Below are 255,858 nucleotides of genomic sequence, written 5' to 3'. Positions count from 1 at the left end.
CAGCTTGGGCACATTGGAGGTGCACACCTAGACACCCCCAGCACTACCCCCACCCCCTCAAAAAAACCCCCACCAAACCACAAAACAACCCCTGCCCGCCCATTCGCACACCCCCCCCCCCCAACATTTTTTTTCCAAGTATGCAACTAACTACCATGGTAACCTCACTGGTGAAGAAGTTTAGGGCTTGTGCAGTAGACTGTAAAACAGGATGGAAATTTCTTTCAGCAAGCAAAATGCTGACTTAAACGCTTGTATTTTGAGTGCTGCTTGTCATGAAGCAAAAATTACTTTTACAGTTGCCTTTGCACTGCAAATAATTTCATTTAGGCAATGAAACAGCCCCATTCAATGATTCTGCCTGCATTTTGTCAACTGTGTATGTTCCATTTAATATTTACAGACTGAGGCACTAGTCTGCCTTACTTAGTAATTAATTTCTTTAAATATTTATAGCACTTCAACTCTCAGTAAGGGTTCTGTTTGGTAAGAACAATATTGTTCTGTGGTTGATAGTGTTAGGGAAATTTCAGAGGCAAATTTCAATTTTGTAAGATAAAAATATATAGATTTCTGCAACTGACCGTAACGATTTCAAAGGAAATTTTTTATTGCTGAACAACGTATGTACTGGGAAAAAAAATCCCATTATGCCCTTGCACATAATTCCAGACTGAAAACACACTGGTACTCACACGGCAAAAAGAATCACTACAGAAATTTTCAACCACCTCTTTTCAATCACCACTGGCACTAAAAACAGAAACCCAGCTGCAAAAAGACCCTATGAAAGAGAGAGCAAAACCCACAAAATGCAAGAGGAGTTTTTGCTAAGATCTCTTCCTACTAGAAAATCCCTTTTTTCTTTTGCACACCCAGATTTTAAGTCTTTTAGAAATGCTGTGTACTTATAAAAAAGGCTTAAGAGACTTAAGTTTAAAGGCAGCTTTGGGAACTGAAAATACCTGGCAGATACTCCATCAGTGTAAATCAGTACTCCATCTGGTTCCACTGACTTCAGAGACTACATTCAAATGATACCAGCTGAGAGCCAGGACCAGAGAGCACATCTCTGGCCTGTCATTTTAGGTTTTGCTGTAGACACGCAACTTTTCAGGCATTCACTTCTGGGTAAGACGGCAACTACCTATATTTGTGATGCAGGGACAATTTTCCAGAGGCAAATGACAGTTACAATTCCTCTGCAAAATTCCATATTGACAAGGTAGGGCCTGTCAGGGATGTTGCCTTCCTCACACAGAACCGTCCCATTCACTGGACACCACCATCCTTCTGCTCCTGAGTTTTCTCCAGTCTCATCTCCCCCATTACAACTCCAGGGACCTCAGATAAGTCACCCTGACAGTGAGGCAGAAGAAGCAGAGGGTCCACATTTCAGTGCTGACCTGATGTTTTGCAAAACACCCTCCCTGTGCCACTGCAGCATGACAGCCAGGAGAGCAATTCCCCCAGCCTCTGAAAAAGCAGCCACAATTCATAAAGTCAGTAGGAACGAGCAGCTGGGAATGAGACTGATCAGTGGAAAAAGCCCAACAGATAGGAGGCTCCGCAAGCCAAGTGGCAGTAATGCTTTTCCTAGCAGGAGGAGTTTCCAGAGTTTGGCTCCCCAAAAGTGAAGGATTTCAAATGCAACCTAAACCTTCCCTCCAACCCTGCAATAACCAAGAAAGCACCCTCTCAAGGATAATCAGAAACTTTCAGAAGAGCTATTCTGCAAGAGGCAGAAATTAATGACATTCAATGTGTGAATTCAATGATTTTTAATGTCTCCCCTTTCTACCCAGGGATCCTAACTTGCTCCTGCATCCCAGCCTGGCCACCCACCTGCTCCAGTGCTCTGTTCCCACCTCCCTCCCTCTTGTCCCAACTCTTCTGGTTGGGCATGGTGCAGTCTGGAGCTGTGCAACTACTGATCAGCTGACAGAACAAGTGCTGAGTGACCGACTGGAGGGATGGACAGGAGCTGACTTAATTGTCTTTCCCTCAGGGAGGAATTAATTTGGCGCTCTTTTCTCTATGTGCCAGTAACATTAATTTAGGTCCTTCTCTTCAAACACAGATGGTCACAAACCTTCTGGCTTTGCTACCTCTCTACAAAAGCTGGGCAGCACTGGCACACCAAGGCCCAAAGTGTGGATGCTGCATGTGGATCCCATGGCCCCACACCAGGGCCACCACTCTGTCCCTTCTCCAAAGATCTCTTCCTAGTCAGGGAGAGGAGCACGGTCTCGCAGAAACCTCCATGCTGCCTGGCACTCACTTGACATCCCATCCATCCAGCTGGTCTTGATGAGAGGTTTATGACATTGTGGATGCCAGAGAGGGGATATTTGGTTCATGTTGCGCTCCCTGGAGAAGCACCGATTTTCAAGGAGCAGCACGTACTGCAAACAGCAGAGGTTCACAGCAGCTGGCACCTGGCAGCCTATGGGCAGGACCAGGCCAAGAGCAAAGGGTATCTTTGCTGACATTCAAAATCCCATCACACACATCTGCCTCTGCAGCTTTCCAGCCAAAAATCCTTGCAATGTACTGCAGGCCCCCCACCAGGGATGTAGAGCCAGGACACATCCTGCCAGAGAATACAGAAAAAAGCACTTTCAAGATTCAATGTCCTCACAAGGTGGAAACCAGCAGATGCCAAGAGCTGTGACCTGTTATATAGGGGTACTAATGCGGGAACCTGCCACCATGACTGTCTCCAGACCTTGCAAAGGTGGCCTTGACCAGCTGGGAGCCAGGCTCCCATGCCAAGGGGGTGGCTCCAGCTCTCCCTGGGGTTCTTAAGCACATCTGATGCTGCACTACCTTGTCCTCAGGCCTAGCTCTTGAAAAAGCATGTGTGGGACATTCTCTTTGGCACAATCTCTTTGGATTTCCAAAAAGTGGCCATGCCTGCTCCCTTGGGCTTGGCCCTGTATCTCAGCCTTAAGCAACACCCCAGGGTTTCCTCAGCCTTTCCACTGGCAGCTGGTGAAAACTCAGGTCAGGCAGGAGGCCCTTGGGGGTGACTCAGTCCAGCCAGTCCACTACTCCACGAGATTGTGGTGGGTTGACCCTGGCTGGACACCAGGTGCCCACCAAAGCCACTCTATCACTCCTCCTCCTTAACTAGACAGGGGAGAAAAGTATAATGAAAGGCTCGTGGGTTGAGATATGCACAGGGTGAGATCACTCACTAATTATCGTCACGGGCAAAGCCGACTGAACTTAGAAAAAATTAATCTAATTTATTATCAAGCAAAACAGAGTAGAGCAATGAGAAATAAAATCAAATCTTAAAACACCTCCCCCCACCCCTCCTTTCTTCCCGGGCTTAACTTTACTCCCGATTTCTACTTACTACCCCCCAAGCAACAGAGGGGGACGGGGAATGGGGGTTGTGGTCAGTTCATCACACACTGCCTCTGCCGCTCCTTCCTCCTCAGGGGGAGGACTCCTCACACTCCTCCCCTGCTCCAGTGTGGGGTCCCTCCCACGGCAGGCAGTCCTCCACCAACTTCTCCCACAGGAGTCCCTCGCATGGGCTGCAGTTCTTCATGAACTGCTCCAGCATGGGTCTCTCCCACGGAGTGCAGACCTTCAGGAAGAGACTGCTCCAGCTTGGGTCCCCCATGGGGTCACAAGTCCTGCCAGCAAACCTGCTCTGGCATGGGCTCCCCTCTCCACGGGGCCACGGGTCCTGCCAGGAGCTTCCTCCAAGGCGGGCTTCCCATGGGGTCACAGCCTCCTTCAGGTGCCTCCACCTGCTCTGCCGTGGGGTCCTCCACGGGCTGCAGGTGGAATCTCTGCTCCCCATCATCCTCCATGGGCTGCAGGGGGACAGCCTGTCTCACCATGGTCTTCGCCATGGGCTGCAGGGGAACCTCCGCTCCAGTGCCTGGAGCACGTCCTCCCCCTCCTTCTTCACTGACCTTGGTGTCTACAAAGTTTCCCACATCATCTCACTCCTCCCTCTGGTTGCAAAAGCTCCTGCTAGGTTTTTTTTTCCTTCTTAATTATGTTATCATAGAGGCACTACCACCATCACTGATTGGCTTGGCCTTGGCCAGCAGCGGATCCGTCTTGGAGCCAGCTGGCATTGGCTCTATCAGACAAAGGGGAAGCTTCTAGGAGCTTCTCGCAGAAGCCACCCCTGTAGCCCCCCTGCTACCAAAACCTTGCCACGCAAACCCAAAACAGTGATGTTTGACAGGCTGAGCAAAAAGCATTTTAAACACTCTGGGAGGAAAAAAAGACATGTGCTGGTGCAAGCCCTGACAAAAGGCCCAGCATCCAGTTGTAACCTTGGGGGGGTAGAGAGGTGATACAAGCAGGAAAAGCAGAAAAAGTGACCCTAAAAGAGACCCTGGACATGGGGAAGAGCAAGCCATAGTGGGTGGCTTTGCCACCTCTCTCGTGAGGCATACTGAGCCTACGAAGTGTCATGCCCTGGCTTTGGGAAGAGAGCGTTCCCGCACTACTCTTCCTCCATGCAGACCTGTGTCACGTGGCCACCTCAGGGGAGATATTTCCGCTCAAATGGGTCAAGTGTGGCAAACTTACACTGGGAACAAAGTTAAGAGGACACCTCTGTTCAAGGTTAGAAGCACCCAGCACTGGCCAGGCAGTGTATATGGGGTGACTGTCCCACCCATATACACTGAGGACAACCCAGGACCAGGGCTGTCAAGTGCCTGCTGCACTCAAACTCTGAACAAGAAGCATCTGCATTTTATCAGCTTAATTTCTTTCTCTTCGTGGCAGGCTGGATGCTGATGCCATGTCCTCTCATTGAGCGCTGCCACCACAGTGGCACCCCATGGTAGCGGGAACAGGAGGAAGCGCCCCAGAAATCAGTCTGATCCTTGTCCAGTGCACTGCTGTATTCTGAGCCTAATCCACTGCAGCCTCTGGAAAGACTCCCCAGCCTTCAAAATAGCCTTTAGCCGCACTCTGTTTCCTCATCCCAGAAGATTTTTTTTTTTCCTCAATAATTCACATGCAACAAGTTTATTCTTGAACAACCAGCATTAACACTCATGGAGACAAAACCCCAGACGCAGGGTTTGTTTACACACACACGCTTCTCATCACTCCATGCGGTACTCACCTTGTGGGCACCTCTTTCTGCTTCCAGCACCAACACGTCTCAAAACTAAGACTGACCTTTTCTTGCCAAAGTGAGAACTCGGATCACAACAAAAGCCATCCCAAAATACAAAACAAAGCAACTCCCCTATAGATCCAGCCATCCTGTGGAGGGAAGAAGTGCTTTAAGAACATATAGGCAGTTATCCTACAGCTGCCTTTGGCTGTGTCCTGACTCTCTTGGCCCGCAGTCCATGCCCAGAGCAGTAATGATCCCTCAGGGACCCCTCAGGCCCAGGGAGGATGAGGGGACAAGGAAATGAAAACACATCAGCCTCACAGAGCACATCCTGAGTTGCTTCTTGAACAAGGGGGCCTGGATCACAGACACAAAACTATATTATTCCAACCTCTAACTGCAGCCTTTCTAGGGGAGCTGCTGTTAGGCAAAGATGTGGGTGTAAATCTCATTCCTTCTTCAAAGTTCTCAGCTACCCAAAACAAGCTGCTGTGAACTCAGAACAAAGCAATTTGTGAAAGTCACACTGAAAACATGTTGCAGGGCATAGTACTGATCTCCCCTGTTCTCACCTCAGTATCCTTAGTCACAAAATCACCCTGTTTCTCTGGTGGGACATGCTGATTTTAGTACCCATTTAGCAGAATACCTGGCCCATGTGCTGCATCTTACCCAGAAATACCGTCATTACAGCTAACGCTGGATAGCCTTACCAGCCCTGAGGTTGACCAACATTTCCCATCACAAGAACTTACCTTCTAGCACGTGGGAAACTTTGTTCAGCTTGAGCTGAGGTGAGATTTTCCATGCCAGATGTTCTTTCATTACAAAACTTTCCCTCTTAATTCACAGCACCTGCAAATAAATAGGCCATTGCAAAGGCAATTTAAATAAAGGTTTGACCTTTCAGCCATGAGTTTCCTGGCTTTGGTTAGCTCCAGCTACTGTCTTAATCACATCGTATTATTTCATGCTCTGTGTGCCAGTTTTTACTTTTAAGGAAGAAATGGTGGCATATGTTGTTGGCTAATAGATGTGTGGGGAAAAATAGTCATTAGGGAAAGCCTACAGAACAGGGTATTTTTAAAATGAACTTTTGTGTTGTGGGAAAACAAATGCCCCACACAAAATCACCTACACTCAATAATGAAATAGACACATTTATATAGGATGTATACTGCCTGTTGTACACCAATTTTAGCGACCATATGTCCCAATGTACCCATGCATACCAAAACACCTCAAACTCCTGGGGAAAGATCCTCTGCTGGTGTAAAAGGCCCCAGCTCTATTCATAGGCTAGGAGGTACTTCACTGATGCCTGCTGAAGATCTGCTCTAGCACCTGCCTGCCACAGGAGCTCAGCTCTCTTCCTGGCTGCCTTTCAGCTCCAGCATCAGGCAGGTCGTTGGCATGAATCAGTGCCTCCCACTAGCAGCTGCGTGGGAGGGAAAAATAAAATTCTGTCAGAGTAAGCATTGGTGAGGCCATTGATACCAAATATCCTGGAGGAGCTCTAAGCTGAGGAAAGTGGTAAATGACTTAATAGCAGGAGGATTCATCAAGGATGACAAAATAGTTTGGATCAGGCATTTATATAAGGTTCATTTTGGGAATAGAGAGGCAGTGCTCACTGGCTGCCAGACTTAGTCCAAAAATGAGCCCCAAGGCAACCCAGGCGGCTGGTGCGCATGGGCAGGGAGGTTTGTGCCTGCAGCAGCGTGAGTCACCCCTCTGAGACACTGAGGGATGCTGGTCCAGCTCAGCTGGTAAATACACAAGCCAAAGTGCACACATCTCTAACGAGAGCACTCCCCAGGCCCTCGGGTGGGCTTTGGATCTGGGCTGCACAGCAGGGAAACCCCTCAGGCACTGGCTGTCAAGTCCTCGCCATGTCCTATGTTCATTGAAATCAATTTTGGCCTTGCTTCTTATATCCTATGGGGCTGATGTTATTCCCCATCTTTTACTTCACTTACACATTTCACTTGAAGATCTTGTGGGATCTTGTATACACACAACCCTGAAGGGTGCTGTGGGTTTTAGGTGTTGTCTTAACCCAGACTTGGAGCACTGCTCCTCTGCTGTGAGCAGGGACACCTTCTTGAACAAGCAGAAGATAAAAAAAACCCTTGGATTTGTTCTGCAGTGGAAGGCACGAAATGCCTTTGCAAAATCAGCCTCCACATACTACCAGAGCAGGGGATGAACAGAGGTGTCTGTGGGCTTGTGGGCAGCCCAAAGCTCAGGCATGGCTTCCTGGGAATAGCCCAGAGATGGCACAGGGCATGCAGCTAGCTGCAGGGACTCACATTGGGGAACAGAGGGGAGGTGGCTGGAGGGAATGTGGGCTGTGGAGGGGACACCTTTGCTGCTTCAGGCAGGGTCACTACAACAAGGGAGGAAACAAACGTGACATGCACATGTGCAACCTTCGTAACAGGAATCAAGAATCCCTCCTCTCCCTTCAGTGCAAATTGCCAGAGCCGCAGCAGCATGATTTAGGGAAAGTTGGGAAAATTTGCTCCTACAGCTCTTGAAGCAGGCAGGAAGCAGAGGGCAGGAGGGCACTGAGAGCACCTGGGATCGTGCAGCCAGCCCCACTGAGTGACAAGTCACGCTTGGCCTAGAGCAAGGGAAAAACAAAAACTCAGAGGGATGTTTCCTACTGCACAAAGCTGCCACTTGCAAGCAATCCTACCCAGAGCGTGCACACAGCACAGGCAACAACTGGCAGGGGAGTTTCAAGAAGACTATAAATTCAGGTGTATTTTTTTCCCAGTGGCTAAATGTTCTGTGGTTACAGCTAAGTCTGCTATTGAAAGCTGAACCAAAGAAGCCCAGCTGTCTACCGAGCTCACGGTGGTGGAGCACGTTCAGGTACAAAGTGGTCCAGCATCACCTGGTTCCATGCCTCCAGGGAAACAGGTTATTTCCTGCCTTAAATAATGCAGTGGAGAAAAAAATAAAATGATGGGGTGGGTCACAGAAGCAAACAAAGTCAAGGGAGAGAACCCAACAGCAAAGGGCCTCTGAGAAGATGACAATTCGTGCTTTGCCGAGTGCTGAAACCATGGAAGCATCAAAGCTAAGTCAAGTGCAAGCTAGGCAAAGAGGAAAGCACTTCACCCCCTCAAAAGGAAATGCAGTTTCTCAGAGGTTATTGCATAGGCTGGGGAGAAATGTACAGAACATGGGACGTTTCCATGAGGGCCTCATACCACTCTTGGTACTTAAACATCCAGAAAAAACTCTGTTCTTTACCTGGAAGGAGCCATCACCTATCCACCCATGGATGGCCACACTTCCAGGCCACTATTTCAGTCCTTCTGAGGACAGCTAAGCAGAGTCAGATCAAAACTAATGAGCTTCTGACCGTGCTTCTGTGGCTTCTTCCAGTCACAGAAGGCAAAATTAAAAAAACCCAACACCCCAAAGGCAACAGGGCTGAAAATTCTTGAAATACTTGAAAATCAGGGAATATCAACATGACAGGAGAAGGCAGATATTTCACATAATAACAGATACCCAGATAGTGTAAACTCGACAGTGTATCATGGGTCATGGCAGCAAAGCTGGGACATGAACATTGGGACCAAACACGTCCAAAGGCAGGGATATTTGCATGGGAGTGTTCATCCTTTTCTGTATGTAGGGATAGGGCAGCGGGGGACATAGGTCACTTCAAAAAACATTGGGCCTTTGGAGTAAGAGCATGGGTTTCCAAAGAAACCAAATACAGTTAAGAAAAAAACCCCCAACATCTTCTGTAGACAAGACCTGCATCAAATTTATCACCTGCTCCAGAGGTGTGTATTCCAAGGGGCTCTATCTTTGCCCTTCCTTCTGTCTCAGTGCATGACACACATATATTTTTGGCAGATTTATTAGCATGAGCCGAGTATTGTACCTGGAAGTGAGCAGTGTGCAGAACTGCAGGCGCTCCTGACCGTGAGAGGCGCAAACTTTTCAAAAGACTGCGTGCTTCAGTAGCATAGAGCTTACCACGTCCTCTGTGAGACGCCAGCCAAGATTTGTAGATATGAGTCATAATCCCAATATTTCAGCTGTATCCAGTCTGTTCTGCCTACGTTGCTCTTTAAAATTGAACAGTTTCCTGTTCTCCTCTGCCGGTATTTATCTTCATGCTCTTTCAGCAGTGCCTGTTCTCTATTTTGTCATTACTTGCATCTCATTTCCTAAAGGGCTGAAGAGTAATGAGTCCTCTTATCACTTTTCTTGCTGCATCAGAAATTTCTAATAAGTATGCATGTTAAAGGCAGTGGCTATGCAGCCCCAAGAGCCCAGAGGAGCTGAAGCAAAAGCATGACCTCTCCGGAGACACCTTGCCTCCTCTCTGGCCTTCTGTGTGCAGAGAAGCTGCATGATCCCCCCACAGCAGGACCCCAGATTAACTTCCTGCATGGACACACACCTTCCAAACTAATTGCCTCATTTTGCCATCATTTAAAACCCTTAAAGCAAAAGAACAGCTATTCCCTTGAATGTTTTATAAATCTCATTCGAAGAGCAGATAAAAAGACAGCAACTCAGTTTTTTTCATGCCTCAGGAGGAGCACCCTGCATGTACCCTTTCTCCTCACAGCCCCAAAGAGGGGCTCCAGGCAGATACCTCACATTTGTTATGGGTGAGGAAGGCCACATCTAGCTCTGGGGCTGATCTAGGGTCAGACCATAGTCCATTAGGGCTTCTTTTCTCTTCCATCAAAACCCAGCAGGTATTTCTCAAACCTCAGTAACAGCAGGACTCTCCTAAAGAACCGGAAACTCATATTTTGCTCCGAGCTTTCTTTGTGGAAGTTGTATGGGTTTGGCTTTTTTTTTTTTTTTTTTTTTTAAAATATCTGAATAGGAGACCAGGTGGTTTTAGAGCTAACACAAAGCACAGACCAACTCATCACCAAACCCAATACAGCAACTGAAGGGATTCAGATGCAGTCCTCTGACTTCTCCGGCTCTCTCTTTCTGGGAGGTTATTTCCCTTAAAATGGCAGTTAGAAGTTTTGCACAGCAACTCATACTTAACTGTGTGGAACAGCATAAACGCTGACAAAAAATTATAAGCAACAACATCTGATTCACAGTGAAGAACTTCTTTCCTCCCTGTACATCCTTAGCAATAGCTCCCTACATCCATCAGTATTAATGCCCTTGTAGCTGTGACAGATCTGTAGCGGTTAAGCAACGCGAGCTGGCAGGGAGGGGCTCGTACTGTTACTGTAATTATTGATAGCACACTCAAGAGCACATTTGTTTTTTCCAGCTGTATCTATTGTTGAAGCAGTTGGTATTACCTTTTTCCATAATTTTTGCCTGCAGGATGCTTTTCTCTGGATTCTGACAGACCAGCACCTGCAGATATATTTACTACTACAGAAATTATGCTGGATCTTCATCTCAACTCCTTTTTTTCCCCTAGCACCATTAACTTGAATAGCTGGGGGAGCAGTTGAGGGTCTGCTCCAATATTTTGTGTGCCCTCCAGTATGTGTACAACACCCCTGCCGTAAAAGCAAGCAAGCGACACATGAAGCAGAACCAGGAAGAAACCACATGTAACAGTTTCATGATGACTCAAGGACAGCAACCTAAACCTAGACAGTTCCAGTATAAATCTATTTGCAAAGAGAGGTTGCACCAAGTCCAAAGATCTTGGCCACAATTTGCAGCCAGCTGGGCCAGCAGGGCCTCTTCCTGCTCTGGCTAAAGCCAGCAGCCAAATTTCCATTGCCTTTGCTGGAAACACCTGCAGAGCACAGCAGCTGTGCCAATCTGCCACGGGCAGTAAGGCAGGAATAGCAGCCTCACGTGAAACTGCAGCAAGGAATGTGATGTGCACAAAAAACAAACACCTGTGCTGTGATCTGGCCAGTGCAGAAAGGGAACAGATGAAAGGTCTCAGCAGCTGGGCCGGCAGGGTAAGAGCTATCTCCAAATTGAAATGCTGAAGATCATATGCTAAATCTGGTGTGGCTGTACTAGAGTAACCGCATTAGCTAGGAACCTTGATGTCGATCCCAACTGTCCTTTCCTCTTTCTTCTTTGCCTATATGCTGTCACCTTCTGTACATCCTTTCCTCTTGCTCTCCATGCTTCCTTGAACATGTCCACACTGGAGAATGAATAGCTTCCCCAGTCAGCAAGCAACATCACCACAGCAAGCTGCTCCTTCAGTGTCAAACCAGTGGGTGGAAAACATGCACAAAAGCACACATCTTCCTGGCAGAGGGAGTAAAGCAGCAAAGAAGCCACTAAGCCAGGAGGCCTCCAAGGGAAGACCTTAGGTGGCAGTGTTCATTGCTCTGTTGCTGACTCACATCAGGCTCTTTGGGCTCTGAGAGATCCGTTTCATTTTAAAGGAAAAACTCTGCCAGGGATCTCATTAGTACCATAGAATCATAGAATGGTTGGGGTTGGAAGGGACCTCAAAGATCATCTAGTTCCAACCCTCCTGCCATGGGCAGGGACACCCTCCACTAGACCACATTGCCCAAAGCCTCATCCAACCTGGCCTTAAACACTTCCAGGGATGGGGCCTCCACAACCTCTCTGGGCAACCTGTTCCAGTGCCTCACCACTCTAACAGTAAAGAATTTCTTTCTAACATCTAATCTAAATCAACCCTCCTTCAGCTTGAACCCATTACCCCTTGTCCTGTCACCTACACTCCCTGATAAACAGTCCCTCACCATCTTTCCTGTAGGCCCCCTACAGGTACTGGAAGGCTGCAATTAGATCTCCCTGGAGCCGCCTTTTCTCCAGGCTGAACAACCCCAACTCTCTCAGCCTGTCCTCATAGGAGAGGTGCTCCATCCCTCTGATCAGCTTCATGGCCCTCCTCTGGACTCGCTCCAACAGCTCAATGTCTCTCCTGTACTGGGGACCCCAGAGCTGGACGCAGTACTCCAGGTGGGGTCTCACAAGAGCGGAGTAGAGGGGCAGGATCACCTCCCTCAACCTGCTGGTCACACCTCTTCTGATGCAGCCCAGGACACGGTTGGCTTTCTGGGCTGCAAGTGCACACTGCCGGGTCATGTTGAGCTTCTCATCAATCAATACCCCCAAGTTCTTCTCCTCGGGGCTGCTTTCAATCCATTCCTCACCCAGCCTGTAGTCATGCTTGGGATTGCGCCGACCCACGTGCAGGACCTTACACTTGGCCTTGCTGAACTACATGCGGTTCGCACGGGCCCACCTCTTCAGCCTGTCAAGGTCGCTCTGGATGGCATCCCTTCCCTCCAGCGCGTCGACCACACCACACAGCTTGGTGTCGTCGGCAAACTTGCTGAGGGTGCACTCGATCCCGCTGTCCGTGTCACCGACAAAGATGTTGAACAGCGCTGGTCCCAGTACCGACCCCTGAGGAAGGCCACTCGTCACCGTTCTCCGCTTGGACATTGAGCCGTTGACCACAACTCTTTGAGTGCGACCATCCAGCCAATTCCTCATCCACCGAGTGGGCCATCCATCGAATCCATGTCTCTCCAATTTAGAGACAAGGATGTCATGCAGGACAGCCTCAAAGGCTTTGCACAAGTCCAGGTAGATGATGTCAGTTGCCCTGCCCTTATCCATGGATGCTGTAACCCCATCATAAAAGGCCACCAAGTTTGTCAGGCACCATTTGCCCCTAGTGAAGCCGTGTTGGCTGTCATCAGTCACCTCTATATTTTCCATGTGCCAGAGCATAGTTTCCAGGAGGATCTGCTCCATGATCTTGCCAGGCACAAATGTGAGACTGACTGGCCTGTAGTTCCCTGCGTCTTCCTTTTTTCCCTTTTTAAAAATGGGGGTTATGTTTCCCCTTTTCCAGTCAGTGGGAACTTCACTGGACTACCAGGACTTCTCAAATATGATGGAGAGTGGCTTGGCCACTTCATCCACCAGTTCCCTCAGGACCCGCGGATGCATCTCATCAGGTCCCATGGACTTCAGTCCATGCCAGTAAAGACTGAGGCAAAAAAGTTGAGTACCTCAGCCTTCTCCATATCCTGGGTAACCAGGTTGCCTGTTTCATTCCAGAGGGGACCCACATTTTCCCTAGTCTTCCTTTTATCACTGACATACCCATAGAAACATCCCTGGCAAGATTTAATTCTATCAGGGCTTTAGTTTTCCTCACCTGATCCCTGGCTGCTCAGACAGTTTCTCTGCATTCCTTTCTGGCTACTTGCCCTTGCTTCCACACTCTGTAGGCTTCCTTTTTTTGTTTCACTTTGCCCAGGAGCTCCTTGTTCATTCATGTAGGCCTCTTGGTGTTTTTGCCTGACTTCCTCTTTGTTGGGATGCATCGCTCCTGAGCTTGGAGGAGGTGACCCTTGAATATTAGCCAGCTTCCTTTGGCCCCTCTTCCTCCAGGGCTTTGTCCCATGGCACTCTACCAAGCAGATCCCTGAAGAGTCCAAAGTCTGCTCTGCTGAAGTCCAGGGTAGTGAGCTTGCTGAGTGCCCTCCTCACTGCCCTGACAATCTTGAACTTCGCCATTTTGTGGTCACTGCTACCCAAGGCTTCCCTTGAGCTTCACATCCCTTACCAGCCCCTCCTTATTGGTGAGAACAAGGTCCAGCATGGCACCTCCCCTCGTGGGCTCCTCTATCACCTGGAGGAGGAAGTTATCATCAATGCATTCCAGGAACTTCCTGGATTGCTTGTGCCCTGCTGCATTGCCCCTCCAACAGGGTGGTTGAAGTCCCCCGTAAGGACCAGGGCTTGTGAACATGAGGCTGCTCCTATCTGTCTACAGAGGGCCTCATCTGCTCAGTCTCCCTGGTCAGGTGGCCTGTAGCAGACCCTTGCTATGATGTGTCTTGCCCCTGCCCTCCCTTTAATCCTGACCCATAAGCTCTCAGTCAGCTCCTCATCCATCCCCAGGTGGAGCTCCATGCACTCCAGCTGGTCATCGACATAAAGGGTGACACCCACTCCTCATCTGCCCTGCCTGTCCTTCCTAAAGACCCTGTATCCTTCCATCCCAACACTCCAGTCATAGGAGCTATCCCACCACTTCTCTATGATGCCAATAAGGTGATAGCCCTGCAGGTGTGCATGTCTCCAGCTCCTCTTGTTTATTCCCCATGCTCCGTGCGTTTTCATAGAGGCATTTCAGTTGTGCCTTCGATGAGGCTGACTTACTGGCTGGAGCTCCTTTGACGTATTTTCCCAGTGTTTCCCTGTTGGTTCCTGTTGCCTCTGGAGCCCCTGGCTTGTCTCCTCTAGGCTTCAAGCATGCTGCAATGTGTGAGATGTGACCATCCCCCTCCCCCTTCCAGCCTAGTTTAAAGCTCTGTCGATGAGCCCCGCTAGTTCCTGGGCAAAGATCCTTTTTCCCCTTTTAGAGAGGTGAATCCCATCAGACCTCATCAAGCCTGGTTCTGTGTAGGCCATCCCATTGTCAAAAAAACCAAAGTTGTGGCGGTGACACCAGCCATGGAGTCATGTGTTTATGGACTCTGTCCACCTGTTCCTCCTAGGGTTGCTGCCCTCAACTGGAAGGAGGGAGGAAAAAAATACCTGTGCTCCAAATCCCTTCAGTGATTGTCCCAAGACCCTGAAGTTCCTTTTGATTGCTTTTGCATTATGTGTCTCAGCTTTGTCCCCGCCCACATGGGGGTGCAGTAGTGGGTAGCAGTCAGAGGGCCATACCAGGCTGGGGAGTTTCCTCATAATGTCCTTGATACGGGCCCTGGGGAGGCAGCAGACTTCTCTGAGGGGAGGGTCTGCCCTGCATATTGGGCCCTCTGTACCCCTCAGAAGGGAGTCCCACACAACTATAACCCACCTTTTCTTCTTTGTGGGGGTGATCATGATACGGGGTGCAGGCCTTTCTGGCCTTGGTGCTACCTCTGGTGTAGCTCAGCTATCATCCATATCCTCCTTTGAGTGGCCTTCCACAACCAGAGCCTCGTACCTGTTGCACAGGGGCACTTGGGAAGGCGAGGTGGGAGACGAGGAGAAGGTTTGCCTGCCACACCAGGTGCGGACTTGCTTCCATTTACTTCTCCCTTTTAGGCTACTGCCTTCTGCCTGACAAGGGGAGGATACAGGGTCCCCTTCACCTTGGTTTTTGTCTGTTGGTTGTCCCTGTTTCTGTCTCAGGAAGGGCAGAGCTTGGCTCCACCAGTCTCTCTTTCTCAGCCTCTCTGATGCTCCTTAACCTTTCCACTTCTTCATGTAGTTCTGCCACCAGGCTGAGCAGATCATCCACCTGGTCACACCTCACACAGCCAATCTCACTACTGCCGTCCGCTATCAGTGATAGGCTCTGACACTCCCTGCAGCCTGAGAGCTGGGTGGCTGCATGTTTTCGTGGCAGCTCTGTCTGGGTTGCCACATGCCTTCTGGCGAGAACAGAGGTTAAAGCTTTCTGCTGGGTGAGTGCTATGGCTAAACTTCTTCTGAAGGGGTGATGACCACCAATGGACTCACCTCTTGAGCAGGTAGAGTGACTAAGCTCTCCATGTGCGCCCTCCCACGCAACTGCCACACTGCACTCCAGGTCATTAGCGTTCCCTAGGCTGCTTTTTATAGGCGTGGGGGGTGGGCACCGTTGCTCTGGCAACGCCCAGGTCTTGTCAGCGGTCCCGCGAGAGCTGTCGCCTCGTGGCTGGTCCCTTCCGCTCTCCTGGCGCTTCCATGCCTCTGGAAGGTCAGCAAAACTCCCTGTGCGCCTAGATCTCCGGACTCACCGGAGCAGCTCTCTTTGGCGACCCAGCATCCAGGAGAGCAGCTGCCCAAAAGCTCAACCCGAGGAACGTGCTCCCTCACCTGTGCTCCTGGGGCAGTTGCCCCCCCCCCCCCCCGACAAATCCCCTCTCCTCTTCCCTGTGTTCTCACCATTCCTGGGGTCTGTCCTCCTCCTCCCTCCCATCACTGGCTGGACACTGTTGTTTGTGGGGGCAGCAGCTCTGGCCAAGTTCATGCCTCTACAACTGACAGCAGAAGACCATGCACCCGTGGCTGTGTTTGCAGTGGTGGGAGGCACACTGCAGTTGTTACACAGCTGTCCCACTCTGCAATGCTGAGGACTGGTTTGACAGAGGATCGTGGCAGCCCTACACATTTTAAGCTGATTGCTTCTTGAAAGCTGCTTCCACCTTTCTGAAGACTCCATCGCAAGAAGGGAGTGAAGTAGTCTGTGAAAGGGCAGTTTAGTGGATCGAGAACACAGGCAGATTCCCTTCTGCCTGCGAGAGAAGTCCACAAAAACAAGAGGAAAAAACCCAAACTTAGTTAATTCGAAGCAACATATCTTACTTATAACTGCCAATCAGCTTAAGAAATTCAAACAGACCTAAGTTTAGGCCCCATGTGCTATTGCTCACCAGAGGTAATACTTGTTACCACAATTTTTCTATGCAGCATCATAAAATGCCAAATAGGACTGTGTTTCTTTCAAGTACAGGCTGTTCTAAGCAATTGGTTGAGTCTTACTTGTAACACCTGACAAATAGGAGGGATGCATTCATCTCCCTGTGTCTTGAAGAAATCAAGGAGAGATGTTTATCAAGGAAATGAGTAATGCTTTCAGAAGACTTGGAAATATACATAGCAGGTTCCAGCACAGGTTTGTAAAAAAATTAATTAGCAGTGAGTGGGAAAAGGAGTGATGAGTGTTATTCTCTGTGCTGCAGTCTTGCTAACTTAATAAAAGTGATTGAACTAGAAGATCCCAGTGAAACACCTTATAAATTAAGTGTTTCTCCAGAAATGGAGCTGTTCATTTCACAGCAGAAATGATCAGGTATTCTGAACTCTATCATGTTTTGGCTCCTAACACCAGTTAGGTGTCTGGCAAGACTGTCAGCCTCCCCTAAACTCTTAGCTTGGTTTTTTATCATCAAAAATTAATGGGATTTTGGAGCCCAGTTTATCCATCTAAGCACTGCTCTGTTTCTGTAAGCTCCTAAAATATGAAAATCTGCCATAAAATAATTAGTTTTATTCTAAATTTTAATGAAAATCTAACAATAAAAATTTGGAGAAGACAAAATTCAGAATTTTTCTAGAAGGTTTCTTTGACTTGCAAGGTCTCCAAGCAAGCTGTGAAACAAAGCAAAAATGACATCAAAGCAGTGGGCCTGGTAACCCTGGTAAGGACTACCACATAACTATCTTTTCCAACCCATGTGTCTCTTTTAGAGCCTGATACATCATTGAAGAACAGAACATTTATAATTACAGACAGTAAACCATAGTTTTAATGACTGACAACCTGTCCAAAGAGGGATTGGAAGCTCTGCTTGCTCCTGGTTGACCACTTCAAAGGGCTTCCACACGCACAGCAGAGGGGCCTGAATTGCAGCCCCGTGTGACAGCAACCCCCTTCCCACCACAGCTTCAGCAGTGGGAGCCCAGTCCTGCATCTCTCATGCAGCTATTTTCCTTAAGATTCACTCCCAGTTTCCACAAGCACAAAGCAAAGGAGAATTATGCCTGCCAAATTCCTAGCGATGCATCAGACCCAGAGCACTTTAAATTCGCTAGGTAGCAGTAACCAAAACAAACTACTGGGAATTAGCCCTTCAGGTCACCTCTTAATGTCATAGGGCAAGTGATAACCACCACAACTCAAGCTGGGCAACCAGTGAGTGCATTGGGCCAGTTCCCACTGTAGCTAGCGGTGATCTTGCCAACTAAAACCAGGGCAAGAAAGTTCTGGGTATAAACAGCAGCAGAGCTTTTCAGAAGAATTAAACCTTTGCTGTAACCAACCAATACCAGATGATCTCTGCTGGAGAGCAACCACTTCCATGGTTCAAACATCTCACAGAACATTTTCCTTCATACATCAACACACCAGGAAAGTAATCACAAGGTCTTGTGCAGTGCTAACAAAGATGATAGAGTGTACTCAAGCAATAAGCATTGGCTTCCTCTTTGTGAAAGCTCTGGGCTCAGAGCCCATGGTAGCAGAAATCAACAGGGACTACTGGGTAGAGAGACAGCTACAGGAAACAGCATTGCCCCTACAGAATCAACAAAGCAACCCGCAGTCTTGGACATGCAGAGATGTGAGCTCTGCTTTTCCTAGATACTCTGCATCTCACAGCAGGCAGCTACCAGAGCAGCTGGCACCAACTCTGCAGCTTCCCTATGGATGCTTCTGCAGAGCCCTTACTCATGAATCTATTTCAGCTTGTTCTTAAAACAGCTCATATACATAGGAAAAAATCCCCAGTTTGCTCAGCTGGTGCATTTGAAATGTTAGAAACATCACTGAGGCGATAAAGCTTTTCTTTCTCTTTTTTAATCCCTTCTGTTAAAAAAAAAACCCACCCACCCGATCAGAAGCTGTATTTCTTCTCCCTCTCATGCACACAAACACTTTTTCTGTTGAAAAAGCTCACCTGCACTGCAATCATGATCGGTGGGATCATATGTCTGTAGGTAAACATACACAGCTATCAGGCACCCCTGATAGGTGTTACAGATAGGTGTTACAGTATCAGTCAAGTTCAGAACAAAATCTTAAGTTTCCTCCCTAGGTCTGGGGTATACCATGCCAAGCTTGTTCAATCACTCTGTTATAGTCAACAGCACTTGGACATCCATGCCTACACAGGGGCTGAATTTGGGCTGGGCCACTGTTCAGCTGGAGTAGGGATATAAGTCAATTTAAAAGCCTGGTACATAGAAATCACCATGTTTGATGTCCCAAAACAGACACCCACTCCAATTAGTCAACACATCCCACGCAGTTACAGGGAGACCACACTCCTTATGTGGTGCTGCCCTGTAGAGGCAAGGTGGCAAGGTCTGCTCCAGATGAATCCCTCCATGGAATACGTGGTGTTGAAGGTGGTGCTAAGAGGAACAGTGTCTTTCCAAGAAAGTTACTTCTTTTTAGAGTGAAAGCAAAGCTCCAATGACAGAAACAAACCAGTGTCTTGCTTATTTCTCATGTGACGTGTCAGGGCTATGTTCTGTCCATGTTTGTTTCAAGAGGAATTGCAGGATGTCATCTGAGAGTCCGGGTGTTCTGTCTTCCAACATGACTTCTTCAGCTGGCTTTGAAAAACAAGTAGTAGTGGGGTGGTTTGGAAAGATCTTACACCCATCTCTGTTCAAGACCACCTGGGCCATTTGCAGGCAACGTGATGCGTATTTTGTTCCATCCTGGTCTGCTAGCTCTGAAATCTTCTGCGACAGACATCGTGATGCAGCCTCATAGGTGGGATCTGATCTGTCTGGCCATTTTTTGCAATACATTTTGTAGAAGCCATCAAGAGATTTCCTGATGCTGGTATCTTCTGCACTATCATGTTCATACATCCATGAGAGCGCAGAATTGTTAGGTTCAGTGGGCTCACACAGCCCTGCTTTTGGATAACATCTCACGTTTGCTCTCTCAGAGCCTCCAGCAGAAAAGTCCACAGGAACTGCAGAGGGTACATTGCTCTCTCCTGCAAGTACAAGATCAATGAAATTCATTAGTTACCAGGTCATCCCTGTGGCAACATCTTTTTTTGTCTCCTCTCACTGCAGTCGGGCAAACAGGCTCTGTTGCAGGGGTGAGCTAAGTATTGCTTTAAACTTGGCTAGACTGCCAGCGGGGCTTGCTGCATAGATTCATATAAGATAGGCTGTATTTGGGGATCTCACAGTTGTCCCAGCCTCAACCCTCTGCAGTGACTGAACCTACTTGGTGGCACAGACCTCCTGGCTCATCTCGGTCACATTTCCAAAGAGGTGGAAACTGGGATCTGCTGCTGCTGGAGATGAGAGCTCACCCACAGGCAAGTCTAGTTTGCAGCTGAAGCAGTTCTGCCTCTGTTTTTCCCTTCATCCCTAGGTCTAATCCTTCCCTTTTAATTATTCTCAATTTTACTCCTATAGCTCAATGCGCAGTCCTGTTCTCCAGCTTTCAGCCACATCTAGTACCTCCAAACCAACGTTGTTATGGTGAGTGAATAGAATTTGGGAATGGGGCCTGCAAAAGAGGACCTTGTGCTTCCCCATTAAGTCCCATTTTTGCAACCCAGCTGCACTAAACGTTCTCCCCACATCCTGCAGGAATTTTTATTTATGTAAAGGCCAAGGACTCATTCTTGGCTAGCTCTTCTCCTCCTTCCTTGCTGACCCACATCTCTGGATAACAGTTAGGGCTATGGTTTTCTTCTGCTCTAATGCAATCAAGGGGGATGCTTTCTACTTGCACATAATTAATACAGCATCAGCACAGAGAGTCTTGGCAATGACGTGACCAGGATGATCAGCAAGCCTCACACAGCTTCTACTATGAAGAGCCTCCGTAAAGGGACCTTGAATTGGCCTCTGGTACCCAGGGAATGCCTCTAACTGCAATGTCATCTCCAAGCCTGCCATGCCAGCCTGTTTGCCAAGCACCTGAGTCACCGACAAGAAAATTTTCCAGGGCTCAGCCAGAGGTTGCACAGCCGTCATCTGCAAGTTACATAAGCAGGATGCAAGGAGTCAGAAAATAGCTTGGTTTTTTCTAATTCTGTGAAATATGAAGCAGAGTGCAGTCCTTCATTTTGGTAAGAGACTATGCTCAAAGGAAATCTCAGTGCAGTGGCAAAAGGCTGTTCTTTCTCGCCCAGTATACGAAGAGCTACCCTCCCCTTCCTGAGTGGTCCGAGATTCATTAAAATGAAATTAAGATGTCTTTGCAGCCATACTGTACCTTGCCTCTTTCCTCCTCTCCCTACTTTCTATCTTTGATCTTTCTTTTTAATTTCACTTCATCGCTGATTCTGCAATTTTAAATGGAAGTTTTCCTCCTCTTGCAATGTGTCATTTCCAATGCAGTACAAAGAAAAGCTTAGTGGCCTTCTTTTAACATTGATATATGCCATCAGAGTAGCAAATCAGAGCTAATCAAAGAGAACAGGTCCATTTTGCCTTAATAATCTTTCAGCCTTGGTGCCTATGCTAAGTTAGAACTGAAGCCTCATGCATCTCTGATAATTCTATCAAGTGGCACTTGGGCTCAGGCTGCTGTGGCAATTGCAAACCCCTGTGCTGTGCTGTCATCTTGCTACTTCTTACACACAGCTCACAGCTGTATTTTGTAAAAGAGCAGCAGCTGCCTTCAGCTACAAATCTCAACACCACGTGATCCAGGAAGAGCAAAATCCGGTTGGTTTCATGGTGTCAGAGGAGACCTTTGCAATGCTGTTCTGCCTTTCTCCCACAATCTTAGATTGGATATTAGGAAAAATTTCTTCACCAAAAGGGTGAAAGGGTGATCAAGCATTGGAACAGGCTGCCCAGGGAAGTGGCTGAGTCACCATCTCTGGAGGTATTTAAAAGATGCGTAGATGTGGTGCTTAGGGACATGGTTTAGTGATGGACTTCCCAGTGTTAGGTTTATGGTTGGACTCGATCTTAAAGATAACTTTTCCAACTTCAACGATTCTCTTCTATTCTAAGCGAGTATGACCTATAAAGCAGCAATCCTCTGTTGAAGCACAATCCACCAAAGAAGTGACCGGTAAGTATTCCAGGGTATGTTTTGGGGTTGAGTTAGTCAGAAAGTACTCAATTATATTACTGGGTGAACAGTTTTCTTTCAGTTACTGATTGAAATTTATGTATCTCTATTTTTCAGCAGTAGGCCCTACCTTCTTAGGGGATTACTTTTCCAGCAAAGCCTTCTTAAGGCAAGACATGAAAAGTTAGACACAGAATTCCCAGAACCAATCTATATCCCACAAAGTTGCACCTTTCCTCAGCTTTCCTGACAATTTCCCAATACATTCTCAAACTATGTGCCAAGACTGATCTTTGCAAATACACTCAGCCCTTTTCCTCCCTAAAAGATATCAGTCAAGGTAGAGGTCCTTCCTCGACACCCTCTAAAGAGCTGATACTGCTTTTGTAATGCACAAATCTCCTGAATGATTTATAAACCACAGGGCACGAGCTCAGCAGCTGGATGTCTGCAGGGTCCAGAGAGGGCTTCACAGGTGGGGTGCACGTACAGCACACAAGCACACCAGATAGGCCAGCAAACATGCTGCTAAAGGCAAAGGCAGCATTAAACTAATCAATCCCTTTCCCTCTCCATGCACCTGCACCCCTCAAGAAAGCTGGGATTCCCTGATAGCACACAGCAGCATTGCTTCAAAGCTTAGACCTCTCTGGTCAGCTGTCAGCAGCAGGAAAAATGTAGTTTTGTAAACTCTTTATCCTTCCATGGCAAATGTAACAACACAGCTGTCACACACTCTTGTGTTGGTTTGACCCAACACCTACAGAAGTCAATACAAAGATGAGCAAGTGAAAACTCGCACTCCATTCGCCTGTAATGGAGTTTCATCATTAAAGAATCTGGCCCAAATTATTTTTAGCAATTTTCACTCATCTATACTACCAAGCATGTGTTAAAGGAAAAAAACCCACCCAACCAAACAAAAAAGCCCCAAAAACTGAAACAGGTCATTACTCATGTCGATTTCATTCTCATATGATGGATAATCATCAGTAAGAATGTATATTTCATCCACGCCTCCACTCCATGCTAATTGAAGTTCAGCATTTGCAGCTTATTAGTAAAAGACCTGGGGGCTGATAAAAGGATATTCTTTGTCTTTTGTGGTGGGTTGATCCTGGCTGGAGGCCAGATGCCCACCAGAGCCGCTCTATCACTCCTCCTCCTTAACTAGACAGGGGAGAAAAAGTATAACAAAAGGCTTGTGGGTCAAGATAAGGACAGGGAGAGGTCACTCGCTAAGTATTGTCACAAGCAAAACAGACTGAACTTAGAGAGAAAATTCACCTAATTTATTACCAAGCAAAACAGAGTAGAGCAATGAGAAATAAAATCAAATCTTAAAACATTTCTCCTCACCCCTCCCATCTTCCCGGGCTTAACTTCACTCCTGGTTTCAAACCACTCCCCCCTCAGCAGCACAGGGGGACCGGGAATGGGGGTTATGGTCAGTTCATCACACGGTGTCTCTGCCGCTCCTTCCTCCTCAGCGGGGAGGACTCTTCTCATCGTTCCCCTGCTCCAACATGGAGTCCCTCTCACAGGAGACAGTCCTTCACAAACTTCAACACAGGTCCCTCTCACGGGCTGCAGTCCTTCACAAACTGCTCCAGCATGGGTCTCCCATGGGGTGCAGACCTTCAGAAGCAGACTGCTCCAGCTTGGGTCCCCCACGGGGTCACAAGTCCTGCCAGCAAACCTGCTCCGGCGTGGGCTCCTCTCTTCATGGGGCCACAGGTCCGGCCAGGAACTTGCTCCAGCGTGGGCTTCCCATAGGGTCACAGCCTCCTTCAGGTGCCTCCACCTGCTCCGGCGTGGGGTCCTCCACGGGCTGCAGGTGGAACCTCTACACCTCCTCATCCTTCCTCCATGGGCTGCAGGGGGACAGCCTGTCTCACCATGGTCTTCACCACGGGCTGCAGGGGGATCTCTGCTCCGATGCCTGGAGCACCTCCTCCCCCTCCTTCTGCACTGACCTTGGTGTCTGCAGAGTTTCTTACATCTTCTCACTCCTCTCTCCGGATGCAAAAGCTCTCTCTCTCTAAGTGTTTTTCTTCTTCTTAAATATGTTATCACAGAGGCGCTGATTGGCTTGGCCTTGGCCAGCAGTGGGTCTGTCTTGGAGCCGGCTGGCACTGGCTCTATCAGACACAGGGGAAGCTTCTAGGAGCTTCTCACAGAAGCCACTCCTGTAGCCCCCTCCGCTACCAAAACCTTGCCACGCAAACCCAATACATTTTTATAAACCTGCTGATGAAAATTTAAAGTCTCCATCTGGTACAAGCACATAACCCCACTGCCCAAAGCACGACAATCAAATCCTGCTTTGGACTTCGGCCACTTTCAGTGATGCAACAACTCTGCAGTATTATTATTTGCACTTCTACAAAAGCAGCTCATGTAACAGTTTGAGTCTCTGTACAAATGGGTTCAAGCATACATAAAGTGTAAAATAAGACATCCCTCAAACAGCAGAGCTTCTGCACTGCTGGCTTTCTGGGGAAAGAAATTTCCCCCAATTCAGGTGGGCAGTGATCCCTGCAGCTGCTAGTGCTTCATTAGAGCTGGTGTTGCTGTGATCTCTGTTGGTCCCCGGCAGGGGCTTAGCTGGATGCCAACAGCTGCTAATTCTTCAGTTACAACATTTGTAGCTGGATTTGTCCGAGCCTCCTGCCTTCTCCCACACTGTCTGGCTGCCTTCCAGGGACCCTGCTTATAGGGCGTGTGGTTCCCCACCTGCCCAGTCTACAAAGTCCCATCCTATTATCAGGGTCTGGGAGACTTACACTTTAGATCCAAGAATGGGAGAGCTAAACCACAGTGTTTATCATCAGCAGTTCTGTGAAAAGAGCAATTACATCCCTTGTTTTAGGGCAGGAATCATTTGCCCTAGGGCTTAAGAATGACTCATCCCTGACACAGATGGAGCTCAAGTCCAAGCCCACCAAAATGAATGCCAATCCCATACCCACCCCAGAGCTGCACTGGCGCTCTCAGGTGTTAGACGCTATTGGAGTTGCCACGTTCAACAAGGGCAGCTAGCCCCATCTCTAAATGGTTTGAACCCTTGACCTCTTTCAGCCATTTGATTCATCACATACTGAGGCTAACTTGGAGCAAGGGCAGAATTTCTCTGAGTGCCTCTATTGTGCCATCCTAAATAATGGCCAGAAAACTATGAGACTGAGAAAAGCAAATAATTTTTTGTTTTTTTTTTAATAAAGCTAAATTAATCTGGAGACATACAAATTGCCCTTATGTTCACAGTAGTGACTGAAGTTCAACCAGATGTTGGTTAGATGATGCTAGAGCACATCCCTATGTTGCAAAGTCAATGACAGGACCGTTACCCAGAGTATCTCAGAGTGACAGAGATTATTTAGGTACTGAACTCTGAGATGTGTACTGAGAAAACACGTGTCTGCTTCCTGCTACAGCCATCCTGCCAGCTGTGAAGGCCTGAAGAGACCATTAGGATCAGCTTGTCTGACCAAAGGTCCCTGAACAAAGATTACCAGAGAACTGAGCAACACAACAGTGGAAAGGAAAAAACAAAGGAAAGGAGAGAGCTAGATGAGAGAGAAACTCTTTCCTTGGGTGAGATTATTCCAAAAGTCACCAATACTTTACCTACTCTCCCTGGGAGTAGATGGGGCTGAGTACAACTGAATACAGCTTTTTTTCTCAGAGTAGCTGAGAGCAGAAGCAGGATACTTATTCTAGCTGAGCAGACAAACTCCAGCTATGGATTCCCATGTCAGAGCTTAAAATATTGCCTTCCCTGAGGCACCACCATGATTTTATGCCAAGTTCAAGATCTGCAAGAGACCACAGATCCTGCCTCTTGGCACATCACAATTAATTGGTGCTCCCAAACTTTTCCTGAGAGGAAAACAGAGTACTCTGCTCTGTCCGTCACAAAATCAGCCACTTCGTGTTCTGGACAACCCACCTGCCCTGGACACTGCCACCTGCACCTCAGTGTGCTCCTTCTACTCACGAGTCTTCTCTCCACTGTGACTTGTTACAGTTGAAGTCAACACATTCTTGACATCCATAGGCAATGATGAGTCATACAAGAAGGAAAAATGTTACCAGTTGTTTTGGTTGATGGTACCCATTAAAAAAGGGCTATTCAGAAGTTCTCACAGATTGCATCATTTTTCTTTTGCCATCAATCTGCCAGCATGTACCTGGGGTTAAAGCAATCATCCACAAGTAAGACAGGGTCTCTAATTTTGTGGTTACTATTAAGTGATAAGACAAGTGAATACAGATGCTATCCCTGCGGGTTGCTACAGCCCTCTCGCCAGTCCTGGAAAATCCCTTCTTGCCTCTCAATCAGACATGTCCATATGTGCATGGGCTTGAGCAGAGCTCCCGGCTGACAGCAAATCTCTGCCAAATCACATGATTTGAGGGATGCGTCTGTCTGCACAGGTGGCAAGAACAGGTCCCACGTCGCAGCACAACTCCTTACAAGCCCATGCACCTTACAATTACATGTGCTGAGCACCTGAGACAGCTAATGCAGAGAAAACCTTTTTTTTTTTTTTTTTTTCCACCTGGCTGACTTCCAGTGGGAGTGCATGTATCATTGTGGTAATGCAATTCCGCTCTGCTCTGGGAAGAAAGAAGAAATTTAGGGAGAATTCAGGAGGAGTTCATTATACCCCAATCTCACACAGCACCTTAGCTTGCCAGTAATCACATACCTTAGTACTCAGGCATTGCAAAGCTAGACATTTTGAGACCAAATCCTATTGCCCTTATTTGCATTAATAAAATTTCCATTGATTACAACAGTTAAAAACCCATGTGTGAAGTGCTGATTACATTCCTTTACATGAACTGGAATAGATTTGCATTGTATGATTTCCATTACTAACATTTAAATTAGAATAGCACCAAAAAACCAAGTATCAAAAAACCAAGTATCATTCTGCTAGGTGCTGTACAAACACCTATCACTTCAAGCAAATGACAGATCCTATAGCCTTTCTTGTACAGTATTGAAGAATTGTGGTAAAGTTTACAATTTCTCTGCACACATTTCTGCCTTGCAGATAACAGCTGTTTTTTTCTTGCATCGCTGTTTGGGAAACCTTCCGGCATTTAAAGCAAAGGGAAAATGGAATTTTCAATGACATTATAATTCAAAAAGACTGCTGTAAGCAGAGGAAATTTGTTCCTTGTATTTAAATTGTGAACTGAAAGTGAAAATAAGAATATAGTAAGCCTTGCTACTATGCTGTCTCCCTCATGACACAGAAACCAGCTTTCTCCTGCCATAATATGCAGTAGGCTATAGCTCACAAGACAGTATCTGTGAGACTCTGCTTTACACATGACATAACCAGCTATATTCTTCATCCACCAGCCCACGGGAGAGGCACATGTCGCTGTGTCCAATTGCTGAGGAACTGGCTGAGAGCTGTGCAAATGCTGGCTGCTCTGTCGGGAGACCTGGAGGAGGTGAGCGTGGGAGGGTGAGCAAGAGGAAGCAAGAAGGGAAGGAAGAGGCTGGAAGAATTTGGGGACTGAAGTAGAAAAGGGAGGCAGCGATGGAGGAATAGCACTGGGTATAGCCCAGTCAGGCCCCTTGCTTTTTTCTTCTACCTGCTGCACATTTGTGGTGTGAAAAGTTGAGAGGGGCTTTAACTTGCGTGGGATAAGACATAAGCAGTTAGTCCGGGGAAGCATAAACCCTTCCCTTTCTGTCTAACTCCCTTAGGAATTTGATATTCAAGAAAAATAAAAAGCCTGGCAAATGGTAAAGTGCTTTTGAAATGCAATAAGCAGGCACAGTGCATCCCCCTAGACGCTCTTCCAAATGTCACACTTGGTATTAAGCTCTGCCCTGCTCCGAGAGCTCACAGCTGATGCCTGCTGCGTCATATTTTTAAGACAGCTGGAAAACTCAGCTAAAAGAAATCTTTCAGAGAACGCACTAGTTAAACATGCTGGATTTAATAAACCACAGAGCAAGTCAGCTACAATATGAACTCCTACAAATTAACACTCCTTATTTGCTGAAAGCTAAGAGATAGGCATCCCTTGTCATCTCACAAACCTGTTCCTAAGCAACCAGGCCGCATGGTCCAGGGCAATAGGTATGGGCAGAAGCAGCGGCAGCATCATAAATACCATCACTTATGGCTGTGTTCCACAAGCCTGCTGACAATATATCCTCAGCCAGGCCCCTGAGCAATGAGCATTGGATGTAACTGTCTGTGAACAGCTGCTGCAACAGCACAGAGGAACATCTCTCATTGCAAAGATCCCAGGTATCTCTGAAGAGATGGGCAGCAACGTAACTGGGGTGCCTAAGATTTTATTTTTACAAGGCAAGTTCCTGCCTTGGAGCTCATCATCATTCTAAAAATAGAAATAGCAAAGTTAAGAACTCTTCAAATAAGTGTATTTAGAGTGGTTTAATTTGCATGACTCTGTAGCCAGTAAAACCCCCTAAAGCATCCTATTTGTCTCAAATTGTGATTTTAAAAAAGCTTCTTAAGATCTAAGGTTAAAGATTCTGCTATCAACAGTAACCTTCCTCTGGAACATAAATAATAAAAAATCCTGTTTATGTAGCTGAAAACATCAACTGTTAATTAAAGTTGTTATCCAGCAGATGAGGGCATCAAGGGGCTGTATTAAACTGCAACTATGTGCTGCTTTCCTATTACATATACAGTCTTCGGAAACTGACAGCCAGACTCACCTTGTCTATGTAACACTAAAAGCACCAATTTCCAAGAAGAAACTCTGACAAGGCTTAAGCTAATTGCTCAGCTTCCAATTAGGCACTAGAAGAGCACGGGGAAGCAACTGCAAGAATAGTATCACGCATGTTCATGTGCACAGACACAGCAGTGCTGTGCTAGACCAGCCTCTCCTTACCCACAGCAGAACATCCCAATGAGCTCACAATCTTTGACAGACCAGATCCAAAATGAGCATCCCCAGGCCAAGCCTCTGCCTTCTCCATAGGTGAAAGTAAGAATCATCCTCTCAAGTCACATCTCTTACTCATCAGGACCACAACATTGCTCTGCCCATGGGGAGAATTCACACTATTTGAGTCAAGTTTGACCCTTTCCTCCTGTGAGCAGGCAGATGCCTTTTAATAAAAAGACTGATTTTTCCTTCTTTTAATCAGTAACTTGCAGTGTTGCTTTTTTATACATGGAAGGCTCTAATTTAGCCCCAGATCATATTTGTCTTTAAGCTCATTCTATTTCAGAGTAAAAGCAAAAGTCTGGTGCTTGAAACCAGTGAGAAACAATTCTGCCTGCCTGATTTTCATTGCTTAAGATCTGTAAAGAATTTTATGAGGGAAAACTGAGGTTTGTGTTTTACAGTGCCTGAAGGAGCTTTCTCACTTTATTCACATTGCACAGCTAAAGCAAATGGTAGCTGTTTCCCTTCATATTTTTTTCCTGCCTAAAAATTATAAATTCCAGTCTTGTCTATTGTCTTTTTTCCAGCTGACTCTATAGAGTCAGGTCTTCGTGAACTGTTAGCTTTCTGACAGAAGAAGAATTTCCCAAAGAACCCTAATTAATTGAGAAGGAAGGAATTTTTATTCAGCCCCTGTGTTCGGTTACTAGCTAGTTAAGTCCAGAATTTGGAAAAGGATTGCTATGCCCACCTCTTCAGCTAAGAGCTGAAAAACTCCCTTGGGAACCTGAGTCATCCAAGGAGACCTCTTGCAGAGACATAGAGGAACTGATGAAAGACAACATTCTTCATAGTTCTAAGGTAAAAGTCAAGCAGGGAAAAATCCTTCCTGTTTCTGGCAAGACACACAATGAAAAGATACTGTACTTTTAGACATTCTGCAGATGTTGTCATGCAGAACTGATAAAGCTGTGAGCTGAAATTAAAAGAGGACTTGAACATCTATCTGGATGACAATTAGTGATCATAGACAAGTCTAGAAAAAAAAATCTGGAAGAGTTATTAAATCCCATTCTTCAGGGCTTTAACAAATCCTCTGCTAGAGTCAAGAATGGGGCCCAACAGGCAGCACATTGTATGATGCACCCATTTTGGAGGATGGGGATGAAATAAAGAGAGGGAAACTGCCTCTTATTCTGAAATATTCAGTAATGGCCACTGCCAATGACAGGAAGCAACTCTAGATTACAAGAAATCTGAGTAAGATAATATCACTGTATTTGCAAGTATTAAAAAGAAAACAAAACCCAAAGCAATATCCCTTCATGATATATTAAATACTTTGTCTTTCATCAGAGTCACACATTTTCAGTCCTCAGGAGGACCAGCCATCCTCAGCTGATGCCTTTGGCAAGAAGACCTGGCAGGCAGCTCTCACTGGAGATCAATAGCTCAAGTTTCAACATCAGTTTACAAAAATTCTACCTTCTGCATCTCCTTGCAGAGTGATATTGCCTGGAAAAAGAAGAATATGCTGCTATTCATACAGCTAAAATAGAAGATGAAGAGCCTGTCATGACAGTATTTCTTCAATGAGAAGAACAAATTAGAAGACCAGAATATTATATAAAATTTAGCAAAAGATTTGCATTATTTACAGATTGTGTGAACTTGGAAAAGGAGAGACGGGGGGGATTATTCAGTATATGCTGCCTTCCCTTGCCATTATAGCACTTGAAAGTCCAATTCATTACAATGTTAGCACCTACAAACATACATACAGGTTACGTTGCATATATTCACATGCATTTCAGCTCTGCTTCCAACCAGTTACGCACAGCTGTGGACACAAGTGACATGAGAATCATAGGCAAAAAGGCAGTTTCTAGACCAAGAAAATACTGCAAAGCAAGATATTTTTAAAGCATCCTTCTTGAATTGTAGATAAAATTATACTACTTGTAAATAATTTTGAGAGCGAGAGTTACAACCTATAATATTACCATTAGCTATCTTCATGGGAAGTCCTGCATTTGGAGGCCTGAATCCTGATGCGGAATTGATGCCTGGGTACCACAGGGCATCTACCGTAAAACAACTGCTGTGGGGAACAGAAAATGCTCTAAAAACTGTGGAGGTTGAAAACTGAGTCAAATAAGGCAGATGAAGGTGAAGGGTGACTTAAATATAACTTCCTCCCAATTCTTTACCCCCCCCAACCTGCACATCTGTGTATGTCCCTTAGTGAAATGCATCTGTGTGAATTTGTTCAACTTTCTACAAACTTATTATTTAGGCTCAGATCCAAATCAGTGGATTGATTTTCAGAAGTGCTGAATACGCAGATGCTCTCACCAAATTTAAAAGAAGCCAGAGAGATTTTAGCTCTTTTGAAGACAATGAGGCCATCTAAGCTTTAATATTACTAATTCTTTAGCAGCAGATCACCACACATTGTACAACAGAGAAACAACAGAGGTACGTTTTGGTTCTCAGATTTGAAGGTCCTGATCTTTTGTTTTTGTCTAAGGCCAAAAGCATTAGTGAGAATACTACAAGAAATGCTTACAGATGGACTGATTCTTTCTAGATGTGATAGAAATAGCTGAACGTGTGCAGTCTGTCCCTCTTCAGATCAAAGCTCTTTACCTCCAGTCAGGTTTGATTCACTAAGAACAACGGAGGAACGCTTGCAGAGGTGGTTTCCTGAATTTACTTGCCATCAGATGATTTTAAAACCACGCTTCTTTTCTGTGTCATGCTCCTGAAAATTCTGTGCTTGTCTGACACGCAGCATAAGACTTGCACTTTTTAGAACCAGGAGTAGGAAAAAAAACCCCAAACCCACAAAGAAATAATTTTAAAAAGCACAGGCAAACAGCAGGTACAAGGGTAAAGAAATCTACTGATATTCTGGTGAAAACTTGAATGTAGAGTGAGGCATTTCCCCAGCCTCCCTGCAGGTCTGACGTGGTTGCGTGCATTGAACTGGCTGTGCAGAGGCATAGCCAGCGCAGAGTGCCTTGGCACAGAAAGAGCAGATTTACAGCTTTGTCCTCTCCCCTGCTCCACCTGTGATATGTGGGAACACACAGCCTGAGGCTGTTTTTTTCTGCATTGCCAGAGGAAGCTTGTATATCAGATACTGATCAAAAATGAAAGAACAGGCTCAAAAACAAGAATGGAAGCAAGATACCAATCTCCACCTATCAGCTTTCCACAGGCTAATAAATGAAAAGTCCTCATATTGAAGAGAGCAGAGAGTCAGATATATCAAACAGTCATCAGGGAAATTTTCAGGAGACAGAAAATGCAATTTCAACAGAATACAATGAAAAGCAAGAAAGACATACAAGTTTAATAACTTGGAGGTATTTGTTCATCCCTAGTCTGTAGCATTTTGACTTGCCATTTTAAAAGTACACTGAATAAACATTTGAGCTACACAGTTTTGCTCCAGTATTACTTGAAATCAAGTAGTGAGGAGAAAGCTTATTGGACTAGAGTGATACGCATATTTACAGACCATTCACAAATGCTGGAGGCTTGAGAACCACAAGGGCTTTTTCTTAATTATCTACATGCTGTTTTGGGAATCACTGAAAATCTCTTCCATCAGAGCCGGCTTGATAGAAAACTAGGTTTTGAACATAAGTGTTTTGCCATTTAATCAGTCAGCTTTCTGCAGGAATTGCTGTGTTGCTAATAAACCAAACACCTGAAAACTGAAATCAGAAATGGTTATCATGTAAGAATTGCATTGGGAGTCAATCCTCAGGCCCTTAATGGGCTGCACTCACCTGCCAAACTTTTCTGAGGCAGTGTCGTGACTGTGAGACTCTGTATGTCTCTGAATGGACTAAAAAAACCTGAAGGGCAGATCAGAAAGGAGAAAGGAGAAAGTCCTTAAAAAGGAGTATGACTTAAAAAGGAACAAAATCCCTGAGCAAGCACCTAGAGCAGTCTCCATTCCTATCTCCTCACTTTGTCCCCTCAGCCAGTCATGAGAAAGGCTTGGCAATACAGGCATTTCCCTGCTATAATCTGGCTTTGCCCTCTAAGGCCGAACAATAAAAGGTTTCAGTCACTCAGGATTTGTTTGCATCCAGTTAGCTGGCTGTGTAGCCTATTAGTCCTGCTTTTAAAGCAGATTTCTTAGCCATGAGCAGATCAGGGTGCACTTAAGCCTCTTCTGCCCCAAACCAAATATTTCACCTGAATTACTAATGGATATAACTCTAGGTAAACTATGAAGGTCATTGAGAGCCCAAATCCTGTTTAAAAAGCAAACAAAATAAAACCCTGTGTTTCTCATCCCATATTGAGTATTGCCCAACAGCAATTCTGCACTGGGATGGCTCTGCTGAGAGATTGTACAGACTTTAACAGGAAAGAGCCTGGTGCTGTGTGTGAACCACTTTCTTGGATAGTTTTTCAGTAATGCCTTCAACTACTGACGAACTGTGGTTAGTGATAGTTACTGCAACCACATATGTTTCTTCACCATGTTTTTATGACACACATGTTTTTAAGCCACACAAGCAAGTCCAGACATATTAAGATCTTGCTTGAAAACATTTATGCAAATACCTGACAACAAAAAAAATTAATACATTCCTGCAAAACAAGGCAAATAAAATGACAGATAAGCCAGAGCAAGTTAGGGCAATTCAAATTTTCCTTTAATAAAGGAAACATTTTTCATCCACCTTAGGCCATGAGATTGCCTAACTGAAAATACCTACTTCATTCAAAAATAATCATACAAGTAGGAAGGTAGGGAAAAAGATAAAACTCCTTTTAAAAACATAGGAGAGTTAGGGCTTGTTACTACAGGGATCTACGAACACTGTAATGTGTGTTTTTCATAATCCATCTGATTTTGCATGTGTAACTATTTGCACCATTTACAAATAGCAAAGAACAACACCCCAACTATTTTTCAAGGTGATGTGAGAGCATTTGTATGACTTTCAACAGAGTAGTGAGATGAATTATAATCATGTTTGTTTAGAATTTGTTCTATAAGTATGCGCTAGAGAGGCTGTAGAAACAGACACCCAGATACTGGGACACACCAGTAAGTTCAGAATTTTTAGCTTATTAATCAGACTCTCAAAATTCCCTGGCTCTTTTTTTCAAATGCAAAGCAAGCAATACTGAGTGGGGCATTTAGGTCTCCATGTACAATTGCTCCTCTCACCAAAACAATATCAGAGGGGAAAAAAAGACAAGAAATAAAAATCATGAAAATAAACATGAGTAAAGCTGAACAAATGGGCAATCAATAGATAAAATAAAGTGTTTTTGAGTCCAGACAACCAGGGGCTGCAGCACTGCATGAAAATTATGTTCCTAAAAACAACATACAAACTAAAACCAACCCAGCTCTCTGTGCATGCAACCAGCTTTCTGCACTAGAATTCCCCAATCATATGGGTTTAGAGGTAACCTTGGACTAGTGATGGGGATTCTTTAAGAAACAACAAATTACTTCAATATGGTGGCCTTGCCCAAAGTTGGGGTTTTTTTGACACTGATCTCAACCAGTGAAGATACGTCAGCATCTTGCTTTTGGATGTATATTTTAAAGGGCAGGGGGAAGGTCAGCATTCTTGCAAATATTGCTCTACTTGTTGAGAAAGGCTTGCTGGTCCATGTGAAAAAATAGTCTGAAAAGAGAACATGTTTTGGAATGAGCCTACACTGCAATGGAAGGCAGAGGTATATATAAATTAAACCCCATCAGGGTGGTATTTAGTCATTTTTAGTACTATGGGAACCAGTTAACTAGACAAGGTGAAAAAGCTGTTACAAAGTGGAATGTCTCTCACTGAAACATGGGACAAAATGGTTACAGAAGCCTGAAAACCTGGTTTAATGAACAATATAGCTTCAAATGCAGGGAGCTCATAAGTCCTAGGTAAACTGCATCAATCCAGGCCCTGAAATTGTTCAGGGAGTGTCTGGGAGCAGGTAGGTTTTCCAGACCCACGTGCACAGCCTGAACTGATGGACCACTTCTCAGTGATGAAGAAAGGAGGGTTAGCACAACCTAAAAATTTGGCATGATACAGCTGTGCAGATTTTGCTGGACCATTTCAGATTTTGCTACTTGTAGTCAAATTATAATGTAGCTAAAATTAATATAGAAAATTGAAGATAATTTTGATCAAACCGTGAAACTCACTCATTGCTGCAATAGAAATAGCTGCCAACTTCAGCTATCAAATCTGATTTTCAGATAGGTGTTTGAACAACGGAAGTTCACATGTATTTTGGAGTAACATTTCCTCTTCTTTTACAAATGTCAATAAATTAATGATGGGTCACCACTGATTCACACTCCTGGCAAACATTAATACAAACATAATTAATAATATTAATGGTATTAATATAGCCATTCACCTATTCAAAGGAAAAGGCAAATATTAATGTAAAGAATGCCTTAGCATTGGACATTTTTATCCAATGATAAAATTGGATATGTATGATATGTGTATGATATTAAACAGATCCTTAACAGTGAACGTAGATTCCATTTTTCAAATAAAATGGTAAGATTACCACTATGCAATTTCTTATATCAAGGCTGGAGATATTCCTGACAGCTGTGTTCTAGTACAAGCTGAAGTCTCCTAGTTCTTATTTGAGACTGGTGGTGGGGTGGGATTTGATTTTAAATTTTTTTAAGCTCAAAATTTTATCATCAGCTTAAGAATTTTGTTTTAAAGGGCCTAAAGAAAACGTAATTCAAACAGATTGAATTCTGTGATTGTAGTAAATACATCTGTTTTATTTATAAACAAAGCAGGTGTGTTGGGTTTGCGTGGCAGGGTTTTGGTGGCAGGGGGGCTACAGGGGTGGCTTCTGTGAGAAGCTGCTAGAAGCTTCCCCTGTGTCTGACAGAGCCAATGCCAGCCGGCTCTAAGACGGGCCCGCCACTGGCCAAGGCGAAGCCAATCAGCACCTCTGTGATAACATATTTAAGAAGAAGAAAAACACTTAGAGAGAGAGAGCTTTTGCAGCCAGAGAGAGGAGTGAGAAGGTGTAAGAAACTCTGCAGACACCAAGGTCAGTGCAGAAGGAGGGGGAGGAGGAGCTCCAGGCGCCGGAGCGGAGATCCCCCCTGCAGCCCATGGTGAAGACCATGGTGAAGCAGGCTGTCCCCCTGCAGCCCATGGAGGAAGGATGAGGGGGTGTAGCGATTCCACCTGCAGCCCGTGGAGGACCCCACGCCGGAGCAGGTGGAGGCACCTGAAGGAGGCTGCGGCCCGTGGGAAGCCCACGCTGGAGCAAGTTCCTGGCTGGACCGGTGGACCCATGAAGAGGGGAGCCCACGCCAGGGCAGGTTTGCTGGCAGAACTTGTGACCCCGTGGGGGACCCCACGCTGGAGCAGTTTGCTCCTGAAGGTCTGCACCCCGTGAGAGGGACTCCATGCTGGAGCAGGGGAACGATGAGAGGAGTCCTCCCCCTGAGGATGAAGAAGCGGCAGAAACACCGTGAGATGAACTGACCGTAACCCCCACTCCCCGTCCCCCTGTGCCGCTGAGGGGGGGGAAGGTTGAAGCCGGGAGTGAAGTTGAGCCCGGGAAGATGGGAGGGGTGGGGGGAGGTGTTTTAAGAGTTGATTTTATTTTCTCATTCCTCTACTCTGTTTTGCCTAGTAATAAATCAGATGAATTCCCTCTCTAAGTTCGGTCTGTTTTGCTCGTGACAACAATTAGTGAGTGATCTCTCCCTGTCCTTATCTCGACCTACAAGCATTTCGTTATGCCTTTTCTCCCCTGTTTAGTGAATGAGGGGAGTGAGAGAGTGGCTCTGGTGGGCACCTGGCCCCCAGCCAGGCTCAACCCACCACAGCAGGGAATTCTGAAACAAAGACTTCAGTGAACACTTTCAGCTCAAGTTGTGGGATTGGTCTTCGAAAGCTACTTAATAGGTTTTTTTAGATCAAGTGTGGACAACATGAGGAATCCAAAGACTTCAGTAATTAATTTGTATTCCACTACCTTGACAACCTGCTTCCTTAATCTCTTTAATTTTCTCAGGTTGATTTTTCGTAAGTCATCCCCAAAGCCTCAGTGCCCTTATAAGGGAGGACACTTCTGCAGAGAGTAGAGACACGTGCCTCTTAAAGAAGTATAGCTACAGGTATAAGAGCATACCAGAAAATGCTTATATCCAGGAATGACTGGGACACGAACATTATTAATAAGGTGGGTAGGCACATTTCCCGCTAATTAAATTAAGTCAGGACTAGCTGTCAGAAAACAAAATTGACGTTCATGGGATCCTCAGCTCTGAAGTTTTAAAACCTCTACAATCACGGTGCTAGAGGCCTTCATTTCCTCCACTCTACAAACAAATCCACTTTCCACTTTCACATTCTTCCACTTTCTCTTGGTCACATTCACTGCTGAAGGTTAATTGTGACTCTTAAGACAACAGAAGATATATCTAACGCTTCCTTTAGCTGGAAAAATGTTTAATGCATTAAGGGCACAAAAAGGCTGGCGCGTTTGTGCAAGCAGTTGAATCAGGATAAAATACAGGTCACTGAGAATTAAAATAAAACAAATACCTGTCTATCTGCACAGAGGCTCAGTTGTGCCCTTAGTACCCCCCCCCAGCAACCGCCACTCATTTTTTATAATAAAAAAATAAAGAGGCCAGACTGCTGCAGCAAAAACTTGAAAGATTTCAGAGATTAAGGTATTCAATCAGAGGTGGAGACAATAGGTGCATTTTAGTGACAGAAGCGCTTGTGATCTACTGCCAACATATAAGCACAAGCAGAGCACAAAGAGCTAATGAAGTGAAGCCAGCCTGAAAAAGACATGCAAGGTTAATCATGGGCTGTGATCCTATTCTTTTTAAATACAACTGCATCATCACTGCCATGTACTATAGAGTTTAAAAGATCTTGGGTTATTTTTCTTTTTCCTTTTTTTTTTTTAATGTCCAGTGCAACAATGAATACTCATTTATCCTTCTGCCAAGCCATGAGCAAAAGGAGGCACAGGAAAAGTTGTTTAAATATGCTCCTGATCAACAAAACAGTGACACTACAGGGAGCATAGAGTCAATCTGAGGACAGCAAAGCAGTGGTTTGCCATGGAGGAGCAGGGATTGTGCAAAGCAGGAAGACAGACATAAGATGTTTGCTTCCTTGCAGACAGGCATGGCAGAAATGATGCCATCAGCCCATGCTGCCTCCTTTCAAAGCCTCACTCTTTGTCACAGTGTTCACACTGTGTGGTCAACTGCATGACGAGTGTTCCCATGGTTAAAACAGTGCATGCACATGAGGTGTGATGCTCACCTGGTCCAGGCTCCAGGGAAGCCTTAGGAGCAGAAAATAGGTTCACCACAGCACCGTCTGTGCCCTCCCTGGCAGCTGTGATCCCAGGAGGGAAGAAGCAGGCTCTGCTGCTCTGGACCACAAGGGAAGTGGTGCTCTCTCCAGGTCTGCCACTGTCCACCCTGCACAAGTCATTTCAGCATGGAGGGGTGGGATTTATCCCCCTGGGAAACCACAGCGTGATACTGAGCCATACTGATGGACCTGGCAAATCAAACCAAGGAAAATCTCTGTTGGAAATCCCACAGAGGAAGTCCGCTGGGAATTTCAGATGTGCTTCTAGGAATTAGGTGCCACCATCAGTATCTGCTTTCTAATATCCACTGCCTATCTCAGTGGGGTCCCATCTACCCGCATGCACTTGCACACTGCACAAGTGTCTCACTGTGCTTGAGAGATCAGACTCCCAACACAGATTTTTCATAGATTACAACCAAGGTAGTAGCAGTGTTTAATTTCTCAACTATATTATAGAATTTTCCCTCCTGTTGCAGGACATGAATTTAAAGAAAATCTGAAATAAGTGCAAATAATGACAATTCTTATGTTTATACAAAAAGCCCTAAGCTTTTTAAATGCAATTTACGTGCAAGGAGACAAAAGGATTTTGTACTCTTTAACAAAAAACAACCCAAGGGAAAAAAGGTGATTGAAAAGAAATTACATCCTGGCTACAGGTAAATTATATTATAGACAGCTAATTGTCCAACAGGAAGACTTTGGACTGTGATACACATCAACATAAATCTAATTACCCTTAAAAATCAGAGAATCTGTAAGTTTACCTAAAAAATAGGAGATGAGCTTTTAATTGTTTTCACTGCAGACACAAACAAAAGGTACTAATTAACTTACTGGGCTCAAGAAAGGTAGTTATTTTGCAGCAGATGCGTCTGTAAAAGCAATTCTGTGACAGTTCCAGATTTAATCTGCCTTTGTTTTATGAAGACCATCTGCACAAATTATTTTTTCCCTTAGATTTCAGGTTTTGAGATTAACTTTGCTCAGACAGAATGCAAAATTCAATTACAGGCCAGCATCAGGATTTCCTGATGCTACAGGCACATGCTACAGACTAAGTCTAATGAAAGCTCCCTAGCTGAAGAGAGAGTTTAATTTCCCTAAAAAAACCCCCAACAAACCCCCAAAAAACCACCCAACCAAAATCACCACACTCCAGCTCAGGGTTATTTGGCTGGCTTTGACGCCGGGCAGACCCACAAGCAACTCAAAGCCTAAGGTGTGGGGAGTACACCAGCTACCAGCCAAGGAACTAGTCATAGGGTCACCACAAGAGCTGACTATGAAGAAAAAAACCTTAGTGGGAAGAATTACAACTGGAGTCTCTAGAGAAGCAGAGGAATCCTTCTTTGGACAGCGTTCCCAAAGATACTTTTAGCCAAAAACATCCACGTTCATTCTTGATACAGTCATGAGGAGTTCAACTAAATTTAAGGCAAAGAGCTATTTAATCAGTACATGGGAAAAAAACCTGCATCACTCTTTCTCCTGTCTCAGGCCAGCAGCTTATCAATATTACCAATATAGCGTCTGTCAATCAACCTGCATAAAAATCTGAAGTATTTTTCAAACCTATTTTAAAGGTCCAAGGCTCAAGGCAGATTTCCACAGTTTTGACAAACAAAACCATTAGCTGTGTGTGACCACCAAATGAGTTAATGGCTGCTTCTGAGAAACCTAGTAATCTCCTAGGCACTATACCATCCATGTCAAGCCTTCTCTAATGGGTATTGAGCAGTATCATTTCAGTAGCCATCCACAGACCAAGACACTGTACAAAACAAACGGATCAGCACTTGCTTCTGCGCTCTCCTTTGAATGCACATGCTCTGCTGGGTGTCACATGCTGTATGTCATCCAGACCCAAGAGTGCTCTTTGTATCAAGGTATAGCTAAGGTACAACAGATGGTTTATTGTATCTCCTTTGTCTTAGTTTTTTTGCCTTTAAGCAGGACTTAACGTGCACCAATGAACATTTGGGACAGTTGTATTTTTCAAAGACCGCACTGAGCTTTAGGGAATATTCGCATGAACATTAATGAAACCAGAGACGTTCCTGCAAACACTCCCAGAGGGAAAGCAAAGATGGTTTTGGGCAAAGTGTTATAGAAAAGAACAAAACAAGTCAAATCAACATAGTCATGGAGATGATGTTCTAACAGATGCAGAACTGAGAACATTAGCCTCTTCTCCAGGTTACTAACAGCAGCAAGAAGAGGCAAGGACAACTATATTAAAATTTTAGTGAGTTATCACCAACCAGCCCTAGTTCTAGATACTATTTAAGTTCCATCAGTAGTTTAGCTCTTGCCTAATCAGTTATGTTCTGTGATAACATGTAGTAATAGTAACAACCTATCTGGCAAGACCAAGCAGCACCCAGACCCATGGTCATGATCCAACCATGAGAAGGGGAAGCAGAGACCAAAGGGTGCTACTTGGCACACCATCTTCTTTCCCATTTTGGTTCCTCTCACTGTCACAGCCTTACTATCAAAGCAAAGGCTTGCTGACACCTGCCACAGGTAAGGACAATATGCTCTTCCAGGTGCATTATTCCTCAATAACTGGACTCCAAGTAAAGTGTTCTAGGTAGGTAGCTATCTGGTAGCTATCTGGAGTATTGAGTTGACAGTTGATATATTCATATTTCCAATGACATACACTCTATAGTCCCTACAGTGTTTATTCCAGCAGCGTTACTTCTCTTTCTGCAGGCAGGAAAGGCGCAGAGAGGGAAAGCCTGGCAGGTACTATATGCAGCAGGAAGCTGTTCAAGCAGAACACTGAGGTGCCTGTTCACCCAAAGCTCGAGTCCTTGTCTGGTCCCTGCACCCCTGAAGAAGATGGGCTCTGCTTCTGCTTCATTGCTTACTCCCTCCTTTCATCACAGGTGGAAACGCAATATTGGAGCCAAGGCACAGGGATATGCAGATACATATCCAAACTCTCCACTTAAGTTTCAAGCAACAGGCCATTTCTGTTCATTAGTCACTAAAGCAAGAGCAATTAGGGATATTAGGGTGTCCAGAAGAGAGGTAAAATCCATAGAAACATATTGGTTCCTCAGCAGCAGAAACAACTGTTTTAAAATTAGCAATAAACAGCGTCTTGCAAAAGTAAAACGCCAGACACATGATGAGATGTAACAGCTTCCAAAACAGCAGTGAAGCCTGACTACTTTCTCACGCAATAATCAAGGGAGGAAACTAGATTCCTGCAACAAGCCAATAACTTGCTGTCTGAGAAAAGCTAGGGAGGTCTGTTTGAGAGGCAAGAAGGGAGGGCCCAGCTATTGCCTGGCAGGTCTTCAAAATCTTGGAAGATTCAGAGTAAATCCCTTCACTAAGACTGCTGAACCAAACCAAGCTTTCTAAGGAGGCCAAATTTGCCCCTACTTGCAGCAGTACAGCTCTGTAATACTGCATTCCTTTCCATGGCTTAGCTGCACAGACAATTTGGCTAAGTTTGACAACTACACATTCATTTAGTACTAGTTGGGAAAAGCAAATTCTGGTTTTAGTGGACAACTGAGAAAAGGCGAACTGGCAGCAGAGACTCCTGCCAGATCCTTTCAAAAGGACTTCTTTCTGAAATCATCTTACTCTTAGACTGGTTTGTTTGTTTGTTTTCTTAATAGGATGATCAGGAAGGAGAAAACCATTGCTATGCTTCCAAAAAGCACAGACTGCAATACTTCCACACAAATGCAGTCAGAAATTGAAATCTAGAAACAGTGCAGTGGTTTTGTTCTGTGCTACAGGGAGGAAGATTTTGGCAAACTAAGGATGTAATGAAGCAGGTTACTAGTCTGAAGTATTAAAACCAGCCACATGCACTTCTAAAAGGTGGATTATTGTCTCAAAGATACCATTACATTTTATATAATTTCATTCTGTTCATCATGCTGTAGAGATAGCAGCTGACTGATCCGTAATTGAACACAAAGGTTCATCTACAGATATTTCATTGCCAGGTATTGTTAATGCAAGAGAAGTCATCAAGAATTTAAGTGACTGAATATTGTGTGCATGTGTGCAGCAAGAGCACAGGCAAAACCAGCATTTTGTTTTCTGCGTGAAGAATCACATTTGCCAACAACGCACGTTTGCCCTCTTTCTCCACATGTTTTAACCTGGTGGGTACGCATTTCACAGTTGCTAATAATAGAGTATGACGCTTACATTCCGAATATTAGATCCAACTTTCAAACTAATTTTTTTATTCATCCTCTGCAAAGGAATGATTCCTCTTCTTTCTCTTAAGAAAATTCAGAGCTATCCTCATCAGGAATAAATCACTGTCACCATTAACAATCATCAGACTGTTGAGGGCTAACAGCAATACATGATTTCTTAACAATGCAAAACTATTTCCCTTTATATTCCAAGATTGTTGGGCTGAAGAATACTATTGTTTCCTCACATTCAATCTAACATAGAAACGAAACCCACTGGCACAAACTCAGTGACTCAACCACTGGAGCTAACTTCACTTCTAGAATGCTGCCACAGGCTCTGCAGATTATTCACATGTGCATGCATGCTATTAGACAAGTGCCTCATATAAAATAATAATTAGCAGCAATAACAAACATCCTACCACAAAGCACTGGTGCAGCATGAAATGGATTTTCTCAAGTTATTTTATTTTGCATCTTCTGTTGCCTTCATTATTTTTTAATTAAAACTCCATCAGGGGAAAACTTAACCTGGGAATAACCTCATTAGACATCCAGAGAAGAAGCAATGTAGAGCAATGTTAAATTCAGCTGGGATTGCAGATGGTAGCTCTGTAAATCAGGTTCAGCTTTAATTCAGCACTTTAACAGAAAGTTCACCCTTTCAAGAAATTGCTACTGAATTGTAAGATATCACGAAACAGATCCATCCCACTTGTGCCACACCATGACCAGGAGTAAAGGTGATATATTTCTCTGCAATCTTTATAGACCATAACTACTTAAATCATTAAATTCAGAATAAGTTTGTATTATGAACAGTACAGAAGGACTTGGGGCCAGGCACCAGGTCAGCATAGTGAGGGTGAGTATTCCTTAGGTCCATACAAGTTGCCATATTTTTGATGTATGCTATCCATGGGTTATCCATTGACAAAGTAAAATACCACTGTAAAATTTACCCATGTATAAATATAACCTAAGCTGTGGACCAAAAAAAAAGTTTGTCCCCTTCTCCAACTCCGCACTGCCTGCTTCTCTATTCCAACAACACCCTCCTGGTTCTGCTTTTGGGCAGATTATCCAAGGATTTATTTTCAAGTAACAGTACTTAAGAGTAAAAAACTCACTAATAGTCTAATGAAGAAACATCCTTCGCTACTGTACAAGTTCACTGCTTAGGCCATGCAGGTACTTCATACAGGCTCATATACCTTATCTCAGTGACATTCAGACACTCTCAAGAGATACTGGTATTTCAGCACACAGTGTTCTGGCACATATTGCTTACATAAGCTATCCCTGTAAATTGGTAATAAAAGAACATTCTCTGATTATTTATTTATGCAACTCCAGGGGGCTGTTTGCTATCTCAGCAGCAACTATGATGAATTACATAAGAGCACTGTTCGAGTGGGAGGAAGGCTCACGTACAAACATACTCCAACATGTGGCATGATGCCAACTGCTGTCTTTCTGTGAACTGCACCAGAATGCAAAGCTTTCCAACACGAGCAGCAAGGCTGGGTGCAGGGCAGGTGAGACGTGCACCCACCACAGGTATACTCTTCAGAAAATCAAGCAGAAATGAAAGCCGCTGCCAGCAAAACAGCATATGTAAGAGAACAAACGTGGAAACAAGAGTTTTTAAAGAGACTTGAGGAGTCACATTTCTTATTTATGTGTTATATCACCACAGTATCTAAACTACAAACACAACTAGACTGGAGGTGACATGCCTGGAGCATCTGATTAAACATGTGAAGCTCAGAGTTTACTGGCAGCTCCACAGCATCATTACCGGGGTTCCCTGCCTTTGGTACAGCTGCATTTCAGACCAATGCAGCTACACCGCTTTCCCAAATGCCCATGCTAACGTGGGTGACCCACATAGTGTTATGCTATGAAAGAAATCCTGTTGGGCTGGCACAGGATGGCCTCAGCATGGCTTTCCAAGCCAATTTGCCCTTTTTCATTGTTCTGTACTAGCCAGACATCCTTCATGATTTAAATTGGGATTTTAAGCCATTTTCACAGATCTTCACCACCCACACACAAGTGATGCAGCTGACAAACTGAGACACCAAGGCACACTATGCAGACAGCAGGGAAGTGTAATGCTGGTTTTACATAACAAGGTTATCACAGGCATTTCATGTTTTACCACTTGCTGGTTGCTCAACACAGATATATACGTCTTGGGTCATTTTTGCAGTATCTGCACTACAACAAGACCATAATACCAAGCTGCAAAGAGCAGCTTTATTATACAAGAAAGGAACCAACATCTTGAGACCCCCACACAAAAGAACCTAACGTTAATGAAAAGATGCCATGAACAAGTGTCCAGGTAACAGGAACAGTCACACTCTTATATAGCTTTCCCCAGTTATTCAATTACTTAAGGATTCATGGCATGCATTTTCATTTTTCTTCAAGAAAAAAAAAAAGTACTTTGTGGAGATGTTTCAGCTGTACAGCAATTCTTCCACTCCAAAGTGACTGGAAACACTACAGTGTTTCACAGCTGCTATTACTGTATTATTGCAGCACTTTATTATAAAACCGCATACTCTGGATTACAGGACTCATGATTGCTTTGTAGCTATTCCTCTCCAGCTGTTAAGGAAAAATGGAGTATCACTGAAGTTGTTTCCAACGAAAGATGCTTCTCTTCCTTAAAAGCAGAACTGAAAATGGGACAAGTCTAACCTGGACACTCTACAGCAGGGTCTACAGGAGCTATAGTCCAATGCCTCTGTGTTCGCATTCTCCTCTGTGGTCTTTGCCTCTCATGTAACTCTCACGTGTGTGAATCTTTTCATGCAAACTTCTTGCATGATTTTAAAGCTAAAAATACATCCTAGAGGTGGGGGGTGCGTGTGTTTGTTTTGTTATTTAAAGAAAACCAAATCTTTTTCTCCACAGTAGTAAAGTGAACTTCTTTCTTTGCCTCTCAGCGTTTCAAACACAGAGCACTCACTGCTCAGACATTAACTGAAATCTGGTTCATATTATCTTTGTTTAGCCATTTATCAGCATGTAAAACTCAACCTAACTTTTACTGGCCCACAGCATTGCAAAAGGGGTGGGAGCACTTGCTGGATTTCACATCAGAAAGAAGAGATGAATGGAACCGGACATTCAATCTGCTGTGGGGAGGAGGCACCTCCCAATCCAGCACAAGAGCGGACCTGGATGCATTCATCTCCAGGACCTGCTCTCAGGTATCACAACCTCTGTACATCAGATCATGGGAAAATCCTGTAAAAGCTTTGCTGTTGTAAAGAGGGGTCACTATGAAATCCTCTCCTATGGGCCTCTGAAGAGAGATTCTCAAAGTTGGGTAACAACACAGCAGAGAAGGAAAGTCTGTCTCCCTGCAGCACAGCGTTCCTCCCGACTCTGCAAAGAAGTCTGGCAGAAAAAATGATGATTGCGTCCTTCTGCTGCAAACAAGTGGCACCCAAACTCACTGCTGCATCGGGAAAGCAGAGGACATTCTCCCAGCCATCTGCACTTTGCTTGGTGAAACACTTTTTGGATACCTGGATCCAAATAACATGAAACACTGATTCATAGTCACTTCTCAATGTTAAGAAGTACAGCTATAGAGGGTTATGTAGGAATTCAGCACATAAAAACGTAACTTGTCTGAAAAAGAGGAAATGTACTGCAGTTAAAATGGTAACCCAAAGTGGCGGGTAAAGGCAGGATGCTGCCCAGCTCCCACACACATGTAAAATATTCTCTCCTTCACTGCCATTGCTATCTGCCTTTCCATACCCTTCCAGCCCCACAATTACATCTGTGATTGTTGCTAGAGCTCCTCAGCTTTGAAGTAGTGACAAAATGAATCAACACCTATTAGCTAGAGATTAAACAACAAAACCCATTCTGCATAGGCTTCCTGGCCTCTCCCTCAACCTCACAGGCACTTTAATTTCCTCTTTCCCTTTCTTGAATCCTCCACTTTCATTCAACTTATATTCTTTCTACTGGCACTTCAGCACCCTTGCACAGAGCCACAATATTGCTGAAGGAAATGGAGACGGGCAATGAAGCAGATGAGGATCTCTGCAAGAGCAGCCTGTGCTTTCAATTCTAATCATGTGAAGGAAATGGCTCCCACTGCTTGCTCAAAGCCAGCACCTGAGTGAGAAGCAGGTGGTAAAAACAGTCCCTGGGCAAGACCGAGCCGATGAGTCAAAACAAGGCATTTATCTCTTTTATAAAAATCTAATGGAACTTGAAGAATTCATACTACACCTTTGCACTAAAATAACTGTCACAGGAAAATAAGAATCTCTAACCCCCATCTCCCTGCTGTGACAAGCCAGAGGCTCATGTAGTTGCAGGCCAGACTCCACTGCTGTGGAGCATTCAGTAAATTCCTCGCAGTCATACACAGAAGCGTGGAAGAACACCAACACCAGTGTGTGAAACTGGTATCATGGGCATTAGTGCATTTTGGAGTCATGGTCTTGAAGGACTAGACAAGAAATGATATTTACTTGCTGAAATATCGTCCTAGGCCATGGCTTCCATGCTGGCTACCCAGAGACACATCAGATGCTGTACAGACCTGTTAACGCAGTCTTTCCCTGAAGATTCTGGAGCCCGACTAAAAATTTATAGACAAATTTGTTTCAGATGGGAGCTCAGTGTAGTAAAGGCAGGCATCTCGAGTGGACCTTTGTTTTGCAGTGGACTATTAACTTCAGTAAACACTCTGCTCCTTCCAGCAGCATCAGTTGACTGCCAACATCTGGCATTCAGTTGCTCCAGGACAGATCCGCTTCCACTGATGACTCTGAGGGGTGAGGAACAGAGCTAATGTTTTTGAAAAAGCTGAGTAGGGCTACAAAAGAAAGCTTCAAGCATAGAAGAAACTTCGTATTACGTATGCGATAAAACCTATTTACAGAACAGGGAAGCCTGGGAAAGCACCCATTAAGGAGGAATCCAGAGCAAGGATCAGCTTTTCAGCCATGTCTACACTATTTTGCAACTTTACAGAGCCAGTAGCATCTGGCTACCCAAAGACACCCCCATCCCGACCTGGTATCAGTCTGTATCTTGGTCAGTAAGAATTCTTGAGGTCTTCTTGTACTACGTTAGAAATTCTTATTTGTCTGCGTAATATTTAATGGCATCACAGTGGTTACAAATGATGGCTGAAAGGCACAGGCTTTATAGAGTCTAAACTTGTCTATCATTCCTCTGTAAAATACATACTTGAATAGTTTCTGTTCCCAATCTACAATTTTCCATCTCAAAGGAGTCCACATCTGCACTTCAGAGGATGGAAAATGATTCATAAAGAATTGAACAAAGTGTTGTCCTCTGTCATTTATTTACAGGATTTAATTCCTTCTTTCTTAAACAGCTAACGCTCACTAACTGGCCTGGTAAGATAAAACAGCATTGGCTAAGTATGTACAAAATTGCCTCACAGCCACCTTAGGAACAATTGCCATAATGACATTACTGCAGTCTGAATTAGATTATGTCACAGCAATGGACAAACACTGATAGCTATGATGAAAGAAATAAAAGCCGGGGTTGGAATGACAGTTTAAATAAAGATAAGGAAGAAATGGCCCACAAGGAATCTTACACCACAGCCACACGGCAAGGCAAGATTAAAAGACCCCAGTCCTACTGGTGGGCAGACACAGCTCTACGTACCTATTGTGGGGCCCTCTGTCTGGCATTGATGTGTGCTGATAGTGTGGCTGGTATTGCCAGCAAATGAACCAGGTCCCCTCTCACACCAGAGGACTGGTAAAAGATTAATGAGATCTAAAACAGATACGTATTTTTGTATATACCATCTGTGTACTTTTTAGAGCTTTATGATATTCTATAGCTAACAGCCAGACTGCTGTCATTAGTGTAAAGCATTCACAGTTCAGTCATCTCCAGTAGATGGAGCTTTAAGAAAAGCTACAAATCCATTTGTTATAATAATGAAATTAGCTATATGGCATCTTGAAAGCAGGTATGAGCTTTTGTGCAGCCTCCTTTTTGAAATAAATGCCAATAATGGTTTGCTATCATGACATTTCACATAGATAGACAGATTCCCCTCCTCGCTCAACATTCAGTAAATCCCTGCACTAGATACCAAAGTAGCATAGCATTTACTTTCCTGAACCTCGCTCATAGGCCTGTCTGACCTTTTAAAATCACTAAAACACTGTCTTCAGATTTTAGTTTTGCCATTTCAAGTCTAAGCCAAACCCTTGAGCCTTATAACCAGGAAGGACTGGAAAACCATGATGGAAAATACAAGGACTACAAGCCCCGCAAACATCGAAGGCAGATGCAGAGCAAACATTTTATTGAAAACTGTGCCAGCAGGATTTTGAAAGTAAAGCCAATAAAACCCATGAAGTTTCCTGAAATAAATGTCCAGCAATAACAGTTGATTTAGGGATCATGTTGAAGACTCAGGACGCAGCACAGGGTGGGAGGATAGCATTTAGGACTTCTAGTCTTTAATTACAGGCTGACAGAGTAAATATTTCCATGCTGTTTTGAGGACCATTAACTGAAAGGTCTGTATACTTTTTGGAATAAAAAGGAACACATTACCCAGAATTCATAGCAGGTAGGTGGCCGTGTGCAGACAAAGGAGATATGGAGGGGGAAAAACACTACCACAATTTAGCACAAAATAGGAGAGAAAGCAGTGAAAGTACAAAAGCAAGGAATATTATAAGGGAAGGAAAGAAGAGAACAAACCATGTGAACAGACTGCAGTGAGAAAAAGACCAGGAAAAGAGCAAAACACAACTTTGACCTATCTGCAGGAATCCTAGACATGTATTATTAGGTTGTAAGAGACCTTTCAGGAGAGGACCTTTGAGACCACTGTTCTAGCCCAGTCACAGTTCAGTGCCCAGCAAGGAAAGACTTCCCTTCCTCCAATACAGGTACCAAATCAGGGAGATGAGAGAGAAAGAAAAAAATCTAGCAAAACTATGCACAAAGAGCTAAAAGAAAGGACATGCTGCTCTGAATCATGTCACAAACATTGAAGCGTGCACGGTTCTTGTCCCCACATCTCTAAAAGATTACTGACAAGCTAGAAGGATAGTCTAAAGCTGGCTAAAGTCTTGGAATGGCCTTTTTTTTTTTTTTAAGATAAAAATCAAATACACCAGGTTTCTTTAATCTGGAAATTACAACAGGGACAACATGTAAGATGGCTGCAAGACCACAAATGGCTCAGAGAAGGGAACAGCAGTGATCACACACTGTTTCTTAGCCTGCAGGAAATGACGAGATTCAGGGGATCAAAGGAAGCAAAAGATGCAAAACAAAGCCAGTGGTTCCCCACAGTCTCACTCCCACATTGAGAGAGACAGAGAGGTCCAAAAGCAGTTAGACAAATTCCTGGAAGGGCCATTCATCAGGAGCTAGTGACAGTGGTACGCTATCTGTGGCTCCTAAACCAAAAGTCCTGGAAGCTAAAGGTTTGCATGGACAGGATCACTTCTGTTTGTACTGCTCTTTAAATATCACTGTTACCTGCTGCTGAAGACAAATTACCACTCAAGCAATCTTCACTCTGACCCACTTTGGGCATTCTCATACTACTCTGTCCTGCATTTTCTTCTCTGGAGATGTGTCCTGTTGTATTGTGTTGATTAGAACTGAAAAAACCACTTAAATCCAAAGTTCATTGGATGTGAGGCCTTGTCAATCTCATGTCTCCTGGCAAGGTGGCTCAGTATCTGCAAATGAGGAGTCTGAAGCATTTAAGAGACACCTCCACAAAGCGAATGGTGTCTGAAAAAAAAAAATCCAACACGTTTTTGCACACAGGAAAGAAAAAGCCTCACTAAAAATCTTTTAGCAATGTAATGGATGCAGCAGCGTACATTCAGTTAGTAAGCCTTTGTCCTGGTTCTCGCAAGGATAGAGTGAATTTCACAAGGAGCCAGGACAAGTGAGCCAAGCTGGCCGGGGGCTATTCCATACCATGTGACATCACACTCACCATAAAAGGGGGCTAGTCGGGCAGGGGCGGGTTTGGCGTGGCTCCAGCGTGGCTCCCGGATGGGTTGAGCATCCGGTCGGTCGTTGGATTGGTAAATTATTCTCTTTTATCACCCACTGCGAATATCTGTTATCAGTACTATTGTTGATTGTTTCCCTCTCTCTTGCTGTCCCAGTAAACTGCCCTTATCCCAACCCTCGAGGCTTTGCTGTTGTTTTTCCATTCTCCTCCCATCCCGCTGGGGGAGGGGTGAGCGAGCAGTGCGCAGCACTCAGCTGCCGGGCTGGGGCTAAACCACGTCAAAGTATAAGCACATTTGACAACTCAGTATTCAGGCTCTAGATCACATAGTAAACTACAGCAACACTGTAGTTGACAGCATCACCTTCACAACATATGGACTTTACATTTAAAATGCAAAATAACCTAAAGAGTTATGAACTACCTCAGAAACACGTCTTGTTCTCAATGGTGAACAGGACGAACGTGTTCTCTGATTCATGGCTTAATGGTTCCATTGGGAGTATTTACTGTTCCTTACTCTGAACCTTGTTTCACTTTCTCTGACCAAACAAGGACTAAATAAACTTCAAAAGTTTAAAACAACAGGTTCTTTTGCACTTGGGTCAGACAAGTAAAAGGTGCTGCTGGGCTCTGTTATCCCAGAAGATGAATAGAAACTTCACTGTTCTCTGTATGGCAGATAGCTATGGAGCACAGCATGGTTGCTGCCGCATGGAGCTCATCAACCATGCGAGTGAGATGCACAGAGCCTGCAGGTAGAAGAAATAGGGACCACAGCAGTGAAGAGCCATGTCCAGGATCACAGAGCAGACCAGCAGCAGACAGTGCAACCACCAGCTGGGGGTGAGCCACTAGCTCCCAGCTCTGTAGTAATCATGCAGTAGTTCTCAGTAGAAGGCTACAGCATCCAGTTACAAATTTGATAGGCAACTGCTTAGGACTGGCTTTATGGAGAAAACAAAATTCCTGCCAACATTTAGAACCACTTAGATATATTTAGAAACTTATAACATTTAGAACCATTTAGAAACCACTTCATTGTTTAAAGTTTGACAGAAGCATCCCAAATTGGAAATCAACCCATTCTGTTTTCTGCCCCCACATAGGGAGGCTGACAAGGGTTTAATTAGCCTATATGCTCAATTAAGAACAATGAATGCAAGGAAACAACAGTGATGGTCCCTCAAAGGCACCTTCAAATATAAAAATTCCAAGTTCTGCGCTATGCCAGCACTTTTTAGGGATTCAGGAATAACATGAAGAACACCCATTATGCTCCTTTCCATGTTAAAAGTCTTGGTAATTAGATTGGTGGATACAGCTGAAAGTATGCCTACTGAGAGCGAACTTACCAAATCCTCTTTTTCTGGGAAAAAAATGAGATGGATAGCAGAAGAAAACTCACTCTGAGCAGAAGATGCAAGTCCAAACAAGTCAATAGAAAACCTTAGACTACAGCACGCAGTTGCACTGCACAGTTGTTCCTGGGCACCTCTGAGTGCCAAACTCCCAAGCTCTCCTTTACACACAGAATCACAGAATCCCATCAGACAACTTCAGAGCATACGTGCAACTCCTTGTCTTTGTTACTGAAGCATTTCCTCTGGACTTGATTTCTAATTATTAATGGTTTAGTACAAACTGTTCATTTTCACAGAACATATAAGTACTCTGAGGCATTAAAGTCTAAAAGGCAAGTCACATCTCAGTTTTTTTCCCTGATATAAGTACAGTGCTCTAATTCTCCTTAAAATAGGATTAGTTTTCTTCCTCAGAGTGCAAAGAATAAAGCACTGCCTTTTTCTCTTCCAGGATTTTTGGCTGAATGCTTTATGTAACACATTCCTGAAAAATTAATTTACAAAAGATGCAAGACCTTCAGCTACTTGGTGGTGCAGAGTGCTTTATTTTTTGTGTTGTGCAGTCTCCCTGTATTCCTCTTACGTAAGGTAGCATGAATTCCACTTTGCAGCTTCATTCAATATTCAATACAACTGAGCCACAAAGAGATGCTTGGAAAGTTAATGCTGCTAAACTCACCAGAGCCATGTAGTTACCCGACCCAAGGGCCTGCCCGTGACTTCAGCAGAGCTGTATAAATTCAAGTCCACTCAACATCTGCCCCACTGGATCACAACATCTATACAAAATTTGAAACATTCCACCTTGTCTTTCCTCTTGAGAAGACTACAGTATTAAGAAAAATCTAATATTTTGATCTTATTTGAGAGTGTACTTGGTTAAAATTCATCAATAAAATAATACATTCACCTGACAATAGGTGCTTCTTTGCTTTTGATAAGCTAAACAAATCACCTGCCTTGACAAATAACTGGATTTTTATACCAGTATCAGGGATAAAAGAGAAAGTTGCTAAAACCAGAACTTTTGGAAAGGCTAAAAAAAATTACTTACACCCCCAAAAAGCATAATATAACTAAGCTTGAAAGACTCTTCATTTCTATAACAAAATCAGCACAGCTGTAACTGTAACAGGCAGAAGTAGGAAGGCTATTCCCAGACAAAAACCAAATACTTCACCAACAGGCAACATTAACCACCTTATGACAAGATTCATGCAGTAAAAAATGAGCAGCCAACACTCCTGATAAGTACTCCCACATCATCCTTGGGGAGTGTTTAGCATCATTTCTTAACAGCAGTAAACCGACACAGGTCTGAGCTGGGTACAGTGACATACATCCCCACCACCAGCTGGAGGAAAAAAAAAAGAAAAAAATCACCAGCCCTCTAAGTTCCAAGCATGCAAGGCTGGTGGCATCAGAAACGGGTAACATTGCTCACTAGAGTTTGCTCACTAGAGGGCAGCAGGAAACAAACCAAAACCAATTAAAAAAATCCACTAATTCTCAAAATAGGAGCCATGATCTTCATCAAGGCCAAGGCAGTTATGCACAGATCATCTGCCTTAAAAAACCAGTTGATTCAGATCACAGTTCAAAATGAAGTGCATTTGCAAGTGGGAGAGCACGTTAACTTCCTGCAGTCGAAGGAGACTTCATAACAGCACAAAGCACCTCTGTACAGCACCCTTCCCTTCACCCCCACATCAAGCCAAAAAGTAATTTTTAGGGTAATACATCTTCTTGGTAAAGGGAGACTATCAGAAGTTTCTGCACCTAACCACGGCAGCCAGAAGTGCAAGTACAAGTCCTTCTTAGCTCAGCTTTGGCTCAGTCTGAAAGTTATTTAAAATATCACACGTGTTTTGGATTTACAAAGTTACATAGACCTATTAAATGAGACTACATATAAAGGCCTTCAGGTTGTCTTTAGCATGGCCAGACAAAAACATATTTTGGAAATTCTGCAACTTTTGATAGCAGTGATAGCATGGCTGGCTGAGCTACAATTTCTACACTGAGTTCTGGGCTGCACAGAATCTCCAAGCACCCAACAAGTGCCAGCCCTGAAAGGTTGCTGCTGACATGACAAGTACAGCCTGCTCCTTTCATTTTCAACTTCTATGTCGGCACTTGTGCACAACTGCCTTACAAAAAAAGCACAAACCATGCCAGATTTCCTCAATAAACACAACCCACTTCTGCAAAACAGATGAAGCAACTCTTGACAGGCAAGTGGAAGTGGTAAACAGGAGAGACCATTTAAGGACAAGTCAGAACACATGCACCAACATTAATGTGACTCCTCAGTTGCTAACAACAGATATAGCAACTCACTGCAAAACTAAGCATGTAAATTCACTGGGTATGTGTAGCATTTTTTTCAGAGAAATTGCAATTCCCTACAGAACTGAGCACTGTGTTAACAGGCTGGATATCTCTGCTTTGTTTAACACACATGCTTGGTTGACTGAAAACCAAAAAAGCAACTGGAACAGTCCAAAAATCACAATGGCTTTTATTTTTAAACTGGGATAATCTTGTCATCAAGTGTCCTCTTGATTTGAGTGGCAATTTCAGCAGCAGTGCCGCAGCCCAGACTGACTAATTTGCCTGAAGCCAGTGAGCGTCTGGTGAAATGGTTCTGCTTCATTTCCCCCAAGCCCTCACGACTTCTTCCAAAAGGACTATTTTTGAAGGAAGCCTACAGAAAACACAGTCTACCAAAATGAACCTATAGCCTGGGTGCCCACATCAGAAAAGCGATTAATACTCTAACATTACTTTTTCCAGAAGCCACCATTCTGGAAACACTGCAATCCCATATGAAAGACAGGACATGTTGCAGGCTGCTGTATCTTGGCATATACTTGTACTGCTGCCAGCAAGAGCAGCAGTCCCCATCTCCTCCACACAAACATTCACGTGTCTGCCCAGCAAGCTGGGTCAATTCCCTGAGCTGACTCCTCACGTGGCCACCTGAGTACCAGCTCTAAGGATGGAGCAGGAATAAGAAGCACAGTCAGGGGCAGCATGGGACTCTCACTGCATTAGAGAGGTCAGGGAAGTCTATGGAAAATAACCAAAGGTAAGCCTGGGCTCAAACCTGAAGCAAATTGCAGGAACAGAAGTAGTGCTTTTGGAGAGGCAACTAAAGGTTGAACACCTCTATCCTCCCAAACTCGGTTTTATTATTTTTTTTTTTTAAAAAGCTAGCCAGCTTTTAGATACACACAGGCCTCTCCAATCACACAGTGAACTCTGTCTTCCTTGACCCCATCTCTCCAGCATTATCCTTCCTTTCCTACTGTCATCCTCCCTCTATTTTCTCTGTTCCTGTGACACTACATTTTCCATGTACCTTCCCCTTCCACTGGATGACCCTGTCTACCCATTCATTCTCCTAAGGACACAGCTTTTTTACTACTTTTCATTACAAAGAAAAAGTGATTAAGGAAGAAGCTACAGGACAAACAAGGAGACAGCCACACAGACAGATGGGGCAGAACTCCGCCATGCTTCAGACAGACAATCTCCCAAGCACGGTGCCATGGCTGAACTCTCAAACACTGCCTCCAAGCATTGTAGAATCACTCCAGGGCTGTGCTGGCAAACCCAGCTCTGCAGCATGGGCAGAGCCCAGGACCCTGCCTACACCACATCTGTAGTCTATTCTCTAACCCTTTCTTAGGCTGCTATTTTTCCAGGCAAAGACTGTGTTTCCACTGTCCCTGGTATGCCCTGGTTCACTGCCCTACAAGAAAAAGGAACATTACCAGTGACTTATTACATTGTCAACAACCTTTATTAGCTGCCTTTCAAATATTACTCCAAATAATTTAAGGCTTCCACACACACACTCGAGCACTGCCAAGTAAGAACTTTTGCTGGCAACTTTTCTTAATCCAAAGGAAGTAGTAATGTACTGCTGCAGCATCATGCTATCGAGTGATACAGATTAGAAACGCTATAAACAATGAATTTTTTATATTATTCTTTTCCAGTATGGGGTAATAAAAACAAAGGAAGCATACTGAAAAGTTCACTGATCCAATTTCATTTTCTCAGTCTATCACTGCTTAAATACTTGAACCCTCTATGACAATAAGCTAAAAGCTGTCTATGACAATAAGCTAAAAGTATGCATGTTTGCTGCAAGAGCAGAACCCTCAGTGCCACACAAATTTTAAAAACCCTCATTTATACAAAACTTACACATTTAGCAGTATTCCCACAGGAGTACATTTTTCTTGCCTATGGATGTCTGCTTTCATAAGGCCCTGTTTTCATGGCTAATGGGTACTATCTTCTGCTATTACAAGTGATGGAGCCTCCCCAGACTATTAAGAGCTATTACAAGTGACTCAGGCACTAGGAATACTTCCATATCCATTTCTGACTCCTGAGGCTGGGATGCCATGATATTTTAGTCAGTCTCAGTCCAGTTCATGTGACATGTCAGAAAATACAGCCTGTCCTGTCAGTCTGCTTCTTTCCTAAGGAAGCTGTTACATTCCCAGAGACATGGAAATGCTTTTGAATCATTAAGGAAGATCCTTATCCCTAATAAAAATCTTTCAAATTTGATGAGAAGACTCATCATCCATCCTGCCCTAGGATGCAATCTTCCGGTCATACTGTGGGGGTGCAAGCTATAGCCACTCCTGCTCTCCTAATTTATCCTGTGTCACAGCAGCAGTTTACAATGTCTCATGAGAAAACAAACAAGCAGAGGAGCTTCCTTTCCCAAGATACATTCAACAGAACTTGCTTGTTCAATAACATCTGACACAGGCAGACTGTTTTCAAAACTGTCCTCCTGCCTCTTATGTCAGACCGACCAAACTCAACGGCTTTGAAAGCTGAAGCTGCCTCAAAGAAAAAGAGTTTAAGTGAGTATGTATGTTGGTTTGATGCTGTCATAAGGAGCAAGGAACTGAAATAATCAAAGCATGAACTGAGTCCGATGTGATACTTGGTTATTTCACTACCAGGAGCACAGGGTAAAGAACCATTTCACAGTATGCATCCCATAGTTATTGCAAAATGGTTTTAGTTGTAAGAGGTCTTTAAAACAAGCGATGGAGAAGGTTCATAGGCCTGATCTGCCCTCCTCAGCACACCTGGAATCCCCACTGACACCAGGGGTGTTGGAGACAGCAAGGAGGCAGGACCTGGCCTGTCCGCATACCTCAGTACTGAGCTTTAGCTACATATTCTGCACATACACTGTGAATTACTTGCCCAATGCTGTCATCTGAGTTTAGAGCTGCCTATCTTTACTTCCACCTACGTCACTGCCGCTATGCCTCAGACCAGTTTTAGTACTACTGAGTGGTCATGCAGTTCTGTGCATCCCATATCAAGGCCCGTTGCCCTGAGCCACACTAAATGATGTTTGAGCAAACAAGCCACCCTACACACACTGCAGGAACTGCCTCACAGGCTCCCAGAATTTCTGCATACCTGCAACACTAGGCTTGTGAAATCTGAGTAGACATTCCTTGTAGTGCTGGTTGCCACTTATGCACAAAAAATAAAAGCAAAACCTCAAACCAGATACCCTATTCCTCTAATGCAATATGGAGCATGGAATATGATATGGATCACGGTTTGAAGTAGAGGTTACAGTAGAAGATTTGCATCATTAGTAACATAAGACATGACTTCCTGGTCTGCACAGGAAAACCAAAGCAAGGATTGGTATCTACTGTTTGCAGATTTCATTACGGTTCTGGATGTTCCACAATTAGAGGTGAAGACAACTGTGCAGGCAAGTAGTCAACATCAACAGAGCTGGATTAGTTTGGTAGACCCCACTGTTTACCTGTTTAGCATGCAAAATAGTGGAATTCTGTCTGAAAAAACTCACATAACTAATTCCAAGCCAACTTCTTGGAACTAGGCCAAAGTAAACCACACAGTGCCAGAGGAAGAAGAGAAGCCAAACTCTATGTTTACACTACTTAAGACTCTAAAGCAACCAGAAGTGTCATCAGTGACATTTCACCTGCTCAGGTGCCTTGACAAACCATCTCCACACATTATTTGCTGATCAGATTTTATTTTCCTCCCAAATATAATTACTACAACCTTCAGCCCAGACAGTATGAATATATGTCAAGAAGTGTCACTGGGCCAGCGCATTTTGATTTCACACTTGTTGCCATACATTCACACTGACCTGGCTGAGGGGTGCAGTAATCAGAATGTGCCAGCTATCCTTTGATCTTCTCAGATACACCATTACTCCTGAGACTCTGCAGTAGTGGCTGAGCTAAAATGTTACTTCTGCAGGAATCGGTTCTCCTTCAAGTGAGGAAACTGCTGTCTCCCAAGAGCTGAACTGAAGCAGTTCTCATCACACTCATGTCATTAGCACAAGCACTCACTGTTACAATTTCAAAGTAATGGGCTACAGAGGCCACATCCTGAGTTCATGAGTGGAAGATACATGATGAGCACATGAAGAACATAAGGAAAACTTTAAAAACATTTCTTACTGACTGTGGTAATTTGAGACAGTATTTCCCACTGATGCCTGGAGGATTGATTGCTCTGTGGGTTAGTTCAAGTAACTCTCTTCCTCTGAGAACATGCTGAACATGAAGAAACAGTGTTGTTAAAACATTAGCAGCTGATAGTATCCTCTGAACTCCTGTGTCTCATGGACCCACAGTTCACACTGTATCTGTAAAGCTGGAACAGACTGTAGTTCTGGTAAACTACGTTTTAAGAGAAGGCAGATGCACCACTATCAGACTGCTGTTACTCAGTCAAATGACGCACTGCCTAAATAACGCACTGCCTAAACAAAGAGCATGTGGAGAGGCAGGAACTGTTACCTGTGAATGGAGAGGGAAAAGTATCCACAGAATGTAAAAGCTCCTCACTGTTTTCAGAGCTGTGTGGAGGCAGAAAGTGCTCTGCTAGGTCACAAACAGAAGGTAGGTCCAATATGTTGCTCTCCTCCAAGTGATGACTTGGTGACATCTCTTTTCCTTCCATGGTCCCCCTGCAGAGATACAAATGTGACTGAGCTGGGTTTTTAGAGCGTGAAAAATCCAAGCAGAAGTCAACACAAACAATCTGACACTTTTGCACTGCTTTATGAGCTGAGACAAGCTATTCTAGCATATTGGTACTTAAGAAAACAAGAGCAAATTTAAAGATGTAAATGAAGAACGACAGCAAAACCAATGGACAACAGCCCTCAGCCCTAAGTAGGATAACTAGGGGTCCACAACAAATCTGGCTTTTCTAGAGGCTTCCCAGAAGCACACATTCAGGCCTCAAAACTAGAAAGCTATGGAGTATATTCACTTCAAGGTATATTAGAATTTAAATGAAAAATGTTCTTCAGGGTCCCTTCCCCTTACCACTGATGCTTCCAGATGTCACAGGTTAAACCTATCCTTCCTGGTTCATTAAATTCATCATGCTCACTAGCAGAAGGAAAGAACATCTTAAAACTTGATAGTCTCAACCCCACAGGAATAGCAAGGATTTCCTGGGGGAGGGCAGCTGTGTTGCATACCCTGCGCACACCACTTTGGAAAACTGTGGTTGAAGCATCCCCACATCCCAACACACTTCTCGAGGGCCCTGAACCAGTCCACCAGTGCAGAGGGCAGGAGTCCATAGCTAGGTGGAGAGCAGGGCAGGGCAGATGCCATCCAGCTCCACACCAATGGCCACAGCAGATAGGCAATTCTTTTGGAGAGGATGAAACTAAAGCATTCCACTCCAGCAGCTCCAAGCACACCCACACAAGTGTCTGGGCCAGGAGAGGAGTGAAAGGCAAAAATTTCGTGGGGCAGGAGCTCACAGAACAACAAACGGAGGGGAGCAAGTAGGAATCCTTGGGCTGAAGCACGATTAGCACTGACACAGTAAGAGGGAGTCTTTAGACCTCAAGGGAAGACACTTGCAAGGAAAGATGCACAAGAGCCCCAAACACCCTGTTTCCACCTAATACCTCAGCCACTAGCCTTTGGCCATTCTGCACAACCCCTTGTGAGGCAGCTGAGACTCTCCACTAACAGTAAAGGCCCTGAGCAGAGCGCTGTTGTACTCCCACTCACATCTCTAGCAACACCAAATAGAGGAGGAATTGACCCAGTCCTTACTGCAAGGCCTTATGCCAGAAGGACTTTCAGGCACGAGCTTCACGTAAACACCCATTGAGCACTGATGACAAGACTGAGCGGGGTAAATGTGAGCGGACATCGGTATTTTCCCCTCACTCAAGTAACAGATGATGCTTTTCATGGAAAAAACATGGACAGAACAAGAGTGTTTCTTCTAAAATGCGAATTTAATTCCCAGCTCTCACAGAGACTCCAGGAGATTTTGTGCAAGTTTCTTCCTTCACCTGTTTTGTGAATTAAAAATAAAAAAAGGCAAAAAAAGAGCACAGATTGTGGCTATCTGTGCTGCCCCCCTCCATCCAGCTGTATCCTTCTGCTATTTTGGTAGACTGATAGGACAGAGGAACCAGATCCAGTGGTCATACAATAGCTTGAGACCCTGCAGGCTTACATTTATTTCCTCTTCTATAAAATGAAGAGGGCAACACACTCTTATCTCGGGAGTATTGTCAGTGAGGAATGTTACAGCCACAGGGGCCAAAGAAATGCCTAAAAGGGATTAGTACTGAAAAATGAAGTGAATACCCCAATGCAGATTTTTTTTAAAAAAACCCACACCATTCATTAGGTGCTTCTGTGTTGAGTAAACTATGATGCACCTCTGACCTTTGCAGAATGCTGGCTAACTCGCTAATGAACAGAGTGGAGATGTTGGCTGTGATACTGGAGGAGACCAGCTGCGTTGCCTTGGAGGGACAAGCAAGGTCAGTGCATTCATAGAAAGTTACCAGGAAAAACAGAGTGGAAGGTTAAAAGCAAAACAAAGTACACAACCCTCTGCTCCCCGACAGTCACTTCAGAGGGAAGCTTGTCCTCCATTGCTCTTCATGTCCCAAAACAGAGATGATCTGTGCATAAGGAACATAGAGAAGGAGAAACTTTCCTCAAACACTGTTTTTATTATTTGTGCTATTTTTTAAGTAGACGAATATTTTAGAGAACAAACCTGCCTATTTCAATCCTTGGTCTGGAAAAAAAAACCCACACCAAAAATCCAACTAATCCTACCCCTCCAAGGGAAAATGGGAGACTATAGCAAGAGGAACTGCTGATGTGGTACCACAGCATCTTAAGGCTGTCATTGATATGGGCTGCTGTAATCCTGGCCATCTCTGCCAGCTGCCTATGCCGGCCTCCTTCCTTGTATTGCCATGACAGAGCTAACATGCAGCCATTTGATGATCAGGTTCAGGTTAAAAAAAAAGAACAAACAACCAAAACAACCCTTTTAAAAAACAACAAAAAAGTTTTCCCTTGGATCAGCTCCCTCTAGTCCTGCAACAATTTCAGAGTGCAGTTTGACCACATAAGGTAGCGTTAAGTCAAGGCTACAGCAGTTCTGCTCCCAAAACTGATGGAGAGACTTGTTTGTGAGGACAAGCAAGACTTCAGCTCAGCCCTGGATCTTCAGGCACATGTAAGAGTCATACTATTACCTCTGTGCCATACCTGGGAACAGCACTGATGCTGAGCTAGTGCCCTTGGACAGGATCCGGGAGCAAACAGTCTGTCACTACTTCAGGATCCCCTCCTTCCTTCATGGTTTGTCAATCCCAGCTCACTGGAATGAAACAAACAGGTTGGTTACATGCTTTGCATCAGCTGATCAGGCTGACGGACAGTGTGACCTTTCAAAGCACATATGTCTACTGATGTCTACAGTCAGTCATCACATATACCACTGTTTGTCAGGCCTGGCACAGAGAAAAGTTTTTTCTAGGAATCAGAAACAGCACATCTAGTAATGCCCTTTAATCTTTTTGACAGCAATGGAGATCTCCTGGAAAATGGTTGGTACGCTCTAGAAATAAAGCCAAGATTTTCTTTATAAGAAGCCACCAATGTGCCCCATTGCACCTCCTGTGGTGTGCCGTCAACCCAGCAATTACAGCTGACATCCTCCCCTCCCTCTTCTGAAGGAGCAGGTATTTTCCCAAAAGGTTTATCTAGCAGTGCTTTGACGCCACCACTGATAGCCTGCGCTGCGTCAAACCTCAACCAGGAAATGTGTTTTAAGGCAGCCACGTAACCCAGCCGGCAGAGCAAGCCACAGGCCCATGAAACCCAAATCCTGTTTCCCACCCTCTGCCATTAGCTCATTATTTTCAGTGAGCAACCAGGACAGAAGAAACTAGATTTTCCTCCAGGCCACCCTTGATCAGTGGCACTGTGCTGAACCAGGAACTTCCCAGACAAATACACGCAGCCAGTCCTGCACAAACACGCTGGGTTGACGGCACACCACAGGAGGTGCAATGGGGCATGTTGGTGAGTGCAAGGCACAGGCCTTACCGGCTGCCCTGCTTAGCTGGTTTAGGGGGGCATTAGGAGAGGGGGTCCTCTTCCTCTCAACATCGGTTCTTTCCCCCTTTCCTGCAGGTAGACACGTGTTACTTCAACAACTGCTCCCCTGGCAGTGAAGGGAAACAAAAGCAACACCAGACAGCTCCCCACAGGCCTGGTGTGATGAGCCAGGCCTCCCCAAAGCCAGAACCCCCGCCACGGCTGCCATCTCGCCCCGCCTCTATGCTTCCTGAGGAGAAAAGCAGGCTGCAGAATCCCACGGACAGCAAAACATCGCAAAGTGGAATAAGGGGAAAGCCAAAAGCACGCCAGGGTCGTCCCGGGTCGAGCCTGGCCTCACCCCCCCAGTCCCCGCTACCGGGCGGGAGACGACGGCCGCCGGCCGCCATGTAGGCAAAGGGCGAGGTGAAGCGGGCAGACCTATCTCGGCTGCAGGCAGGCGCGGTCAGAAGGGCCTCAGGCGCGGCGCTGCGGGGCGGGAAGGCGGCGAAACCCAAGCTGACGCAAACCCGGATGGCAACGGCAGACGCGGCGCCTCCCTACGACACCCCCGGTCCGCTGAGAGCGTCTGCGCAGACGGCAGGTCCAGCCCTGTGGGCGGCTGAGGCGGGGCGCACCGCGAGGCTGCGAGCAGGCTTTGTGTGAGGAGAAAGAGAAAAGAGGAGAAAAATACATACGGGGGGCGGAGAAGGAGATAGCAAAGCCGTTCCCTGACAAGTTTTAAACCACAGTTAACGCTGTTTTAATTCTCTTCAGAGGGGAGAGGTTTTGGTACCACCATCCCACAAGGGTTTTTGTCTCGTCCTGCAAAGGACTTGGTCATTTTACACCACCACTGTACAAGCCCCGACCCAAGGCACTGCCTGGAAAAGCCCTGAGGAATGGTGAGCGCAGGGCTGTGCTGGGTCCGTGGGCTGGGAACATCATAGCGATGCCCAGAGGAAAAACACACAGTTCTCACTCGGGACATTAGCAGGTTGGGTAGGCTGTGAGTCTTTCTCCTAGGGCTTACAGAGCTCGTGTACAGTAATTTGTATGGAGGTCAAGGAAACAGGAGGCCAGTCAGCTGCTGTGCATCAAGGGTGTCCAGGCTCGGTCACGTGGCACCAAGGAGTTTAGCAGACAGCACAGTGGAAGCATTGCAGTCCCTGCTGGGAAATAGGATCTGAACCACGCTGAATTTGGGGCGTACTCATTACTTGGGCACATGGGATGATTGTCACATGCTGCAACAGCCACGACAGGTGTGGTGACAAGGACCCCAGTGGCAGTCATGGGGGAGCAACACAGACATCCTGACCCTCTTAGCAGGGGTGCAGTGAGTGGTCCCGAACACATGCTGGATGCTTTCCCAGCAAATAGAATATATCGCAGTGCTGCCTGACAGAGCATGTGTGGCACAGCCAGACACCCTAGGACACTGCTGCCAGCAGAGGTCAGGGAGCAGCCCCTTTTTTTGTTTGGGCAGGCAGTCGGGGAGGAAAGCTGCTGGCCGGCCTGCAGGGGAGAAGTGCTGCCAGGGGAGAGCTGGCTGCACTTCTTGGCATGCACGCTGCCAGTAAGGCTGGGAAGAAGCTAGTAGTTTTTTCCAAGAGCCTTTGGCCTGTGAAGTTACTGGTGGCAAACTGATGTGTTTAGAATGAAGTCGGTAAAAGGAAGAAAATAAATTTGAAGTCCCATGGCTGCCAAAAGGGCTTTGTTTTTTTCCCAGGTGTGGGAAGGTTCCCACAGGGAGAGGCTTTGAGTCTGCTTTTCAGGCACAGCAGCTGAGACTCTGCCTTGCACTTACAGCCTCCCTTGAGCCAGGCCTGGGCTTTTGGGGTCACCGCACAAGTACAGATGCAAACCTAGCTATCTCCTGGGCTGTAACTAAACCCAGACACTGCTCTAGTGCCAGGCTACCTCTTGCAACTTACTGCGTGTCCCCCAAGAACCACCCTTCCCTCTAGGGAGTGGGATGGTACCTTTTCTATGAGCTGGAAGACAGGACCCCAGCGTTTCATTTCCTTGCAGGGAGTGGGGCTGGAGCTTAGCTGGGGAATGCAAAACATCAGCAGATCTGCTTTATTTAGCTATGGGAGCTGATACGTAGTCCTGGCTCCTCGAAAAGCGAGGAGCTCCAGCAAGCAGAACTGACAAGGAAGCCATAGTGCTTATTAACAAACATCTCCAGCGTACCACTTTGTATTTGTCATATTAGGTGGACAATCAAATCTTTGAACTTACCTTCATTTCCCTTCTCTCCCTCACCACAAGGGAGAGGTCCTGCACCCTCCTGATAGAGCAGTGCACTCCCCTGTCCCCCTGCCACTGTAATCTACACTTTTTACCTTTATTCCTTATGGACTGCATTATCAGCAAAAAGATTACATTTCCCTACAGTATTTAGGGCAAGTCTGTAAGTGCTCCTTCTTTTTATCAGTGTGTTAGTGTTAGCACATGATAAAACTACGCCAGCAGCCATGTCTGAAGTTGGTTAAAGTGGAAGGTACATGAGAGCCAGGAAATGCAGAATTAAACCCCACACTTGACATTTACCAAAGATCAAACTACTGAGAGTCATGCATGGGGAAAAGGAAATACATTCTCTCACTATTGTAGCTCTGTTGCAATGTGAGTTTTCAGAGTGTTGACAGTCTCAGAGTGTTGACAGTCTGAGGGCCAAAGTCTTAAGCTGTACAATTACATGTCATTGAAGCTAATGTGTATCTGCTGACTTACCATCTTAAAAACTTAATACATAAGATGAAGAAAACACGCCTGTCTTCACAAACAGCAGAACTAGCAAGTTCGTGTCTTTTCAGTCCTTTCCTGCTGACACACTGCAGGGGAGCAACACACTGTCTACTCACTTCCTCCTTTCACAATAGTTAGAAGTGAATTTAGTACATGAAAACAGAATAGCAGCTGAATAGCTTCTATTCAGCAGGAAGTGCCCAGGGCAGAAGGAATGCTAAGGAGACACAAAAAAGGTGGATTTTCTCACTGTTGAATTATACAGAGATTGTTCTGTTGTTTAATAGAAATGATTGAAGTTTGTAGTCTGCATACTTAAGTGTTTTAAGTTCACTTCCTCACAACGGACTATCCTCAAAACTGAAAGCAAGAAAGAATATAAGTGTTATAGCTGAATTGAGACAAATAGAGTCCAAAGTAAATTCAATCTGTATTTATTAAGGTAGGAAAGCAAAAGCAGCGCTGGGCGGCCGGGGAGTCGCAGCTCCACCAAAGGCTCGCCAGGTAGAAAAGCAAAAGCAGCGCTGGGCGGCCGGGGAGCCGCGGCTCCGCCAAGGGCTCGCAAATTCAAACAAGCTAAGCAGCCCCCTTTATAGGTTGATTTTCGCGCCTTTCTGCTTCTTCGGTTATCGTGGCTCCTCCAAGTCTGGGTAGTTTGTTACAGAGATACAAGTTGTCATAGTAACATAGCACTGCAATTTGCAACATTTTGGTTAAGCCTCGCCAAACAGGATGTTCTCTGGTGCAGCATGGTGCAGAAAGATTGCTTTTTCTCATCTAACCCATTTTGATCACCAAATTACCTCCAATTACTTATTACAATAAGTATATTTAAATCTATTATTTGCAAGTGTTTTACTTCCCAGCTCTAGAGACTGTCACTAAACCAGGTGGAGGGTCAGGCTGTACTTCCCGTTCTGAAGTTCTGAAGCCCTGTAGACAGTGCTTTAGTTGCCTTTGCTCTGGAAAAGCCTTTTGCAGTTACCCCAGGAACGAGTGTTTTCAGGCTTCAGACAAGCCAACGTGAGAAACAGCTCTTCGAACCCACGAGATGAGAAACTGCAACAGGCAGCTCATCTCCACTCCTTCCAGACCAGTGAGGTTTGCTGGTGGTACTGTAAATAGCAAAAGGCAGAGGAAGGCTGGAAGTAAAGCTCTTTTCCACCGCTCCACCACCCCACAAAAGGTAAGACATCTGGCTTTCTCAAGTAACTTTTTGCATGATCATCATCCCCTCACCTATAGCTGGGTCCTTTGTGTGCACACCATGGTAAAGCATGAAAAGCGCAGCCCAGCTGCTGAGGCAAAAGACATAAAAGCTGCATTATGACAGCAGACATACAAGGAGAATCGCCAAGCTCCCTGGTCAAGGTATATTATCTATCCCAATTCCTACCAAGGCCAGACCTGGGTTACCATACTTGGGGGAATATACTTGCTTACCTGGAAAAAAGCCCCAAGCCGTACCTTTGCAACCCCCCCAAGAATGAGTTTGGTTGCCCTGAAACTCATTGATTTATGCAGCTGTATTTTGGTTGCCCTAAAATTCATTGATTTAACCAGCTGCGTTAGCTGGTCAGATGAAGGTTATTACTAGTCCCTCCAGATTTGCCACAGTTAAATTTCCAGGACCACATAACACACATTGTGTGTTTCATGTTTTGCCACATCAAAGGCAGTAATTCAAACCAGCAAACCTCCCTCTAATGGGTCAGTTCCATTTAAACTGAAATGCCCCTTCTTGTCATTACTTTCTCCAAACAGTGATAACTGCATGGCTGATACCTTGTAGAGTTTGGACTGAACTATCACAGAGCACTTACTGCTGATTCAGGTTCCTGGTTAACGCTAAGGTGAACAAATAAACTATCCTACTTGTCTTTTTCATGCATAGTCAAGTAGGCATCTACCAAGTTACCCCAACCCCATAGACTGAACTCTGATAACTGGTAACTGTACTTCTCTAAGACAGGTTAAGGTTACAAACAGCAAGCAGTCTGCATTACAAAAAGTGGGTCAGCCAGGCATCCGAAAAATTCTTGGCCTTCTCTTTCCTGGCCATAAGACATGTAATGCTTTTTGCTTCCTCCTTCAGTAATTAGGAGGTTAAGTCTTTTGTTTGCTACAATCAACACCCTAAGGTACAGGAAGTTTCAAAGAGCAAATGTTATTTCTGCTGTACCACATGCCAGTAAATTGACGACTTTTTTTTTTTTTTTTTTTCCCCTTCTGTTGCTGTGGGTCTGCCAGCAGTGTCTGACTTTTCAAGGTGCCACTTCTAAACTCAACATGAAATCATGATAGCCAGTTCATGTATTAATACCATGTCTTTGAATTTTGTGATTTCAGGAGAAACTTGCTCTCTCTTCAAAAAGTAGTTTCCTGTGGCAGAGGCTTGAAAATGTGGATGTTGGGGATATTCCAGTACAAGTGATGTAGGAAAAATAAGGGTTAAGACTGTGCAAAGTATATGCCACCTCAAGTATCCTTGATACTATGTTCTGAAACCATAGTAACCAGGGTAGGATCTCTGAACGGACCAAGGATTTAGGACAATAGAGTTTTACAAAGTATTCTGATCTCTCAAGGGACTAAGAGTTTAGAAGAATAAGACCCTTCAAGGTATTCTTTCTTTATTGTAAGTGTATGTAAAATATATGTAGCCTTGGAATAGTGCTGTATCCTCAGTTAACCTGTGTTGATTTTAATACTAAAATGCACACCCCTTTGTGAATAATGAGCATGCTAATTAGGACACCTTCCCAAATGTTTGAACCATGAAGTAAAATGCATATATATGATGAAGGTGGTGAAGGGTGGATAAGGAAGTTTAAGAACACCAATCAGCTACGTTTTCTTACTATAAAAAAAAGGCACTTTTCACACATTCAGTGTCAGCTGCTGTTAGATGCCCAGCACCTGCTCAGAATTGAAATAAACAAATGTCTCAACTCTGTGTGTTGATTGTCTCTTTGCACACCGGGTGAAGAACCCAGATTTGGGACAACACAAGCAGGAGCCAAATTTTTTTTGCACAATCCTGTACCAAATCCTGTCTCTCTGCTTTGAGAGCCTTTGCTGGAGTGGGCGCAGAAGCAGGGTTCCTGCCACTCTGATTGATATTACTTCTCTTTGTTTTTGGGCTACCCCCTTTGCATCTGCTGCTGCTTGAAACCACTTTGAAGGAAAGTTTTTTAGGATGCTAACAGTAATATCCTTGTTCTGCTTAAGCTTTTAGCACAGTGGATGCAGATGCAGGGCTCTGTGGGGCCTCATTTCCTCCCTACAGAGAGTCTTTCTGCATCACGATTCACTTAACCATAAAACAAAAGCATTAGGTGAGTCAAGGATAGACACAAAATACACTATAACTTTGCACCTAAGCACAACTTGGGTCTGTCCTAACTAGCGTTGTATTTCCTTCTTCCAGATTTCCCCTCTTGTCATGTATTTCTACTTAAGTATCCACACCCATGCTTTTCCCTTGCATTCCTGCTACCCAGTGATTTTGTACATCCTAATTGCTCTGCCTGTGCCTGTGACACAGCTGCTGCTGGGTGGCAATCCTGCACTTTACAGCCATGATGAAAGCAGCATGTAAAAAGAGCAGAGACATTTCGAGTAACAGGACAGGTCTTATCTAGGCTCATCTCTCAGTCTCCCTTTGGGGCAAAATAATCCTTTAAGCATTGGTTTATCTTCTACTGTTTATCTCCTTTCATTCTAATTTCTACCCTGTGAACTGAGTGATCTACAGTCTCTTTAGCTTTTTAGTCACCATACACACCAGCCAGCAACTGGACTCCTTTAATTCTAGCAGGGAGCATATGTCTTGAGTGTCCAGTTCTTGTACTCCTGTGATCTGGATGGAAATTGTTACAGATGGACCTACATACATCTATGCACACATAAATATCGACCAAGGATTTGTCATGCTCTCATGCTGTTGGGCCTTTAGGGAATTTCCAAAAGATGCTTCCAGCCTCACTTGAAGCAAATAGTCCTAGGAGAATAGGAAATAAAGTCTGGCTTCTCGCCTGGATTTTCTGGTGCCTGATGAGTATGGAGGTCCAGCAAGAAGTGTCAACTGCAGTATTCATGCACTTCTCTGCACTAGAAGTCCTCCAGTGCTTAAGAGCTGAGCCACCTCCGCTGACTTTCTACACTGCTAGGGTCTCTCCCCTGTCTAGTAACAGACTTTTGTTACAGCAAGCACATCAGCTCCAAGATCATTACCTATGTATCAGATTTGATCAAAGAGTTCAAAAGTAACTTGAGATGAGCACATCGACATGGACTTTTTTTCTCCTAGAAGGCAGGCTCAAAATAAAGAGTCATGTCTTTCATCTAAAAGACTTGCACCCTGCAAGTGGGATTATGATGAATAGAGTAAAACTGAAGGCCAGAGAGCATGGAGTGCTGGAAGGAAATCACCCTGCTCACACGCGTTCTCTGCTTCCCCAGCAGTTCTCTCCACTGTATTGCTTCAGGGAGCTTCTAACTAGTTTTTGCAGTTGTCAGCATATCATTTTACTTTGAGTTTTCATTCATAAGGCATAGGATTGACAATGGCTTTGGTATTAATTTCACACATCAATTCTAGGAGAGCATCTTTATAGCTTCAAATGGAGGCTCCATTTGGATCCTGTTCAGTGTATCTTGATTTGAGATGACAGTCTTTTTATCTGCCCCATACATTATGGTGGGGTGGGTTGGGGCTTTTGGGTTTTTTGGTTTGGGGTTGGTTTTTTTTTGAGAAGTTACTCTTTTCCTCACAATTTCTTTTTATGAGGTTATGGCTGCTAAAGTCTGTCCCTCTGCTAAGGTCCATTAAGGAAATGTCCACTTCTAGTGCCTGCACTCTGGCTGAGTCACAGCTAAAGGACTAAAACCCAGTAAAAGCCAGGCATGTATCAGTGCCCCTATGTGAAAGGGGTGCTGTTAAGCTCTAACTCTCAGCAGAGATGTGCTGCTGACGGAAAGTGGCAAGAAAATGCTCAGAGAGCTGTTGGCTTCCAGCTCTTCTCTAGTACTCCACCTGGGCAGGGCAGGGCTCTTTCCTGAGCTGTGAAGTGATCACAAAGTCCTGCTGGTTTCCCTGGGGAGATCTAGCAGTTATGCCAGGAGGAAAGGAGAGGCTTCTTTTCACTGCTACCTTTTTGCTTTGGGCTATTCAGCAGTAAGAGAGTGGTTTTGGGCCTTCCTCTTCTCAGCTGTCAGCAAAGTAGAAGCACAATGGAAATTGTCCCCCAGCCCGGAGACTGAGAGGCAAGCAAAGCTAAACCTGGCACAGTGATACATTAATGCATAAACTGATCTTCCCCTCAGTCTGTGGCAGCCTTCAGCTTGCTTGCGAGTGTTCACGTGAGCTACCCTGATCCAGTGCCGCCAACACTGAAAACATTGAATAAGGGAAACTAATTAGCATAGAACAGTTTTAAAACAGAATATATAACTTGGCAACACTTGAGTCAGGCCCCACAAACTCAGGCTTCACCTGTCTCATGCTCCGGTACGAAAGAAAACAATTAGTAAAATAGTTGGAATGTAGAAACAGGATAAGAGAAGCCGTAAATTAGGGAACAGTCCTTGGGTATGAACTAGAAAAAAGACACAAAGTTTGAGGCATCATGATAAAGGGGGCCCAATATGCCAACAAGCCTGGGACCATCTGGGCAGGATGGATAACAAGGTTGCTGAGCTTGCAAAAAGGAGATAATGAAGACAAGGTCACCCAACTGTGTACACTGAAGAAGAGGAGAAAGAGGAAGATTTGAGGAGGATGACCCCTGACGAGCACCTGAGAAAGAAACTGCGCAGGCATATCAGGACATTAGCATATATTCATGAGTTCCAGGAATAATGATGAGTATGTATTAAATTTATTGGAAACCTAATGAATATGTAACTCTTTTGTAACATAAATCACGTACAATTTGTTTCTCGTTGAGACACACGTTCATGGAAATATTCCAGTGTGACTCCCAGCGCTGCAATAAAGGATACCTGCTTAATAGTCACATTGGCTATTGAGTGAATTTTTTTTGATTCAACATGCTGACATGCAATAAATCTACATGACCACCTCAGAAGGAAAACCAGGCTATCACACCTCCAGCTTCAGTCCTCACAGCTCCAGAAGCCCCCACTACAACTGAAAGATTTAAGCCAGCAGTGTTTTTTCTTTAAAGAGATTGGATCCCTGTTGCTGGCTTTATGCTAGTATTTTTGGTGTCCTAGCTGCATTTACTCATGGCCTCCAGTTACTACAGAGAGCCCATCCTGTAATACCTGGACAGGAGGGGACTGTTTGGAGCAGGAAGAGCCACGCAGCTTCCAGGTCTGGCACATATCCACTGCTGCTCTGCCTGCTTTTCCACTCTCAGTGCTGACGCAGTTTGGGAGAAGGAAGACAAAAGCTTTGGATCTGGGCTGAGGCAAATGAACCTCACAAGACCTCTGCCCTGCTGGAGCACAATTTCATACACCGTGTTCCTGAGTCAGCTGGAGACAGCCTTGAATTCCTCCAATAAAAGCACTGGACTAAGACTGCCTTAGACTCTGCATATGAACAGATACAGAAGAGGCCCTGCCCTCTGGCTTAAGGCTTATTTATTGCCTAAAAGCAAAGATACATTGCAGATAGAGTGTTGTTCTTTGTCCTCAGTCTCCAGGTGTAAGCCCCTTAACTCCTTTTCAGGAGACCTCCCTCCCTAATCTTATTTTTAAATTAGATATTTTTAAGAGATTGCTTCTCTCTCTATGCCTACTTAGAGGTTTTTGATGCTCACATTTCTCAGTACTGAACACTCCGTTTTATTTGCAGTTACATCACACCAGTTTATATTCTACTGACTGGATCACAGACAGAGTTAGGCCTGGGCAGGCATGGGAACAGAGACCTCTAATTGAAAAAGAAAAAATTAATTAAAAAAAAAATCAAAGCTGTAGTGACTCAGTCACTGGCTCACATTACTCTGGGAACAGAGCTGATTCCCCAGGTGCAGACCTCTTTTCCAAGGGTGATGATGCAATCTGTGAGTCCTGGCCTTTCAGCACTTTTTAAACCAGAGTGCAGTAGGTAGAATTTGGCATGTACCTCAGGGCTATGTTACACTGACAGACAGGCTCATATTCCTCTTGTACCTTCAACTGTAACTTCAAACTTTCAACTTTTCCCCCTAAAAAGCAGGGTAGAGAGGAGCAGGGAGAATCCTTTATTCCCCTGCGAAAAAAATCCAAGTTTGCTGATGGAAATCTACCAGCTGCAGTGACCTGCTGGACCAGCATCACCTGCTCCCAGCGCCAGCCACCTCTTCTCAGCACCACACAAGCCACTCACACTGACTTTCCCTCCTGTCGCCAGTGCCAGATTCTCATCGCCCCCAACTTGTATGGCCCTACAAGACCCTGCAAGGGGGTCCCTGGCTCTGCACAGCCTTGCCTCTGCATGGGCACTTCTTCTGCACCATGGCCAAGCTCATACAGCAAAGGCTTGGATGAAGCATGGCTAACTGCAGTGCTCTGCTCCTCAGCCTGGGGAATTTCTGCATCCCTTCTTTATACAAAAAAGGAAACAGAAGTGTACCCAGACATGGATACCATTGTGGTTTTAGTAAGGGATCACCTGATTGGGAATGAAGGAGTTTGTCACCCTTTGTTTGGCCCAGGAGGGCATCTCAAGTGCTCTGTAACACAAGCTTGCATGTTCTTTTGCAGCAAGTTTCCATTAGCTGTCAGCAAGTCCCTGATCCCAAGGCAGCAACAGGCCCAATGTTTGTTAATTGTTACCACTTTTTTTTTTTCTAATCTTGGAGGAAAAAATCTCAGATCCATGAGTGCAGCCTGAAACCTGAGAAGTCTGAGCTGGCTGTCGCTCTCTGCTTTGATCAGGTCTTCAAAACCAAGGGAGGGCAGCTCCAGGACCTGACAAGCCACAGCTCCTCTCCAATAATAAACAGAAGGTATTTGTATTTAGAGGCATCAGAAACAGCTAGGAAGTAGGATACATCTGTCTGCTACTCAGCTACCTAAGCAAAGAAAATCCCTGTGTTCATGAAATGTTGCTGTTACAAGCCCACTGTCGTGGTTTTACCCCAGCTGGCAGCTGAGCACCACACAGCCGCTTGCTCACTCCACCCCATCAGGATGGGGGAGAGAATTGGAAAAGTTAAAGTGAGAAAACTCGTGGGTTGAGATAAAGACAGTTTAATAGGTAAAGCAAAAGCTGCACGCACAAGCAAAGCAAAGCAAGGAATTCATTCCCCACTTCCCACAGGCAGGCAGGTGTTCAGCCATCCCCAGGAAAGCAGGGATCCATCATGCATAACAGTTACTTGGGAAGACAAACACCATCACTCCGAATGCAGTCGCCCCCCGTTCCTCTTCCCCCAAGCTCCTTATAAACTGAGCATGACGTCATATGGTATGGAATATCCCTTTGGTCAGTTTGGGTCAGCTGTCCTGTCTGTGTCCCCTCCCAACTCCTTGTGCACCCCCAGCCATCCCTGCTGGCAGGGCAGTGCGAGAAGTAGAAAAGGCCTTGGCTCTGTGTAAGCACTGCTCAACAACAATAGGTCCATATAACAAAAATATCTTTATATTATCAACATTGTTTCCAGCACAAATCCAAAACATATCCTCATACTAGCTACTATGAAGAAAATTAACCCTCTCAGCTGAAACCAGGACACCCACAAAACTCTATGGGGCTGTTACTACCAGTTTTTCCTCCTAATGGAGACAACCATGCTGGATCCCAAGCGCTCAGCTTCACACAAATCTCCTTTCTAGGTGGAGAAGACAGCAGCCTTCTGCACCACAATTCTGCCTGGAAGTTGCACAGAGACCAAACGACGCTGCCAGTCACTGCGGCTTTGCACTGCAAGGCTTCCCAACCCAGAAGATCGAAGTCAAATGTTTACAACTCTAATGATGACTGAGCTGACAAGAAATGCTGAATTTTTGGAATGCAGATATTTTGGAGGAAAGTTTGCAGCTTTTCAAGTGGCTATTAGAGTAGATGAACTTCTATATATAATTTATATATATATTCAACCTGACAAAGGTTAGCTTAGCAGCTTTTTGCTAATTGTCTCAGGGAAAAACAGTATAGAGGAAGGTTTCTGATGCATGAAAAACACTATTCCCAACTACACCAAAGCGGGGGAAAAAAAGGCTTGCTTATACCCCGGAAGCTCCACCTAGTCCTGTTCTTCTGACCCAGGTTACTCAGGGCTCAGGATCAGAGAGCTGGTGCTGCTCATCGCATTTTTTGCCTCGAGTCTTGAAAGATTCAAGCCAAGAGTTCATTTCAAATAGCAGCACCAGGACAAGCAAACAAGCCAAGACACTTGCCATGTGTTTTTGAAGACCAACAGGGAACTCACTGGTAACTTTAGAGACTGAAGTAGCTGCACTTAGGCCTCCAAATCACTGCTGAAGCATAGGGATTTCATGTTTTCAATGCAAAAAGCAAGGGCTGGAATGGTTCCTATACAGTATCCATTTTTACTTTTGTACTGTGATTTCTTCTTGCTAGAGCTACTGTACTTTTCTTTCTCCATTTATCCTACTGGGGGAAGTACTTCTTTACTTCTTCAGCTGGAGTTTTGATACACACAGCACCACAAGTCACTTGAAGCTAGGAGAGATCAACCAATTCCTAGTTTGTCCATGTGAAAGTCTATGACTTTCTTTTCCAGTGTCACTATATTGTTGAGAAAGCTAGCCTGCCCCTCACACTAGTGCATTAAGTGGTTGTGCCTCCTATGGCAAAACTGTCACGCCCAAACCATGCACGTCTTAGAAGTGCCAAGCAGGTATTTTTATCTCCATTTGACCTTTTACATCAGCATTAGAGCAATGGTATATTTAATTTTGGTGGGATCTGTCTCTGAGTCTGAGAAACAACTGCTTTCTGAAACAGCCAGTCCTCCTACCAGTACTGTATTGCCGTAAATCTGTCACTTCAGGTAGCCAGGACTGCTCAGGAGGTGGGTATCACACAGGGATACAGGGGCTAGGCACCAGAACCAGATCTCCACAGAGCTGTAATTTTCATGACTCACATCATTTAACAGGAACTTACCATCGGGGTAACCTGGAGTTACTAAATAACAGCAATTTCCGATAGTTAGGAAATAAATCTTGTCATTTTAGAGCACAGCATGTTTCATTTCACAGAAATTAGAACAGCTACATGATTCTTGCAAGATCATTGCTCTTGCAATACATACATACTCCCTTCCTTCATTGCTGCCCCCCTTCTAGTCCCCATTCACCGATTTTTGAGGAAGAGGAAAGCATTTGCAAAGCAGGCTTTGTTTCCTTTACAATATCCTCATTATTCCTTTAGAGAACCTCTTCATTTCTTGGATAAATTAAGCAAATATTTCAATACTTTGGGTAACAAAAGTGCAAAGCCACAGGAACCTGAAGCAGACAGGGGGTGGGGTGGAGTGGGAATTTGATATAATGAAAGTACTAATGCAGGTTTTTTGTTTCACATGAAAGGAATTCCACCTTCCACTTCCCTCATAAGCATTGTGTCTCATGATGCTTCCCTCCCACTCTTAAACTCTGCACTGGCATTTGCTTAGCAGTTCCCTGGCACTAATACAAGTTTCCATAGCAAAGGGTGGTAAATGAGACTGTAATCACAAACTCGAGGAACTACTGAGGACTGAAAGGCAACTAAACCAGACATGAAACAGCACAAAAATGCAAAGTATCCCTGGAATATCCCAACTGGGAACTCCCTATTAGTACTGAGAGATGATGCGAAAAATGTTCCCTTTAGAAATCCTGCCCAAAGTAGAGCGTCTGAAGTCCAAAACTGTGACTGGATCAGAACAGATGCTCTGTATACACATAAATATCAAATCCTTCTAAAATCTTGTGAAAACTGATGATAATGATATAAATGTTAAAAATTTATGGGACTTTCCCTGCAGAGCTTTAAGTGGAGCACTGAAATCATTGGCCATCAGAGCTTGAGCTGGCATCAGCTGGCATGATTCATGGGCTTCAGTATAAAGAAGGCTTCAGACATGAATAAAAGCTCTATTTACAACTCTTAATGCCCCTTAAAAGGGCTTCTGTGTAAGAGACCCTCACCTCTATTAGTAGGAGCACATCACTCAAAGCAAAGTTTAGCCCTAATGGCAGCAGAAGGAAGATATTCCCTCCACAGGGAGATAACACAGTGATGTCTCCTTGAGTGCCCAAGTCATTTGCAATCAAAACTGGCAAGGGGGGGGAAAAATATATGACTTTTAAAATTTTTAAACGAGTAGCGGGTCTAATGCTTCTTCGTGGGTGGGATCTCCCATCAGAGAGAGCTATTGTGAAGTTTATATGGGTATATACACCTCCCCTCTGTGTGTATTACAATACAAGGGCTGGTGCTGGTCTCTGCGCCATTCATGCTTAGCACAGAAGGGAAATTTGAGTCGTAAGGAGTTAAAGGTCTACAGAGACCGTGGGGATGGACCCTGTGGGAGAACCGTCCCAGTTTTAAACAGGGGTAGTGGTAACAAGAGATGCTGGCAGAGATCTGTACCCTCGCATTTGTCTTGGGCAGGTCAAAGCCCAGGCTTAGATGAGATTGCTGCACTCATGGCTGCATCCTAGCCCCCTCCATCACAGTCCCAGGGCTGTAAGGTGCCATTTCACACTGCAGAGCCCATTTCTCAGCTGGCTGCTGCCAAAGCCAGCAGCCTCACCCTGTTCCTTGCATCCACGGCAGTGTTCCCCAAGCACCTTGGTTGAGCCAATTCAGTGTGTAGGTCCACCAGTGTGGCTTTTCTCCCCCCTACAGCAGGTTGGGTTTGTGCCAGCTAAATCAGTTCACTGTGGAGCACCAGAGGTGGCACATGGGGTTAGAGGGGTGGAAGAACCAGCTTTGGGGGAAGAAGCTGTTTGGCACTGGGGAACTATTTGACCATCTCCAGCATCTTAGAATCATAGAATGGTTTGGGTTGGAAGGGACCTTAAGGACCATCTAGTTCCAACCCCCCTGCCATGGGCAGGGACACCTTCCACTAGACCAGGTTGCCCAAAGCCCCATCCAACCTGACCTTGAACACTTCCAGGGAGGAGGCATCCACAACTTCTCTGGGCAACCTGTTCCAGTGCCTCAACACCCTCACAGTGAAGAATTTTTTCCTAACATCTAATCTAAATCTACTCTCCTTCAGCTTGAAACCATTACCCCTTGTCCAATCACTACATGCCCTTGTAAAACAGTCCCTCTCCATCTTTCCTGTAGGCCCCCTTTAGGTACTGGAAGGCTGCAATAAGGTCTCCCCAGAGCCTTCTTTTCTCCAGGCTGAACAACCCCGACTCTCTCAGTCTGTCTCAGATGCTCCAGCTCTCTGATCATCTCTGTGGCCCTCCTCTGGACTCGCTCCAACAGCTCAGTGTCTTTCTTGTACTGGGGACTGAGGCAGAAACAGGGACAGCTAACAGACCAAAGCCAAAGTGAAGGGGACCCTGTATCCTTCCCTTGCCAGGCAGAAGGCAGCAGCCTCAAAGAGGGGAGTGAATGGAAACAAGTCCATGCTCGGCATGGCAGGCGAACCTTCTCCTCCTCACCCACCTCACCTTCCCATGTACCCCTGTGCAACAGGTACGAGGCTCTGGCTGTGGAAGGCTGCTCGAGCAAGGATATGGATGACAGTCAAGCTACTCCAGAGGTAGCACCTAGGCCCAAAAGTCCCATGCCTCGGGTCGTGACCACCCCAACAAAGAAGAAAAGGAGAGTTATAGTCGTAGGGGACTCCCATGTGAAGGGTACAGAGGGCCCAATATGCAAGGCAGACCCTCCTCTCAGAGAAGTCTGCTGCTTCCCCGGGGCCCGTGTCGAGGGCATCGCTAGGAAACTCCCCAGCCTGGTACAGCCCTCTGACTATTACCCACTGCTGCTCCTCCATGTGGGTGGGGATGAAGCAGAGGCACGCACCACAAAAGCGATCAAAAGGGACTTCACGCTCTTAGGACAGTCACTGAAGGATTTGGGAGTGCAGGTAATATTCTCCTCCCTCCTTCCAGTTGAAGGCAGCAATGTTGGGAGGAACAGGCGGCCACGCTCCATAAATGCATGGCTCCATGGCTGGTGTCAATGCCACAACTTTGGGTTCTTTGACAATGGGACAGCCTACATGGCCCCCAGAGCTGGACACAGTACTCCAGGTGGGGTCTCACAAGAGCGGAGTAGAGGGGCAGAATCACCTCCCTCAATCTGCTCGTCATGCTTCTTTTGATGCAGCCCAGGACATGGTTGGCTTTCTCGGCTACAAGCGCACACTGCCAGCTCATGGTGAGCTTTTCATCAATCAATACCCTCAAGTCCTTCTTCTCAGGGCTGCTTTCAATCCATCCTCCTCCCAGCCTGTAGTTGTGCTTGGGATTGCACCGACCCACGTGCAGGACCTTACACTTGGCCTTGTTGAACTTCATGCAGTTCGCACGAGCTCACCTCTCCAGTCTGTCAAGGTCGCTGCGGATGGCATCCCTTCCCTCCAGCGTGTCAACTGCACACAGCTTAGCGTCTTTGGCAAACTTGCTGAGGGTGCACTTGATCCCACTGTCCATGTCACTAACTGTTGTGGTTTAGCCCCAGCTGGCAACTAAGCACCATGCAGCCACTTGCTCACTCCTCTCCCCTGACGGGATGGGGGAGAAAATCGGAAGAGTGAAAGTGAGAAAACTCGTGGGTTGAGATAAAAAAAGTTTAATATAAAATATAAAAATAAATATAAAATATAAACATAAATGTAATAAGAATAAATACAAAAAAAGTGATGAACAGCACAATTTCCCACCATCTGAAGTTGATGCTGTGCAAGACCCCCAGCTGCTGCGCCAGGACCCCAGCTGACAAACGGAGCATGACGTTGTATGGTATGGAATGTCCCTTTGGCCAGTTTGGGTCAGCTGTCCTGGCTGTGTCCCCTCCCAGCTTCTTGGGTGCCCCCCGCCTTCTTGTTGTTGGGGCAGTATGAGAAGCTGAAAAGTCCTTGACTACTTGGCAATAACTAAAAACATCAGTGTGCTATCAACATTATTCTCATCCTAAATCCAAAACACAGCACTACACTAGCTGTCAGAAAGAAAATTAAATCTATCACTGCCAAAACCAGGACACTGACAAAGATATTAAACAGTGCTGGTCCCAATATTGAACGCTGAGGAACATCACTCATCACTGGTCTCCACTTGGATGACCTCACCCTTCAGTGCAGCATTGGCATCTCTAAACGCTCACCAGCTGAGTGCTTGTGCTGGACCATAGCTGGTGGGCAAACCCCGAGGGGCTGCGGCTTCTGTGCTTTGCAGATTTGGCAGCCCTGACTGAGCCCTGCATTTCTGCTTACACCCTATGTTTACCATGGCTCAGGATATCCATGCTACATGGCCTGCAGGAAGGTGGATCATAAAGACTGCTGAAGGCAACAAAAGAAGAAAAAACCCAAACCAAACACCTTGGGTTCAACTGAACAGACAAGTCTTTAGAAGATAGGTTGCTGAGCTGTCACTGTAGGGTAAACCCTTCAGGAGGGAACAGAGCATAGCCAAATCTGCTCCTTCTGCCCAAAAATGGCCAAGGACTGCATGCTGAAGCAGCACAGACAGGTCCAAACCAGTGCCACCTGTCCCTGGTGACAGGCAGTGATGCCTGCTCTAGATGATGCACACTTATCTTGGGCTAAGAAGTGAACAAAGGATGGACTTCCACAATCCAAACGCTGGTTCCAGCAAACCCCTTGCAATGAAGGCTGTGAATTGATTCCAACAGCTGCCCAAATTTGCCCTTCCTACCCAGAGTATGATCAGAGGGACAAAACCTCACCATGCAGAGACTGCTCTTTGTTCCTGTCATCTAGCACTATCTCTCAGCAGGAAAAACATTACCTTATTAAGGACAAGTATGAATACTAATTCATTATTTTGAGACTGTTTATTGCTAATGTTACATTTAGGTGCCCCTGAATCAACTGAAATGCAGTGGATTTTTATATTAGCACTAATAACAGTTACCAATCCAGTTCCCTTGTGTAACTAAAAGATGCAGGATTCCTTTGAAATTTTACCTTGAAAATGTGTTGTGTGAGCCTTTGAAATTACAGACAAGGTTCCATCTTCCCAAAACCAAGGACTAGCATACAACTGCCTTCCAGCAACACATGATGCTTCTGTAGTGCTCCAGTTCCTTCCTTCATGGTTTTGAAGGCCTAACACACTTTAAATTAAGCTATGTTTCCTGGTGCACCCACCCCAAAGGAAAAAAAAAAAGTAAAATAACATATTGTTTACATGGTCTCGGCCATTAAACTTTTAAGCTGTACCTGCTGACTTATTTCAAATATGATTCAAGACAGTAATTTTACTTCCCTGCCAAGAAATAACTGACCACTGATTCATTGTACTGAATGCCAAGGAGACTAGCAATCTGTAATATTATATGATAGCTTTTTTTTAAAGTGCATTTAAATACAAGTTTTGGACAAAATTAAGCCCAGAATAGGCTCTAGATAATGTGTCATATACCTCCAGGGATGGTATTCAATTTCTGGAGGTAATATACCTTCTGAATTATTGCAGTCATTAGCCTTCACCAGTGATAGATTGTTAATATGTTACATGTCAGCCTAAACTTTAAGCAGGTACACATGCATAGGTACTGGACAGACTTGCATAAGATATAGACAGGGAAGGTAAGATTAGCTTTAATCAACAGTTGGACTTTCACATTGATTTTTTACTAGCACAGAAAGTCAGGTTCACTGGGCATGATGCTCTTTAGCTCTTTCACCCTGCCCCTGCCCCCATGACAGCATCAGAAATGGGCAAATATCTTGTCTGTCTGCTCATAGCTCTAGTGCATCCCATATTGCAAGGGGTGTTTTCAGAGCCCAGAGCTGTCCTTGCAGCTTCCCTGTGTCTAGAGAAAGGCCAGAGGGGTTGCTTGCTGGTGGAATAGTATGCGAGTTGCCTGGGAGCCAGCTGGTATCTGCTGCCATTTGGGTTCTTCCTTCTTCCCATGACATGGGCTCCTCAGACTTGGCAGTCACAAATCCACAGGCTCCACCCTAGGTCTTCCCACAGTGCGTGCCAACAGGTGAGATGATTGTCATCATATGAGTGTTTGGTTGGAAGGGACCTCTGGAAGTCTCTATTCCAACCTCCTGCTTAAAAGACGATGATTGCCAGTGCTAAATCAAGTCAGCTGTGGCTTTGTCTAGATACTTGAACTCCCTCCAAGGATGGAGGTTCCCCCAACCCCTCTGGTGATCTGTCCCAGGGCTGCACACCTTCCCCATGATAAAGTTTTCCCCCAGCATCCAACCTGAACCTCCAAAGCCACAATTTGTGACCTTTGCTTGTTACACCATCTGCCACCACTGAGAAGAGTTTCGCTCTGTCATCTCTTCAACTGCCCTTCAAGAGGTTGGAGGCTACTATTACATTGTCCTTTTGACTCCTGGTCATGCCAGGACTTTGTTGCTGGCACCACCAATGGGACATTCTTCACAAAGCAGGTCACCAACAACATCCTGCTGGATGCTTGTGAACACTTGGCACCTATCAGCTGGAGTCACCAGTATTTGGAAACAAACCATGTAGCATCCACGCAAGTGGGTGTGTGTAGACAAAGCCAAGCAATCATGTGCCTTGAGTCAGGGTGCCAAGGGCAAGATCCTCTGCCAGGAATCTCTTAGCAGCTGCCTATTCAGTTCCTCTGCATCCTTCATGGAGGGGAGGGGTGGGAGATAGTATTTCTTTGAGCTCAGCAGTTCAAAACCTGTAATAAAGACAAGAAGCATGACTGAAGCGTGTCTTTTTCAAGGACCAGGTTAGCTCAGCCATATTCACAGAAATCTTGTGCAAGGACATGCTGAAAGAGATCACTCAGCCCAAACCAGTATCATGGGGCAAAGATCCAGTGTTTGGGAAGTACTCATGGAAGAAGGGGTGGGGAGAGCATTGCTCCCCATGTAGGCATGCACCACTCAATACTCCCCAGTTTTAGTGACAGAGCTCATGGGGTGCCTTTCTCGAGAGGGGAGGAGGAGTGTGCAAGACATGCAGGCAGGAACCAAGAGGAGAGATGGGATGTGTAAGGTAGAACATCAGCAATCCCATGGCGAAGAGATCTCAGTAGCATGCTCACCTACTTGGCAGATGGGAGGTGTCTTGTTCTGAGGGTGGTTGCCACAACAAAATCTTCCCTAAAAAGTGAATGTTCCCAACAAGGCCATGTTTTGTGTGCAGACACATCACTTCCTCTGAGGGCAGCCACTGGCTGTCGGAACAACTAGCATTGTTTTGTAGACATGGCTGAGGCATGTTGACCCACCTGAGTTCTAACCCTGCTTAGTGTCCACAGCCTCAAGGAGAAGGGATCAGCTGTGCCCTACAAAAGGCCAGGCCCTCTTCTCCTGTGCCTCCAGAGGATGGGAAGAAGAAACTGATGGAAATCAAACATGCCCCAAGAGATGCAAGATGTCTGGCAGCACAGCAGAGCACTGGCATACTGCACACCAAGGCCACCACAGGCACACAGCACAACCTTGGTCTTCAGCCACCCCTCAGTGCAGAAGGGTGAAGGGGAACAGAAGCAGGCAGCAGAAGCATCTCAATTCAGGGAAGAAACTGAGGAACTAAAATGGTAGAACATTCAATATAGCAAGGGGAAAGGGAACAGCAGCAATATTTAAAATAAAATAGATAACTGAAGGTCAGTAGCCTACCTTCCCTACCACCCAGGACTCAGCACCTAAGTCTTTCAGTCTCATCTTTGAAAGCCATTAGTCCCTTATTCAGGACACAATCCCAGCAGCAAGAGGCTAAAGCCTCCACCAAACCCAAGGCTATTTACAAATGCTAATCAACTGCTTAAGAGAGCTGTATGTGGCTCTCCCTTCTCTTGTAGCAACTTTTCTGCTTCCCCTACCTAAATCAGGTGCTACAGGCTAGGCCGCAATTCATTAACCCTTTGCAGCCTTGGTGTTCATGCCTTATTTACACGTTCCCACAGAAAAAAGAGAAAAGAGGTATTTCACATATCCTCAACAAAAAGGGGTTTTAATAGGATTCAGAAAGGTCTAAACATTTATTCCTCACCTAGGATTGGGCTGCATTTTACAGAGAAGTCAGATCCCAAGGGTATGTAATTCCTGCCTCCCAGGAAGGAGTTGCCTCAGGCTTCCATCAAAATATTAGTCTGTGATTTGCAGAGAAGGAATTTTATATGTTTTTTTGTGAAGTGATCTAGAAAAGGCTTTGAGGCTCCACTATTAGAGTGTATAAGCCACCGCCTATCTATGGAGTGACCTAAACAAGGATGTGCTGCTCAGCTGCCAGATAATAGTTTGCTTCAATGATTTGCAGTGATTCAGACAGAGCTGCTTGCCTGGTGAGTCAACATTTCACAAAATTTGGGTACAGGATCTGACTCCCAACCACCCTGATGAAGCTGTTTATGAAAAGGAAGAGATTCTTACGAGACTGTAGTTAACCTAAAACACTAATTTTAAAATTATGTCTTTCTGTGCCCTTCCAACTGTAATAATCCCCACTTTGCCAGCTGAGAGGAAGATGATCTAATGCTGAGGAATGGTCAAAGGATGGGATGGTTTGACCCTTGGTAGTCATTTCATGTCCTTGTGCCTCAGATTCCTGCTTGTGAAATAGGAGTTTGAACTAAAACCTCCTTTAACAGTGGGTTATTCTGCCTGTTCAGATGGCTAACTTTTCAAGATCGGGCAATGCCAACCAAAATACAGCCCATGAACAATAATAAGGTGTTCTGGTTTCAGCTGAGAGGGTTAATTTTCTTCATAGTAGCTAGTATGAGGATATGTTTTGGATTTGTGCTGGAAACAATGTTGATAATATAAAGATATTTTTGTTATATGGACCTATTGTTGTTGAGCAGTGCTTACACAGAGCCAAGGCCTTTTCTACTTCTCGCACTGCCCTGCCAGCAGGGATGGCTGGGGGTGCACAAGGAGTTGGGAGGGGACACAGACAGGACAGCTGACCCAAACTGACCAAAGGGATATTCCATACCATATGACATCATGCTCAGTTTATAAGGAGCTTGGGGGAAGAGGAACGGGGGGCGACTGCATTCGGAGTGATGGTGTTTGTCTTCCCAAGTAACTGTTATGCATGATGGATCCCTGCTTTCCTGGGGATGGCTGAACACCTGCCTGCCCGTGGGAAGTGGGGAATGAATTCCTTGCTTTGCTTTGCTTGTGCGTGCAGCTTTTGCTTTACCTATTAAACTGTCTTTATCTCAACCCACGAGTTTTCTCACTTTAACTTTTCCAATTCTCTCCCCCATCCTGATGGGGTGGAGTGAGCAAGCGGCTGTGTGGTGCTCAGCTGCCGGCTGGGGTAAAACCACAACATAAGGCAATAATCAATGTCCTGCATTCCTTGGCATCAGTTTGCAAAAGTGATTTGGTGGTTCTAAATAGCTGTGTGCCCAAGGCAAGAATCACAGAGGGCCCTGGTTTTTGGAGATGAGGAGAAATCTGCTTTTATATGAAGAATTCACAAATGATCAGTAAGATAAATCGTCATTTATTTCCTAAACAAACAAACAAAAGATTAAATAAAATCCAAAAGTGTCTTATTTTCAGTAAAGGGAAAATAAATCAAAGCAAAAATTATTAATCTGAGACACATATGGCTAAAACAGATCTGGGAAGAACAAAAGGAAGAAACCCAGAGATAGTTAGTTATAGTCTCATTAGATTAGAGATAATTAGAGATAACGAGTCATCATCAGGATGCTTCTGTAAACCCAGCACATTCTCCACAAGGTGCAAAATACTGTCTCCCAGGAGTACAACTGTTACAAGTAACACCGAGCAAAGGTATCGAGCTCTGCTCCCATGTGCTGGGCACTGGCTTGGTCCCACTACATGGTTCAGCTGGACTAGTGCGTACTCAGATCTGGCTCCTGGCTAAGCAGCAGAGCCTGTATCACCCATTGCATGCCCTGAGCTAAGCTCAGCTGTAAACCAAGTTCTCAGTTTGAGCAGGAAGGGCTTTTTCCTTTTTCCTCTTCTAACTCAGGTGTGTTCATGAAGAAGGAATTACATTTGCCTTGGAAATGACTTCCTTATATCTTGTGTGTTCACTAATTGTTTCTAGGTTGTACTGTGGATCACGTGGGAGGACTCATTATATGACTGGTAATATGGATGCTAAAAGATCCGTAACTCCCAACCCTTGTCCTGCAGGAAAGAGGCATTCAATGTGGAAGTCATTACCAAGTCCCAGAGGATGGGAAACCACAGTATTAAAGCCTAAACTAAAGCATACTGAAGTCAACACTCATTGATGGATACAGATGCTGGATCAGGCCTTTGGCAAATAACAAATTACTTCTTGAGTTAGGGACAGCCAAGTGGAGTACTTGTAGGGGACTTGTACACATGCTTTCCAGTTAATACTTTACTCACATGAATATTCCTCCATTGTGCAAACAGTCCTAAGGATTAAAATACAATTAAGGCCTGCAGGATGAAGCCCTGAGATAAGATGCAGAGTAAACAAAGTATGATACTACAGCCATTAATTTATGTTTAGAAATAAGCAGATAATGAAGTCAAGATGGCCATGAGTCACAAGTCTTCACTCTTCCTGAGCTTATGAGCAAAACTGTTCTCAGTGCAAAGTCATGGTTCTATTTTTAAATATAGCTACTGTCCAAAAAGTTATGGCTGAGGTTGTAGCCTATCTGTAACTGAGCAAATAAAGGTGACAGTTTCACCCAGGGCATAAAGATTTGGCAGGAGCTCAGTGTTATTCTGTGCAAGTCACTCTCCCTGCTGTCTTCTCAGCTAGTGCCAATTTTGCTTTTTTTTTTTAAAAAAAAACAACCATGCTTAATTTCTTTTGCCCAGTTGCCTGAGAAGATTGAGGTTTATATTCTTAGGCTGTGTGTTTATATTTTCCCATTTCTTAGTACATTTTGAATCCATCCGTTGGTTTTGGACAATATTGACAAAGTGGCAAGGGTCTTTAGGATCTGCATTGGGAGCCTCGTAGAAGACGCTGTATTTGAGGAGTTAGCGACCATGAACAGACCATGTCTGTCCTACCAGGCATTGTACACAGGGCTTGAGCAGGCTGTACATTAGCATGAGTAGCTGCTGCAAGGGAACCTGCTGGAGCAGCCCGTGACAGCCTGTGCTTTGCACCGGTGGGTGTTATGACAAAGGTGACAGTCTGGGCTGTCAGGAGAAGATACCTGGGTTCATGATGCAAAATAAAAGGCACTAGAGCATGGGAGGGAGGCAGAGCCTCTTTATGGAAAGGATCTTCACAGCACACCATGGGAAAACCCATCCAGGGTCTGTCTGACCTGAAAGGATGTAAGATTTACTCACTATCTATATTCCTATTTTTATTCTATTGTATTAAAATAGCTATTTTATTAGGCCATTTGTTGTTGTTTTCTTACTGAAATCTGGAAAGAGCCTTGCACTGTCTTGCCCTCTTACCCTTCCAGTGATGCAGAATAGGATCTTCATGTCCCAGGACATGAGGTGCACAGTCAGGACTGGAGAGGCAGAGCTCATGTGCCACTGCTGAGGGAAAGCCTGTGGCATGAAATTAGTCTTTGAAACACACAAGCGGGAAAGAGATGCTGACAGTCAGATAATTTTATCTTCATATCCTGTAATATTTAATTTAAAAACACTTTAAAAAAATTAACTCAGTTAAATATAAAAACATCTCTGAGCAGCGCTGTCATTTTGTGCAACTGCATGAGTTGAAAAAACAAGATAACTTTGTTTTGTATCTGTAATAGTTAGAAAAATGCTTTCCTTATTGAAACAAAAAACATTTTCTGAATATGTATTTCTGCAAAAACGTCTGCTGTGTGTGAAGTTATTTGACAAAACATACCATAACTCTTTATTTAGATTACAAAATATTAAAGGTCTGGAGCATGTTGCAAAACAAAGTAAACAGAAATAAACAGGAAGTGACTGAGTACTCACAACATATTAAGGTCAGTTCCCCTTGCTTTGCCTTTAATCTGCATCTTTCCCATTGTGTGTTTTTTCCAGGAATTTTTCTTTTTTCTTTTTTTTTGTGTGACTGCTGCTTTTCCTTTCCTGCTTTAATTTAATTATTCTTTTCTGTCCTTTAGAGAGTTTGAAAAAATAAACTTTTATCTCAGCTCCGCAGCTGGAGGTGATGATCCCTATGCACAAGTCACAAATTGTATTTCAGAATATGTCAAACCCTGGTTCATTTACTGTCTTGTCAATTACTTTGATTTAATTCAGCCTGACCTTTGGCTTGATTCAGGATCTTTTACAGCAGATCCATGGGATAAAGGAATTAGAAAGCTAACATAACAGTTTGTTGAAGCAAGGCAGTCCCCCTGTCTCAGAATCAGACTAATCCATTCAAAGCCCTCCCAGTATTTCCATCCCTAGGTAGAAAGAATGGGATTTTGGAGATGGCTTTTAATGCCCGTTCCCTAAAAGACTCATTTCAGTTAGCATCTAAGAACTGTCACAGATTTTGACTGCTTGCACACAGTCCTGGGACCTGACCCAAAAAGAGAAACCCACTGAAAGATCACACTTGTTTCTGTTGTTTGATTCTCAGCATTCATTAATCTAAGAGACCTTACTGCAGCCTTTCAATACTTAAAGGGGGCTTATAAGAAACATGGAGAGAGACTTTTTACCAGGGCCTGTGGTGACAGGACAAGGGGTAATGGTTTTAAACTGAAAGAGGGTAGACCTAGATTCGACATAAATAAATTTTTCAATGTGAGGGTGGTGAGACACTGGAGCAAGTTGCCCAGAGAAGCTGTAGATGCCCCCTCCCTGGAAGTGTTCAAGGTCAGGTTGGATGGGGCTTTGGGCAACCTGGTCTAGTGGAAGAAGTCCATGCCTACGGCAGGACTAGATGATCTTCAAAGGTCCTTTCCAACCCAAACCATTCTATGATTGATTCTATGTTCTTTAAAACTCCTTTCCAACCCAAACCATTCTGTGATTCTAATTCCACTGAACAAAGGTGAATGTTTTTCAAGTGTCATATGATCCTTTAACACAGTTCATGTTCTAAGCACCCAGGATATTAGTACTCTGGCTTGCTTTAACAATGTTAAAAACCGGTTCAATTTTTAAGGGGTGTAACTATTTTTGGACTGATATTATGAAGGGAAACAGCAGAAATAATTACAGCTGCATCTTGTTCTGGAAGAGAGCAGGGAAATGCCACAGGCTCCTCATGCTAACACACTTATTTGTACTTTAAAAACATGAAAGTTTTTGTAATACAATGCATAACTGGCCATAATTCAATATTAGCAGATTTTAAAAGCAAATACTTTTCCACTCTGGAAGTAGGTGGGTACTGTTTGTGGAGCAGCATGCCTCTCTGCAACACAAAGTCTCAGCTCAAGGCAATAGTTAACAAAATTGGTAGGAGCCTCAGACTATCTCCCCGCAAATCAGCAGGATTTTTTTTTGTAGCCCAGAGAAATGCAAGCTGCAACAGAAGAAGATACTTTCTGCCCAAATGGTCTTCTAGAGTAACTCGTGCAACTTAAGTCTTCAAGTAGCTGACAGTCACACCTCAAAACATTTCTTGCCAGTAGCACCTGGTGGGAACGCACTTCCTGCATTTTGTGGAGTGCTGGCCTGGGTTCAAGATGACCAAACTCAGCGTGGGACTGCAGCGCAGCTCTTCCTCACTGGAAGCCTTCCCCATGGATTATTTTAATCATTATTTCACCTGACCTCTCCCCAGGGTCAGGTCCCAAGAGAAAGAGTTGCAAGACAGCACAGAGGGTTATTCCTTCAGTTGTTTTCCAGCTACACGCAGTTTCCCTAGGTCACGAACAGCAACTGAGCTTTGTGGCTGCAATCTTGCTGGCAGAGCTCCCAGCACCGACAAAACAGAGCCCAGCACATTTTAGTTAATCTGTCTGCAGCCTGTCTGCAGCTTTATCTGTGCTGCCTTTACACACAGGCTTGGGATCAGGCCAGTCCTCTGGCATACCTTGACCTCTTTTGGTCTCACAGCTGACAGCAGCTCAGGAGATTTTTCAGTGCTTTTCTGTGATTCACAGAAAAGGGTGTTCACACCCTTCACACACAAGCTAGCTTTCAGATCTTACTACCTCATACCAGTTACAGTTTAGATTCTAGTACCGTTAGTCCTGGTACTCTTTTATGGTGAGAAAAACAGCCAATACTCCAATAGATTTTGTACTGTTTCAAAAGTTTATCTATCCTTTACATCTTTGAGTGAACCTGATAAACCAGTTCTGCTGCTGTTACACAAATGCCATGCATTGTTCAGCTGTACAGAGTGTCATTTGTATCCCTGATCTTGCACTTTCGTAGTGGCTGCTCTTAATTTTTATAGCTTTGACTAAAATGTGAATGGCAAACTTGTGAACAGCTTCATGTGGAGACAGCCACTGAGAACTGTCAGACTCAGCTGAAGCAACAAGTACTTGCAAGTAAATCTGGATTTGCAAAATAAGGGATGTTGTCATCTTTGAAGCTACATGCATCTAAGTACGAAGTTTGGAGATGGGAGTTCTTACCTCCTCGCAGCAAGGAGAATAAGAGTTAGAATTACAAACCAAGAAAGCTTTTGGAGCATCTTGTTAGCCTTTAAAAAAACAACCTAGTTTTTTGGACATTTTCAATGCTGTGGCATTGAATATGGACATTCTGCTTACGAGAGCTATTAACTGAGCATGACAAAGACAGCCAAGAATACAGGGTAGGTGTAAAGTAACTGACATGTTCTCCTGTTTTCCTATAAAAGTCCTCTTTGAGGTCGCTCTGTTTTAAACCTCAGGTGATACATCTGTCTGAGCTGCTTTTTCTACAACTCCACTGTCACAGCAGCAGTTACCTTGCAGCTAAAGAGGATTTAATTCCTAGCTGCTGACGTCCCCACTTGTGCCAAGACAGCTCTAACATTCATCCAACCTAGCTTTGAATTGTTTCAGCCCACCAACCCAACACAAAACCTAATAAAAAAAATCAAAACCTCAAAACAAACAAAAAATCCCCACTTTCTGACAGAGCTAGTATGGCTCAGTGAAAGGTTAGACAAGGGCCAAAGAGAGTACAAAGGGCAGACAGGAGTGCAAAAGCAGGTGTAGTACAGCCAAAATGCTGCAGCCAGATGTTAGACTGGCTTAGGCCAGGGACACCCTTAGCTTCTGCTCATGCTGAGCTTTGCTCACAAAAAAGAAATTGTGTCCCTGGGGTATGGCTGCATTCCCAGGAACAACAGTGCAGTAAACCTAGGGTTACCACATGACAATTGATACCTATTTAATAAGTACAAAAAGGAAGAAATACCAGTCACAGGCAGGAATCTATACTTCTAAAGAATTTCACATCAATAACAAACTTAAACATGTTTCTCTCTCATTATTGATACGTGCAGCAGATGGAAGAGAAACAAAAGTTACAGGGGACAGGAAAAGCTAACTTTTCCCCCTTCTGGATTTGAGGTCTCCTTTCTTACTTTTTCCGTATAACTATAGTACAGGCTCACTTCAAGAAATGTTGAGTCTGGAAGTAGAGAGCTTCAATGGACAACAAGAAGTGGCATATTTCTGCCCCTGTTGGGCCCTTTGGTGTTCACACAGGCACTGGGAGAACCACTGCCCTTCCCCCCTGGAAACACCACACCACAACTGCACATTATCACTAGCCCTGAGCTGCAGAGTCCAAAGGAAGTGCTTGCATCACTACTATTGTTATCTGGCAGAGCGTCAAATTCAGTCACACATTTTGTGTAAAGCACAAATATGACCTTTGAAATAGGATTTTGAACTACACCAGAGTCATACCTTCCTGCTGTTATAGGAACCCCCATCTTTCCTTATCTTAGGGCAGGTGTTCTTCCCTATTGTTGGAATGAGAAGGAAGAGAGAGAGAAGGGAATCAACATTATCTGTGTTATATTCCACACCCGCTGCTGTTCTTCATTTCCTGACCACCCTTGTCTCTGAAGTACAATTCCAGAGGCAACGAGATGGAGATGTTAACACAAGAAGGTTTTGTGCAAGAACACAAAAGCATGGCTTGTAATCGGCATGCAGAGAGAGCTAGGAGTTTGCAGAATACCACATATGCATTTATATATACAAAAATAAAACAAACAAGTTATGTATACAATCTACTATATAACTTAAGTTATATATACACATAGAACTTAATATATAACTTGTTTTAGTTATATAAGAAACCAGAAAAGTTTCCTATTCATAATCGACTTTGGCCAGTTTAAATGTGGTGCTTTGATGGTGTGGTACTTTAGTTCTTTATTTAGGTGTTTCACAATAAAACTTACCTTATACATGTTTCATTTCAGAAACTATAAACCAGCTAAGATCAAGAAGTAAAATCATGCTCAGGCACCCTCAAGACTAGATTATAATACATCTCATTTCTAATCCAAATCTCATTTCTGCAATGTTGTATTAGCACCTGGAGGTTTTTTTGGAAATTTTTCTGTTACATTGTCTACCACTGGTGCCAGATTATACATGAAAATTAACAGTGTTTGAAAATGACTGACTTTTCTAGAGGAGAAGATGAAGTATCTGTATTCTTTTTCACATTATAAATTTGATAATTGTTAACAGTAGCCACATAAGGGTTTCATTATTTATGTTTTTTTATATTTAGTGATGCTCTCGTCGACTTTTCTGATATGTTGATACATCTGCTACCAGCGCACCTAGACCTTATATTAGGCAATAATCTCCCCTAGTCAAAGGAAATCTGAGTTATTGCAAATCTGGAGTAGCATTCTTCCCCTCCCTCCACACCTTTTGCTTGCTTTTAAGAAGTTCTGAACACAGCCTTATCTTCTTGCTTAATTCTTTTCATTCACTTCTCTGACGTGTTTCTATGCTCCCTAACTGTTAACTCGTCCACAGAGAAAAATACATTATACTGTATTACAGTATGCATTACAGAGAAAATGCCATTGCACAACAGGCCTTTTTCTAATAATCCTTTCTCATCATCCTCCATGAGACTGAGAGACTTTTGCCATGCTAACAGCAGTTCTACAGTCTTGCAATTTTTATTCTTGCTTGATACCTTCCAGTCTCTTAGCATCACTTTTCTTTAGTGCCTGTAAATTGTCCAGATTTCACATTAGATAATGACACAGCAATACTCACAGTGCCAGAAAAAAGGTCAGAAGCGCATTTTCAAGAATAAGTGATTCTACAAAAAGATTAAGAGAATAGCTTATGAGATACTGCATGCTTAATGCTGTGCATTCACTTGCATAATTTTACCAGCTATTCACAATAACCTATCATCAGAGCCAGAACAACTGCAGAAAAATCAAGTGCACTAAAATAAGGAGCGTAATTAATCTAAATACATGCAGCTTTCATCAGCTGCAAGCACTCATGTCAGTATAACCAGTTCACTGGAACTGATAATGCAAACTATGAAGGAGGAAGAAGCACATCTATAATTTGATGTTCACAATCTTTATAACTACTTAGATTATGAATGAAGCTTGATTTATAGGTTGAATCTATAATTCTGGCAGCTGAAGAAAATATTACACTGGCTACAGAAATGGACATGAAGTCTTGAAGGTATTTCCTAGTGCCTTTTTAGTATAGGTTTGGTAGTGTATTCTATACATTAGCCTCAACCACTTATTTCTTGCACTTGGGCAAGTATTCTTGTCATTATTTACAAAAACCAGGCTGCATAAGTCCCAACAGGCTTCATGTCTCAACTAGTACAGCCTCAAGACTACTTTGATATTCTGGCTATGTTGCACATCACCTCCAACCCCACTTCATACCCGATGTCATGGCTGGGAGCAAGGTACAGTTTTAAGGCAGCTTCCAGTGTTTGGGGAGGCTGTAGGCACATGGCGTCTTTTAGCTCTTTCACTCCTGCTCAGCAACTTCATCACAACAATATCATTGCCAGAACAAAGACAAAGCAGTTCACCAGACTGGCTAAATACTAGTAATTCTTATTAAACTACTACAGTGGAAAGGGGAAAACGTACTTTCCAACATGAGCACACATATTTAAATAGTTTGTGTTTGCACACGTGAAACAGATCTTGTAGCCTTGTTTTTCTGGATCTCTTTCGGACTTCTGCGAACAGCAACTCAATTCAACTCAGGTTGTATGACATAAAACCCCATTTACTTTGTTTTTATTTTGTTGCTATGTAAACAAGAAAAGCAGACCACCAATCCTAACTTTTTGGACAGATACTTAAGAGTTCTATAAACTCATGTACGTGCTCTAATTACTGTACAGTTTTATATTATCTTAAGGAGTAGCTGAGACTTGCCTGCTGCGTCATGGCAAAGTATGACCTTATCTGATCCAACCATACTGAAGCAATTCCTTAAGGAGGAGAGGAGAAAAAAACCTACACTGGCAAGCTTAATTAAATGTCGACTTTTTTTTTCCCCCCAGGTTAAGCCAAGACATAACAATACTTCCCATCCCACCTTTTTCCTACTTGCTTTAGACTAAGTACAAGCTTAATCATCGTTCTTGATTAGCTGGCTTTGTTCTATTCAGCAAGACCAAGAAGTAGTGCAGTGGAATTATTTACAGGAGTAAAGTTATTAAAATTTGTATTTCAATTAAAGGCTTAAGAACAAAGCAATATGGGGATCTCACAGGTTAAGGCAGAGTAGAGAGCAGAAGACTTGCCTCAACGCAAAGAGCAGTCCTACTGATGCAAGCATGGCAACATTAATTGTTTAGAGAAAAGAATCATACATACATCTAAATGAAATTTCTTCCCTTTGAAAAGCCTTATCAATTACAGAATGAAGAACATCTCGTCTGATTTTGACAAACTCAAGTTACCTTTAAAGAGAAAATTAGTCCTTGAAAGTTGCCATGACAAATTACACTGTTTAGAATCAGCTGTTTCTCTTAATGCAGCATAGAAATTCCTATTAACATTATTTCCAAATGAATAAATATATACTATTTTAAGATATCTGAAGAATTAAAAAATGGTTTATTTAACAGAATGTCAGCTTTAGCTGAAATCAACCACATAATTTAACAAGGAGAAAGAGAGAATTCTCTAAGTATGTCAATTGAGCTGATTATATTAGCTTCTCTTACCTCAGTGAAGAAGTAGGAAGATGTACACCTTTAATAAAATGAACATGTGGGTATTTCTTGAATCCATTTAGCACCTAACTTGCAATTTTTAGCTATAATGAATTACTGTAGGAAATGCAATAACAGTTTTGACTAGATATAGGCATATTTTGAAATAAACACTAGGGCTGAAAGAGGTATACTTCTACAAGGTGTTATACTTCTAGTTTATAACAAAAATTTAATGGTACAATTTTATAACACGACTGGCACGATGTCAAAGACCCAATTTTGAAAAATTTAAACACACCAAAGCATGTTTTAAAGTGTTCAAATCTAACCCAGCTTTACAACAAATTACTTGAACTAATAAATCTTAAAAATAAGCAGAGAAAACAAGAACACAATTACTTTTCTAAATAGTATTTTCTCTACAGTTCCTTCTTCCTCTTTCTCCAGCTTACTGTTGATTACACCTGTAGAAGTGATGGCTCCTACTATTTACTTAATTACTAAGAGTTTGTAACTAGAGTAGTTCACATTCGGGTTTAACAAGATCCTCACTTTCCAACAAGTACTTTTCACCAACCCTCCCTCCTCCTTACCCAGAGGAATTCCTCTTATCCTTTAGACTTCAAAATAAACTGCTTTCAGCTATCATTTCCTTTTACTGCATACTTTTCCCTACCTTTTTTCCCATCACGAACGGTACTCTGATCTTGGAATACTCACATAAAGACCTCAGCAATTCAGAAGTATTACATACTTTTCTGGTATAGAACATCTGCTATGAACATTCATTTTCCCTACAACATCCATGGCTGTGTCACAAATTATTTATAAACATGGCTGGATTTGCAGGGGATGAATGAATGGAAAATAGCCCTCTATTTAAATGAGAGATGGAAGGACAGCATAGAGCAGCATACTTGTACTGGTGCTAACTCCCATTGCAAGACAGGATAAGCGGTTTCTCTGCATACTCAAACTGCAGCTTCTTTGTCAGCCGACACAAGTTGTATAAAGCAGAAGCAAGTTACTTACCAAACTATTTATGCAAGGTTATTATTAGAGTGAAAGGACTAGTCATACGATCACAACTCCATTGGTCTGCTACAAAACAGAGTACAAGCTCCCTCAAAAACACAGAGGAAAACAGTTTCCCTTTATTTGCACCCAATACTTTGTTGGGTGAACACTCTTTTTGTCATAAAATCAGATCTCAGGAAGGCCACAAGGTCATAGTCCCAAGCACAACACTACCTTTTAGCACAGCAAAGCTCCCCAGGATCTTCACCCAATGGTCTTGGCTACCCTGAAACAGTGACAACCATCACACTTAAACTTTGCCTGCAGCTTCAAACTCCAGCATGGGCATTCCCACATTGGTTTGTCTTGTGCCATTGCTGTGAAGACATGTTTTTAGCTGTAACATGAATGACGGGCCTTTTGCTTATGCAACTGGCACACGGGCAACCAGACCTGTGCAAAGGAAGAGGAAAAGCCTGCACAACAGCAGGGGGGCTCCCTTGGAGCCCTGACTCAGGCACGTGGGGAGCAGAGGGCACCAGCTCCTGCCACTCCACATTTCAGTGGGTGATGAAGGCCACAGCCTTCCAGCAGGGTTGGGACTGAATGAGGGAAACTAATTAGCATAGAACAGTTTTAAAACAGAATATATAACTTGGCAACACTTGAGTCAGGCCCCACAAACTCAGGCTTCACCTGTCTCATGCTCCGGTACGAAAGAAAACAATTAGTAAAATAGTTGGAATGTAGAAACAGGATAAGAGAAGCCGTAAATTAGGGAACAGTCCTTGGGTATGAACTAGAAAAAAGACACAAAGTTTGAGGCATCATGATAAAGGGGGCCCAATATGCCAACAAGCCTGGGACCATCTGGGCAGGATGGATAACAAGGTTGCTGAGCTTGCAAAAAGGAGATAATGAAGACAAGGTCACCCAACTGTGTACACTGAAGAAGAGGAGAAAGAGGAAGATTTGAGGAGGATGACCCCTGACGAGCACCTGAGAAAGAAACTGCGCAGGCATATCAGGACATTAGCATATATTCATGAGTTCCAGGAATAATGATGAGTATGTATTAAATTTATTGGAAACCTAATGAATATGTAACTCTTTTGTAACATAAATCATGTACAATTTGTTTCTCATTGAGACACACGTTCATGGAAATATTCCAGTGTGACTCCCAGCGCTGCAATAAAGGATACCTACTCAATAGTCACATTGGCTATTGAGTGAATTTTTTGATTCAGGACACCTGCACAGGCAGGACCTCTGAAAAACACACACAGAGACAGATGGCCACCATCAAATCCACAGAGACCCAAGCCTTTTAAGAAATGCATGCTATCTGACCCTTCATACCACAAAAAAAGCCATTGTGCCCCTGATACCATGAGCTCACAGCCAGCCTAAGCCATTGCAACCCAACAGTACCTCAAAGAAAGAGCCACCTGTCCCCGGAGCAGCCCTCATACTCCCAGACTGGGTATTGAGAACCTAGCCTGAGGTAAGATGACCTCAGAGGCTTGGAAGATGGTAGTGGAAGCCAGGCTCAGGCTCGAGGCTCATCACCTCGCTCAGTTTAGCTCAGCCCCACTCCTTTGCTCCCAAGCCACGCCCCCTCCCTGAGACCCAGAGCTTTCGCGGAAAAGGTACCGTGTGTGTCCGTCCTCCCCCCGCTCGCTTCTTATTGGCTACAGTAGAAGAGGCGGGGCGAATCCGCGGGGAGTGACGCGTCGGCAGGGGGAGATCACGTGGGCTAGCCCCCTCCCCAGTTCGGCCGGGGGCAGCTGGAACTGGTTGGCAGCTACGCCGCAAAACTCTCCCACGCACTGTTAGGCGGCCTTGGGCAGCGGGAGGAGGGGCAGGGAGCCCGGGTGGCGTTGCTCGCAGCCCCGCACAACGGGGTTGGAGAGCCGGGTGCAGCGCTCTGCCAGGTCAGTCCACGTCGCCGGCCGGGGACACGGGGCCCGTGGGGGTGCGGTGGGGCTGTGGCGGCGGAGGGGACGGTCGGTGCGTGCCCCTGAGGAGACCTGGGCCTGAGGGGGATTGGTTCGCGCCCCGGTAGCGGGAGCGTGCAGGGGAAGCGGTGCCGCGCTCGCCGCGGGAGGTACTTGCTGGGTTGCAATGCGGGGAACTGCTGGTGCCTGGCCCTGAGGAGAACGGGGGAGGATGGAACTCCTCCCCGCTGCAGGCAGGCGGCCTCAAGCCGGCTTCCTCAGTCAGTGCTCCCCCGCCCCACTCTCCCGGCTCCCCTCACGCACCGCGCCTTTTCTTGGTCCCGCCCCTTCACGCCTCGCCCCGCCCTCAGGCGCCGCCAGCACCCCGGCCCGGCGCTTTCGAGGGAAAGGCACCGTTTTCCTGTTCGCTTCTTAGTGGCTGCGGGCGGAGAAGGCGGGGCCGAAGCTGCGGGGAGTGACGCGTCGGTAAGGGAAGGTCACGTGGGGCACCTCCGCGCCGCCTCGCTCCTCCCCGGTGCGAGCGGGGGCAGCTGGAACTGGTTGCCGTTCGCTCCGCCCCTTCCACTCCCTCCGCGCCCTGCGCTGTCAGGCGGCTTTCGGCAGCGGTCGCGGACCCTGGCCGCGGGAGGAGGGGCAGGGAGCCCGGGCGGCGCCGCCCGCAGCCCCGCATAAAGCGGTTGTAGAGCCGGGAGCAGCGCTCGGTCAAGTCAGTCTGTGCTGTTGGCTGGGTGTAGTGGCGGGGGACGGTTGGTGCGTGCTCCTACGGGGGCCTGAGGCCTGAAGCGGGTCAGTTCGCGCCCCGGTGTGGGGAGCGTGCTGGGGGAGCGGTGCTGCGCTCCTCGCGGACGGTTCTGGGGGGGGTGTCGGTTGGGGTGTTGCGACTTGAGGGGAGGGATGGCATGGCGCTCAACTCTGAGGGGATCCGTAGGAAGAGTGGGTGGTCTGGGGAGCGGGACGACGCCTGCAGCTTTCCTGGAGGGGGATGGCAGCGTGCCGTGTGGCGGTGAGGCGGGGAGAGAGAGGCTTGCGTGTCGCCGGGGGGTGACCGAGGTGCCCACATGGCCTGGAGCGGGGGTATCTTGCCGGGAGGGCAGCAGGCGCGCAGAGCTTTAGGCGCTGCTGCTGCGGCCGCCGGGCCCGGGCTGTCACCAGGTGAGGTTGGTTTGGCGGGCTGCTGGCCGGGGGCACGCCCGGGCGGCGGGTCTGTTTATTTACGTGCCTGCCGAAAGCCCTCGCCCGGGGCGGTCCGGCGCCTGTCGTGTTATGTAAGTGGCTGGGAGGCTGGGACGGGCGCGCCGCCTCCCGGCCGGGAGCCGCCCTCAGTGCTGCGCCGTGCGGGGCTTGCGGTGGGGTAGCCGCCCGTGGCGGGCGGGGAGCGCTCAGTAAGTGCCCTTTAGGCCAGTCAGCGCGTTGCGGCGGGCTGGACAGTCTACGGCGCTGGTTGGTGGTGGGGGGGTGTTTGCTCTGCTCTTTGTGTCTGCTCTGCACTAAAGGAACACACTAACAATACTAACAGGTTGTGTTTTGCTATTCTTGATCTCGTGGACTAATGAGACAACTCCGGATTAATTTTGTTACTTGCTTCCTAACCAGGCGGTTGCAGGAGGCACAGATTAATTTTCCTATTTTTTTCTTTCTTTTATAATCGATAGCTTGTATTGTAGATTGTTAATTGTTTTAATTCATTAAAGCATGCACTGTTAGATGGAGATTAGCCTTCAAAATATTTTAAATGTTAGAGTGAAACAGTTGACAAGTGGAATTATTTTTCAATAATAAATTTTTCCTTAGATTTTTATATATATATATTCTAGCAGTGTTGCCTCTAAAATTAGTATAGAAAATATTATAAAATCAGGGGAGTGCTGTTTGTCTTGAATAGAAATGACTCATCTAAACTGCCACGCAGCTAATCTCTTAGTAAAGGTGGTTACTCCTCAATAAAATGGATACAGGGTTTGAAAAACCTTTTAAAAAGTTGTTTGTTGTTGTCTTGAGTACTAAGAGCTGTGGGAAGCATAGTACAAGTTATTTGTCCATGTCATTTCTAAGTGAGGAATGTTGGTACGATCATACACAAAGAGCTAAATTACTACCAGGTTGAGATCTTGTCAGCCACACCAATAATAACGAACAACGCTTTAGCAAAGAGGAATCAAACCGACGCTGTTACGGTTTACTTGCAAATGTGCCCCAGGCATTTCCTGCATTTTCAAGAACTGTCTGCAAAACTGCTGTGACATAGCTATGAGAGAAGAGTCTGCTACATGAATAGGTATTTAAGAAATGCTGAACACCTTTAAGTTCTTGTTATTTAAAATACAGCAGATGCATTATAGGTGAACATAGTATGTCAGATAGGGATCTTGTGTTTGATTACCAGGGCTGGCTTGGCCTTGCAAACAGGTAGTTTGGTACTGTAAATAACATCTTAAAGATACTTTTTTCTCTATTTCTACATATTAATATGATGCTGTTTCAAAAATAGTATTCGGGCTTTGCTTCTTTCTAAATGTCAGTATAGCCCTATTGGTAAAATTCCTGTCTTGGAATCAGAACAGCATGTCCAAATCTTGTATGCAAGTTTGTTTTCTGTCCAGTGTTAATACTGCAATGCAGTATGAGAGAGCTGCTGACTTTGTGGTTGTCCTTTCTCACGCAGTCAAGGTGTGGGGGGAAAGGAGGGGGCAGGAAGAACCTTCTGGTTGTTTGGGTGAAAAATGAGTTGATGCTGTAATGTTTCTAAAAATTCTCCTGCAGTTGTTAGAGTGAATGTCCTGACAAGCATATCCTCTTTGTTCTAAAACCCTGGTGTTGTCAACTATTACTACTTAATTTTATTACATACCTAATTTATTACTTTAGATGTACTTTATAATATTCTGATACCTTGTTAGGACCAACCACAAGCAACAAAATTTGTTCTTTGTACTGTGAGTTTAATCGGATTTGAATAGATACTTAAATATTAAAGGTATAGCCTGAAGTAATGCGAGTTGATATTTTTTAGGCTCGAGAGTCTAATGCTGTGAGTAAAAATGATGAAACTGTCTTCTAATAGCAGTTTTGTGTTGTTAGGCTCATATCTCTTTGTTCAGCACAGCATCAGATCTAATGCATGGTGGATTTTCTATTGCTGTGTATAGTACAGCTTTCAAGAAGGTAAAATATAAGTACAGTACCTTCTCCCACAGTGCGTGGTAGTACTCACACACAGGCTTCCCAAGGGAGATTGCATGGGGCTGTGGTGCCCCACATCAGCCCTGTTCCTCCAGTGTGCATTCTGAGCTGTCGAGTGACTTGGCTGGGACTGTGGCACTTTTCCCCTGCTTCAGGCCAGAGTTGGACCTCTCTGTGGTGTTGTCTGTACTTTTAAGGTGGAGAATGTCTGCTCAAAATCAGAAAAATAAAAGTAAAAATACTACAGCCTTCTAGTTCTTACCCCTTTGATCTTTATCTGCAAAAAAACAGAGCGATATTTTGAAATAATGGAGCATATGTTTACTTTTTGCAGTACCAGTAGTCTGCACTGTGGTCTGTGATGAAATGTGTGCTAATGGTATGAAAGAACCTGTTTGTGCACAGATGGTCTTTATTTTTCTACAGATAACTAAGCAAGTTCAGTAATATAGTGGTTATAAATATTCCTACATTAAGAACCAAATGTTTGAAACTATTAAAATGCATTACGGGAATATCATGGCACCTAGGTACCTAGATGTCTCATTTTAATTGTTTATCTAATTACCTTTGAAAAATCCCATTAAGTACCTATAAAAAACTTACATACCTGGATATCTTAAACACTCATTAAAAAGCTACTTTTACAAGCTGTATTTTACTGTCATTGAAAAATCTGTGTTGTGTATTATCCAGTCATCCTTAAACATAATGTTATCCAAGAGAGTTTTGGGTCGATAGCTTTACATCAGAAATTTCTACTAATGCTTTGTTAGATAGGGTTTTGGGTCTTTCTCAGGAGTGAGGGGGGAGAAATGTAACACGGTGTATTTCAATGTAAGTCTGCTGCTTTTTGGCTTTCTCATCAGCATGTTGCCAAATACTAAGTCCATGCAAATGATCGAGGTCTCAAATTATCTGTGTCATCTACCTTCTAGGAGCTTAAATGAAGTTGGTTTAGTTGATACTCCAGCCTAAATGAAGTTGGTTTAGTTCATACTCCATTAGAAGCATCCTAGAGAAGATAGAAGTTAGAAACTTTTGGATTGTCTTCATGTATGTTAATAGTTGTACTTGATGATCTCAAAGGTCTTTTCCAACCCAAATGATTCTCTGATTCTATTTTATGATTCTAGGTACTGGAAGAGCAGCATTTTGCTCTTCTCTTAATCTTGGAGTTATTTTTGTTATGAGCTCTGACTATTTTCAATATAAATCTTCCCTTCCCCCCCAATTTAGAAAGCCAGTGTAGAATTTCCTGAGACTTGGTGTGTCTCTTCTCTCTTCCACCATTAGATGTCAATGTGTATTTTTCCTTCTAGAGCTAAGTATAACCAACCATTTTGCAACCCTTACAGCCAACTCACAGTTGATAAAGTCAGCTTTTCATTCAGATCTATCTTAATATCATTACCTAAAGTTTCCTGCCTAATTTTGAAAGCCTTCTGTCCATACAACAAAGAAAGTTCAAGGCTTTCAGGCTTGTAAGTCTCTGCAGTAGGGAAAAAAAAAAGTGATTGCATTGTACTTCAAACCTGTCTCAATCATTGCCCTCGTAACACTCTAGTTAGAAGTCAGAGCCTTGCAAACCTATTTGAGTTGCTATTAAAAATCTCATTTGTATTGATAGAGAGCATGTCATTTGACTTTATGAATGCTATGAATATTTATGAGTCTAAAATTTGTTCAGTGTTTGCAAGCTAGACTGTTGTCAGGATTGTCCCAGATTACTTGATATGTATTTATCTAAGCTTGAAATACTGCGCGTAAGATGTGGGACAGCAGCCAGCCAGTACCTCTTGAAATATATTGGAAAGCTTAAGGAAATTAAGGGGGGGAGCGTGTGTGTGTGTGAAATCTACTAAAGCTGAAGGGTCATGAGGGGGTTTTATATACCACCAGATCTGTAAGTCAAAAGGTTCAAATGAACTTCGAGCTTGTAATTATTAAATTATTTCTGTGTTCTGGTATATTTTGACTACAACCAAAAATTATCTTGGTCTTCTCCATCCATGATGACCTCTGCTACCTCATTTTAGAGGAAAGCTATGCTGTTTTGTTATACGTTAATAGTTGGTCGTGTTATGCCAGAAGGAGAGTCTGAAACATCTTCTTTTCTCTTCTTCCAAGTGCCATTAGGGGTCCAGCACTGTTTGCTTGCATCTTCGTAGAAGTGCCCTTCTAGAATCATGAGGGGGAGAGCTTAGGTTCCCTATTATTTAGGGAAGTACATCAACTCCTGTTGCTCTTGTACCCCTTCAGCTGCCCACGAGGAGGAGAAAAGTGAAAAGAAAGCTTTATAGGCAATATTAGAACAAAGAGTACATTGTTTTATCTTCTGTTCAGCCTGTAGGATACTATGCTTAAAATCTTTGTTGCTTTTGTTTTGAGTGTATGAAGGCAAGTAAGTGGATTTCTGAAACTGCAAGATTCCAAGTCACTTTTCTTCCCATCTAAGACCATGAAGAGAGCTTTGTCTTGTGGCAGGGGAACCAAGATTGCACATGACCCTACCGACTAGGCTGTGCATCTCACCCCTGCTCTAGAAGCCTTGCAGGCAGCCTATTTTATACAGTGAGGTTGGTTGATGGGCAGGGTTACCTGAGTCAAGCTTTTGAAGGCAGGTCAGTACAGCTCCAGGACTCAGAGTGCTGCTGCTGTGCAGTCACCATCTCCTTGGGAAGCCTCCAGAGATTGTGAAAGGTAAGGGCTTGCTCAGCAGAAAGAGGGGAGTGTGAGAGAATTGAACTGTCACAGGGGAAAGAATGCATTTTTGTTGTAAAAGCAAGAATTTCTAGGTAGAGAAACACTTTTTAGTGACGCGTTGATAACATTGTGTGAATGTCTACCTGGGTGAGACCTCTCTTTCTCATGAGGAAATGACTGGGATTCAGGTGTTCATTGCTTGCTTGCATGTAAACTGCAGTCCATAAAAACTGACCAAAGGGAGGAAGTGGGACATAAGATGAGGGGCAATCATGTGCACCCCAGGCTAGCATTTAGACACATGTAGTTGCAGCAGATGTGAATTCAGCTTTAATACTTTTGAACCCAAAGGCTGTTTAAAAATGGTTGTTGCATAAGGACTTCTAGTTCATTAATCTGCTCCGTTGACTTTGCTAATACTTACTGATTAGGAAGCGTTTAATCTTTTTAATGTAACTGTTCTAGCTTGTTTCAGTTCCCCTGAGCAGACAGTTATGACCCCTCTGAGCTGAGGATTTTTACATTCTCCCAAACAGTCCATCTTTACTGGTGTGGGGAGCAGAGAGGTTTTTGTTATTCTTTGTCACCTGCTTTGGTGAAGCAGTGCTGAAAATCTGAAGGAAGGAACATAGGGTTTAAAAGATCACCTGACACCTACTGGTCAGATGATTTGCCCGTCTGGGGTTTCTTGCCAATTCCCTCTGGGAATTAAATTACTTCCTCTTCTCAAGAACCATCAGAAACTAGACAGCTAAACTTAGGCTTTTTTCCCCCTAAATATCATGTTTTGAAAGTACAGAATACCTTATAAGTGCATGATAATATACAATATAAACTTGATTCATTAACAAAGAGCAGATCTATTTTTTTCCTTACTGTGTGTTTACATACAGTGCTCTGCTAGAAAAGATGTCTCTTCAAAATGAGGTGTAGTACTTTGACCCTAAACGTGAATGTAAGTGAATACCTGTAGCTGCAGTTCTGCTAGAAAAATCATGTCTCTGTGTGATGCTGTAAACTAGAGTGTTTCTTCTCCTGATACACATCCCTTGAACAGGTTGAGTAGGTCTTTCAGATAAAATGCCTTTCGAGCAGGATTTTGACGGCTTTACAAAGTCAGTTTACCAAAATCTCCTTACGTTTAACTTCTGTTATATAGAAAAGTAACATTCTTTTGCTAGGCAGTTCAGAAAAGCCCACAAATGTCTTGCAAGTAGGTACATGGAATTTTTGCAATATTGGCTAAAAGCTTTATAGACTTAACAGGATTTCAGATTTTTCTGTAGGAATGGGTGGGTAGTTAATTGATTTGGAATAAGACTGATGTGCTGTTTTTTGTCAAGTTTAGTTTTGAGTCATGTTGCATCATCTTTGGAAACGGCTTTTTTTACAAGGCAAAAGCCTGTTCTTGGGGAACTCGGTTGAGGCTTCAGCTGTCACGTACCTGCTTTGTAGCCTTTGGCAAGGTGTTTTTGCTTACTTCATCTCCCCTTTGGCTCCTCTGCCCTTTCAGTGAAAGGGTGTCCAAGCAATGACAATCGGTGAACACAGCCAAGGCCCTGAACTGTTCAGTGTCATTATAAATGCACACTAAAGCAGAGAATATAAACTACTAAACTCAGATTTTTGTGTCATAGTGGACTGGTTTCATGAGTCCGTTTTTAGTATCAGCACTGAAACATGCTGCACTTCTGTGTCTATAAATAACTGCTAAAAATAAATGCTAGAATGTGTCACTGTTAACATACAGACCACCTAATGACACACACGACAAAGTTCATAAAAGGCGTGCCCTTCATGGAATTCTTGTTTATTAAGTGAGCTTATTTCTAGCTTCAGTAGCTTGGGATTTTATTATTTACAGAAATGTTACTTGTAAAAGATTACATGCAGAATTGGAATATATGACCAGAAACATCTGTATTGCTACCATTTTTTTCTCTCATTTTACCACTGAGAAGTCATCTCCCTTGACATGGAGAGAGGGAAATACGGGAGTAAAGGCAGCACTAGTTAGAAAAGGGATAGATTAAGAGAGGAGGAGGAGATCCAGAAGAAAATTCATAGATGTTTTAAACTTCAGACCTTAACTAACTTGCTGATTGCCCAGGAGGTATGAGGATTGATTATGAGCTTTTTATTTTTTTCCTACTTGGTATCTTTAGCTTTTCTTGCTTTCAAGGTATCAGTTAAACTGCACTGTGCCCTATGAAGGCAAGGGCTAGTAGTAGAGCTACTGAAAGGTAGATTTTTCTCTAGGGCTGTTAATCTTCTTGTCATTATTAAAACTGTTACTAAAGGATTTCTGACCGACACTGTACTGAAATGAAGCGCTTTTGTCCTGTTCAAAAATAGCAGTAAAAACATGATACTTGCTTGGTTTAAAAGGAAAAAACACCACCACAGTGATATAAAGAAATGCATTAGTTGAGAGCATTGCAAGGTTAATTCTGCATATAATTAGTATGATTATTTTACAGCCCATGTCCAAAGGAATATACTTGGATGATGATAATCTGGCAACATCTGGACTTGTACTTTGATATGGCTACTACTTTCATAGATAATATGAAAGGATATTTTACATCAGTAGTGTTTCTGCTGTAATGGGGAGAGTGGGATTCTGCCAGCTTTGTTCCATCGAGTTGTGTATTGGAGGAGGGTAGAAAATTGAAGCAGAGTCAATCTTCCAACTACTGTTCTGGCTACAGAGGCTATAGGCAGTCCCTTCCTGCTGTGGTGTTTTGAAGACTGGTGCTTCTAGTTGCTGGTGCTCCATGTGAAAGGCTGGAAGTATTGGTAGGGGAGCAGAGTCCAAGGTGATGAACAACTCGCTACCTGTGACAGCAGAGAGCTGTCAGCCATCATGGATTCTTCCCCTTTTTCCTTCAAGGTGGTAGTGCTTGTCTATGAAACCTTCCTTGGGTTTTGAAGAGGATGTCAAAGAATAGCATAGGGAGACACGCAGAAGCTACTGCTTGCCAAAGGTCACAATCTTAAATGTCTTAAAACTTCCAGTGGCCTCTTTGGGAGCAAAATTAGGCAAAACAGAGGTAGTTGAAACATCTCGGCTTAAGACTGATGAATGATCCATGATACTGATACTTTCATATGGTATTTGATTTAGTAGTCTTTTTCTCATGCCAGTGTTGCAATGGTGTCTCCTACAGCTGGATGCTATTTTCTGGGGCTGCTGCTGATTTTAGAGTTTTCTATTTTTACTGCAGACTCAAACAGTAACATCACTAGTGGCTTGCTTCCCTGTTAGTGGTGGGATTTGTTTCCTCTTACTTAATGCATTACATCTGTTACTGTCGTGTTCCTAAAATGTAGTTATCTTTTTCCTCCCACTGTAGGAGATTTCAACTATCCTAAGATAAGTTTTGCAAGTATGACTTCTTCTCAAGTCAGTTTTGAAGTAAGAGGACCATCAGTACCAGGTACCCAAATCATACTTTCTCCTTTTTGTATGGTTTAACTAGAAGAAAACTGAACAGAAGAATGTTCAAAGGCTGTCTTACCTGTTTTCCTCAGAGGTATAAACATGTCAGTTCAACTATCAGAATGATAAGTCATTATAAAATACACTAAGAAATTTCACATAAGAATTTGAAAATGAGATTTGGGGATTAATTTTTACTTGTTTCTTCAAACAACAGTTTCATAGTGTGCTAGAGCTTTTGATGCTAACTGAAATGGTTATGGTTGTTTTAAAATCGGTGTTCTGTCTCTAGTAATTTTTTATTCCATGGAAACAAGTATTTACATTCTGGACCATGATAGTCAGATGTGCATTGACGTGTTCATTCTGATTTTTTTTTCTCTCTGCATCTCTGTTGAAAGTTCTTCATTACAAGATGTGACCTCTGCTAGGAGTTAAGAACAGAAAGAATATGCAGCTTAATTCAATATTCTATCTGTGCAAAAATGTGTAAAGTAACTTCCCTAATCTAAATGAGGAACACAAGGTGTAAGATCATGTAGAACACCAAGATTTAGTGTTGATAAATTGCGCTTATTACTTTGACCTTCATCTTTCGGAATTTGGAAGGAAGGTGTGTTGGGTTTGCGTGGCAAGGTTTTGGTAGTGGGGGGGGGCTACAGGGGTGGCTTCTGTGAGAAGCTGCTAGAAGCTCCCCCTGTGTCTGATAGAGCCAATGCCAGCCGGCTCTAAGACGGGCCCGCCACTGGCCAAGGCCAAGCCAATCAGCGCCTCTGTGATAACATATTTAAGAAGAAGAAAAACACTTAGAGCTTTTGCAGCCAGAGAGAGGAGTGAGAAGGTGTAAGAAACTCTGCAGACACCAAGGTCAGTGCAGATGGAGGGGGAGGAGGAGCTCCAGGTGCCGGAGCGGAGATCCCCCTGCAGCCCATGGTGAAGACCATGGTGAAGCAGGCTGTCCCCCTGCAGCCCATGGAGGAAGGATGAGGGGGTGTAGAGGTTCCACCTGCAGCCCGTGGAGGACCCCACGCCGGAGCAGGTGGAGGCACCCGAAGGAGGCTGCGGCCCGTGGGAAGCCCACGCTGGAGCAAGTTCCAGGCCGGACCGGTGGACCCATGAAGAGAGGAGCCCATGCCGGAGCAGGTTTGCTGGCAGGACTTGTGACCCCGTGGGGGACCCCACGCTGGAGCAGTTTGCTCCTGAAGGTCTGCACCCCGTGAGAGGGACTCCATGCTGGAGCAGGGGAATGATGAGAGGAGTCCTCCCCCTGAGGATGAAGAAGCGGCAGAAACACCGTGAGATGAACTGACCGTAACCCCCACTCCCCGTCCCCCTGTGCCGCTGAGGGGGGGGAAGGTTGAAGCCGGGAGTGAAGTTGAGCCCGGGAAGATGGGAGGGGTGGGGGGAGGTGTTTTAAGAGTTGATTTTATTTTCTCATTCCTCTACTCTGTTTTGCCTAGTAATAAATCAGATGAATTCCCTCTCTAAGTTCGGTCTGTTTTGCTCGTGACAACAATTAGTGAGTGATCTCTCCCTGTCCTTATCTCGACCTACAAGCATTTCGTTATGCCTTTTCTCCCCTGTTTAGTGAATGAGGGGAGTGAGAGAGTGGCTCTGGTGGGCACCTGGCCTCCAGCCAGGGTGAACCCACCACAGAAGGTCACAAAAAAAATAGTTGGTGGTTGCCTAACAGAAGCAGATGAATGTGGGAGCACGTACATATTGGCAAAATTCCTGTTACAAATACCAGATGGCATAAGTTTCTGTTGTAGTTGGGGAGAAGTGATAAAAATGCTATAAAAGTTTTGACATCTGCCCCATGTTAGACCTTCCTGTGTTTCTCCCATTTGATTGGGAATTTGGGAACTGAACATCGACACAAAATGTGGACATGAAGCCTTTAGTAAGGAGCAGTGTTTTTATAGCATTCTGGAGAAAACTTTAAAATGAAAGAGTAAATAGACCTTAGATCAAAGAACGCTATAAAGCACTGGTGTAGCTATACAATGGAGTATTGCAAGTCATGCTCTGTTTGCCCTGTTTACAGTGTTGCTTCCACTGTTGTGATGGCACTGTCACTAGCAAAGTTGAATTTGCATGTGTAATTTTATTCTTTTACTGATAATACCTGCAGCAAAAGTTCGAATTAGGAAGAATTAGATCCTGCTTCAGTGGCTGGTTACAAAGCATTATCTGCAAAAACTTATATATGTATAGCATAAAGAGGTGACACAGAAGGTTGCTTTTGCTGTGCTTATGACAATATTGATACTGTTAGTTTTGACCGGGGAGAAGAGCTTTGAGATTCAGCAGTGGCAAGATGCAGTCCTTTGAAAGAAGAGGTGGGTTTTCAGAGCTATCAGCAGTTCTACAAACAGCAAAAATTCCAGTTTACTTAGAAATGTCAGGTACTGATTTTGTCACATCACCATGGTGAGTAGTTAGTTGGTAAGACAAGAATCCTCACCTTGAGCGCAAATGTGCTCCTTGTGTCCTCATCACTGTCTGTTTCAATTGATGTTAAAGCCAGTGGTTCCAAGCTAACTGGCAGGGTAAGAGGGCATCATAAGCATAGGAATGATGCTTTGATTCATTCCCTCTAGCCAAACCAGTTCTGGAGCCAAACATTGGTGATGAAGCCCAACACATTGATATAGGCTTTTACATATTTGTGACACGGAGTGGTTCATTTCTGCCTCATTTTAGTGGAAGGAAAAGGGTCACTGGTTACTGGCCGTGACTCCTTTGGGTCTTCACTGGAACACAGTCCCATACCAAGAGACTGCTTGGTGGCCAAAGGTTGGTTAGTTATGAAACAAAAAATGGAGCTTCCGTTTCTCAACTGTGCACAAGGATTCTGCTTCAATAGAGCTGGCCCAAGCAGAGAGATTGCAACATCAGTAAGGCTGTTGCAAGCTTTGAGACTGGGCAGGAGGCCTGGAGTAACTTCCTCTTTCCTGTAGCTGAAGGAGCTCTGCCAGTAGCAGCATTGGATTCCCCAGCAGGGGAGGGGAAGAAGTTGAAGACCCCTGAGCTCTAAACACAACACCAAACCAAACCCCACTGAGTTTAGAATTGCCTTTGAAAAAGCAGTTCCAGTTTATCATGCATTTCACTTGCACCTTTCCTGGGAAAATTTAAGCAGCATTTTACAAATCCTGATTCAGCCTTGCAGTGTAATTGTTAAAGTGAGTTTAGGAGTGACTGTGCACCTTGTTCAAATGTTGCCTTTGTGTTGTACCTTGCTGAGTGCTAAGTATTCACTGAATGTTCGCACATTTTTGTTTAAATGGCCGGAAACCTATTCTAGCTAGTTGCTGCTAATAGAATTTAGATGGCACTTCAGAGATTGGCCCATGTGTACACTAAAATATACAAAGTGCTGCTATTTTAAAGGAATATTAAAAGAATTTTAGCTTCTCTTTAATATCTCCAGTCAGAAATTCAGGTGGCCTTCCCTGCCCCCTTCATCTTCCCCCTGCAAAACCAAACCATAATGTGCCACAGTACAGAATGGAAAAGGTAAAGCACCTGACAGGCAATTGTGTGCAGTGAATTGCATAGTAAGTATACAGCTGATTTTTGTCTGTGGGTATATGCTTACGGTGAGCATCCAGAAAGCTTGGGTTTTTTTTTAAATGAACTGGAACAAAGTATTTTATATAAAAAAAGGTTTATAGTTCGGGTGTTCTCAAAGGTTATTTCAGTAAGCTGTTTTTAGGAACAAATGATCTTAATTCTTGGCTCTTGTAAATTTTTTTGCAACCCCTGAGTCCGCAGGGGTTTCTTTGGTAAACAAACCTAGTGACATACAAACTTTATAATTGTTGTTGTTTTTAGTCATATATGTCATACAGGTTTTATATTAAAAATGAAGATAAGTTGCAATGTTAACTTCAACTCCTGGACATCCCAGAATCAAGCATTCTTATACTACTGTAATCTTGTTTTCTTTCCATATGTATGTATGCATTAGTGTAGACTATGATAATTTAATGTGTTGGTTTTTTTGTGTAACAGCATTATGTTTTTATATAAAATAAAAAATGGAAAGCATAGCAGCAAAATTAATTTTATTTCTTAGAGGAATAGAATTAAATGGTAGTATTGTCTTGATAATGATGTTAGCAAGCTCATATTTGTCTGCTTTCTAGATTATTGGTGTGAATTTCAGAGAATTATGTTTTTAGACATGTATGTTACTCAGTACTCTGTGTGTGTGTGTGTGTATATATATATATAAAGCCCCCAACCCTATACAATGTATAAGAAAAAAACGTGATTCTTCTTGACAATAAGCATTTTACAGTGAAATTCTGCCTGCTGCATTTGCAGAGGTTTTTGAACAATATTACTGCAGGGGGATTTGGAAGCCAACCCTTTTAAAAGCAGGGGTTGTCAGTAGTCCCTCTCTGTGAGGTCTTTCCTTATGATGGGCAATGAAACACTGTTGTTATTTTGAGTGGGGGGGAAATTTTTTTGTGAACCAAAAAGAGCGAATTTGGATGGGTGTCTAAAATACTTGAAGGTTTAACCATGTAGGCTGTACTTATTAATTCCATATAGGTTTGAGTAATGATAATTGTGGGGTTTTTCTGTTTGGGTTTTTTCTAGGAGAGGTTTTCGCAATATGCGGAAGCTGCAGTGCTTTGGGAAATTGGAATCCACAAGTTGCAGTGGTCCTCCAAACTGATGATCGGTAAGTTGAGGTTTTTTTTGTTTTGGGGTTTTTGGTTGGTTGGTTTTTTTTTAATTTGTTCCCTTTGAAGTAGCTGGAGTTTTGAAGCAACAAATTTATTATGGCTTTGAGTTTGTAAACTATTGATCTACACAGACTATTAGTAAAACTCTCCAGAATTTTTTGTGTTGTCCCTGAACGTTTTGAATGTTTAGGAATGTGTATAAGAAAATGTCTAATTTAGGTATGCTTGTCTAGTTACAGATGATGCTTCTACCATTGTGGGTGTCATATTTCAGTAGTTTAGTTGTAGACTTTTTGAATAAGGAACTGCTATGGGAAATTCTCAGTCCCATAACTATACAGCAAGTTAATAGATGTTAATAGTGTTTACTTTCTTTTTAACCTATACAAGTTATTATTGTGGCTATAAAGAGATGGAGAGAAGAATATATAAAATGAGAGCTACATTAAAACTCATAAGTGGTTTGTGTGTGTATAAACATGAGTGTGAATGAAGAAAGTTTAAATACAATGGAGGAATTCAGTATTTTTTTAAAATCATGCCCAGTCTATTGCTATTTGTATGATGCAGGAAAATGGGGCTCACAAGATGTATTTATGTCAGTGACTTGCTGCGTGATCTTGGATGAGTCCCTGAATTATTTCATCATGTTTTCTCCATCTGTTAAATAAGGATGAGAATTCTTGCTTCATTAGAGCACTTCAGATCTGTAGATTAGAAAGTGCAGTTTCAGTTCTACGTATTTATTGTGCTTTGTGCATGTTTGGCTAAGTTATGTTGTAAAAACCTTTCTTGCAGCACTACACCAAACTTTATTTTAGAATATCACTTAGAACAGACATATGTCTGAGGTGGCTGTTAGGCTATATTTTGAAGCTGTTTGGGTTTTTTTTTTTTCCCCCTCCAGTCAATTATGGAAAGCTACTGTAGAGCTTCCTAGAGGAGTTCCTGTTCGGTATCGGTATTTTAAAGGGTACTTCCTAGAACCTAAGGTATGTACAACCTTTTCTATTTTAAATTGGCTCATCCAAAAAAATCCCCAAAAAACAATTAAAAAAAATCTCTTATTTGAAGTAAAAAGGATTTTCTGATTTTTTTAGAAATAATTCTTAAATTGCAACATATGAAACATTAAAACACTTCTGGAAACACAAGCAGTTCACTTCTGGAAATACATGACCATATGCTGTTAACTTTAATTATTTTTGTTAAATTGTATTCTTTCTTTTACCGGTGTTAGTGTTTTAAGTATTCCAGTGATGGTGAAATACCTGACATTATTATAAAACTTAAATGATATGGTGAAGTTCTCATTAGTTATAGTGGGGCTATAACAACTTCTACCCTTATAATTGAATAGGGACTTAAGCAGGGCAAGCATCTCTAGCAGGGAAGCAAGTGGTAGCAGGAGAAAAATGGTTAGTGTGAGCAGATGTATTTAAATTTGCCTAATCCACTACAGTTTTTAAAATTACTGCAGATTTTTTAGTGAAGCATGAGAAGTATTAACTAGCTTTTGTGCTGCATAATTAACACATGTTAATCTCTTAGAGTGAAAAGGTAAAACAAGGAATGGGGCATCCCAGTGTTTTCTCTAGGTTTGTATATAGATGTTTGCATGACTTGGGGCGAGGGGAAACGCATGAGACAAACACAGGTGTGTTTTTACAGGTGTTGATGTCAAAGCTGCGCTTGAGTTGAATGTCTGTGGCAGTATACTTGTCTGTAGAAATACTGGGGTAAGGGGTAAGCTCTTCTTCAGACAAGGGATGAAACTGCATCCAGAAAAAAGTTGGACTAATTTGGGAAAATAAGCAGCTACTCTTTAACTGTTTTTCGTAATGACTAGTAATAATGGTAAGAAATAATCAATTTAAAGCTATCTTTGCTGTCTTTCTTACTCCATTAATATCCTGTAGCTATTCACCCTAGGTTTAGTTCTTGATTGATATCAGGATTATGAAAGCTGTAGCTAAATGTGCAAGGGAGTTATAGAATCATCCAATATATATCTTTTAAATATTTTAAATTACTGTCAAGAACGTGTCAATTTTTGCCAGGTGGACTAGCCTTTATTTCACTGAAAAAATATTTGACAGAGGTAAAATCTCAGTGAAGGATACTAATTTATAATGAAATAAGAGACTGCATTCTGTTTTTTCATTACAACATGTGAAATAGTTAATCTGAAACTGATGTTGAAACTGTTATTCTGAGGCAAAAGAAGGGAGGGCGAATAATAGATTGCTTTTTTTTGAGGGCAAAAGTAGATCAGTTTTTATAGCGTAGCAGCTCTGATGGGACTTTGTCTCTCAAATGCCCATAAGTTTAAAATGTAAGCAATAGCACACCAGAAAAATCACACCTAGCGAGAACAGATTGGCAGGAAAATGTGCTCATAGACAACACAATTTCCATTTTATTATTTGAAAAAGTTTACAATATGTATTGGTGAGTGTGTTTCTTTAAGTAGGTGCTCTGTATCGTGCACGCTTTATGTACCGTGTGATGCAGAGTCTGCTAAGGTAAGTATAAATTTTATGGAATACCAGCATAAAGAGCTACTGTATATAAAAGAGGAAAAAAGAAAACCACCCTAAAAAAGAAAGTATGTGAATTGCTGGGGTACATGGTTATCTACTTAGCAGTGTCTGGCCTGTACCTGTTAAGTGCACAGGACTTTATTTCTCATAACATACAGTCTTTTGAAGAAAAGTATTCCAGCTACAATGTGTTCTTCCTTTTTTTGTAATTTTTTTTGAAGAACAGTGAAAAAGCAGGGTCCCTTCATTCTAACTGGAATATTATGCACAGTATAGTGCAAATGAGACAGCGTATGGATGACTTTAGCATTAACAACTCTGATGAGGAAAAGATACTTCCAAGTTAAATTATTCTGAATATTTTTATTTCAGTAATTTTTTTTATTAGGCATTACATGTAATTAAATTTGATAGGCTTGCAATATATGATCCTTCAGACACTTAGCTTTTTATATCAGTGTAGTTTTGTATGTTAATGGCATGCCATAGGATAACTTAAATACATGTTTAGTTTTAAATATATGTTAAAAGTCTGAATATATGAATTTGACACCACATAATTGAGTAAATTGTGCTGAAGACAGAGCCAGTTGAAGTTACTGTTCCCTTCCTTTCGATGTGAACTACGTCTTTGAAGATGCTTGAGATGGACATGGTGGCAGAACTGAGAGTGATAATGTTTACACAGAGAAATAATAATTCTCATAATAACCAAAACATTGCTACAGACTAGATGTGACAATAGATACAACAACTCAACTTCAGAAAAAAAACCCACAAAGTATTTTTCTCACCTTACTTTAAAAAAAAAAAGTCATAATTTGATCTTAGTTAAATTATTTTGCTTGAACACTAGTACAATGTCATGGGGAGTTTCATTTATTTGCACTAAAGCATTTTGGTGTTAACAGATTGTGGTTACCTAAATAGAGCAGGTTTTTTTTGTAAATAATATATTAAAATTTAGGGAATATTTGTAGGAATACAAATAAATGGATGTATATACAATAAACATTTTACTATAAAATTCGTGCAAGTCTTGGCTCCTGCATATCAAGAGCTTTTACTGTGTTGTAAGCATTGTGATGATAAGTCATCTAAAGCATTTTAAAAGAAAAATACATACATACATTTGATGAAATAAGACAATAACTTAAACTATTTTGCTCGAGGTTTGTTCTTTTCTTAAATGTAGGCTGGTAGTAGTTACCTTACTGTGAGGATCTTCCTGTGTTTTGTTCTACACATAACTTCTGTTTGTCCAGGGGGAGAGGGAGAACCAAACCCCCCTTGTCTGGAATCTGTCTTGTGTATGTCATATGTTTTAGGAGAATGCTTTGATACGTATTGTTTGCATAACGTGTACTTGAAAACCTTAGGAAAATACATACCTTATTGTGTTAAGCTATGTTCTATATTTGTTTTTCCAACAGTAAATAAGCATGCATGTTTAGGGTTATTTCTTTCAAGGAAAGTGTGAAATAACTAAGCTATCTGTGCATGTAGCAGGACTTTTAAAACTGGATTGGTGAACATTTTCCAGACTTGTGAAAATATTGGTTAATTAGAGATTTCAAATGAGACTTAAATTTACTTTTCCAAAATGTAAATAAATCAAATCCACTTAGTGCTTGGAGTATAGTAATAAAGGTGAGTGGAACTTAGGTTTAGACTCAGTAATTTCTTTAATATTGGAATACCTTAGAAAAGCTTTTGCTAGACTAATAACCCATGATTAACCTGGCAATAACAAAGAAACACTGCTGCTGTGACTGTGCTGAGATAGCAGATTGTGTGTTAAACTCTCAGCAGAAATACTAGAGCTATAAAATTGCTATTTAGCCCAGGACTTCATGGCAGGTGACTTACATGTGCTGTTGCCTTGCAAGGTTAGTTACTGTGGCTGAATGGCTTTGGTTGATTGTTTTGTTTTGTGCTTAATTATTGTCTCTTACATGGTACAGAAATCCAGAGAGATTTTCGTCAGAAATCCAGTTAAGTCTTAATTCAGCTGTTTCATGTTCTTGAAGTAGATTGATACTCTTGAAACATAGTTTCAAGAAGTGCAGTTGGATAAATGTAGTTTTGTGGTGTTCTTAAGATCATGGGTTTTTTTGTAATGCCCTCTCTGTGGTGTTGCCTTGGATCAGGGATTTTGGAACTGGCCTCCTAAATAAGCATTAACCATCCACAGAAGTTCTTTCATTCTTTAATTGTGCTAAATACCCCAAGCACTTGATGTAGAGTATGCATCTAGACTGCATTGTACCTCTAGAACATTATGCTACATAGGCATTTTACCCTTCATTTCAAAAGCATCTAATGACTACAGAGGCACCCCGCAACTTCTGACAATGTAAGAGGACTTGATATTTTTAGAAAATTTTTGAGTGTCCTTTAAGAGCTTTAAAATTGTCAGCTGTTCAGCTAAATATAAATCAAACAACATAATTTTCATGTATTTGCTTTAAAGAAATAAATTCTGGGTGTTAGTAGAGAGAGATCCATGCCATACAGTGCCACTCACTGTAATCTCAGTGTACTGCCCACTGGGATGCTTGATATGACATTTGGATAGGTGCCCTTTTAATGCTGTCCTAGTAGAGGCTGGCTTTTTAGATAATGTTACCATGCTATGAATACTGATGACACATCATTAACTCTGCTACAGGCTGGTCTGAACTGGGCTGTTGAAATGTGGTCAGTATATGCCACTGAAATTACATCAGTATTCTAACCTCATTGTAACAAGGGCTTCTGTTACATGTAATTAAAACATCTTAGCTCCAGGTTATTTAAGCACAAAGATGGTCTGAGCGGGGATTGTAAGAGGGCTCTCAGTCATGTCTGTGCCTGTTCTCTAATCCATTGCCCCTTCCCCCCTGCCTGCCACGTGCCCTGCCCCCCCCCCCCCCCCCCCCCCCCCGAGCCTTGCTTGGTTCTTCTTAGTATGGAAAATGTTGAGGGTTCCTGGGATTAAGTACATAATCAGCTCACTGCATTCCTTTCAGGGGATGAAATTTTGCTGAATGTATCCAGCATGTGGTGCTTATTGTTGGGATGTTACTCAAATTCTTATTCATAATTTCAGAACCCAAAATTAAAATGTACTATTACAGTAGTGTAAGAAATAAACTGGTATTGGTATTTTAATACAATATGTTGGGTGTTTATACAAGGAAAAATCTTTGCTTACTTTTTGAAGAAAACAGCTTAATCCATGTTAGGACAGGTTTGCATTCCCGAGGTTCACAAGCTACGAGTTCTGTATGTGTTCATGGGAGTCACTGTTGGAGAGCTTGCAAGCCTGCACGGTGTTAGGAAATGGTAGCCTCCCTGCAGGCAGACATGGGTTTCGGCTTCAGAAACTGAGATTGCAACTGTGCATCTGCTGTGAAAGAAGGGGGAAGAAACTTCTCATTATTTACTAATTCTAGAAGTCCATAAGAGTGATCATTGTGGCAGCAGCAGTGAAGGAGGAAATTAAAACTGCTCTATAACAGGAATAAAGTGAAAACAATAGTATCATATTATTTTATTTATATTTACATGTGTTCTATCTTTCAAGCAGAACTTTAAGCATATGTATTTTATTCTAGCAGGACTCTTCAGTATAGATGCCTTTGAATTCATTAGAAGAGTTACTTATAGCTATGACTCACAGAGCAAACATGTCTCATTGAGCACTTTTTAAATACTTGGCATTTGCTGTTAACTCATCCAAAAGCATAGTAGATTAATTGTGTTTGATATGTCAAGAAATCCCATCTTGTACTAAAGAACTTACTCAGTGAGCCGTAAGATAACAAAGCATTATGGTACTGTGTAGTTATACTGCTGAGTTGGAAGCTTGTCTGGATGTCTCTGTCGATCTGAAATCTATTTAAACAAGAACCTGAAGTACTGGAACAAGTTGGCATTGAAGTCTATACGACTCAGGTGGGCAATAGTAGCAAATCTTTTTGAAAATAATAGTTACTTAGGCTGAAAACACCAAAATGACAAACTCTGCAGGTATTGGACCGTGGTTGTTATGACTGATAGTAACAACCACCCAATGTTAAGGGAAACTTACAACTTCTTAGGGTGACTGAGCTGGGAATCGGGCATGTTCTTTCTGTTGTTAGCCAGTGGTTACCTAAAAGCTTTAACTTAGAATGGTATTTCAAACTTGGGTTGCTCTGAAAGAGAATGAGTTGCTATTCTGATTATCTGAGTCTTGGCTGTGTTTGTCAACAAATGTAAGCTTTTGAGGGACAGCAATTTTTTGGTGGAAGAATCAAATTTATCCTGCTCTAAATGGAGTAGACTGTAGGGGCTCCACTGCTGATCAAGTGGACTGTATCAGTGTCTTTTCATTCTGAGGCAGCAAAATTCCAAGTATTTATGTTTTGATTAGATGGGAAATAATTTGCTCTTTTGTACCACAACTAAAAAAGCTGTGTTTTATAGACTTTGAATTAGTCAAGCAAATTTTGAGGGAGAACCCACCCCTGCAACTGTTAACTGCATGAGTAGATGCTGAGTGCTGTTTGGAATTAGAGATGTGGGATATGTTTGTGGGATGGGGCTTTTCGGGCAATTTTTTTTAATCATAAATTGTTGCTGTAGTATCTTAAAGAAGAAAAAGCACACTTACTGAGTCCTGGGACACTTTGGTTTTTGTATTGGAAGGAGACTAAAGTAGTTCAGTGGAGTAGCTATAAGCAGTAAAGATTAAATAATTCCATGTAACTTTTCCACCTTGTCAGACTTTGTCACAAGTTTTGTCATATGTAATGTGACCTGACGCATCAGATAGCGTCATCAGCAGTTGCAGGGGTAAGAAATGAGCCTGACATGTTTTCTTTCTTTCATATTCTCTCTCTCTCTCCCCCCTTCTCCTTCATCTTATTTTTCTTTCTTAAATCTGTAAGTTTAGTTCACAGCCATCCCAAACAGCTTCATGGGTAGAAAATCAGATACAACAAAAGAAATTATTGCAGACATTTAACTTTTAAATTACAGACTATCGATGGTCCCTGCGAAGTCATAGTTCACACGTGGGAGACTCATCTACAACCACGATCAATTACCCCTTTAGGTATGGGCATCAACTGCATCTGTTTGAGGCATATGCATAAGATTGCTGCACATTGGTTTAGAGGGAATGATAACTATAGCTTTAAAATACTTAAATTTATTAATGTGTTGGAGATATAAACTTTTTCTTTGTACAACATGGGCCTTACTCTCAAAAAATATATGTAAATAAGTAGCTTAAAAATGGAGTGGATGTGAAGTTCTTTGCTGCCATTCTTAAGATGATGTGGGGATTTTTTTATTAATTTGGAATTGTAATAGTTTTTTGTAAGTTTAATTCTTTGAGACTAAGGATCCATATTTTTTCAGTGAAAATGGGGGGGGGAGAGTGTGAAGTCACTGCTGGTTTTATTTAACTACTATTTCATTAGTAAAATTTTAAAGCAAAAATACTTAATTAAGCTTCTTTAAGTAGATTAATGTAAATAAAAACATGAATGGGCTTATTTACCCATCAATTTAGCAGAAATTTATTTTGCTGGAAGAAAAGGTGGTATGCAGACTTGCATACAAGTTCTTAATGCTTTTCTGAACAGGGGAAAGTTTGTTCTTTAAGAGTGACTGAAATAACCTTTGAATGTAGCTTGTAATTTAGATTTCTTATGCTGCTATGGGATGGCATGTTTTATGTGCTGTCTTTTCTAGGATATGAAAAATGTTTTTTCCTCCACACTTCGGAGTTTATACCTATTAAATACCTTCTGGTGCATTGAAAGAATGTCTTTTAGAAAGTAGCTGGTATTAAAGAAACTGTTAATCATGAATAGTACCATGATCACCCCCCCCCTTTATTTAAAAATTTCAGTTGAGTTAGTTAAGTGTTTCTATTCCTGTAAAAATTATGTTTCTGTATTTGTTAATAATTCATTAGGGAAGCAGCCTACCCTCTGTTAGGATCTAGACTTTAAATTTGGATAACTTCATTCCAAACAGTATTCCCTCCCCCCCCGCCCCCAAGTAATACTCAATGCTTCATAAGCAGTCTTTAAGAAAATGCAGCAAACCCACGATGTTAGCACTTTATCATTATGATCCTAAATTGTTGCCTATGGTTATTAAAAATTGAGGGCAGGCCTGTGATTGTTCTTAGGAAAAAAAAAAAGGGGGGGGATTAATGGCTGTAGAGACAAAATTTTGTTAAGACATGTTTTGAGAAATGTATAGTTTTAGTCTATTGCAGTTCTGTTAATGCTGGTGAATTTACATAGTGCCCTAAGATATCAGTTATTAAAACTTTGGAGAGGGTAAGGATAAAAGTAAGTGTGAAATGAGTGTTTTGAATATTTCATCCTAAGTTGGTTTCTGTCACATGGGCAGAATAAGCATTTTAATTGTGACTAACTTTTTATAGAAGCTTTAACTATAAATATGCAGAAGGACAGCTTTCTTCTATGTTTCCAAGAAACTTTAATGTTTTTGGCACCAACAAGAAAAGCATCTTACATTTGAGTAAGATGTAGATATCAGCAAATACTGTATTAAACTAGGAAATTATGCAACCTTCTTGCTTTTCTCAGTTCAGATTCCTCCAGGTAAAACATCTTGTGGCATTTTGTGTGTTGATTAGTTTTTCTTGCAGAAACTAAGAAAAAGCATAAATTGGGAAAAGCTTTGTAGAAGGTTGCAATAAATGTGCTTGTTCTTCATCTGTTTCAGTTTTCCCACTTTTTTGTTAGTGGAAAATCAGAATTAATTTAACTTTGCAATGATTCTTTATAACGTGAATACTAATTAGTTTCATTTTTCCCCCTCCTTTTAATTCTAGAAAATGAAATTACTATTGACGACGGATACTTTGGAATCCGTAGTAAGTGAGATTATATTTTACTCTTTACTAGGTATTTAATTTTAACAAGATTAAGTGTTGTAGTTGAAAAATATTTTGAAATACTGTTAGTTTTGAACAGGAGTTGCCTCTTGGTGATTGTTTTCTCTGCTTATATGGTTATTTTTGTATCCAGCATTTGTGAATTCATACTCAGGCTATAATCCCTTCTACTAATCTTAATAAAAGACTGCTAGGAGGAGTTGAAATACTGTCAGTGTGCTGGTGTTAAAGATTGAAATATGCGAACAAGTGATCATGAGCATGTATTTTTGGAAATACAGAATAGACATTTAGCTTTCTCATAAAACTTAGCCTTAGAAAAAACTTTTCCTGGCTAGAAAAATATTATCACTTATACTAATTGTACACAATTTGCCCCTTCAGTTAGGCACATAACTGCCAAAACCTCTCATAAGCTCAAACCTCATGTTCTTATGAGTGCATATGTCTTGCTTTTGGTAGTTCTAATCCACCTCTCATTTAATGCTCAGTCCTGTGGTGCATAAGGTAACTTCTTTGTCATGTCTCATACATCTTGTCTTAAAGCTTTTCCATTTTTATTCATATCCTCATCGAATTATACGTTTGGCTAGGAACTCTTCAAAACTGCAGGGTCTGCTTCAGCAGCTGGTCTTTGCATCTTGTGCTTTCTGGCCAGCCTGTTTGTAGGCCTTCCTTGTCCTGATGGTGAGGTTGAGAATACTCCTCCATGCTTTGTTTTCCCCATCATATCCATTGCTATATCCTGCCCTGCAGACTTACACTGCTCTACTGGCGTTGTTTATGATGAATTAATTTGACACCTATGTCTCAATAGAAACAGGGAGTCTCAAGTTCTGTATGAATCTTCAGAGTTTCTGTCAGTGTTGTTCCATGTATTGAGAGATCCCAGGACAAGGGAATGCTATGTCTGCTTTTGGAGACTTAACTTAGCCCTTGATACCATAAATAAAATTAATACTGGAATACTTAGTGCTCTTCTGCAGACAGTTTACAGGTGAAGCTGGCAAGGATCATTGTTTCCATTTAATCCCCTTAAAAGCCAGCAAATAACTGCAATACCTGTTGTGTGTTCTGGGCAGTTCTGAAAAGACAGGTGAAAGGATGCACTTGACAGTTGCTCTGAAAATACTATTGAATAAGGCTGGTGATAAGGAGGATTCTCTGGAAGATGGTGTTGAGGGAACTCTATTTATATTTTGTATATTAAACTGTCTAGATCTCCTTTTAGAAAATATTAAAGTGTCTTCTTTTTGTTTAATTTTTGATAGATGGTATTGAAACTGTGGATGCTGGGTGGCTGACATGTCAAACAGAAATAAGATTACGTCTGCATTATTCTGAGAAACCACCTGTAGTAATATCTAAGAAGAAATTTAAAACATCAAGGTTTAGGTAAGAGCCTGCTCATCTCAGTTTGCAACTTATCTCATGTTAATTGTCAATACCACTGACTTCTTTTTTTTTTCCTTAATTAACGTAGCCTTTAAATTAATCTCAGGTTGCTAATAGGAGTATATTATGAGGCCAATTTCCAGGTGTTAAGCACTTTGTAAAACTACGATGATGAAACACATCACTGATTTAATGTTAGTTAACTCATTTTATTATTAATGTAGTGTCAAAAGAGTTTCTGTTTCAACAAAGACAATCAAAACTATTCCAGTTTCACTGCTGACTCAATACTTATCAGCTCTTGCCTTTCTGATAGTTATTAAGCTATTAAATGTGTAGAAAGTAGATGTGATAGCATAAGTTAAGCAGTAGGTAACAGGTGTCTTTCACAAATACTTATCCCATACTTGCCTTGGTGTTTCCTGCTTCTCGGCTGGAACTGTAGTGTTCTTAAGTAGTTCTCTGCTATTACTTTCAGAGAGTTTTATTTGTTCTTTTTTCTTCTTGAGCAGAATGGAAGTGGAAATTTGGGATAGGAAAGGGAGAAGGCTTCCAGGCTTTTTGTTGTTTACTACTTTTTTCCTTGCCAAAGTAAACAACGCTCTCCATTTAAAATATGGTTAATTTTCCACTGGCATTTCCAGTCAACATGAATGATGGAGATAAGACCATTCTCTGATCACTTCTGTTCCTATTTAGATCACTTTGACTGTTTTATCTGCAGAGGTCTCAAAAAGCAGACATTATTATAACCATACAGTTAACTGACAGAAGTGGGTATCTTAGTCCTGATGTTTTGAGGACTGTGCTAGTGCCCTGACTGATCTGCTTCCCCTCTTGCATTTCTGGGATCTGGAGCTTGCGCTCTCTTCCCTGCCCTGCTCTCCTGCTCCTCGCCCCTTTTCCTGCATGTCTTTTTCTGGAGCTCTGTGGTTGCCAAACTTTATCTCAGCACATAGTGTTTTCTGTGTCTTTCACAGACTTTTTTTTGTGAAACAATGAAAAACAGAGTAGAGATGTGTGAAAACCTCTTCTCTAACTACAGCCTGACACATCTCTGAGTGTATGATGATTGTTACTACTAACAATCCTCAGCAAAAGTGCCTTTTACAGCAGCAATTTTTGGTAGTATGTTAGCCATGTGTTACTCTTACCAGTGGGAAAGTTGGGAGCAGGAGTTATCAAATCTTTGACAGGCTAACAGTGTTTCTTCCACTGCTAATCTTGCATACAACCCGTCGTCTTGTTTGGAAATGATTGTGGTTCCCAGATTTCTTTAATGGAAAACATAAATGCAAAATTGTTTGGGTTTTTTTTAAATTGCTAGAAATCTGATTTTGAGCTTGTGACATATGAGCAACTTCCAGCACATCACTATCAAAGTGATTTACAGATCACTTAGTTAACCTGGGAGTTACTTTTGTACTGTGTGCCTTATTTTGATGGTCTGACACTTGATTTTATTTTATTTTTATTTTCCCCCCCTTCCAACTCTTCTCATGAGGGGAAGGTTAATTCTAACTGAACAATGTTGTATTAAATAAATATTTATGTCCTGTTCTCTAGAGCTTTGCAATCTTTCCTTGTGTGTTGTAGCAGGCAGAGAGATAACAATTTCTGAAGCCTGATCCTTCTATAAATTAAATGGCTGAAATCCAAACTTGATAGGTTGGATCCATTCATTAGGTATTCTGTTTTCTACATTCTGTCTAAAAATTTAGATCTTCCCAGGTAGTTTTTGTAACTCTCATTTCTATGGCAGTGTCACTTTTCAAGTTTGTAGAGCATCTGTGTTGACCTCTCTGAGTGTATTAAGAATGTGGACTTAGTGTAAAGGATTTCTATGATTGTAATTGTTTCTTTTGAGATACAACTTCAGTTTTACTAGCGAATTGGCATCTAACTAAATGTTAACTCTTTAGCTCGGCAGAGTGCTGCTTCTCAGACCACTAGTATAATTTTCACATTTACCAAAGTTCCAGTTTTAGAAGTGACTTAAGCACTTAAATCTTAGTAAAATAAGATTTAGACAACAGCTGCAAACTCTGACTCTTGTGAGGGCCCACTGCACACACTGGTACTGCAATGGTGGTGTTGAGAAGAATTCTTGTTGTATGAGCTTCTGCTTAAGCTTCTTTCTAATTCTTTAGTGTTTCCGAAGACACTTCTGTGACTTAACCATTTGTTTTGTATTTCTGGTTGAGTAGAGTAAAACTGACTCTAGAAGGACTAGAGGAAGATGAGGATGACGAAGAGGGCCAAGAAAAAATATCCCCTACTGTCCCTCAGAAAATGGCAAACACTGTGGAGTTCTCCTTAATAAGTAACAATGAATATAAATGTCGACACTCTCAGCCAGACTGTGGTTATGCCTTGCAGCCAGATCGATGGATAGAATACACTATACAAACCATGGAGCCTGATAACTTGGAGTTAATCTTTGATTTTTTTGAGGTATGTCTCTCTTCTGCTAAGAAGCAACTCCAGTCTCCCTTCAGGAGTTGAAGTAGTCAATTACCATGATGATTTCACTATTAGGATAGGGCTATTTGCTTGATATTCTTGATCTTTTGGACTCAGGTAAACAAGCTACGAGGCTATTGGCTACTGCTCCATTTTGCAGAAAGGTTTTGTCAGTCATCATAGTATGGCACAGAAAGCTTTGCAGTTTCTGCTGATTCACAAGTCAGTACAAGTAAGACTCAAATCTCAGCGTGCAATACTGCATGTAGTTAGGTTGGCTTGATTTTTATCCTTTACCAGAGATCAGTTCTGTTTATCCCTTTTTAATCTGAACGTGTCTATCAACTAGTTAAATTACAACTATTTGATCTTGACTTTTAAGTTCTAAACAAAGAGATTTCTCTGAACTAACAAGTGGAAATTAAAACCAGGTGCTTCCCAATTCTCACTACTATATCTGTTAGTTTGTACTCTGTTTTCTTCTAAAAGATGTTAATATTCAAAGTCCTTTTTAAAAGAAAATAACTCTTGTCTCTTCATACTGTTTATGCAGAAGAAAGTTTTAAGTGTTCTCTCTTCAGTCTAAAAATACCCTTAGATCACTTATGTTCATAATTGTAAGGTGTCTACATAGTACCTGAACCTGATGATGGTCAAGAAGTACATGTTCTGTGTGCTAGTGCCCTCTTCCTTCCCTGCAAATGAATATAACATTATTTTAAGCATATATACTCTTCCAGTTAATCTTTATTCTAAACAGGACTTGGGCTTTTTAGAAGACAGACTTTTCCATGCATGGAATTTTGATCAGAAAAGCTTATCAAATCTAAGAGTTTTCAAAGACAAATGCACATGATTCTTATATTTCCATCAACAGTTTCATACTCCTGATTATAACTGGCAACACACTGCTATATTAAACAATTTTTAGCCTGAAATTAATGTTTTCTGTAACACACAAGAAATTTCTGTTACACCAGTGCCTGTATATAGCTTCCCGAGGAGCAAGGTTTCCTTGAGAAAGAAGAGCTGACTTAGCATTCTCACCTACGTGTAACAGTAGGTGTTTGGCTTTTTGTTTGTTTTGTTTTTAGGAAGATTTAGGTGAGAAAGTAGTACAAGGCGATGTGCTCCCAGGTCATGTAGGTTCTGCCTGCCTCCTGTCATCCACAATTGCAGAACTCGGAAAGAGTGCTGGAATTCTTACACTTGCTATTATGAGCAGAAATCCAAGGAAGACAATTGGAAAAGTTAGAGGTACAGTTGATGCAAACAGATGTAGATAATTTTTCTGGAAGTCACCCATTATCTATTGACATCTGAAGCATTTGTTATTTTTCTTGTAGTGGACTACATAATTATTAAGCCAATCCAGGGATATACTTGTGATATGAAGGCTTCATATGCAAAATATTGGAAACCAAGAACAACTCTAGATGTTGGACACAGGGGAGCAGGAAATTCTACAACAACAGCTAAGTAAGTTGATTTGCATTTTAATCTGGGTGGGTGGGGTGGTGTGGGTGTTATGTTTAGTTTTGCTGGCATCAGTTGAGGAAGTGGACAGGTACAACCCATAAATCATTTAAGTCACTTCCATATCAAATGTGGGTGTTCTGTAAAACAAAGACTTCTAACTTGTATTTCTGTTGTTTCAATGGACTTGTGTGCCATGCTACATCTAACAAAACCTTTTTCTTTGCTGTTATTTCAGACTTGCTAAAGTTCAAGAGAACACTGTTGCCTCTCTGAGGAATGCTGCTAGTCATGTATGTATGCATATTTGCACACACATAGTACACATATAGTTAAAACTTGCTTGTGTATTTAACTTCTGTGATTCGATACAATGACTAGTAATTGCACTGATACAAAATTAGCTCAAATCACAGTGGAAATTCCCTGAGAAGATAGGAAGGGAAGTAATAGCTAGATTAGACTCTCATTCTCAATTTCCTCCAAAAAAACCCCAGCTTTCATCTAATATGTTCTGTTGGTGTTCTAATACGGTGAAAATGTTAATCTCAACCCTGCAGAGACATAGGGCTGAAATAATTTTGAACAAATGAATAAAGTCTTGGCTCTGCTAGAGTCTGTCAGCATACTCTTAGGTAGCAAAAGTCTTCTCCAGGAACTGCTGAGTATCTAAAATTGGTGTCCAAAAATCAGACTTGGGAGCTGAGCTGGTAGAATAAACCAATCCTTTGTTTCAGTGCTTGCTACAGTGAAGATTTTGAATCCTAAGATGGGACTTTCAATTTGGAAGTTACTAGCTTCAGGTACTTAATTTCTGTGGTGGTCACTTTTTTTCCTTCCTCAGTCACTGAAGTGATCCGTGATAAGATTGATCTAGACAATCTAGTGAGGCACTGCAGCAGAGAAACTGGAGACAGAAGCACATTCAGAGGTTCCTTGCTAGCTCCTGTTTACACAGCAAAGAGCTGTGGTTACAGTTAGATAAGGATGCCGCCATGAGATCACTTGCTGCTTAACTTGTAGGGTTCCCAAGCCTTTTCAGGTACTTCTTCACTAATGTAGATTCTTACCAAACATCTTTTGAAGTTCTTAAAGGGATGGGAGCAGAATCTAGAGTATTATGCATATTGGCTACTGATCTGGAGTACTGTACTCAGCAAGAGTCATAGCTGAAGGCTTTCTTGTATTTGAGAGTGAGAGTATAAGTTGAACACAGTGTCTGGAACATGCACTGACTGCAAAGTGAAAGAAAACTGCCACTACTAAATGATCTTTTGAACAGTAGTTCTTAATTTCTGAGTGGATGCAGACAGCTTTTTAAAAGCCCACAAGAAGTATGCATTGAGGCAGAAATTTACTGTTAAGTCAGCAGCAGCATCACCAGAAAAGTACTTTCAACTATTTGTGGATTGAAAAGGCTGAGTGCCACCACTCTAAAAATATTTCTGCTGAGAAAAGCGCTGAAAAAAGCCTGTCCCATTTTTTCTATCTGTACCAATTGAAAAAGAGTGAGTCAGGATGATAATTCGATGAATGGTATTCTTGGAGGCATTTCAAAGGAATGATTTACAGGCATTTGAAATCAGTTTAAAAAAATAAAATTGTTTCTATGTGTTTCTCTATCTCTTTCTTTCTGGTCCTTCCTCTCCCAAAAGATTGTACTTAGAGCTCTTGTTTGAGCTTTCTTCCTTTTTAAGCTTAACAGAAAATAACACACAGTTGAAAAGGACCAGAGAATACTAGATGCAGCTGTTTCTGCTCTTGTAACACTCTAGTACTGTATTAGTCACTAGTGACTCCAGAAGATCCTCAGTATATTCTCTATCTCCCTAAAGCTTTGCCAATTTGTAGTGATCACTTTTCTCTTGGTGGGGAGGAGGGGCACTGGGAAGGTATCTGTGTTTAAAAACCATCATCATAGCTTTTCTTTGAAATCAAGTTTACAATACTTAAATGTTACTAGAAAGCTTACAAGATTAAGCAAGTTATATATATCAAAGCTGCATTATGGTAATTAAAATACTTCCCCTTATGATTTTTTTTTTAAATTTCTAATCCATTGTTGAGTATGACTTAACTGGTAACAGCCAGTTGTGTTCAACTTCTGGTTGATGTCCAGGACCTGTGAATACTTGGCAACTTGTCTGCAGTTCTGTAGTCCTTGTGCATAAGTAGTTAATTGGTTTTTGTTTTGTTCTGTGACTTACTACTTTTCCCCAATTTTCTGTAGGGAGCAGCATATGTGGAATTTGATGTACATCTCTCTAAAGATCATGTGCCTATTGTATACCATGATCTCACATGTTGCATGGCCATGAAAAAGGTAAAGATGATGATACCTGTATTTTATCTTTAAATGTGACCATTACAGAAACTTAAATGCCAAACTCATAGAAATAATTCTGGGGAATCAAGGGATGGAATTGGAATAAATATGCAGCGCTACTGTGTGCATAAAGTAGAGCAGGGAAGTTGAGTTTTTTCTTTTGATGTCGTAGCAACAGCATTTCACATGCATGGTTTGAGACTCTTCAAGCCTATGTTGTAGGGTTTTTTTAGCCTTTTTAATTTATGTTTTGGAAGAAAAATGCAGACAAGGCCATTAAGTAGCACCTCTGGGACTCTTTCAGACTGTCAGAGTAAGAACTTGTGATTGTTCCTCTTTTGAGGCAGTTAGTGTGATTCTCAGCATGACTGCTCACTCCTGCTGATACCTAAATGTATGCTTCTCTTAAGCAGTTACATACTTGTAAAAGCTCTTTAGGTCAAACTGAAGTCTACCTTGTTTGGTATCCCAGTAGGGGCCAGTAGATGGAAAGCAGAAAAGTGGAAGAAACAAGGATCCCCTTCACTTAGGGATTTTGATTAGCCACAAATGGCTTGGCTTCCATTAGTTTTTCTAACTCTTTCTTTAACCCTTTTTTACTTCACCATTTTGCTCTGTCCTTTAACCGTGAGGTAAACAATATATTTCATGTCTCATTGGGACTGTGAGGCTGAAGAAATGCTTTTGGGTTGCTTAGTGGAACAGAAGGAAAGGAGTTAAGACAGAGGTTCTAGGAGCTGGAAAATGGCTCTTGAAAGCAAGTGTCCTGTTCCTTTCCTTGCTTACCTCATGAGGTTGCGGTTCCTTCTTTTTTAACAAAAACCTCTTTTCTGCTGTTTTTGTAGGCATCAAAAGTACTATAACATAAGAAGCAGTGAACAGTACTGTTAGTTGTACATACAGATAAGCATTCCTTAAAAGGTGATGTGAGCAGTCTATCACAGTACCTCTTAAATATCCAAGTTTTATGAAGCATAACAATTGAATATTCTTCATTAAGTGACATTACATTTCTTAATAACTTCTTAATAACAAGAGAACCATAGGCATAAGGACTGGTGATACAAAAAAACCCCACTGAGGTGCTTTTCCGTCTGGTCTGTTGCATGTTCTCCACTGAGGCCAGAATACTTGCATTCAGCAGCAGTGCAAAGAGGTTGAACTATGTTTTGTTTTAGTTTTTCTTCTTTTCTAATTCTGGCAGTGAAAACAAACATAGCGTGGCAGAGCAGACTGTAGTAATAAGATAAATTCTGTCTGTCTTCTTGGCACTAAGTCTGTGTCATCAAACTCTCACACCCATTATGATATTGCAACTTCTAAGAACTTTGGTGTTGAACAGTTGCAGAAATGGAACTTTGTCTAAGGAAAGAGCATATTCAGTGTATATTGAATCAGTATTGTCTTGTTGAGTAAAAATTTCTTTATAGTGAAGAGGGGAAGTGCAAAATGGATTAATAGAAGGTTTTTTGACACCAGATCATTTGGGCTGGGGTCGAGGTGTGTGTGTCTTGGTTTTACCAGGACACTTGTGGGTTTTTATTTTTTTTAATTAGTTTCTGAGACATTGGCTAGACAATAACAAACTGAACTGCGTTGGAGTATTTTTTTATGGATTTCTTTACTTGCAAACTTTTCCTGAAAGTTCATTTGACTGATGAAGTTTTTGCAGAATAAATGAACTAACCTTTTTCTGAAGAAAGAACATTGAAGCCTCTGACTTGCATGAAAGACCAAATCTTTTCAAATTGACACCTGTTTTAGGCTTCTGAGTGCCTGTTGTCTCCTGAGAACTGATCATCTTACTTGCATTATCACTCATATATTTAGCAATAAAAGAGAAAAAATTAATTGCTTTTAATGTTACCCTATTAAACGCATGTAGGCTTTTTTGTAGTTTTCAATGATGCTAATTCTGTATTATTTCTCTTCAAAGAAACTGGATACAGAGCCTTTGGAACTGTTTGAGATTGCAGTCAAAGAACTCACGTTCGATCAGCTGCAGTTATTGAAGGTATAGTTACTTTGGCTAGTATGATATGCTAGGTGTAGTATTTCAAATTGTGTGAAGCTTAGATTTTTGGAATAACTATAGGTAGTGTGGGAAAGTACAAGTTCTAAAAATTGTACAAGTAGCTAGTTCCAAGAGTGGTACTTCTGCACCATCATAACAGCTTGAATAAATTTTATTACTTATATCTTCTAGAAGGGTGGTCCGACAACTTGTATAGATCCATATCACTATGCTAACATGGATAATTTTTAAAAATTAAGAAAGGCTGAAAGCATTGGTAGCATTCATTTAAAGCAGATTCTTTTGGAGTCTTTGAAGAAGGATATCCATTGCAAAGTCTATGTAACTTTTAAATGTTTCCCTGTTAACAAGGGAGATCCAGATTATGTTGACCTCCTCTTTGGAGGTGCATCTGGAGATGTAGAAGTGTCCATGATTCAATGATACGGATTGGACAAACTGGCTAGAACTAATTGATTGTTTTAATTTAATTTGGTATTACTCTATCTTCTGAACAGAAATACCCTGCCTACATAAAAGGGGGGGTCAGGGGATGAGACTGGGCCACTGAAGACCCAGCTGAGATATCTGTCCTCAGTCAAGGAAACACTACCTTGGCTGGACCAAGAACTGTATGTTTCTTTTTATTTACAATTACTTGGTCTCCTCCTTTTTGTGGAAAGAAAATTTGAATGGATGAGGGAGCTGGCCATATGCCCGGCCCAATTCTGTCTCTGTATGCAACTACAGTATAAAACCGCTGTCAGCCCTCTATCTGCACTTGACTGGACACATGGAATCTAACATCTGACAGGAGGGAGGATTTAATGTTCAGACTTATTCACATCTTGAACATATTTTCTGAATTTTCAGTAAGATCATTTTCAGTTTGTTTTTGAGCTTTTCTTGGAATCTTTATGTTTCAGAGTTTGAAAGAAAATTGGGATGTGTACTAGGATTTCCTTTATTCTTTTATAAATTACTAAAACTTTGTCTAGAATGTATTTTTAAACCTAAAAACAATTTATAAGGAAAATTAGTTAAATTTTACATGTAGAAAGATCTCCATGGGTGAGGTATTTGTTAATTTTACTCTTATGCTCTTTAGCTGGCTCACGTGACTGCCCTGAAAGTGAAAGATCACAATGGTATGTACTAGTTTGCAAGAGTCTTGAGATTTATTTATTACCATGTAATGATATATATTCTGTAGTTGCAGTCACTTGTTCTAATCGTATTTGGCTTCTTCCTGAACATTTTAGAAATGCTTATGTAGTTACTTTAATTTTGTACATGCTGTAGAGTTCTTTGCTGGGAAGTAAATACCTGGATGGGAGTTACTCCCTTAGGAAGAGGGGACAGGAGAGTAGAAAATGAACACCTGGATAAATACGTTTATTAATATTCATAACAAAACTGCCACTAATGTTTCCATCTTATGCTTCTCTAACTGTACCTTTTTGGCAGCTCTTCAGAGCCCTTCAGAATTGCTTACAAGAACTTTGGTAACTGCTGTAGGGTGTCTTACTGGTGCTGTAAATTTTTGGCCTTAATTCATCCCTTTTATAGGGACAGCAAATTGGCAAAGTATCTCACACATTCTATCTGTCTGGGAAGAGATAAAGTAAACAATAAACCTTCACAGGCAAGGCTGCTTCTACTGGATGTGATTCAGTGACTGAAAAGGTGAAGAACGGGAGAAGCTGTTTCTGATAAATATTCTGGCAGTGGGGGTCAAAACACTTTCCTACTGGCAAAACGGGAATTGCCAACACCATCGTTGGAGTATGTCAGTGTTAGAGGGAAGGCTTAGGGAATCAAAACATAGACCCGATTCCGTTCTTCACTCTTAATAAAGGCCTTATGATTTTGAGCCAGTCTTTTCTTTCTGGGATTAACAGTGCTGCTATTTGTTGTGATTCAATATTTTGTATTTCTTTTCAGCATCTTTTAAAGAAGAAGAAAACTCTGCTTTTGAGACCCAGCCATTTCCTTCTCTGCAGAGAGTAAGCAGTGAATGTAGAGCAATAAAGATGATTGTGGAACATGAAAACCTGCATTTTTCTTTCAGCTTTGCACACGTAGCAAGGGATACTCATTTTTTGTTTTTAGGCCTCTGATAACAGTGCTGGAACTGAGAACATAGACTTTATTGTTGGCCACTGGAGCCAACTTAAAAGTAATGGTTTGCATATCTTGCAAGCTTTTTAATTCCTGAACCCAAGTCGTATAGCTCAGGATACACTCAGTATTACATCTGGTTAACATCTGGACATTGCATTTTAATACATCGACAATTGCTTGCTAATTGTGGAAAAAAACCTAGCCTTTGGCAGTTCATCACATACTCTTGGCCATCTAGCAGAACCAGATACAGAGAAGTGCTAGGTGAATTTCTAGTATGATCCCATTTATGATTATTTGCCAACTCTGGGCTTTGTATTGGGTTATTTTTCACAGAAACAACTGACAGTTGTTGACCAAATACCGTTTGATACCATTTACAGTGTGATTTTTCTAGAACTACTATTTTTTTTTTCCCTTACTATTTTTCTTAATGTCTGAACTGCTTATTAATATGCCTTTTAGGGACTTGTTTTATACAATAATACTGCTTTTTATTTGGTTTATGGAAATGATTAATATCCAGTTATCTATAGGCTTATGTCAGAGCATGTATGAAATACTGCCGGGTCATATGCCCTTTTTTATATATATACATATTTCTTCTACTGTCTAATCAGATTACTGCATAACTACAGAAAATAGACAACTTTTTGTAATAGACAAAACTACTGAGGTTCAATTCCTCTACCTGCCTTGATTCCTCAAATTCAGTTTTCTTCCTGTGAGAAAGGATATGTTACTCTTTTCTGTACATGTCATCTTCATAGGGTTAAAGAATCGTCTACCAACGCTTCCCTAATTTCATTAGCTGTTAGGTTCACCTTTTGATTTGAAGTCACCTTACAAATAATTCTTTACAAGAATTTAACATACTTTAGTTGTCATCGTCATAATGGCAAGCTCATGGATTTCATGCTTAGTACTATGTGTTACTTAAGATAATTTTTGCATTCCAAACAACCTCCTGGAGAAGTAAAAGCTTTCTTGTTTAGTTGTACAAATGGGGAATTTATCACATATGTTAGGGTGAATTGACTTGCATTTATACCTTGTCAAAATTTTGTCCTTAAGAGTTTATCCATTTTTGTATTTCCTAACTTTGAAGTAGAAAAAGGTGTATATGTATCTTGTGTTAAATGTTAAAAACTTAGGTTTTCTTATTCTACTGTTAAACCCCATTGGTGTTAAATTCCAATGTATTTTCCCAGTAGTTACCATCATAGTGCTTAGCTGTACTCCTTTCCCATGGTGTCTCTTCATATTGGCATTTTTTTCAGGTCCTGGAGTCTGTTTCTGAAGATGTTGGGTTCAACATAGAAATAAAATGGATCTGCCAACAAAGGGCAAGTAAACGTACATGTGATTTACTTTGACTTTCTCATGGCTAAAGCTTCTAATTTGACATGGCAATTTGAGCTACAAACAAAGGCATGATTTTGGGTTTTTTATGTGACAATTTTGTTATAACACACTATCTTTAAAACTGGGAGTATAATAGCACTGCTCTAGCAAATGAACAAACTTACTCTTAAAACAATAGGAAGTATTTATAGGATTGAGTTCATAATGCAGCTTAGACTGCTTTTAGTAGAAACATCATTTTTAAAGTCAGTGTATCCCATTTCTCATGCTATACATGAGAAAAATGACAAGAAATTCAAACTCTCCTGGCCCAGTGCAAGAGCAGCTACAACGTGGTGCAACAATACAAGCAACTGTTTCCTTCTTGTCCACAGTACTGTGGACTCAGCTGGACTTCTTAGTGCTTGGTCTAAAAGGAAACAGTTGTCATGGCTAGGACTGGAAGCCTGGAGTGGGGGAAGGAAACTAAGTAGGGTGGTAGGTGGAAGTCCATATGCATAGAGACATGCTAATGCTCTGAGACAGGTCAACTGCAGAAAGGCTGGTACCTGCTATTCTCAAATACAAAGGATGTTGCATTTTTTTTCTACAAATCTTACTGTTGCCTTTTTATATTTTTGAAATAGCAATAAAAGATATCTGTAATAGTTTTTAGTGATCTTTCATGGAATTCCATTGTGTTTTCAAAATTAGAAAAGGCATCATGGAAACTCTCCGTGGATGGGAAGACAGTGAATTTTTTAGTGAAACTCATGGCTGTTAGAATTCAGCTGCACCTCACAGACTAGCAGTCCTGTAGAGCTGTAACTAGCATTCAGTAGACTGAAAGAGTGACTTCTGTATTCAGACTTGCAAACTGAATTCTCATTTTGCTCAGGTTGAATGAGAGACCATTGCTTGTTGAAATAATTTTAGTAAGAATTTTTTTAAATGGCTGAAACTTGTTTGTTCTTTTTCTAGGATGGACAGTGGGATGGCAACTTGTCAACTTACTTTGATATGAACCTCTTTCTAGATATTATTCTAAAAACTGTTTTGATGAATGCTGGAAGAAGAAGAATAGTATTTTCTTCTTTTAATGCAGATATTTGCACAATGTAAGTTAAGAGATAAATAATGAATTTCTTTTTTAATTTGGTAAAATTTACTTTGGACATAAGAATACCTAACAGGAAACAAATAACATGTTTTGATTACACCTAAATTTTGGGTGCCAAAATAGTTGGGAATTGAAATGAGACCATGTTGCCATCTGAGCTGTGCAAAAAAATAAAATAGGAGAACAAAGTCAAACTAGATATTTTTAAGTGCCTTCCTGAATGCTTCAGTCTTTCTTGACACAACAAAAAAAGTCAAGTTTTCTCCTAGTATCACAAAATCTTTTTCAGTCATACTTGAGTGGTATGCAAGCCTCACTTGCAAATAAAATCTTGTTACAATTTTTTTTTTCACTATATCTGCCTTTTAAAAAAGGACAGAAAATGAAACAGCTTTGGATTACCTGTGTTTGGTTTGGGTTTTTTGTGGTGGTGTTTTTTTTTTGTTTTGGGTTTTGTTTTTGGTGGGGTTATTTTGTTGTTAACTGTGGTACCATCTCATCACACCAGCTGGGAACTAGAGGAACTAGAAGAACATGCAGTAAAAAGTGTAATTCTCCTCATACAGTAGGACAGAATTTCTCTGCTCTTTAAAAAAATTGCAACCTGCGAACTTTTTTTTCCTAACAGGGTTCGGCATAAGCAAAACAAGTATCCTGTGTTATTTCTCACTCAAGGAGAATCTAAACTCTATCCAGAACTTATGGATCTTAGATCTCGTACAACTCCAATTGCCATTACTTTTGCACAGTTTGAAAACTTGCTGGTAAGCTGACAATTTCTGTTATTACTCTGTAGTAAAATGAAACTGAATTATTACTACTTGTAAATCTATTGTTTTTGACACTAATGCTTAAAATTACAACTGACCTTGTAAAAAAAAAATACACTAACATTTGGTAACTACCAAAATAATGTCCTTTGTATCAAATGCCTGTTTAATACATTGTTTAAAAAATAGTGCTATCAGTGAACTCTTAATTGTATTAAGTTATTTTTTTGTTATTATGGATGAAATTGCAAGGAGCTGCAAGTGTCAAAAGATCAAAAAAACCCTAACGTGAGAGTGTTTCAGAAACATGGATTTTAATTGAAGTCTTTTGTATTTCAGGGAATTAATGTGCACTCTGAAGACCTACTGAGGAATCCATCATTTATTAAAAGGGCCAAATCTAAAGGTCTAGTTATTTTTTCATGGGGTGATGATGCAAATGATCCAGATAACAGGAAGAAGTTGAGAGAATATGGTGTTCATGGGCTAATATATGACAGGTACTTAATTGTGTATTAATAATAAAGCTGAGAAACTATTGTATCCTGATTCTTGTGAAATTTCACATTGTGTTTTGGTTGACTGGGTACAGAATATCTGCCTTTTGTATTAGAAGTACAAGAAGCCCACAAGCCTAGCTCAAGAACAAGACTAACACCAATTCCTACTTTCAGCTCTACATATGAAGCAAAATGACTTGTTTCTCCTGAAGTTAACGTAACTATTATTTCAAAGAACTAGTGCGTGGCATACACATTCAACATGCTGTTAACATTCCTGATGGTAATTTGTACATGACATGGTGAGGACAACGTTAGTTAACTGTTTGACTGAAATCTTCAGCTTTCTACACTTAGTTACAGAAATGGTTAACACAACTTAAATGAATGATTAAACTTAATTTTTTGCCAACATTCTGTTGCGTTTCAAAGCTGTGAATTTACCATTTTTTCTATTAAAGTTAGCTTGGAGTGACTCCCAGGGCAAACTGCCAAATTATTTGCTTAAGAAAGTACTTCCTGTAAACGCACAATTCAGGTGAATGTCAGAATACTGCAGTTAAGCTTTGAACAAAAGTGTTATTTTAATTCCTTATAAACCCTGAATGTTTTAGCTCTTCTATTGTAAAAGATGTGAAATTCATTATTACAAGCTGATGATTAATTTTGGAAACTATCAGAAATTCTGATTTAATAGATTGCAAAGAATATGTAATTGGGAAAGCATTAAGTGTAGCTGAAGTGTCAAATTACAGAAGACTTTGAAACCTCTTGCTTTAGCAAGGGCATTACTTTGCATATTGTTTTACCTGGAAAACAAAAAAAAAAGGAGCGGGGAGGGGAGTGTCAAGTAATTTTTCAAGGGCTCTGTTTTATAAAGTGGAAACTGAGTCAAGTTAAAATCAGAGGTGAGGAAATAAAATATGTTTTCTCTTAGAGTTCTAGGCTCCCATTGTTAAAAAAAGTTAACTCCACTGTATTCTTGACTATGTTGTGTCTCCTACAACTCAAGATTGAGGCCCTTTAGTAGATGAAAAGTATCTCTGGACTAGTGTGCAGTTGAAATGGTACTTTGACTTGTTAGTGTATAGTCATAGGGTTGTTAAGCATATCATAGGATCAAATTTCCTAACTTGAAGTGATAAATTATTGGTTTATAGACAGGTGGGGTGTTTTAATCAAATATTACTGCATAAAGTGTTCTTATGAAATGTCTGTTCATCTGATGTCTCCTAATCCAGTCTTTTAGAGTTCTTAATTACTCCTGATGTAATAGATACGCACTACTATAGTAAAGCAGGTAACAGCCTTATTTCTGACTTCTTGTTACTTTTATTACTTTAGATACTTAATTGCTCAACACTAAATAATATTGCATTTATGTCAAGGCTGCAAGTCTGCTCTCTGTCATCTTATGTTCCCTTTTGTACCATTTAGTGTGTTTTAAGTTGCAGTACGATAGCAAAACACCTTTTTACCTCACCTTTTGATGACTAACCTATTCATTGGAATTGCTGAGAGGCTGAATTCCCTTGTGGATTTAACTGAACAAAAAATTCTTAACCTTCCTGCCCTATTTAGACCATCTAGATTCTTAACAGTACTCATCTCTCCTCTCACTGCCTGCCCCCTGTATCTCTTCCCCTTTGTTGACATCTTTCCACTTGGTTGAGAGGAACCCCAAAATTAATATTCATTCCAAAGCTGTTTAAAAAACAGTAGTTCAGTGGTGCATTTTTTCTTTTGCAAGTTACAAACTGCAATTGAGTAGCAAACAATTATCTTGTTTCAGTATAATTGTTGCAGGCTCGTTAACTGTAATTTCTAAATGTTACTGACTTTTTTTCTGTAGGCCAAAACAAATACTGGAATGTTCCTTGATTCTTAATTAGTTTTTGAAATTTACTAATTGTCTGAATAGAATTGGATTTAATCTTAATATAGGTTCCTTAGAAGGCACGTGATGCTTTCTGAAAATTGCATCAGATATGTCAGGCTAGACATTTTGAAATGCAGGTGGTACCTGCAAATCCTGGATGGTATTTCTAAATGTAAAACCTGGCAGCAAGTCTTTCCATTCTTAGTTGGAGCTGCTGGGTAGAGGCAGTCTTTCAAATAATTTGAGACTATGAAGTTAATCAAGAGTTTAAATTGTCATAAGTTTAAATAAGTATGGAGTAAGCATCCATATTTTGTGATGTTTGAAGTTTAGAAATAGATAAATTCAAAACTACTGTGAGGTAGATAGCAAGTAGAGATGTACATGTCTGTTTCAAAGTCTAGAAATAAGTAGGGACATAATAAGTAGGGAAATAAGCAGTAATCTGTTTATTAGTTTGAAGCCTGTTTATGCTATGGTTGCATCTTCAAATTCCAGAATATTTCCAGGGCTGAATCAAGATGTGCTTCTTCCATGGCTTCTGCAGAATTTTTGTTCTCTGGACTTAAGGCCAAGTCCAGACACTTATCAAAAATCACTGTGTCTCTTGTTTTGTGTTGCTGTTTACTAGATTTTTACTTAAACCATCTTGGTAAGTGTTGTTTGTCTGAATAAGCTAGGAAGTGAATACAGGAATTGTATAAGTTGCTGATATCAAGTGTCGGGCAGAAAAAAAAAAAAGCAGGTAGGGGGCCTGGCTTTGTTCTGCATGGAGAAAAACTGCAAGACTAAATCTGGGAAGCTTACAAATGCCAGCGCTATTAAAGGAACAATCTCACTGGGGCAGGGGAAGGAACTCCCCCCCCCCCATCCAGTCCTTTTTCCGCTTGGGCTGCAGGGTATTAGATATACCCAAAGTCATTAAACCAAATGGATGGTCTAGTGCAGCTGCTGGGACAATATTCTGGTTTTTTTGTATGTTCAACTAGCATTCATCTCAGCATCTAAAATGATATCTAAGCTACTTGTGTTAAAAGGGCACCTACAGAAAAGGTGCCACCTCTGCCTCCAGGCTTCTAATCCAGAAAAGTACTTTAAATGCATGCCTGGGTATCTTCTGTTCACACAGAAAATTAAATCTCATGCTTAAAATGTTTTATTAGTTTGATGTTTAGATTTTATTTAGAGAAGAAACTTCAACTTATTGTAGTGAAATTCTCTGGATTGGCAAAAATCATGAATTTTAAAGCAGGATTTGTGGGGTGATTTATCTGGTATTTTTCTCCTGGATAAGCTTTGTAAACAGTCCAGGAAATAGTTCTCTGAATATACTTAACTCTGTAAGGACAATGCAGTCCTATATTTTTACACCAGTTGGCTATGTATTAAATACCAATGTGGAGAGGGGATGGTGCTAACTTACACTTGCATGATATTTTTTTAATTCATTTTACATGATCTGAGTTATGTTTGAATAAAGCACACAGGTGCATGAAAATATTAAATCAGTAATCCTCAAACATTTACACTGAAAGCTTTTCCATGAGAATCTTCAGTCTGTCTCCTCTCTAAACTGCATGTTGCACTTGCAGATTCGAGACAAAAGCTCTGTGCTCTATTAGTAACTTCCCAAAACTTTAACACAAATTTAGTTGGCAATAAAAGCAAAAGCGTTCAAAAACACTTCTCAAAACTAGAAGATGATCTAAATCTGCACCATTTTATTTGCCTGAAACTGAATGTTACTTAAATAGCAGCATGGATATATGTAGGAAGTTAACTAGTATTAGTTGATTTATAATGTAATCTACTCAGTGATTGAATTAAGATGTTATGCAGTGACTGTCTAAGTATTTCCTGTTTGGCAAATTACAAAGTAAAGAAAAATGAAAAGTTTTAATCAAAACCTTCAAAAAATCTTTTTAGCATGAAAACAATATTTCAGTGCTGCTGACTCTTCAGTTTTGGACCAAGTAATAGCAAAGAAAAACAGCTGTGACTGAGACTTGCTGGGTGTATGTGTTTTCAGAGGCTGCAAAAACACCTGGTAGTAGCTAAGAAAATAATTCCTATGCCCACTGCATAACCGTGGAATGCCCTGCAAAGCTTTTTTGTAGAAAGTGGGAAGTCCTTTGAATATTACTTTTTTAAAATTAGCAGTCTTCTGCTGGGCTTGCTTATTAATAGGAAGTCAAATGGAGGAACTTTGGTGCATAGTTATGTATAAATAATTGTCCTGTTGCAGAATGAAGGATAGGGAGATGAGAGTTTAATCCTTATTTTGATGGTAATGTTGGAAATAATTCCTAAGAGAAGTCCTGAGCTATGCCAACTGATAGTGTTTCATGGACCCAAACGAAAAGTGGGGACAAAAAATTCTGAGGTACAAGGGCAGCTGTGTTTCAAATTTTCTTGTAAACCAAAAGCAGAGAAGACATACTATACACACATTGGAGCAGACTGCCTGAAAGGAGTTTGGAGGGTTGGAAATCTCAGTTGAACATCGTTGAATATGAAGCAAGAATTACAGAATTCATGCTTGCCCTGGTAAAAAACTAATAAAATTCCTGCCAGAAGCTACTTAGTGTCATGCTTAGCCATGTTCTGTGAACAAGAGGCTTAGAAATGTGCCTTTGCTCTTCTGGTGTCTGATGGGAAGGACTTAAGACTCGCAGTTCCTAAAGTGTATTGCTATATAGAAAACTATCTTCTAATTTCAGTGCTTTGTCTTGAATGCATAGAGAAATGCATAATGTGTAAGCTAACTTAAGAAAGCATGGGTTGTACCTGCATCCTGGAAGGAAGGAAGGTTGGGCTTTTATTTTGCAGATGGCTTTTCTTAGGCAATTTTGGGTCATATCTTAGCCTGCTTTAGATTATAGGTTCTGTGCAGGTAATTTAACTGCTGTGCCTTCTGTGCATATTCCATAAAACTGGACAGCATTGGCCCTCACTTCTGTAACCTAGGGGTTTCTGTAAAGTAACTATCTTTGATCTTACTGAGGGTAATGTGATACACATCTTTATTTCCTGCAGAAGTGTTTCCTCATTAGAATGCCATTTACTATATCACTATTTGAGCTGCATGTTATTTTGGATGTCTTGGACTTGCCACCAGTTTACAAATTGTCTTCCCTGGGGTAAAAAGGCACCTGGCACTGTATCATAAAGCACTGTTTTGGTAGTGACATTGTGTTCCTTTTGGATGTACCTTGAAATTATGGTATGAAAGAGAAAGAATGATGCAATAAAAACAAAATTATAAATGAAAGTATGAATATTCATAAGAGACTAAGGCAGAAGCCACGGTAGTTTCTTCCAGAAGTTTTCATTCGAAGGAGATAGACCTGGAGACCTGCAATACCTGAAACTCTATATGCGCAGTAGCTATAAATGAGGGGAACTGGATGCCAGGATTTAAATTTTGGATATAAATAACATACTGACATTAGAAATAAATGTTGGGAGATCAGAATGTATGCATGTCACAGTAAGTGTTGCACCAAAGTTAGCTTACAGGAACATGAATGCTTTTGCTTGATGATGAATTACACCAAAATAGTATTTGAGTTATGCTTAGTGCCTACACTATCACACTCAAAATGTGCTTTGGATTTGGACAATTCAGTACCATGTTGACAATTCAAATGCTGCAGGTTTGTTTACATGTGTGAAAACAAGAAACTGAAAAGAGGATATACTATTTAAAATAGTGTAGATAGTTAAATTTGTATTAAATACAAATAAAGATCAGATTTTCTGTTTTTCACTCTTTACCTAATACTGTAATGGTAGTTTTAAAAAATGGTTCCAAATTGGAGGTAGGGAGGCGAAATGTTCTTGAAACAGTAAGTATAAACTCTATTCAGTGTTATGTACAGGTCGCTACCTGTACATAAAGTGTATCATAGTCTGTTCAAATAGTCTCAGGGCTCTGAAACTTCTTAGGCTTTTAAGTTTGAAGCCTGGAACTCTGCTCTTACTTAACTGCCTTGTGCCACCTGTAAAATCACATTTTTCAGGAGAGTGAGGTAGATGCCAGTGGGTAGCTTTTCAGTATATCCAATGAAATTACTAACCATTGTATAAAAGGAATACCATTTTATATTGCAAGATGAGCAACAAAACTCAGTTTGCTAGCCTGAAATGTACTGTTTTTATAGACTTGATACCTACTTTTACTCTAATAGAGAAAAAAAATCCAAGTTGCTTCATGTGTTCTACATTTCTGTGAACTGTCAGATTGTACTGATCAGGTTTTTTTTTTCTTGTTTATGCAGGATATATGACTCGAATCCTGAACAACCAAATATATTCCAGGTTGAGCAGCTGGAACGACTCAAGAAAGAATTACCAGAGTTGAAAAGCTGTGTGTGTCCCACAGTTAGCCACTTTAAATCCCTATCTCCGTGTAAATGTCATCATAGTTGCCTGGAAGAGAAAGCTGTAGATAACTTGAAGAGTGTTCAAATGCAAAAGGACTGATTCTAGGCAGAGTGCTGTTTTGTATCTATTTAACTTTCACCATTGGAACAGTGCTGTCTATGCCGTCAGGTTCGTTTGTTTTATTTTAAAGTCCCCAAATCGCAATAACTGTGTTCCTCCTTCCTGACAGTACTTCAAACAATGTTAAAATATTCAGCTAGTCATAGTTATTGTTCCAGTTCACATATACAGTTTTATCTTTTTCTGATAATCAAGTCTCAAAGCTTGAAAAAGAAAATTGAGTATTAACACTCAGTGTGTTTTTAAAAATAAAAAATTAAGCAGTCTGAGGAGTGGAAGCTCAGAAACTAAATTGTAGGGAAATTACAATGATCTGATACTGAATATGCTGAAAAAATGTTTTGATTTTACTTCAGTGCTACAGCTTGTCAGCCTGTATCTGACAACAGGAAATTAAGAGAGTGATTGTAATATATATATATATATAAAAAATTAGATCTGGCCTGAATGAATTGATACCTCATATATATGTATTTGCACAGATAGATCCACCTGTACAAAGCTTTGTGCCATTTTAAAATATTTGTATATTTTTAAGTAAAAGGCAATGCCTTTTCCCCCCACTTCATTGGACACTTAGGCTGCTGCCATTGATTTCTGATTTGTCAATTCACTGGTACAGTGTCTGTGTATAGCAGTCAAGGGTGAACCACAAGTATGATTTTTTTTTTCTTTTCATTAATCTCACATAGGCCTACTAGGCTTTAGAAATGTTGCAAATTTTAACAGAATTACAGAAACATCTTCAGTGGTTGAGAATCTTTTTTGCACAGTAACCTTAATAAACAGAAGATGTAATATGCACAAACTACAAAATGCATGCTTTAGTTATTAAGCATGAAATTTAAGTGTTTGCTGAGGTCCTTGCATCTTTACGGTGCTAGTTATGTGTGAAGGGTGCAAGGACTAACTCAACTACTTAATCTTCTTTGCCTAAAACCACAAGCCTGTTATTCACAAACATTTGAAGAAAAAGCTATGCCATACATGGTTTGTCTTATTGACATAAATACAAGCTACTAGCTTTTGTATGTTGCCAGATTTTTTTTCCTTCAGAGCAAGAATCACAAATGTACTGAATTCAGATAATCGGTATTCTCTTGGCTGGTATCTATCCTCTCTAATTTATTACGAAGTCATAGTTTAGAGTTCTTAATAGATATGTATGCATGTCCTTTTTCCTCCTGAAGTTGCAAGTCATGTCAACACAACAGCTATAACTTTGTACTGAAGTGTTAATGTATAATAAGAACAGAAAATATTTATTTTTTCTCTTGTAAATTGACAATGAAAACAATAGTGTGTACTATATTCTTTATATACAGTCATTGCTACATAGAACGGATTGTAAAAAGAGTAAAGCCATTGCAAATAAGCGCTTGAGCCTGCACTGCTGAGCAGTTTGAAACAGCTTGTTTCGACTCGCCTTGTGCATTTTAGTAAAGTTTGTTCTGCACAAACAGTATGGTGATTAGGTATCTGGAAGCTGACATTTAAAAAAAAAATCAAAATTTGGAAGTGTGTGAGCTGTGCTTTCTTTGGGGAAGAAGGGACGTTGAGCCTGATTCTTGACATGAGGAACCTGTGGCTGTTGTCTGATACAGCAAGCCCAGATTTCTCATGTAGGTGATTAATTCTTAATTTTTTTCTCACTTGTATACCCCTGCAGGGTTCTTTTCACAGGTCTCAAGGGCTTTGTCAACAGAGGTGAAACCCCTACCAGAGATAGATTTCACTGCTCATGAATGCTGGGCAGTGCATCCACACAGATGTTGAACATGTCAGCTATTTTGTGTGAGGGTGATTTAAAAGTTGTGCTGACTGAAGCATCCTTTTGGACTAATCACAATGTGATAAGGGCTTAGGCACCCTTAAAAACTTGTTTCCTGACAGATGCTCAGGGAATAGCATTTGTTTATTCTGTTTGTGGGGGGAAAGTGTGTAGAAATAAATACACCCACTGTGGTGAAGATCATACAAATAGTTCTGAGTAGCATTACAATTTTAATGTATTCTTGCCAGCTCCCTTACTCACGAGTAAGTTGGGTCACCTGACTAGGCTTTAACAGGCCCTTCTGTGTCTCCTTAGAGCCAAGCTGGCAGCTTGGCCATATGCATCAGCTGTTCTGCCACAGCAGACAGGGCAATGCAGCAGGGATATAGGGAACTAAAGAACAGAGTTGTGGGAACTGGGGGCGGGGGGGGGGGGGGAATTCAACTACTATCCTACCAAAAAATCCCTTCTTGTAAGGAAACACTGTGGTGATGAGCAAAGACAGGAGCATCCACCTGTATTGCTTGGTGCATCAGCTGCTAGTAAGCTTTATGCTGAAACAGTGATTCTGGAAAGAGCAAGTTGCCTTGTTGAATGTGCAGCTCTTTGAGGGGAAACTGGTGTGGCCAAAGAGGATTTTAGGTACTCTTGTGAAATTGTTCCATCCCTAGGCCCTCACATGAGCACACAGATCTGTGTTGATGCCCAGCTGAGTGAAGGCTCTTTGGAAACACTGGTTTTCTGCTGAGACTGCAGCCTGACTCTCCTGCTTACAAAGTGAGCGTGTCAGTTTTCCACTCTTGCTTTTGGAGTTTCCTCTTGGGCCCACCTAAAGACTGGACTATACATGACTTGTGATATCAGTGTTCCTTCATACTCTGTCCCCTGTAAAGAAGTGGGGAGGGGGGATGATGACAGAGTCGTTTGGAGATTCTGTAGCAGAGCTGGTCGCCTGTGGGGGGAGCTGCTGTCTCCCATCTGCCCTCCCGACGCTTCCCCCTGGGCCGGGGGTGCTGAATCACTCGGGGGGGAGGCCTAGATGCTGCGGATGCAGACACAGCTTCTGCGCCACAGCAATCCTCCTCTCCCTATCAGCCCCGTCAGGAGCGGTGGCGCGGTCTTCTGCTGAAACAGGAGGACCGAGAGCTGCGCTGCAGTAATTAATCTCACCACCCGCACTGACGGTCCTTCAGCGTGTCACCTCCCGTCACGGTGATAACCGCGTTTAGTGGTGAAGCGGTCCTGTGGGGGCAGGTGAAGATTTGCCCCCCGAGTGTACAAATACATTCCAGACCAGCTGCTTCCACTTCCACGTAACGTGCTCTGGAACCGAGGCAGGCGGCAGCCGGGGCTGTCGCCCGGCCCCGCCGGCCCGCTCCCAGGGCGGGCTCACCGCGGGAGAGCCGCCCCCGAGGAGGGGCCCCGGCCAAGGAAGGCCGGTCCCGCCAGGCTCCCCCGGCCCGTGTTGAGGGCGGCGGGGCGGGTCAAGATGGCGGCGGGGGGAGGGCGGTACTTCTGCACGGCCGGCCGTGGGCTGGAGCCCTTTCTAGCGCGGGAGGTGCGGGCGCGGCTCGGCGCCACGGAGGTGAGGAGGGAGCTGGCACTGGTCTCCACCCGGGGTGTTGCAGTCTGGTCCGGTCTGGATCGGCGGGGCAGGCGGCCTCGTCTGCTTTGCGCCCCGGAGCCGGGAGGCCGCGGTGTGGGCTGTGCCGCCGCCTGCGTGGGGCCCACGGGTCTGGTCTTGATGTGGGTCAGAAGGAACCTCTAAAGACCGTCTGGCCCAGCCCCTGCCGTGGGCAGAGACCTCTGCCACTCGGTCGGGCCGTGTCCCCTCCCTATCCCCGCCCGGTGAGCTGAGGTCTGCGCTGCCTTCCCTGCGAAGAGGCGAGCGGGTGTGAGGGGCTGCTAGAGGTGCTCACCCAAAACCTTCCCGGTTTACTTTCTGTTTTTTCCCCTGAGGTGGACTGCGTCTCAGGAAAGGTCTTCTTCAGCACAGAGGCGGAGCCGGGCGAGCTGAGGAGACTCAGGGCTGGAGAGCGACTGTTTTTACTGCTTAAGAAACACCCCCCGCTTGTAGTGTCTAGAAATAAAGGTACGATACTGACTCCTTCCCTCAAGCCATCCCCTCCCGTTTGCTCATAGGGTGTGTGCGCTCATAAACGCGAAGCCTCAGTTCACCTCCTTGTTTATAATGTTAATACTTGATTTAGTTTATTTACTAATAGCTATAGTTCTAACTGACAATAATTGAAAACCTGTCTTTCACCCAGATATGTTTTCAGTGTTGTTTTTTTTTTCCCCGCCAAAAATGGCTTTAAGAATGTTTTAAATAGCTGTCTTACCAGCCTGTGTTCTGCTGGCACTGTACGCACATGTGTATGTGTAACACTACTCCCAACACCAACAAAATTAATGAAACTGAAGTCCTGTTCTGGACCCTTTGTATGCATTTTAAGGATGAGTCATTTGGTCACATTTTTTGACAGTGTTGGAATAAGAATTACAAGTAAAATGGAAGGATATCTGCATGCTGGTGGGATTTTATGTGGGAGATCACAAATGGCCTTCAGCTTTGAGATTCAAATCTAGCCATGATTCTAAATGAGAACTAGAAATACCTTTATTCCCTCCCCCCCTTTTTTTTTTTTACCTCGACCAGCTTCAAGGTTTTTAAGTGAATTAGCCTTTATATTCCTTGTAATTAAAGGGATGCCTGGGTCTCTGCTGGTGGAGTACATGGGTGTTGAGAGCTCAGCTGTGCCTGTGATTGCTGCTCTGCTTCCTGGATTTACACATTGATGAAATCTGAACACAGTGTGTAGGAAAATCAAATGCTGAGACTGAACTACTTACCCCGAAACTGCTTTTTCTTCCAGGTAAAATGCTGCATGAGCTTAAAAGCCTTGTCGTTGAGGAGCCGAAGTATTGGCTGGATGTTATCTCTATCTGGAGAAACCTTCATGGGTGTGAGGGGAAAAAAGATGATGTCTCTCAAGAAAACCAGTCGCCTCTGAAGAGAAAATCAGAAGAAGAGACAACTATTGTAACTAAAAGGCAGGAAACAGAACAAGCGAGAGAGACTGTGTCTGAGGAATGTCAGGCGGAAGCTGGAGAGAGGTGTGTGGTACCAGAGAGAGCAAGTGATCAGGACTGCCGGACTGAAAGCAAGACTTTCTTAGAAGACCCTTCCAGAAGCAGTGGAGAGAAGCCTATTGTGAATGAGCAGCTTAGCTTCAGTTTCAGAGTTTCTTGTCGTTGCAGTGGAGCGATTGCCAAAATACTTACTTCACAGGTATGCTGAAATATCAATGTTTTAAAAGAATTTAGCAAAGGTGAAGGGAGCTGTGTAGTTTTATTTGTCACTTCAATGGTATGTTGTATGTTTTAGAAAAACAAAGTGATCTAAGCTTTTTCTGTATTTTCTCAAAAAAGCGCTTAGCCTGCATTTACCTTAATGAAGTGGAAATACAAGGGCTGTTGTTAATTTCTGGGTACTGTTACGGTGAATACTTCTCAAATCAATGCCTTTTTTTGAGGATAAGAAAGAGGTTGGAGTAGCTGAGCCTGTGAAGTCTGGTGGAGTCTGAGGAGCAACCGGATGGTAATTTACAGCTACTGAAAGGGGCGTTGCAAGGATGATGGAGTCAGACTGCTCTTAGTTGTGGCAGGCAGCGTAGAAGAAGGGGCACAAGCCAGAACTGGCAGCTTTGGTGGGCTATGGTTGGGTATTGGGGACAACTTGTTTCCCAGGAGGGTGGTGGAGCCCTGGGATGTGTCCTAGGGAGGGTTAGATCTTGGTCATTGGGAGAGGGTGATGGTGTAGAGACTTTGAAGGACCCTTTCCATCCGGCACTCTTCTCATCCATAGAATCTTTCTACTGTGAGGGAAAAAAAAAAAAAACAAACCAAACACTGTGTAGCTGCAATGTATGTAGATTTCTCTGAGTTGAAGATAAGTTTAATGAGGGTTTTTTTTTAACCTACTGAAGCAAGTACCTTGGAAAGATGGGATACATGAGCCTGCCAACATGAATGTTTGCTTAAATTTGTGCTGTGTGTTTGAATTCTCATACTCTGGAGGTAGTCAGAGCTTTAAAAGCATTAAAACTGTGCCGGTTGCTCACTGTGCCCCATTGTACTTCTTCTGGTCTTTGTACAAATTGTTTTCCTAGGGATAAAGAGGGACTCTTTCTTTTCCCAGGTATTTATAAGAATTGTGCAGTGATCTGTAGTTCTCTTAATTCTGTTATTTTTACTGCCTGTGACTGGTGTTTGCCCTTGCAGGAGATCGGAAGAGCTGTTGGCATAGCGCTCATGAAGCAGTTTGGGTGGCAGGCTGATCTGCGGGACCCTGATCTAGAGGTAATGGTGCTTGTCTGCCAGATGGCCTGTTGCTGCTTCCAGAATTGCCCCCAAAATCTTCTGTTTTGTTCTGTGCTCCCTTTGCAGGCAGGACCATGGCCTCTCCCCCCGTTTGTCTTTCTGCTGCTGAATTTAACTAGAAATCATCTGGTAGCGCCAAGCACAGCTTTTCAGTGGCCACTGTGTGCACACCTTCCAGAGCACTTAAGCTCTAGTCATAAATCCTAGAGCAGCAAGCATGGGCGTGTATGTCAGGGGAAGGATCCATACAGGGAATGCCTCAGGACCTGGCATGTTTACAAACTGCTGGACTCAGACTCTGTTGAAAATGGAGATCACCTGAGCCATTGGGCAGCTAGTTTAGCCTCTGCAGGGGAAGAGAGCGAGCAGCAAGGTTGTGTTCTTGAGGAACTTGACTTGAGAATGGCATTTATGGAAGAGCCTCCTCCTAGACCCTGTCCTTGATAAGCAGCTTGCTTAAGGCACCCTCCATGGTGCTAGCTGTCTAGAGACCTTGGAAAGGACTCATTGCTCTCGACAAGCTGTTTCTCCATCTCTGTGCTTGGCATAGGGAAGCTGTTCTCAGCACTGATACTCTGAAATCTGAGGCCTTCTGTAAAAGCTCTGAGTTCATATACTGGCTCTGGTTTTCCCAGGCTGTGTGTTAAGACCGGCTTTGTTGAGCCTCAAGTGGGGCTCTTGTCCTTTTTTTTCTCTGAAACCATTCAAGTGCTGAGGACTAGGATTTGTCAACAGCATCACACTTTTCTTTGGGCTCCCTGTGGAGGGATTGCAGTCATGCAAGACGACATGTTGGGGAGCTTAGTCTTCTTTTGGGACAAGAGGACAATTGCTTTGAGCTGCCTAAGTTTCTGGAAGGATTACCCACATTTGGCTTCCATCTGACATGCCCCTTAGTGGCACTTTTTTTTTTTTTAATAAAAAACCCCGTGTTTGTGAATAGCTGAGTGCTTATATACAGTGAATAATCCCCTGCTTCAAGGAAGTGGTTTTATAATTAAAAATATCCATTCAATGTTACAAAAATTGGTTCCCTTAAAGATTCAAGCTCTTGCTGATGGATTCCTGGCTGACAAAATCCCATCCCAGCTTGCTTAACTATTAAAACCTCTTTAAAGTGGCATTCAGATTACCTAGTGTGATTTCTTCCAATTAGTTGTAATTGCCTAAAGCATGTAATTTTGATCTTAAAAACTAGGATCAGAAGTTAACCTCTTCTGTGTCTCGTTTAAATCAGTTGAAGCTGCTGTTGTTGTCAAGTTGAGGGTTTCTAATGTATTTTTTTTTTCCTCTTTCAGATCTTTGTACATCTTAATGACATTCACTCTGTGGTGGGGATTCCTCTTTTCAGGTAGGCGTTCTCCTCACCAGGTTTGTCTTGGCAGTATCAGAACAGGCATAATTTCTAAATACTTTTGCTGTGAGTATTTATCTTCTGGTTTAATATTCACTGGACTGTCACACTAGTCTTGTGGTCTGTCTGGAGCTTATCTGAGCACATAGGCCGGGCTTTGCGGTGAGTTATGGATAAAAGCAGACGGTGGTTTCTATGTGTCTGTCTTTCTGCAGATCTGTCCAGTTCATTTTTTCTTTCATATTGCGTTGGCTTTTCTGAGTGCTTGTACCATTATCTTAACGTCGATTTTTTTTTTTTTTTTTTTTTGCTGTCTGCAGGCTTCCATTGGCAAACAGAGAGTATATCAAAACAGCAGGGCTGCGGTCAACAGTTGCGTGGGCCATGGCGTCTCTGGCTGAAATCAGTGTAAGTGAACGTTCACGCAAAGATGCAGAGTCCTGAAGGAAAGGAGGGCTGCTGCTCATCAGCGCTTGAGCTGGAAGCTTTGAAATGTGGTGATTTTAATGCCACATCCTCTAATGCATGTGGACAGGGTTTGCCTTATCTGTGATCAGTGTGTGCTGTCACCTGCTGTTCATCCAGATACCTGCTGTAATCCCAGGTCCTTCTCAGCAGAGGTGTTATTCCTTGTATGAATATATATGTCTAAACGGCAAGGGTTTTTCATTGTCCAGGCTTTAAACCTTATTTGAGGTTGTTCTCACAAAGGAAAACAGAAGCAGGTGTGATGTTTCCACTGATTAATTTGGTACCAATATCCATCTGCAGTCCACTTGTAATTTGTTTCCCTAAATGTCACCTCAAGGCTGGATGCAGTGATGCATTGTCTTTAGTGAAACTACTGATGATTTTACTATACTCCCTTACAAGAAGTTTGGCCTGATAAACCAGTGATTGTGGTTACCTACCCTGGATTCAGTGTGAGTATGTAGGTGATCCATACGTCCCTGAATAATCTTTGTCCTGGGAGAGGGATCTGTCTTGCTTGGGACGCAATAACCCTTTTATTTCTGTAGGCGGGTGTCTTTGTGCTGGATCCCATGTGTGGGCTAGGAACGATATTGCTGGAAGCTGCCAAAGAGTGGCCTGTGAGTATCACAGTGGCAACAGACGGGACCTTTGCAAGATGGCTTGTAGTTCCATCAAGAAAAACCTGTACCACAGTTATACCAAAGCGTGTGTATATATATATTGGAAAGCTGGAACCAAACTGATCTTTCTAGGCAGTTGTTAAAAGTGTTTCAGTACAAATATTCCTCCACAGAAATGTAAAACAAAGTCCTATGTACTTGTGTGGGTGAGTGCTGGCAACCCTGTATTTATACCGCAGGACTTGTGTGAGGACTTTTAAAACTGCCTGGACTTATCCTGGGATCAGAGATGTCAATGGGATGGTACAGTCAGTTGTCAGTATTAGAGGCAGTGTGGCTGTCTTTAGCTATCTGGGGTCTTGCTGTTAGGACATAGCCTCAATATTTCTGTAAGTTACACGTATCTTGAGCAGAACATGAAAGGAGTGAAGACAGCACAGACTTCCCCTGTTTTTCTGTCCTCTGGGTCTGTATATTGCTCTGTGTAATGGTATGAGATCTCCCAGCAAGGGTTTTGTGGTGGAAGAGCTATGCCAACAAGGCAGTTCTGAGAAGGGTTTACAAAACAAATACATCTGTTTGTCAACAAAATGACTTTTCTCTTTTTCTCTGAACAGGAAGCCTGTTACTGGGGTGCTGATATAAGTGATTCACAGTTAGAGGGTGCAGATGTGAATATCAGGGCTGCAGGCCTGATGGATAAGATTGAGTTACTTAAAGCTTCTGTGAAAGGTATGTGTGTAGGCTTTCCAAGTGAGACATGTTTGAAGTGTTTTTTGTGGTTTTGGGATTATACAGGTAGTGTAGGTTCTCTTGAGGTGAGGTGTAGTAGAGCTAACTCTCAGAAAATAGCTGAGTAGTGACTCTAGTGCTATTGAATGGATAATTATTTGTTCTCTCCCCCTCTGAACTTTGGCAAGAATCAACTCAGCAGAAGACAATGAAAATAATTGTCAGACATGGGCAGTAGTTGTCTGTCTTAATGGTAAATATGTGAATACCACAAAGAGTATGTACCATGTGAGAGAGATTTTTGTGTCTAATGGGAACACAGCAAGTACAAATGTGGCTTGTAACTTAAATGTACCAAATGAATAGTAGTGGGAACTTGCTAAGCTTAGTGTTGGTCTTTATTCCTGTCATCTGCTCAGAGCTGCTAACCCCAGCACTGGGTAAGGTTGCTCAGGGCCTTGTCCAGTCGGGTTTCGAGAACCCATAGTCTTATCCTTTCAAATGCTGGCCAGCACAGCCTGGTATGTGGCCGGCCCTCATCACCACAGGGGTGCAGTGCTGCATCATGGTCAAGAGAACTGACTATTCCCAGTATGCAGAAACTCTGGGGAGATACTTCAAAGATACTAGCTCTGACAGAATGCAAATGATTGTGGCTGTTACCGGATTCTTGGAGGGAGAAAAGGGGGATGGAGAGGAATTTAACATGTTCCTTGCCATTTATATGTGTGCATCTGAACATCTGCCCTAAGTAAAGTGCTTGCAAGCTTAGCTCTTCTTTTGCATTTTGCTTGTAAAGATGCACTGTGTGTTGAGAAGAGGCAGTTTGGACTCATGCAGTCCCCTGTTCGGTGAATCATGCTGTTGGAGCAAACATGTCGCCAGTAGCAGGGAATCGGCAAGCTAAACCACGCTCTCATGCATTTGTCTTTTCCCAGTCTGCACTGGGTTGGTGGCTTCGTAGTGCCGTTTGTGAGGATAAGTACAGAAGGAGCTGTGAATCTGGGTGCATAACCTGCAAAAGAGCTGGCAGACAGTTTTGTAAGGTGAATGGGGGCATAGCTGTTGTTCGTTTCTCTGACAGTGAGATGTAAAGACCTGCCTTTATTCTGCAGCATTGCCATTGCCTTCAGAAAGCTTTGACGCTGTGATTTCGGATATTCCGTTTGGGAAGAAGTTCAAGATCACAAAAGACATACAGCTCCTCCCAGATATTCTCCAGGAAATGGAGAGGTACGTGTGGCCTTTGACATGCTTTGACATGCTTGGAGTTTGGTGTAAATGTCATGATGGTTTGCAATCCTAAGTGTTCAGTCAGCTTCAGGTTGGCTTTATTCCAAACATTTTCCAGCTCTGTAGATCCTGTGCAGGCTATGAAAGTCCATGTCCTTTACTTGTCCCTTAAAGGCTGTTGTGGCTTGTCTTGCAAGCTGTGGAAGTGCTGAAAGCAGTGCAAGGAATGAGCTTGTTGTGTGAGCCACACTTCACAAATACTCTTTAGAAAGCATGATGGTGAAATATTCGTGAGCCACACTTCACAAATGCTCTTTACAAGACAGGAAGGAGAAAGAGAGGATGACTGAGACAAACTTAAAGCAAGGCCAGGCAAATAAAGCAATAATCCTTTCTCAGTTGAGGTCTGTTTGTATAAAATCGTAGGCTTTTGTTTTGGGTTCACAAGCCAGCTTTTACCAGCCTGTCTTGGCAGGAAGAATTTCAAATAGTGGTATGCATTGTCCTTTCTGTTAGCGTATACTGGCATATCCAGCTAGCGACCTGGTCAGCTTTTAGATGTCTCCTTTCATCTCTCACCCCGTCATTTTGTGGCAGAGTTGAGCCAGGCTAATAGTGGGCTGCTTCTAACGGGCAGTTCAAACCGTAGAATCATAGAATGGTTAGGGTTGGAAGGGACCTCAAAGATCATCTAGTTCCAACCCTCCTGCCATGGGCAGGGACACCCTCCACTAGACCACATTGCCCAAAGCCTCATCCAACCTGGCCTTAAACACTTCCAGGGATGGGGCCTCCACAACCTCTCTGGGCAACCTGTTCCAGTGCCTCACCACTCTAACAGAAAAGAATTTCTTTCTAACATCTAATCTAAATCAACCCTCCTTCAGCTTGAACCTATTACCCCTTGTCCTGTCACCTACACTCCCTGATAAACAGTCCCTCACCATCTTTCCTGTAGGCCCCCTACAGGTACTGGAAGGCTGCAATTAGATCTCCCTGGAGCCGCCTTTTCTCCAGGCTGAACAACCCCAACTCTCTCAGCCTGTCCTCATAGGAGAGGTGCTCCATCCCCCTGATCAGCTTCATGGCCCTCCTCTGGACTCGCTCCAACAGCTCAATGTCTCTCCTGTACTGGGGACCCCAGAGCTGGACGCAGTACTCCAGGTGGGGTCTCACAAGAGCGGAGTAGAGGGGCAGGATCACCTCCCTCAACCTGCTGGTCACACCTCTTCTGATGCAGCCCAGGACACGGTTGGCTTTCTGGGCTGCAAGTGCACACTGCCGGGTCATGTTGAGCTTCTCATCGATCAATACCCCCAAGTCCTTCTCCTCGGGGCTGCTTTCAATCCATTCCTCACCCAGCCTGTAGTCATGCTTGGGATTGCGCCGACCCACGTGCAGGACCTTACACTTGGCCTTGCTGAACTACATGCGGTTCGCACGGGCCCACCTCTTCAGCCTGTCAAGGTCGCTCTGGATGGCATCCCTTCCCTCCAGCGCGTCGACCACACCACACAGCTTGGTGTCGTCGGCAAACTTGCTGAGGGTGCACTCGATCCCGCTGTCCGTGTCACCGACAAAGATGTTGAACAGCGCTGGTCCCAGTACCGACCCCTGAGGAATGCCACTCGTCACCGTTCTCCGCTTGGACATTGAGCCGTTGACCACAACTCTTTGAGTGCGACCATCCAGCCAATTCCTCATCCACCGAGTGGGCCATCCATCGAATCCATGTCTCTCCAATTTAGAGACAAGGATGTCATGCAGGACAGCCTCAAAGGCTTTGCACAAGTCCAGGTAGATGATGTCAGTTGCCCTGCCCTTATCCATGGATGCTGTAACCCCATCATAGAAGGCCACCAAGTTTGTCAGGCACCATTTGCCCCTAGTGAAGCCGTGTTGGCTGTCATCAGTCACCTCTATATTTTCCATGTGCCAGAGCATAGTTTCCAGGAGGATCTGCTCCATGATCTTGCCAGGCACAAATGTGAGACTGACTGGCCTGTAGTTCCCTGCGTCTTCCTTTTTTCCCTTTTTAAAAATGGGGGTTATGTTTCCCCTTTTCCAGTCAGTGGGAACTTCACTGGACTACCAGGACTTCTCAAATATGATGGCGAGTGGCTTGGCCACTTCATCCACCAGTTCCCTCAGGACCCGCAGATGCATCTCATCAGGTCCCATGGACTTGTGCACCTTCAGGTTCCTTAGATATTCTCGAACCTGATCTTCTCCTACAGTGGGCGGTTCTGCATTCTTCCAGTCCCTGCCTTCTGTGACCTGGGCAGTGTGGCTCAAGGATTTGCCAGTGAAGACTGAGGCAAAGAAGTCATTGAGTACCTCAGCCTTCTCCATATCCTGGGTAACCAGTTCACCCGTTTCATTCCGGAGGGGACCCACATTTTCCCTCGTCCTCCTTTTATCACTGACATACCTATAGAAGCTTTTCTTCTTGTCCTTGACATCCCTGGCCAGACTAATTTCTATCAGGGCTTTGGCTTTCCTAACCTGCTCCCTGGCTGCTTGGACAGTTTCTCTGTATTCTTGCCAGGCTGCCTGCCCTTGCTTCCACACTCTGTAGGCTTCCTTTTTTTGTTTGACTTTGCCCAGGAGCTCTTTGTTCATCCACAGGGGCCTCTTGGTGGATTTGCTTGACTTCCTCTTTGTTGGGATGCATCGCTCCTGAGCTTGGAGGAGGTGACCCTTGAATATTAGCCAGCTGTCTTGGACCCCTCTTCCTTCCAGGGCTTTGTCCCATGGTATTCTATCAAGCAAATCCCTGAAGAGGCCAAAGTGTCTGCTCTGCTGAAGTCCAAGGCAGTGAGCTTGCTGAGTGCTCTCCTCGCTGCCCTGAGGATCCTGAATTCCACCATTTCGTGGTCACTGCAGCCAAGGCTACCCTTGAGCTTCACGTCCCCTACCAGGCCCTCCTTATTGGTGAGAACAAGGTCCAGCATGGCACCTCCCCTCGTGGGCTCCTCTATCACCTGGAGGAGAAAGTTATCATCGACACATTCCAGGAACTTCCTGGATTGCTTGCGCTCAGCTGCGTTGTCCCTCCAGCAGATGTCAGGGTGGTTGAAGTCCCCCATAAGGACCAGGGCTTGTGAGCGTGGGGCTGCTCCTATCTGCCTATAGAGGGCTTCACCTGCTCGGTCTCCCTGGTCAGGTGGCCTGTAGCAGAATGCCACTATGATGTCCCCTGCCCCAGCCCTCCCTTTAATCCTGACCCATAGGCTCTCAGTGGGCTCCTCCTTCATGCCCAGGTGGAGCTCCATGCACTCCAGCTGGTCATTAGCATAGAGGGCGATGCCCCCTCCTTGCCTGCCCTGCCTGTCCTTCCTAAAGAGCCTGTACCCTTCCATCCCAACTCTCCAGTCATAGGAGCTGTCCCACCACGTCTCTGTAATGCCAATAAGGTCACAGCCTTGCAGGCACACACACGTCTCCAGCTCCTCTTGTTTGTTCCCCATGCTCCGTGCATTCGCGTAGAGGCATTTCAGTTGTGCCCCTGATGAGGCTGACTTATTGGCTGGGGTGGCTGGGATTCTTTTGATGTATCTTCCCAGTGTTACCCCATTGGTTCCTGTTGCATCTGGAGCCCCCGGCTCGTCTCCTCTAGGCTTTGAGCGTGCTGTAGTGCATCCAGCACGTCTCTGAGCAGTAGGCCGAGGGCCCTCGCCAGCGCCCCGTCCCTCCAACCTGGGCACATTGTCCCACAACATGTCGCTGGCAAGCCCGATGTTATCCCCCTCCCCCTTTGAGCCCAGTTTAAAGCTCTATTGATGAGCCCTGCTAGTTCTTGGGCAAAGATCCTCTTCCCCCTTTGAGAGAGATGAATCCCATCAGGGTTCATCAGGCCTGGTGCTGTGTAGGCCGCCCCATTGTCAAAGAACCCAAAGTTGTGGCATTGACACCAGCCATGGAACCATGCATTTATGGAGTGTGGCCGCCTGTTCCTCCCAACATTGCTGCCTTCAACTGGAAGGAGGGAGGAGAATATTACCTGCACTCCCAAATCCTTCAGTGACTGCCCTAAGAGCGTGAAGTCCCTTTTGATCGCTTTTGTGGTGCGTGCCTCTGCTTCATCCCCACCCACATGGAGGAGCAGCAGTGGGTAATAGTCAGAGGGCTGTACCAGGCTGGGGAGTTTCCTAGTGATGTCCTTGCGATGTCCATCTCCCTCTTTATTTCTTTTCTTGGCTGAAAACAAGCCCTTTATGTAGGATTGGTCTTCAGCTGGTGTTGATCTTGCTCACCCAATGCAGGAATGTGGTGGGAAGATGGTGAGGAAGGTGAAGTAGCTCCACAGAATGGCAGGGCAATCTCATGTCAGCTTATACTGACCATTCGTCCCTTTGGCCATGCTTGTCTTCTGGTCTCATTTGCTCTGTTGGGCTTCCTAAGCAAAATGTTTCCTTGGCAAGGTGGAGGTGAGGAAGGGACCATTACCATGAGGGCCCCACCAGTAAGACTCTTAAATCCACTTGCTGTGAGCAGAGCCAGGATAGTCTTTTTTTCGCCCCCTTCTTTCATGGCCAAGTATAATGTTTCCTCATGTGCGAATTAAAATGGATTACAAATGATGGTTAATTTTCCTCTGTTTCCTGAGTTTGAAAGCCATTGAGGATCAGTGGAACACGGAAAGGACAGACCTTTTAAAGTTTCCAAAGGGAAAGGCCAGCTTCAGAATTGCCTTACAACTGGAGGAGCACTTGCTGTCCTGGGAAGCTGTTCCTTTGCAGACTGGTGGGAAGCTCATGAGACCAAAAAAATGGGGTTTGAAGGTGATACTGCCCTTGATCCTTGGAAGAATACCAAGAGGGGAAAAACTGGGTCCCATCTTCCCTGTTAACCCCATGGAAAGAACTCCTGAGGTCAGAAATTTTTGGGAGTCAGGATAGGGCCCGGTTCTCCCACTTAGGAAGAGTTATGAAGATAGGGCATTTAAATTCTGTTTGAACACATAGTTTACTGAGTTGAGCCATGACCCTTAATGTGCTTAGGTGTTTTATCAAATGCAACTGGCACCTGAAGTGTCACCAGTGTTGAGTTCTGCACAGATGAATGAATACCAGGCAGGCTGAACACCTAACCTTTATTTTTCCTGCAATTGCCAGAGTACTTCGTGTTGGAGGCACTGTTGTATTGCTGCTGAGCCAAGATCTCCATAAATACATGGATGGCATTACCCAGTGTGCTGAAAATGACCCTCCTAATGCCACTTCTGACAGTGCAAGTGAAACCGCCGCTGCAAAAGCCCTGAATGTTGATGGGAATTCTTCCTCCTTAGTGAATGGTGTTAAAGAATCCTTTCTCAGCAGCAGACGGACACATTTTGGGTCTCTGGTGCTAGATGGCGTCTATGGAGTTAGTCTTGGAAAGACGGATGCTTTCATACACAAATACAGGAAGATCTCTTCTGCTGGGAATCGGTAGTTTTCTAGCACTGTGCCTAAGTGAACGGGAATCCTGATACACTTGAAAAGCAGTATGGCAGTGATCTGATGGGACCCTGCTGATCCAAACCCTGTGCCATTTGTTAGCTCACCTCACTTTCTTTGGATGTCCTAAGGCATTGCTTTTCTCTCTTTGGTTTTTAGGAGAGCTGGAAGATGTGTACTAGTGTTTCAGATGTTTTTACTCTAAAATATTGTAATGAGACAAGAGTCCTCAAATCCTTGTTTAGGCAAAGCCCCTCAGTATTGGGAGGAGTTTCTTTGGGAGAGAAGGACTTCATTTGCAGAACTGGAAAAACAAATGTGGTAATAATAAAATGTGAACAGATTTTCACCTTCAGCAATGTTTTTAGGAAGCACATCTTGTCTGAAGAAGTCCCCAGCTCTTTTTGACCGCTGGATGTATGCTTTACCATGTGCCTTGCAGTCTTGTATTTTATTTTAAAGCTCGTTTCTGATGAGTTTGAAATGTTGCTATTGAGATCTCTTGGAGTGGGAAATAAATATTAATTCTTTGCATGCATCTAATGGGTGTGCCTTAGGTTTTTTAGGGTGAAGAGAATTATGACTATCAAAAATAATGCTTTTCCTCACTTGGTAATGTTACTCCAAGGGCACAATGTGGAAGATGGGAAAACTTGCCAAGTGGATGAACAATTAGAAGTGACTTTACCTGCAAAGAAGCACACAGAAAAATTCTCCTGAAAAGAGAGAGGTCTTAGCAGTTCTTTTAGTCTATGCAAAAGGTATTTGGGGAGGAATAGTCTTAGATTCTCATGGCTGCTGAGCTAACAGGGAAGTATTTTTATAGAGAATGACTGCAGATTGCTTTCAGATGCTATTTTGGACAAGTGTTTGCAATTTGGCAAGTTGTAAGCTGGACTTGTGCATTGTGTTTGCTGTGATTAGTATGGAGGTAACAATTACGAGTATGTCTGGGTTGGTTTGGGGGTATTCTTGCTTTTTTTCTTTTTCTTTGAAGTTTGTTGTGTGTAGCCAGGTGGAAGCATTACTTTATCTGTGTGTTTTCCACAGCAGAGTCTCTACTCTGGACATCTTAAAATAGGAAGTAAGAGCCTGTGGTGTCGACTGAACTAGAGAGGCTCGAAGGGAACAAGGATATGAGTCATATTGATGTGATCCTGCTGCTATGACCCCTGCTGTTTAGCTGGTACCTGGAAACTTGCTAGTGTACCACAAGGACAGATGTCTGGCTTTTTATTTTTATCATTATCTGCCCTCCCACCCAAGTTTAGTTTTCAAAGAGGCTTTGGAGAAGATAATGAATGCATCACAAGAAAGGTAAAGGGTAACTTGTTCATGCCATTAGCTCTGTATCAAATGTGCATGGTCAACAATAATGTATCTCTTCTAATTAGCACTAGTGCAAGTTTGTTGTAGCAGATAAAGTGTTATCTGGATTGCTTAGTTCTTAATGTATCCCAGGGACATGAACACTGGACATAACACTGTTTTCAGTGGGAGTCTGAAAGAGAGATGATGTTTGAGTTTTGAAATTTTTTTCCAGTGAAGCTATGTTGCCACGATAGCTAGCTAAAACATTAATATTACACGGTTCTCATTAGAAGCTAAACACAGGACTTAAAATCTGTTCCTTTGTCCAGAGATGTCTCCTCTCAAGGCAGCTAAAGTTAATGGTGAAAGCGAGTTACTGCTTTGTCAGATGGTTGATGTATCTGTAACAAAACACAAACAGACGATCTGCTGATAGTGTTTTTTTGGAGTTGAGTATTCTTGAGTGTTGCATATCACATTGTCATTTGCACATATTGTTTTCTGTGTCTCAGTAAACTTACTTGTCAAGTGCTTCATCTAAAGTCTAGTTTAGAGACTGATAGCAAAATTGCTTTTCTTGTTGCAGTTACGTGTCAGGAAAATTCTTGACTGTCACCTTCTCTTTGTGTCAAATTTTCTCATCCAAAATGACACCCGCTAGAAAGGGTAAAAATGAGTTTTGCTGTTGTACAAAATTTCTGTCTCTTGTGTTTCTGTATTTCACTGTTGTGAAGAATTTAATTGTGTAGGGTGGTCAGCAAAGTGTAAAAGAATAGTTATGGGTTTTTGGTTGTGAAAGAGACACTGTCCTGTCCTGCTCAGTTTCGGGAGTTTCTATTCTAGAAACTATTCCTGGAATTAAATGAGGTGGTTGCTTACTTTAGTTTGCTCTGTGTTTACTCCATCTCTCATTTGCCCTGGCTTTCTGTGCAAGTTTTGCAGATTGGGGGTGCGTGTGAAGACGAAAGGTTAATAATGTTTAGGCACTTACTCTAAAGCTTATGCTACTTCAATATTTTGGGTGCAATGAAAACACTGGCCAAATAGTGGAGAAATCATGTCCTTTCACAGAAACACCTGTCTGTATGTGAAAGTAACTTCTTTTTTGCTCTTCAGCATTTGCACGTGTAAAGGTCTAGCCAGTATGCAGCAAACTGTCAGCAATACACCACGGAGAGTAGATGGTCTGTTGTGATGTTAACTTGCAGCTTGTGATTTGAAATTTGCTTTCAGTTAAATAAAATACATGTGAATATCAGATTTCTGTTTAAAAAGTACCAAATGGATAGGTCACCAGCATGTTGATGTATTGGGAGAAACTTAAAACATATTTTCTTAGGTAATAGCTTGGTCAGTTCTGTTGGAATTTGTTGTCTTACATTTGAAATTTATTCACAGACATATTTGAGAGGTTGCAATAATCGATAAATATGAGCTCAGTGTCAGCCTTTTGACAATAGCTTTGGCTGCTGGTTTAAAAGCTCTTTTGAGTTATACTGAAGTGTGCTACAGCAGTACACTAAAAGGAGAATTTTTGCATACTTTGAATTTTCCTGTTCGTTTGGGGTTTTTTGTTTTGTTTTCCCTCAACTTAAAGACTCTTCTAAGTTATTCTTGAAGTTAAATGGTTATTTTAGGCCTTCAGGCTTGTTTCACCTGTGAAGTCCTTGAGGTTCATAAGAGTGAGTTGGGTTTTTTGGTGAACTGTGTATGTCTAGTAACTAAACAAACTTCAGAAGAACTTCTTTAGAAATAACATACCAGACTAGATATAATTTGCCTTTATGACTTAAGAAATTTCAGAGGAGCCCCAGTGTAAGATACTGAATTGCAAAAGAGCACTTGACATGTATTTCTTAAAAAAAAAAAAAAAAAAAATTAAAAGGCTGTTACCATCTTGGCTTCTTTCTTGCCTTCCCTCTTTAACTTACCTGCAAAACCCCTGCACAACACCCCCCCCCCAAAAAAAAAAGTCTGATGGGTTTTCAATGTCACAGATTATTTTCTCCATGGACACATCTGGTAAGAACCTCTTACAGTAAGACTCAGATAAATGCCACATCTGTGCCAGTGTTTTATCTGGACAGAAGTTATGCACAGTCCATATGTATATGTGCTTACTGAGTTTACTGAAAAGTTGCTGCAGTAACATGCTATTTAGTGTTTTTTGCTCAGGATCTAATGGGTGTTGGACATGTGGCCAAAAAGAGCAAGTGCTCTAGCCACACTGCCCAGGTCACAGAAGGCAAAGGCCTGGGAGAATGAAGAATCACCAATGGTAGGAGACCATCAGGTTCGAGAATATCTAAGGAACCTGAAGGTGCACAAGTCCATGGGACCTGATGAGATGCATCTGCGGGTCCTGAGGGAACTGGTGGATGAAGTGGCCAAGCCACTCGCCATCATATTTGAGAAGTCCTGGTAGTCCAGTGAAGTTCCCACTGACTGGAAAAGGGGAAACATAACCCCCATTTTTAAAAAGGGAAAAAAGGAAGACGCAGGGAACTACAGGCCAGTCAGTCTCACATTTGTGCCTGGCAAGATCATGGAGCAGATCCTCCTGGAAACTATGCTCTGGCACATGGAAAATATAGAGGTGACTGATGACAGCCAACACGGCTTCACTAGGGGCAAATGGTGCCTGACAAACTTGGTGGCCTTCTATGATGGGGTTACAGCATCCATGGATAAGGGCAGGGCAACTGACATCATCTACCTGGACTTGTGCAAAGCCTTTGAGGCTGTCCTGCATGACATCCTTGTCTCTAAATTGGAGAGACATGGATTCGATGGATGGCCCACTCGGTGGATGAGGAATTGGCTGGATGGTCGCACTCAAAGAGTTGTGGTCAACGGCTCAATGTCCAAGCGGAGAACGGTGACGAGTGGCATTCCTCAGGGGTCGGTACTGGGACCAGCGCTGTTCAACATCTTTGTCGGTGACACGGACAGCGGGATCGAGTGCACCCTCAGCAAGTTTGCCGACGACACCAAGCTGTGTGGTGTGGTCGACGCGCTGGAGGGAAGGGATGCCATCCAGAGCGACCTTGACAGGCTGAAGAGGTGGGCCCGTGCGAACCGCATGTAGTTCAGCAAGGCCAAGTGTAAGGTCCTGCACGTGGGTCGGCGCAATCCCAAGCATGACTACAGGCTGGGTGAGGAATGGATTGAAAGCAGCCCCGAGGAGAAGGACTTGGGGGTATTGATCGATGAGAAGCTCAACATGACCCGGCAGTGTGCACTTGCAGCCCAGAAAGCCAACCGTGTCCTGGGCTGCATCAGAAGAGGTGTGACCAGCAGGTTGAGGGAGGTGATCCTGCCCCTCTACTCCGCTCTTGTGAGACCCCACCTGGAGTACTGCGTCCAGCTCTGGGGTCCCCAGTACAGGAGAGACATTGAGCTGTTGGAGCGAGTCCAGAGGAGGGCCATGAAGCTGATCAGGGGGATGGAGCACCTCTCCTATGAGGACAGGCTGAGAGAGTTGGGGTTGTTCAGCCTGGAGAAAAGGCGGCTCCAGGGAGATCTAATTGCAGCCTTCCTGTACCTGTAGGGGGCTGTCGTGGTTTTACCCCAGCTGGCAGCTAAGCACCACGCAGCCGCTCACTCGCTCCCCCCCCCATCGGGATGGGGGAGAGAATTGGAAAAGTTAAAGTGAGAAAACTCATAGGTTGAGATAAAGACATTTTAATAGGTAAAGCAAAAGCTGCGCGCACAAGCAAAGCAAAGCAAGGAATTCATTCACCACTCCCCATGGGCAGGCAGGTGTTCAGCCATCTCCAGGGAAGCAGGGCCCTGTCACGCGTAACGGTTACTTGGGAAGACAAACGCCATCACTCCGAACGCCGCCGCCCCCCCCTTCTCTTCCCCCCAAGCTCCTTATAAACTGAGCATGACGTCATATGGTATGGAATATCCCTTTGGTCAGTTTGGGTCACCTGTCCTGTCTGTCTCCTCCCAACTTCTTGTGCACCCCAGCCATCCCGCTGGCAGGGCAGTGCAAGAAGCAGAAAAGGCCTTGGCCCTGTGTAAACACTGCTCAACAATAAGTCCATAGAACAAAAACATCTCTATATTATCAACATTGTTTCCAGCACAAATCCAAAACATATCCTCACACTAGCTACTATGAAGAAAATCAACCCTCTCAGCTAAAACCAGGACATTATCCACCCCTTATTCCATACTATTTACGTCATGCTCAGGTCCCACACAATTCAATACATCCTCATTAAGCACCACCACCCTTCTCATCTCTTGATATAATATGCTGATATCATTCCCTTAGTCTGTGGACCACCCTTTTAAAATGTCCATAAATGTCCACAAAATGTCCATTGGGTTGACTTGGTCCACAACCTTGGGCTCCATCCACCATGGTGGTCACTCAGAAAAGGAGAGGTGGTTGACGTGTGGAGTTACTGGGCACCAAAACCAGCTCAGGTCAGGTCCACTGCTGCACTTGCGCTGCTTCTTGTAAGGCTTGTTCTCCATTGGTTCAGGTGATTTCTGCTACAGTAATTCCTGTAACATGCAACTCAAATCATGGGTTACAACAATTTAAAGGTATTTCCATTACAATCTCCACCCCTGGTCCCTTCGAGTCAGACCATCAAGTTTACCATTGCAATGAACACCTCCCCTTGCCCCTGCTCCGGCTTGAACTTATCCACAGACTGCAGTCCCTTAGGGGTGTACCTGCTCCAAGTGGAGCCTTATCCATGAGCCACAGTCTCTCCAGGGGTACACCTGCTGTGGCATAGACTTATCCACAGCCACAGTCACTTTGAGGTGCACCTGTTCCAGCATGGCCTTCTCCATGGGCCACAATGCCTTCATAGATATACTTGCTCCAGCGTGGCCTTGTCCACAGTCACAGTCACTTTAGTCCTCTTAGAAATAAACCTGCCCTGTCATGGGCTCGTCCATAGCCACACACTTTGAAATGTTCCAGCATGACCCCATGCACAGCCACTGATGCTTCAAGGTGTACCTGCTGCAGCATGGACTTATCCTTGCCACAGATGCTTCGAGGTGTACCTTCTCCAGCATGGACTTATCCTTGGCTCACAATCCTTCCAGAGGTATACCTGCTGCGGCACAGACACAACCACGGCCCCAGACACTTCGAGATATACCTGCTGCGGCACAGACACAACCGCGGCCCCAGACACTTCGAGATATACCTGCTGTGGCACAGACGCAACCGCGGCCCCAGACACTTCGAGATATACCTGCTGCGGCACAGACGCAACCACAGCCACAGACGCTTTGGGGTGTCCTGCTCCGACGTGGACTCATCCACAGGTCACAGTCCCTTTGACTCGAGAGCACACAGGAGCTCCAGCCTATCCAGGACAGCAGCACAGAAACAGCAGCGGTGCCCTGGCCATCTGCCAGGCCAGGCACATCGCCATTGCTGTTATCAAAACGTTCCCAGGCACAGCACAGTAAGATGATAAGTAGTACAGCAGTACAGCGAGCAGCGAAAGCAAAAAGCAGCCACTAACGAGCACTAGCCTCTAATATACAGTAAGGCAAGCAAGCCCCATGGCAAGCACAGGAGCCTGCCAATTAATAGCTAATAACAACTATAAATTCAATCTAGCACATTCCAATCAAATCTGTCATTATCTCGAACCCTTTGTGCCCCACGTTGGACGCCAAAAAGGACTGTCGTGGTTTTACCCCAGCTGGCAGCTAAGCACCACGCAGCCGCTCACTCGCTCCCCCCCCCATCGGGATGGGGGAGAGAATTGGAAAAGTTAAAGTGAGAAAACTCGTAGGTTGAGATAAAGACATTTTAATAGGTAAAGCAAAAGCTGCGCGCACAAGCAAAGCAAAGCAAGGAATTCATTCACCACTCCCCATGGGCAGGCAGGTGTTCAGCCATCTCCAGGGAAGCAGGGCCCTGTCACGCGTAACGGTTACTTGGGAAGACAAACGCCATCACTCCGAACGCCGCCGCCCCCCCCCTTCTCTTCCCCCCAAGCTCCTTATAAACTGAGCATGACGTCATATGGTATGGAATATCCCTTTGGTCAGTTTGGGTCACCTGTCCTGTCTGTCTCCTCCCAACTTCTTGTGCACCCCAGCCATCCCGCTGGCAGGGCAGTGCAAGAAGCAGAAAAGGCCTTGGCCCTGTGTAAACACTGCTCAACAATAAGTCCATAGAACAAAAACATCTCTATATTATCAACATTGTTTCCAGCACAAATCCAAAACATATCCTCACACTAGCTACTATGAAGAAAATCAACCCTCTCAGCTAAAACCAGGACAGGGGCCTACAGGAAAGATGGTGAGGGACTGTTTATCAGGGAGTGCAGTGACAGGACAAGGGGTAATGGGTTCAAGCTGAAGGAGGGTTGATTTAGATTAGATGTTAGAAAGAAATTCTTTACTGTTAGAGTGGTGAGGCACTGGAACAGGTTGCCCAGAGAGGTTGTGGAGGCCCCATCCCTGGAAGTGTTTAAGGCCAGGTTGGATGAGGCTTTGGGCAATGTGGTCTAGTGGAGGGTGTCCCTGCCCATGGCAGGAGGGTTGGAACTAGATGATCTTTGAGGTCCCTTCCAACCCCAACCATTCTATTACTATATGATTCCAAAGATTTGTCCTGTTTTTAAGAACCTGGGCTATTGGCAGGGCATATGCAGATGGACACAGTGGGATCTTGGGGGGGGGGGGAAGAGCCCCACCCTGGGGCTTGTTTCTGGAGTGCTTTATCACGCCACCCTGGAGCGGAGTGCATCATGGTTTGTTTTTTGGGAGCCCTTTGCCTTTGGGCTTTGGGGAGTTCTTCCCTTCAAGGAAGAAGCCCGGGAGATGTGTACTAATCAGCTTTAAACTCGGGGTGGGGAGGCCTGATACTCTTATCCAAGTGCTCACAGAAAATGTGACCTGTGCTTACAGTTACATGAAACCAGCCTGGATCTGTGACAGTCCATGAAGAATGATGGTTAGAGGTGAAGCGAACATCGTGCCTGATAATGTGGCGTAGGGAACAGCGAGTATGGCCATTATACTGGTACACAGTATGAATGTATACAGAATGATCTGAAAGTGGTGAAATAATCTAGAAGAAATGCAGTGATCTGTAATCAGCTGTATTCTATGAAGCAGAGTTGTAGAAACTGTTACTGAAAAACTGGCAAAGAACTCAATGTTAATTTAAAGAGCAGGCATTCTTTATTATGGCGCTGGATGCATGGGGGATAGCTCTGCCTATCATGCATACCCTAAAACAAAAGTTCATCCTTTATATACCTTAAAGACATGAACATTCATACATTTTCCAAGAAGTCTCTGCCTCTCCGCCTATCTACGACACTTACATAATGCTGGTGTTGCAAAACTACACTATGCATGCATGGGGGTCTTGGGTGGTCATTCGGGGAGTTAGCCCCTCACTCCTTTTTCCCTTTTATGGTCTTGAGGACAATTTCTTCTCCTTGGATGTTTCCCAACTCTGTTGTCTGGCCAAGCTGTTCTTCCTTATCAACCCTGTTTGGGCAATCCTGCCAGAATGTTTCTATTCTCAAGGTTAGGATATGTTCTCCGTACACATTAATCACTCATAGGCCTTGTTAAATTCAAGACTAATCATTGTTTAGTAAAAGAATTTTTCAACAGTGTGTTTTATTTACCAGATGAGTGTAGGTTATCCATGCAGCAGTAAATAAAGGGAAGTCTTTGGTTTTGCTGAAACACAATATAAGCTATGTTGATTGAAGAGGAGTTACAATTCACAGCTGCAAGTCACGGGCCTTGGCCGAATCTCCTCTCTCTCTGCAGTGCGGTGAAGGTGACACTATCCTCTCCCCAGCCGGCCAGTCTACAGCAAGGAGGTTTTTATGGATGTGGTGCTCTCTGTAATGCCCATACTGTGTTTTGACCGGCTCGTGTGCCCATTTCGTTGTTGCAAACAGGCTCCTCAGGGGGGGAGGGATGTAGGCAATGGGGAACCTAACCCGACATCGACTGGGCCTCGCCACTCCTGTGCCACGCTGTGCGTTGCCTCAGCTCCAAGCCCTCCCGTTCCCCCTGTGTTGGGGCTGCATCAGGACATTCAGCGTTGGCTGGCCCAGCCTTGCCTGGCCTGGCCCCGGGGCTGCTGAAGGGTGGGGCAGGAGGCCCAGGGTCCAGCTGGAGCTGCCGGCCCTATTGCCTAGCAACAGCTGCCAGGGTGCTTGCCACTGGCAGTGCCCAGAGGCATCAAGGCTGCCGGCCAATGGAGTGGCGTCCTGCTGGAGGAGAGAGAGGCTGGGGTGGTCACCAGGGGTGCCTCTGCCTGAGGGCTATGCTCTGCCCCGGTGGGGGGGGGCTCTTTATAGGTAGCTGGGGCTGATCAACTACTGGCCGCTGGTGTGGTGGAGCCCCTGTGGGGGAAGCTGCCCTTGCAGCGGAGAGGCAGGGCCCAGCCAGGCTTGTTCATCATCTCTAGGAGAGGGGGTCAGGCTTGGCCCGTCCTGTCCTAGGAGAGCCAGCCTGGAGGCCGTGCCCAGGCTCCAGCTGGAGCCGAGCTGTGTCAGGGCAGAGCCGCCTCAGCGAGGCCTCCCCAGGAGGGAGCAGGTCTGTAGCACGGGGCTAGGGCTTACCCTCGGCTTGGCTTCAGGAGGGGCTCGGCCGAGGCTGAGGCCAGCGGCCGCCGTGGCTGGGCAGGGCAGCCCAGCACAGGCAAGCCCTGCCCTGTCCTGTCCTTTCAGGCTTTGCTCGTGGGGCCGGTCCCTGTGGCCGGCTCTGACTTGGGTGCTGCTTTCTCTTCCCTCTGCCTGCTCCTACTGGAGGCGGGCGCTGCCTGGCGGAAAGCGCTGCCGGGCTGCTCTCGCCTGTGGCCGGGGCTGTCGGCACCCCCCTTCTTCTTCCTGTGCTCATCCCCCTCCCCCCGGCAGCGAGTGCACACGTGGCTTCGAGAAGCCTCGGGCGCTAACAGCAGGTGCCAGGCGAGGTGGGCATTGAAGGCAATGGCTGCCGCCGCGGGGCACTGCCCTGACGAGGAGGGCGTTTTCGGGGAGGACAGCTGGGGCAGTGGACACCTTGTCCCAAGGTATTGGCGAGGGGAGAAAGCTGCTTTCCTTGGGGGAGCAGGTGGTGAGCAGCCTGCCTAGAGGTCTGGAGCCTGTGCCCAGCCCTGCCATGAGGACCCAGCCCTGCAACGTGCACCAAGGCTGAGGTGCCAACAGTTCAGAGGCTGAGCACTGGAGGCAGAGGCTGGGAACCTTGAGTGCTGCCAGTTCCACCTCACCAAAGATTATTACAGCCCTCTTACTCTCCTCCCTGCCCACCCCAGTCACCCCCTCTGCAATACACAGCAGGGACCCGCTCTTAGATGGCTTTCAAGCTGGCTGGTAAGAAACTCAAGTTGCAAAGACAGAGTATTCTGAAGGTGAAAAGTTGAATGGAAGTAAAACTAGGTAGAAACGAATGCCTCGCTTAGCTGACGCCTAGTCCAAATTTCACAAGCTAGTGTAGCGGTAGCTTATGCTTACGCTTAGTGACGGTGTGGGATGCTTTGACCCGACTGAAAGTCAAGCATAGCCTGTTCTCTCTTCTCCCAGCTTTTCCTATATGCATATATATATATATGCGTATTTTCCTCCACGTATGGGTACCTGACACTTCCTGTCTGACAGGTCTGTTTGCACCCAGCCACAGGAAATGAGGACATTTAGTAGTAGTAGCAGCAGCAGCAGCACCTCGGATGATTCTAGAATAGCCTTTGCTTTGAAATGCATTACTTCTTGCTAGAAAGTGGGAAACAGTCAAGGCCAAAATACTTTCCACTTGACTGATTTCATAAAAACTCATCTTTTCTTAGACTGGCCTATTCCATCCGAGACTTACTGCATTCCTGAAAGGCAATCTCCTTGGTTCCTTCCTCTCTGGCTTCCCAAGGTGAATTAACTTGGTAGGGTGGAGGGATTCCTCTTTCTGCTTGGTAAAGACGGTGTCGTATCTGGTGCTTGTGGTAGCATCTTGCATTTGGGAAAAACAAACATTTGTTCCCTGTGGGGAGGCCAGGAGCAAGGTTTGCGGTTGTTGTGGACCCTCGCAGAGCAAAATCGCACCCAAGTTGTCCTGAGGTAGCTGTCCTGGCTAAACATGCTTTCCCTTTGCTGTATGTGGTGCTCTCTGCTTGAATTGTAGTCCTGCCCACATTTATATTTAAATGGAAATGTTTTTATAAATGATATTTCTGTAAAAGTACCGGTGTTTTAGAAGTCTGTAAATATTGATATCTGTATGTAGGTTTCAATAACATACATACATATGTATATATTTAAAAAAAAAAACCCTTTTCTCTTTAGCCCGGAAGGAGGGTGTCTCTGTATCAGATACTGTCCAACAATCTGACCAGTTCATTGAGTGCCCTCAACAACAGGGTGAAAGCAAGTTTAGCTGGATTCAGTTCCTTCTTCCTCCTGGGGGACAGAAAGGCGAGGGGAAGATGACCTTGAGCTGAACATGGCCAGCTTTCCCCCAGAGGAGCTGTCCTGTGCCTTCTCATGTGCCTGTCAGCCCTGTGCTTTCAGCAACTGTTATACTTGCCCCCATCTGGCCTCAGATGGCTTCAGATGGGAAGACCTAGCCTTTAAACTCTGCTTTCATTTCCGTTACCTGTCTGAAACGGCTTTAGTGTGCCTTAGGCTTGCCATGCTTCAGCTCTGTAGAAGTGATGGAAGGTAAGGGTTGCTGCCTCCAGCAATTTGCCTGATGTCCTAGGAGCAAGTGTTGTGCTCCGCAAACACTTTTGTAGAGCTCTTGATGTGAGCCATGGCCAGTGATGAACTGGGAGAGTACTGGAGTGAAATGAGAAATCTGTGGGGATTTGTAGACTGGGTGGGTCGGGCAGGTCCTCCTGATGCCATCTAGTCTGATTTCCTGCTCAGAGCAGGTCCAGTCAGATCATGTTGCTCTGGGCTGTGTCCAGTCACGTTCGGGCTGTCTCCAAGGATGGAGATTTGGTATCATCCCTGGGCAACTTGTTCCAGTGCTTGGGCACCCTCATGGTGAGCAACTTTCTTTGTCTTGAGTCAGAATCTGCAACTTGGCTGTTGCCCCTTGTCCGTCCAGTATGCCCTTCAAGAAGAGTCTGCCTTTGTTTCTCCAGTGAGGGAGAGAAGTAGGGGTGAGAAGTGAGGCAAACACACCCCCCCCCAAAACACACACACGCACCCCCACCACACACTCCTACTCCGTGTAGCATCTCCTCTAGCTTTTCCCCTCTCCTTTGCCAGTAGGTTCCTTTCCTGTTGAGCAGTAGCTGGTATTTCCCTTAGCCTTCCTTCTGCTTCCAGTAGCCTTCAGAAGTCCTTCCTGTTGTCCTTCATCTCTTCCTAGTTTGCCTCCAGCTAAGCTGTGGCTTTCCAAAATCCGTCCCCACGTGCTGGCTCAATGTCTCTTGGTTCCTCCTGGGTATGCCATCTCTGCCTGTGCCTTGTGTGTTCTTCCTTTTTTGTGTTTGAGCTGGGTCAGCAGTTTCCTGTCAGTCAGCACTGGCCTTCTGTTACTTGTGACCAACTCTGTGTTTTGGCATGGACCCTTCTGGTGTCTGGGGAGGTGGGGGCTGTTGTCCTTGAAGTTCAACCAGTTGCCCTAAACCCCTTTGCCCTCCAGGCTAGTCTCCTGTTGGCTCCTGCCTAGAAGCTCTTCAGGAAGCGGCAGTCTGCTCTGCTGAAGTCCAGCATTGTGATTCTACTGGTTTGCTCACTTAACTCAGGTTTTAAAATTCTACAACCAAATGGTGGCTGCAGCTGAGCATGCCCTTGACCTTTGCATCCTTGATATCTTTTTCCTTGTGTGTGGACAAGGAGTCTGGTGGAGGGTAGAGACGGGTGCCCAGTCATTCTGCTTTCACACATGGGGTGTGAGGTAATGGTACTCCAAGTCTGCATCCCCTGGACACCTCATCGCTGCCCCCCGTGGCCTGCCTGCAGAGTCTGAGAAGCCTGTGCTGGTGTACGTGGTTGCAGGCCTTCCTCACTGGGTTCGCCAGCCTGCTAGCAGAGACTGTCTTGCCTAGTCAAGGAGGCCCTGTCCCTGGGCCAGCAGTCCTAGTTCCTTGTGTTTTTGAAGGAAGGGTCCTGTGGTCATAGGAGCTGAAAGCCTGACTCTGCCACCAGTCCAACAGTGCTAAGCAGCAGGTTATGTTTGCTCCTGTTTGAGCCTTCCTGAGGAGAATCCTGCCAGGGCCCCAGGCTTTTCCCCCTGGATGGTGCTTGATGTCATAGGCATGAAGGCCTGATGAGCCTCATCAGCCTCCCTGGATCTGAGCACCCAGTGAGCTGCTGAGAGCCACTTGAGACTTAAGGTCAGGTTGGCAGAAGGATGCTGCTACCTAGCTGCAAGAGGGGAGCTCTGAGACCTGCCAGCCTCCTGGCAGCCTTGCCTTGCCTCACCTCACCCTTCTACCTTTGTATCCTGGGTTCTGCTAGGATAGAGTTAATTTTCACCAGAAGCTGGGATGGGACACGGCCAGGACAGGTGACCCAAACTAGCCAAAGGGGGTATTCCATGCCATATGACATGCTTAGCATAAAAGGGGGCTAGTTGGGGAGGGGCGGCATGGCCTCAGGACGAATGTGGCTTCGGGATGGGTCTGAGCATGCAGTCAGAATTGTACAGTTGTTGGGTGAGAGACTGCATTGTGTATCACCTATTTTGTATATTCTAAGTACTGTTGTTGTTATTTTCCTCTCTCTTTGATGTCCCAGTAAACTGTCCTTATCCCAGCTCACAAGGTTTTGCCTTTGTCTTCCCATTCTCCTCCCCATCCTGCGGGGGGAATGGTGAGCGAGCAGCCACGTGGTGCTCAGCTGCCAGCTGGGGCTAAACCACGACAGTCCTTTTTGGCGCCCAATGTGAGGCACAAAGGGTTGAGATAATGACAGATCTGACCCAAGTGAGTTAAAACAAAGTTGTTATAAGCATTCTTTGTATTATTTTTAAACAGCTGTTGGTCACAATGGTGTTTTGTTTGGTCATGTGGCTGTGGTATGTAAACCCTTATTTGCTGTACGTATTCCTTGTGATGCTGTTTATCACCTCTGGGAATGGGGTCCGGATTCTCATTTTGCTGTGCTATGCGATATCACTCTTAAGATGTGATAACATCAGTGGTCATGAGCTTAAGCTGGTATTTGTCTGGGGCCTTGCTGTCATGCCTGTACCTCAGATGACATCTCTTTGAATTGATTAATAATCGCACCCAATCTATGGGGAAGACGAGAGGGATACTTTCTCCTGCTCTTTCACCTCTCTTTTTCCCTTCAGGCTAGTCACAGCAGCTTTTGAGACTTTTGAATACCCTTGGGATGTTCAAGCCAGCATGTTCCTATTGTTATGTCTCCTGAATGTGTTTCAAGTCTTGATCAGGGTTACAAAAAAGTGTTTTAAGAATAGCACCCAGAGATCTTCCCCAAGGCTGAATAGTCAGAGCTGGCATGGGATGTGGGAGAATATGGGCAGGTATCTAGAGACCTTCTTACCCCCAGTGTTTCAGAACTTCACTCCCAAACAACTACAAGACCCTGATAAAGTGATAGAATATTTGAAAGGAAAATGGTGTGGCTATTCTAAGGAGGTGCAACTTTCTGTACTGTGCTGGGCCTTGGCCACTGTCTACCAAACACTGCTCAACAGTAGGCAGTGCCATCAGAGAAGAAAGGGAGAACAGATCCACTGGCACTGCGGCTACCCAAACCCCTGTGACAGGCACCGCAGGTGAACCAAAAAACCAACCTGTACCGGTATCAGTTGCCCCTGTACAGAAGAAATACACAAAGAAATCAGTTCACCTAGGGATGATGATGAACCAGGACTATCACAAGAACAGGAAGAGCAGCCAGAACCAGAAGTAATCACCCGATCCCTGTCCCTGAGTGAGCTGCAAGATACGAGAAAAGATTTCAACCGCCTCCCAGGTGAGCACATTATTACCTGGCTGCTCCAATGCTGGGATAACGGGGCCGGTAGCCTGGAATTAGAGGATAGGGAGGCCAAGCAACTGACATCCCTGTCTAGGGAAAGGGGTATTGACAAGGCAATTGGGAAAAAGACACAATCCCTCAGCCTTTAGAGGTGACTTCTGTCAAGTGTGAGGGAAAGGTATCCTTTCAGTGAAGATGTTGTATGTTGGCCAGGTGAGTGGACCACCATGGAGTGAGGTATCCAGTACCTGAGGGAATTAGCCATGTGGGAGATGGTTTATTATGACTTGGACAACATGCAGTTACCCACAGATCCTGATAAAGTCCAATGTACCCGACCCATGTGGTGAAAGTTTGTACGGAGTGCACCATTGTCATACACCAACTCACTGGCAATAATGGACTGGAAAAGCGAAGAGGTGCCCACAGTGGATGAACTGGCTGGCTGACTCTGGCAATATCAAGAGAGTCTCTCTTCCTCCTCTTGGCTGTGGAGAAACTGTCCTGGGAGTTCCAGCAATTCAGAGAGGATGTGTCCTACTCCTTGTCTGTACAGGACCAGTGTCTCAGCTAGTCAAAGTAAGTGTTCCTCTGCTCAAGAAAGAGGATATAGAGGGTACACACCACGAGGCACCCTGTGGTTTTACCTGCATGACCATGGAGAGGACATGAGGAAGTGGGATGGGAAGCCTTCGTCAATCCTACAGGCATGAGTACATGAGTTGCAAGGCGAAACAGTCACAAAAGGGGATTCTTCCAGGAAAAATGCCACTCCAGTTTCCAGTGGGCAGTCCCCCAGACCGAGTAGAAGGCCTACTTTTACGTGTGATCCTCTTGAAGGGACCTCTAAGTCACTTTTGCAAGAAGGGAGTAGCGAAAATGATGAGCAGGATTAGAGGGGCCCTGCCTCCAGCCAGGTGGAGGAGAGGGACAACCGGATTTATTGGACTGTGGATCCGATGGCCTGGCATGTCAGATCCACAAGAGTATAAGGCTCTAGTGGACACTGGTGCACAGTGTACCTTAATGCCATCGAGCCATGAAGAGGCAGAACCCATCTCTATTTCTAGAATGATGGGGGAATCTCAACAGTTGACTGTACTGGAGGCTGAAGTGAGTCTAACTGGGAGTGACTGGGAAAAGCACCCCATTGTGACTGGCCCAGAGGCTCCGGGCACCAACCGAGACTCCCTGATTCCTATCCATAAGCTGATTCATCAACTGGAGGGTCAGAGAGTGATCAGCAGAACTGGCTCACCCTTTAACAGTCCCATATAGCCAGTGCAGGAGTCCAATGGAGAGTGGAGGCTGACAGTAGACTATCATGGCCTGAATGAAGTCACACTGCCCCTGAGTGCTGCCATGCCAGACATGCTGGAACTTCAATATGAACTGGAGTCAAAGGCAGCCAAGTGGTATGCCACAATTGGTATTGCTAATGCATTTTTCTCGATCCTTTTGGTGGCAGAGTGCAGGCCACAGTTTGCTTTCACTTGGAGGGGCATCTAGTACACCTGGAACCGCTTGCCCCAGGGGTGGAAACACAGCCCCACCATTTGCTGTGGACTGATCCAGGCTGCACTGGAACAGAATGAAGCTCTGAAGCACCTGCAATACATTGATGACGTCATCGTATGGGGCAGCACAGCAGAAGTAGTTTTTGCAAAAGGGAAGAACATAGTCCATATCCTTCTGGAAGCTGGCTTTGCCATAAAACGAAGTAAGGTCAAGGGACCTGCACATGAGATCCAGTTTTTAGGAATAAAATGACAAGATGGACGTCATCAGATCCCAATGGATGTGATCAACAAAATAGTAGCCGTGTCTCCACCGACCAACAAAAAGAAACACAGGCTTTCTTAAGCATTGTGGGTTTCTGGCAAATGCACGTTCCAAATTACAGTCTCATTGTAAGCCCTGTCACATAAGCTGGAAGAAGAATGATTTCAAATGGGGCCCTGAGCAACGGCAAGCCTTTGAACCAATTAAACAGGAAATAGTTCATGTGGTAGCCTCTGGGCCGGTCTGAGCAGGACCAGCTGTAAAAAATGTGGGCATTGCCTGTGTACAGGCAGGAGCACCCCACCTTCCCCTGCCTCCCTGGGTCTGTTGTACAGGTGAGCAGTATGTGTTCTAAGTACAGAGACATCTCTCTGCTCTATAGACAGCCTATATTCCACATACAGGCAGAAGAACCCTGTACTTACTACCTGTGTAGTCTTTGCTCTGCAAATAGAAAAGCCTCAGCTCCCCCATTTGTGTGCTTCTGTAGGCAGAGTGTGCCTGATGTACAGAGAGAGACTCTCCTCTTCACTCCCCAGCATCCCCAGATTTCATGTGTGGGTGGGTGGAAAACCCCTCTATGTGTAACCAGAATATGTTCTGCATCCCAATGGGAAACTGGTGTGCGGTGCTCTCAATATGTATTCTCCATACAGCCATTTTCTAGCCTGTATGGTGGTGTTTTTTTATACGCTACACAGCCAGTGTACACTGTATAAGCAGACCAAAAAGCCCTGCCTTGGCGGTATCTAGCCTATGACTAGATGGAAGAAACATGCTTTCCCTGAATACAGTCTATCTACAGACAAAATCTATCCAGAGAGAAAAGCCTCACTGTCTCTTTTTTGATAGGCAGAGAGTATATCCTGATATACGCTGCATACTAAGAAATCAAGCCTGGCTTGGCCTGTCCACACATAGTCTTGAGGAAGACAGTATGTAGTCTGCAGAGTGACAGAAAAGCCTCCCTTTGTTGTTGGCATGTTGTGTGTACACAGGTGGTAGATATTAGATGTTGAGGTAGGTCAGGCACTGCTTTTCTATGTACGTGTTTCACATTTAGACTGTATAGTCTCTGTGCAGACAGAAAAGCCTCTCATCACCTTGCCTGCGTATATTCTGCATATGCATAGGCTGTATTCCAAAGAAAAGACTGAAAAGCCTTCCTCTCCTATCAAATATTTTCTATAGAGAGAAAACAGATTCTTTCTTCAGGATCTCTTGCGTTTACAGACAGAAAAGTGTGACTGTAAGGGTCTTCTATAGTCTTCTATGGAAAGAGGCTATCTTCTGTAAGCAGAGACGACCTGCCTCATCTCTTTGTATCTACTCTACATACAGATAGTACATATTCTGTATACTAGCAATACATGAGCTCTATACAGACAGAAAAAAACCAAACCCTCATGCTTTGCCTCCCTCTCACTCTCTATATGTCTGCATATAAAATATGTGTTATTCATGTGCATGTGTTCCAAGTCAGGACAGCATATGCTCCACACACAGAGAGAAATGCCCTTCCTCCCTCCCTTGGCCTTGAAAGTGTTCCATGTAGCGACTATCTATTCAACATAAAGACCTTGATGTCCATAGTCAATGTAAAGCCATAAAGCGTAGCTTTCCCTCACCTGGCTGCCTGTTTTGTGTAGTAACTGGCAAATTGTGTGTCTATTTGGTATGTTCTATGTACGTGTCCTGTGTAGAGAGTGCATGTATGGAGAAAAGAACGTGGTTGTTTTTCCTGTGTCTGTATGCTTTTCTATGTGTAGGTAATGTATCTTCTGAATAGGGAGAGGAAAAAAAGCCTCAGGGAGGTGAGATCAGCTGAAGCTTCTCTGCTTAGTGATAGAGTATGTAGTGTCTCTGGATGTTCTGTATAGACTGTGCAGTGGCGTATGTATCTATATTCTCGAAAGACCTATATTGACCTGTATGTCTCTATGTCTAGCCGTAGATATTCTGTTTATAATTGCTGCATGTTTTCTGTGTATATTCTATGTGTATAAAGGTATCTGGATGGTGTCCTAGCTGTGTGTATTTTATATCTGGACAGAAATTGCCTCACTCGAGCAATGCAGGCCTTGTTCTGTATGTAACAACCTACAGATAGTGTAAATTGAAATGAAGAAAGATTCAGCTAGGCGAGGCTTTTTTACTTCCATGTAAAATACATACTCTCTTGTTTATGCCCCGTTCACAGATGCAGAAAGCTCAGCCAGACTCTTCTGAGTGTAGGCAGTAAACATACTGTCAAGTTCTGTTCAATCCATAGATGGAAAGCAGGGCCATAGTCCAAACTCTTTTGTCTGTCCACCTAGTCTCTGGTGCTTCAACGTCTTCTAGCTTCAGCCTGGGGAGCTGCGTTGACATAGATGTGGGCTTTGTGCTACTAGTGTATCTCTTGGGTAGCAGGCGAACAGTGAGGGCATGGTGAGAGTCACCTGACCAGAGGAGCAGAGAAGTGGCTCCTGGATGAAACGGGAGCTCTCCAGGTGGTCATTTGAAGGGTCTAAGGGCAATGTTTTGGGGATCATTTTGTATCTTGGCCAGAAGGGGCCTTCTGTGTGTGGCAAGGTTCTTCAAAGGCAGAGAAGTGGGTTGTGCCCCTGTGCAGCAGCCACCTTTGAAGGATGAAAACTCTCTATGAAACATTAAGAGCAGTTGGCACAGAGTTGACTAATCCCTGTGCAATAGCAGGGGTCTGGGAAGAGGTGTTATATCCCCAGCAGGTGTAGTCCGGCTAAGCACAGGCAGCGTTTCTGTTGTGGGAGTGCGCAGTGTGGTTCTTTGGCACAGGAAAATGAAGGAGAAATGAGGAATTTCCCAGGAACTGCTAGGAGATGATGAATTGGGATGCATTCAAGTCCATCTTTCACAGGACTTGCTAGGAATTACTGTCTCTAGGAGACAGACAGGAATGTTGTACAATTGTTGGCTAGGAATTTCTGAATGGGAATAAAAATAAGTATTCCACTGCTGTTTTCTAGAATCACCCATACTAGTTCTGAAGCATGTGAGAAGCACATCACCATATGGCTCTGGAGGAGCGCTTCATCATTTGGCTTTTTCAGAGGTTTTTTTATTGGCTTTTTTTGTGGACTGCTAACGTGCCCAGTTCTTATTTGAGTGCATCACCATGCCACCCTGGAGGAGTGCATCACCATCCAGCATTTTTTGGAGTGCTGTACCATGCGGCCCTAGAGGAGCCCTCCACCCTTGGGTTTTTTGGGAGGCCTCTACCCGGTCCTTTATTAGAGCCCTTCATCTCCTGGGTGTTTTTGAGCTGTCTGTCCTGGGGCTTTGTGTAAACACTCCAGCCTGGCGGTTTTTAGGAGCTCTGCACCCTGGGCCTTTTTCATAGCTCCTCACCATTTGGATATTTTGGAGCACTTCACCTTGGTGCTTAAGAGTGCTCCACCCTGGGCTTTTTCAGAAGCCTGCATTGCTTGGGGTTTTTATGAGGTCTCCAGCCTGGGACTCTTTGGACTGCTCGACCCTTGGGTTTTTTGGGGCTCACAATCCCAGTGCTTTTTGGGAGCTCTGGACCCCGGGGTTTTTATGGAGTGCTTCACCATTTTAGCTTTTGGGAGCCTGTAAGGCCCTGATAACAAGTGAATGTCGCAAACACCCGTCTTGACATGGACAGGGATGGGCTGATGATGACCAGGGAGTGTTGAACAAGAACGGAGCCTGCGGAGGCAGGATAACGTCTTGTGAGACCACTCCTCTATTGCTGAAACACATAAACAATGACCATCTGTGCCCTGTGCGCCACGTGCCTGTGACAGATCACCACTCACTTGGTCAGCCCTGAAGGGGGGGGCAGTGAGACCCCCAGGACCCCCACAACCCACCGACTCATTTCTACAACATTTATGAACATTCCTGAGCACAAACTGTGCCTGCTCAGTGATGACAGACCCCTGCCTATGGGGCAGGCACATTGGGTTATAAAAAGTTTTTGGCGCGTGCCCACCACCTGAAGACTACAACTACGAGCAGAGAACATTGCTGGATCCAAGGGTGGTGATATCTTTTCTCTCTCTCTCTGTCTTTTTTCTTTCTCTCTTTCTTTTCCTCTCTATCACTCTCTTTGTCTCTAACTTAATTTTCGCCACATTAGGGTAATATCATCACATGTTTTGTTAAACCTTACCTTTCATAGTTGAGCTAAATTTTGAGCATTGTTATGACCTTTGCCAAGCCTCTAGCTTCTGTAGTTCCACTGAGTTTTAAGTGAATTTATGATTGGTTTGAACCTCTAAAGTAATTGTCATTACTTCTGATTACCGTGCAGAGAATTAAAAAGTTAACCTCACCCTCACCCTCTGAGTGGGATGGGACAGAGCCCTTTAGAGTTTTGCTATTTTGTGGATACTACAAGACATGGAGGAGTGTGGCACTTCGCCCCACTGCCCCAGAGGAGAGCAGCGCTTCTCCATGCGGAATTTTTGAGAGTCACTTAATTTCTAGGTTTTTGTAGCTCTCCATCCCAGGGCTCTTTGGCAGCACTTCACAGCTTGGATATTTGGAGGGCTTTACCCTGGTGCTTTTTAAGAACACTCCATGCCAGGGCTTTTTCAGAAGCCTCCATCACTTGGGGCTTTTGGGGAGCCCTCCAGCACCAGCCTGGGGCTTTTTGGGAGCACTCAACCATTTTTGGTTTTTGACAGCGCTTTACGGATTTGTTCTTTTATGGAATACTACAACACCTGGCTGTCTTTGATAGTTTCTACAGCTCCCTGGAGCAGCACATCACTATTTGGTTTTCTGGAAGCTGTTCACCATGTTGTTTTTTGGCAGTCATCACCATTTGCGTTTTTGGCAACTCTCCAGTCTGTCGTGCCCTCTGTCTCCTGAGTGTTTTTGAGGTCTCCATCCTGCCGCTTTTTGGGAGCTCTCCAGACTGGACCTTTTTATGGAGCCCTTCACCACCCTGTCTTTGCAGCCCTTAAGGTTTTGCTATTTTATGGAATACTACAACACCCAGGACTTTGGAAATGCATCACCACTCGGCCCTGGAGGAGTTCTTCACACACGGCCTTGGAGGAATGCTTCACTGTTTGGTTTTTTTTGTGAGCCCTTTTATGGTCTTACTATTGTATGGAATACTACAACACTTGGCTTTTTTGAAAAGCATTGCTGTGCCGCCCTGGAGGAATGTGTCATTATTTAGTTTTTTGGGAGCTGTTCACCACGGCCCTGGAGGAGTGCATTCTTCTTTGGTTTTTTTGTGCCGTTCTCTGTGTTGTTTTTTGGGAGTCGTCACCACTTGGATTTTTGGCAGCTCTCCACCCTGGATATTTTTTTTTAAGCCCTCCATCTCCTGGGTGTTCTTGAGCTCTGTACCCCAGGGCTTTTTGGGAGCTCTGCACCCTGGAGCTGTTTGGACCGCTTCATCATTTTGTGTTTTGGGTGCCCTTTACTGTTTTGCTATTTTCTGGAATATTACAATGCCCCATGGCCCTGGAGGAGCTCTTCACTTATCAGCGGTTTTGGGGAGCTCTTCACCATTTAGATCTTTTGGAGCTCTCCATTCCCTGGCTGTTACTGGAGTTCATCACTGTGCGGCCCTCGGAGTGCATGTCTCTGTGTGGCTTTTTTGGCTCTTTTTAATCTGTTTCAGTAAAATGTCTCTTAGGTTGGCAAATTATTGGGAAGTATACATATTGCATAATACAGATGGAGTGTTCAGAAATGTTCTGACTGAACTGTTGTCGACGTGAAATTGTCTGAGAACTCAAAATCGAATGTTATGGGGAAATAAGGTGGAAGAGAATTGTTGGGTTTTCCTTGCTTAAGAGTAGTAGTTCTGTGTTAAGTTTTAAGGACCATTTCATACTAAGAGTGTAAACCGTGCAACCTTTAAAAAGCCCGCTGATGATTTGTGTTTTGGATTTGTCTTTTATCTTTGCTTTTCTCTCTTGAGCTGCAAGGTTGTTTAGGACGCTTAAAGGAGGATATATAAATTGCTCCGGCTCATTATTCTTTTGTGTAATTCCTTTTGTAAGGTATTATGCTTCCTTGTTACAAGTACAGTAAACTCATATTCCATACAAAATCTTGGTATTTAGAAACTTTCTAAATAAACATTGGCTATTCTAATTCTTTCTAGTGCATGCTGACAAATGCTTTATCCTAGATATAGCAATTCCTTGATATTCATGGACTAGACCTTTTAATGCTGGATTTTGTGAACATAGCACTGTCATAATTTTAGGCATAACATGCCATGCAATAAACAGCTTTTCAAAGGCTCGAAAAGTGGTGATGCTCTTTGTGGCAGAAGTTTCTTGTTCCTTTCGGGTATTCCTGTATCTTCTGTCTGCACAGGGAAGGTAGAGGTGGGATGTGACAGCTCTGCGTGCTGTGAAGGTTGCTAGACCCTATTCATAATAGGAAGATGAGTTACTTGTATGTGTACTAGACTTCAGCAGCTCCAGCTGCAATTCTCCATGATGACTATCTGCTGCAGCCAAAAGCTTTTCAGCAATATTGGTGAAGTGTTTCAGGAGTTGAACTCCACATCACGGCTCCAGTTTCCTTTCCTCTGACCTTTAGCCTCCTGTATTTCAGTCTGTTTATCTCCTTATGCGTGCACCACCCCCACTCCCCCCCCCCATACCCCTCATTGGCTTCAGGCGATAGGACAGGCAGGGACAGTTTTGACAGCAGAGTGAAGAAAATCCTTCTGTGTAGTGGCCCCAGTAGGCAGAAGGAGCGATGACCAAGGGCTGCTGCTTCTGAAGCCCTGTGCCGTGGCACAGCTGTTCGTGCTGGGACTGTGCTGCAGAACAGCTGGAGCAGGTATTCCTTGAAGGGCAACTGCAGAGAACATGTTGCCACCCAGCTCAAAAGCCTGAGTGTATCTGGATGCCCCTTTTCCACCATCATTGGGCAGATGGTCACAGGCGAGCCAGAGCCTCACAAGAATTTCAAGAGTGTGTCCACCCAAAGTGCCAAATTCACATGGCTTCAGGCATCTGCCCCTATACACACTAAAACGTTTTAACTCAAGGCAGACCAAATTTCTAGAAAGCTCAGGAAAGATGTGAACACGCTGAAGGCAAAATCTTCCAATAAAGCCCTTTTAGAAATCACAAATTACAAGTTGTTCATAGTCTGTTACACGTTTAATGGCACAAAAATACAGTCATCAAGGTTTCAGCTTTATTGTGAACTGAACACAATTCCAGTCATGTACGGGCATGGAACGGGGTACTACTGTAATTAGACCAAAAACCTAATGCCACTATTTATTCCAAGCCCCGGAAGATGAAGCATTAACAATCTTTACAAGTGTAGTTCAAACAATGAGACACCAATGGTGCTGGAAAACGTAGCTGAGAAACTTCTCTTCTAAAAAAAGCCCTGCTTCAGTTGCCACAGAATATAATCCCAGAGCTCCAGCCTCTGGCTCCCATCACATATGGCAACAAACACAGAAACCTCACCCAAACAATACATATGGACAAGGTAGGCACTGCTGAATCCTCTTGTCCCCATTACAATCTTCCTCTAGTGCCTACATCGCTAAGGAAAATGCAGTTTTTCAAAGCAATTCCTCTCCTTGCACATCCATGTTTTAACACAGCCAGATCGGACCTTCATAGTGTTCTGTTCAGCTCTTTTTTGGGCTTAACAAATCTATGTCATCCTTGCAAAAGCATTTTGCCATCTTCATTATCCTTGTCTGCCGAACTTGGTTCCCAGTAGAGTCTTCATCAATAGGCTCACACTCCTCTTCCTCATCTATCAAGCTGTCATTAAGGTCATAGTCATTGGGTTCGTGTCATCGTCATCATCACCACCTTTCTCTACAGCCCTTTTTCCTGCAGGGACAAAACCGTCTAGTCATTAATCATAAATGCAGAACAAAAGAGACCTCCCAGAGACCATTGAGTTGGTCTGTCTCCTCAAGCGGAGAAATAATCAACTACAGCACCTGACCCAATGCTGACAATTTGGGGGGTGATGTTCAAGACTGTCATGAAACGCTGTGCCATCTCTCTCTGACCCCTACTGCAGCGCTTCCCTGCCTGATCACTCAAAACGTTTTCCTTCCTGGTCTTAAATCCAGGCCCTTGTTACAGAGGAGCCAGAAGGTCACTGCGTGCCTCCCTGCAGCACCTTTTCTTTCTTGCCTCTTTCTCCCCACATTTCCTCTAGCCTAGACTACACTACCTTTACTCTCCCTTTCAGCTCTCTTGCCTTCTTTCTGTGCATCTGATCGCTAATGCTTTTATCTGAAACTCAAGCCTTTTTCACAAGGTTACGGCCCAAAGCTCCAGGTAAGGCATTACCCATTCTAGGCAGACAGAAGGTACCGCCGCATGGGTAACCTACACTCATCTGGTTAATAAAACACACCACTAGGATTTCTTTTCATAACTACTGTTCCTGAAATACAGCCAAAGGACAGTCAGTTGTCATGTATTGCAGCCCCAAGACCCGTTTCTAAAGAACCGTGTCCTAAAAGCTAACAAATTATGTATCTGATGACTCTGCTTCATAGAATACAGCTGATTACAGATCACTGCATTTCTTTTAGGTTATTTTGCCACTTTGAGATCATTCTGTATATATTCATACTGTGTACCAGTGTAATGGCCATACTCACTGTTCCCTACTCCACATTATCAGGCACGATGTTCACCTCACCTCACTCTTCATGGACTGTCACAGATCCAGGCTGGTTTCATGTAACGGTAAGCACAGGCCACATTTTCTGTGAGCCCTTGTGTCATTTTAAAGGGTAAAGATGTTTGGCAGAAAATAAACTGCCTTGCATTCCAGCTTGTCTTCAGATATCAGAGAGGCTGGGGGCGGCTGTGCTTAGATTCTGGGTGATACTCAATCACCACTACAAGTCTGGTCATGTTCAATATATCGAACTATCATGATTACAGGGCACAAATATTGTGAGGCACCTTCAGTCTAGTTGCGTTCAATGGACTAGCACGGCCATACTTAAGGAGTTTGGTTGTGTCCAATGAGAACTCTCATGGCTAGATTAATACATGGTGCAGCTTACTGAAGCAACAGAAGTACAGGTTCTTTCAGATTACCAGTGACAAATACTGTCTGCAGAGCACATGCAAATACCCAGAATATGAATAATATAGCCAACTGCAAATGTATTAAATTATGAAACAACTCTAGTAACTTCTAAGTTTCCCAGGGAGGCACTGAAACATCTTTCGGTGCTGGCATATTCCGTGTCCTGTAGAGAGTGAGACAATGGCTTGCCTACCCACCTAACAGTCCCCTACGTCTCTTACAGTCTGCAGAAGCTGAGCTACAAACTCTAAAATGTCCAGTGAATGCTCCCAGATGAAAGATGCCAGGACTGAAAGATGTTTCTGCCCTGAAATTCCCCTCAGCAGCCCTTTCAGAGCCCCACTATCACTGGGCCTCTAGCTTTGCCTAGCCACCTAAACAGTTCCCTGCAAGGGAATCTCACACTTTGCACAGCCCACCCATATTACTCAGGGTGGCTTGGCTTTGGGCTGTGACATGTCTCCCTCACTGTCTACTAGAGTCCTGCCTCCAAACTGAAAACGTCCAGCCAGTTCTCCCAGACGAAAGATACCAGCACTGAAAGATCTTTCCGGCCTGAAACTTCCCTCAGCAGCCTTTTTACAGCCCCACTAACACTGGGGATCCAGGTTTGCCTAGATACCTAAACTGTCTGAACAGTGTCTTACGTCTCTTTGTCTGCCTGAGTCCAACCTCAAAACTGAAAACGTCCAGCCAATGCTCCCAGATGAAAGATGCCAGTGCTGAAGGATGTTTCTGACCTGAAACTTCCCTCAGCAACCCTTTCAAAGTCCCACTAATATTTGGGCTCTGGGCTTGCCTGCCCAGCTAAATAGTCCTAAAATGCCTTATGTCTCCCTCACAGTGTATGAGATTCCACCCTGAAAAATAAAAACATCCAGCCAATGCTCCCAGATGAAAGAAACCAGCCCTGAAAGGTGTTTCTTTCCTGAAACCTCTCTCATCACCCCATTCGCAGCCCTGCTAACACTGGAGCTGCAAGCTTGCCTAGCAACCAAAACAGTCCCAGTGTTATTAGGGTTGTAAAAGGAAATGAGACAGTTTTCCAGAAAAAAATACCTTTCAGGACTGGCACCTTTCATCTGGGAGCAGGGCATCGATTTTTTCAATTTTGAAGCTCGAAACCAGTTGCTGGCCAGAGAGATAGTAAGCCGCTTTTCGGACTTCTTCGGTGCCCAGGCGAGCCTGCAGCTCCATTGTTATTAGGGTTATGAATAGGATGATGAAGCAGGTTTCTCCAAAGAAATACATTTTGGGGGTGGCATCTTTTGTTCGGGAGCAGAGTCTTGATTTTTTCAGTTCTTTGGCTGGATGCTGGTACACATTGAGAAGGAAGGTAAGTCGCTCCTAGAACTGCTTCAGTGGCAGGGTGAGCCCTTTGTCCCAGAGTTAGCAGGCCTATGACTGGGTCAGTGAGGGACGTTTGGTCTAAAAAAATATTCTCTCTGGCTGTTATGTTTGTTGTGTACTAAGGCACAAATCTTGAGAGCTGTGTGCTGGGGGGTTGGGCAGCCCAGGTGGGTCCGATGAGGATGGGTCTGGGCCTAGTCTTTAAAAGGACTGTAGGTTGTGAGGAGGCTGGGGCAGGTGTCTGGAAAGACTCATCTTTTGTGGCTGGCATGTTTTGTCTGGGACTTTTTGGTTTTGAAGCTTGAAGCCTGATGATGGCCAGTGAGATGGTAAGTTGCTTCTGGGACTTTTTTGGTGCCTAGATGAGCCTGAATCCCTGAATCTCAGGACTCTGCAAGGGGCCACAAAGTAAGATTCTGGAAAGATATATAACTTTCAGTGCAGGGACCTTTCAACTGGGAGGTGACCCTGGATGTTTTTAATTTTTACAGCTTGAAGCTGGTTGATGACCAAAGAGGAGATGAGTAGCCCTTTGGAGTTTTTTTGGTGCCTGCAGGAACTTGCAATCTCAGTGTTATTAGGGCTTTGATGGGGTAATAATAAAGGTTACTGGAAAGAACGACCTTTTGTTCCTGGGACCTTTCAACTGGGAGCTGGGCATGGATGTTTTCTATTTTTAAAACTTGAAGCCAGAGACATGGTAAATGGCTCTTCAGACTTTTTTGGTGCCTAGTTGATCTGGCCAGTGCAGTGTTTTTATGTCTGTAAATGGGGTGAAGAGACCGGTTTTGGGATAGAAACAGCTTTTGGGGCTGGCACCTTTTGTTTGGGAGCAGGGCCAGGACTTTGATTTTTTCTGGCTGGATGCTGGTAGACATCTAGAAGGGAAGTAAGTGTCTCCTACAACTTTCTTGGTGGCAGGGTGAGCCCTTTGTCCCAGAGTTTGCAGGGCTGTGACTGGGTGGGTGAGGGATGTTTTGTCTAAAAAAATTTTCTCTCTAGCTGTTATGTCTGTTGTGTACTAAGGACCAAATCTCGAGAGCTGTGTGCTGAGGCTGGGCAGCCCAGGTGAGTGTGATGAGGATGGGGCTGGTGCTAATCTTTAAAAGGACTGTAGGTTGCAAAGAGGCAAGGACAGGTAATGGGAAAGAACCACCTTTCTTGGCTGGCACCTTTTGTTTGGGAGCAGGGCCAGGACATTTTGATTTTTTTGTGGCTGGATGCTGGTACAGATCTTGAAGGAAGGTAAGTGTCTCCTACAGGTTCTTTGGTGGCAGGGTGAGCCCTTTGTCCCAGCGATGGCAGGGCTATGACTGGGTAGGTAAGGGATGTTTGGTCTAAGAAGTTATTCTCTCTGGCTGTTGTGTACTAAAGAACAAATTGTGACAGCTGTGTGCTGGGGTTGGGCAGTCCAGGTGGGTGCGATTAAGATGGGGCTGGTCCTAACCTTTCAAAGGACTGTAGGTTTCAAAGTGGCAGGGACAGGTATCTGGAAAGAACCACCTTTTGTGGCTGGTGCCTTTGGTCTGGGAGCAGGCTGGGAGGTTTTCACTTTTGAATCTTGAAGCCTGACGACGGCCAGCGAGATGGTAAGTTGCTCCTGGGAATTTTTTGGTGCCTAGAGGAGCCTGCATCGCCAGTGTTGTGAGGACTCTGAAAGGACCCCCAAAGTCAGTTTCTGGGAAGATAGGTAACTTTCAGGGCTCCCACTCAAGTGGCAGCTGGGCCTGATGTTTTTTAACTTTTACAGCTCTAAGCCAGTTGATGACCAAAGAGAAGCTGAGTAGACCTTTGGAGTTTTTTGGTGCCCACAGGAACTAGCAACCTCAGTGTTGCTAGGGCTTCGAATGGGGCAATAAAACAGTTGCTGGAAAGAACCACCTTTCCTTGCTGGGACCTTTCAGGTGGGAGCCAGGTATGGATATTCTCTATTTTTAAAGCCCGAAGCCTTTTGATGATCAAAGCCATGGTAAATGGCTCTTCAGACTTTTTCGGTGCCTAGTCGATCTAGCCACCGCAGTGTTTTTAGGTCTGTAAAAGGGGGCAAAGAGACAGGTTTCCAGAAAGAACCAGCTTTCAGAGCTGGCACCTTTAGTCTGGGAGCAGGGCCAGGACTTCATGATTTTTTTTCTGGCTGGATACTGGTACACATCTTGAAGGAAGTGTCTCCTAGAGCTTTTTCAGTGGCGAGGTGAGCGCTTTGTCCCAGTGTTAACAGGGCTGTGACTGGGTGGGTGAGGGATGTAAAAAAATTTTCTCTCTAGCTGTTATGTCTGATGTGTACTAAGAGCCAAATCTCTAGAGCTGTGCACTGGGGTTGGGCAGCCCAGGTGAGTGTGATGAGGATGGGGCTGGTGCTAATCTTTAAAAGGACTGTAGGTTGCAGAGAGGCAGGGACAGGTAATGGGAAAGAACCACCTTTCTTGGATGGCACTTTTTGTCTGGGAGCAGGCCTTGAATATTTCAGCTTTGAATCTCAAAGCCTGATGACGATGCTAAGAGAGATGCTAAGTGGCACCTCAGAGTTTTTGAGTGGGTAGAGTAGCCTGCAGCCCCGGTGTTAGTAGGGCTGTGAATGTGGCCATGAGACATGTTTCTAGGAAAGAAAGCTGTTTTGGGCCTTGGACGTTTTTTCTGGGAGCAGGGCCCAGATGTTTTGAGATTTGTAGCTCGTAGCTGGTCGACGGCCAGAGAGATGCTAGAGTAGCACCTTGGAATTTTTGAGTTGCTAGAGTAGCCTGCAGTCCTGGTGTTAGTAAAGCTGTGAATGTGGCCATGAGACAGGTTTCAGGAAAGAACCATTTTTGGGTCTGGGACCTTTTGTCTGAGAGGAGGGCATGGACATTTCCAGTTTTGAAGCTCGTAGCCACTTGACGGCCAGAGAGATGCTAGAGTAGAACCTTGGAATTTTTGAGTTGCTAGAGTAGCCTGCAGTCCTGGTGTTAGTAGGGCTGTGAATGTGGCCATGAGACAGGTTTCAGGAAAGAACCATCTATTGGGGCTGGGAGATTGCGCCTGGGAGCAGAGCCTGGAGGTTTTCAGATTTGACAGCCGAAGGCGGGAGACGGCCAGCGAGACGCTAAGTCACATGTCAGCGTTTTTGGATGCCTAAAGGAGCCTGCAGCCCCAGGCTTAGTAGGGCTGTGAATGGGGCCATGGTAGAGGTTTCACAAAAGAATAACCATTCGGGGCTGGGACGTTTCGCCTGGGTGCAGGGCCGGGACTTTTTCAATTTTGACGGCCGAAGGCGGGCGACGGACAGTGAACCGCTCTGTTGCATCTTGGAATTTTTGGATGCCTAAAGGAGCCTGCAGCCCCAGGGTTAGTAGGGCTGTGAATGGGGCCATGGTAGAGGTTTCAGGAAAGCAACAGCATTCGGGGCTGGCAGGTTTCACCTGGGAGCAGGGCCCGGATGTTTGCAGTTTTGAGGCTTGAATCTCGAAAATGGCTAGAGAGCTGCTAAGTCGCATGTCGTCGTTTTTGGATGCCTAAAGGATCCTGAAGCCCCAGGGTTAGTAGGGCTGTGAATGGGGCCATGGTAGAGGTTTCAGGAAAGCAACACCATTGGGAACTGGGAACTTTCGCCTGGGCGCAGGGCTCGGATGTTTCCAATTTTGACGGCCGGAGGCGGGCGACCGACAGCGAGCCGCTAAGTCGCATGTCGGAGTTTTTGGATGCCTAAAGGATCCTGAAGCTCCAGGGTTAGCAGGGCTGTGAATGGGGCCATGGTAGAGGTTTCAGGAAAGAAACAGCATTCGGGGCTGGGAGGTTTCGCCTGGGAGCAGGGCCCGGACGTTTGCAGTTTTGAGGCTTGAATCTCGGAAAATGGCTAGAGAGCCGCTAAGTCGCATGTCGTCGTTTTTGGATGCCTAAAGGTTCCTGAAGCCCCAGGTTTAGCAGGGCTGTGAATGGGGCCATGAGACAGCTTTCAGGGTTGAAACACCTCTCAGGGCTTGCACTTTTCTTCCAGCAATAGATCTGGTCTTTTTGAGGTTTGAAACGCAGCCAACTGATGAACAGATAAATGCTGAGTATGTCTTTGGCCTTTCTTTGGTGCCTACACCACTCTGCAGCCTCAGTGTTAGTCAGGCACTGAATGGGGCAATGGGACAGGTTTCACGAGGTAAAGGCCTTTGGTAGCTGGGACCTCTTTGTCTAGGAACAGCACTGGACATTCTCAAGTTTTTTCCGACCTGATGCTGCTACACCTCGACAAGGAAGTTAAGGTCACTGCTAGAAGTGGTTCCTTGGGAGGGCAAGCCCCTAGTCCCCGAGTTAGCAGGGCTGTGAATGGGTTGGAGAGGGAAGCTTGGTCTACTAAAATATTTTTCTATTGCTTGTATTGCTGTTGCTGACCAAAGGAGAAATGTTCGCAGCTGTGTGCTGGGGGTTGGCAGCAGAGGTGGTAGAGATGAAGATGGGCTGGGTCTAGTGTTTAAAAGGAGTGTAGGTTGCGAAGGGGTGGGGGCAGTTTGAGGAGAGAAAGACCTCTCGGGGCTGCCATTTTTCTTGCAGGAGCAGAGCTGGTCATTTTTGAGTGTTGAAGCTCAAAGTCGATAGCTGGATAGAGAGAGATGGTGAGTAGCGCTGCGGGCTTTCTTTGGTGCCTACAACACTGTGCAGCCTCAGGGTTAGTTGGGCAGTTAAGCCTGGGAGCGGGGCCCGGAGATTTTCGATTTTGACGGCCGAAGACAGGCGACGGACAGCGAGCCGCTCCGTCGCATGTCGGAGTCTTTGGATGCCTAAAGGAGCCTGCAGCTCCAGGGTTAGTAGGGCTGTGAATGGGGCCATGGTAGAGGTTTCAGGAAAGCAACAGCATTCGGGGCTGGCAGGTTTCGCCTGGGAGCAGGGCCCGGACGTTTGCAGTTTTGACGGCCGGAGGCGGGCGACCGACAGCGAGCTGCTAAGTCGCATGTTGGAGTTTTTGGATGCCTAAAGGATTCTGAAGCCCCAGGGTTAGCAGGGCTGTGAATGGGGCCATGGTAGAGGTTTCAGGAAAGCAACAGCATTCGGGGCTGGGAGGTTTGGCCTGGGAGCAGGGCCCAGACGTTTGCAGTTTTGAGGCTTGAATCTCGAAAATGGCTGGAGAGCCGCTGAGACGCATGTCGTCGTTTTTGGATGCCTAAAGGATCCTGAAGCCCCAGGTTTAGCAGGGCTGTGAATGGGGCCATGGTAGAGGTTTCAGGAAAGCAACACCATTGGGAACTGGGAACTTTCGCCTGGGCGCAGGGCTCGGATGTTTCCAATTTTGACGGCCGGAGGTGGGCGACCGACAGCGAGCCGCTAAGTCGCATGTCGGAGTTTTTGGATGCCTAAAGGATCCTGAAGCCCCAGGGTTAGCAGGGCTGTGAATGGGGCCATGGTAGAGGTTTCAGGAAAGAAACAGCATTCGGGGCTGGGAGGCTTGGCCTGGGAGCAGGGCCCAGACGTTTGCAGTTTTGAGGCTTGAATCTCGAAAATGGCTGGAGAGCCGCTGAGACACATGTCGTCGTTTTTGGATGCCTAAAGGATCCTGAAGCCCCAGGTTTAGCAGGGCTGTGAATGGGGCCATGGTAGAGGTTTCAGGAAAGCAACACCTTTCAGGGCTGGGAGGTTTCGCCTGGGAGCAGGGCCCGGACGTTTGCAGTTTTGAGGCTTGAATCTCAAAAATGGCTAGAGAGCTGCTAAGACGCATGTCGGAGTTTTTGGATGCGTAAAGGAGCCTGCAGCTCCAGGGTTAGTAGGGCTGTGAATGGGGCCATGGTAGAGGTTTCAGGAAAGCAACAGCATTCGGGACTGGCAGGTTTCGCCTGGGCGCAGGGCTGGGACGTTTTCAATTTTGACGGCCGAAGGCGTGTGATGGACAGTGAGCCGCTCCGTCGCATGTCGGAGTTTTTGGATGCCTAAAGGAACCTGCAGCTCCAGGGTTAGTAGGGCTGTGAATGGGGCCATGGTAGAGGTTTCAGGAAAGCAACAGCATTTGGTGCTGGCAGGTTTGGCCTGGGAGCAGGGCCGGGACGTTTGCAGTTTTGAGGCTTGAATCTCGGAAAATGGCTAGAGAGCCGCTAAGACGCATGTCGGAGTTTTTGGATGCCTAAAGGATCCTGAAGCCCCAGGGTTAGTAGGCTGTGTATGGGACCATGGTAGAGGTTTCAGGAAAGCAACACCATTGGGAACTGGGAACTTTCGCCTGGGCGCAGGGCTCGGATGTTTCCAATTTTGACGGCCGGAGGCGGGCGACCGACAGCGAGCCGCTAAGTCGCATGTCGGAGTTTTTGGATGCCTAAAGGATCCTGAAGCCCCAGGGTTAGCAGGGCTGTGAATGGGGCCATGGTAGAGGTTTCAGGAAAGAAACAGCATTCGGGGCTGGGAGGTTTCACCTGGGAGCAGGGCCCGGACGTTTGCAGTTTTGAGGCTTGAATCTCAAAAATGGCTAGCGAGCTGCTAAGTCGCATGTCGTTGTTTTTGGATGCCTAAAGGAGCCTGCAGCTCCAGGGTTAGCAGGGCTGTGAATGGGGCCATTGTAGAGGTTTCAGGAAAGAAACAGCATTCGGGGCTGGCAGGTTTCGCCTGGGCGCAGGGCTGGGACGTTTTCAATTTTGACGGCCGAAGGCGGGCGATGGACAGTGAGCCGCTCCGTCGCATGTCGGAGTTTTTGGATGCCTAAAGGAGCCTGCAGCCCCAGGGTTAGTAGGGCTGTGAATGGGGCCATGAGACAGCTTTCAGGGTTGAAACACCTCTCAGGGCTTGCACTTTTCTTCCAGCAATAGATCTGGTCTTTTTGAGGTTTGAAACGCAGCCGACTGATGAACAGAGAAATGCTGAGTATGTCTTTGGCCTTTCTTTGGTGCCTACACCACTCTGCAGCCTCAGTGTTAGTCAGGCACTGAATGGGGCAATGGGACAGGTTTCACGAGGTAAAGGCCTTTGGTAGCTGGGACCTCTTTGTCTAGGAACAGCACTGGACATTCTCAAGTTTTTCCGACCTGATGCTGCTACACCTCGACAAGGAAGTTAAGGTCACTGCTAGAAGTGGTTCCTTGGGAGGGCAAGCCCCTAGTCCCCGAGTTAGCAGGGCTGTGAATGGGTTGGAGAGGGAAGCTTGGTCTACTAAAATATTTTTCTATTGCTTGTATTGCTGTTGCTGACCAAAGGAGAAATGTTCTCAGCTGTGTGCTGGGGGTTGGCAGCAGAGGTGGTAGAGATGAAGATGGGCTGGGTCTAGTGTTTAAAAGGAGTGTAGGTTGCGAAGGGGTGGGGGCAGTTTGAGGAGAGAAAGACCTCTCGGGGCTGCCATTTTTCTTGCAGGAGCAGAGCTGGTCATTTTTGAGTGTTGAAGCTCAAAGTCGATAGCTGGATAGAGAGAGATGGTGAGTAGCGCTGCGGGCTTTCTTTGGTGCCTACAACACTGTGCAGCCTCAGGGTTAGTTGGGCAGTTAAGCCTGGGAGCGGGGCCCGGAGATTTTCGATTTTGACGGCCGAAGACAGGCGACGGACAGCGAGCCGCTCCGTCGCATGTCGGAGTCTTTGGGTGCCTAAAGGAGCCTGCAGCTCCAGGGTTAGTAGGGCTGTGAATGGGGCCATGGTAGAGGTTTCAGGAAAGCAACAGCATTCGGGGCTGGCAGGTTTCACCTGGGAGCAGGGCCCGGACGTTTGCAGTTTTGAGGCTTGAATCTCGGAAAATGGCTAGAGAGCCGCTAAGTCGCATGTCGGAGTTTTTGGATGCCTAAAGGTTCCTGAAGCCCCAGGTTTAGCAGGGCTGTGAATGGGGCCATGGTAGAGGTTTCAGGAAAGCAACACCATTGGGAACTGGGAACTTTCGCCTGGGCGCAGGGCTCGGATGTTTCTAATTTTGACGGCCGGAGGTGGGCGACCGACAGCGAGCCGCTAAGTCGCATGTCGGAGTTTTTGGATGCCTAAAGGTTCCTGAAGCCCCAGGGTTAGCAGGGCTGTGAATGGGGCCATGGTAGAGGTTTCAGGAAAGCAACACCTTTCAGGGCTGGGAGGTTTCACCTGGGAGCAGGGCCCGGAGGTTTGCAGTTTTGAGGCTTGAATCTCGGAAAATGGCTAGAGAGCTGCTAAGTCGCATGTCGTCGTTTTTGGATGCCTAAAGGAGCCTGCAGCTCCAGGGTTAGCAGGGCTGTGAATGGGGCCATTGTAGAGGTTTCAGCCAAGACACAGCATTCGGGGCTGGCAGGTTTCGCCTGGGCGCAGGGCTGGGACGTTTTCAATTTTGATGGCCGAAGGCGGGCGATGGACAGTGAGCCGCTAAGACGCATGTCGGAGTTTTTGGATGCCTAAAGGAGCCTGCAGCCCCAGGGTTAGTAGGGCTGTGAATGGGGCCATGAGACAGCTTTCAGGGTTGAAACACCTCTCAGGGCTTGCACTTTTCTTCCAGCAATAGATCTGGTCTTTTTGAGGTTTGAAACGCAGCCGACTGATGAACAGAGAAATGCTGAGTATGTCTTTGGCCTTTCTTTGGTGCCTACACCACTCTGCAGCCTCAGTGTTAGTCAGGCACTGAATGGGGCAATGGGACAGGTTTCACGAGGTAAAGGCCTTTGGTAGCTGGGACCTCTTTGTCTAGGAACAGCACTGGACATTCTCAAGTTTTTCCGACCTGATGCTGCTACACCTCGACAAGGAAGTTAAGGTCACTGCTAGAAGTGGTTCCTTGGGAGGGCAAGCCCCTAGTCCCCGAGTTAGCAGGGCTGTGAATGGGTTGGAGAGGGAAGCTTGGTCTACTAAAATATTTTTCTATTGCTTGTATTGCTGTTGCTGACCAAAGGAGAAATGTTCTCAGCTGTGTGCTGGGGGTTGGCAGCAGAGGTGGTAGAGATGAAGATGGGCTGGGTCTAGTGTTTAAAAGGAGTGTAGGTTGCGAAGGGGTGGGGGCAGTTTGAGGAGAGAAAGACCTCTCGGGGCTGCCATTTTTCTTGCAGGAGCAGAGCTGGTCATTTTTGAGTGTTGAAGCTCAAAGTCGATAGCTGGATAGAGAGAGATGGTGAGTAGCGCTGCGGGCTTTCTTTGGTGCCTACAACACTGTGCAGCCTCAGGGTTAGTTGGGCAGTTAAGCCTGGGAGCGGGGCCCGGAGATTTTCGATTTTGACGGCCGAAGACAGGCGACGGACAGCGAGCCGCTCCGTCGCATGTCGGAGTCTTTGGGTGCCTAAAGGAGCCTGCAGCTCCAGGGTTAGTAGGGCTGTGAATGGGGCCATGGTAGAGGTTTCAGGAAAGCAACAGCATTCGGGGCTGGCAGGTTTCGCCTGGGAGCAGGGCCCGGACATTTGCAGTTTTGAGGCTTGAATCTCGGAAAATGGCTAGCAAGCTGCTAAGTCGCATGTCGGAGTTTTTGGATGCCTAAAGGTTCCTGAAGCCCCAGGTTTAGCAGGGCTGTGAATGGGGCCATGGTAGAGGTTTCAGGAAAGCAACAGCATTCGGGGCTGGCAGGTTTCACCTGGGAGCAGGGCCGGGACGTTTGCAGTTTTGAGGCTTGAATCTCGGAAAATGGCTAGAGAGCCGCTAAGACACATGTCGGAGTTTCTGGATGCCTAAAGGTTCCTGAAGCCCCAGGTTTAGCAGGGCTGTGAATGGGGCCATGGTAGAGGTTTCAGGAAAGCAACACCATTGGGAACTGGGAACTTTCGCCTGGGCGCAGGGCTCGGATGTTTCTAATTTTGACGGCCGGAGGTGGGCGACCGACAGCGAGCCGCTAAGTCGCATGTCGGAGTTTTTGGATGCCTAAAGGTTCCTGAAGCCCCAGGGTTAGCAGGGCTGTGAATGGGGCCATGGTAGAGGTTTCAGGAAAGCAACACCTTTCAGGGCTGGGAGGTTTCACCTGGGAGCAGGGCCCGGAGGTTTGCAGTTTTGAGGCTTGAATCTCGGAAAATGGCTAGAGAGCTGCTAAGTCGCATGTCGTCGTTTTTGGATGCCTAAAGGAGCCTGCAGCTCCAGGGTTAGCAGGGCTGTGAATGGGGCCATTGTAGAGGTTTCAGGAAAGAAACAGCATTCGGGGCTGGCAGGTTTTGCCTGGGCGCAGGGCTGGGACGTTTTCAATTTTGATGGCCGAAAGCGGGCGATGGACAGTGAGCCGCTAAGACGCATGTCGGAGTTTTTGGATGCCTAAAGGAGCCTGCAGCCCCAGGGTTAGTAGGGCTGTGAATGGGGCCATGAGACAGCTTTCAGGGTTGAAACACCTCTCAGGGCTTGCACTTTTCTTCCAGCAATAGATCTGGTCTTTTTGAGGTTTGAAACGCAGCCGACTGATGAACAGAGAAATGCTGAGTATGTCTTTGGCCTTTCTTTGGTGCCTACACCACTCTGCAGCCTCAGTGTTAGTCAGGCACTGAATGGGGCAATGGGACAGGTTTCACGAGGTAAAGGCCTTTGGTAGCTGGGACCTCTTTGTCTAGGAACAGCACTGGACATTCTCAAGTTTTTCCGACCTGATGCTGCTACACCTCGACAAGGAAGTTAAGGTCACTGCTAGAAGTGGTTCCTTGGGAGGGCAAGCCCCTAGTCCCCGAGTTAGCAGGGCTGTGAATGGGTTGGAGAGGGAAGCTTGGTCTACTAAAATATTTTTCTATTGCTTGTATTGCTGTTGCTGACCAAAGGAGAAATGTTCGCAGCTGTGTGCTGGGGGTTGGCAGCAGAGGTGGTAGAGATGAAGATGGGCTGGGTCTAGTGTTTAAAAGGAGTGTAGGTTGCGAAGGGGTGGGGGCAGTTTGAGGAGAGAAAGACCTCTCGGGGCTGCCATTTTTCTTGCAGGAGCAGAGCTGGTCATTTTTGAGTGTTGAAGCTCAAAGTCGATAGCTGGATAGAGAGAGATGGTGAGTAGCGCTGCGGGCTTTCTTTGGTGCCTACAACACTGTGCAGCCTCAGGGTTAGTTGGGCAGTTAAGCCTGGGAGCGGGGCCCGGAGATTTTCGATTTTGACGGCCGAAGACAGGCGACGGACAGCGAGCCGCTCCGTCGCATGTCGGAGTCTTTGGGTGCCTAAAGGAGCCTGCAGCTCCAGGGTTAGTAGGGCTGTGAATGGGACCATGGTAGAGGTTTCAGGAAAGCAACACTATTGGGAACTGGGAACTTTGGCCTGGGCGCAGGGCTCGGATGTTTCCAATTTTGACGGCCGGAGGCGGGCGACCGACAGCGAGCTGCTAAGTCGCATGTCGGAGTTTTTGGATGCCTAAAGGATCCTGAAGCCCCAGGGTTAGTAGGGCTGTGAATGGGGCCATGGTAGAGGTTTCAGGAAAGCAACACCATTGGGAACTGGGAACTTTCGCCTGGGCGCAGGTCCCGGATGTTTGCAGTTTTGAGGCTTGAATCTCGAAAATGGCTGGAGAGCTGCTAAGTCGCATGTCGTCGTTTTTGGATGCCTAAAGGAGCCTGCAGCTCCAGGGTTAGCAGGGCTGTGAATGGGGCCATTGTAGAGGTTTCAGCCAAGACACAGCATTCGGGGCTGGCAGGTTTCGCCTGGGCGCAGGGCTGGGACGTTTTCAATTTTGATGGCCGAAGGTGGGCCATGGACAGTGAGCCGCTCCGTCGCATGTCGGAGTTTTTGGATGCCTAAAGGAGCCTGCAGCCCCAGGGTTAGTAGGGCTGTGAATGGGGCCATGAGACAGCTTTCAATGTTGAAACACCTCTCAGGGCTTGCACTTTTCTTCCAGCAATAGATCTGGTCTTTTTGAGGTTTGAAACGCAGCCGACTGATGAACAGAGAAATGCTGAGTATGTCTTTGGCCTTTCTTTGGTGCCTACACCACTCTGCAGCCTCAGTGTTAGTCAGGCACTGAATGGGGCAATGGGACAGGTTTCACGAGGTAAAGGCCTTTGGTAGCTGGGACCTCTTTGTCTAGGAACAGCACTGGACATTCTCAAGTTTTTTCTGACCTGATGCTGCTACACCTCGACAAGGAAGTTAAGGTCACTGCTAGAAGTGGTTCCTTGGGAGGGCAAGCCCCTAGTCCCCGAGTTAGCAGGGCTGTGAATGGGTTGGAGAGGGAAGCTTGGTCTACTAAAATATTTTTCTATTGCTTGTATTGCTGTTGCTGACCAAAGGAGAAATGTTCTCAGCTGTGTGCTGGGGGTTGGCAGCAGAGGTGGTAGAGATGAAGATGGGCTGGGTCTAGTGTTTAAAAGGAGTGTAGGTTGCGAAGGGGTGGGGGCAGTTTGAGGAGAGAAAGACCTCTCGGGGCTGCCATTTTTCTTGCAGGAGCAGAGCTGGTCATTTTTGAGTGTTGAAGCTCAAAGTCGATAGCTGGATAGAGAGAGATGGTGAGTAGCGCTGCGGGCTTTCTTTGGTGCCTACAACACTGTGCAGCCTCAGGGTTAGTTGGGCAGTTAAGCCTGGGAGCGGGGCCCGGAGATTTTCGATTTTGACGGCCGAAGACAGGCGACGGACAGCGAGCCGCTCCGTCGCATGTCGGAGTCTTTGGGTGCCTAAAGGAGCCTGCAGCTCCAGGGTTAGTAGGGCTGTGAATGGGGCCATGGTAGAGGTTTCAGGAAAGCAACAGCATTCGGGGCTGGCAGGTTTCGCCTGGGAGCAGGGCCCGGACATTTGCAGTTTTGAGGCTTGAATCTCGGAAAATGGCTAGCGAGCTGCTAAGTCGCATGTCGGAGTTTTTGGATGCCTAAAGGTTCCTGAAGCCCCAGGTTTAGCAGGGCTGTGAATGGGGCCATGGTAGAGGTTTCAGGAAAGCAACAGCATTCGGGGCTGGCAGGTTTCACCTGGGAGCAGGGCCGGGACGTTTGCAGTTTTGAGGCTTGAATCTCGGAAAATGGCTAGAGAGCCGCTAAGACGCATGTCGGAGTTTTTGGATGCCTAAAGGTTCCTGAAGCCCCAGGTTTAGCAGGGCTGTGAATGGGGCCATGGTAGAGGTTTCAGGAAAGCAACACCATTGGGAACTGGGAACTTTCGCCTGGGCGCAGGGCTCGGATGTTTCTAATTTTGACGGCCGGAGGTGGGCGACCGACAGCGAGCCGCTAAGTCGCATGTCGGAGTTTTTGGATGCCTAAAGGTTCCTGAAGCCCCAGGGTTAGCAGGGCTGTGAATGGGGCCATGGTAGAGGTTTCAGGAAAGCAACACCATTGGGAACTGGGAACTTTCGCCTGGGCGCAGGGCTCGGATGTTTCTAATTTTGACGGCCGGAGGTGGGCGACCGACAGCGAGCCGCTAAGTCGCATGTCGGAGTTTTTGGATGCCTAAAGGTTCCTGAAGCCCCAGGGTTAGCAGGGCTGTGAATGGGGCCATGGTAGAGGTTTCAGGAAAGCAACACCTTTCAGGGCTGGGAGGTTTCGCCTGGGAGCAGGGCCCGGACGTTTGCAGTTTTGAGGCTTGAATCTCGGAAAATGGCTAGAGAGCTGCTAAGTCGCATGTCGTCGTTTTTGGATGCCTAAAGGAGCCTGCAGCTCCAGGGTTAGCAGGGCTGTGAATGGGGCCATTGTAGAGGTTTCAGCCAAGACACAGCATTCGGGGCTGGCAGGTTTCGCCTGGGCGCAGGGCTGGGACGTTTTCAATTTTGATTGCCGAAGGCGGGCGATGGACAGTGAGCCGCTAAGACGCATGTCGGAGTTTTTGGATGCCTAAAGGAGCCTGCAGCCCCAGGGTTAGTAGGGCTGTGAATGGGGCCATGAGACAGCTTTCAGGGTTGAAACACCTCTCAGGGCTTGCACTTTTCTTCCAGCAATAGATCTGGTCTTTTTGAGGTTTGAAACGCAGCCGACTGATGAACAGAGAAATGCTGAGTATGTCTTTGGCCTTTCTTTGGTGCCTACACCACTCTGCAGCCTCAGTGTTAGTCAGGCACTGAATGGGGCAATGGGACAGGTTTCACGAGGTAAAGGCCTTTGGTAGCTGGGACCTCTTTGTCTAGGAACAGCACTGGACATTCTCAAGTTTTTTCCGACCTGATGCTGCTACACCTCGACAAGGAAGTTAAGGTCACTGCTAGAAGTGGTTCCTTGGGAGGGCAAGCCCCTAGTCCCCGAGTTAGCAGGGCTGTGAATGGGTTGGAGAGGGAAGCTTGGTCTACTAAAATATTTTTCTATTGCTTGTATTGCTGTTGCTGACCAAAGGAGAAATGTTCTCAGCTGTGTGCTGGGGGTTGGCAGCAGAGGTGGTAGAGATGAAGATGGGCTGGGTCTAGTGTTTAAAAGGAGTGTAGGTTGCGAAGGGGTGGGGGCAGTTTGAGGAGAGAAAGACCTCTCGGGGCTGCCATTTTTCTTGCAGGAGCAGAGCTGGTCATTTTTGAGTGTTGAAGCTCAAAGTCGATAGCTGGATAGAGAGAGATGGTGAGTAGCGCTGCGGGCTTTCTTTGGTGCCTACAACACTGTGCAGCCTCAGGGTTAGTTGGGCAGTTAAGCCTGGGAGCGGGGCCCGGAGATTTTCGATTTTGACGGCCGAAGACAGGCGACGGACAGCGAGCCGCTCCGTCGCCTGTCGGAGTCTTTTGGTGCCGAAAGGAGCCTGCAGCTCCAGGGTTAGTAGGGCTGTGAATGGGGCCATGGTAGAGGTTTCAGGAAAGCAACACTATTGGGAACTGGGAACTTTGGCCTGGGCGCAGGGCTCGGATGTTTCCAATTTTGACGGCCGGAGGCGGGCGACCGACAGCGAGCCGCTAAGTCGCATGTCGGAGTTTTTGGATGCCTAAAGGATCCTGAAGCCCCAGGGTTAGTAGGGCTGTGAATGGGGCCATGGTAGAGGTTTCAGGAAAGCAACACCATTGGGAACTGGGAACTTTCGCCTGGGCGCAGGTCCCGGATGTTTGCAGTTTTGAGGCTTGAATCTCAAAAATGGCTAGAGAGCTGCTAAGTCGCATGTCGTCGTTTTTGGATGCCTAAAGGAGCCTGCAGCTCCAGGGTTAGCAGGGCTGTGAATGGGGCCATGGTAGAGGTTTCAGGAAAGCAACACCTTTGGGGGCTGGCAGGTTTCGCCTGGGAGCAGGGCCCAGACGTTTGTAGTTTTGAGGCTTGAATCTCGAAAATGGCTAGAGAGCTGCTAAGTCGCATGTCGGAGTTTTTGGATGCCTAAAGGAGGCTGCAGCTCCAGGGTTAGTACTGCTGTGAATGGGGCCATGGTAGAGGTTTCAGGAAAGAAACAGCATTCGGGGCTGGCAGGTTTCGCCTGGGCGCAGGGCACGGACGTTTTCAATTTTGACGGCCGAAGGCGGGCGACGGACAGAGAGCCACTCTGTCGCATGTCGGAGTTTTTGGATGCCTAAAGGAGCCTACAGCTCCAGGGTTATTAGGGCTGTGAATGGGGCCATGGAAGAGGTTTCAGCAAAGACACAGCATAGGGAACTGGGAACTTTCGCCTGGGAGCAGGGCCTGGACGTTTGCAGTTTTGAGGCTTGAATCTCGAAAATGACTAAAGAGCTGCTAAGTCGCATGTCGGAGTTTTTGGATGCCTAAAGGAGCCTGCAGCTCCAGGGTGAGTAGGGCTGTGAATGGGGCCATGGTAGAGGTTTCAGGAAAGCAACACCTTTCGGGGCTGGCAGGTTTCGCCTGGGAGCAGGTCCCGGACGTTTGCAGTTTTGAGGCTTGAATCTCGGAAAATGGCTAGCGAGCTGCTAAGTCGCATGTCGGAGTTTTTGGATGCCTAAAGGAGCCTGCAGCTCCAGGGTTAGCAGGGCTGTGAATGGGGCCATGGTAGAGGTTTCAGGAAAGAAACAGCATTCGAGGTTGGCAGGTTTGGCCTGGGCGCAGGGCACGGAGGTTTTCAATTTTGATGGCCGAAGGCGGGCGACGGACAGAGAGCCACTCTGTCGCATGTCGGAGTTTTTGGATGCCTAAAGGAGGCTGCAGCTCCAGGGTTAGTAGGGCTGTGAATGGGGCCATGGTAGAGGTTTCAGGAAAGCAACAGCATTCGGGGCTGGAAGGTTTCGCCTGGGAGCAGGTCCCGGACATTTGCAGTTTTGAGGCTTGAATCTCGAAAATGGCTAGCGAGCAGCTAAGACGCATGTCGGAGTTTTTGGATGCCTAAAGGAGCCTGCAGCTCCAGGGTTAGTAGGGCTGTGAATGGGGCCATGGTAGAGGTTTCAGCAAAGACACAGCTTTCGGGGCTGGCAGGTTTCGCCTGGGAGAAGGGCCCGGACGTTTGCAGCTTTGAGGTTTGAATCTCGAAAATGGCTAGAGAGCTGCTAAGTCGCATGTCGGAGTTTTTGGATGCCTAAAGGAGGCTGCAGCTCCAGGGTTAGTACTGCTGTGAGTGGGACCATGGTAGAGGTTTCAGCAAAGACACAGCATTGGGAACTGGGAATTTTCGCCTGGGAGCAGGGCCCGGATATTTTCAGTTTTGAGGCTTGAATCTCGAAAATGGCTAGAGAGCTGCTAAGTCGCATGTCGGAGTTTTTGGATGCGTAAAGGAGCCTGCAGCTCCAGGGTTAGTAGGGCTGTGAATGGGGCCATGGTAGAGGTTTCAGCAAAGACACAGCAATCGGGGCTGGCAGGTTTCGCCTGGGCGCAGGTCCCGGACGTTTGCAGTTTTGAGGCTTGAATCTCAAAAATGGCTAACGAGCTGCTAAGTCGCATGTCGGAGTTTTTGGATGCCTAAAGGTGCCTGCAGCTCCAGGGTTAGTAGGGCTGTGAATGGGGCCATGGTAGAGGTTTCAGGAAAGCAACAGCATTCGGGGCTGGCAGGTTTCGCCTGGGCGCAGGGCACGGAAGTTTTCAATATTGACGGCCGAAGGCGGGCGACGGACAGAGAGCCACTCTGTCGCATGTCGGAATTTTTGGATGCCTAAAGGAGCCTGCAGCCCCAGGGTTAGTACTGCTGTGAATGGGGCCATGGTAGAGGTTTCAGGAAAGCAACAGGTTTCGGGGCTGGCAGGTTTCGCCTGGGCGCAGGGCACGGACGTTTTCAATTTTGACGGCCGAAGGCGGGCGACGGACAGAGAGCCACTCTGTCGCATGTCGGAGTTTTTGGATGCCTAAAGGAGCCTGCAGCTCCAGGGTTAGTAGGGCTGTGAATGGGGCCATGGTAGAGGTTTCAGGAAAGCAACAGCATTTGGGGCTGGCAAGTTTCGCCTGGGAGCAGGGCCCGGACGTTTGCAGTTTTGAGGCTTGAATCTCAAAAATGGCTAGAGAGCTGCTAAGTCGCATGTCGGAGTTTTTGGATGCCTAAAGGAGCCTGCAGCTCCAGGGTTAGTACTGCTGTGAATGGGGCCATGGTAGAGGTTTCAGGAAAGCAACAGCATTCGGGGCTGGCAGGTTTCGCCTGGGCGCAGGGCACGGACGTTTTCAATATTGACGGCCGAAGGCGGGCGACGGACAGAGAGCCACTCTGTCGCATGTCGGAGTTTTTGGATGCCTAAAGGAGGCTGCAGCCCCAGGGTTATTAGGGCTGTGAATGGGGCCATGGTAGAGGTTTCAGCAAAGACACAGCATTGGGAACTGGGAACTTTCGCCTGGGAGCGGGGCCCGGACATTTGCAGCTTTGAGGCTTGAATCTCGAAAATGGCTAGAGAGCTGCTAAGTCGCATGTCGGAGTTTTTGGATGCCTAAAGGAGCCTGCAGCTCCAGGGTTAGTAGGGCTGTGAATGGGGCCATGGTAGAGGTTTCAGGAAAGCAACACCTTTCGGTGCTGGCAGGTTTCGCCTGGGAGCAGGTCCCGGACATTTGCAGTTTTGAGGCTTGAATCTCGAAAATGGCTAGCGAGCTGCTAAGTCGCATGTCGGAGTTTTTGGATGCCTAAAGGTGCCTGCAGCTCCAGGGTGAGTAGGGCTGTGAATGGGGCCATGGTAGAGGTTTCAGCAAAGACACAGCATTCGGGGCTGGCAGGTTTCGCCTGGGCGCAGGGCACAGACGTTTTCAATTTTGACGGCCGAAGGCGGGCGACGGACAGAGAGCCACTCTGTCGCATGTCGGAGTTTTTGGATGCCTAAAGGAGCCTGCAGCTCCAGGGTTAGTAGGGCTGTGAATGGGGCCATGGTAGAGGTTTCAGGAAAGCAACAGCATTTGGGGCTGGAAGGTTTCGCCTGGGAGCAGGTCCCGGACATTTGCAGTTTTGAGGCTTGAATCTCAAAAATGGCTAGAGAGCTGCTAAGTCGCATGTCGGAGTTTTTGGATGCCTAAAGGAGCCTGCAGCTCCAGGGTTAGTAGGGCTGTGAATGGGGCCATGGTAGAGGTTTCAGCAAAGACACAGCAATAGGGGCTGGCAGGTTTCGCCTGGGAGAAGGGCCCGGACGTTTGCAGCTTTGAGGTTTGAATCTCGAAAATGGCTAGAGAGCTGCTAAGTCGCATGTCGGAGTTTTGGATGCCTAAAGGAGCCTGCAGCTCCAGGGTTAGTACTGCTGTGAATGGGGCCATGGTAGAGGTTTCAGGAAAGCAACAGCATTCGGGGCTGGCAGGTTTCGCCTGGGAGCAGGTCCCGGACATTTGCAGTTTTGAGGCTTGAATCTCGAAAATGGCTAGCGAACTGCTAAGTTGCATGTCGGAGTTTTTGGATGCCTAAAGGAGCCTGCAGCTCCAGGGTTAGTAGGGCTGTGAATGGGGCCATGGTAGAGGTTTCAGCAAAGACACAGCATTGGGAACTGGGAACTTTCGCCTGGGAGCGGGGCCCGGACATTTGCAGCTTTGAGGCTTGAATCTCGAAAATGGCTAGAGAGCTGCTAAGTCGCATGTCGGAGTTTTTGGATGCCTAAAGGAGCCTGCAGCTCCAGGGTTAGTACTGCTGTGAATGGGGCCATGGTAGAGGTTTCAGGAAAGAAACAGCATTCGGGGCTGGCAGGTTTCGCCTGGGCGCAGGACACGGACGTTTTCAATTTTGACGGCCGAAGGCGGGCGACGGACAGAGAGCCACTCTGTCGCATGTCGGAGTTTTTGGATGCCTAAAGGAGCCTGCAGCTCCAGGGTTAGTAGGGCTGTGAATGGGGCCATGGTAGAGGTTTCAGCAAAGAGACAGCATTGGGAACTGGGAACTTTCGCCTGGGAGCAGGTCCCGGACATTTGCAGTTTTGAGGCTTGAATCTCGAAAATGGCTAGAGAGCTGCTAAGTCGCATGTCGGAGTTTTTGGATGCCTAAAGGAGCCTGCAGCTCCAGGGTTAGTAGGGCTGTGAATGGGGCCATGGAATAGGTTTCAGGAAAGCAACACCTTTCGGTGCTGGCAGGTTTCGCCTGGGAGCAGGTCCCGGACATTTGCAGTTTTGAGGCTTGAATCTCGAAAATGGCTAGCGAGCTGCTAAGTCGCATGTGATAGTGTTTGGATGCCTAAAGGTGCCTGCAGCTCCAGGGTGAGTAGGGCTGTGAATGGGGCCATGGTAGAGGTTTCAGCAAAGACACAGCATTCGGGGCTGGCAGGTTTCGCCTGGGCGCAGGGCACGGACGTTTTCAATATTGACGGCCGAAGGCGGGCGACGGACAGAGAGCCACTCTGTCGCATGTCGGAGTTTTTGGATGCCTAAAGGAGGCTGCAGCTCCAGGGTTAGTAGGGCTGTGAATGGGGCCATGGTAGAGGTTTCAGGAACGCGACAGCATTTGGGGCTGGAAGGTTTCGCCTGGGAGCAGGTCCCGGACATTTGCAGTTATGAGGCTTGAATCTCGAAAATGGCTAGCGAGCAGCTAAGACGCATGTCGGAGTTTTTGGATGCCTAAAGGAGGCTGCAGCTCCAGGGTTAGTACTGCTGTGAATGGGACCATGGTAGAGGTTTCAGCAAAGACACAGCATTGGGAACTGGGAAATTTCGCCTGGGCGCAGGTCCCGGATGTTTGCAGTTTTGAGGCTTGAATCTCAAAAATGGCTAGAGAGCTGCTAAGTTGCATGTCGGAGTTTTTGGATGCCTAAAGGAGCCTGCAGCTCCAGGGTTAGCAGGGCTGTGAATGGGGCCATGGTAGAGGTTTCAGGAAAGCAACACCTTTGGGGGCTGGCAGGTTTCGCCTGGGAGCAGGGCCCAGACGTTTGTAGTTTTGAGGCTTGAATCTCGAAAATGGCTAGAGAGCTGCTAAGTCGCATGTCGGAGTTTTTGGATGCCTAAAGGAGGCTGCAGCTCCAGGGTTAGTACTGCTGTGAATGGGACCATGGTAGAGGTTTCAGGAAAGAAACAGCATTCGGGGCTGGCAGGTTTCGCCTGGGCGCAGGGCACGGACGTTTTCAATATTGACGGCCGAAGGCGGGCGACGGACAGAGAGCCACTCTGTCGCATGTCGTCGTTTTTGGATGCCTAAAGGAGGCTGCAGCTCCAGGGTTAGTAGGGCTGTGAATGGGGCCATGGTAGAGGTTGCAGGAAAGCAACACCTTTCGGGGCTGGCAGGTTTCGCCTGGGAGCAGGTCCCGGACATTTGCAGTTTTGAGGCTTGAATCTCGAAAATGGCTAGAGAGCTGCTAAGTTGCATGTCGGAGTTTTTGGATGCCTAAAGGAGCCTGCAGCTCCAGGGTTAGTAGGGCTGTGAATGGGGCCATGGTAGAGGTTTCAGCAAAGACACAGCATTGGGAACTGGGAACTTTCGCCTGGGAGCGGGGCCCGGACATTTGCAGCTTTGAGGCTTGAATCTCGAAAATGGCTAGAGAGCTGCTAAGTCGCATGTCGGAGTTTTTGGATGCCTAAAGGAGCCTGCAGCTCCAGGGTGAGTAGGGCTGTGAATGGGGCCATGGTAGAGGTTTCAGGAAAGAAACAGCATTCGGGGCTGGCAGGTTTCGCCTGGGCGCAGGACACGGATGTTTTCAATTTTGACGGCCGAAGGCGGGCGACGGACAGAGAGCCACTCTGTCGCATGTCGTCGTTTTTGGATGCCTAAAGGAGCCTGCAGCTCCAGGGTTAGTAGGGCTGTGAATGGGGCCATGGTAGAGGTTTCAGCAAAGACACAGCATTGGGAACTGGGAACTTTCGCCTGGGAGCGGGGCCCGGACATTTGCAGCTTTGAGGCTTGTATCTCGAAAATGGCTAGAGAGCTGCTAAGTCGCATGTCGGAGTTTTTGGATGCCTAAAGATGCCTGCAGCTCCAGGGTTAGTAGGGCTGTGAATGGGGCCATGGTAGAGGTTTCAGGAAAGCAACAGCATTCGGGGCTGGCAGGTTTCGCCTGGGAGCAGGGCCCAGTCGTTTGCAGTTTTGAGGCTTGAATCTCGAAAATGACTAAAGAGCTGCTAAGTTGCATGTCGGAGTTTTTGGATGCGTAAAGGAGCCTGCAGCTCCAGGGTTAGTAGGGCTGTGAATGGGGCCATGGTAGAGGTTTCAGCAAAGACACAGCCATCGGGGCTGGCCGGTTTCGGCTGGGCGCAGGTCCCGGACGTTTGCAGTTTTGAGGGTTGAATCTCGAAAATGGCTAGCGAGCTGCTAAGTCGCATGTCGGAGTTTTTGGATGCCTAAAGGAGCCTGCAGCTCCAGGGTTAGTAGGGCTGTGAATGGGGCCATGGTAGAGGTTTCAGCAAAGACACAGCAATAGGGGCTGGCAGGTTTCGCCTGGGAGCAGGGCCCGGACGTTTGCAGTTTTGAGGCTTGAATCTCAAAAATGGCTAGCGAGCTGCTAAGTCACATGTCGGAGTTTTTGGATGCCTAAAGGAGCCTGCAGCTCCAGGGTTAGTAGGGCTGTGAATGGGGCCATGGTAGAGGTTTCAGCAAAGACACAGCAATCGGGGCTGGCTGGTTTCGGCTCGGTGCAGGTCCCGGACGTTTGCAGTTTTGAGGCTTGAATCTCAAAAATGGCTAATGAGCTGCTAAGTCGCATGTCGGAGTTTTTGGATGCCTAAAGGTGCCTGCAGCTCCAGGGTGAGTACGGCTGTGAATGGGGCCATGGTAGAGGTTTCAGGAAAGCAACAGCATTCGGGGCTGGCAGGTTTCGCCTGGGAGCAGGGCCCGGACATTTTCAGTTTTGAGGCTTGAATCTCAAAAATGGCTAGCGAGCTGCTAAGTCGCATGTCGGAGTTTTTGGATGCGTAAAGGAGCCTGCAGCTCCAGGGTTAGTACTGCTGTGAATGGGACCATGGTAGAGGTTTCAGCAAAGACACAGCATTGGGAACTGGGAACTTTCGCCTGGGAGCAGGGCCCGGACATTTGCAGTTTTGAGGCTTGAATCTTGAAAATGGCTAGCGAGCTGCTAAGTTGCATGTCGGAGTTTTGGATGCCTAAAGGAGCCTGCAGCTCCAGGGTTAGTACTGCTGTGAATGGGGCCATGGAAGAGGTTTCAGGAAAGCAACACCTTTGGGGGCTGGCAGGTTTCGCCTGGTAGCAGGGCCCAGACGTTTTCAGTTTTGAGGCTTGAATCTCGAAAATGGCTAGAGAGCTGCTAAGTCGCATGTCGGAGTTTTTGGATGCCTAAAGGAGCCTGCAGCTCCAGGGTTAGTAGGGCTGTGAATGGGGCCATGGTAGAGGTTTCAGCAAAGAAACAGCATTCGGGCTGGCAGGTTTCGCCTGGGAACAGGGCACGGACGTTTTCAATTTTGACGGCCGAAGGCGGGCGACGGACAGAGAGCCAGTCTGTCGCATGTCGGAGTTTTTGGATGCCTAAAGGAGGCTGCAGCTCCAGGGTTAGTAGGGCTGTGAATGGGACCATGGTAGAGGTTTCAGCAAAGACACAGCATTGGGAACTGGGAACTTTCGCCTGGGAGCAGGGCACGGACATTTTCAGTTTTGAGGCTTGAATCTCGAAAATGGCTAGTGAGCTGCTAAGTCGCATGTCGGAGTTTTTGGATGCCTAAAGATTCCTGCAGCTCCAGGGTTAGTAGGGCTGTGAATGGGGCCATGGTAGAGGTTTCAGCAAAGACACAGCATTCGGGGCTGGCAGGTTTCGCCAGGGAGCAGGGCCCAGACATTTGCAGTTTTGAGGCTTGAATCTCAAAAATGGCTAGAGAGCTGCTAAGTCGCATGTCGGAGTTTTTGGATGCCTAAAGGAGGCTGCAGCTCCAGGGTTAGTACTGCTGTGAATGGGGCCATGGTAGAGGTTTCAGGAAAGAAACAGCATTCGAGGCTGGCAGGTTTCGCCTGGGCGCAGGACACGGACGTTTTCAATTTTGACGGCCGAAGGCGGGCGACAGACAGAGAGCCACTCTGTCGCATGTCGGAGTTTTTGGATGCCTAAAGGAGCCTGCAGCTCCAGGGTGAGTAGGGCTGTGAATGGGGCCATGGTAGAGGTTTCAGGAAAGAAACAGCATTCGAGGCTGGCAGGTTTGGCCTGGGCGCAGGGCACGGACGTTTTCAATATTGACGGCCGAAGGCGGGCGACGGACAGAGAGCCACTCTGTCGCATGTCGGAGTTTTTGGATGCCTAAAGGAGGCTGCAGCTCCAGGGTTAGTAGGGCTGTGAATGGGGCCATGGTAGAGGTTTCAGGAAAGACACAGCTTTCGGGGCTGGCAGGTTTCGCCTGGGAGCAGGTCCCGGACATTTGCAGTTTTGAGGCTTGAATCTCGAAAATGGCTAGAGAGCTGCTAAGTCGCATGTCAGAGTTTTTGGATGCCTAAAGGAGGCTGCAGCTCCAGGGTTAGTACTGCTGTGAATGGGACCATGGTAGAGGTTTCAGCAAAGACACAGCATTGGGAACTGGGAACTTTCGCCTGGGAGCAGGGCCCGGACATTTGCAGTTTTGAGGCTTGAATCTTGAAAATGGCTAGAGAGCTGCTAAGTCGCATGTCGGAGTTTTGGATGCCTAAAGGAGCCTGCAGCTCCAGGGTTATTAGGGCTGTGAATGGGGCCATGGTAGAGGTTGCAGGAAAGCAACAGCATTCGGTGCTGGCAGGTTTCGCCTGGGAGCAGGTCCCGGACATTTGCAGTTTTGAGGCTTGAATCTCGAAAATGGCTAGAGAGCTGCTAAGTCGCATGTCGGAGTTTTTGGATGCGTAAAGGAGCCTGCAGCTCCAGGGTTAGTAGGGCTGTGAATGGGGCCATGGTAGAGGTTTCAGCAAAGACACAGCATTGGGAACTGGGAACTTTCGCCTGGGAGCGGGGCCCGGACATTTGCAGCTTTGAGGCTTGAATCTCGAAAATGGCTAGAGAGCTGCTAAGTCGCATGTCGGAGTTTTTGGATGCCTAAAGGTGCCTGCAGCTCCAGGGTGAGTAGGGCTGTGAATGGGGCCATGGTAGAGGTTTCAGGAAAGCAACAGCATTCGGGGCTGGCAGGTTTCGCCTGGGCGCAGGGCACGGACGTTTTCAGTTTTGAGGCTTGAATCTCGAAAATGGCTAGAGAGCTGCTAAGTCGCATGTCGGAGTTTTTGGATGCCTAAAGGAGCCTGCAGCTCCAGGGTTAGTAGGGCTGTGAATGGGGCCATGGTAGAGGTTTCAGCAAAGACAAAGCTTTCGGGGCTGGCAGGTTTCGCCTGGGAGCAGGGCCCGGATGTTTGCAGTTTTGAGGCTTGAATCTCGAAAATGGCTAGAGAGCTGCTAAGTCGCATGTCGGAGTTTTTGGATGCCTAAAGGAGGCTGCAGCTCCAGGGTTAGTACTGCTGTGAATGGGGCCATGGTAGAGGTTTCAGGAAAGAAACAGCATTCGGGCTGGCAGGTTTCGCCTGGGCGCAGGGCACGGACGTTTTCAATTTTGACGGCCGAAGGCGGGCGACGGACAGAGAGCCAGTCTGTCGCATGTCGGAGTTTTTGGATGCCTAAAGGAGGCTGCAGCTCCAGGGTTAGTAGGGCTGTGAATGGGGCCATGGTAGAGGTTTCAGCAAAGACACAGCATTGGGAACTGGGAACTTTCGCCTGGGAGTAGGGCCCGGACATTTTCAGTTTTGAGGCTTGAATCTCGAAAATGGCTAGTGAGCTGCTAAGTCGCATGTCGGAGTTTTTGGATGCCTAAAGATTCCTGCAGCTCCAGGGTTAGTAGGGCTGTGAATGGGGCCATGGTAGAGGTTTCAGCAAAGACACAGCATTGGGGGCTGGCAGGTTTCGCCAGGGAGCAGGGCCCAGACGTTTGCAGTTTTGAGGCTTGAATCTCAAAAATGGCTAGAGAGCTGCTAAGTCGCATGTCGGAGTTTTTCGATGCCTAAAGAAGCCTGCATCTCCAGGGTTAGTACTGCTGTGAAAGGAGCCATGGAAGAGGTTTCAGCAAAGACACAGCATTCGGGGCTGGCTGGTTTCGCCTCGGAGCAGATACTGGATGTTTGCAGTTTTGAGGCTTGAATCTCGAAAATGGCTAGCGAGCTGCTAAGTCGCATGTCGGAGTTTTTGGATGCCTAAAGGAGCCTGCAGCTCCAGGGTTAGTAGGGCTGTGAATGGGGCCATGGTAGAGGTTTCAGGAAAGAAACAGCATTCGAGGCTGGCAGGTTTCGCCTGGGCGCAGGACACGGACGTTTTCAATTTTGACGGCCGAAGGCGGGCGACAGACAGAGAGCCACTCTGTCGCATGTCGGAGTTTTTGGATGCCTAAAGGAGGCTGCAGCTCCAGGGTTATTAGGGCTGTGAATGGGGCCATGGTAGAGGTTTCAGGAAAGAAACAGCATTCGAGGCTGGCAGGTTTGGGCTGGGAGCAGGGCCCGGACGTTTTCAATATTGACGGCCGAAGGCGGGCGACGGACAGAGAGCCACTCTGTCGCATGTCGGAGTTTTTGGATGCCTAAAGGAGGCTGCAGCTCCAGGGTTAGTAGGGCTGTGAATGGGGCCATGGTAGAGGTTTCAGGAAAGACACAGCTTGCGGGGCTGGCAGGTTTCGCCTGGGAGCAGGGCCCGGACATTTGCAGTTTTGAGGCTTGAATCTCAAAAATGGCTAGAGAGCTGCTAAGTCGCATGTCGGAGTTTTTGGATGCCTAAAGGAGGCTGCAGCTCCAGGGTTAGTACTGCTGTGAATGGGACCATGGTAGAGGTTTCAGCAAAGACACAGCATTGGGAACTGGGAACTTTCGCCTGGGAGCAGGGCCCGGACATTTGCAGTTTTGAGGCTTGAATCTTGAAAATGGCTAGAGAGCTGCTAAGTCGCATGTCGGAGTTTTGGATGCCTAAAGGAGCCTGCAGCTCCAGGGTTAGTACTGCTGTGAATGAGGCCATGGTAGAGGTTTCAGGAAAGCAACACCTTTCGGGGCTGGCAGGTTTCGCCTGGGAGCAGGGCCCAGACGTTTTCAGTTTTGAGGCTTGAATCTCGAAAATGGCTAGAGAGCTGCTAAGTCGCATGTCGGAGTTTTTGGATGCCTAAAGGAGCCTGCAGCTCCAGGGTTAGTAGGGCTGTGAATGGGGCCATGGTAGAGGTTTCAGGAAAGAAACAGGTTTCGGGGCTGGCAGGTTTCGCCTGGGCGCAGGGCACGGACGTTTTCAATTTTGACGGCCGAAGGCGGGCGACGGACAGAGAGCCACTCTGTCGCATGTCGGAGTTTTTGGATGCCTAAAGGAGGCTGCAGCTCCAGGGTTATTAGGGCTGTGAATGGGGCCATGGTAGAGGTTGCAGGAAAGCAACAGCATTCGGGGCTGGAAGGTTTCGCCTGGGAGCAGGGCCCGGACATTTGCAGTTTTGAGGCTTGAATCTCGAAAATGGCTAGAGAGCTGCTAAGTCGCATGTCGGAGTTTTTGGATGCGTAAAGGAGCCTGCAGCTCCAGGGTTAGTAGGGCTGTGAATGGGGCCATGGTAGAGGTTTCAGCAAAGACACAGCATTGGGGCTGGCAGGTTTCGCCTGGGAGCAGGTCCCGGACATTTGCAGCTTTGAGGCTTGAATCTCGAAAATGGCTAGAGAGCTGCTAAGTCGCATGTCGGAGTTTTTGGATGCCTAAAGGAGCCTGCAGCTCCAGGGTTAGTAGGGCTGTGAATGGGGCCATGGTAGAGGTTTCAGGAAAGAAACAGCTTTCGGGGCTGGCAGGTTTCGCCTGGGCGCAGGGCACGGACGTTTTCAATTTTGACGGCCGAAGGCGGGCGACGGACAGAGAGCCACTCTGTCGCATGTCGGAGTTTTTGGATGCCTAAAGGTGCCTGCAGCTCCAGGGTTAGTACTGCTGTGAATGGGGCCATGGTAGAGGTTTCAGCAAAGACACAGCATTGGGAACTGGGAACTTTCGCCTGGGAGCAGGGCCCGGACATTTGCAGCTTTGAGGCTTGAATCTCGGAAAATGGCTAGAGAGCTGCTAAGTCGCATGTCGGAGTTTTTGGATGCCTAAAGGAGCCTGCAGCTCCAGGGTTAGCAGGGCTGTGAATGGGGCCATGGAATAGGTTTCAGGAAAGCAACAGCATTCGGGGCTGGCAGGTTTCGCCTGGGCGCAGGGCCCGGACGTTTGCAGTTTTGAGGCTTGAATCTCGAAAATGGCTAGAGAGCTGCTAAGTCGCATGTCGGAGTTTTTGGATGCCTAAAGGAGGCTGCAGGTCCAGGGTTAGTAGGGCTGTGAATGGGGCCATGGTAGAGGTTTCAGCAAAGACACAGCATTGGGAACTGGGAACTTTCGCCTGGGAGCAGGTCCCGGACATTTGCAGTATTGAGGCTTGAATCTCGGAAATGGCTAGAGAGCTGCTCTGTCGCATGTCGGAGTTTTTGGATGCCTAAAGGAGCCTGCAGCTCCAGGGTGAGTAGGGCTGTGAATGGGGCCATGGTAGAGGTTGCAGGAAAGACACAGCATTCGGGGCTGGCAGGTTTCGCCTGGGAGCAGGTCCCGGACGTTTGCAGTTTTGAGGCTTGAATCTCAAAAATGGCTAGAGAGCTGCTAAGTTGCATGTCGGAGTTTTTGGATGCCTAAAGGAGCCTGCAGCTCCAGGGTGAGTAGGGCTGTGAATGGGGCCATGGTAGAGGTTTCAGCAAAGACACAGCATTGGGAACTGGGAACTTTAGCCTGGGAGCAGGGCCCGGACATTTGCAGCTTTGAGGCCTGAATCTCGAAAATGGCTAGAGAGCTGCTAAGTCGCATGTCGGAGTTTTTGGATGCCTAAAGGAGGCTGCAGCTCCAGGGTTAGTACTGCTGTGAATGGGGTCATGGAAGAGGTTTCAGGAAAGCAACACCTTTCGGGGCTGGCATGTTTCGCCTGGGCGCAGGGCCCGGACGTTTGCAGTTTTGAGGCTTGAATCTCGAAAATGGCTAGCGAGCTGCTAAGTCGCATGTCGGAGTTTTTGGATGCCTAAAGGAGCCTGCAGCTCCAGGGTTAGTAGGGCTGTGAATGGGGCCATTGTAGAGGTTTCAGGAAAGAAACAGCATTCGGGGCTGGCAGGTTTCGCCTGGGAGCAGGGCACGGACGTTTTCAATTTTGACGGCCGAAGGCGGGCGACGGACAGAGAGCCACTCTGTCGCATGTCGTCGTTTTTGGATGCCTAAAGGAGCCTGCAGCTCCAGGGTTAGTAGGGCTGTGAATGGGGCCATGGTAGAGGTTTCAGGAAAGACACAGCATTCGGGGCTGGCAGGTTTCGCCTGGGCGCAGGGCCCGGACGTTTTCAATATTGACGGCCGAAGGTAGGCGACGGACAGAGAGCCACTCTGTCGCATGTCGGAGTTTTTGGATGCCTAAAGGAGGCTGCAGCTCCAGGGTTAGTAGGGCTGTGAATGGGGCAATGGTAGAGGTTTCAGGAAAGCAACACCTTTCGGGGCTGGCAGGTTTCGCCTGGGCGCAGGGCCCGGACGATTTCAGTTTTGAGGCTTGAATCTCGAAAATGGCTAGCGAGCTGCTAAGTCGCCTGTCGGAGTTTTTGGATGCGTAAAGGTGCCTGCAGCTCCAGGGTTAGTAGGGCTGTGAATGGGGCCATGGTAGAGGTTTCAGCAAAGACACAGCATTGGGAACTGGGAACTTTCGCCTGGGAGCAGGGCCCGGACATTTGCAGTTTTGAGGCTTGAATCTCGAAAATAGCTAGAGAGCTGCTAAGTCGCATGTCGGAGTTTTTGGATGCCTAAAGGTGCCTGCAGCTCCAGGGTTAGTAGGGCTGTGAATGGGGCCATGGTAGAGGTTTCAGGAAAGCAACAGCATTCGGGGCTGGCAGGTTTCGCCTGGGCGCAGGGCCCGGACGTTTTCAATTTTGACGGCCGAAGGCGGGCGACGGACAGAGAGCCACTCTGTCGCATGTCGGAGTTTTTGGATGCCTAAAGGAGCCTGCAGCTCCAGGGTTAGTAGGGCTGTGAATGGGGCCATGGTAGAGGTTTCAGGAAAGACACAGCATTCGGGGCTGGAAGGTTTCGCCTGGGAGCAGGTCCCGGACATTTGCAGTTTTGAGGCTTGAATCTCGAAAATGGCTAGCGAGCTGCTAAGACGCATGTCGGAGTTTTTGGATGCCTAAAGGAGCCTGCAGCTCCAGGGTTAGTAGGGCTGTGAATGGGGCCATGGTAGAGGTTTCAGCAAAGACACAGCTTTCGGGGCTGGCAGGTTTCGCCTGGGCGCAGGGCCCGGACATTTGCAGCTTTGAGGCTTGAATCTCGAAAATGGCTAGAGAGCTGCTAAGTCGCATGTCGGAGTTTTTGGATGCCTAAAGGAGCCTGCAGCTCCAGGGTTAGTAGGGCTGTGAATGGGGCCATGGAAGAGGTTTCAGGAAAGACACAGCATTCGGGGCTGGAAGGTTTTGCCTGGGAGCAGGTCCCGGACATTTGCAGTTTTGAGGCTTGAATCTCGAAAATGGCTAGCGAGCTGCTAAGACGCATGTCGGAGTTTTTGGATGCCTAAAGGAGCCTGCAGCTCCAGGGTTAGTAGGGCTGTGAATGGGGCCATGGTAGAGGTTTCAGCAAAGACACAGCTTTCGGGGCTGGCAGGTTTCGCCTGGGAGCAGGGCCCGGACGTTTGCAGTTTTGAGGCTTGAATCTCGAAAATGGCTAGAGAGCTGCTCAGTCGCATGTCGGAGTTTTTTGGATGCCTAAAGGAGGCTGCAGCTCCAGGGTTAGTAGGGCTGTGAATGGGACCATGGTAGAGGTTTCAGGAAAGCAACAGCATTCGGGGCTGGCAGGTTTCGCCTGGACGCAGGGCACGGACGGTTTCAATTATGACGGCCGAAGGCGGGCGACGGACAGAGAGCCACTCTGTCGCATGTCGTCGTTTTTGGATGCCTAAAGGAGCCTGCAGCTCCAGGGTTAGTAGGGCTGTGAATGGGACCATGGTAGAGGTTTCAGCAAAGACACAGCATTGGTAACTGGGAACTTTCGCCTGGGAGCAGGTCCCGGACGTTTGCAGTTTTGAGGCTTGAATCTCAAAAATGGCTAGAGAGCTGCTAAGTCGCATGTCGGAGTTTTTGGATGCCTAAAGGAGGCTGCAGCTCCAGGGTTAGTAGGGCTGTGAATGGGGCCATGGTAGACGTTTCAGGAAAGAAACAGCATTCGAGGCTGGCAGGTTTGGCCTGGGCGCAGGGCACGGACGTTTTCAATATTGACGGCCGAAGGCGGGCGACAGACAGAGAGCCACTCTGTCGCATGTCGGAGTTTTTGGATGCCTGAAGGAGGCTGCAGCTCCAGGGTGAGTAGGGCTGTGAATGGGGCCATGGTAGAGGTTTCAGCAAAGACACAGCATTGGGAACTGGGAACTTTCGCCTGGGAGCAGGTCCCGGACATTTGCAGTTTTGAGGCTTGAATCTCGAAAATGGCTAGAGAGCTGCTAAGTCGCATGTCGGAGTTTTTGGATGCCTAAAGGAGGCTGCAGCTCCAGGGTTAGTAGGGCTGTGAATGGGGCCATGGTAGAGATTTCAGGAAAGAAACAGCATTCGGGGCTGGCAGGTTTGGCCTGGGCGCAGGGCACGGACGTTTTCAATTTTGACGTCCGAAGGCGGGCGGTGGACAGAGAGCCACTCTGTCGCATGTCGGAGTTTTTGGATGCCTAAAGGAGGCTGCAGCTCCAGGGTTAGTAGGGCTGTGAATGGGGCCATGGTAGAGGTTTCAGCAAAGACACAGCATTGGGAACTGGGAACTTTCACCTGGGAGCGGGGCCCGGACATTTGCAGCTTTGAGGCTTGAATCTCAAAAATGGCTAGAGAGCTGCTAAGTCGCATGTCGGACTTTTTGGATGCCTAAAGGAGCCTGCAGCTCCAGGGTTAGTAGGGCTGTGAATGGGGCCATGGTAGAGGTTTCAGGAAAGACACAGCAATCGGGGCTGGCTGGTTTCGCCTGGGCGCAGGTCCCCGACGTATGCAGTTTTGAGGCTTGAATCTCAAAAATGGCTAGCGACCTGCTAAGTCACATGTCGGAGTTTTTGGATGCCTAAAGGTGCCTGCAGCTCCAGGGTTAGTAGGGCTGTGAATGGGGCCATGGTAGAGGTTTCAGCAAAGACACAGCTTTCGGGTCTGGCAGGTTTCGCCTGGGAGCAGGGCCCGGACATTTGCAGTTTTGAGGCTTGAATCTCGAAAATGGCTAGCGAGCTGCTAAGTCGCATGTGATAGTGTTTGGATGCCTAAAGGTGCCTGCAGCTCCAGGGTTAGTAGGGCTGTGAATGGGGCCATGGTAGAGGTTTCAGCAAAGACACAGCATTGGGAACTGGGAACTTTCGCCTGGGAGCAGGTCCCGGACATTTGCAGTTTTGAGGCTTGAATCTCAAAAATGGCTAGAGAGCCGCTCTGTCGCATGTCGGAGTTTTTGGATGCCTAAAGGAGCCTGCAGCTCCAGGGTTAGTAGGGCTGTGAATGGGGCCATGGTAGAGGTTTCAGGAAAGACACAGACATTCGGGGCTGGCAGGTTTGGCCTGGGCACAGGGCACGGACGTTTTTCAATTATGACGGCCGAAGGCGGGCGACGGACAGAGAGCCACTCTGTCGCATGTCGGAGTTTTTGGATGCCTAAAGGAGCCTGCAGCTCCAGGGTTAGTAGGGCTGTGAATGGGGCCATGGAAGAGGTTTCAGGAAAGCAACAGCATTCGGGGCTGGCAGGTTTGGCCTGGGAGCAGGCCCCGGACATTTGCAGCTTTGAGGCTTGAATCTCGGAAAATGGCTCGAGAGGTGCTAAGTCGCATGTCGGAGTTTTTGGATGCCTAAAGGAGCCTGCAGCTCCAGGGTTAGTACTGCTGTGAATGGGGCCATGGTAGAGGTTTCAGGAAAGCAACACCATTCGGGGCTGGCAGGTTTCGCCTGGGAGCAGGTCCCAGACGTTTGCAGTTTTGAGGCTTGAATCTCGAAAATGGCTAGAGAGCTGCTAAGTCGCATGTCGGAGTTTTTGGATGCCTAAAGGAGCCTGCAGCTCCAGGGTTAGTACTGCTGTGAATGGGGCCATGGAAGAGGTTTCAGGAAAGACACAGCATTCGGGGCTGGCATGTTTCGCCTGGGCGCAGGATCCGGACGTTTGCAGTTTTGAGGCTTGAATCTCAAAAATGGCTAGAGAGCTGCTAAGTCGCATGTCGGAGTATATGGATGCCTAAAGGAGCCTGCAGCTCCAGGATTAGTAGGGCTGTGAATGGGGCCATGGAAGAGGTTTCAGGAAAGCAACACCATTCGGGGCTGGCAGGTTTCGCCTGGGAGCAGGTCCCGGACATTTGCAGTTTTGAGGCTTGAATCTCGGAAATGGCTAGCGAGCTGCTAAGTCGCATGTCGGAGTTTTTGGATGCCTAAAGGAGCCTGCAGCTCCAGGGTTAGTAGGGCTGTGAATGGGGCCATGGTAGAGGTTTCAGCAAAGACACAGCATTTGGAACTGGGAACTTTCGCCTGGGAGCAGGTACCGGACATTTGCAGTTTTGAGGCTTGAATCTCGAAAATGGCTAGAGAGCTGCTAAGTCGCATGTCGGAGTTTTTGGATGCCTAAAGGTGCCTGCAGCTCCAGGGTTAGTAGGGCTGTGAATGGGACCATGGTAGAGGTTTCAGCAAAGACACAGCATTTGGAACTGGGAACTTTCGCCTGGGAGCAGGTATCGGTCATTTTCAGTTTTGAGGCTTGAATCTCGAAAATGGCTAGAGAGCTGCTAAGTCGCATGTCGGAGTTTTTGGATGCCTAAAGGAGCCTGCAGCTCCAGGGTGAGTAGGGCTGTGAATGGGGCCATGGTAGAGGTTTCAGCAAAGACACAGCATTCGGGGCTGGCAGGTTTGGCCTGGGCGCAGGGCACGGACGTTTGCAGTTTTGACGGCCGAAGGCGGGCGACGGACAGAGAGCCACTCTGTCGCATGTCGGAGTTTTTGGATGCCTAAAGGTGCCTGCAGCTCCAGGGTTAGTAGGGCTGTGAATGGGACCATGGTAGAGGTTTCAGCAAAGACACAGCATTGGGAACTGGGAACTTTCGCCTGGGAGCAGGGCCCAGACGATTGCAGTTTTGAGGCTTGAATCTCGAAAATGACTAAAGAGCTGCTAAATTGCATGTCGGAGTTTTTGGATGCCTAAAGGAGCCTGCAGCTCCAGGGTTAGTACTGCTGTGAATGGGGCCATGGTAGAGGTTTCAGCAAAGACACAGCAATCGGGGCTGGCTGGTTTCGCCTGGGCGCAGGGCCCAGACGTTTGCAGTTTTGAGGCTTGAATCTCGGAAATGGCTAGCGAACTGCTAAGTCGCATGTCGGAGTTTTTGGATGCCTAAAGGTGCCTGCAGCTCCAGGCTTAGTAGGGCTGTGAATGGGGCCATGGTAGAGGTTTCAGCAAAGACACAGCATTGGGAACTGGGAACTTTCGCCCGGGAGCAGGGCCCGGACATTTGCAGTTTTGAGGCTTGAATCTCGAAAATGGCTAGAGAGCTGCTAAGTCGCATGTCGGAGTTTTTGGATGCCTAAAGGAGGCTGCAGCTCCAGGGTTAGTACTGCTGTGAATGGGGCCATGGTAGAGGTTTCAGCAAAGAAACAGCATTGGGAACTGGGAACTTTCGCCTGGGAGCAGGGCCCAGACGTTTGCAGTTTTGAGGCTTGAATCTCGAAAATGGCTAGCGAGCTGCTAAGTCGCATGTCGGTGGTTTTGGATGCCTAAAGAAGCCTGCATCTCCAGGGTTAGTACTGCTGTGAAAGGGGCCATGGAAGAGGTTTCAGCAAAGACAAAGCAATCGGGGCTGGCTGGTTTCGCCTGGGAGCAGGGCCCTGACATTTGCAGTTTTGAGGCTTGAATCTCGAAAATGGCTAGAGAGCTGCTAAGTCGCATGTCAGAGTTTTTGGATGCCTAAAGGAGCCTGCAGCTTCAGGGTTAGTAGGGCTGTGAATGGGGCCATGGTAGAGGTTTCAGCAAAGACACAGCATTCGGGGCTGGCAGGTTTCGCCTGGGCGCAGGGCCCGGACATTTGCAGTTTTGAGGCTTGAATCTCGAAAATGGCTAGCGAGCTGCTAAGTCGCATGTCGGAGTTTTTGGATGGCTAAAGGAGCCTGCAGCTCCAGGGTTAGTAGGGCTGTGAATGGGGCCATGGTAGAGGTTTCAGGAAAGCAACAGCATTCGGGGCTGGCAGGTTTCGCCTGGGAGCAGGTCCCGGACGTTTGCAGTTTTGAGGCTTGAATCTCGAAAATGGCTAGAGAGCTGCTAAGTCGCATGTCGGAGTTTTTGGATGCCTAAAGGTGCCTGCAGCTCCAGGGTGAGTAGGGCTGTGAATGGGGCCATGGTAGAGGTTTCAGCAAAGACACAGCATTGGGAACTGGGAACTTTCGCCTGGGCGCAGGGCCCGGACATGTGCAGTTTTGAGGCTTGAATCTCGAAAATGGCTAGAGAGCTGCTAAGTCGCATGTTGTCGTTTTTGGATGCCTAAAGGAGCCTGCAGCTCCAGGGTTAGTACTGCTGTGAATGGGGCCATGGTAGAGGTTTCAGCAAAGACACAGCAATCGGGGCTGGCTGGTTTCGCCTGGGCGCAGGGCACGGACGTTTGCAGTTTTGAGGCTTGAATCTCGAAAATGGCTAGAGAGCTGCTAAGTCGCATGTCGGAGTTTTTGGATGCCTAAAGGTGCCTGCAGCTCCAGGGTTAGTAGGGCTGTGAATGGGGCCATGGTAGAGGTTTCAGCAAAGACACAGCAATCGGGGCTGGCTGGTTTTGCCTGGGAGCAGGTCCCGGACGTTTGCAGTTTTGAGGCTTGAATCTCGAAAATGGCTAGCGAGCTGCTAAGTCGCATGTCGGAGTTTTTGGATGCCTAAAGGAGCCTGCAGCTCCAGGGTTAGTAGGGCTGTGAATGGGGCCATGGTAGAGGTTTCAGCAAAGACACAGCATTTGGGGCTGGCAGGTTTCGCCTGGCAGCAGGTCCCGGACGTTTGCAGTTTTGAGGCTTGAATCTCGAAAATGGCTAGCGAGCTGCTAAGTCGCATGTGATAGTGTTTGGATGCCTAAAGGTGCCTGCAGCTCCAGGGTTAGTAGGGCTGTGAATGGGGCCATGGTAGAGGTTTCAGCAAAGACACAGCATTCGGGGCTGGCAGGTTTCGCCTGGGCGCAGGGCACGGACGTTTTCAATTTTGACGGCCGAAGGCGGGCGACGGACAGAGAGCCACTCTGTCGCATGTCGGAGTTTTTGGATGCCTAAAGGAGCCTGCAGCTCCAGGGTTAGTACTGCTGTGAATGGGGTCATGGAAGAGGTTTCAGGAAAGACACAGCAATCGGGGCTGGCATGTTTCGCCTGGGCGCAGGATCCGGACGTTTGCAGTTTTGAGGCTTGAATCTCAAAAATGGCTAGCGAGCTGCTAAGTCGCTTGTGATAGTATATGGATGCCTAAAGGTGCCTGCAGCTCCAGGGTGAGTAGGGCTGTGAATGGGGCCATGGAAGAGGTTTCAGCAAAGACACAGCATTCGGGGCTGGCAGGTTTGGCCTGGGCGCAGGGCACGGATGTTTTCAATATTGACGGCCGAAGGCGGGCGACGGACAGAGAGCCACTCTGTTGCATGTCGGAGTTTTTGGATGCCTAAAGGAGCCTGCAGCTCCAGGGTTAGTAGGGCTGTGAATGGGACCATGGTAGAGGTTTCAGCAAAGACACAGCATTGGGAACTGGGAACTTTCGCCTGGGAGCAGGGCCCGGACGTTTGCAGTTTTGAGGCTTGAATCTCGAAAATGGCTAGAGAGCTGCTAAGTCGCATGTCGGAGTTTTTGGATGCCTAAAGGAGCCTGCAGCTCCAGGGTTAGTACTGCTGTGAATGGGGCCATGGTAGAGGTTTCAGCAAAGACACAGCAATCGGGGCTGGCTGGTTTCGCCTGGGCGCAGGGCCCAGACGTTTGCAGTTTTGAGGCTTGAATCTCGAAAATGGCTAGAGAGCTGCTAAGTCGCATGTCGGAGTTTTTGGATGCCTAAAGGAGCCTGCAGCTCCAGGGTTAGTACTGCTGTGAATGGGGCCATGGTAGAGGTTTCAACAATGACACAGCATTTGGGGCTGGCAGGTTTCGCCTGGCAGCAGGTCCCGGACGTTTGCAGTTTTGAGGCTTGAATCTCGAAAATGGCTAGCGAGCTGCTAAGTCGCATGTGATAGTGTTTGGATGCCTAAAGGAGCCTGCAGCTCCAGGGTTAGTAGGGCTGTGAATGGGGCCATGGTAGAGGTTTCAGCAAAGACATAGCATTCGGGGCTGGCAGGTTTCGCCTGGGCGCAGGGCATGGACGTTTTCAGTTTTGAGGCTTGAATCTCAAAAATGGCTAGAGAGCTGCTAAGTCGCATGTGATAGTATATGGATGCCTAAAGGTGCCTGCAGCTCCAGGGTTAGTAGGGCTGTGAATGGGGCCATGGAAGAGGTTTCAGGAAAGCAACAGCTTTCGGGGCTGGCAGGTTTCGCCTGGGAGCAGGTCCCGGACATTTGCAGTTTTGAGGCTTGAATCTCGAAAATGGCTAGAGAGCTGCTAAGTCGCATGTCGGAGTTTTTGGATGCCTAAAGGAGGCTGCAGCTCCAGGGTTAGTACTGCTGTGAATGGGGCCATGGTAGAGGTTTCAGCAAAGAAACAGCATTGGGAACTGGGAACTTTCGCCTGGGAGCAGGGCCCGGACATTTTCAGTTTTGAGGCTTGAATCTCGAAAATGGCTAGCGAGCTGCTAAGTCGCATGTCGGTGTTTTTGGATGCCTAAAGAAGCCTGCATCTCCAGGGTTAGTAGGGCTGTGAAAGGGGCCATGGAAGAGGTTTCAGCAAAGACACAGCAATCGGGGCTGGCTGGTTTCGCCTGGGAGCAGGGCCCGGATATTTGCAGTTTTGAGGCTTGAATCTCGGAAATGGCTAGCGAACTGCTAAGTCGCATGTCGGAGTTTTTGGATGCCTAAAGGAGCCTGCAGCTCCAGGGTTAGTACTGCTGTGAATGGGGTCATGGAAGAGGTTTCAGGAAAGACACAGCAATCGGGGCTGGCATGTTTCGCCTGGGCGCAGGATCCGGACGTTTGCAGTTTTGAGGCTTGAATCTCAAAAATGGCTAGCGAGCTGCTAAGTCGCTTGTGATAGTATATGGATGCCTAAAGGTGCCTGCAGCTCCAGGGTGAGTAGGGCTGTGAATGGGGCCATGGAAGAGGTTTCAGCAAAGACACAGCATTCGGGGCTGGCAGGTTTGGCCTGGGAGCAGGGCACGGACGTTTTCAATTTTGACGGCCGAAGGCGGGCGACGGACAGAGAGCCACTCTGTTGCATGTCGGAGTTTTTGGATGCCTAAAGGAGCCTGCAGCTCCAGGGTTAGTAGGGCTGTGAATGGGACCATGGTAGAGGTTTCAGCAAAGACACAGCATTGGGAACTGGGAACTTTCGCCTGGGAGCAGGGCCCAGACATTTTCAGTTTTGAGGCTTGAATCTCGAAAATGGCTAGAGAGCTGCTAAGTCGCATGTCGGAGTTTTTGGATGCCTAAAGGAGCCTGCAGCTTCAGGGTTAGTACTGCTGTGAATGGGGCCATGGTAGAGGTTTCAGCAAAGACACAGCATTGGGAACTGGGAACTTTCGCCTGGGAGCAGGGCCCGGACATTTGCAGTTTTGAGGCTTGAATCTCGAAAATGGCTAGAGAGCTGCTAAGTCGCATGTCGGAGTTTTTGGATGCCTAAAGGAGGCTGCAGCCCCAGGGTTAGTACTGCTGTGAATGGGGCCATGGTAGAGGTTTCAGCAAAGAAACAGCATTGGGAACTGGGAACTTTCGCCTGGGAGCAGGGCCCAGACGTTTGCAGTTTTGAGGCTTGAATCTCGAAAATGGCTAGCGAGCTGCTAAGTCGCATGTCGGTGGTTTTGGATGCCTAAAGAAGCCTGCATCTCCAGGGTTAGTACTGCTGTGAATGGGGCCATGGAAGAGGTTTCAGCAAAGACACAGCAATCGGGGCTGGCTGGTTTCGCCTGGGAGCAGGGCCCGGATATTTGCAGTTTTGAGGCTTGAATCTCGAAAATGGCTAGAGAGCTGCTAAGTCGCATGTCAGAGTTTTTGGATGCCTAAAGGAGCCTGCAGCTTCAGGGTTAGTAGGGCTGTGAATGGGGCCATGGTAGAGGTTTCAGGAAAGACACAGCATTCGGGGCTGGCAGGTTTCGCCTGGGCGCAGGGCCCAGACTTTTGCAGTTTTGAGGCTTGAATCTCAAAAATGGCTAGCGAGCTGCTAAGTCGCATGTCGGAGTTTTTGGATGGCTAAAGGAGCCTGCAGCTCCAGGGTTAGTAGGGCTGTGAATGGGGCCATGGTAGAGGTTTCAGGAAAGCAACAGCATTCGGGGCTGGAAGGTTTCGCCTGGGAGCAGGTCCCGGACGTTTGCAGTTTTGAGGCTTGAATCTCGAAAATGGCTAGAGAGCTGCTAAGTCGCATGTCGGAGTTTTTGGATGCCTAAAGGTGCCTGCAGCTCCAGGGTGAGTAGGGCTGTGAATGGGGCCATGGTAGAGGTTTCAGCAAAGACACAGCATTGGGAACTGGGAACTTTCGCCTGGGCGCAGGGCCCGGAAGTTTGTAGTTTTGAGGCTTGAATCTCGAAAATGACTAAAGAGCTGCTAAGTTGCATGTCGTCGTTTTTGGATGCCTAAAGGAGCCTGCAGCTCCAGGGTTAGTACTGCTGTGAATGGGGCCATGGTAGAGGTTTCAGCAAAGACACAGCAATCGGGGCTGGCTGGTTTCGCCTGGGCGCAGGGCACGGACGTTTTCAGTTTTGAGGCTTGAATCTCGAAAATGGCTAGAGAGCTGCTAAGTCGCATGTCGGAGTTTTTGGATGCCTAAAGGTGCCTGCAGCTCCAGGGTTAGTAGGGCTGTGAATGGGGCCATGGTAGAGGTTTCAGCAAAGACACAGCAATCGGGGCTCGCTGGTTTTGCCTGGGAGCAGGTCCCCGACGTTTGCAGTTTTGAGGCTTGAATCTCGAAAATGGCTAGCGAGCTGCTAAGTCGCATGTCGGAGTTTTTGGATGCCTAAAGGAGCCTGCAGCTCCAGGGTTAGTAGGGCTGTGAATGGGGCCATGGTAGAGGTTTCAGCAAAGACACAGCATTTGGGGCTGGCAGGTTTCACCTGGGAGCAGGTCCCGGACGTTTGCAGTTTTGAGGCTTGAATCTCGAAAATGGCTAGAGAGCTGCTAAGTTGCATGTCGGTGGTTTTGGATGCCTAAAGGTGCCTGCAGCTCCAGGGTTAGTAGGGCTGTGAATGGGGCCATGGTAGAGGTTTCAGCAAAGACACAGCATTCGGGGCTGGCAGGTTTCGCCTGGGCGCAGGGCACGGACGTTTTCAATATTGACGGCCGAAGGCGGGCGACGGACAGAGAGCCACTCTGTCGCATGTCGGAGTTTTTGGATGCCTAAAGGAGCCTGCAGCTCCAGGGTTAGTACTGCTGTGAATGGGGTCATGGAAGAGGTTTCAGGAAAGACACAGCAATCGGGGCTGGCATGTTTCGCCTGGGCGCAGGATCCGGACGTTTGCAGTTTTGAGGCTTGAATCTCAAAAATGGCTAGCGAGCTGCTAAGTCGCTTGTGATAGTATATGGATGCCTAAAGGTGCCTGCAGCTCCAGGGTGAGTAGGGCTGTGAATGGGGCCATGGTAGAGGTTTCAGCAAAGACACAGCATTCGGGGCTGGCAGGTTTGGCCTGGGCGCAGGGCACGGATGTTTTCAATATTGACGGCCGAAGGCGGGCGACGGACAGAGAGCCACTCTGTTGCATGTCGGAGTTTTTGGATGCCTAAAGGAGCCTGCAGCTCCAGGGTTAGTAGGGCTGTGAATGGGGCCATGGTAGAGGTTTCAGCAAAGACACAGCATTGGGAACTGGGAACTTTCGCCTGGGAGCAGGGCCCAGTCGTTTGCAGTTTTGAGGCTTGAATCTCGAAAATGACTAAAGAGCTGCTAAATTGCATGTCGGAGTTTTTGGATGCCTAAAGGAGCCTGCAGCTCCAGGGTTAGTACTGCTGTGAATGGGGCCATGGTAGAGGTTTCAGCAAAGACACAGCAATCGGGGCTGGCTGGTTTCGCCTGGGCGCAGGGCCCAGACGTTTGCAGTTTTGAGGCTTGAATCTCGGAAATGGCTAGCGAACTGCTAAGTCGCATGTCGGAGTTTTTGGATGCCTAAAGGAGCCTGCAGCTCCAGGGTTAGTACTGCTGTGAATGGGGCCATGGTAGAGGTTTCAGCAAAGACACAGCATTTGGGGCTGGCAGGTTTCGCCTGGGAGCAGGTCCCGGACGTTTGCAGTTTTGAGGCTTGAATCTCGAAAATGGCTAGCGAGCTGCTAAGTCGCATGTCGGAGTTTTTGGATGCCTAAAGGAGCCTGCAGCTCCAGGGTTAGTAGGGCTGTGAATGGGGCCATGGTAGAGGTTTCAGCAAAGACATAGCATTCGGGGCTGGCAGGTTTCGCCTGGGCGCAGGGCATGGACGTTTTCAGTTTTGAGGCTTGAATCTCGAAAATGGCTAGCGAGCTGCTAAGTCGCATGTTGGAGTTTTTGGATGCCTAAAGGTGCCTGCAGCTCCAGGGTTAGTAGGGCTGTGAATGGGGCCATGGTAGAGGTTTCAGGAAAGCAACACCTTTCGGGGCTGGCAGGTTTCGCCTGGGAGCAGGTCCCGGACATTTGCAGTTTTGAGGCTTGAATCTCAAAAATGGCTAGCGAGCTGCTAAGTCGCATGTCGGAGTTTTTGGATGCCTAAAGGAGCCTGCAGCTCCAGGGTTAGTAGGGCTGTGAATGGGGCCATGGTAGAGGTTTCAGCAAAGACACAGCATTTGGAACTGGGAACTTTCGCCTGGGAGCAGGTACCGGACATTTGCAGTTTTGAGGCTTGAATCTCGAAAATGGCTAGAGAGCTGCTAAGTCGCATGTCGGAGTTTTTGGATGCCTAAAGGTGCCTGCAGCTCCAGGGTTAGTAGGGCTGTGAATGGGACCATGGTAGAGGTTTCAGCAAAGACACAGCATTTGGAACTGGGAACTTTCGCCTGGGAGCAGGTCCCGGTCATTTGCAGTTTTGAGGCTTGAATCTCGAAAATGGCTAGAGAGCTGCTAAGTCGCATGTCGGAGTTTTTGGATGCCTAAAGGAGCCTGCAGCTCCAGGGTGAGTAGGGCTGTGAATGGGGCCATGGTAGAGGTTTCAGCAAAGACACAGCATTCGGGGCTGGCAGGTTTGGCCTGGGCGCAGGGCACGGATGTTTTCAATATTGGCGGCCGAAGGCGGGCGACGGACAGAGAGCCACTCTGTTGCATGTCGGAGTTTTTGGATGCCTAAAGGTGCCTGCAGCTCCAGGGTTAGTAGGGCTGTGAATGGGACCATGGTAGAGGTTTCAGCAAAGACACAGCATTGGGAACTGGGAACTTTCGCCTGGGAGCAGGGCCCAGTCGATTGCAGTTTTGAGGCTTGAATCTCGAAAATGACTAAAGAGCTGCTAAATTGCATGTCGGAGTTTTTGGATGCCTAAAGGAGCCTGCAGCTCCAGGGTTAGTACTGCTGTGAATGGGGCCATGGTAGAGGTTTCAGCAAAGACACAGCATTGGGAACTGGGAACTTTCGCCCGGGAGCAGGGCCCGGACATTTGCAGTTTTGAGGCTTGAATCTCGAAAATGGCTAGAGAGCTGCTAAGTCGCATGTCGGAGTTTTTGGATGCCTAAAGGAGGCTGCAGCCCCAGGGTTAGTACTGCTGTGAATGGGGCCATGGTAGAGGTTTCAGCAAAGAAACAGCATTGGGAACTGGGAACTTTCGCCTGGGAGCAGGGCCCAGACGTTTGCAGTTTTGAGGCTTGAATCTCGAAAATGGCTAGCGAGCTGCTAAGTCGCATGTCGGTGTTTTTGGATGCCTAAAGAAGCCTGCATCTCCAGGGTTAGTAGGGCTGTGAAAGGGGCCATGGAAGAGGTTTCAGCAAAGACACAGCAATCGGGGCTGGCTGGTTTCGCCTGGGAGCAGGGCCCGGATATTTGCAGTTTTGAGGCTTGAATCTCGAAAATGGCTAGAGAGCTGCTAAGTCGCATGTCAGAGTTTTTGGATGCCTAAAGGAGCCTGCAGCTTCAGGGTTAGTAGGGCTGTGAATGGGGCCATGGTAGAGGTTTCAGCAAAGACACAGCATTCGGGGCTGGCAGGTTTCGCCTGGGCGCAGGGCCCAGACTTTTGCAGTTTTGAGGCTTGAATCTCAAAAATGGCTAGAGAGCTGCTAAGTCGCATGTCGGAGTTTTTGGATGGCTAAAGGAGCCTGCAGCTCCAGGGTTAGTAGGGCTGTGAATGGGGCCATGGTAGAGGTTTCAGGAAAGCAACAGCATTCGGGGCTGGCAGGTTTCGCCTGGGAGCAGGTCCCGGACGTTTGCAGTTTTGAGGCTTGAATCTCGAAAATGGCTAGAGAGCTGCTAAGTCGCATGTCGGAGTTTTTGGATGCCTAAAGGAGCCTGCAGCTCCAGGGTGAGTAGGGCTGTGAATGGGGCCATGGTAGAGGTTTCAGCAAAGACACAGCATTGGGAACTGGGAACTTTCGCCTGGGCGCAGGGCCCGGAAGTTTGTAGTTTTGAGGCTTGAATCTCGAAAATGACTAAAGAGCTGCTAAGTTGCATGTCGTCGTTTTTGGATGCCTAAAGGAGCCTGCAGCTCCAGGGTTAGTACTGCTGTGAATGGGGCCATGGTAGAGGTTTCAGCAAAGACACAGCAATCGGGGCTGGCAGGTTTCGCCTGGGCGCAGGGCACGGACGTTTGCAGTTTTGAGGCTTGAATCTCGAAAATGGCTAGAGAGCTGCTAAGTCGCATGTCGGAGTTTTTGGATGCCTAAAGGAGCCTGCAGCTCCAGGGTTAGTAGGGCTGTGAATGGGGCCATGGTAGAGGTTTCAGCAAAGACACAGCAATCGGGGCTGGCTGGTTTTGCCTGGGAGCAGGTCCCCGACGTTTGCAGTTTTGAGGCTTGAATCTCGAAAATGGCTAGCGAGCTGCTAAGTTGCATGTCGGAGTTTTTGGATGCCTAAAGGTGCCTGCAGCTCCAGGGTTAGTAGGGCTGTGAATGGGGCCATGGTAGAGGTTTCAGCAAAGACACAGCATTCGGGGCTGGCAGGTTTCGCCTGGGCGCAGGGCACGGACGTTTTCAATATTGACGGCCGAAGGCGGGCGACGGACAGAGAGCCACTCTGTCGCATGTTGGAGTTTTTGGATGCCTAAAGGAGCCTGCAGCTCCAGGGTTAGTACTGCTGTGAATGGGGCCATGGAAGAGGTTTCAGGAAAGACACAGCAATCGGGGCTGGCATGTTTCGCCTGGGCGCAGGATCCGGACGTTTGCAGTTTTGAGGCTTGAATCTCAAAAATGGCTAGCGAGCTGCTAAGTCGCTTGTGATAGTATATGGATGCCTAAAGGTGCCTGCAGCTCCAGGGTGAGTAGGGCTGTGAATGGGGCCATGGAAGAGGTTTCAGCAAAGACACAGCATTCGGGGCTGGCAGGTTTGGCCTGGGCGCAGGGCACGGATGTTTTCAATATTGACGGCCGAAGGCGGGCGACGGACAGAGAGCCACTCTGTTGCATGTCGGAGTTTTTGGATGCCTAAAGGAGCCTGCAGCTCCAGGGTTAGTAGGGCTGTGAATGGGACCATGGTAGAGGTTTCAGCAAAGACACAGCATTGGGAACTGGGAACTTTCGCCTGGGAGCAGGGCCCAGTCGATTGCAGTTTTGAGGCTTGAATCTCGAAAATGACTAAAGAGCTGCTAAATTGCATGTCGGAGTTTTTGGATGCCTAAAGGAGCCTGCAGCTCCAGGGTTAGTACTGCTGTGAATGGGGCCATGGTAGAGGTTTCAGCAAAGACACAGCAATCGGGGCTGGCTGGTTTCGCCTGGGCGCAGGGCCCAGACGTTTGCAGTTTTGAGGCTTGAATCTCGAAAATGGCTAGAGAGCTGCTAAGTCGCATGTCGGAGTTTTTGGATGCCTAAAGGAGCCTGCAGCTCCAGGGTTAGTACTGCTGTGAATGGGGCCATGGTAGAGGTTTCAGCAAAGACACAGCATTTGGGGCTGGCAGGTTTCGCCTGGCAGCAGGTCCCGGACGTTTGCAGTTTTGAGGCTTGAATCTCGAAAATGGCTAGCGAGCTGCTAAGTCGCATGTGATAGTGTTTGGATGCCTAAAGGAGCCTGCAGCTCCAGGGTTAGTAGGGCTGTGAATGGGGCCATGGTAGAGGTTTCAGCAAAGACATAGCATTCGGGGCTGGCAGGTTTCGCCTGGGCGCAGGGCATGGACGTTTTCAGTTTTGAGGCTTGAATCTCGAAAATGGCTAGCGAGCTGCTAAGTTGCATGTTGGAGTTTTTGGATGCCTAAAGGTGCCTGCAGCTCCAGGGTTAGTAGGGCTGTGAATGGGGCCATGGTAGAGGTTTCAGCAAAGACACAGCATTGGGAACTGGGAACTTTCGCCCGGGAGCAGGGCCCGGACATTTGCAGTTTTGAGGCTTGAATCTCGAAAATGGCTAGAGAGCTGCTAAGTCGCATGTCGGAGTTTTTGGATGCCTAAAGGAGGCTGCAGCTCCAGGGTTAGTACTGCTGTGAATGGGGCCATGGTAGAGGTTTCAGCAAAGAAACAGCATTGGGATCTGGGAACTTTCGCCTGGGAGCAGGTCCCGGACATTTGCAGTTTTGAGGCTTGAATCTCGAAAATGGCTAGCGAGCTGCTAAGTCGCATGTCGGTGGTTTTGGATGCCTAAAGAAGCCTGCATCTCCAGGGTTAGTACTGCTGTGAAAGGGGCCATGGAAGAGGTTTCAGCAAAGACACAGCAATCGGGGCTGGCTGGTTTCGCCTGGGAGCAGGGCCCGGATATTTGCAGTTTTGAGTCTTGAATCTCGAAAATGGCTAGAGAGCTGCTAAGTTGCATGTCGGAGTTTTTGGATGCCTAAAGGTGCCTGCAGCTCCAGGGTTAGTAGGGCTGTGAATGGGGCCATGGTAGAGGTTTCAGCAAAGACACAGCATTCGGGGCTGGCAGGTTTCGCCTGGGCGCAGGGCACGGACGTTTTCAATATTGACGGCCGAAGGCGGGCGACGGACAGAGAGCCACTCTGTCGCATGTCGGAGTTTTTGGATGCCTAAAGGAGCCTGCAGCTCCAGGGTTAGTACTGCTGTGAATGGGGCCATGGTAGAGGTTTCAGGAAAGACACAGCAATCGGGGCTGGCATGTTTCGCCTGGGCGCAGGATCCGGACGTTTGCAGTTTTGAGGCTTGAATCTCAAAAATGGCTAGCGAGCTGCTAAGTCGCTTGTGATAGTATATGGATGCCTAAAGGTGCCTGCAGCTCCAGGGTTAGTAGGGCTGTGAATGGGGCCATGGTAGAGGTTTCAGCAAAGACACAGCATTCGGGGCTGGCAGGTTTCGCCTGGGCGCAGGGCACGGATGTTTTCAATATTGACGGCCGAAGGCGGGCGACGGACAGAGAGCCACTCTGTTGCATGTCGGAGTTTTTGGATGCCTAAAGGTGCCTGCAGCTCCAGGGTTAGTAGGGCTGTGAATGGGACCATGGTAGAGGTTTCAGCAAAGACACAGCATTGGGAACTGGGAACTTTCGCCTGGGAGCAGGGCCCAGTCGATTGCAGTTTTGAGGCTTGAATCTCGAAAATGACTAAAGAGCTGCTAAATTGCATGTCGGAGTTTTTGGATGCCTAAAGGAGCCTGCAGCTCCAGGGTTAGTACTGCTGTGAATGGGGCCATGGTAGAGGTTTCAGCAAAGACACAACAATCGGGGCTGGCTGGTTTCGCCTGGGCGCAGGGCCCAGACGTTTGCAGTTTTGAGGCTTGAATCTCGGAAATGGCTAGCGAACTGCTAAGTCGCATGTCGGAGTTTTTGGATGCCTAAAGGAGCCTGCAGCTCCAGGGTTAGTACTGCTGTGAATGGGGCCATGGTAGAGGTTTCAGCAAAGACACAGCATTTGGGGCTGGCAGGTTTCGCCTGGGAGCAGGTCCCGGACGTTTGCAGTTTTGAGGCTTGAATCTCGAAAATGGCTAGCGAGCTGCTAAGTCGCATGTCGGAGTTTTTGGATGCCTAAAGGAGCCTGCAGCTCCAGGGTTAGTAGGGCTGTGAATGTGGCCATGGTAGAGGTTTCAGCAAAGACATAGCATTCGGGGCTGGCAGGTTTCGCCTGGGCGCAGGGCATGGACGTTTTCAGATTTGAGGCTTGAATCTCGAAAATGGCTAGCGAGCTGCTAAGTTGCATGTTGGAGTTTTTGGATGCCTAAAGGAGCCTGCAGCTCCAGGGTTAGTAGGGCTGTGAATGGGGCCATGGTAGAGGTTTCAGCAAAGACACAGCATTGGGAACTGGGAACTTTCGCCTGGGAGCAGGGCCCGGACATTTGCAGTTTTGAGGCTTGAATCTCGAAAATGGCTAGAGAGCTGCTAAGTCGCATGTCGGAGTTTTTGGATGCCTAAAGGAGCCTGCAGCTCCAGGGTTAGTACTGCTGTGAATGGGGCCATGGTAGAGGTTTCAACAATGACACAGCATTGGGAACTGGGAACTTTCGCCTGGGAGCAGGTCCCGGACATTTGCAGTTTTGAGGCTTGAATCTCGAAAATGGCTAGCGAGCTGCTAAGTCGCATGTCGGTGGTTTTGGATGCCTAAAGAAGCCTGCATCTCCAGGGTTAGTAGGGCTGTGAATGGGGCCATGGTAGAGGTTTCAGCAAAGACACAGCAATCGGGGCTGGCTGGTTTCGCCTGGGAGCAGGGCCCGGACATTTGCAGTTTTGAGGCTTGAATCTCGAAAATGGCTAGAGAGCTGCTAAGTCGCATGTCAGAGTTTTTGGATGCCTAAAGGAGCCTGCAGCTTCAGGGTTAGTAGGGCTGTGAATGGGGCCATGGTAGAGGTTTCAGCAAAGACACAGCATTCGGGGCTGGCAGGTTTCGCCTGGGCGCAGGGCCCAGACTTTTGCAGTTTTGAGGCTTGAATCTCAAAAATGGCTAGCGAGCTGCTAAGTCGCATGTCGGAGTTTTTGGATGGCTAAAGGAGCCTGCAGCTCCAGGGTTAGTAGGGCTGTGAATGGGGCCATGGTAGAGGTTTCAGGAAAGCAACAGCATTCGGGGCTGGAAGGTTTCGCCTGGGAGCAGGTCCCGGACGTTTGCAGTTTTGAGGCTTGAATCTCGAAAATGGCTAGCGAGCTGCTAAGTTGCATGTCGGAGTTTTTGGATGCCTAAAGGTGCCTGCAGCTCCAGGGTTAGTAGGGCTGTGAATGGGGCCATGGTAGAGGTTTCAGCAAAGACACAGCATTCGGGGCTGGCAGGTTTCGCCTGGGCGCAGGGCACGGACGTTTTCAATATTGACGGCCGAAGGCGGGCGACGGACAGAGAGCCACTCTGTCGCATGTCGGAGTTTTTGGATGCCTAAAGGAGCCTGCAGCTCCAGGGTTAGTACTGCTGTGAATGGGGTCATGGAAGAGGTTTCAGGAAAGACACAGCAATCGGGGCTGGCATGTTTCGCCTGGGCGCAGGATCCGGACGTTTGCAGTTTTGAGGCTTGAATCTCAAAAATGGCTAGCGAGCTGCTAAGTCGCTTGTGATAGTATATGGATGCCTAAAGGTGCCTGCAGCTCCAGGGTGAGTAGGGCTGTGAATGGGGCCATGGTAGAGGTTTCAGCAAAGACACAGCATTCGGGGCTGGCAGGTTTGGCCTGGGCGCAGGGCACGGATGTTTTCAATATTGACGGCCGAAGGCGGGCGACGGACAGAGAGCCACTCTGTTGCATGTCGGAGTTTTTGGATGCCTAAAGGAGCCTGCAGCTCCAGGGTTAGTAGGGCTGTGAATGGGACCATGGTAGAGGTTTCAGCAAAGACACAGCATTGGGAACTGGGAACTTTCGCCTGGGAGCAGGGCCCAGTCGATTGCAGTTTTGAGGCTTGAATCTCGAAAATGACTAAAGAGCTGCTAAATTGCATGTCGGAGTTTTTGGATGCCTAAAGGAGCCTGCAGCTCCAGGGTTAGTACTGCTGTGAATGGGGCCATGGTAGAGGTTTCAGCAAAGACACAGCAATCGGGGCTGGCTGGTTTCGCCTGGGCGCAGGGCCCAGACGTTTGCAGTTTTGAGGCTTGAATCTCGGAAATGGCTAGCGAACTGCTAAGTCGCATGTCGGAGTTTTTGGATGCCTAAAGGAGCCTGCAGCTCCAGGGTTAGTACTGCTGTGAATGGGGCCATGGTAGAGGTTTCAGCAAAGACACAGCATTTGGGGCTGGCAGGTTTCGCCTGGGAGCAGGTTCCGGACGTTTGCAGTTTTGAGGCTTGAATCTCGAAAATGGCTAGCGAGCTGCTAAGTCGCATGTCGGAGTTTTTGGATGCCTAAAGGAGCCTGCAGCTCCAGGGTTAGTAGGGCTGTGAATGGGGCCATGGTAGAGGTTTCAGCAAAGACATAGCATTCGGGGCTGGCAGGTTTCGCCTGGGAGCAGGGCACGGACGTTTGCAGTTTTGAGGCTTGAATCTCGAAAATGGCTAGCGAGCTGCTAAGTTGCATGTTGGAGTTTTTGGATGCCTAAAGGAGCCTGCAGCTCCAGGGTTAGTAGGGCTGTGAATGGGGCCATGGTAGAGGTTTCAGCAAAGACACAGCATTGGGAACTGGGAACTTTCGCCTGCGAGCAGGGCCCGGACATTTGCAGTTTTGAGGCTTGAATCTCGAAAATGGCTAGAGAGCTGCTAAGTCGCATGTTGGCGTTTTTGGATGCCTAAAGGAGCCTGCAGCTCCAGGGTTAGTACTGCTGTGAATGGGGCCATGGTAGAGGTTTCAACAATGACACAGCATTGGGAACTGGGAACTTTCGCCTGGGAGCAAGTCCCGGACATTTGCAGTTTTGAGGCTTGAATCTCGAAAATGGCTAGCGAGCTGCTAAGTCGCATGTCGGTGGTTTTGGATGCCTAAAGAAGCCTGCATCTCCAGGGTTAGTACTGCTGTGAAAGGGGCCATGGAAGAGGTTTCAGCAAAGACACAGCAATCGGGGCTGGCTGGTTTCGCCTGGGAGCAGGGCCCGGATATTTGCAGTTTTGAGTCTTGAATCTCGAAAATGGCTAGAGAGCTGCTAAGTTGCATGTCGGAGTTTTTGGATGCCTAAAGGTGCCTGCAGCTCCAGGGTGAGTAGGGCTGTGAATGGGGCCATGGAAGAGGTTTCAGCAAAGACACAGCATTCGGGGCTGGCAGGTTTCGCCTGGGCGCAGGGCACGGACGTTTTCAATATTGACGGCCGAAGGCGGGCGACGGACAGAGAGCCACTCTGTCGCATGTCGGAGTTTTTGGATGCCTAAAGGAGCCTGCAGCTCCAGGGTTAGTACTGCTGTGAATGGGGTCATGGAAGAGGTTTCAGGAAAGACACAGCAATCGGGGCTGGCATGTTTCGCCTGGGCGCAGGATCCGGACGTTTGCAGTTTTGAGGCTTGAATCTCAAAAATGGCTAGCGAGCTGCTAAGTTGCATGTCGGAGTTTTTGGATGCCTAAAGGAGCCTGCAGCTCCAGGGTTAGTACTGCTGTGAATGGGGCCATGGTAGAGGTTTCAGCAAAGACACAGCATTTGGGGCTGGCAGGTTTCGCCTGGCAGCAGGTCCCGGACGTTTGCAGTTTTGAGGCTTGAATCTCGAAAATGGCTAGCGAGCTGCTAAGTCGCATGTCGGAGTTTTTGGATGCCTAAAGGAGCCTGCAGCTCCAGGGTTAGTAGGGCTGTGAATGTGGCCATGGTAGAGGTTTCAGCAAAGACATAGCATTCGGGGCTGGCAGGTTTCGCCTGGGCGCAGGGCATGGACGTTTTCAGTTTTGAGGCTTGAATCTCGAAAATGGCTAGCGAGCTGCTAAGTTGCATGTTGGAGTTTTTGGATGCCTAAAGGTGCCTGCAGCTCCAGGGTTAGTAGGGCTGTGAATGGGGCCATGGTAGAGGTTTCAGCAAAGACACAGCATTGGGAACTGGGAACTTTCGCCCGGGAGCAGGGCCCGGACATTTGCAGTTTTGAGGCTTGAATCTCGAAAATGGCTAGAGAGCTGCTAAGTCGCATGTCGGAGTTTTTGGATGCCTAAAGGAGGCTGCAGCTCCAGGGTTAGTACTGCTGTGAATGGGGCCATGGTAGAGGTTTCAGCAAAGAAACAGCATTGGGAACTGGGAACTTTCGCCTGGGAGCAGGGCCCAGACGTTTGCAGTTTTGAGGCTTGAATCTCGAAAATGGCTAGCGAGCTGCTAAGTCGCATGTCGGTGGTTTTGGATGCCTAAAGGAGCCTGCAGCTCCAGGGTTAGTACTGCTGTGATTGGGGCCATGGAAGAGGTTTCAGCAAAGACACAGCAATCGGGGCTGGCTGGTTTCGCCTGGGAGCAGGGCCCGGATATTTGCAGTTTTGAGGCTTGAATCTCGAAAATGGCTAGAGAGCTGCTAAGTCGCATGTCAGAGTTTTTGGATGCCTAAAGGAGCCTGCAGCTTCAGGGTTAGTAGGGCTGTGAATGGGGCCATGGTAGAGGTTTCAGCAAAGACACAGCATTCGGGGCTGGCAGGTTTCGCCTGGGCGCAGGGCCCAGACATTTGCAGTTTTGAGGCTTGAATCTCAAAAATGGCTAGCGAGCTGCTAAGTCGCATGTCGGAGTTTTTGGATGCCTAAAGGAGCCTGCAGCTCCAGGGTTAGTAGGGCTGTGAATGGGGCCATGGTAGAGGTTTCAGGAAAGCAACAGCATTCGGGGCTGGAAGGTTTCGCCTGGGAGCAGGTCCCGGACGTTTGCAGTTTTGAGGCTTGAATCTCGAAAATGGCTAGAGAGCTGCTAAGTCGCATGTCGGAGTTTTTGGATGCCTAAAGGTGCCTGCAGCTCCAGGGTGAGTAGGGCTGTGAATGGGGCCATGGTAGAGGTTTCAGCAAAGACACAGCATTGGGAACTGGGAACTTTCACCTGGGAGCAAGTCCCGGACATTTGCAGTTTTGAGGCTTGAATCTCGAAAATGGCTAGCGAGCTGCTAAGTCGCATGTCGGTGGTTTTGGATGCCTAAAGGAGGCTGCAGCTCCAGGGTTAGTACTGCTGTGAATGGGGCCATGGTAGAGGTTTCAGCAAAGACACAGCAATCGGGGCTGGCTGGTTTCGCCTGGGCGCAGGGCACGGACGTTTGCAGTTTTGAGGCTTGAATCTCGAAAATGGCTAGAGAGCTGCTAAGTCGCATGTCGGAGTTTTTGGATGCCTAAAGGTGCCTGCAGCTCCAGGGTTAGTAGGGCTGTGAATGGGGCCATGGTAGAGGTTTCAGCAAAGACACAGCAATCGGGGCTGGCTGGTTTTGCCTGGGAGCAGGTCCCCGACGTTTGCAGTTTTGAGGCTTGAATCTCGAAAATGGCTAGCGAGCTGCTAAGTCGCATGTCGGAGTTTTTGGATGCCTAAAGGAGCCTGCAGCTCCAGGGTTAGTAGGGCTGTGAATGGGGCCATGGTAGAGGTTTCAGCAAAGACACAGCATTTGGGGCTGGCAGGTTTCACCTGGGAGCAGGTCCCGGACGTTTGCAGTTTTGAGGCTTGAATCTCGAAAATGGCTAGAGAGCTGCTAAGTTGCATGTCGGAGTTTTTGGATGCCTAAAGGAGCCTGCAGCTCCAGGGTTAGTAGGGCTGTGAATGGGGCCATGGTAGAGGTTTCAGCAAAGACACAGCATTCGGGGCTGGCAGGTTTCGCCTGGGCGCAGGGCACGGACGTTTTTCAATATTGACGGCCGAAGGCGGGCGACGGACAGAGAGCCACTCTGTCGCATGTCGGAGTTTTTGGATGCCTAAAGGAGCCTGCAGCTCCAGGGTTAGTACTGCTGTGAATGGGGTCATGGAAGAGGTTTCAGGAAAGACACAGCAATCGGGGCTGGCATGTTTCGCCTGGGCGCAGGATCCGGACGTTTGCAGTTTTGAGGCTTGAATCTCAAAAATGGCTAGCGAGCTGCTAAGTCGCTTGTGATAGTATATGGATGCCTAAAGGTGCCTGCAGCTCCAGGGTGAGTAGGGCTGTGAATGGGGCCATGGAAGAGGTTTCAGGAAAGCAACACCTTTCGGGGCTGGCAGGTTTCGCCTGGGAGCAGGTCCCGGACATTTGCAGTTTTGAGGCTTGAATCTCAAAAATGGCTAGCGAGCTGCTAAGTCGCATGTCGGAGTTTTTGGATGCCTAAAGGAGCCTGCAGCTCCAGGGTTAGTAGGGCTGTGAATGGGGCCATGGTAGAGGTTTCAGCAAAGACACAGCATTGGGAACTGGGAACTTTCGCCTGGGAGCAGGTCCCGGACATTTGCAGTTTTGAGGCTTGAATCTCGAAAATGGCTAGAGAGCTGCTAAGTCGCATGTGGGAGTTTTTGGATGCCTAAAGGAGCCTGCAGCTTCAGGGTTAGTAGGGCTGTGAATGGGGCCATGGTAGAGGTTTCAGCAAAGACACAGCATTCGGGGCTGGCAGGTTTCGCCTGGGCGCAGGGCCCGGACGTTTGCAGTTTTGAGGCTTGAATCTCGGAAATGGCTAGAGAGCTGCTAAGTCGCATGTCGGAGTTTTTGGATGGCTAAAGGAGCCTGCAGCTCCAGGGTTAGTAGGGCTGTGAATGGGGCCATGGTAGAGGTTTCAGGAAAGCAACAGCATTCGGGGCTGGAAGGTTTCGCCTGGGAGCAGGTCCCGGACGTTTGCAGTTTTGAGGCTTGAATCTCGAAAATGGCTAGAGAGCTGCTAAGTCGCATGTCGGAGTTTTTGGATGCCTAAAGGTGCCTGCAGCTCCAGGGTGAGTAGGGCTGTGAATGGGGCCATGGTAGAGGTTTCAGCAAAGACACAGCATTGGGAACTGGGAACTTTCGCCTGGGCGCAGGGCCCGGAAGTTTGTAGTTTTGAGGCTTGAATCTCGAAAATGGCTAGAGAACTGCTAAGTCGCATGTTGTCGTTTTTGGATGCCTAAAGGAGCCTGCAGCTTCAGGGTTAGTACTGCTGTGAATGGGGCCATGGTAGAGGTTTCAACAATGACACAGCAATCGGGGCTGGCAGGTTTCGCCTGGGCGCAGGGCACGGACGTTTGCAGTTTTGAGGCTTGAATCTCGAAAATGGCTAGAGAGCTGCTAAGTCGCATGTCGGAGTTTTTGGATGCCTAAAGGTGCCTGCAGCTCCAGGGTTAGTAGGGCTGTGAATGGGGCCATGGTAGAGGTTTCAGCAAAGACACAGCAATCGGGGCTGGCTGGTTTTGCCTGGGAGCTGGTCCCCGACGTTTGCAGTTTTGAGGCTTGAATCTCGAAAATGGCTAGCGAGCTGCTAAGTTGCATGTCGGAGTTTTTGGATGCCTAAAGGTGCCTGCAGCTCCAGGGTTAGTAGGGCTGTGAATGGGGCCATGGTAGAGGTTTCAGCAAAGACACAGCATTCGGGGCTGGCAGGTTTCGCCTGGGCGCAGGGCACGGACGTTTTCAATATTGACGGCCGAAGGCGGGCGACGGACAGAGAGCCACTCTGTCGCATGTTGGAGTTTTTGGATGCCTAAAGGAGCCTGCAGCTCCAGGGTTAGTACTGCTGTGAATGGGGTCATGGAAGAGGTTTCAGGAAAGACACAGCAATCGGGGCTGGCATGTTTCGCCTGGGCGCAGGATCCGGACGTTTGCAGTTTTGAGGCTTGAATCTCAAAAATGGCTAGCGAGCTGCTAAGTCGCTTGTGATAGTATATGGATGCCTAAAGGTGCCTGCAGCTCCAGGGTGAGTAGGGCTGTGAATGGGGCCATGGAAGAGGTTTCAGCAAAGACACAGCATTCGGGGCTGGCAGGTTTGGCCTGGGCGCAGGGCACGGACGTTTTTCAATTATGACGGCCGAAGGCGGGCGACGGAAAGAGAGCCACTCTGTCGCATGTCGGAGTTTTTGGATGCCTAAAGGAGCCTGCAGCTTCAGGGTTAGTAGGGCTGTGAATGGGGCCATGGTAGAGGTTTCAGCAAAGACACAGCATTGGGAACTGGGAACTTTCGCCTGGGAGCAGGGCCCAGTCGTTTGCAGTTTTGAGGCTTGAATCTCGAAAATGACTAAAGAGCTGCTAATTTGCATGTCGGAGTTTTTGGATGCCTAAAGGAGCCTGCAGCTCCAGGGTTAGTACTGCTGTGAATGGGGCCATGGTAGAGGTTTCAGCAAAGACACAGCAATCGGGGCTGGCTGGTTTCGCCTGGGCGCAGGGCCCGGACGTTTGCAGTTTTGAGGCTTGAATCTCGGAAATGGCTAGAGAGCTGCTAAGTCGCATGTCGGAGTTTTTGGATGCCTAAAGGAGCCTGCAGCTCCAGGGTTAGTACTGCTGTGAATGGGGCCATGGTAGAGGTTTCAGCAAAGACACAGCATTTGGGGCTGGCAGGTTTCGCCTGGGAGCAGGTCCCGGACGTTTGCAGTTTTGAGGCTTGAATCTCGAAAATGGCTAGCGAGCTGCTAAGTCGCATGTCGGAGTTTTTGGATGCCTAAAGGAGCCTGCAGCTCCAGGGTTAGTAGGGCTGTGAATGGGGCCATGGTAGAGGTTTCAGCAAAGACATAGCATTCGGGGCTGGCAGGTTTCGCCTGGGCGCAGAGCTTGGACGTTTGCAGTTTTGAGGCTTGAATCTCGAAAATGGCTAGCGAGCTGCTAAGTTGCATGTTGGAGTTTTTGGATGCCTAAAGGAGCCTGCAGCTCCAGGGTTAGTAGGGCTGTGAATGGGGCCATGGTAGAGGTTTCAGCAAAGACACAGCATTGGGAACTGGGAACTTTCGCCTGGGAGCAGGGCCCGGACATTTGCAGTTTTGAGGCTTGAATCTCGAAAATGGCTAGAGAGCTGCTAAGTCGCATGTCGGAGTTTTTGGATGCCTAAAGGAGGCTGCAGCTCCAGGGTTAGTACTGCTGTGAATGGGGCCATGGTAGAGGTTTCAGCAAAGAAACAGCATTGGGATCTGGGAACTTTCGCCTGGGAGCAGGGCCCGGACATTTGCAGTTTTGAGGCTTGAATCTCGAAAATGGCTAGCGAGCTGCTAAGTCGCATGTCGGTGGTTTTGGATGCCTAAAGAAGCCTGCATCTCCAGGGTTAGTACTGCTGTGAAAGGGGCCATGGAAGAGGTTTCAGCAAAGACACAGCAATCGGGGCTGGCTGGTTTCGCCTGGGAGCAGGGCCCGGATATTTGCAGTTTTGAGTCTTGAATCTCGAAAATGGCTAGAGAGCTGCTAAGTTGCATGTCGGAGTTTTTGGATGCCTAAAGGAGCCTGCAGCTCCAGGGTTAGTAGGGCTGTGAATGGGGCCATGGTAGAGGTTTCAGCAAAGACACAGCATTCGGGGCTGGCAGGTTTCGCCTGGGCGCAGGGCACGGACGTTTTCAATATTGACGGCCGAAGGCGGGCGACGGACAGAGAGCCACTCTGTCGCATGTCGGAGTTTTTGGATGCCTAAAGGAGCCTGCAGCTCCAGGGTTAGTACTGCTGTGAATGGGGTCATGGAAGAGGTTTCAGGAAAGACACAGCAATCGGGGCTGGCATGTTTCGCCTGGGCGCAGGATCCGGACGTTTGCAGTTTTGAGGCTTGAATCTCAAAAATGGCTAGCGAGCTGCTAAGTCGCTTGTGATAGTATATGGATGCCTAAAGGTGCCTGCAGCTCCAGGGTGAGTAGGGCTGTGAATGGGGCCATGGAAGAGGTTTCAGCAAAGACACAGCATTCGGGGCTGGCAGGTTTGGCCTGGGCGCAGGGCACGGATGTTTTCAATATTGACGGCCGAAGGCGGGCGACGGACAGAGAGCCACTCTGTTGCATGTCGGAGTTTTTGGATGCCTAAAGGTGCCTGCAGCTCCAGGGTTAGTAGGGCTGTGAATGGGACCATGGTAGAGGTTTCAGCAAAGACACAGCATTGGGAACTGGGAACTTTCGCCTGGGAGCAGGGCCCAGTCGATTGCAGTTTTGAGGCTTGAATCTCGAAAATGACTAAAGAGCTGCTAAATTGCATGTCGGAGTTTTTGGATGCCTAAAGGAGCCTGCAGCTCCAGGGTTAGTACTGCTGTGAATGGGGCCATGGTAGAGGTTTCAGCAAAGACACAACAATCGGGGCTGGCTGGTTTCGCCTGGGCGCAGGGCCCAGACGTTTGCAGTTTTGAGGCTTGAATCTCGGAAATGGCTAGAGAGCTGCTAAGTCGCATGTCGGAGTTTTTGGATGCCTAAAGGAGCCTGCAGCTTCAGGGTTAGTACTGCTGTGAATGGGGCCATGGTAGAGGTTTCAACAAAGACACAGCATTTGGGGCTGGCAGGTTTCGCCTGGGAGCAGGTCCCGGACGTTTGCAGTTTTGAGGCTTGAATCTCGAAAATGGCTAGCGAGCTGCTAAGTCGCATGTCGGAGTTTTTGGATGCCTAAAGGAGCCTGCAGCTCCAGGGTTAGTAGGGCTGTGAATGTGGCCATGGTAGAGGTTTCAGCAAAGACATAGCATTCGGGGCTGGCAGGTTTCGCCTGGGCGCAGGGCATGGACGTTTTCAGATTTGAGGCTTGAATCTCGAAAATGGCTAGCGAGCTGCTAAGTTGCATGTTGGAGTTTTTGGATGCCTAAAGGTGCCTGCAGCTCCAGGGTTAGTAGGGCTGTGAATGGGGCCATGGTAGAGGTTTCAGCAAAGACACAGCATTGGGAACTGGGAACTTTCGCCCGGGAGCAGGGCCCGGACATTTGCAGTTTTGAGGCTTGAATCTCGAAAATGGCTAGAGAGCTGCTAAGTCGCATGTCGGAGTTTTTGGATGCCTAAAGGAGGCTGCAGCTCCAGGGTTAGTACTGCTGTGAATGGGGCCATGGTAGAGGTTTCAGCAAAGAAACAGCATTGGGAACTGGGAACTTTCGCCTGGGAGCAGGGCCCAGACGTTTGCAGTTTTGAGGCTTGAATCTCGAAAATGGCTAGCGAGCTGCTAAGTCGCATGTCGGTGGTTTTGGATGCCTAAAGAAGCCTGCATCTCCAGGGTTAGTACTGCTGTGAAAGGGGCCATGGAAGAGGTTTCAGCAAAGACACAGCAATCGGGGCTGGCTGGTTTCGCCTGGGAGCAGGGCCCGGATATTTGCAGTTTTGAGGCTTGAATCTCGAAAATGGCTAGAGAGCTGCTAAGTCGCATGTCAGAGTTTTTGGATGCCTAAAGGAGCCTGCAGCTTCAGGGTTAGTAGGGCTGTGAATGGGGCCATGGTAGAGGTTTCAGCAAAGACACAGCATTCGGGGCTGGCAGGTTTCGCCTGGGCGCAGGGCCCAGACTTTTGCAGTTTTGAGGCTTGAATCTCAAAAATGGCTAGCGAGCTGCTAAGTCGCATGTCGGAGTTTTTGGATGGCTAAAGGAGCCTGCAGCTCCAGGGTTAGTAGGGCTGTGAATGGGGCCATGGTAGAGGTTTCAGGAAAGCAACAGCATTCGGGGCTGGAAGGTTTCGCCTGGGAGCAGGTCCCGGACGTTTGCAGTTTTGAGGCTTGAATCTCGAAAATGGCTAGCGAGCTGCTAAGTCGCATGTCGGAGTTTTTGGATGCCTAAAGGTGCCTGCAGCTCCAGGGTTAGTAGGGCTGTGAATGGGGCCATGGTAGAGGTTTCAGCAAAGACACAGCATTCGGGGCTGGCAGGTTTCGCCTGGGCGCAGGGCACGGACGTTTTCAATATTGACGGCCGAAGGCGGGCGACGGACAGAGAGCCACTCTGTCGCATGTTGGAGTTTTTGGATGCCTAAAGGAGCCTGCAGCTCCAGGGTTAGTACTGCTGTGAATGGGGTCATGGAAGAGGTTTCAGGAAAGACACAGCAATCGGGGCTGGCATGTTTCGCCTGGGCGCAGGATCCGGACGTTTGCAGTTTTGAGGCTTGAATCTCAAAAATGGCTAGCGAGCTGCTAAGTCGCTTGTGATAGTATATGGATGCCTAAAGGTGCCTGCAGCTCCAGGGTGAGTAGGGCTGTGAATGGGGCCATGGAAGAGGTTTCAGCAAAGACACAGCATTCGGGGCTGGCAGGTTTGGCCTGGGCGCAGGGCACGGACGTTTTCAATATTGACGGCCGAAGGCGGGCGACGGACAGAGAGCCACTCTGTTGCATGTCGGAGTTTTTGGATGCCTAAAGGAGCCTGCAGCTCCAGGGTTAGTAGGGCTGTGAATGGGGCCATGGTAGAGGTTTCAGCAAAGACACAGCATTGGGAACTGGGAACTTTCGCCTGGGAGCAGGGCCCAGTCGTTTGCAGTTTTGAGGCTTGAATCTCGAAAATGACTAAAGAGCTGCTAAATTGCATGTCGGAGTTTTTGGATGCCTAAAGGAGCCTGCAGCTCCAGGGTTAGTACTGCTGTGAATGGGGCCATGGTAGAGGTTTCAGCAAAGACACAGCAATCGGGGCTGGCTGGTTTCGCCTGGGCGCAGGGCCCAGACGTTTGCAGTTTTGAGGCTTGAATCTCGGAAATGGCTAGCGAACTGCTAAGTCGCATGTCGGAGTTTTTGGATGCCTAAAGGAGCCTGCAGCTCCAGGGTTAGTACTGCTGTGAATGGGGCCATGGTAGAGGTTTCAGCAAAGACACAGCATTTGGGGCTGGCAGGTTTCGCCTGGCAGCAGGTTCCGGACGTTTGCAGTTTTGAGGCTTGAATCTCGAAAATGGCTAGCGAGCTGCTAAGTCGCATGTCGGAGTTTTTGGATGCCTAAAGGAGCCTGCAGCTCCAGGGTTAGTAGGGCTGTGAATGGGGCCATGGTAGAGGTTTCAGCAAAGACATAGCATTCGGGGCTGGCAGGTTTCGCCTGGGCGCAGGGCATGGACGTTTGCAGTTTTGAGGCTTGAATCTCGAAAATGGCTAGCGAGCTGCTAAGTTGCATGTTGGAGTTTTTGGATGCCTAAAGGTGCCTGCAGCTCCAGGGTTAGTAGGGCTGTGAATGGGGCCATGGTAGAGGTTTCAGCAAAGACACAGCATTGGGAACTGGGAACTTTCGCCTGGGAGCAGGGCCCGGACATTTGCAGTTTTGAGGCTTGAATCTCGAAAATGGCTAGAGAGCTGCTAAGTCGCATGTCGGAGTTTTTGGATGCCTAAAGGAGGCTGCAGCTCCAGGGTTAGTACTGCTGTGAATGGGGCCATGGTAGAGGTTTCAGCAAAGACACAGCATTGGGAACTGGGAACTTTCGCCTGGGAGCAGGGCCCGGACATTTGCAGTTTTGAGGCTTGAATCTCGAAAATGGCTAGCGAGCTGCTAAGTCGCATGTCGGTGGTTTTGGATGCCTAAAGAAGCCTGCATCTCCAGGGTTAGTACTGCTGTGAAAGGGGCCATGGAAGAGGTTTCAGCAAAGACACAGCAATCGGGGCTGGCTGGTTTCGCCTGGGAGCAGGGCCCGGATGTTTGCAGTTTTGAGTCTTGAATCTCGAAAATGGCTAGAGAGCTGCTAAGTTGCATGTCGGAGTTTTTGGATGCCTAAAGGAGCCTGCAGCTCCAGGGTTAGTAGGGCTGTGAATGGGGCCATGGTAGAGGTTTCAGCAAAGACACAGCATTCGGGGCTGGCAGGTTTCGCCTGGGCGCAGGGCACGGACGTTTTCAATATTGACGGCCGAAGGCGGGCGACGGACAGAGAGCCACTCTGTCGCATGTCGGAGTTTTTGGATGCCTAAAGGAGCCTGCAGCTCCAGGGTTAGTACTGCTGTGAATGGGGTCATGGAAGAGGTTTCAGGAAAGACACAGCAATCGGGGCTGGCATGTTTCGCCTGGGCGCAGGATCCGGACGTTTGCAGTTTTGAGGCTTGAATCTCAAAAATGGCTAGCGAGCTGCTAAGTCGCTTGTGATAGTATATGGATGCCTAAAGGTGCCTGCAGCTCCAGGGTGAGTAGGGCTGTGAATGGGGCCATGGAAGAGGTTTCAGCAAAGACACAGCATTCGGGGCTGGCAGGTTTGGCCTGGGCGCAGGGCACGGACGTTTTCAATATTGACGGCCGAAGGCGGGCGACGGACAGAGAGCCACTCTGTTGCATGTCGGAGTTTTTGGATGCCTAAAGGTGCCTGCAGCTCCAGGGTTAGTAGGGCTGTGAATGGGACCATGGTAGAGGTTTCAGCAAAGACACAGCATTGGGAACTGGGAACTTTCGCCTGGGAGCAGGGCCCAGTCGTTTGCAGTTTTGAGGCTTGAATCTCGAAAATGACTAAAGAGCTGCTAAATTGCATGTCGGAGTTTTTGGATGCCTAAAGGAGCCTGCAGCTCCAGGGTTAGTACTGCTGTGAATGGGGCCATGGTAGAGGTTTCAGCAAAGACACAACAATCGGGGCTGGCTGGTTTCGCCTGGGCGCAGGGCCCAGACGTTTGCAGTTTTGAGGCTTGAATCTCGGAAATGGCTAGCGAACTGCTAAGTCGCATGTCGGAGTTTTTGGATGCCTAAAGGAGCCTGCAGCTCCAGGGTTAGTACTGCTGTGAATGGGGCCATGGTAGAGGTTTCAGCAAAGACACAGCATTTGGGGCTGGCAGGTTTCGCCTGGCAGCAGGTCCCGGACGTTTGCAGTTTTGAGGCTTGAATCTCGAAAATGGCTAGCGAGCTGCTAAGTCGCATGTCGGAGTTTTTGGATGCCTAAAGATGCCTGCAGCTCCAGGGTTAGTAGGGCTGTGAATGTGGCCATGGTAGAGGTTTCAGCAAAGACATAGCATTCGGGGCTGGCAGGTTTCGCCTGGGCGCAGGGCATGGACGTTTTCAGTTTTGAGGCTTGAATCTCGAAAATGGCTAGCGAGCTGCTAAGTTGCATGTTGGAGTTTTTGGATGCCTAAAGGTGCCTGCAGCTCCAGGGTTAGTAGGGCTGTGAATGGGGCCATGGTAGAGGTTTCAGCAAAGACACAGCATTGGGAACTGGGAACTTTCGCCCGGGAGCAGGGCCCGGACATTTGCAGTTTTGAGGCTTGAATCTCGAAAATGGCTAGAGAGCTGCTAAGTCGCATGTCGGAGTTTTTGGATGCCTAAAGGAGGCTGCAGCTCCAGGGTTAGTACTGCTGTGAATGGGGCCATGGTAGAGGTTTCAGCAAAGAAACAGCATTGGGAACTGGGAACTTTCGCCTGGGAGCAGGGCCCAGACGTTTGCAGTTTTGAGGCTTGAATCTCGAAAATGGCTAGCGAGCTGCTAAGTCGCATGTCGGTGGTTTTGGATGCCTAAAGAAGCCTGCATCTCCAGGGTTAGTACTGCTGTGAAAGGGGCCATGGAAGAGGTTTCAGCAAAGACACAGCAATCGGGGCTGGCTGGTTTCGCCTGGGAGCAGGGCCCGGATATTTGCAGTTTTGAGGCTTGAATCTCGAAAATGGCTAGAGAGCTGCTAAGTCGCATGTCAGAGTTTTTGGATGCCTAAAGGAGCCTGCAGCTTCAGGGTTAGTAGGGCTGTGAATGGGGCCATGGTAGAGGTTTCAGCAAAGACACAGCATTCGGGGCTGGCAGGTTTCGCCTGGGCGCAGGGCCCAGACTTTTGCAGTTTTGAGGCTTGAATCTCAAAAATGGCTAGCGAGCTGCTAAGTCGCATGTCGGAGTTTTTGGATGGCTAAAGGAGCCTGCAGCTCCAGGGTTAGTAGGGCTGTGAATGGGGCCATGGTAGAGGTTTCAGGAAAGCAACAGCATTCGGGGCTGGAAGGTTTCGCCTGGGAGCAGGTCCCGGACGTTTGCAGTTTTGAGGCTTGAATCTCGAAAATGGCTAGAGAGCTGCTAAGTCGCATGTCGGAGTTTTTGGATGCCTAAAGGTGCCTGCAGCTCCAGGGTGAGTAGGGCTGTGAATGGGGCCATGGTAGAGGTTTCAGCAAAGACACAGCATTGGGAACTGGGAACTTTCACCTGGGCGCAGGGCCCGGAAGTTTGTAGTTTTGAGGCTTGAATCTCGAAAATGGCTAGCGAGCTGCTAAGTCGCATGTCGGTGGTTTTGGATGCCTAAAGGAGGCTGCAGCTCCAGGGTTAGTACTGCTGTGAATGGGGCCATGGTAGAGGTTTCAGCAAAGACACAGCAATCGGGGCTGGCTGGTTTCGCCTGGGCGCAGGGCACGGACGTTTGCAGTTTTGAGGCTTGAATCTCGAAAATGGCTAGAGAGCTGCTAAGTCGCATGTCGGAGTTTTTGGATGCCTAAAGGAGCCTGCAGCTCCAGGGTTAGTAGGGCTGTGAATGGGGCCATGGTAGAGGTTTCAGCAAAGACACAGCAATCGGGGCTGGCTGGTTTTGCCTGGGAGCAGGTCCCCGACGTTTGCAGTTTTGAGGCTTGAATCTCGAAAATGGCTAGCGAGCTGCTAAGTCGCATGTCGGAGTTTTTGGATGCCTAAAGGAGCCTGCAGCTCCAGGGTTAGTAGGGCTGTGAATGGGGCCATGGTAGAGGTTTCAGCAAAGACACAGCATTTGGGGCTGGCAGGTTTCGCCTGGGAGCAGGTCCCGGACGTTTGCAGTTTTGAGGCTTGAATCTCGAAAATGGCTAGAGAGCTGCTAAGTTGCATGTCGGAGTTTTTGGATGCCTAAAGGAGCCTGCAGCTCCAGGGTTAGTAGGGCTGTGAATGGGGCCATGGTAGAGGTTTCAGCAAAGACACAGCATTCGGGGCTGGCAGGTTTCGCCTGGGCGCAGGGCACGGACGTTTTCAATATTGACGGCCGAAGGCGGGCGACGGACAGAGAGCCACTCTGTCGCATGTCGGAGTTTTTGGATGCCTAAAGGAGCCTGCAGCTCCAGGGTTAGTACTGCTGTGAATGGGGTCATGGAAGAGGTTTCAGGAAAGACACAGCAATCGGGGCTGGCATGTTTCGCCTGGGCGCAGGATCCGGACGTTTGCAGTTTTGAGGCTTGAATCTCAAAAATGGCTAGCGAGCTGCTAAGTCGCTTGTGATAGTATATGGATGCCTAAAGGAGCCTGCAGCTCCAGGGTGAGTAGGGCTGTGAATGGGGCCATGGTAGAGGTTTCAGGAAAGCAACACCTTTCGGGGCTGGCAGGTTTCGCCTGGGAGCAGGTCCCGGACATTTGCAGTTTTGAGGCTTGAATCTCGAAAATGGCTAGCGAGCTGCTAAGTCGCATGTCGGAGTTTTTGGATGCCTAAAGGAGCCTGCAGCTTCAGGGTTAGTAGGGCTGTGAATGGGGCCATGGTAGAGGTTTCAGCAAAGACACAGCATTGGGAACTGGGAACTTTCGCCTGGGAGCAGGTCCCGGACATTTGCAGTTTTGAGGCTTGAATCTCGAAAATGGCTAGAGAGCTGCTAAGTCGCATGTCGGAGTTTTTGGATGCCTAAAGGTGCCTGCAGCTCCAGGGTTAGTAGGGCTGTGAATGGGACCATGGTAGAGGTTTCAGCAAAGACACAGCATTGGGAACTGGGAACTTTCGCCTGGGAGCAGGTCCCGGACATTTGCAGTTTTGAGGCTTGAATCTCGAAAATGGCTAGAGAGCTGCTAAGTCGCATGTCGGAGTTTTTGGATGCCTAAAGGAGGCTGCAGCTCCAGGGTTAGTAGGGCTGTGAATGGGACCATGGGAGAGGTTTCAGCAAAGACACAGCATTGGGAACTGGGAACTTTCGCCTGGGAGCAGGTCCCGGACGTTTGTAGTTTTGAGGCTTGAATCTCGAAAATGGCTAGCGAGCTGCTAAGTCGCATGTTGGAGTTTTTGGATGCCTAAAGGAGCCTGCAGCTCCAGGGTTAGTAGGGCTGTGAATGGGGCCATGGTAGAGGTTTCAGGAAAGCAAGAGCATTCGGGTCTGGCAGGTTTCGCCTGGGCGCAGGGCACAGACGTTTTTCAATTATGACGGCCGAAGGCGGGCGACGGACAGAGAGCCACTCTGTCGCATGTCGTCGTTTTTGGATGCCTAAAGGAGCCTGCAGCTCCAGGGTTAGTAGGGCTGTGAATGGGACCATGGAAGAGGTTTCAGGAAAGCAACAGCATTCGGGGCTGGAAGGTTTCGCCTGGGAGCGGGGCCCGGACATTTTCAGTTTTGAGGCTTGAATCTCAAAAATGGCTAGAGAGCTGCTAAGTCGCATGTCGGAGTTTTTGGATGCCTAAAGATGCCTGCAGCTCCAGGGTGAGTAGGGCTGTGAATGGGGCCATGGTAGAGGTTTCAGGAAAGCAACACCTTTGGGGGGCTGGCAGGTTTCGCCTGGGAGCAGGTCCCAGACGTTTGCAGTTTTGAGGCTTGAATCTCGAAAATGGCTAGAGAGCTGCTAAGTCGCATGTCGGAGTTTTTGGATGCCCAAAGGAGCCTGCAGCTCCAGGGTTAGTACTGCTGTGAATGGGGTCATGGAAGAGGTTTCAGGAAAGACACAGCATTCGGGGCTGGCATGTTTCGCCTGGGCGCAGGATCCGGACGTTTGCAGTTTTGAGGCTTGAATCTCAAAAATGGCTAGCGAGCTGCTAAGTCGCATGTGATAGTATATGGATGCCTAAAGGTGCCTGCAGCTCCAGGGTTAGTAGGGCTGTGAATGGGGCCATGGAAGAGGTTTCAGGAAAGCAACACCTTTCGGGGCTGGCAGGTTTCGCCTGGGAGCAGGTACCGGACATTTGCAGTTTTGAGGCTTGAATCTCGAAAATGGCTAGAGAGCTGCTAAGTCGCATGTCGGAGTTTTTGGATGCCTAAAGGAGGCTGCAGCTCCAGGGTTAGTAGGGCTGTGAATGGGGCCATGGTAGAGGTTTCAGCAAAGACACAGCATTTGGAACTGGGAACTTTCGCCTGGGAGCAGGTACCGGTCATTTGCAGTTTTGAGGCTTGAATCTCGAAAATGGCTAGAGAGCTGCTAAGTCGCATGTCGGAGTTTTTGGATGCCTAAAGGAGCCTGCAGCTCCAGGGTGAGTAGGGCTGTGAATGGGGCCATGGTAGAGGTTTCAGCAAAGACACAGCATTCGGGGCTGGCAGGTTTGGCCTGGGCGCAGGGCACGGATGTTTTCAATATTGACGGCCGAAGGCGGGCGATGGACAGAGAGCCACTCTGTTGCATGTCGGAGTTTTTGGATGCCTAAAGGTGCCTGCAGCTCCAGGGTGAGTAGGGCTGTGAATGGGACCATGGTAGAGGTTTCAGGAAAGCAACAGCAATCGGGGCTGGCTGGTTTCGCCTGGGCGCAGGGCCCAGACGTTTGCAGTTTTGAGGCTTGAATCTCGGAAATGGCTAGCGAACTGCTAAGTCGCATGTCGGAGTTTTTGGATGCCTAAAGGAGCCTGCAGCTCCAGGGTTAGTACTGCTGTGAATGGGGTCATGGAAGAGGTTTCAGGAAAGACACAGCAATCGGGGCTGGCATGTTTCGCCTGGGCGCAGGATCCGGACGTTTGCAGTTTTGAGGCTTGAATCTCAAAAATGGCTAGAGAGCTGCTAAGTCGCATGTGATAGTATATGGATGCCTAAAGGAGCCTGCAGCTCCAGGGTTAGTAGGGCTGTGAATGGGGCCATGGAAGAGGTTTCAGGAAAGCAACACCTTTCGGGGCTGGCAGGTTTCGCCTGGGAGCAGGTCCCGGACATTTGCAGTTTTGAGGCTTGAATCTCAAAAATGGCTAGCGAGCTGCTAAGTCGCATGTCGGAGTTTTTGGATGCCTAAAGAAGCCTGCAGCTCCAGGGTTAGTAGGGCTGTGAATGGGGCCATGGTAGAGGTTTCAGCAAAGACACAGCATTGGGAACTGGGAACTTTCGCCTGGGAGCAGGTATCGGTCATTTGCAGTTTTGAGGCTTGAATCTCGAAAATGGCTAGAGAGCTGCTAAGTCGCATGTCGGAGTTTTTGGATGCCTAAAGGAGCCTGCAGCTCCAGGGTGAGTAGGGCTGTGAATGGGGCCATGGTAGAGGTTTCAGCAAAGACACAGCATTCGGGGCTGGCAGGTTTGGCCTGGGCGCAGGGCACGGATGTTTTCAATATTGACGGCCGAAGGCGGGCGACGGACAGAGAGCCACTCTGTTGCATGTCGGAGTTTTTGGATGCCTAAAGGTGCCTGCAGCTCCAGGGTTAGTAGGGCTGTGAATGGGACCATGGTAGAGGTTTCAGCAAAGACACAGCATTGGGAACTGGGAACTTTCGCCTGGGAGCAGGTCCCGGACATTTGCAGTTTTGAGGCTTGAATCTCGAAAATGGCTAGCGAGCTGCTAAGACGCATGTCGGAGTGTTTGGATGCCTAAAGGAGCCTGCAGCTCCAGGGTTAGTAGGGCTGTGAATGGGGCCATGGTAGAGGTTTCAGCAAAGACACAGCATTTGGGGCTGGCAGGTTTCGCCTGGCAGCAGGTCCCGGACGTTTGCAGTTTTGAGGCTTGAATCTCGAAAATGGCTAGAGAGCTGCTAAGTCGCATGTCGGAGTTTTTGGATGCCTAAAGGTGCCTGCAGCTCCAGGGTTAGTAGGGCTGTGAATGGGGCCATGGTAGAGGTTTCAGCAAAGACACAGCATTCGGGGCTGGCAGGTTTCGCCTGGGCGCAGGGCACGGACGTTTTCAATATTGACGGCCGAAGGCGGGCGACGGACAGAGAGCCACTCTGTCGCATGTCGTCGTTTTTGGATGCCTAAAGGAGCCTGCAGCTCCAGGGTTAGTACTGCTGTGAATGGGGTCATGGAAGAGGTTTCAGGAAAGACACAGCAATCGGGGCTGGCATGTTTCGCCTGGGCGCAGGATCCGGACGTTTGCAGTTTTGAGGCTTGAATCTCAAAAATGGCTAGCGAGCTGCTAAGTCGCATGTGATAGTATATGGATGCCTAAAGGTGCCTGCAGCTCCAGGGTGAGTAGGGCTGTGAATGGGGCCATGGAAGAGGTTTCAGGAAAGCAACACCTTTCGGGGCTGGCAGGTTTCGCCTGGGAGCAGGTCCCGGACATTTGCAGTTTTGAGGCTTGAATCTCAAAAATGGCTAGCGAGCTGCTAAGTCGCATGTCGGAGTTTTTGGATGCCTAAAGGAGCCTGCAGCTCCAGGGTTAGTAGGGCTGTGAATGGGGCCATGGTAGAGGTTTCAGCAAAGACACAGCATTGGGAACTGGGAACTTTCGCCTGGGAGCAGGTCCCGGACATTTGCAGTTTTGAGGCTTGAATCTCGAAAATGGCTAGAGAGCTGCTAAGTCGCATGTCGGAGTTTTTGGATGCCTAAAGGTGCCTGCAGCTCCAGGGTTAGTAGGGCTGTGAATGGGGCCATGGTAGAGGTTTCAGCAAAGACACAGCATTGGGAACTGGGAACTTTCGCCTGGGAGCAGGTACCGGACATTTGCAGTTTTGAGGCTTGAATCTCGAAAATGGATAGAGAGCTGCTAAGTCGCATGTCGGAGTTTTTGGATGCCTAAAGGAGCCTGCAGCTCCAGGGTGAGTAGGGCTGTGAATGGGGTCATGGAAGAGGTTTCAGCAAAGACACAGCAATCGGGGCTGGCATGTTTCTCCTGGGCGCAGGATCCGGACGTTTGCAGTTTTGAGGCTTGAATCTCAAAAATGGCTAGCGAGCTGCTAAGTCGCATGTGATAGTGTTTGGATGCCTAAAGGTGCCTGCAGCTCCAGGGTTAGTAGGGCTGTGAATGGGGCCATGGTAGAGGTTTCAGCAAAGACACAGCATTGGGAACTGGGAACTTTCGCCTGGGAGCTGGTCCCGGACATTTGCAGTTTTGAGGCTTGAATCTCAAAAATGGCTAGAGAGCTGCTAAGTCGCATGTCGGAGTTTTTGGATGCCTAAAGGTGCCTGCAGCTCCAGGGTGAGTAGGGCTGTGAATGGGACCATGGTAGAGGTTTCAGCAAAGACACAGCATTGGGAACTGGGAACTTTCGCCTAGGAGCAGGTCCCGGACGTTTGTAGTTTTGAGGCTTGAATCTCGAAAATGGCTAGCGAGCTGCTAAGTCGCATGTCGGAGTTTTCGGATGCCTAAAGGAGCCTGCAGCTCCAGGGTTAGTAGGGCTGTGAATGGGGCCATGGTAGAGGTTTCAGGAAAGCAACAGCATTCGGGGCTGGAAGGTTTCGCCTGGGAGCAGGTCCCGGACATTTGCAGTTTTGAGGCTTGAATCTCGAAAATGGCTAGCGAGCTGCTAAGTCGCATGTGATAGTGTTTGGATGCCTAAAGGTGCCTGCAGCTCCAGGGTTAGTAGGGCTGTGAATGGGGCCATTGTAGAGGTTTCAGCAAAGACACAGCATTGGGAACTGGGAACTTTCGCCTGGGAGCTGGTCCCGGACGTTTGCAGTTTTGAGGCTTGAATCTCAAAAATGGCTAGCGAGCAGCTAAGTCGCATGTCGGAGTGTTTGGATGCCTAAAGGAGCCTGCAGCTCCAGGGTTAGTACTGCTGTGAATGGGGCCATGGTAGAGGTTTCAGGAAAGCAACACCTTTCGGGGGCTGGCAGGTTTCGCCTGGGAGCAGGTCCCAGATGTTTGCAGTTTTGAGGCTTGAATCTCGAAAATGGCTAGAGAGCTGCTAAGTCGCATGTCGGAGTTTTTGGATGCCTAAAGGAGCCTGCAGCTCCAGGGTTAGTACTGCTGTGAATGGGGTCATGGAAGAGGTTTCAGGAAAGACACAGCAATCGGGGCTGGCATGTTTCGCCTGGGCGCAGGATCCGGACGTTTGCAGTTTTGAGGCTTGAATCTCAAAAATGGCTAGAGAGCTGCTAAGTCGCATGTGATAGTATATGGATGCCTAAAGGTGCCTGCAGCTCCAGGGTTAGTAGGGCTGTGAATGGGGCCATGGAAGAGGTTTCAGGAAAGCAACACCTTTCGGGGCTGGCAGGTTTCGCCTGGGAGCAGGTCCCGGACATTTGCAGTTTTGAGGCTTGAATCTCAAAAATGGCTAGCGAGCTGCTAAGTCGCATGTCGGAGTTTTTGGATGCCTAAAGGAGCCTGCAGCTCCAGGGTTAGTAGGGCTGTGAATGGGGCCATGGTAGAGGTTTCAGGAAAGCAACAGCATTTGGGGCTGGCAGGTTTCGCCTGGGAGCAGGGCCCAGACGTTTTCAGTTTTGAGGCTTGAATCTCAAAAATGGCTAGAGAGCTGCTAAGTCGCATGTCGGAGTTTTTGGATGCCTAAAGGTGCCTGCAGCTCCAGGGTTAGTAGGGCTGTGAATGGGACCATGGTAGAGGTTTCAGCAAAGACACAGCATTTGGAACTGGGAACTTTCGCCTGGGAGCAGGTATCGGTCATTTGCAGTTTTGAGGCTTGAATCTCGAAAATGGCTAGAGAGCTGCTAAGTCGCATGTCGGAGTTTTTGGATGCCTAAAGGAGCCTGCAGCTCCAGGGTGAGTAGGGCTGTGAATGGGGCCATGGTAGAGGTTTCAGCAAAGACACAGCATTCGGGGCTGGCAGGTTTGGCCTGGGTGCAGGGCACGGATGTTTTCAATATTGACGGCCGAAGGCGGGCGACGGACAGAGAGCCACTCTGTTGCATGTCGGAGTTTTTGGATGCCTAAAGGAGCCTGCAGCTCCAGGGTTAGTAGGGCTGTGAATGGGGCCATGGTAGAGGTTTCAGCAAAGACACAGCATTGGGAACTGGGAACTTTCGCCTGGGAGCAGGTCCCGGACATTTGCAGTTTTGAGGCTTGAATCTCGAAAATGGCTAGCGAGCTGCTAAGTCGCATGTCGGAGTTTTTGGATGCCTAAAGATGCCTGCAGCTCCAGGGTTAGTAGGGCTGTGAATGGGGCCATGGTAGAGGTTTCAGGAAAGCAACACCTTTCGGGGCTGGCAGGTTTCGCCTGGGAGCAGGGCCCAGTCGTTTGCAGTTTTGAGGCTTGAATCTCGAAAATGGCTAGAGAGCTGCGAAGTCGCATGTCGGAGTTTTTGGATGCCTAAAGGAGCCTGCAGCTCCAGGGTTAGTACTGCTGTGAATGGGGCCATGGTAGAGGTTTCAGCAAAGACACAGCAATCGGGGCTGGCAGGTTTCGCCTGGGCGCAGGTCCCAGACGTTTGCAGTTTTGAGGCTTGAATCTCGGAAATGGCTAGCGAACTGCTAAGTCGCATGTCGGAGTTTTTGGATGCCTAAAGGAGCCTGCAGCTCCAGGGTTAGTACTGCTGTGAATGGGGCCATGGTAGAGGTTTCAGGAAAGCAACACCTTTCGGGGCTGGCAGGTTTCGCCTGGGAGCAGGTCCCAGACGTTTGCAGTTTTGAGGCTTGAATCTCGAAAATGGCTAGAGAGCTGCTAAGTTGCATGTCGGAGTTTTTGGATGCCTAAAGGAGCCTGCAGCTCCAGGGTGAGTAGGGCTGTGAATGGGGCCATGGAAGAGGTTTCAGGAAAGCAACAGCATTCGGGGCTGGAAGGTTTTGCCTGGGAGCAGGTCCCGGACATTTGCAGTTTTGAGGCTTGAATCTCGAAAATGGCTAGCGAGCTGCTAAGTCGCATGTGATAGTGTTTGGATGCCTAAAGGTGCCTGCAGCTCCAGGGTTAGTAGGGCTGTGAATGGGGCCATGGTAGAGGTTTCAGCAAAGACACAGCATTGGGAACTGGGAACTTTCGCCTGGGAGCAAGTCCCGGACATTTGCAGTT

General features: G+C 46.3%; 3 protein-coding genes across 15 annotated transcripts; 2 read left to right on the top strand and 1 right to left on the bottom strand.

The window, feature by feature from the left end:
* Positions 1-18,391: 18,391 nt before the first annotated feature.
* Positions 18,392-96,613, bottom strand: SHLD1 (shieldin complex subunit 1). Of its 5 annotated transcripts, XM_054820648.1 has the most exons (6): positions 62,328-62,429; positions 61,896-61,976; positions 61,053-61,164; positions 60,378-60,451; positions 58,299-58,468; positions 18,398-19,533 (listed from the first exon to the last, which is right to left on the bottom strand). In XM_054820648.1, the coding sequence occupies exons 5-6, from the start codon at positions 58,459-58,461 to the stop codon at positions 19,022-19,024; spliced, it is 675 nt and encodes a 224-aa protein (XP_054676623.1). In that variant the 5' UTR covers positions 58,462-58,468; positions 60,378-60,451; positions 61,053-61,164; positions 61,896-61,976; positions 62,328-62,429; the 3' UTR covers positions 18,398-19,021. The 5 variants fall into 5 exon arrangements, with proteins under 5 accessions (XP_054676621.1, XP_054676623.1, XP_054676620.1 ...); XM_054820645.1 differs by lacking the exon at positions 60,378-60,451; XM_054820646.1 differs by lacking the exons at positions 60,378-60,451; positions 61,896-61,976 and having other exon boundaries at positions 18,392-19,533; positions 62,328-62,465.
* Positions 96,614-96,619: 6 nt separating this feature from the next.
* GPCPD1 (glycerophosphocholine phosphodiesterase 1) lies at positions 96,620-142,404 on the top strand. 8 transcript variants are annotated; one of them, XM_054820629.1, is made up of 20 exons: positions 96,620-96,762; positions 106,029-106,112; positions 110,729-110,813; positions 111,725-111,809; positions 118,368-118,443; positions 120,208-120,249; positions 121,542-121,665; positions 123,873-124,119; positions 125,223-125,385; positions 125,475-125,607; positions 125,843-125,897; positions 127,835-127,927; positions 129,867-129,944; positions 131,053-131,092; positions 131,889-131,950; positions 133,349-133,414; positions 134,394-134,530; positions 135,161-135,296; positions 135,642-135,802; positions 141,962-142,404. In XM_054820629.1, the coding sequence occupies exons 2-20, from the start codon at positions 106,064-106,066 to the stop codon at positions 142,164-142,166; spliced, it is 2,037 nt and encodes a 678-aa protein (XP_054676604.1). In that variant the 5' UTR covers positions 96,620-96,762; positions 106,029-106,063; the 3' UTR covers positions 142,167-142,404. The 8 variants fall into 8 exon arrangements, with proteins under 8 accessions (XP_054676604.1, XP_054676605.1, XP_054676608.1 ...); XM_054820630.1 differs by lacking the exon at positions 96,620-96,762 and adding an exon at positions 97,324-97,492; XM_054820633.1 differs by lacking the exon at positions 96,620-96,762 and adding an exon at positions 97,324-97,536.
* Positions 142,405-144,614: 2,210 nt separating this feature from the next.
* THUMPD2 (THUMP domain containing 2) lies at positions 144,615-161,397 on the top strand. 2 transcript variants are annotated; one of them, XM_054822118.1, is made up of 10 exons: positions 144,615-144,738; positions 145,921-146,053; positions 146,838-147,253; positions 148,246-148,323; positions 149,643-149,695; positions 150,019-150,106; positions 150,718-150,789; positions 151,410-151,524; positions 152,640-152,757; positions 157,875-161,397. In XM_054822118.1, the coding sequence occupies exons 3-10, from the start codon at positions 146,843-146,845 to the stop codon at positions 158,191-158,193; spliced, it is 1,254 nt and encodes a 417-aa protein (XP_054678093.1). In that variant the 5' UTR covers positions 144,615-144,738; positions 145,921-146,053; positions 146,838-146,842; the 3' UTR covers positions 158,194-161,397. The 2 variants fall into 2 exon arrangements, with proteins under 2 accessions (XP_054678093.1, XP_054678094.1); XM_054822119.1 differs by lacking the exon at positions 144,615-144,738 and adding an exon at positions 145,273-145,546.
* Positions 161,398-255,858: the final 94,461 nt, after the last annotated feature.

This window comes from Grus americana, chromosome 3, assembly GCF_028858705.1.
Source record: "Grus americana isolate bGruAme1 chromosome 3, bGruAme1.mat, whole genome shotgun sequence".
NCBI classification, from domain to species: domain Eukaryota; kingdom Metazoa; phylum Chordata; class Aves; order Gruiformes; family Gruidae; genus Grus; species Grus americana.
The sequence above is the reverse complement of the archived record's forward strand: the minus strand, read 5'-3'. Positions and strand labels throughout refer to the sequence as shown.

Excerpts from the sequence above, each read along its gene's own strand:
- SHLD1 (XM_054820649.1), bottom strand. The coding sequence starts at position 58,461 with ATGGAAGGAAAAGAGATGTCACCAAGTCATCACTTGGAGGAGAGCAAC. Across the intron at positions 19,534-58,298 it reads TTTTCCCTCTCCATTCACAG|GAGAGAGCAATGTACCCTCT; the intron begins GTAACAGTTCCT and ends TTGTACTTGCAG.
- GPCPD1 (XM_054820629.1), top strand. The coding sequence starts at position 106,064 with ATGACTTCTTCTCAAGTCAGTTTTGAAGTAAGAGGACCATCAGTACCA. Across the intron at positions 110,814-111,724 it reads GTCCTCCAAACTGATGATCG|TCAATTATGGAAAGCTACTG; the intron begins GTAAGTTGAGGT and ends TTCCCCCTCCAG. Across the intron at positions 118,444-120,207 it reads ACGATCAATTACCCCTTTAG|AAAATGAAATTACTATTGAC; the intron begins GTATGGGCATCA and ends TTTTAATTCTAG.
- THUMPD2 (XM_054822119.1), top strand. The coding sequence starts at position 145,451 with ATGGCGGCGGGGGGAGGGCGGTACTTCTGCACGGCCGGCCGTGGGCTG. Across the intron at positions 150,107-150,717 it reads CGTCTCTGGCTGAAATCAGT|GCGGGTGTCTTTGTGCTGGA; the intron begins GTAAGTGAACGT and ends TTATTTCTGTAG. Across the intron at positions 152,758-157,874 it reads ATTCTCCAGGAAATGGAGAG|AGTACTTCGTGTTGGAGGCA; the intron begins GTACGTGTGGCC and ends TGCAATTGCCAG.